We start from the raw sequence: 219215 nt of genomic DNA on the forward strand, positions 1-219215 counted from the left end.
GAGTCCCTTCAATAATCTTTAATTTGCATCTGTGGGTTTCAACACATCCATATTTATGTAAAAACAATAATATTATCAGTAGTATCATAGTATAAATATATTTATATATTATATGAATATAAAAATCTGTAGTCTTTCTGAGTGTTGTGGGTGCAAGTCTTAGTACAGTAATACAGTGTTGTGGTGAAAATGGTTTGCGTCCATATTACTGCTACATTGCTCCCTCAGTGTACAGCCCAGCCAGGAATAAAAAAATAAAGGAATGACAACAGAACAAAAAGAAATCAAACTGTAAAGAGAAGGAAATGGTAAAACCCCAAATATTTGTCCTTTTTTTTCCTTTCCGTTCTTCATTTTTTTCTCATTTTGTCTGTTCCATTTTCCAGTCAGAAGACGAAGAAAGGGTAGTACTTTCTCTTCAGGCATGCAGTGGGCACCCTGCAAGGGCTTATCTTGTTTCTTTTTTATCCAAATTATGTACACCACAACTCTCTTTAAGTCTGTAGGTCTCTGTACAGGATTTACACATTATTACAGTGGTTGGTTGGTCAGTCAGTTTGTTGTGAGGGAGAAATAGACAGTGGGGTGATTGGTTGGGGGGGGGGGGGGTGTACCAGTGTGGTGTGACTCCGTGTCACTTCTGCCACCTCCCTGACCCCTCCCTGCGTCTCTGTGTCTCACACATGTGTCTCGATGAAGGAGTGGGTGTGTGACATGAGGGGCGTGAGCAAGGGCGAGAGTTCTGCGGCTCCGGTGTCTCCCGAGCTGAACTCGCAGATGTCCATGAAGAGCTCGTGGTGGCGCTGTTTCCACTCACGGAACTTCTTGGAGGTCAGGTTGGGGTCTTCCAGCACTTGATTGATGAGGGCCAGTTCACTCTCTTTGGCCTGGGTAGACAGGGAAGAGAGCGTACCTATTAGAGCTTGCTGTCTCGGAATAGTGATGCTTAAATGGAACCAAGCTGAGAGCTGCCTTGCCGGATTGACGACATTGATGAACAACAGGCAGAATCTACAGCTCTCCGCAAAGTTCAACAACAATGGAGAGCCTGTTAGATAAAATGGTGTTATGGTAAGCATTCCATCGAAAAACAATGTGCTTTGTCCTTAACTGTGAGTGTGAAAGTGTGAATGAAATTACACAAGTCTTATTTCTTTCTCTTCATTTCTTGTTTGACATTTACCACCAGTGGCCCAAATCATAAGGTTATGCAAGAATTCAAAACATCATAACCCTTCCTTGAAGACCTCACTCTGAATTAAAAACAGAGTGCTTTACAGCTGTATTGAATTTAAGTCTGCATTTCATTTCCATTTATAAAAGCATAACTCTCATCTCAGAACAGATTCTGAGCATATGTTTGCTATTTTAAACCAACACATTCTCATCCCATCCCGTGGCAGTGGACTACAACAAAATAACAAGGAATAAATGAACGCTAGCAGAGCTCATCTTAGCCAAGTGGGACTCTTGCAAAGCTGACTGAACAGCAGAAATTCTGATGCTTGTGACACCCTTGACTCCGTTTGGGTGTGGAGGGTCAGAGCGGTGCATCGTGGGCGGGTTGCCGTACCTTGAGCGTGCTGCGCAGGGCGCGGACGCGGTGCAGCTGCTCGTTGATGACAGGGTTGTTGCAGCGCTTGATGAAGGAGCGGCGGTACTCCTGCTTGGTGGAGGGGCGGAGCTCGCCAAAGGCCGACAGACTGGCCTGCTCCAGAGTGCGGTACAGCTCCTGCAGGCCATCCAAACCGCCCATTTCGCTGTCCTCACAGCGGGATTCTGACAGGCCAGGAGGGGACACAAACAGGCAGGTCAGGCCTGGATTCTTTGTTGCTGACGCAGACAAGCTGATATACAAATATATGAACGCACATATATACACGTACATATATATATATATATATATATATATATGCAGAGTGATGCTTAAAATGTGTGTGCTCTTCCACTAAGAAAGCAAAATAAGAAAGTGTCTAACAAGAAAGAAGAGCTGGGAGGAATAATGAAAGGGAACCTGCCTATAGTTAAGTGATGAGGAACCGTGAGGAAAAATAGACACTCTGATTGTTGAGAACTAGTCAGTGAGGTAAATATATCAGGATTTTGTTAATATCACAGGAGTGTTTTTTGCTGCTCCCTTAAATTTAGACTCACTCAGCAATTCTTGGTAGAAATGTAAATGAAACTTCAGCACATTTTTCCCTGCCACATACACAGGGAAATGGGGATACAGGACTGCCTCTGGTTTCTGATCATTAGGACACCAGCAGCTTTCTATTCACAGTGAGCCTACAGAGAACATAACTGCTTATCACTCCCCCTTATCCAGTGTTTATTTTTTTTTTATATTTTGTTCACCAGTTATGTAACAAAACTATGCAAGTTGGACACCACAGCTCATAAGAACTCAATCAACCAATCAAAAATTATGAGATTCTTTGCACATGTATATGACGCCACGATCACAAAGCAATCTCCATTTGAGGGTAGTGAAAAACTAGAAAACCTAGAACCTTTTGGAGAATAGACTGGAAATTATTCCCTGTTTGCAGGAAAATGCATCTGAAAGCACAGAACAGAAACAAATGAAATCTTGTGAATATAAACATAAACTACATTCATCAGTTCAGTTCAGAAAATCCAGAGACCAAGTGGTCAGAGGGATGGCAGTCAGTGTCTGGCCTCAGGCTATAGGTGGGGCCTTCCCATCCAGCAGTGGCCAGGGGTGGGATGTGAGAGTATTCCTATTGAATTGATCACCGATGTGTGCGTTTTCAGTGTCTCCAGTAGGAGATGATAGATATAAATGAGTAGAGGGAAGCATTCTGATGAGTGTGCTGTTTGGCTGTCTGTGTGAATTTAGTTAGACAGGGTTTGGTGTGGTTCACAACCTTGGGTGCATGCGCATCAGCTTACCCCCTTTGCCAGGGCCTCCGTACTTCCGGAAGGGCACCTCGTCGTCCTCGCTGCGCTCCTCGGACAGCCCAATGGGGTGGAAGCTGCCCTTGGCAGCGCGTACCTCGCGGTTGCGGGGCAGGCTCTGGCTGCGCTGCTTGTGGGCGCGGTGGTGGAGGTGGAGCCCGCGCTCCTCGCTCTCCACCAGCGGGAAGGGCCCGTCGCGGTCCAGGTGGTGCCTCCTCTGCACCGGCAGCGTGGCCTGGCGCCAGCGGTCAGGCGACATGGCCAGCCGCCCGCCCCCCATCACGCCCCCGTAGCCGCCGCCACAGTCGCCCTCGGCGGGCACCGTCTGCAGGAAGTGCAGGCCGGAGCTGGTGAGGGGCGTCTCGATCAGGTCCTGCCAGGAGCGGCGCTCGCGGTGCGTGGAGCGGCAGCCCGACGAGTGGCCGCTGCCCGGGGCGTCCGGCCGCGAGTCCTCTGCTGACGAATGCGAGTACGTGGACTCGCTGGAGAAGTGGCGCCCCTGCTTGCTCTCAGGGAAGGGGCTGGAGGAGTTGACCTGCAGGAGGACAGGGGGAGGAGTGGATCGGATCAGGTTCACGGAGCTCTGAGACCGGGGCAGGTGGTCACGGCTGTTAACCCTGTGAACCTGGGAGGGGAGATCGGGAGGGAGGGTTTTGCACCAAGAGACGCAGACATGGATGAGGGACAGGAGAGGCAGGCAGGAGTAGGGAACCGAGTAAACAAGAGTGAGAAAACAGTGAGAAGCTTATACTTATTTAAGTGGCACAGACTCATAACCATTAGCTGTTGCGTGTAAACGCTGCCGTTGTACTCTTGACTAAGGTACTTGAAGCACCTGAATGGCTTCAGTAATTATCCAGCAGTACAACTGGATAATAGGGGCATTTCAAGCTATGCCAGTCACCCTGGAGAAAGGGCTGATAAGTGTCATGTAAAAAGTTCATTTTGGAACAAATCTCAGACAAAAGGAGGATGTTGAGAAAAATATGATCATGCTATTGTCTTTATTACAAATGCAACAACAAAAAAATAAATAAATAGTAAAGTACACAGTACACATTAATGTTCAATAGAGCAGAACATTGAACTCTCCTTCCTTGTAATAAAGTGTACAGCACCACATCAGACCGTATGCTTTACACCATCTAGTGGTGAGAAAGGGAACAACCTCTGGGCAGTCTAACTGATCCATGTGACAGTAGTGCTCACGCTGCAAAGAGGAGAGGCAGTTTGGAGATCTTGTGCCTGCAGCACGGCTCTGATGTTTTATTCAGGCTTAGAGGCCTGCTCTTGGCTGATTGGAACCATTTCTTTCACAATCATTTTTCTATTGATTTGGAAACACTGCACAATAGGAAAAAAAGCACAATCGAAAAAATAACACGTAGGGCCCTAGAAAAAAATAAGAATGACAGAGTATTCCAGGTCTGTGATTTCCTAAGGCAGTGAAGTGTGTGTGTGTGTGTGCGTGTGTGTGTGTGTGTGTGTGTGTGTGTGTGTGTGTGTGTGTGTGTGTGTGTGTGTTTGGAAGCACTAAGCACTCACCGATGGGGTGCGATGGTAGATGTCACACATTGAAGAGGGGCCCTCTTGCTTCAGGGTCATAGAGCCATCAATGTCATCCTGATCACTTTCACTCCAGTAATCTGAAAAAAAATCAACAAACTCATTTTGAAAGATATTGAGATGGATTTTATATTACATCCAGAAACTTTGGGGTCCTCGACACAGTGGTGTATTCAGTTAAAATGGGCTAAACAGAGTCATCATTTAGCCCCATTAACTAGTTGTAGCTGTAAGTATGTTGTAACATTATGATTATCAACATTTAATATCCGTTTTCCAATATGCCTTGTTAAAACCTGATGAAGACACAGGATGTAGCATAACATTTATTTCATCCATCTTCCCTCACCTTCATCAGGGCGAGGCACCTTATCATCAGGTGTGTATCCAATGGCAGCCAGTCCAAGCCGGTTCATCCACCTGGATGGCAAAGGGCACCGTTGAGAATTTCACTGACTATCCCCCACTCCCCCAGTCATGGGCAGTAAAGACCCACCCAACCCCTAGCCCGCCAACCTCCACTGAGGTAAAAATCTAATGTGACAAACAAGAAAATGACATGGCTACTGCCACAGAAAAGCCCTTTTGCTACCACGTTTCATCTGGCTCTCTCTTCCTTTTTCTTGTCCTCCATGTTCATTCTTTCTTTTCCCATCTTCCCCTCCCTCTGATTTACATGATCTGTTTCTCTCCCTCAGCGTCAATCCATGTATCTCCACTTCCCTTTCACCTCTTTTTCATGCTATTTGTCTAATGTTTTCAGATATAGCACTGTGTCCATACAGCAACAATGTAATGAAGCAAAAAGGCATCAATTATGGAGCAAAGAAGGCAGTGATTACAGCTGACAGACAGGAAAGCCTGTAGAGCTATAACTGCTGACCTAAGAGAATGTTTTTTCCCCTTTGGTGCATAAGTTTTACTTCACTGAGTAATCAGATCTTGGTAGAACATCATTATGGATGTATGCTTTTGAAATCACGCCTAGATAAGGATCTTTGTAGCTCATTTGTGAGCTTTCAGCAACAATCAATGTATTTGGCATTTCAGAAGGTTAAAATTAAAAGACAATACATTATCAAATGCCTAAATCTTAAGCCAAAAACCTTCATTGACTTCAAACTGAGGCAATTTATGTGGATTTTTGATAATACTGGGCAACTTTTTTTACTAAAAAACTGAACAATTTGACTTCACTATTAGCAGCACAGCACAAAACATACTCACAAATGAACATCGCTCTGAATCTTGTCTTCAGAGGGGAATTAACCTTTCTGTGACATGTTTCACAAGCACATTTGCAAAGTGTGCTTTTGTTTTGTGCGAGTTAACATCACGCTTAGGTTTTTATTAGGCCTCCCACTGTTTACTAGCAGGGCTGCTTTGTTTGCAGTGCTGTTACAGAGCGGAGCACGGAAAGCAGAAAATAAGGAGGTCAGCGTAACTCCTCTCCGGAACGAACGTGGAACTAAATAATTTACATCTCCCTGCCGTCTCTGTCATCGCTCTAAATTTAGTCACGGAGATTGCGGGAGAAAGCCAAACCTTACCGTGGTTGTGGAAATATGATGGAGATTTCGCTAGTGGGCAGGGATTATGTTCTTGTTCTGACGTGCCTGTTTTTCACCACCATGGACAGCTACACTCCCATATCCCACAGAGTGGAATGGAACAAGGGGCATGCATATCCACAAGAATTGTTTGGTATGCTCTCTCTTTGTCCTGCTTTTATTCAGCCTCTTCCTGCTCACTCATCATCACTTCATTTAATCTTACTGGCATGAAATATGCACAATTACGTCACCTCACATGTACACAAATAGAACACTGGAAAGGAAAAATCTTTTAAAAAGAATTCACTAGAATTCACAATAGAATTATGGAACCAGTAAATAGGCTGTTTCTCCAGATGAGACTCTTTTTTCTTAAAGAGGTCTCTCTCTCCCTTATTATGTGTGTTTGTGTGTGATGCACGCACACACATATATGCACCGAAACATGTTTATCACACTCGTATCCGTAGGCACTGGCTAATGAGCTCAGGTCAAAGGCAGCAGCGACATGCCTTTTTACAGAAGGAAGTCCTGCAGACTTACCTAAAACAGTCTGAATTTATCTTCCTATCAATATCACCATGATGAAATGTCTGATGTTGTATCCACTGCTTAAAAAGTAAACTAACGACAACAAAAGGAAATAAAGACTACTAGGTGCAGCATCACTGACTTCATATCCTCTCTGCAAATACCACAACAATATGCAAGCAACCTCCTTTCCTCATTTCCTACAAATTTCAAACCTTCATATTAATTATTTGTGGCCCTCATAATTGCTACAAGAATATTAAGCCTACAATTGACTGTAATGTGTTTGAGTCATTTTTAATAATCCTTTCCATAAACATGACCATCGGAATGTGGCACTTTTCAAACACGGTTAAAGTGAGACGCTCAGAGTGTGAGCAGAATGGTTGGAAGAGTCTGTGGCTGTGTTGTTTTCGCAGGGAGCAGATGGCACAGTCACGGATGAAAAGCAAACAAGTTCATGGCTTTGACCAAGCTTTGGGTTGGGATTACGATTTCACTTTAAGTTTACGAAAGAGTTTTTTTTTTTTTTTTTTAAACACCAAGGGGGGTGGGGTTCAGCAAACTTGCGGGGCATTGGCTCTGTCTGCCCAGTCAACTGCTCACACACTGACTCTTCCGCATGAGATAAATCATTTATAGATCCAACGTCAAAGAAAAAGAAATGTCTTTCTCCCTTTACAGTGACTTATTCATGGCATGGGTGTCTGCGAGGAGTTTGGAAAGAGGTGCAAACTGAATTTGTTGGGTTTACAATGTTGCAATATTTAGAGTACACTTCCCCTTGCAGGTATTGAAAGATTAGCCACTTTGTTTTCCTTCAATATTTTGATTATACTTGTGGCTAAAGTGATGTGAAGTTTCTTTGTGAGCGTGAAAGATATTAATGATTTTGGGTTTGAGCGCCCGGTGCATGTCAGGCTTTGCACAATAGAATAGGCAATGAGCACATGGCCTCAAGGTGAATGCTGAGCCACTGTAACAGGTTTACTGGTTTAGTAGATTTGGCATTCTTTTTTTGCGACTGATGTTACTGAATTTTGTGGGTTGCTTTTGGGTCTACTTTGTACCTGTTCATCTCTTCCAAACAGTCGGTGGCGAAGAAGAAGCTCTTTATTTTGGGATGGCAGGCTTTGAAGGCACTGTGCGAGACAGAGACAGAGAGAGTCTGAGTGTCTGGAAAAGGTGACAGACAAAGTATGTAACAGACCCCACACACTCTCACTCACTCTCTGGTGTGTGCGCTTGCACACACACACACACACACACACACGCCTTCTTAAATTGTGTGGAGCTGTGGTGTCAATGAGTTTGCAAAATTGTGGAGTTGTGTGAACTGACAGACACGCCGCCTTGTCTAAGTGGATGCTTGATGGCGCGCGCACACACACACACGCAAAGCATAGACAGAAGACATTTTCCGCATCTGTCATCGCGTTGACCTCAGAATCTAATCAGCCTCTTAGGTGGAACGATGGCTTCCGGAGAAGCACCGTGCCAATCTGTGTACTGGCTATATTTAGCCCTTTTTAATGTGCGGCTCAGTTAATTTGTCTGACTCTGAGAGAGGAAATCAGACGGCGGTCTTTCACTGGCTTTCATCTCTCATTGGACTGTTTACCTGACGTCAGCCAGTCTTCACACACTCATAACTCAATGCGTGAAGCTTTATTATAAATCATGGAAATGAAATCTGCTTTGCTCTGCATTATTCAGTAAGGAGACGAGAAGGTGACAAGGGGCAGGAAGTTTGTGTCAGGGGGGAAATTAAAAAAACACTCACAATTTCCGTCGGCATTCGATAGCTCTGTCTATCCTGAACTCTGGCAGACTGATGAAACCTTCAGCCTTTTCATCCTGGAACAAGAGAAAGGGGGCAGAGAGAACGAGAGGAAGAGACAAAAGAGGGAGAGAAAGAGGGATGAAAGAGTAAGATGGAGTCACTGCCTTCAGCCAGACTGTGATGAGTGACTGGTGAGAGAAATTCTGTGAGTTCTGATGAAGGTTTTGACGAAGTCTGATTAAAGATGATTAGAAGTGATTTTAAAGATGGCAAACAAATCTGATCCCCGAGATTCAACGGGAGATATGGGGAATCACCAGGGCAGACATAGATGCAGCACTGTCTGAGACTGAGATGGGAGCTTGTTAGTGTCTGAGAGCCAGACTCCATATTCTGGCTAGTAAAGAAACAGGCTGGACACTATTGAATTAAGGCCACCTCACATTCAAACCCAAGAAATCTCTTCACAGTACCCTTTGTGATGGAATATTTTTCTCACAACTGGTGCCTATTGTTATATAAACTTACACCAGATGTTTAGTGTCACATGTTTGTTACCTTGTGTGGTGCATGCATTCAGCATCTGATTCATATCGCTGATGCTGGCGAGAGCTGTTCCTCCACATCATTACAACATCACATTATGGATATTCTGAACATTATTTTCATGCTGTATTGTCCCACAAATCAATACCCAAAATCCATCAGTTCTTTATCAATCTCTTCTTTTTTCTCTTCTGTTACTAGTATTGCCATGTGCTCCAGAGCATTACATTAGCAGACACTCTTATCCAGACTGACTTCCAGCACAATAGAACATAACTGTATCCATTCAAGTTAAATGACCAACAGTCTTAGACCAGGCTAACAACGTTCCCAGTGAATGTGAGCATAACACTGTTCAAGCCCTAACTTGTGCAATCTGGCTAGGCAATGGAAGCCAAGTATACTCTGATACAACAGTCACTAAGAGCAGCTCTTACATTCTGGTTGGTGTACCAGTAGAGCGAGGAGTCCTTCAGGATGAACCAGTACTTCTTCCACTTCTGGGTGAAGTAGCCCTTGGCATCCTTCTTCTTCCACAGCCAGCCTTCACAGTCGCCGTGCCCCAGGTCCTTGCAGGAGATGCGCCGGCGGCTACCGCTGGTGAGAGAGCCTGTTAGGGGGGACAAAGCAATGGAACTGAGGATCATGGGAAGGACAATGGGACAGTTGGGGTGCAAAGACCCCACCTTTATGTGGTGAGGCGCTACCCTGCTGGAGCAGCTGCTGTGAAATTTGTCGCTGTACCCCATGATCATTGACCCTGGCCCTTCATTCCCATCATCTTTCGCCTCCTGCCCTGCCACCCTTTTACAACCCCTGACCCTTGTTCATCCTGCCATGCCATACTGTGATAACCTCATCCCCTCAAATCTGCACCTGGCAAAATAAAACCTCTCCTCTGGACAATGACAGTGTTGCTAACTTCCATTCCACACCTAGCTCCTAATTGGCCACTTCAATCAACTGAGCTGCTTGTACTGCAGACATTAGGAGACACGTAGAGCTTGCTTGAGTGGAAATCCGGAGCGTGACGTTGTGCACCAGAACACACAAACAGAAGCCGGGATTGATTACCTTTGGTTCTCTTTTTGGTCTTAGTTCTCAAGGAGGCATAATGAAAGGACTGCATGAGAGAGAAAAAAGAGAGACAGAGAAACAGGAACTGATTAGGAGGATTGATGCTCTGTGCAGACAGGGCAGCTGCTTACCCCTGCCTACAGTGAACCATGCTGTGATACAACTCCACACATTAGACTGAGAGGCATGTTCTCTTGATGGAAAGAAATAAGCAAACCAAGACCGCTGCCTTCGCTCATGGTGTCTGAATAATGTACTATCAATCAAGACTTGGAACCACTCTGCGATGAACATTGCAGCTTTAGTGAAAAGCTGAGGCAAGCCAAATCTTGTTTGGAATATACTTGTGCTATTAGATTTTTTTCTACTAAACATTCTTTACCTTCTTGGGAGACATGTTTATGGTGAATTGCGTTGCTTGCATTTTCCACATTATTGATTATCATACCGTTTGGCATTTTACTGAGGCAGTTCAGGTCAAGTATCTCACCTACGGGTACAGCTGCAGCATCCCACTCAAACCTGTAACCTTTCCACAAGACCCTTTACCCAACCACAACTCCACATTTCCATCCACCAAGTAGTTATTGAATTGCATTTTAAACTCCCATATTGCATTTCACTCTCTTGTCTCTATTTGACATTGAGTTGTACAAGTTGCTGTGACTTTTAATTCTGTTTTTTTTTTTAAACACAGGGTTAGGTTAGGGATAGATATAGGTTATCTAAGTTATAATTACAGGTTATCTATAGGGATATCTATATAGGGCATCACAGTATTTTATTTACAGGGGGACATACCTTCCTCATGGATGTACTGCTTTGTCTGTCATGACCAGAACCAGCATATCTACATATGGGAAAAAGTAATAGAAGTGAGCCACCATGTTAGCCATTCAACATACTTAACTCATCAAGTTCTAACCTGTATTTAAATGAGGGAATGCACTACCCTAGACTGTAACAGACCCTCCCAATTGCCACCCAGATTACAAATACTACATGTCTTGATATTCATGATGACGATGATGATGATGATAATGACAATGATGATGATGATGATGATGATGATGATGATGAGTTATTTCATTTACTCTGGCAGGAACTCTTGTCCAGAGTGACTGACAAGTCCATCATGGAACCTATCTGCCTCTTAAGTGCAATGTACCTTCATCATACTAACATTATCACACAATGATGCAGTATGTATGTCTATATACAAACACACCCAAACACACACTCAGGAAGAGTGGGCATCTATTCACCTGTCAGTATCTGCCCGCAGTGTGTCCCCAGCTCTCTGGAAGAAGACAGGAGACAGAGAAGAGTGTCAAGGAAGCAGGACACATGAACAAAATACACATGGCTAAAAGTGTATGTGGGGTTACTGGGTAAAACTGGGTAAAACTGGGTAAAACTGCTCGAAGTCAATCCCACATGCCTCTGTGGAAGCCCCACCGCATCCACCCCCTCTCCCCCTTTTCATCACTGTAGGTTACTTATGACATTATAGCACAACCAACACTTGACAAGGAAAGATCAATCCAAAATACATTCTGATCACGATTTAGGACAACCAGGGAGAGAGAAAATGACATGAGTCCTTAAAGAGCTGAAATGTTGTCCTGAACGTCCTGATCTGTAATGATGTATCCAGGTGCCCCGCAGCACCAGAGTGAGCATCATTAGAGTTTGCTCATTCAATCTCTCAGGCTTGAATTGAGGCGGTGACACAGATTTGGCTGACAAATCTATCCCGAGGTCCGGTCGGTGCCTGTGCCTGCTGCCTGCAACCCCCCCCCCCCCCCCCCACACACACACACACACACACACACACCCCCCCACCCCAGCCCCTGCCTCCCCAAACTACCCCCAACCCCTCAGCAAATCCCGCGTCCCCGGCCCGCAAGCACGAATCTCTCCTCTCCATCTATTATTAACTCGATCCGAGGCTGTTCACACCTCAGAGAGACGGCGCGTATTTATAACCTCCCGTCTCATGATGGGGATGAGTCTTGACGTGGCTTTCGGTGCAGATGCCGACCGCCTCCCCCTCCACCTCTCCAGCGGCACCCCGTGTCATGTGATTCTCGCCGCGCCCCTCGGGGCGATGCGGGCCATCACAGACCTGCTGCTGCCTGCCTGCTGATGCCGCCCGCCACACCCACCACCCCCTCCCTGTGAGAGCGCTGCCTGCACCCAAGAGTGACAGTCTGTGTCACTGTGAGTGTGTCCGTGCGAGAGGCCTGCAAGCCCACCCCCCCACCCCCCAGACTGAGCTCCTCTGTTGACGAGGATCTGTGTGCTGTGAGAGCAGTCTCTGGCCATCTCCAAGGCCGAAGCACCGCGTTGCTGGGATACACCGCCCCAGGCACCGTGATGCAGATTTACCCTGACGGTGTAGCTATCTGTGTGTGAGAAAGGAAGAGCTCACAGCCCCTTTTTGTTCCATTTCATGCAACTTCAGCACCTCTGGTGCAATTGTGTCTTGTAATGCAGAAGAAAGATCAACTCATGTTAACACTTTCTTTCTATTTGAAGGGAGACAGCTGTCTGGTTTTTTGAACCAGAAAAGACAATTTGTTGGAAATCACAACTGGTGCAGGATACCCAGACCATGTTCCAATGCTCTTTGACATCCCAAGGCTGTCCATCAAGTAAGCAAGCATCACTCTGACCAACACACTCATCAGCAGTGAAAACATTATTTTATAAAGATTTTGTCAATGCACATTATATACCTTCATCATCACTAATTGCAAATATTTTTGGTGTTGTGTGTTTGCTGTGGTCTTACACAGGAGAAAAAAATGTGAAGCGAGCTGTCATTTCCACAGCGTTCTGTATTTTCTGCAGCCCAGCTAATCTCAGCGGAGCTGATGATAGGGGGAACAGACTGAAACTCACGTGGTAGAGTGGCACAGTGTTGCTCTCGGGCAGCGGGAAAGGCAGCCCCTCAGGGGGTCCTGAGTCCAGCCTGACGGTGGAAGCCAGCAGGGTGGGGCTGATGGGGTAGCTGGGGCTGCTGGGGCTTTTGCCCTTCTTGCGAGAGCGCCGGCCCGTGTCCCGCTTGCACTCCCGCGGCACCTCTGGCTCCTCCTGGATCACTAGGATCTTGTCGTCGCTCAGGTAGCGCAGGAGAGAGTTGTCCGAGTCTGGACAGTGACGGACAGGGACAGAAACAGAGAAAGGCAGCTAGCCAGTTAGCAGACCGCTGGCGAGAAGTTCAAGTCCCCAAACTGCTCATCACAGACCCAATGCTATCTGTGTCTCACTCAGGTTAAACCAGAGCCTTCGGTTTAGTGAAAGCGTCCATCCAGTTGAAAGAATCTCACAATCCATTGATCAATATGAACAGCTCCCAGGAAATACTACTCTCATGTCTGTTTAGATATTATCTATAGTATATAGAATGGTTATTACTACAAACAGACATTGAATCCATTTTCACAATTCACAGGGGACAATGTTTTATTCTAACCTGTGCAGATGAGCAAGAAGCTCTTCCCTGATGCATAGGCCACTTGCAGTTCCTGTGTAGATTTAATGGTCTTACAGAAGAGGTTGGAACAGACAAAGCAAGCTCCTGTCTGAGGTACCGGTGGAGCTGGGGCATCAGGTCTGAGAGGTGTGCCATCTTAGAGGTCTCTTCTAGCAAAACATCCAAATGTGGGAACTGCATCATCACCACTGCTGCCTGTTCTAATTTATTCATGTCATTTGATTCCCAATGCATGAAACCTCTGACCATGAAGCGTGGCATTGCCTCAGATGCATATTCATCATGTAATAGGACCCCACCTTCACTTTTTGTGTGTCCTCTGTTGGGGGAGAGCCAATGAAGGCGAGGGGGTGGGGGTCGTTAGAAACTAGCGCGGTCACGAGGGCAGCTGCTACACGTAACCCGGCATGTGGGAGTGAGGCAGCTGTCCACCCACCAAGAGCTGCTCGCTTTAATGTTATTCATGGACTTTGAGAGAAGCGGCTTGGCTGTCGGTTCACGCGCGCCGCCTGAATGCTAATGGAAGCTGTGGCGCGGGGAAGGCGCAGTAATAGGACACCCCAGCCTGTGTCAGTCCATTAGCATGCGACCATGTGGCTCTCTGTGGGGTTTACAGTAATCAAGCCACACCGCGTGACCATTGCCACTTGCACTTGTGTACATAACTTTGTGTTTGGCCCAGGCTGATAAAAGCCACTCGCAGTGAGAAACGAGTGAAACAAAAGCACACAGTGCAGTCCTGGTGCTATTCATGACAGCAGACACTATACTGCTCCTGTGCGCCCAAGCTGTCCTCAGATCAGACAAAAACCTAATTGTGTGTCGCTCTGTGACAGGATATTACACCGACATCCCCCTGTAACAACAGCATTCACACATCCATTTTAGCATCCGTTCTGCTCAGGAGAATGTTCTAGTGAATCTTTAGCTCAGCTATTTAAGATTAGGCATGTGAATGCCTATTGTCTAATTTAGCGACTTAGCGACCTAGAGTTGAACGCGTTCTGTTTTTAAAGTGAGAGACGTGACAGTGCTCTGTGAGGATGGACAGAGCAGGAGGAGGAGGGGAAAACTGAGAGGTTTGAGTGCGTGACATAGCAAGAAGGAAGGGAATAAATGAGGGAAACATGAAGATCATACCGCAGGAAGATAGGATTGTTGTTTCAAAACCCAGCGAGTCATCTTGTGGAATGATAAAGTTAGGCAGAGAATGTGAGACCGTGAAAGCAGAGGAGTCAGTTGTGGCCTAAGGGGCTGGACGCACCAGCACTCTTTTTTTTTCTAAAATGTATTCTCATGCCCCTCTCCTCTCTTCATATCCCTTCAGGAAGAGGAATCTCCCATCATTTCCTGTGCTGTCTGGTAGCAAAGGACTGGCCTAATTAAATCTGATAAAAAGACATCAAATCTTGCCCTTGTAACACTGGTTACTCAAACTGCTATCATACGACATTACATATTTTGACTGAACTGTATTAAAATACTACTACTACGACCACTGCTACTACTACTACAGATGATAGTAATCTTTCTTATTATTTAAATTTTTATTACAATAGCTATTGCTGCTGCTGTTTATATGTTTATCTGTATTTCTGTCTACATTTCAGATCTCTCTCAAGTGTGTCTTCTATCTTTATTTACACATGTATGTATATTGTGCTCATCAGATGCTGGTCATTTGCAGTGTCGAGGAATAGTGAACTACATGTAATTAAACTAGTAGTTTAACTACATTTTGCAGTAACTTGCTGGTAGTTCAACTACATTCATATTTGTATAGTAATTCAAGAAGTTAAATGACTTTTTTTGCCAGTTTTTGTGTAGTTAACTACTGAAACTACAAACAATTTTGGGTCATAAAAAGCTGACATTCCTTGCACTTTCCCATGAATACTAGGTTATTTTATTTTTTTGGTTCATGTATGACCTGTGACCAAGTGGGCACTTTTTGCAATAAACTCAACTGAGTGGCATTTTTTGCTGGCGTGTGACTTTTTTGTATTATACTTTGTTATAATTTTGTATCACATGTACATTGCCAATTTGATCATTTTTTCACAAAGTAGTTTGAAGTACTTTTTCTAAGTAGCTTTAGTAAACTTAGTTCAGATGTGGGCTGAAGACACAGCTCTTCAGACTCTACCTGGACTGACACCCTTGCCATTTGACCTTGTAAATCTAAGATTTTTGGCTTGTACTTGTAGCACTATCTCTGACCTTGTATTTGTAGCACGTTTTTGCTTAGGTAGTATAGCGGCACTTTATTGTCCCAGTGACTGTATTTGATATATGTAACCTGTACATATCTTGCCCTTGTGCCTATTTGCCTACTATATGCACTTTTGTACATCGCTTTGGATAAAAGCGTCTGCTAAATTAATAAATGTAAATGTAAACCAAACTAGATTTCTCCCTAGGGTAGCTTTGCTGCTGTAGTTCAACTTCTTCCAGTGTGAAGTAATTGGTAGCTTGCAAAGCTATGCTTTCAAAGTAGCTTCCCCAACAATGGTCACTGGTCTAATATTAAGTGTGAGTGTGTGTGTGTGTGTGTGTGTGTGTGTGTATTTGTGTGTGTGTGTGTATGCATGTGAGCCTATGAGTGAGTATGTTTTGTGTGTGAGAGCAGGAAAATATGGAAAGAGCTTTAGATTTAACCTCAATATGTGCAGTATGTAAAGTAAATGCTAAGCACCTGTAATCTGTGAATCCATGCAATAAATCACTCTGTAGGATAATCCTGCTATAATCTGCAGATGCTGATCATTTAATGGGTCCATATATCTATGGATTTATGTCCAAGCTCAGGGGCTCCACAAAAAACAGTTGTTGCTACTTTACACCAACGCCATAATGTAACTGTAACACCTGCAAACACTCTGCCTACATGCTGTTCCAAGTGAATGGACTGGCTATGAGCATTACAGAATGAACGGGAATGTGGGTTTACAAATGCCAGTTGTACTCCGAGAACAACCTAGTAAAAATTCATTATTTTTCAGCCAGTGTACAGCTCATGAGTGCTAGTAATACAGAGGTTCATTAGGGAAAGAAATGAAACAGGTGGAGAGTATGGTTAAACACCACAGATGAAGCCAGGCATGAAGCAAAAAGCAATGAAAGGAAAAGCAAATGACATCACTGCATGTGTGGCAAAAGTTTAAGCGGTTTATTTATCTGACTGTGTAGGGGACTGTGGGTGCTGCGCACTCGCATGTGTGCTGAAGGCACTTTGTTAGGGAGGCAGGGGGTGGGGAGGGGGGGACTGACCCACCTCTGCTGCCCCTCTTGTACATACTGGGCTCCTTGGTTTCCGTCATCCAACTGTACTCCGTTGGCATGGAAACTGGCCTGAGGTCACCTGAAAAGAAGTCCAAGGAGGGTGTCAACCCGAGTGGGTGGTGCTGGGGTGTGTGGGGGGGAGAGTGGGTGTGAAGCATGCCAACCAGAGTGGGTGGTGCTGGGGTGTGTGGGGAAGAAAGTGGGACTTTGGGGGAGGGGGGGGGCAGGCCTATGTTGAGGAAAGCTTGAGAGGAAGAAAAAGGAGATGGGAGATACCAGATGAAAAGACAGAGAGATGACAAGGGAGAGACAGTGGGGAGCTTATCTGAGTGTGAAAACGAAATAATTCATGAAAGATGAAGAGAGGGAAGGAAGGCAGTGAGTGAGACAGACGGAGAGAGAGAGAGAGAGAGAGAGAGAGAGAGAGAGAGAGAGAGAGAGAGAGAGAGAGAGACCGCAGGGGGTGAGAAGGGCATGAGTGTGTGTGAGAGAGGGACAGTGAGAGAGAGTGACAGAAAGAGGGACGGAGGGAGTGGTAAGGAGGACAGGTAGTGACTGTGTGAGAGAGGAGGAGGGGAGAGTGTGTGGATAACAAGAGGGAGTCAGTGTGAGGGAAGGGGGTTGGGAGACACGTGCTTCCAGAGAATCAGATAAGCCCAGCACCTCACAGAGGCAGATACCAGATTAGCAACAGCCGACTGCCTTTTCCCAGCAGCTGGTTCGCTTAAAAAGTCTGCTCTGGTGTGCAGAACCCACCGCCATTATCTCTGCCCCAGCAGCCATGGTGCTCTCCATAGAGGGTCTCTCCCAGTTGAGGGACCGCCGACAACGCTCTCCTACATGAGAGGCTGTTTAAAATGCCTGTCGTCGGCAAACGGCAGGAGGATCCCTGTTCTGTGCTCCCATTTGAATATAAAGGGCCTGGGGCCTGTCAGGATGCGATTAACTTTGAGCACGTGAAGCATGCAGCCAAACTGCCCGAGAGCTTTCTGTGGACCCATCCCTGTGAGTTTCTGTCCCTGTAAATGAGACCCGGGGTGAGCGGCCAAAGAGGGGGAAGGGGACCACTCAGGAGGGAGAAGGGGACCGTCATGCTGCCACACAGATGGAGAAGCGTGGGGGGCTTGGTGTGGCATGCGCTCAGGGCACAGGAGGACGAGGGCGGGGGTCACACAGACAGGACGGCCTTACCATGAGTGGGGGTCTTCTCCCTCCTGCGGACTCCCGTGGAGCGGCCCCGGTCGTACTCCGGCCCCAGGTGCACGCCCTCGCCCTCCATGAACGTGTAGTACTTGCCGCTCTCGTGGTCGAGGTAGTAGCTGGGCGACTCGGAGCTCTTCATGCTCGATTTGCCCATGCTGTACTTGCCTATGTCATCGCAGGACATGATGCCCATTTCGTCCCTGTGAGGAAGAGAGGACAATTAGGGAGAGGGAGCAAGAGAGAGAAAGCCACCTGCAAGGTAATGTACTAGCCATTTAAAGCTGCTTTGTAAAAGATTTCTATCAAATGACTGCAATACAAAAAGGCACTAGGAGAATATATTAAAGCTTCTAACAGTCCTTTAATTAAGGTTGTATTCAGGGTGGATTCTACTGAATTTTGGATAGTGTTTACCGAGCACCAGAGGAAAGGGGATATCAAATCTAAAGCTGCTTTTATGAGTCCAGTCACAATCGGTAGCCTATGTATAATGGATTTGACATTCAGTTAACACTCAGCCCTTGTCAGAGGAAGAACTGCTGTGCTGAGTTGCTGAATACCCCTACCTGGGTCCAAAGTGTCCTGAGACAGGTGAGAGAATGAAGACATCCTGCATGTTGGAACTGTCCATTGTGGAAGACATGCCCATGGTGCCAGTTGGGGTGGTGGAATCACTGTTGGGGCTGGTAGGGATTGGCTGGAGAGAGACAGAGAGAGAGGAGAGATGCACACATTAACAATGTACAGACTCAGTGTTCACATTCCTGCTGGACAAAATTGGTCATGTGATCACTGTAACTTGGAAGAGGTGGAGACAGAGGCTGTTCTTTACACCCCCACCAACTCTGCCTGCCTTTCCCACCTGCTTCATCAGGGACAAATAGATCCTCTCCTTACAGATGAATCAGTTCAGAAAAAAAGACAACATCTAGGTGAAGAGGCCAATGTGTTATTAAGATGAACACCACAAGGTATGGGTGAAATACAGTAGAATTGTAACATCTGTGCTCGTCATTAATTCTGGAACTGGAATTTTGTTTGTTATTTTGTTCAAATTTCGTTCGGATGGGATATTATTGTGCGACTTATTATGCTGTTTCAGTTGTTTTAAAAAATCTGTTTATAAATGCTTCAGCAAGTTCTCGCAAGTTGCAAATAAAACATATTGAAGTGTGAATCTGAATCTGAGGGACAGCTCAGTGCAGCAGGACCAGGGGATGGAGGCTGTTATCAGAGGCGCTACCCCTACAGGGACAAATTTCAGACTGACCCCTGAGGTGGCGCAATCACTTCCTGAATAAAGCTGCAGCAGAGGCCGACAGAATGTGTAAATGCACGAAAAGGTGTGTAAATAAAAAACCCTGCGCCTGATACAGAAGAAAGATCAGCTGAACAAACCTTTGGAGACCTAAGGGAATGAAAATAAGGACATCTGAAGAGACTGCGGGTGTATCAAAAAAGACCTCCCTCGCACTGTGGCTGCCTTCGGGTCTCCTTCACGTCCTATTGCTCTGCTGAATACGGCTCTCTGCAAACAAACTGTAATGGAACACCGATTCCAATGGGAACCTGAATATTGTAAGTGGGAAATGTGTCATTCTACAGTGACGGGTCAGAGTACCAGCGTGATGCAGTGATTAAGGAGCTGGGTTTCCTTGCAGGTTTGATTCCCTGGTGTGGCACAGCCATTATATCTTTGAATAACCTGCTTGATATGAATGTCGTCATTAAACATCCTGTTGTATAAACTGACAATATGTACTATGTGATCAATGAAGAATGAGAAGGCAGCTTTAGTTACAAGGTTGCCTAATTGTTTTGAGTTCGTGAGTCAGGACATAGTGGCAATGAATCGCCATATACTGTATTTAGAAACTAGCTCACAGAAGCACAAGATGTTCTTGCAAAAAGACATAGATTATGCAAGTGATTATGTTGTCATCATCTGTAGTAATATTTCAAACAGCCACACCATTTTCAAGCTAATAAAAAAGCATTACAGACACATTTGCCAGAAACCTCATTACATCATTTCGCCGTTATCTCTGTGTGTTTTTCATCTGATGAGGCACGTCTGTGAGATGCAGTCGTGTGTTAATCACACAGAAGCTCTCTCTCTCTCTCTCTTAAGCAAGTCACGACATCATGATCGGGCTGAAGTGTTTATTACAAAAGAGGACGTTGCATTTTTCCCTGGAGGTAGCAAGCGTACTCATTTCCATGTTAATGAATGCAGATATTCGGGAACACAAAAGCTGTGTAAAGTGAATTACAACAAGACTACATCTTACCTTGGAAGCCCCCCTCCCCCCTAACCCAAACAGACAGAATCGTGAAAAGATGTGGCATCCCCCCTTAGCAACCGTGCACAGGTACTTAGCAACCAGGAAACACTTGACAGAGGTCTCTTGGCAACCGTAAAGGGGATGGCAACCAGTTTGCCTGGCAACCAGAGATACACCGAAAATGTCATCACTGACAAGGAGCTGATATTCGACATGCTGGAGTGCAAAGGTTAACAGAGTGCTATCTGAAGTCTGCGTAATTCATCCAGGTTAGAGTTTAAACATGGGGTATTTCAATTCTACAAAGCTTTGACTACACTAGATTACACATGGATGAGCAAAGTCCACATACGGGCAATGACATCATGAGAGGTCCAGGCACTGAGTCTCTCTTCAGGCTAAATATTTGAATAGTGGAAAATCTTCATTTTTTCTCTCCTCCACTCATTTGGAGACTAGTGACTTGTCTTCCATAGAGATCTGCAACCCCGCTCTAATACTCAATTTAAACCAATAGCACTTCAGGATGAGATGTCTGTTCCCATGACAACATCTCTCATCTCCTAATAAGGATGAAAATATAAGTGATGACTGTCTTTTCAAATATATGTGTTTATTTATTGATTCATTTATATATTTTTGTCATGTTATCTGTGCAATGTGAGGGAAAAAATGGAATTCTGGTTAATGTCTAGTGCAATTTGTGAATATTCAGTGTGGGTTCTGTAGTAGTCACAATGTAATTTCCCCACAAGCAGTATTTACATATGTATGTGGTACTTGGGGCATTCAAAAAATGATCAGATGGTTCTGTGACAATGACAATATTAGTATGTCATTGCTCTTTAAAGATGATTGGTTTGAAACAAATAGGTGGAGCATGAAGTAGTTTCACTTAGTACATGCATTATAACAAGGGGCCACATCCCTTTTTCACCAAGTTACCACTGCTCATCTGTCTTATCAGTACTACAATAACTCAGAGGCAGCTTATGTGATCATATACATCAGGCACATGTAAAATCCAAGATCTGATTTTATGATCTGATTTGAGGGCAAAACCAAAAAGGTCAAGACCACTGGGACCTTGTCACATGACGGGGCCTGAAGCACAGCGAGCCAATGAGTCTCCTTTTCTCCCAGAGGAAGCCAGCAGAGCGTGCCCGTTGTGACTAGGCTTGGCACCGCTACGGGAGAAATCCCAAACTCGTTTAGGCCGGTTCCCTGCACTCGGCACCGGGCACGGCAGCCCAGGCACACAGAGGACGAGACGGTGGGGAGGGGGGGGAGGGCGGCGCTCCCGGCTCGGAGCGGATTATGACTGGGGTTGAGTGAAAACAGTAATTTGCTAATTACGGCGAATGGCTGGCTGTCTTTGTGAGCTCCTCCTCAGCTCTAGCGGGATGTGCCGAGCCCCGACAGTAAGATTACACACTGCCACAGGGGGAGAGGACGCCTGGAACAGGGCATGCAGGCAGGGGAGCAATTTCACTCAGATAAAACAGTACTTAAAGCAGGGGTGTCACACTCAGCTCCTGGAGGGCCACCGTTGATACTGTTTTTTTCCCCAACCTCTGCTCTTCATTTTGTAATTAAGTCTGGCATTTTTTTTCCAGCAATATGATACATTTCAGGTGAAGATCACATGTAAATCCCACACAGTAATACTGCAGAGCATTTTTTGAGAGATGAATCAAAGTAACTGTACAGTACAGCCGATGAACTAATTAAGCCAGGGTAATTAGCTGGAACAAAAACCAGCGTACACACTGGCCCTCCAGGAATTGTTTGACACCCTTGACTTAAAGCATTGCTCTAACGCCCTGAGTGTTCCCATCAGTGGCCTTCATCTCTTTGGTGGGCCGATGAAGGAGCTCCTCTACAGGGCCCCTGCCCCCCTCCCCCTCCCCCCGCCTCCCGGGATCCACAGTTTGAGGAAGCAGTAGTCCTCCTGTCCCTCTGTGATCAATGATCTCGGATGTTGTTTAATTGGTTCGATCTGTTGTAACGGCAAAACGATTAACAGAGTGTTTAACGATGCTGTAAATGCCGGGATTCCAGCATTATAGCTGGAAACCTCTCCCATGGAATTGATTCCTTTCCTTGTTAATAAAGTAACATTACACAGATAAGCAACAAGGACCACTTTCTCCAATTTTCTATGTACAATGTTATTACCATGAAAGACAATAGATGAAGGGAAGTTGCTCTATATGCACATAAAGCTACTCATGTTCACATAAAAATTAGGAGACCAGAAACCATCTCTTTATTCTGCTCATTTGCCAGTCTTTAAATCTAAAGATTATGTTGTTGATAAGGTATGCTGGCAAATAATTAAGTTTACCTGCCAGTGTTGCAGAGGGAGAGTGTCATTTAAAGGCATGATGGCTTGATGTACTAAGGTTGACTCAAACCTGAAAACCCAAGCCTGGTATGACATCACTGACACATTTCCAAATGTCCTGAAAGCTGAAAAAACGGCAAATTCAAATACAACCCCAGAGAGCTGTGTCATTTGGCTTTGGACACCGCTGTGCGACCTGGTTCTTCTGCTCCCCCTGCCAGGGAATCCTGCTGCAAGGAGTTTGACGCCAAAGAGCTGCATTGAACCAGATGAGAAACGATGAACCTGAACATTGCTTGTCCAACACATAATCTAAGCACTGCAGCGTTCTAAAATGGAATTCCACTCACTTGACAGTCTGCACAGCTCCACATGGATTAATATTCATGTTTTACACTGTTCAGCCAGAGACTTGACACAGAGCCTCAACACCGCACTCAACAACACAGAACCTACACAATGCAACACCAAACGCAGATGCAGCACATCGCAATACTCAGAGTAATTCTGTACAACTCCACAAGGCAGCACCAAGCCTTCAATGCACCAGTGGATGATTGATCTCAACACTGCAACGCATGACATGGGACTTTAACGCTGTACCTCTCAAATAGAGCCTTTCTATTGTGCTGTCTGGATCAAGCTTGAACACAGAATTGTTTGACACAGAATTGCACAGTTTCACCAAGTATTCTGGCAATCAGAGGCACCGCACAGGTGCCTCCTTACTGATACTTTAGACAGAATACAAACAAGTGTATTCTGAGGCACACTTAAAGATTTGTGACTTTTTTATCGTCAGTGAACTCACCTCAGAAACTGAGTGCACAGGAGCCGTTTTATCAAAATGCCTCTCAGCACAACAAATAATACAGAAATCAGCTTATGAGATGAGAGCATGAGAGGGTACAGAAATAACCAATAACTACTAAAGTGCACCAGATAAGAGATTATTGTCACATATGAATACTGTAGAGGACATGGAAGGGTGTGGAATAAAGTACAGTGTCTCCCACTGTAGTACTGGGGTACTATGGTCTACTGTGCATCATGGGATTGCCAGAAATCCAACTTCAGGATTATCATGCAAATTGCACAATCTCTCTCTCTCTCTCACTCTCTCTCTCTCTCTCTCTCTCTCTCTCTGTCTCATACAGAATCTCTCACACACACACACACAGACACATGAATTCCAGATGGCCGCTCCATCTACATATTAGTTTACTTGAATGACTCTACCCCTTTGCTGTTACCTAAGAGCAATGTTTCCAGAAGCGCTCAGCCCGATACTGTTGACACTCTGAAAGGACCTGGCCAACACAGCAGTTTGCGTTACAGTTTCATACAGCCATCGCTGTCGGTGCGTCAGAATTACTACTGCTGTCACGGAGCGATCTGTAATCTTCACTCTGCTTTTTGTTGCTGTGTGATTGGCACCTCTACTTGCCTCGTTTCTTCAGCTGTGTGCTGCAAGAAACAGATGGCAAAGTCCCGTCTTCACTCTGCATGTCCTCACATGAAGCCGTGCATAAACGGCCTTTCCAGAATCCTCCAATGGATATAAACTGCACTGAGCGCAATGATTTTAAGTTCACCAAATCGGGGCTCAGCGCGTGGAACAGAAATGGCAATAAAAATCCCAGAGAGGAGAGTCTAATCCTGACATGAAATTTGCGCACAAAGCCACACACGTAAGGTCTTAAATTGTCTTCGTGTCCTGCCGTGAATTCTGCACGCTCTGACATACACAGACAACATCTCAAACGCCGGGCATTTAATAAGCCAAGTGCTCACGCGTTTGATGAGTGGAGGTCTCGGAAATGGAATGCGGCTAGAGAGGGGGAAAGAGAGATAGCGCGGCGACATCAAGGCAGGCACGCCGTATGAAAATGAATTAGCCTAATGTGTTTCTAAAAATAGCGGCCGTGAGATCCAGGGGTCCCCGAGCGATCGGGCAGGCGGCTCTGACGTCAGCCGGCAGACCCTGCCCCCACCTCTCCGCCTCCACCCTCCGCACACAACCCCTCCATTTCCCTGCCTTCCCCCTCTCAGCCCCCCCGAGCATGTGAGCTCTCCTGCCCCTTCATGCAGAGCACTCCCCCTCCCCCGGAGCGGAACACAGGGCGAGATTCGTCTCAGGGGATTTCGCTTATCCTCTCGTGAAGCGCGTCCTGCACACCCAATTCCACAGAGCCCCACAAAAAAAGCCCAATGTGCAGGCATGGCCTCTACCCTGGCACTGCCTCAAATCTCAGCATTTAAGACCAGCATCCACAGCTCTCTTGTGTTTTGGTGACAAAAAAGGGGGGGGGGGGGGGGGGGCAACGCCACGTTTTGCAATAGTGCTCCTCCGCAAACCGGTGAAAATCCATTCGAGGCCCAGTGATTGTGAACAGGGGCTGAGAAGGCAGTAGAATGAAAGTGGCTAGGCCGAGGAAAGAAGGGGGTAACCACTGGGAAAGAGTGAGCCAAAACACCCTCAAGAAAATTCTGCCAGTGTTAAATACTGAAGCTCCATATCAGGGAATTTACTAATTATCATGACAACTACACTGCAACTTGCTGTGCATTCCTTATGGAAAAGTTATACCACTGAGTAGATATATGTGAAATCCAAAATAAAAGGAAACTATGCGAAAAAGAAATTATTTATAATATAAATTCTTTATATATATATACATATGAGAAATGAATAAAATTTCTCTGACATATTTGTATTATAGGCATAAATTGTATGGCATATGTCATTTTGCAACATCTCTACACACTATACATGAAATAATATATATGAAAGTGGCAAATATTTACATATTTTCTAATAACGGACATATTCTGATCTGGGAAACAAAAATCTATTTATGAAAATGATTATATGCTACCCATTTTACAGCTCAGTACAACTTTTCCTTTCATTAACATTGTATTGATTAGGGCAAAACAGTACAGCAAATCCTGCCTGCTTATCATAAAATATAAATTTAAGTGCAAAATACTACTGCAACACCTGTGTGTCATATGATTTTTAAAGTACTTTTTCCTGGTAAGCTTTCTAAAGAGATATTCTCATGTCGCCATCTCTTGAGAACTAAGCAATTAATAACTATTTTTTTCTTCGTTAAAAGCTACTGCTTCCATTACAGTCATGTGAAGTTTAAGCAAGAGCTGTGATCTACATTATTTTAAAATTAATTTATGTTAGTGGGCTGACCGAACAAATGTGTGAAAAAACCTTGCAACCTCTATAATTTAAACTGGAAATTTAATTTCATTTTAAATTCAACTGTATATTAAAAAAGATCAAGATATTATACTATATATGTGAGGAGATACTACATTTTCACAAAATGGAATCTGCGGCAGGACTTTGCATTACTGGAGTGGCATGCTGTCAATCTGAAGCGAGGGAATATTCTCACAAGGCAACCTCCACGGCCCATGGTCCACACATTATGGGGGGAAGGGGGGTGCTGCACATGAGTAGGGCATTCTGGGTAAATAGGGCATGGGTCAACAGGAGGTAAAACAGGGCTGGAGGAGGAGGCAAGGTGGGGTTACCTGGAGGGCGAGAGGTTTCCAGCGCACATTCTTGAGCAGGGCAGGGGCGGAGGTCAGGGTGTTCTGCGGCCTCTTCTTCAGGGTCAGGATGACACCATTTGGGTCCTCACGCAGAGCATTGACCAGGTTCTTCAGCTGCCAGCCCACCTGGGGGAAGCACAGACACAGTGCCACAAAACCACACCTGTAGCCTTCATAGTCTTGGCCTCTGCCTCCTACACTGCCTCCAACAGGACAGGGGGTCTCACAGAAGTTGGCTCCTTCCCGGCCAAAACACCCAAAAGTTCGCAACACGCTGACAGCTCCCTCACGCCAGAACTAGGCCATCATGCGGCACAAGAACAAAACCAACTTCAAGCACACAATGCTGGGAAGCTGATGCCAGTGCTAAATCAGAAAGAATCCAAAGTTCACCCACTGCCCTCAAAAACCGTTCTACTGACCCAACTACGTACCACATCATCAGTTAGCAGCACTCCATCTCTCCAACACTGATGCTATGTAAGGAATACTGGAAACTGGGAATGGGAAAGCAGCTGAAAAGAATAAAATCTACTATCTGTGCACACTATGTATGTGATATATTCTGTACATTTTTACTAGTAAATGAGTCTAGAATTTCCACACACACACACACACACACACTGGATTCCAAAATGCTTTTCAGTACACAATTCAAAGGTCAAAAACAAAATATAGGAACACTACCTGTATCTATGTCTTAATTTTCTTAAATTTTCTCAAATTTCTTCTTCTTCTTCTTCTTCTTCTTCTTCTTATTATTATTATTATTATTATTATCATTATAAATTCATGTCATGTGGATAGCAGGCAAAGTTAAATTAGCAGTAGCATGCAAAGCATCATCTGCACTTACAAGCCTGGACAGAAGGACAAAGTGTCACATTTTTCAAGTGTAAACTTTAACAAGTATTGCAGAAGGGATCCGATGTCGCTCAGTGCACTACAGTCTCGCAGGATAGCCAATCAGGGACCTTTAACTTGCCATGCACAAGGTGACAGCGGGCCTGCTCCTCCTGACCTTGGCGATGGCCTGCAGACGAGCTGTCAGAGGCCCGTTCACCACAGCGGCCCCTCGGGGCCCCCAAGCCCAGGCTGCGCAGTCAGGGGGTTCAGGGAAAGTTCAGCCTTTTGAGCAGGGGCCACTGACAAGATAGTACGGCAGCAGTGCTTGTGGAGGGGGTAGGTGATCTGATCAATTGTCAGACCTCTAGCTGGAGTTACCCTGCCAAGAGGGTACCATTTCAGCTCAGGGATCCCAAATCTTACCATACACCTGTGGCAATGCATGAGAGAACCCTTCACAAGGAAATGAGGACCTTTACTATTGAAGACTGCATAATTCCTAAAGGACAAGGGCAGTGTATGTGCTGCATAAGGACTTTGGGTCCACTGTCGGACTGACTGAGGTCTTTAATGGGACAGGAGTCTGCATTGCAGTATCACTCAGCCCAGGAAAGGACAGGGGAGCAAGAGCAGCATTTGCACAATCCAAAATACTTTCTCCCTCTGAATTGCTGAAAATGTCTTCTTTGGATAAAATCCCCGCAGGTCCCCATTATTTTCTCAGACGCAATTAATTATGCATGATTGCGCTGCTCCATTTTTTCTGATTGTATAATATATGTATGAATTCCATTTTTTATGGAATAATTTAAAATCTGCCTCATTATTTTCATTGCGTGTCTCTCTGCAGCTCCCAGACACCAAAGGGACCTGAAAAGAGGCTGGAGTTTGGGTGCACCTTCCTGCGTCACTGTGTGGAGAATGGGTGGACCTCTGACCGTGCACGTATCTGTGTGAGTTCATGCTTAGATGTCACATATAAGTGAGCCAGTTGTGCAGTACTTCTCACACAATCAGTACCCTCCGGTTCCACAGCATCCCACGATGAGAGGGCAGCAGTGCATATATCTGTGTGTGTTTAATGTCTGATCTCATTTAGGATTTTTAATAAATATGTTTCTTGTCCCTCCTCTTTCCCCCATGATCAAGTAACTTGGCTCACTTGCAAAATCAATCCTCAACCTCCACCACCTACTGGACAGACAGACACACGTGTGCGCATACACACACACACACACACACACACACACACACTGCATCCTGTCTCTTTGTGAAATCATTATGCAAATATTTAATGATGTAATGAACAATTAATACCATAACCATAGTTGTAATAAATTTGTCTGTGCACAAACTTTGCACAAACTGAACTGAACTAAACTATGTTCTTCTCTTCCTCACTCTTCCTCAATCTCTCTTTCTACACACACATGCATACACATGCGCATGCACACGCACACACACACACACACACACACACACACACACACTTTTCTTTTTTCAATGCTCTCTACAGCACATCTACATAACAGCACGGTGCTCTTCTTCCCATGCACAGCCACAGAGCTCTTCTCTTCTCCCCAGAGGCCTGGGCAAAGCAGGTCATCATCAACCCTCCTGCATTTTCAGAAGAGCTAATATTAAAAATGTAACTTATATGGAAACAAGATGAATTATTCAAGTCTAAAAGCATCTTGGGGATCCAGCCAGCCCTTCAACACTTACACCTCGCCCCGTGGACCAACACATTTGTTCTGCCTGGCTGAGACACTTTCAGCTCTTTTTAGAGTGTCAGCATCATAGCATCACACATCAACTGACACAATCCCACTGCCTTACAGGCAGAGATGACAAATTCACCCACCTCGTGCCAAATAGCTCTGATCTGAACTTACAGTGATTATTAATAGCATAAACAGCAGAAGAGTAGCATGGGGTATTGGTGCATTATTAGGAGTAATAATCTCAGTAGTATCACTAGTTTCTTTATTCAATGATAAATACTATAATAATGCAACCTTATAACTTCTGCTCAGGGATCAAAGATGCACCGTAGTGTGAGCTTGTCTTTCCTCCTCTCTCCCAGGAAGTAAACTCAGGCTCCTCATCGCAGCAAGCTAATGGAGGGTTTGAAGCGGTGACAGCGCCTGGGGAATGATATGTTCTGTCACCTCCCAGGTAGAGGTGCAGCAGCTGGGAGACATCAATCATCTCCGCTCCAAAGCACTGTGAGACAGGCTCCCTCAAATGCCCAGAGCGCAGCCTGAAGCCTGCGCTGAGCTCCGCTACAGAGCCTGCTTAGAGCCCATCCGGACGCGACTGCCCAGAACCTGCCCACAAAAATGGGGAGAATGGGCTGGTACCCAAAAGGTTTCCAGGTCGATTAGGGTTAGGGTTAGGGTTAAGATTAGGGTGAAGGTTGGGGGCACTGCCACTGTACTCTTGGGCAAGGTACTTAACCTACAATTGCCTCAGTATATATCCAGCTGCAGAAATGGATACGGTGTAAAAACTGTTACCTACGTAAGTCACTCTGGATAAAAGCATGTGCTAAATGACAATAATGTAATGTAATGTAAAATCAACAGAGCACCTGCCCATGACCCACCCAATGCCATTGCTGCAATGAACATGCACAAATGGAATTCCAAACCACACAGCTGAAATGTGAACAGATGTACAGGCACGCAAACACACACACACATTGTTGAGACAAAGCAAAGTTGGCCATTATTTGTTAATTCAACCATCTGATCACATCACAATGAGCCCTATAACATTGCCATTTTTGCCATGTAATTCTGCTTTTCTGCTTGTGAGGCTCACCTCTGTGGAGCACGGCAGTCGATGCTGGCTTTCTCAATAACTGAACACGGGCGTGACCAGGAGGCTGTCCGGAATGAGATCATCCAACACAAACTTACCTAAATCCACAATCAGAGCTGTGGTGATGCTAAGCAGTGACTCAACAAGTGATCAGCAAGCATGAGTCACACTGAGTCAGTGGCCTTCTGTTTCTGACTGTGAGGTGCATAAATACCATTCTGCCATAGCCCTGACTAAAGGAACAAATGTCAAGGGGAAAAAAAAGGCAACAGAACATGTCTGACCTCCGAAATGGTGCTTTCAGAGTAAACAACCCCTGACAACAGAGCTAATAGGGTCGAGATGCAGCCCTTTGGATGATGTGCCTGGCTGCATGAAAGTGTGAGGAATCCTGTGACAGGCTCGTGGCGTTGGACAGATCACGCAATGGAAGAGAACTGCTGTCGGGGCGAATCTGTACTCCATACTCTCTGCTAAAACATGGAGGACCCCAGGAACAGTTGTCCTTTTAACACCAACGTTGACTGAAGGAGAGACACAGACAGACAGTTGTGACACCCAGAAGGCCAGGGCCGTCCATTGCTCACAGCAGTGCCAGCGTTGCTGTCCCCGTACACATGACAGGAACCTTTTTTTTTAAATTGTTCCCTGACACAAACCCTGCAGCCCTCCGTGTTCCTGCATACACAGGAAGGGACCGTCTACAGACACTTTTCCCCGTACAGAAAATGATAACTCTGGCTGTTACTGAAGGAAGCAGCCCTACAAATGGTAACATCCCTTAATGAACGACTCACTGAGTAACTCACTCAGTTCCAACTCACTCTCACTCTCTGTATTTTACTACCATAAGGAGAAAACACTAGCAGAGTAGTCACTGTCGATTTGCACAGTGCCTGATCATTTGTTGTTTTATTCCGAATGAACTGGGACTTAATTGCTACTTCACCACACATATATACCACAACCTCTTTGCAATCAGTTGCAGACACCACTTAAAATTACCATACAACTCATAACTTGTCCCACAAGGCCCAGAAGTGATGTCTTTCCACAACTAGGTAACAGTCCTTAGTAAACTCCACACCACTCACCTGCACTCAACAATCAGACCAGCTGGGCGACTCTTGCATTGATCCTATTGGTCAGCTCTGCTCCAAATGCACATTATTTCAAATAGGCAATATGGGTGACACTAATCAGACAACAATGTCATTAGCATTTTCTTTGTCAATCCAAATGCAGTGTGTGCATTGCTAACCATTTGACAGAATCAGCCAATTGAAGTTGGATTTCTATTACAATCAAGGTTAAAATGTTGTAGCTTTGTAACTCAGTGTGTCAATTAAATGCAGAATCTAGGCAGGACTGCACCAAACCAATACTTGTCACAAGTCCAACCAATTTAAGATAAGATAAATGTTATAATATAATTCAATGCATCAATGAGCCAGCATGCATGGAAATGAGCCCCCAGCCTCTTTTCAAATTCTGTTCTGAAGTTAGCATTTTTGATATTGTGCTTTGATATGTGAACATTATTGTGCCTGCAACTCCATACATGTTTGCAAAGACAAAGCTAACTTGTTAAAAAGTAAAAATGACTTCAAAAGCATTAGACAGTTATTATGCAGGCAAACATGAGAAAAACAGGACATGTTGGAGAAGCTGAAGCTATGAAGGAGGAAGATCATTAAGAGGTGTACGGGGGGTTCAGTATATGGATAATGAAAATGAGACATCAGAGACCAATAAACCAGAGTTACTGTATTAGCAACAAATCTGTTTCTGCTTCTTAAAGAAATTTTGTGAAATATATGAAAATGTAAAATAATGTAGATCTGCATTAATGTGCAAGGAAGATATGCAATACAACCACGGTGAACTGCTCAATATACTGACTCTTGCAGATTCAGTCACATCCTTTGGAGCGGGGAAGGGAGGTATCAGTTCTTTTATATCAACTGCAGTGATACATGACGACCGCAGAAAGGTCACACTTTATCTACGAATACACCACTAACGGAGCCCCTCTTAACTTAACCACCAATAACTTGTGTGGGCTGGCAGACAGAGAGAGGAAAGTGAAAAAACGCTCTAGCACTCAGGACGAGCTGAAATCCACAACTCGGAGCACAGAGTGACTGAATGAATGACCACGTGAGTGACAAGCGCGCACCCTTTCCGGTCTCAATGTCTCAGCAGGAAGATATGTTCAGTCCTCTTACAGCGCTGCACACACTTCAACATTTTCTGTGTCTTTCACATTTTATAGCACCTCCTATACGACAAGGACACATATGCGTAAAAGTGCCACCAACCCTAGCTCACTTAAGCCATTTAACCGTGAGCGTTTTATCTTTCTTTCAGGAATGGACATGAAATGTACGTGAAAGTGGCCTGAAATTCAGACCACTGTCAGCACAGCAACAGGACAACGCAATCCAATGTAATCAGCGTTCTAAGATGTTGCCGTCTATGATGCATTTTATTTTCACTGTAGACCCAGCCACTGACAGTTAATACACAGGTCCAAACCTGAAGGAAGACTCACAGACGAATGACCAGGGGTAACACATTAAACCACACAGTGCTGTAGCTGAAACAGGTGTGTCTCTGCGAGGAGGAACAGGTCAGCGCCGACAGGTCCACGCCCCCTCCGCGGGACCATGCTCCTGACATGCAGGGTGGGGGTAAGATGCCGTCCCCCTGGACTCACCACAGTCTGGTGGTTGACCTGGATCACCTCGTCCCCGGCGTGGATCTTCTTGCACTGGTCCGCAGGAGACTGGAGAGGTAGAATGAAGGGAGAGGGGAGGTGTCAGATCTGTCCATCAACGCAGCAGGATGTCCAGCACTACTCAATTACAGAAGAGATTAATAATGGGTTGAGAGGACCTGGACCCCAACACTAGATCAGGGCGGCCAGAGTCCATTTCCCTGCCACGGACTCTCAGCTATCAGTCTGCCGTTCCATGCTCCCTCTGACTCGCACTGTGCCATGCCCCACCCACTGCTGACAGAACATCTGGTCACTCTGTTCACTTTTTTCTAGTACTTTCTTGTTCTATTTTAAACAGCAACATGTGTGGAACTGTCCTTACAGTAGATTCATTATCACTGTATACAGTATCAGCATTAGTGTGCTTCTAAGATGATGCTTAAGTCAAGCTATTCATACAGTATATGTATAACAAGAGGTCCCGATCTCCAACATCTCCAGCAGTTGGAAATGATGGCACAAAAAATTGGCACACCATAGTGTAATGTCCCCACTGAAACCAATGTCTATGTCCAAAGATCCTAGGGCAGGAGGGAGAGCAAAACTGAACTGAAAAGTATGAAGGGCAGGAGCTCACAAAATTCCTGATGGCAGGTCGAGATAAGCTGATAGAAACTGGCAGAACAAACTCCCACGGCAATACAGCGGAGGACCTGAATGCCATAGGATCATCCCAGTACATCAACTAGGGAGAATTAATGAAGAGCACCATACCAGCAAAACTCTCTCAGTGGGTCTCATTCTTGGCTGAACCTTCCATTGTTTCATAACAAATGAGGCCCCACAGAATTTGTATCCCCTGTTTCTCTCTATCGCTCTTTTTCTCTTATACATACACACACGCGCGCACACACACACACACGCACACACACACACACGCACACACGCACACACACACACACACACACACACACACACATACATACCCTTTGCTAGCTTTGACAGCTCATTAATTAAAAGAGGCACACTGATTGCAGCCATCTGCAAACACAGAGCCCTCCTCATCTGCCGGTGCGTTTTCTTCGCGGTTCCCACCGCTTATTATCCACCCAGCCACCAATTACGGGCACCCAATTAGCCATGTTAATTGGGGTGCTTCAACCAAGGGCAAAGCGAGGGGGAGCTTTCCCAGAGCATAGCGTAGGCAGTGCTCTAAAAATGAGCAAGTATCCTAAAGCCAGAGAGAGGACTAACGTGATGGTCACCGTAACATCTCCACAGACAGGGAGCTGCAGAGTTATCTGAAAGTAATCTTACCACTGATTACCAAGTCGCAGTACTCCCTAAATAACAGGAGGGACTTATTCGTGTCATTGTTTTTCTGGAGATGAAGAATGTGAGAGGAATATTGGCTGGGGTGATAACGTTCTTAGCCCCGATTTTCAGCTGAGTCTCATTGTTCTTTCAACAGTTGCGTGTCCAGAGACCGCAGCTGCTACTCCACAGCGTCAGTCCACCTGAGTGACAGCTGTTGCCTGTGTGTCAGATAATGTGTGTCATATTCTGTCACCCAGCCAGAACATACTGACACAGATACCTCACCACCTCTCTTGCTCTTCGCTCTCCTTTTCCCAGTCACCGCAATGGGTTTGGTCTCCCAGGAAACAGCGCGGTTGCATAGCAACAGGAGTTGCTACCTGCACAGCCAATCGGAATCACTAAGGAAGAGGGCGCAGCGGTGGAGTTCTTGCCCTTGTCCGGGAGGATGGGAGAGAGAGCACGGGTGCTGTCTCTCATTCACAACCAGGTCGATGTCCACGCGGTCAGCTGGGAGCCTGGGCTAGAGCCCAGTGAGGTTCACGGATACAGATGGTTCCTTTGTACCCCCAGACCACGCCCTCATATCACAAAGAGGCCTCAATGCTAGCTGTACATCCTCATACTGCAGCAGACAAGGCTGAATTACAGCATAACACACAATTCATTGCAAATCGGTCTGTGAAAGTAGCCTCTTTTCTTTTTCTGCATTTAAAAAAGGAAAAAAAACTTTTGAGGGCTTGTGAATCCTGACATGGACAGTTATATGGTCACCATCTCTTCCACTAAAAGTAATGGGGCAGGGGGAGCTACATCTTGTAGCAAACATACATATACAATAACCTTGACCTAACAGAAGCCAGTCAGTATTGTTCAACATTCTTCAGATTGGAGATGGTATGGCTCCTATGAATTTTTATTTTTACTTTTTTTGTCACCATTCTATCAATATTCGCATGCCTGTCTACATGTTAGATTATGCATTGCAGATTAATCCCCTCAAACACATTCATTGGGAAGGCGGACGGCTCTAGCTGAGAAGATTAACTTGTTTGACTGAAGAGACGGGCCTTGGCAGCGCCAGGGAAACGGCAAACTGTGCCCATACAGTCGGCGCAGCGAAGGCCACTCAAAAGGCAGTGCCACCCCGCGCCGTGCACCTGCCAAGCCCGCGGTGCTGCCCATGCGCCAGTGGCACGGAGATCTCTGGCAGCGCTCTGCCAGCCGGAGCTGGACGGCTTTCCGAGCCCTGCCTGCCACACGCCAACCATCTTTGCATATTTGCGCAGCAATGAAAGCTGGCAGGAACCCTATCTAGTGAGGTCATATGGTCCAGAGGGCGGAAGCCACACAAAGACGTGGGTTAGGTAGTGTTACTAACTGCAGCCCAGAGAGGACTCGTCAGACCCGTCAGCAGGGAACTGTGCCATAAAGTGTCATAGAGTAAGCACCATGACACTCAAGGAGATAAACGCTACGGCTTCACGCAACAGAGCAAATAGTATTACCTAAACAGAGAGCAGGAACCCTCCCTGTATCAGCAGAGCACTGGATGAACGGAAGCCTACAGTCTAACTGCAACGTGCTCAGATGCACTAAAAATTATTTTAAAAATTCAAACTAGAACAAAAGGAGCACACTCCCAACCTCATTAAATAAGCAGTACTTTTCCTGAATACTGCAGGGCCAGTGAGCCTGTGAAAGGAGCCCTTCTGGAGCCTGCTTCTGTGCTCATGTATGTTCTGCCAAAGCCTTCAGACACAAATGTGCCGCTTTGTCTCATGTCCACTGAAGATGGAGTGTTGTACGCACAGATTGCAAAATGCCCCAGCTCTTTGCTCAGGGCTCCACAGATTACAGCACAGGACTGCAGAGAACAGTGGAGGACCATGGAGAACCAAGGGACCGCAGGGGACCACGGACCACTGCTAAGAACAGGTGGTGGTCTTTGGTGAAGTAAAAAGACAGATAGAGTAGGACAGCAAATGACCGTGGAAGAGGTTGGAGAATTGTAGGTAGCAGTAGAGGACAGAAGGACAAGCGGCAGACAACAAAAGACAGTGACAAAAGACACTTACATTTTCAGTGGTTCCGGTAATGACGTGTAGCCCATCATATGTGGATTTAATGTACATCCCCTGATCGAAAGAGAAAAAAACATGTTCTTTCCATGTCGCACAGTGTTCATGATGTAAATATTAACATTAAAATTAAATTAGTGGCATGCAGTGGCTGATCTGGGCTGTGATCTGACTATGACAGTCTAGAGGGAGTTCACAGTCAGATCACAGCACTGATCAAACTGGCATTCCAACAACATAATTTAAAAACGTGCCATTCTAACACTTCATTTCCTTTTAAAAGGATCCAATTCAGATTATTGCAATAATTTTATGAACAGATTCACTGCCATTGTGAAGTACAATGCAGAACTATTGAGGACATTCCTAATGTTTTACTGGCCTTTTATTTATGTTTTTGAGAGTACATTCTAATCCTCTTCAGCCCACTGATGTGCCCAGTGGTGAGTACTGTACATGTTGTCTGAAGTGAGCCCACGTGCAGTATCATAACATTTAGCAAAGCAGTGTGTGAGGGAAAGCATCAAGGTCAAGTTAAGACTTGTAACTCTTGTTTTAATGTCTCATCTTTTTGGCTCTCATTTGCTCTAACTTCCACGTATAATGTAGCTTTTAGTCATTCATTTCTGCAAGGCCTTAATAATGATTTTTCCCCTCAAGTTAATGGCTTTGATTTTAGAAGATCTGTTGGAGAGTGCCCATATGCTGGCTACTGTCACAATACCATAGTACTGTACTCAATTATAGTATTGTACATACAATACACAATGCTGAAATGCATAGGTGACCTACCAGGCCCTCGCTGGGCATGACATTGGTCAGGTGCACCACCTCCAGGTGGGCAGACTGGGACACCAAGGAGTCAGAGGACAATGAGATGATGTGGTCACATATTCCAGACAAGGTTTTACACTGCAGTCGGAGAGAGAAAGAAAGAGAGAGAATCACAAACTCATCTGCTTATAAAAGTGTTGCATATCACCATGTTATGTTCAGACCAGTCTTCATGAAAAAGGCTGCCTTGCCCTGTTTATACCTTTTATTCATCTCTTTTGTGTAAACTAAGCTCCAGTGTGGTGCAGTGGTTGAAAAACGGGACTAGTTTTCCAAGTGGGGTATGCCATTGTACCCTTGAGCAAGTTACTTTCATGGAATGAGTTGCATGTTGTTATTGGGTTTTTTGGACACTGTGGCCACATGACAGTCTCCCTGCAACAAAATCACAGTTTAGTTCCATTTCCATCACTTCACAATGTATACCTACAAGGGTAGATATCCCTCAGTTCTCATGGCCCAACCCTAGATCTAATGGAAAAAACTGTGAAATCACTATAGCAATCACGAAATTATCCAGGGCAACTCAGATAGCAAGCATTATTAAATGTTGATGTTATCTGTTAGGTATTAGGTATATTTAAGTGGCTGCATCATGTTTGGATGTGGTCATGTTTTGTATGTAAGACTCTGGAGTCTGCTAAATGACAAAATGTAAACCTGAATGCAAATATTATAATAATAATAATAATATATATATAAACAACTTTCTTAAAGGTACAACATCCCTAATAATTACATTACCCTGAAAATTGCATCAAAATCCAGCTAAGAAAGTTAATCATCTTTAATATAATACAGTGTTGAGTTGGTACGAGTTTACAACAGGACAAAAAAAATCTGTATGAAATTATCAACAAATCTGACCTGGTTTTTAATGAGCAATTATCAGACTGAGGCTATTTTTCATGTGAGGCAGCAGACATTCTTCAAAGATTTGCTGCACCAGCTCATCCGCAGTGATTTATAGGCTGCTGTTGGAGGATGTTGTTATCACAGGGTGTAAACCACTGCGCTGAAAACGGTGGTCAGCAATTTCCTCATCAAGGCACTGACATGAACTTAGAGTACGCATTTAATGCACCTACAGCTGTTCTCTGGGAAAATCAAAAGCCTGGGAAATCATTTAATTGGAAGTGCAGCTTGTGAATATTATGTTACTGAATTCTTTTTTTGTTCTGTTTTCATACACATTTGTAAATCTGGTATATAAACATTTATGTAAGACCTTATGAATTGATATGTCACAATAACATATGTCCTTGCCAACATACTCTACTCTTCATTCAACTGAACAATTTTGTTGGGGTCTAGTTTGAAACACATTCCTTTTACAGAAATATAAAAAAGTTTTATACCATGTTTCAAAGAGCCTGTGAACATAAAGGTGTGTGAAATTAAACGGGGTCACCCAGTTATCATCATCCTCTTCCTCTCTCTCTTCCTTCCTCTCTCTCTCTCTCTCTCTCTCTCTCTCTCTCTCTCACTATCTCTCTTTTTCTACATCTGATTGCTGTAGGCAGCAGTCTCATGGGGTCCAAAGAGCAGCATTGAGGTTTTGCATTATTGAACAGCAACTGCCAACCAAAGAATTTAAAAATACAGTTTTAAAGAAATATGTTACAACAGGCTTATGTATAATCTATATACCCACTGAGTTTGTTGGCAGAGCAAAACATACTTCACTATGTTTTGAGTGTGTGTATGCCACATTTAGATGAGCACACAATACACACATCCTGTGACAGACAGGTATGAAATCAACTGAAGAAATGTGTAAATTATTTGTTTAGCAGACATTCTCACTCAGGGCACCTGACAAATCTGACATTTCATCCATATTCACAGAAGCTATAGAGGTTAAGAACTTTGCTGGAGGGTATGACAGCAGTGTTCTACTAGAGAATCAAAGCTGAAACCTTTGGGTCACAAGCCCAGAGGAAAAAACAGAGAGACCTGAACAGAAAGACAGCAGAGGTCACAGTTTGTAGGTATGCCCTGGTGTAAGACAGACACACACACACACACACACACACACACACACACACACACAGTTAGCTGGCTGTGCCTATCTTCACTGTCATCAAGCTGGCATCAAGCATGAAGATGAAGTCATGTAAGCAACATGTGGGAAAGGGGTGTGAGCAATAGGTTCTGAGTGGAACACTGAGTGCCGAGCCCAAAGAGAGGTGCAGCTGTGGTATACCAAGGCAAGGTACTCCCAATGGTGCCCTCAAAATACTCTTGAACAAACAGAACTGCAAAGGCAAGCTACATTGTGTGGGAAATCAAGTTTTAAGTCTTCTGGATAAGGGACCCTTGAAGTTATTTAAAGAACCTAAAGTGGCCCTGAAAATAGACAGGGAAAAATTAAGAGCTGCATATATTGGCTAATGGGCTACATTCTCGGTGCTGTCTGGCTGCATCTGGGCCTTGAGCAAAAGTAAAGCTGGACATTTACAAACCAAATTTCTTCTATCAATATTTCCTACAGCTCATTAACCACCAGAGTCACTTCTGCATTCAACCGCCATTGACCAGGTAGTGATTTACATACAGAGTCTAATTAATATTGCAGACAGCTCCACCGACTAAAGGAAAGTAGCATAGGCTAAGAGTGTTCAGGAACAGTCTGGAGTATTTGCTTGCTCTCTCTGCTGTGAGACAACCTCAGACAGACACATCGCTCAATGCTTCTGCAGTGAGAAAAGTTTTTACTTGAGGCACAGAAAGGGGATCGGGGAAAGAACTCACCACATGAAGAATCTTGTTTTCTGTCTCATACACAGTGCAATCCTACAAGAAAACACAACAGCTTAAAGCAGCAGCAAGTGGCAGACAAGGACACATCCAGTGGCATGATCAGAAATGATCATTTTAAGTTCGGAATTCCAGCTGCAAGGGACCAGGGATGTGAGAGATAAGAGAGTTAGCTTGGTGATGACAGAAGCGGGCTTACAGATTTTATCCTTTTAAGCATCTGAAAAATTCATTGTGAAAACTCAGTAAAGTGCACCCAACCTATATCACAAATTCACCTTACTATGACTGCTGTACATCCTCAGTGGGAGCTTGGAATGACTTAATGAATCGATTTTAATTTAACGTAATAGATCAATTTAATGGATATAAAAAAGAAACCCAGGTTTGGTTGAATGTTCCATATAGCGTGCATGGCTTTTGCCTGTGCTTTATGCTTTATGCTTATTGTTACACGGTTTACTTCCCAAACGCATCACTTCCCTGGGTTTCTGGGTATTTCATGTGGATTTGACTTTTTGCTCCACAAAATGCCCTTCCCTACACGAAGTTCAGTCTAGGTTTTAGTCAAGGTTGGAGTCATCTGAGCAGGCACATGTCACTTTGTGAGCTCACCTCAACATTTTAAGGGTGGCCTCCATCACTGGCTTAATGGCATGAAGAGCTAATTTTGTCTCATTTTGTAAATCCAAGCTTGTGTGGATAACAGTGTAAGTGTATGCTTGTAGTGTGTGTAGTATATGTGGAAGAAGTTAAATGAGAAAGTGTTTTTTTCTGTTTAGGTAAATAGGCAATCTCCTTTGACATAAAGCCAATGGTGAAGAGGAACAAAATCCTCAGCCCTGGAATAACCCCTCCTCCCCCTTCCAGCAGGCCAGCTCTCTCCTGGCTGCATTCTGAAGCTACATCAAAGAGAGCTCGTATCCAGATAGCATGAAGGTGAGGCGCACAGGACTCGCCTTCCCCCCCTTCTCGTAGCCAGTCCCTCATCTCTCCTGTCCGCCTCGTCATCACAGATGCCTGGATGGAGGGGCGACGGTGCTGCTGCTCCATTCTCCCTCCAGCCCCCCGTCCGGCTGTCAGAGTGCTGCCAGCTCACCACCTGCGCGCGCCTGGCCCGCAGCGACTCGGCTATCTCCCGGCACCAGCCGTCCTCGCTCGAGACGAGAAAGCCACCCGGTGCCATGGGGGGGGGGAATTGGGCGGCGCTCGCTAAAGCACTGTAACCGCGGGTGTTCCGCCGCCTCTAGCCACAGAGCAAGGGCTCGAATGTCCTGCAAAGCCACACCGCCGTTGGCTCGGCAGCACCGCAGGGGCTTCTGGGAAAGCGGGACAAACCAAGCCGGCAGCACTAGACCAGCGTGCTGTCTCTGATCAAACAGAAGAGCACCTTACCAAGCCAAGCACAGCTTTGCAGTGCTTGGCTCTCAAGTGGCATATCTCTATGAGAAGACCACTAGACTCAGCAGAGGTATATTTGCCTCCAGAGGAAGACAGGATCATTGCAACATATACCCTGAGCCATCTTGGGCTCACCTAAGACAGGCAAATGTCAAATAGTTAAATATTTCCAATATGGTTAACTTACCTGCTGCACTATAGTGGTTAACTCCAGGCACAGCTGAACAATGTTGTTTTTCAGTAGTGAGTACTCGGTCACACTGACAAATGGGGACCTGATGGATATGAACAAATAAGGGGTCATTAGGCGACCAAAGACAACGGCTCAGACAACCGGCCACACAATATGCGCAACAGAGACATAAAGCAAGGCCAGTCTTGGATAAGGATGAGGCAGGCAAACGGATTAAAGGAAGGGCCGACGGGCAGACGGACGGCGGGGAGCACACACCTGTCCAGCCAGGCCAGCAGGTTCTTGGCTGCTCCGATGAGGTCGACCACAGAGGTAAGGAAGTCGTTGGGCAGGCGGCGCGAGGCCCGTCCGTCGTAGTGGCCGCCGCGGCGTCGGCCCGTGATGAAATTCTGCAGGTTCTTGGCCGAAGCATTGAGCTTGTGGGACAGCGTGCGTAGATTCTCCGTCTCTAGCCCGTAGTTCTGAAACGTGACCCAGAGAGACAAGGTGACTCTGGACCCTGAGAACACATTCTGTCTCTATTATATCTACTTGTGCCAACATGTGCCTTCGCATTTTTCAGAAGTTACAACAGCTGTACCTCAGCAATACCTGACTCGTGAATTGGGCAGGGAACTGCTGTTGTATGCTTAAATAAGGAACCCGAAATGCAATGCTTAGTGCTAGCAAATCTCCACCCATAAAAATGGATAATTTTCTTGATATGCATGTTGCTCAAGGTAAGAGCATCGTCTAAGAAAAGAGACAAATGTCACAGTAGGTCCAATGTTATAATGAATGTTCTCGTTTGATCTCAGTTAGTCTGAGGTCTCCACCCTGGACCCTATCAAAGAGCCTCCACATGAGCCTATGATCTCCACATGGTGCCTTTGGAGGGCTCCCAGGTCAGGGGTAGACGTGTCAATCACGCCGTGCCTGCGGGAGACATTTCTGCTGATCAAGGCATTTCCTGAATAGATACCATCATCATTACTGTAAGAGTTAAAACTGGTTATGGTGGTGTTCTCTTGTTAAACATGCCAAGTGCTGTCATCCTGAATGGATGTTGTTGATTAGGTTTGGCTCGGTGTTGATATTCAGGGATAGCTGAGTGCTGTCTAAGGAATAGTTGAGAGAGAGGGTTCTGGAATGGCTGCTCTGTACGTTCCATGTGTTTAAGGTAAGCAACCGACTGAAAACATCCTATGGACTCCCCAAAGGTTTATTTAGTGTAGCTCACACACTCTCACCTGCAGCATATCCCAACAACAAATATTACAGTATTACTACCCAAGGAAACATATTGCATATACCTCACATTAAAGTATGTATAGGTTGGAAAAAGGTTGTCTTTTTCTGCAACACTCCAAAACAGTCTTCTTTCCCTGCAGGAAAAGGCCTGTTTGCTTTTAAGATCTTTGATAACATTCATATTTCATCAGCTTTATGTTTTGATTCATAATGCCCTGTTTGGCTTAAGTCGCCATCATTTGGAAAATTGACAAAAAAGCTTTTCTTAAAACAGAGAAAATAGAGCACACGGAGAGGATTTTAGTCCCGCTGTGAACAATGCCATAAGTAAGCCTCTAATAGTGCACATTACCAGCAGTAATATCCCACCGTTCACTGCTGAATTGCACTACAGCTGATGTATGCGCTAAAAGGAAAAGAAAATCTCCTAACATACACAGAGGTGGCCACTTCTACTAATTATGGGAGGGGCAGGAAGACAAAAAACCTTAAGGGTCAGTGGTTCATATGGCCTCCTAAATTGCCCAATCAAGATGTCTTTACATCTGTCTGTCATGTTTACTATTTGTTTTGTGTGTGTGTATGTGTGTGTGTGCGTGTGTGTGTGTGTTTGTGTGCACGAGAGAGAGAGAGTGTGTCTTTGTGTGTATTTGTGTGTATGTGTGAGTGTGTGTGTGTGTGTGTGTGCGTGTGTGTGTGTGTGTGTGTGTGTGTGTGCGTGTGTGTGTGTGTGTGTGTGTGCGTGCATGTGTATGTGTATGTGTGTAATAATCAGCTTAATCAACATCCCCACGCTGTGGAGAGGCTTGCTGTGCAGCTTAAAACTCCCTCTTCTTTCACCCCTTGCCTGTTTAGCTAGTTGCCGTGGTAACCCCCAGGCTGTGCCACAGTTAATTGCACCCAGTCTGATGTTTTCATAATTCCCTTATAATTTATTGTTTCATTCCTCCCTCCCTCCCTCTCTCCCTCTCTCCCTCTCTCTCTCTCTCTCTCTCTCTCACCACTTCATTTAAAATGCCAAAACCATGCTTGCTCAATACTCAATATTGACTATTGACAGCTTGGCAGCATAACACAGAATAATTAGCATGGTGTATGAGAAAAGACACAGAAGTGTCTTTAATGAACTCAAGTGTAGGTCTTAGTTGATGAAATCAGTCTGAAAAGTAGCAGACCTCTCTTTACCTTGCTCTACCTTACCTACATGTAGTTTAAGCATGCTGGACCTGCTGGCAAAGCTCTGACAGCACGCTGTGCAGCTATCAATGACATTCCATTGTATTTTGCCTTTGACCCTGTTGTACATCTCAAGAAATATAATTGCAGCCTCACTCCTTGCAGTGCACACAAATATAATTTCCAAATGAAATCAATCACTCTGTCAATATTTGTACTGTATATATCACATTCTTAAGCATTAAACGTGGTTAATTGTACGTGGCCTAATACACTTCGTCGTTGAGCACACACTTCAGAGTGAACTTGCCATCTAACCCCACAGTCACACTAAATGAGTCATGAGATGGTCAGGCTGTTCTTGAATCCTACATTATTGTAAAACAAAAATGGTGGAGAGCAGGCAGCAGCCCCACCCTCTCCAGTAAAGCATGAAAGGATTTTAAAACAGAAGAACGTACACTATGAAAAAAAAAACATTGTCAAACATTGTCATCTTATTTGTAGTAACATTACATGTGGCAACATAGCTAGCTACCTCACCTAGAACTCAAACAGTGGCATGCAAGGCTAGCATTTGGTCACAGACCACTTTTATGAAACAAGCCTCCAGTTCACTCTCTGCTGAATTCTGTGGGAACATCCACTGGCTTTCTCTCAAGGCAGATACTCCGGGCTCAGATAGAATGCTAATTCCTGCATTGCGGAAAGCGCACGGGACCAGAGCGGAGCGGAAGTGGAGCGTCGGATCGGCGGAGCACCCGCTAATCCCGCCATGTGCAGCGTGGAGATAACACGCCTCTTTTTTTCCCCTCCATCAGCACTGGTAGAGTGGGCCAGGAAAAGAGATCTCCCAAAATCACGCGAGAAGCTGAGGAATACCACAATGACAGCTTTCCAGGAGAGGCCTTTACGTTACATTATCAATTTGTGTAGTGCTCACAGTTGGGGGACATTTTACATCTTATCCATTAACACAGATGGATAATCAATGAAGCAATACGTGACAGGGATGAGAAGGCAGGAACCTGCTCCAGATTTGATCCAGCAACCTTTTCGGTAATGTTTCAAATCTCATCCCTTTACTGCAATGCCTGCCAAGGAACAGGTGTTGCTGTAGTTGCTATCCAGTTTCATGAAAGGATAATATGTCAGATGGAAGCTGTGCAAGTTTCCCCAGCATCTGCTGAGCAAGTTAATAATGATAATTGTAACACTTGTCATTATAATATCAGAATCTCCTTAATATAGGTGTGCTGTAGCACTGTGCGATCTACATGTGTGCATAAGGTATTTTCTTTCTGTGCTGAGCCGCGGGCAACCGCACCTGAGCTGCAGTGTAGGGGAGAATCAGCTCCTCGGCCCGGCTCCTCCCCTCCTCCCCCCAGCCGGCCCCAGCACACTCATTACTCATGTCACCCTCCCCGCTAGAGTGACGTAATGGCTGCGCGTGACTGCTCTCCCGAGCGCTGCGTACAGATCGATGGGAGAGGTGTAAGTGGCCCGGCATGAATCTCGGCGCTGATCCAGGGGCGGGAGGGGGACAGGGACACGGTCCCCACCCGACGTGTGAAAAAATCTGAGAGCCGCCCGCCCTCAGGCACCAATTGTGACCACGTCCAGGTAAGCTCTCTCTATATTAGATTCTATGTATTCTGCAGTGCACCAGAAAACATCTGTGGCCACAGTGCACACATGCACACTAAGCGCGCACAGACACACAGACACACAAGCGCACGTGAGGCACAGATACGCACCAGCTGGCAGGCCCCGGAGGACTGAGACACAGACAGAGCTGCCCCCCCCAGCTCCATTCCAAAAGGGCTGACAACGACCAGCGGGGGTGTGAAAAGAACACCCTGCTGTGCATGCCCCGCACTCACGTGTCTATTGAGCACATACCCTTACTGCAGCTTCTGAGGTCATAACCAATAGGAAACGACTTTTCCTTCACATACACTTGCGCTAGGCCAGAGAGTACAATCATTAACTCACACCCCTAAATACTTACTTTTGGTGGCAGATTAAACTAGATTATGCTGTTGAAAACCCGTGTCCCAAGTTGAGGTGGAACAACAATCCAATGAATATCCAATCAGATGTAGCTGTGGGGCTATCTGTAACCATGTGTCATAGCCCAGCTCAGCTCAGTACCCTTGATCTCAAGCAGTTCTGCCTCCCAGTGATAACAAACTTGGATCTTGAGGCATAAATCAGCTAAGAGGAACAGCAGGACCAGCACTGGTGCCTAGCGCTATGCAGCTCACAAACAAACAAATCTTTTGAATGAATCTTCTCATTGTACTGTACGCACTGCTTCACTATACTGAAAAATGTGTTCATCTGATTTACCAGGCAGGCAACTCCCCAAATGCTTTGAGCAGTGATTCGTTCAATGCCTGCAGTTTATTCATTCTTCCAGTTCTTTCAGTTGGTGACAATGTGGGTTTGATGCAGTCCACCGACTCACTATTGATTCCTTCAGTTCTTCCAGTTTGTTTTGTTTCTTAAGGTCTTTCAGTACACGACTTCGTGTATCTATTTTGTTCAGCGTATTACACTGTACTACTTGTTTATACAAAAATGCCTAACCTTCACCCCAGCATTAACTGTAACCCTTCAACTTTCATCCTTGCTTCACTCATATATCTAACCCCAACCATAATGCTGACCAATAACCAAAAGCAACTGTTGGCATAACCGTAACAAAACTATAACCGCCTAACCCTAGCCATACAATAATTTCAGCCCTAATCCTAACCCTAACCCTTGACCCAAGCCTAACTTTAAAACAAAAAACTTACCTTCATTATACATAAACACTATGTAAAACTTAGATTTCAAACATTCAATGAAAACAAATACCAAATTTTTAAACTAGCTATGATTTCTAATGAAGCAAGATGCAAACATTAGGTGATTATTGCTGTAATATCATATTTTTTGGAAGTATCATCATTAACTTCAGATATATGTAGACACTTTACCAAGGAAACCACTGTTCATCCATAATTTCCTGACTTCATATCATTAAAAATGGGAACAACTAAAAATAAGATGGCATTGTAGTAATAAATTGATGTATTTCGGTCAGTTGGTGACTGGATCTTCATAGTCATTTACTGAAAGGCCTAGAGTAGTGTTACTCAAAACATTCAGTAAAAACAGTTAGAATGCCCATTACTACAAGTGCCTGTCCCTGCACTATTTTTGTCCATGACCCAAACAAGCTCCTTCCCCTGTACTGTCTTTGGACATTTTGTTACTCATACTGGCATGATACACCTTGGAGAAATACACATCACTCTAGCTGCAGCACCACTAGCCTCTCAGTGTCACACTACACCTAAACTCAGTTGATTACTCTTTCCTCACTCTTGAGGACAACCAGGAACCCTGAAAATTCAGGAATCCAGAAAGCAGGGGTGGCGACACTTCCAGCCTTTGTCTTTGAAGTCTCTTCAGGCACTGGACTTTATTCCAGGTTCTTTGGAAGCTTCAAGCATACAGAGACTGCATAATCCTTCTAAAATCTTGCTGGTTTATGCAACCTGAATTGAATCCTTGATTAATTTATATACTGCCAAAAATATGTTTGAAGTCAAATAAAAAAAAAAACAAAAACAAATGAAGTCCTTACCATTAGTTATCAATTGCTATGCATTCAATGTGCAGCAATTAATTAAAAGACTTAGGTACACACTCACACAATTGGTCAACTATCAGAACTTGCACAAACATTCACTTACAGTGTAAAGAATTACACATAATTCAACCAGAAAGGAGTAGCTGGCAATTAGAAGGCATTCATATCACACATTAAAAGAACATCTGAGATGTAGAAAAGCTACAATTCTCCCAGCCAGCTCTTTTTATTAGACTTGAATTATTAATTTCAGATGAAAATAGACTGCTTTTTACTTATTTATTCTCTTTATGGAGTTGAAAGCTGTTCACATATGAATTGGACTTGGTATGGTTTTCTCTGTACATTCAAAACACTCACTTAATACAGAAAACAAGGAAAACGGATGTGACAAAATTCAAAGAAAAGGACTGCATTAAAGTAGATATTACAGTGGAAAAACTACCAGAAACACAGTGCAAAATGGATAAAAAATAATAGGCATACAACTGATTTGATTCTTGTCACATTATCCTTGCCAATAGAGAGATTAAAGCTAAGTGGGACACAGAAATCTCATTAGCTCATGCACTTATTCCATTTTTTGTATTTATATTTGTGTCTATGAATGTTCACAGGCATACATGTGTGTGTGTGTGTGTGTGTGTGTGTGTGTGTGTGTATGAGACATGGACATGCCTCCTCGCCCACACAACTGCCAGTGCTTACTCCACCCAATCACCTCGCCCCAACTCCCAAACACACACACACACTCACACACACACACACACACATACTGCCCCAGGACACTGCCCAGCCGAGAGGAATGAGCACTGTGGCATTGGGAGGAAACATTGAACAGGGCCAACATCTGCCTACTCCTCACATTACTCACAGAGATGTCCAAGCAATTGAAGACACGTGCTTCATTAGAGCCTGTGCATCCCTCCTGGGAGAGATCATCCACACAGCCATCCTCCACAGTGACAGAGAGCCAGGGAGACCCCCCCAACACACACACACTTCCTCAGTCCCGGTCCACAAGCTGCATCCCTCCACCGCTCCATTTCTCACACTATCATTCCCAGGGGGGCCCCTGATGGCCCCTCAATGGACCAGCACGAGTTCTGCTACATTTCCTCATTCTTCTCACATCCCCAGTGGCACCTACTCATCCTCCCAGAAATTAATTAAGTGCGTCACCACTGCTATTAATACACATGTGAGCGCACCATTCCCGAAGACAGCTCTTTGTCTACAGTTCCTTAGAAACATGTGGGCATAGGTGCGGACAGTGAGAGAGAAGAATGCGTGTGTATGTGCGCGTGTGTGTGGCAGAGAGAGACAAAGAAAGAGCTGGACAGGTTGATTGGGGAACAACATCAAAGTGACCAACATAAAGGCCTGAATGGAGAGAAGTTAAAAACAGGGAGAAACAGAACCTTGAGAGCAGGGGGGAGAGTGAGGGTGTCACGGAGAGCAGGAGTGTGTGTCAGGCAGACAGAGAGAAAGTATAAGTGATAGATAGCGAGGCCACTTGAGATTCATCCCTTCTGGGTGAGTGGTGTGCCGTTTCCTTAAAAATGAGACTTGCATTTAAATGATGGCAAACTGCTCTGTATTTTTTTTTTCCTCCCCAGTACCGGCCTTGATTGTCAGTTGCAGATGATTTCATAAGTATCCATTGCTGTTGGACGGGATGGACGAGGTGGAGGAATGTGAGACAAACACACACCACACCATACCGCACCGTATCCCTCACGTGAACACAGACATGCCACAGGTCGCTGTGGCTTCTGCGCTGCCCACTCATGATCATGTTTCAGTTCTCACGACATCAACTGTCTCTACAGCCTGCTGTGCCCCGACCACAGCGCAGAGCTTTATCCGACTCAGGTGTGTACATGCGCAAAGGTGTGATGGATGTTTTTTTGCTCCAAGGTACAAACTGGAGGCTGAATATACTCATATGCAGCTGGTGCAGGGCATGATCATTGCCCCCAAGCTGGGTATTAACCAGTGATCTTTTTCTGCCGCATAGTGTGCGACTGTCATGGGACATCCAGTCAGCTAAAAGCCAAAACATACTTGTTTCCACCATGTATGGCTGAGCACACCAACAGCAGACCTGTGGAGGGCAACTCTGTGATGAGGTCTTTACACCCCTGTTTCCTGAAGCTTCCCTGAACCAGCGTGGGTTCAGGTCACTCACCAGTGCACACAGGAGGTCCACCGCCTCCAGGATTAGTTCCTGGTGCCCGATGCGGGTGACGCCCAGCTCCTCCAGCTCCTGGTGGGTGATGTGCAGGAGCTGCTCCCCGCTGATCTTCTCCCTCTCAAAGTTCTTGATGTACTGCTGGAGGCAGTCGTCCAAGCCTGGGGGAGACACAGAGCACATGGTAGCGTTAGCGCACCTGCTACAGGATGTCAACCTATGCGCTAATGTGATAATGTGCTAATGCGCTACCGCGCTACATTAATGCGCTCAAAAAATGGAATGCATTACTTCGACAGAGCTCACTTGACTGGATGGTCACTTCCATCTTATCCTTCCCCCAAGAACACACATGTTTCACTGACATATTCATTCTCTGGCAAGTAAGCCTTTCGAGTCCCACTTCTCCTCAACCCATTTTATAAGAAACCACTTCTGGATTACTGGTGAGAAACCTCCAAGCCCTCATTTTCCCCCAAGCATTCAGCCCAATAAAGACAAGAGGATTTTTCCTACCGAATATTTACTTGGAGATTCAACATTATCATAGACAATGCACATACATTGGCCAAATACATGTGTATTGCATAACCATACAAAATCCTATTGTTTCTCAGACTCCCTCTCCCTCACTCCTGCAGTGGTAGACCTCTATTGTCATCTAACAATGGCACTCTGGAGAGCATTTTCTGACTGTGCAGCGATGTTAAAATGCAGTGCTGTGTAAAGTGATATCCAGCAGAGAAGATATAAAAATATACAGCCCTCTTGGAGATTTAGCCAGCACACAGCATCTGCACACACAAAACACAGAAATACAATGCATGCACACATACATATGTGCACACGTGTACACACATGCACACAAAACACACACACGGACACACACACACACACACACACACACACACACACACACACACACACACACACACACCCCTGGATAAACAGAACTGAATCTTCAGCAGATTTATTTAGTGTGTGTTCTGCAATGTGATGTCACCACATGAAGAATGGGTCCTTTTGCCTCTGGCTCCACTAATAATAACTCCTCCAACTGACCACTCTGCCTTCCCATGATGCCCCGGGACGCTGCCGCTAGGTCTGTTGGAGCATCAAGCTCACGCCTGACTCTCCCGCATTTCACTCTGAACATAACAACAGCTGAGGCTCGAAAGTCTATTTCCTGTGAGGAAAAAAGGTGTCTCTGCATAACACAGTTATGCATTTGTATGCTGATTTTTTTTTTATCAAAGAAAAACAATGGCAGATGAGTCTTGTGTAAGATGAATGGTTTCATGATTTTGGTGATGATCCTCTGTCAGGTCAGTGGGATCAGGGTATAGCTTCAGTCAGACAATGAGTCATACTGTGCTCTCCATTGTCCTCGGTGCACAGACCGCAGTGCATTAACAGCAGCAGCAGCTGTGCTGTGGTGATGATTCGGCCCTCAGCCTTTATCTGGGTACTGTGTCTGCCAGGCTCAGCGTTTAGATTGCAGGATTGCAGTGTGTAGTGTTTCTGCCCTGTGCACATTACACATCTTACATCATTACATGCGGACACAGACAAGCAGACGGGAGCCAGATCTACACAGATCTGCCCCATCCAAACAACAGTGAAAATCGATTCCCACTGTCAACCAGTCCAAACAATAATGAAAATCAAATGTCAGCCCAGGCAAAGATCTATCCCATCCCAGCAATGGTGAAAATCAAGTCAAGCACCAGCTCCACGCTTGTCAAAGGGCCAGATGGGTTGGACGTCCAAATAGCAATGGGTGTGTGCTGTTGATTAATGCTGAGTGCCACTATTGTATTGCCACACCCCCACCCCCCCCCCCCCCCCACCCCCCACCACCACTCACCAATACAAATACACACTCGCATACGATTCAAAAAGCGCTGTATTTCCACACTGGGAAAAGATCTGTTCCATGCACATAACACTGGAACTCAGCTCGCACTTCAAGCAAAGACCAAAGATCTGTCCAATACAAACACCACAGAATATCAATGCCAACAGTAGAAAAAGACAGATCTGGGGATTGTGGGTACTTGCAGCTCAATATGAGAGTGATTTGAAAACAGACTAATGCTTGGTCTGGTCCCAGTCTGCTTGAGCACATTTTCAGCCCACTGGGGCCTTCACATACGCTACTATGCAATACTCAGCTAATATCATTTTAGTTCTCTCTTGGCATTCTGTTTATGCTAATTTAAATAGATCTTTTTATATATAAAAGTGTCCCCTGCCTCTCACATTAATTCTGGTGCGGTGCAAAGAGAGAGAATGTGTGTGTGTGTGTGAGAGAGAGAGAGAGAGAGAGAGAGAGAGAGAGAGATAAGGGACGGGAAGAAAAAACAAGAGTGAGAAAGATATAGAGGAAGAGAGAAATATACAGAGAGGACAAGATGCAGCGAGACAGGGGATTATCACACAGATACACAGAATGCCCGCATCCTCTCACTGCCACCTGGGACCCGTGCGATGGCAGGGACAACCATTTAACCCCCCCCCCCCCCACACACACACACTAATGCAGGCCAGGTCTTTGTGTCCCTCTGCCTTCAGTGTGTAACAGGATCTGGCTTTGAGTGGTGAGGGCATATTTAATACAAGATTCAACATACCAGCTGTGTCCACCATTAAGGTTAAAAAAGCATGTAATCCAGGGACTACAGTTTACACAAAAACTGAGAATCTATCAGATGTCTATCACAACTCAATAGCTGAATACGTTTCTAAAAGACATGCCCCAGATGCTCAGCAAAACTCCACAGTCTTTCAATCAGTGATGCTGGCTGGGCTTGAAAAGACACACACACACACACACACAATATGCTCAGATCAATGTCTTGTTGGCAATGTTGGCAATGGGAGTTGCTGCTCAAGGAAATAAAACAGTCAGCGGAAGAAGACAACTGACTATTCCTGCACATTCCAAGGCACACCAATGTCTGTACTAACATATCTGCACATATGTATGCTTGTAACGGACAGACTTTCCAACAGTCACAGCACCTGTGTCACAAATCACACATTACATCCCCGTTTCACTTCCATTGCTTTGGAATCCGACCTGATCTGCAGACAGATTTTCATTCCCTCTTGCTTCCTCCCTCTGAAGCACTCACTTGTTCAGCCAGTCTTCTCGAGCTGCTAATTATCACAGCGCACCTGTGGCAATGCCTTGGTCGAACCGAGAAAAATGAAATTGCAGGCTATGTCACAGATATGGCTGGTACGGTTATATAAAGGCGCGATGAATAAAGAATGAAAGGAAGTGGAGCCTTGATAGTGGATCGAGCGGGCCCTTCAGGGAGGGCTCTAGCTATAGCCTTGACCTACTTCTGCCTTCTCAGTGCTGCCTTGCCTGGATGAAGCCAGCTGCATGCTTATTTTAATTAAAGCTGTGCTCATGTCCCCGGCGTGGCAGTGAAATATGGCCAGGCTCTATGCTGGCAGGTCAGAGCGGGACCCACTGAAAGAGGGACAAAGCAACTTTGCTGTAACGTCATGGAAAAGGTTTCAGAAGCATCATACGTAACCTGGGAAATGGCAATTTGATGCAAAAGGTTATTTTTGGGGGGCAACTCACTCAAGGGGTGGGGATGGAGTTAAGGTGTTGGGGGAAAGGGGATACAGGGAAACATGGGATTGGTTTGGTTCTGATTTCAGTTCTTACCAGACTGAAGCTCAAAAGCACATGCCACTTTTTCTGCTTCCATTTTATACTTACAACAATGCATGGTTACACTCCAAATTTTATATTTACTTGCTTTTATTTGAAATGCAAACATTGTTTCAGGGAAAGAAAAGCTGACATGTTCAAATGGGTATTTATGTTCCTCAGCTGGTTTACCCAGCCTGAAAAGATGTAATAAAATGTGCCAGCACATTAGTTAGAGACAAGAAGACTCACCCTAGCCTGTCCCAATGGCATCATGTGTCAAGGCATCTCCATCTGGAGAGTGTTGCCAATTGATTTAGCCTTCCATACTCTCTTGTATTGAACAAAAGGTGTCTCATTGGTTATTGTCCTGTCAGCCCCACACACATCTGGGCAAGGGAAAGGCACAAACCTGACAACATGCAGCCATTGTGACAAAATCATCAAGATAATTTTTTTCAGATTGAAAATAAGTATTCTGTATTGCATATTTGTCTGCTAGGCAGAAACTCCATAGTGACAACAACATGGATGAGTGACATCACACAATGAGATGATCAAATCACTTCCAATTTATTAAGTATATAGCAATAACTATCATAGTATGCTTACTAGCTAGCTAGCTAACGTGCATATATTCCTGGCTAAAAGGAATGAAAAATGCTGTTGTTTGTTACAGAGCTAGTTTTGCTTAACTACCTACCCTCCCACTCAGTGTCCTGCCCCACAAGTGAATCTGCAACCTTTTGGTCACAAACCTAGTTCTCTAATTGCTGTCATCCGCCAATGTCACGGTAAGAATCCTCACCAGCCAATAGCACCATTCCGTACTCTCCTGTCTTTCAACAAGCAGTCTGGGCCAAAACAGTACAACACAGGATGTGTGTAATACTGCGTGTTATATCTAGGAACAGATGATGAGTATTATACCTGAACAACACTAAAGCACCTTTGCTCAGTGGATGCAGCTGAATCTGACATTGATGGCTGATTATGATTTCAGCTCATGTTGACTGCTTTTACCTCTTCACAGCTGAGGACAGTCTGCCAGGATGTTTTTTTTTTTCTGAGGAAAACTCAGTCGCATTGATTTATTTGCATATTTATCCCTTCGTTTGGTCAAGGACACTTGCAAGGGAAGAATCCGGAGCAGTAACATGATCGTTTTTCACAGCAGGCTGCAGTGTCAGAGACACAAACCAGTGCATTGATTTTGGATCTAAATCATCCATCTCTTTATGCATTCACTCTTGACAGAGAGCAAGGGTCTATAACATGGGCAGGCCCCGTTCGACCCTTTCCCAGATCACATGACACCACACCTTTAACCTTCAGAGAATTTTACATATTTTAAATTCAGCTCAAGTTTCCTTCTCAAGGCTATCATTTTGGGAATCAAACCTTCAGCTTTCTGGTTACAAGGTCATTTCCTTATACGCTATGCCACACTGCCACACTTGTTGTAAATTCTAAATACTCTAAATATTCTAAACACAGCATAAATTAATCAGCCCGACACATGAATCTCCAAATTACCCCAGCGGGGTGATGTTTACTTGTAACCAGCCACACATAAATCCATGCGTTCACTTTCTTACTGTCAGTACAGCCTCTCATAACTTCTACTGCTGCTGTGCATATCCTGAACTTTTTAAAGATAATAATGTATTTACAGTTATCCGCACGAGAAAACGGTAGTTTTGATCTCCAGTCCTTTAGTGAGAGTAACAGTGCTAACGCTGCGTTAAGCACATTTCCCTCTGCGCTGTGTCAGAACCCCACGGTTCCATTAGTACGTATGGCAAGTTAAATCGCTCTGCTGCACAAGTTGTTCCCTCACTGCACTTGCTCACATATAGCGACTGACTTCAAAAGTGCGCCGGCCATATGCAGTGCATCTGCTGCGCCCAGAGCATGAATACTCCATGTTCTCACAGGATCCCAGCTCTCCAGCGTGGCACCGAGTTTGAGTCCTCGTTTCAATGCAAAGCGGCCCTGTCAGTCACAAGATTAAACTTCCGCGTCTGCCTTTCTGGCTAAGTGACTCTTGGCTTTGATATACAGATATAACGGCTCATATTAATAAATGATAATGAGCTGGGATTTTTTAGAAGTGTATATTTATACTGTGATGTGTTATGAATGACAGCAGGACAGTGTGGTCTCCTCTGTGTGGTGCTGCCAGACAGCTCTGTCTGTCAAAGCAGGCCTAGGAGCACAGTCTAAGAAAAGACACTGATATGTGTGTGTGTGTGTGTGAGAGAGAGAGAGACAGAGACCAAGAGAAAGAGTATCTGTGTGCACATGTGAGTGCATATGCGTGCATGTGTGACTGTATGTGCGTGCATATATGAGTGTGTGGGAGTGCGTGCATGAGTGTATGTGTGTGCATGTGTCAGCATATGCACATGTACATGTATGTGCGTTTGCATGCCCCCCATCCATCTCTGCCGGTCCCCGATTTTCCTTTTTTATGTCTGTGTGTCTGTCTGTCTACCTGTCCATATATAAGCACATCAGCCCTTGTTCTGCCTCTCCTTCCACTGCTCCAGTTCTGTCAGGAGTTGCCTGCTGACAGGGACCGCAGGCTGACCCGTGATGCCGGCATCTGGGCAGCAGCTGCCTCTTTCGTGCCCCCACAGTCGCACCCCCCCACAGGGCTCTGTCACACCCAGCGCAGCCGCTCACAGGACCCACAGCCGCACCTCCGCTGACAGCCAAAACAGGTCACGGGGGCGCAGCTTCTACCCGGTGCAGGGAAGGGGCAACAGCCAAAGGGGGTGCTCAAGGATTAGAACCGGCACAGAGGAATTTAGCACGGGGAACAGGCTACTACCGTGTAAAAGAGAAACTCCGCCAGCACCACTTCAGTCTGGGTGAAAGCTGCCTGTGACATCCCACACAACACAGCGGGCCTTTCTGCGCATCTCCTTGGCTGTGACACCAACGTGACAACCGGGGTAACAAAGGGCGCTTATGAAACAAAACCCTGCTATTTAAAAAATCTTACCAGTGGGACAGGAACATGGTGGTTGTTATTCTAATCAGCCACCCAGCTCCTAAAATGGCTGTACGCTAACTTCAGCTGACGCCGATGGTTCTGATGGAGACTCACAGTCTCATGTGAGGATGACATCACAGAGGCTTTGCGTTCTCACAGTTCAATAGCTGTGGCTGAGGACACAGTGAGGTAGTGTAGTGTAATGAATTAGTTCCTAATTCTGTCCATTTCACTACTAATAAACAGCAGTTACATAACCATGACATGATTCCAACTCGGGGGAAATGGTAAACATTATGGGCCTTTTCTCTAGGAAAAAAAAAAAAAAAAAACTGGCAGACCAAGCCACTCTTGATTCGACAAATCCACTGACAGATGCTTCAGATTAGGTCCAACATAGTAACGTCTTTAATGGCATTTAATGAGACCCTGCAGCATGTCAGCCCTGGATTTCAAAGCTGCGTGAGTTTGCTGTGGCACGTTTTAGAGTGCCATGGCGGCTCCTCTCTCAGTCGCTTCTGCCCGCTCTTTAATGCTGAAGCTCATCTTCTTCCTAAACCAAATGACAGGGCTACACAGCCATGTTTTAATTAGAATGTGACTAACAGGTTCCACATCCCACTCCAGCATTATCAGAGACAGCACTGCCTGGCTGAGCACTCCCTTCATCTGGGATTTCTTGGCTGCAGGCCAAGCTTTGCCTTCATTTTCATATTTGTCATTAACGTGGCAGAGATAGCTTTGAGTATATGTGTGTGTGTGTGTTTGTGTGAGTGTGTGTGTAGTAAGTGGGTAAGTAGATGAGTGAGTGAGTGAGTGAGTAAGTGAGTGTGTGCCCATAACAGTCTCTTTGTGCCTGTGTTGTGTACATACTGTTGCAAACATGTGTGTTTTCTACGTGTCAGGCCATCTCCACCTGTCTACATTCGTGCCTGCATTCACTGCTCATTGTACTGTCTGTCTGTCTATTGGTCTGTCTGTGTATCTCTCAGCATGAAATCGTGATCACATGGTGGTGAAAACATATCTATTTGTGTTATTTGTTTTCTCTTTGCCAGTGACAGACTTTTGGCAGCTGTGAGACTGTCAAAGCGAAGCTCATCATAATCCTGCTCAACAAGCACTCAGAATTACCCATCAGCATTGAATTTTCACAGGCATTACAAGTGTGTCATACTTCACCGAGTAAGGAGGAGAGGAGGGGCCATATGGAGCACGGGCCCGAGAGAACAGGGTGGAGAGCGAGAGATGGAGGGAGAGAGAAAGGGGAGAGAGATGGGGGGGGGTTGAGGGGGGCATTAAACTGAGTCACATGGGTGGAGCTTCCACCCATCTACTCCCACAAAGACATTTCGGCTCAGATTGAATCTAAGAGTGCGTTTTTGTCCTTTGTTATCTCTGAGTGGGACTTGAAAGCAATTTCATTGACCAGTGAAGTCCTTATACTGCAAGAAAGATAAAAAGGCTGCAATGCTACATCAAAAATCCCTTAAAAAATAAAGGCAGTTAGACTAGAATAGGTCATAACTTGAGCCTAACAAACAAAATGCCGAAAACATCACCCATTTCACAAAAAAATCAGTAATTTGGCATTATAAAAAGCGTGACTGTAACTGTTGTGTTAACTGATGATACCTAACTCACAAAACATTCATACATTCAATATGCAAGTATAATAAGCCTTGCTGTTTCAGTAAATCTTTTTACTGTAAGCAATCAAAGAGTATTTATGCATACTATGTGGTTACCCTTAGTCATTTTGATTATGCTTTTGCAGCTGCTCTTGCAGTTCAAGCAGATACCATTGCAATAGGTTTCGGAAAACCACCCTCGTTGACTTACTCAGAAAGTAGATAACAGGGGATAAGGGGATAACATGAGACCCGAGCAAATTGGAGGTGTTCAGTTATTTGCCCTCTCATGAGGAGGTCTGTTAGCAAACCCTCGCATTCTGTGGGGGGAATTACTGTAGTGCATGCTCTTCATGGAAGTTTTGAGATCTACCAATAAACCCGTGGAAAGGTGTAGCTCCTTAGAAAACATACACACACACCATGGTTCCACTTTCTCTACTCTTTTCCCCAGTATTGACATATTAGAATAATTATGGAGAAAAAAAAGTAATGGAGTTCTTTAACTGTTTTTTATGGCATTGAACAATTAATAAAAGGTACAAAGACATTTTGCAAGCCAGCCTACAGATCCAGTATTTAGCTTTAGACTGTGGAGGGTTGTCACACGACATAGCAGTATCTGGTTGTGGCAGATACATAGAACACAGAATGCACAAGGAAGGATATTTGCTTCCTTTTTAGAGATTTGGCTGTTCCTTAAAAAAAAAAAAAAATCTACCAACTTTTAGTGAGCTGATTGCTCATGGGAATCATGCCAATCTGAGCAATATGACTGAATGTTTGGAACTGTTGTTCAATTCTTAAACATACATGTCACATATCTGTAGTTCATCAGACAGACAGCATTTAACCACAAAATGAATTTCTCACAAACTGGGTCACACCTCTGCAATACATTAGAAGACGCCATTGCTAGAAATCTAATCCCAAATGTGTTGGGAATTTAAGTCCTTTCAATGTGCCATAGGCATTTACTCAATACTCTGGTCTCTTTAATCAGCTCCTCAGAACTCTGAGTGTCGAAAAGTTCTCTTTTCATTTCCCTTCATTGAAACAATGGCATTATGAAAAGAATAACTAAAATATGACACAGGCAGTAGTTTACAGTGGTGGCTAAAAATGCAGGTAGCTGAGGATTAGACTAGAAAGTAAGAATAGTGTTGTATTCTTTACCTGGGAACTTCAACAGGGAAGCCATATTGCAGATGAGATGATAACTAAGGTCTGGGACCGTGAGGGTCATTAAAAATCCCATGGCACTTATCACAATGAACAGAGGGCGTTTCCTGAAGTCATGGTCAAATTCCCCATCTGCCTCTGTCAGTATGTTAATCTAATTGTCCTCTGGTTTAATTGCCAAAATAAATCTTTTGCCTTTCTATCGACACTGATGATGGATACTACAAATTGGTGGGGTGCATGATATGAATCCTCCCAACCCATTTATATATGCATATATATATATATATGAAAAGATGATGGGAAATCCATTCATTCATTCAGTTCTTCCTGCAGCAGGATGTCAGTCTCCATACTACATCTCTTAGGAAAAAAAACATATTTACCGTTCTGCTACCTCAATATCAGCCCTGTTCACCTCTCAATGTGTTTCTTATCTGCACTTACTTTACGACCACAGCAATAAAATAGCTAGCTCAGTATGGAGCATGCACAAAACATAATATTTTCTGCAAAGTTTACACAGCCTGATCGTAGATCTTAGTCAATGGTAGAACAGCCTTTGCTGTGACTCCAAAAAAAAAAAGGAGACAACACCATGAGTCACAACACCATGAGTCAGAGTGCCATGAGTCAGTGACTAGAAAGGCTGACCTATTTGTTTACCCCTGCCTGATCATGACGACCCAAGCCACCTGAGGGAGGGAATTCAGCTGCAATCTGCTTTTTCTAATTACGGGTTTTCCTATATTATTAAGAAAAAAGGTTATAACATAGTAAATTATTCCATCTGAAACTGCAATCCTTGAGTGAATGATTCAGACAGGTTATGTAAAGCACCAAGAACAACCTGCTTTTTGATCTGCCCGTGATATTGTTCTGCTGTTCAGACAAGACCAGTTGACATTAAACAGGAAATCTAATGGAGTAAAATAAGATGAAATTAAATAAAAGACACAATAAAAAACCACAACAACATCTGAGAGCAGATAGGCATGTTTGTGGGATTATGATGAGGATCAATATATGTAAGGGAGAGAAGAATGTGCATCGGTGTGGTGGATCAGACAAAACGCACATACACGTGTCTCTGTGCATTTAGATGCATGTGAACATTAGTATTTTTAACTCTTTCAGTTAAACCGGAGTATTCTGATTGGAGCGGCTGAAGTTTGGATGACTACATCCACCTCACCTCATCTCACTCCTCCATCCCACCTCCCTCACCTTGCTCCACCAGCGCAGGGCTCCTTAGCAACTGTTGCTTGGTGACCCAGAGGCAAGCCCTCTTCTCAGAAGCGAATCATTAGCAAAAGCTTTCCATAGGAGTCAAGGTACTGATTCGAGGACGTGGTAAAAAGACCGCCTTTTCTCCGTTTGATAAAAGTCAAGCGGTTGACATTCCTCTGACTCACGCTGGCTTGGGAACCACAGCCACCCGCACACACAGCTATGAGCTCCTTTGTGTCTCAGTTCCCTAGATTTACCTTCTGAATGAGCTAAATAAGCACTAGATGTCAAATACTCCTGTTCTCGTTGCCATTGCCCTCGGTAGAAGGGGAACACCCCTTTTTCAATTCCCAGTTTGATTGCATCTTGCCCCCAGGCCCTGGCGGCAGAAATTTGATGCCAGTTTTCCTGCTGGGAATGCAGGTAAGCAGGTCAGAATTGCTTACCATACAGGAACTCGCCACCAATTTGAATATGAGTGAGTACAAGGACATGAAGTGTAAAAGTGCCCCCTTTTTTTTGTCCTCACCGCCCCCCCCCCCCCCCCCCCCCATCACCATTTCATATTACCTTAAACCTTCACATACTAAAAAACTGACAGAAAAAGAATGTATTTCTTGTCTGGGCTGCAGCAAACCATGTCCTTGACGTTGTTTTAATTGAAACACCTACATCTACATCACACATGGCGTTTCCACATACCGGAATGGAACAATTAACCCTGAAACATTCCATCCAAGAGCATTTGCAACTTTGATTTTGAAATGAATTTCAGAGTCAAAATTAATGTTTTAAAAAAAAACTGTCACATTGGGACATACTGCTCCGACAGGGGAAGGGCCTTTTAAGACTCTCAAAATGACATCGTGCCATTGCATTCAGTGCCTCACCCTCCTCTGACTGAAAATGACACGCATCCATTCCACACGATTGACGGGGCTGTGTGCAGCTTTGTGTTCATCCTCTAATCAGTCTATCATACATGCCTGGGCACATCTTCACACTGCTTTGCCTTTGTCACACAGCTCTTTGAACGCAACTGGCTTGCTGTCTGCCCATCATCAACTTGCAATACTTCGCAGACCATCATTGAAAGGCCTCTACACAAATTTAATACTCCTCTGTTGCAAATATAATATTCTCCCTGCCTCAAGAATAATAATTTCCCATGAAGGTAATGATCACTAAGACATTCAATCACCGCCGGGGTGGAAGTGTAACATGGTGGTAAGGAGCAAGGCTTATAACCAAAAGGTTGCTGGTTCAATTCCTTGCTGGGGCACTGATGTTGTACCCTTGGGCAAGGTACTTAACCCACAATTGCCTCAGTAAATGTCCAGCTATATAAATGGACATTGTGTAAATATTGTAATCTATGTCTCTCTGGGTAAGACCATCTGCTAAATGAACACAATGTAATATAATAATGTGAAGTGATCAAATTGATGGTGATATCAATGAAGGATTCAGAATTAACTCCACCGACAAGGCCTCATAATAATTAACTGCATTAGTTGCGTAGATGCAAGAGAAATTTCCTACACCATCCAGAAAGTGCCATAACACAAACTGCAAAACTGTTAGAGTGAAAACCCATATTACAAGCACAGTGTGATTAGCAAGTTTATATTTCTCAAGTATCTGTCTGTCTGTATGTTTGGCTAATAGCAACAACACAGCTTGCCTGTTTTAGGCTGATTGCAGATGTCATCACGCATTTTTTCCCAATATTATTTTCACACAAAATAATAGCATAAATACTGTTGAACAGATAAGGTCCTGTGGCAATGTACACAAAACATATGCATTCATCTTTGCATAAAATCAATTCAATGTCAGAGAAAAACACAATAAACCTGGAGGCTTACTCTGTTTAATGTAAACCCAAATCTATGAATATGAAGTGAGAGACAGTATTGTCAATGATGGCTTCATATAATTTAAGATTTCTTGTACTTCTTCTTCCTGAATGTCTGAATATCTATCTATTAAAACCATCATTCTTTTAAACACAAAATGTATTTTATCTGCTTCTTCTGACTATAGGCACTTTTTCTTCATAATGACAAATGATGAGATCATAACTATATTTTTGTGTACTGTTTATATTTTTACAACTTCTGCATGGTGGATTGGTAACATTGGTTAGTTTTAGTTGTCATCCCATTGATGGCAATCTCTTCACTAATTATTGATGCCAGACCAGGCTTATTATATACACAGGTGGATGACTTGGTTCTTTGGACTAATTAAGTTTGAAATTAAAATGTACACATACATATATGTGGAAAAGAACTGGTTTTGACAAGTTCTTGATAAGTGAAAATTTCAGAGAAAATCTAAACTGAACAGTTTGGCTTCATCCAATCTGAACTATGTGCAAGTAAAACAAAATTTAGAAACAAAATGTCATGTACACATTTACTGGTATGTTCAATGGCTTTATTCAACCCTTGAAGGAACCAAAGGTATTTAGATGACACAGCACTGACAGGCATTGATCAAATGGTTTTAGTACAAAAATCCCATAGCACAAGCACGAAAACAGCCACATGAAAACACCACCAATCACCATGACAGGAAAGAAGAAGACTCAGTTTACATTTCACTTATCTAGGGACATACCTACAAGATTATGAGGCCTGAAATCACAGAATAAAATCTCTCCGGTCTTTGTTCTTTGTGGTCTGTCATAACCACAATGACAACTAGTCAGACTAGAGAAGCTTGAGAGGCACAGAAAGCTGAGAATCAGCCTGTTGGACCATAAGCCAACAAGAAGAAAATAAATATGAAAAATGCTATTCATTGACTGTAGAACTCACAGATTATCTACACGCCTTCACAACATAAAACTATGAACTTCACTGATCAATATGACAACTAAGCAGCTGGAAGAAGACAAGAGTTTTTAATGACATACATTCTCATATTTTCATTGATAAATCATGGTAGGCTTATAGATTAAATATCTCATATTACTAGTCAAGCACCACATTCAATCCATAAATACATGGAGCTGTGTCTTTACAATTATTATGTTATAGATACTTCCATATTCATTTACAATACATTGTAACAACACCAATGGGAAATAATACAGACAATGCAATAGATCTCTTGAGTTTATCATTCATTACACTTGTGAGATTTGTGGGCAGTTGTTACATTTGTGATTCGTCCAAGGCTGCATCATTGGCTGCTTTAATAGCAGTATGCATAATAGCTCCCATTATAATTGAAACTTATATAATGAAACACAGACTTACAGAATGAGAAATCATAACAGAGTGATTCAAGATTTCCCTCACAAACAAGGATGCAATAACCATCTTCATTAGGAGAATTACTAGTGGAGATTGGGTATTGCTTTCATATTGGATGAGAGAGAAGACAGACATAAATGGAAAGAGGGAGGGTGAGAGGGAGGGAGAGACAGACAGAGAAGAACGGAAATGGGGGACAGAAAGAAGGAGAGCAACAAAGACAGAGGGTAAGAATGGGGAGACAATGAAAGAGAGACAGACAGGGAGAAAAAGAGAGTGAGTGAGAAAAGGAGGTGGAGTGCAAGCACCAGAAAATCACAAGGATGGAAGGCAGGGAAAGCTGAGGAAGAGAGCGAAACACAGGATAGAGGACAACAGAGGAGGAGGTTGGAAGTAAGCTTTGCATGCATGAAGAATATGAAAAAAGCCTGCAAGACTGGATGTGTGCAGGGTGGAGGGGCCGGGGTAACGGAAGGAAAACTACAGCTGTTTGCCACTGTGGCAGGCAGTGCATTGCCACAAGCGGCCTACAACTAAACGTGTAATTAGCCAAGTAAGATCAACATTGCTAAAGATGATCAGTCCTCTGGTCGCACAAAGTCTCCGCTGCTCAGACTGCAGCAGCGGAGCAATGTGGCAGGCAAACCGAATTTTACAGACCGCCAAAGAACAGCACATGCCGTATCCACCCGCGCTGAACCGAGGAACGCAATTCTCCACACTGCTTAACTCTGACACAGGGTCTACGGAGAAGCAGGAAGGGAGGGAGAGATCTTCTCCCTTCCTCTCACGCTCCCCATGGGTGTCCATCAGACCACACTCTTGGGTTAATACTGCGGCCTTGCAGATGTGGGCGTCTTGGGTCCTAACAAGGATAACGACTTTCATGAGACCAATCCAAACAATAAAACCAGCAGACACATTTGTTTAACATTTTGAAAGTAAATGTATATTGAAAATGTGAAAGTAGATGTAAAAGAAGCACTCCTCAGGAGTGTGTTATGTCTAAATAGATCAGAATAATGTGAATTATAACTCCTGGCAAAAAAAGAGCAATGCATCAAAAACAAGCTCATTTTACCCAGCCTAGCTCACTCTTGCATTACAATATGTAATACAAACAACAGAATTCTCAAGCAACCAGCAGGAAAAAAGAGAATATCATTATTTGGTATTATGGGCCTTGTGAGAATAACACCAATATTTCAGCAACAACAGCACTGAGAAAGTGAGGAGGTCTAGGAGATGTATCCTGGTTCTGTATACTCAATGGAGAAAACAACATAGATTCCATAGAGGAACAGATCTGAGGTAAACTCAAATTGCCAATTTAACAGCAACAACAGGGAACATCTGCCTCTTTACCCTATTTTTCTTTTCTTTTATTGATCATTTTGGCTGTGTCTGTTGAAAACTCTCCTCAGTGGTAAGTGGTGAGAAGCCTCCAACAGTCTGTAAGGCCAGCTGTCAGACGGTGCCAGAGACTTCAGGGTGGAACTGCAAAAACACCTTTCAGATAACACATAACAAGATTCCCTTGAGTTCAGAGCTGAGGTGTAAAATTTTGAGGTGACGTGAACTACCGAGGTCATTAACGGATAAGGGTGTCTACTAAGCAAAGAAATACTCATGGAAGCTCTTGTCTGCAAACAAGAAACACTGTATGTACAACATGTATGTTTTTGCAATCCATGTCTTTTCGTTTCCTTTTCACCCCAAACTTTTCTGAATAGCCAATTGCTCATTAAGCTCCTCTCATTACAACAACATATGCACTTGAGGAGCAGTGGTACCCACTGAATGTAATCCCCCTATATACATATATGGCAACCACAACTATTTTTCATGTTACAAGTCTGTAAGTGTAGACTCCCATTGAGTGTCAGCAAATGACACAGCTCACATGCAAACGTGGGTCCTAGCTGTAGGACTCAGCAGCCTGAACTGGGAACTAGTGTTGTACGCAACTAAACCACTTGGGATCCACTATGTCAATTTATAAACAGACTTTACACTTACGCTTTACAGCTCATAATAATACATAAAACAATACACAAAAAAGAAAAATAAAAGATTTTTGTAAATGATCCATAATTGGTCTTACGTTACATGCATTGTAATCAAGTCATATCAGAGTTGTAAAGTGCTGCGGAAAAAATGTGACTGCATCGCTTTGTAGAAATACAGGTACTATACAGCACAAGCCACAAACACCTTTTTAAATCCCACTTCTATGCTATGCTGAAAAAGTGTGACTTATATTGCCTGAGGGAAGAAGGAACACTGATTCTTGATGGTTTTGTATCTTTAAATCAAAACTGAAGTCTGACTCTAGATCCTTCTAGATGCCATAAAAATTTGGGTTTTATACAGGGGATATCTGGAAGGACCACATTGGTAGAAGATACTGCTTTAAATCCATGAACTCCTTGGGACTTTGCTGAGGCAATTCCATTTCTGATACATTATCATCTTCATTACGCAGTGTCCTAGTTTCAGTACCACCCCTCCGTGCTGCTCTCATCTCCCTCTCACTCTAGCAAAGCATGCCAAATTCATACACATTTTAGGCAACCCCACTCCAAAAAAAAAAAGAAAACAGAAAAGAAGCTGAAAGCAAAAGTGGACAGATCCCGCAGGAACACTGAGGATTAATGACATTTCAGGAGAGATGGACTTTGTTGGATTTAGTTAATGAGCCTGCTTGGTTCAGCAGGGAGAGGCAAGAGAGAGAGGCAGAGCTGGGCTAAACTCTAGGGAGGCTGTGGAGTAAAGTTTGGCTCAATGGGAGGTCCAGGCCATCTCTGCTTTTCCCACAGTGCAAAGCTTCATATGCATTCACAAACACACACACAAGTACAAGTGCACAAATTCAGACACACACATGTGCATACATACACAGTCTCTCTGAATACATTCTTCCTTGTTGATTTGGGATTCAGCATGCGCTGGCCAAGTACAACAACATTTCACTCAAAGCAATGATGTTCATGCTTCCACTCCTTTCACTGAAAGTGCACTGCTCTGTGAAGTGAAGTGTGATGCCCGGTGTCTGTGGCCCCACGTTACTCCGCCACTGCTCCGATCTTCAGACACCTCCTGTGTTTCCACGATGATGGGGCTGGGATCGGTTGCCACGGTGACGATGGCGGCAGCGGCACTTTCGCTCAGAAGTGACGGCACATTTAGTTTGATGGTCTGCAGTGTGTGAGCACCAGGGAGAAGCAGAGGGCAGTGAGTCATGCAGCTCTCCCAATATTCAGCCCAGTTTAATCACAGACACTCTCTGGAAACAGAGGGCCTAATGCATATCGGCATGGTGAGAGTCACAGGGAATACAATTCAATTTCCACAGAGTGGGATGTCTCCACGGCCCGCCTCTGTCGCACCAGCCTGGCCTATAATTGAAACTTTACCAGAGGGGCAGTCTCTCTTCCCTCTCATCCAGCTGGAGATGTGGCTTTGTTGTGCAATCGGAGATTCAAAACTCAAGGTACAGTTCTCTGGAAATAAGGGTCCCTCCTGCAAGCTCACTGCACACTCCCTCTCCAGCACTCCTGCCCCTTGGGGGGACCTTCGCCTCTTCTCAGTGGATTCCTCCCCTCACGTCACTCCACACTCAGTAACAGGATCCCACAGGGTCATGAAGCGGCCACCTTTTCTCAGACAACTCTGTGTTTAGTGAACAGGGAGTGTGCCCCTCCCCGGAGGGCTTTATATAAGGCAACACCAGACGTTAACCTATTTCAGCTTCAAGAAAGCATTCTTAGGGCGTTTCAAGAGATAACCTCTCCAGTACCAAGCATATAATCATGCCCACGTTTTCACAGGTAGCTCATGTTCTCAACCAGCATCTTCTGAGATCTGTACATGTCTCAGCCACCAACCATACATCAAAGATGCCTCATCAGTCAGTATATGCATGTGGTAGACGCTTTAAAATTGTCTGTCGCAACATGATACTCATTTTCAGCTATGGACTTCACTTTGAGAAACCTCTCCCTGTTACCGATCATTGCCCTTTCTGAATATTCGTAATACGACAGACAATCAGAATACTTCTGGCATCACCACTATCAGAAACAGAGCTTTTGATGTTGAGCACAACGAGTTAAAGGGCTGATCTACAGAGATATTTTGCAGACCCAGAAAAGAATGCAATACATAGTTACCCTCATAATTATCTGCCTCTGGTTCTCTCCCTGCATTAATGAATGGTGGAATTACTTAGACTCCATGAATAAAATTGCAATGAGAGCTTTCTCTCCACCCCACAAAAGCAACCAAAAGGGTGTGTAATCTCACTAGTGACTCTGGCATGCATCATCCTCAAGCTCCAAGCAGCCCTATGAACAACTGCGCTCCACCATCTTTTCAATATGCCAATTCAGTTTGCCTACTGACACATGAATGATAATGGCCATCCACATTTTCTGCAGCGGGTAAACCGCTTATTTCAAAGGACATTAATTATGTTGGCAAAGTGCCAGATTTGACCATTGGACCTCAGACTGAATCCCAAAGTACAGAATTGAAGTGACAATAGTCATTCCTTCTTGTTCTGATATGCACTGAGTATTTTAATGATGGGTGTTGCAAAAGTAATTCATGTTTCATTTAGTCAGTTGTACAGTATCGATGGTTATATCTGCTCTGTATTTTTAATATCATATAATGCATAAATATGGACTATACATCATCAAAGACTGCGGTCAATACTTCTAATTAGGTTTCACTTCAGAAAATCACAGGGCACAATGCCTTCTCTGGTCTGCCAGTTCTCTGTCCTTTCAGTTCAATCCATATTCACTGAGTGTTGTTTGCCCTGACTTAAAGTTTAGAAAGAAAAAATAAAGCAACGCAGAATGATCTTAACCCAAATTCACCAGCAAGATATTACATCAAACAGCATAAGAAGAGACCTCTGAGAGTAATTAACAGAAACCGTCTTGTTTTGGCCAATGAGTCGTACAAACGCACTTAGCTCTGTTGTGACGAAATGGGTAATACCACTTAACCGTTTTATACTAAAATTAGAAATATTTTTTTTCTACACAGTTCTAGTGAATTTACACGAACACGCACGACTGTGCATAAATGGGTAAGTCCTCAAACGTGGGCGTTCACACCAAACAAACAGATATGAGTCATTCGTCGTTTTTACATAAACATTTGGCATTTTAATTCCAATGTGAAGTTAGGACCCGGAGCTTGGTTGCGTGAAAGGGATCTCGGTGTCCAAATACTGCTAATATACATTAATGCACTCTCTCGTGTGTTGTTGGAGGCAATTAATGACACATGCCGTCCACACTGGAACCACACTGTAACGGCGGTATAAAGCGAGTCTCAATCGCTGCCAGGGTCCCGGCGTCAAAACACTGCAAGTGGTCCACAGCACGTATTAACAACCTAAATCTTAAATCCACACACCAGCTGGCGCAGTTAACAATATCCCTCCAAAACGAATTTGAATGCTCGTGTATTTTTTAACCAAACAGGCCAACTTGACAAGATATTTGTGTTCACTGTTGAATGTGAAATGTTTAGTCGATTAAGTATTTTCCAAAACAGCTGTTATTTTAACATAACAACAACAACAATGATAATAATCAAAGAAGTAGAAGAAGTGTTTTTTTCCCTTTTCTGGTCATTTTTAAATGCAAACTGCACATTCCCTCGTTTTACATGGCGTTGATTATTCAATGTGTGACACCCGGAACCGTAAATTGTAGGCCTGTTGGCTCAGACTAGTTTGTCAATTTGGTCTTCCCCCGATAAGCAGTAAACGTATGCATTCAAATAGCTCATCCATCGAAAAGAATACAAAATCTTATAATCTCATGCCCATTTTCCCCTAAAAAGTATTTGACTGATTCTGCAGCGTACGCCTCTGGTGTGGCAGAGTTTTACCACGTTAGAACAACAGTAGCAACATAACTACCACCTTCTATGTTTCGGCTCGTGACGTGAGCTACAGTCGCTATGCTTAAAAAGTGTATCCTGACCTACTTAGTTCTGTTGGTTGTAGTGCCAAATTGGCATGTAGAGCCAATATTGACCGTGCATTTCAAGTTTATTGAAACTAATTTGTACGATGGAAATGATTTTGTCGATCATCTGGGAATACGTTAATTATTCCAAGGAGTTACCTCCAAAGGAGACGAGGGTGGGTTTAGATCATTGACGCAGTCTTTTTCAGGTTAGCCTACTGTTAAAACAAGTCTGGCGCACGTTATTACTTTGAAAGAATGCATGCGTACATAGGATGCATCCTTCCCTAACATCTTCCTCACATGTGCGATTATTCATCTTCTCCCATGCAATGGCAGTCTGCTTCAGCACTGAAGCCGCGATTCCCGCCAAGTCTACACTGAGAAATAGAATGATCCGTATTATTTTCCATACAAGGTACGTCTGTGCTGTCCATGGTGCTAACCTTTAATGCGATTGCACTAGCGACAAGAGAGAGCCGGAGAATGAGAGGAGAGAGTGCGTGAGAGGGGGAGGGGGCGGCACACTGACGACCAATAACTAACATTAAAAATGTAATCCTTCTGGCATGACCCCAAACTTACTCTGAGCCTGGTAAGTCACCTGTTCAACCGATTAACCTGCCTAAAGAACAGTTCAGTGACCACACGCCCAAAATTCAACCCGTCTAATATGTGCATGCTCTCCAGCAAGACCATACGTTAATGAGGATGGCAGCCACATTAAATAAATATTCCAGATTAGAGCAGGCTATGCACATACAAAGCTCGATGTTTCACTGCAAAAGAAAATGCGTTTTTATTTCGAAATGCAGTAGCCCCATTGGCTTCTTGCCGTTAAAATAATGAATGCCAAATGCAGACGACAGTGCGCACAGATGCAATACGTTGATTAACATACATTTTATCACACTGACACGAGCAATATAATGTTAATGAAAAAACATGAACGTGCTTACCTTTCATCCAGTCTAATACTTGCTTGGGTGTCCATTTACTTATAGGTTCCATTACTAATGCCATAATCGATGTCACCGTATCTTCTGAATTCACGGCAGCGCAAATATATCGGCTTTACTTCGCGTTAAAACCCCCTATTACTGCAGTTATGCATAAAATCGTAAAACTCGGGTAAATTTGAGACAGTCGTTCAAAGCATGGCTGGTTGTAGGTTGTGTGGAGGGGATGCGGTGGTGCAATCCACGCGCACACGCACGCTTTCGCTCTTTCTTTCTGTCTCCCTATCTCCGCCGCTCACTCCCCCAAAGCCAGCCGACCCTCTATGTAGTCCTGTAGAGAACAGAGGCTGCTGTGAACGAGCAAGTCTAGCACTCCCTCCCTCCTCTCTCTCCTGCACGCCGCAGCATCACACTACGGGCAGCCGTACGGCGAGGCATAGGGAATGGTGCAATACTAAACATTGTACTACACTGGCAGACCAAAGAGTGACGCAAAGCAAAACGCATAGGACAAGCGAAGAGAGCTCAGTATACGTCACATAAAAAAGGGTATTACACCTTGAATGTCAGGCAGGGAACCCTTCCCTCCTGTAGAGTGGTTTAATGCACACATTTATGCACATACATGAATATCCACAAGCAAAATCCCCCATGATGACTAATCGCAGTGTTTTAGGGAACTTCGTATTTCACATTATCACATACCGAAATGCATTTGTTGATTTAAACAAGTGGTGATCACTACATATAATCCATTAGTGAATTTGATTTGGATTTTTTTTTTTCTGTTGAACAATGGTATGTGCAAAGTGTATGAGTCAGAAAGGAAATTGCCAGGTGCATTTCAACAGTCTATGAATCGTTACACTTAAAAGCGAATCTTTAGAGTGGAAGTTTGGTTCTGATCCAGTATTGGGAGAGTAGCCATAGAGCCATACGGGGTGACCTATGATGGGTAATGCATTTTTTGTAGATCTTTGCCAGATTTTAAATTAATCACAGAGAAGTATCATGAACGGAGTTTTGTCAAAACGTTACGTCATTAAAAGAAATCTCCCAAATATACCTGAAAAAAGTTTGTCGCCATGCGTATAAGGGCAATAAATGCATAAATAAATTGAACGTGATAGTGTGGAGTAGGCTCAAATCCCGACAAAAACTGACAGCGACCCCTGCTGTTACGATGTACAATGTGGATCCGTGGTGACGTCATAATCATACAGTACGGTTCCACAGAAGCTGCTGCTTTTTGGGCCTCGCACTATTATAGGTTTCATGATGAACACCAAAAAATGACGACTTTTACCGGAGGTTTTAAATTACTTCTGAACTGAGACAGCAATAGTGTCATTTCATCATCATGAAAATCATCATCATCAAACTTACTACTACTAGATATTAATACACAACCATGCCTTTCCAGAGTAGGTCTAGTTTTCCACTTAACAACTGGGCCTTACATAAAACTTAACACTTGCTTAAATACATTACTCAAAGTAAACATTGAAGCACATGAACAATTCAGTTGAATGTTCCCAACATACCACCATACCATTATGATAATGGTGATTTACTTATTATCATTATTTCCCTTAACTTCAATGACATAAACTGCTAATGTTTATTAGAAAACTAAAACAATGTCATACTATCTTATTTTTGTCACAAAAATACATGATGACTTTTAGGCCATTGCAATTCTTTATAGTTAATGTCATGATTGGACATGTCATGGGCTGTGCTTTTATACCAGTATACATGGAAGCTAACGGTCTGAATACAGTAGTGTTATATAGAAGTCAGCATAAAAAACTGGACTTTTTTGCAGGATTTTAATAGGCAAAAACTTTAACTGCTTTACTCCATATCTGGATTTGTAGAACTGTGATGCTGACAATACCTGTTTCTTCTGTAGTATAAAAATGTTAAAAGTAATATTGACATCTTGTTTTCCTTTTCTAAATATCTGTAGGCCTACTTCAGTTGCTAACTTCTCTCAATAAAATCTGTAGTTAAATGTAATTAATGAAATCCATTTTGCATGTTTTTGAATACTAAATTTCTAAATTGTACAAAATGTTTCACATAAAAAATCAAACTTCCTAATTTGACATTATTAAACAAATGAAACTGTATTGTTCATGGATAACTTGTTTTTGTAATACTTACTTTATTTCCACATATATTGTAGCTCTGAAATAGATCTTATAAAATGGTTAGTTCTGACTCATCATTCCTATTCTTCAATCTGTGTTCCAGTTATGACTATATTCCCTACTGTACCATGGGAAATGGAATTTTTGTACATAATCTTAATATCATTGTGCTACTTAGATTTACTTAGATGACTTAGCTAAATAAAGTAAGAAGAGACACCAAAGCTAACAAGTTTTACTGATTAATTTATTAATTCATTCTCATTGTGCCTAACAACATGCCCTAGCTGTGCCATTATTCATGATATACCACAGTTTTGAGTGACATAATGCTTCAGTGTAACATATTCATTTTGTTTTGAGAAATTCAGGAAAATTTTAAATTTGGGTTCAGGAGAGGTCTTGTGACCAATTGAGAGAATAGTTCCCTTTCAAAAGCTGTTTCGAGTTGAAAAACATTATCAGGTCTATCTTAAACAAGTCAATAATGGAATTAAAAGTTTAGTACTGTGTAACATATTATCACGAAATTAGATTAACTCCTACTTCACAAAAGAATTTCACAATGAGAATAACCATGGCCTTTTCCCTGGGATTCACTCATAAATACATCTTTAACAGAGGAGATACAGCATACTGTTATGCCTAGGACCTTGTATATTCCAAATAAAAATACAACAAAATCTATTCAAAATACATTTCCCTTCTATTAGCTGTAAAGTACAAAAAATCATTTAAACCATAAGAAAATGCTACTTTAAAAAGCAGACAGTCAATAATAAACTTATTACCATACATTACCACAACATGTTTTTGTGTGACTTTGTACATTCTCTGTATGCATTATTACTTAATTTTCTGTTGTCTTGTGTGTCTACCATGTATGACTATATAAAAATGGTCAGTTATATTTGCACTATGCTAGCACATTGCTATAGGTCTTGAATCTCTACAAGAGGTGATTGCTAAATTGCTAAAGGAAAAAGGAACAAAAGGCAAAAGTGTAATATTGGAAGATGAAACATAATTTGGATTATGTCGCTATATTGTGTGTTCAGTATATCTCTTCTCTATTCTTAAGGCTTTACACCATACATTTTCATAATTATTTCGTTTCATTATTATTTTCATTATTTCATTCTCATTATGCTAAAGCAAAATAAAATAAAAAAAGATTAAGAGCCTCTTCAGAAGACCAAAATGGAAAATTGATATTGTTTGTGACTAATTGCATCCTTTTCTGGTCTGGAGTGTTGAGACAGCTCTAAAATTTGGAACCACAAGGTTTTGTTACCACCCTGCATGTGTAACTGGCCATATATGTTTATTCTGCAATGATGCACATAAATCACAGGCTTGGCAGACATACTATTGCATTGTTGTTAAGCACCTACCTTTCAACCAGTTTTAGCTGCTTATTTCAGGCTAAAACTGCTGCTGTGCTGTGCTGTAATGTCCATTCAGCAAACAGCATTCTAACCCAAGGATAAGTGTCCTTTTCACTACTATACCGAAAGGGCAGATGTTAGGGCCATCACACAAAAGGCTAATGAGGTGCTCATACAGTAATGGAGAATTTTCTATACAATGCCTACAGATATAATGCATAATTAATTATTGTACTGTACTGTAAAGGGTAATGCAAACACCCCCATACTGTAATTATGTATATTTCTAGTATTTAAGGTTAATGCTGTTAATAGGAAATGTAACCATACTAAAACATAAATTACCTGATCATTTCCGTTCAACAGACCAATGTCACCACAAACCACCATCCATAAATCATGGGATCCAAAAAGCAAAAAGAAAGACATTTAAGTAGGTAGCATGGGTTGGTTCAACCTACTATGCACTAGGTGGCCACTGACAAAGATGCCAATCTATTTAGTTGACAGAATAATAGTAAAAAAGTCAAAGGGGTTGCCCAACACACTGGTGCACAAATACTTTCCAAGGTGGCTTTTTGGGGAGTTATTCAGATCGCACATAGGGACCTACAGAGAAATTGCGCGCAAGCACTCATGGCAGAAGCTGATGTGATTTTGCATTCAAAGGGACATATCTCGCACTACCCTGGCAGTTAAGATAAGATATCAAGGTGTTGTATGAATGTTATAACACACTCTGTCCCTGTAGAGCATGAGGAACATGTTTTAGAGCAGGATGTATCATGGTTAGGACTTCTATTTGCCCTTGTGGGGGTTGACCCAAATAGCAGTCCAATGGTACTGCTTTTGCCACCTCCACCATGGCATCCAAAAGCCTCCTCTAGCTAGAGATATTGCTAATCTGCAGTGTGGAAGGAATCACAGTCACCAAGGGTTTAGTAGCATTAGCATTGGTGCCCGAGACATGTGAGAGCTGTCCCCAGGGCTTCTCCCAGAAAGACACGGGCAGGAGCTGCGCCTGCCAGAAGCAACAGCTGCAGTGATTAGAACTGTCTGCAGCTGTCATCCTGTCTGTAAGTAGGGCCAGTGCTCTCCATTGTCCAGCAGCACTCCACTCCTGGACAGTGGAGGGTGTGTCCCAGACATGGGGAGCAGCCCCCTCTGCCCCTGTGCCACCTAACCAAGTATTATATCACCTGAGTAAAGCTGATTGCTAGACAAGCCTATGGTAGTATTGCTCCTCAGGGACAAAGAGGCTCTGGGCAGTTTGGCTCATTTTTTATAAACTACAGTTGCACGTAAGTATTTTGAGAAATAAGCTGTGCAGCTTAGCTAAGTGGTTAGATGCCTTTAAATATGACAGAAAATAAGAAAGCCACCACTTTCCAGGGATCTGAAACGCAGCCTTCTTATGACAGGAATAGCATTATGTAAGAGACATAACACATGTAAACCTGCAAGACACCTATGACTGAGGTGGTGCTTGTGTACAGGGACTGTGCTACAGCACTGAAGCCTACACACTGCCAAATAAAATACTTAATGTGAGTCAAATGATTATTTTGTGCTTGAAAAAAATGTAGTTTAAGGACACCGAACATAGCATTGTAGACAGCTGCAGCAATGCTTCACAAGAGTAATTTTTACAATTTTATTTATTAAAGAATTATATAAATAGACTGTACATCTAAGCATGTTTTGTTCCATGTTTGAAGATTTAGGCAAGACATAAAGACAAAAAGTCTAAGAATTAACCACATACAAGAATCAGACCATCATGGGCAGATATGACACTTATGTGGACCACACTGTAATTACTTGTCTTTGGTTACATTTGGTTCTCATTTCCGTGAGATGATAACTACGACTTTGTTTTACTCACACACCTGGCACTTAATTTTTAATGTTCCATCTCTTTTAAAAGACATTACTCATATCATTTAGGCTTGGCATCATGACATGATTAGAACTGTAAACACCATTTATTTAAATTAGATTTGTATAAAAGGGAAAAGATCAACAATGAAATTGCATGCATCTGAAAGTTCATGGCGTTTGAGACAGCAGTTCTACCATCGTGAGAACCTTACAATAAAACACGCTTAATTGCAACAACAAAAACACTCTGGAAAAATGATAGACTAATCCAGTTATTGTATCTACTAAAGAATTACATTGACATTATACATATTAGTATGCAACAGTATTAGTCCAAAGGCAAAATAAACCTGCATATAAGGAAGCAAGCATACAGTGCAAGATTTAGTACCAACAATGCAGCTGTTTATCTGAAAAAGAAAAAAAAAATCCCAACAGCAGACATAATACAAATAGAACGTATCACTGAAAAAAAATGAATTAAATAAAAATCAAAGTGCAGGAGAGCTGAAATGACAACTATGTCCCAGTAAACAATAGAATTGAAATGAAAATATAAATACAAACATTTAGCAACATCCTCACAGTTCCTCATAGGCACAGTGCAATTTTTATGAATCTCTTTACAAGCTAGCTTTCACATTTAACGATAGAAAATTTGCTCTTTAAGCCTAATATATCGAGTTTAGGACTGCAATTATTATTTCTTTGTGAACCATTCATGCCATGTGGAATATGCTCCACCATTAGACATTGCTGCTAGGTTATTAATCATTCAGAGATAATGATCAGTCACAAGCATGTGCAAAGACATGTTACCTTTATAATGACATAGTATATGGTAATTGTTACAAAACACAAAATATGCAATCAATGTACGGTGGATGTAGGCTATTATACTGTAGTAATTCAGGCAGCTAGTGACCATATTTCACATGGCAAGGTAAAATGATTTTATTTAAATGCACTCCCTAAATAAAAGATGGCAACATACACGAATCAAGGTAAACTAAAATGTCGATATTTGTGTGTTCGGAGACAAAGTCGGGACTGTATTTGTGGTCTCTATGACCTCCCTTTTCACTCCCTCCCTCTCTTCCTCCAAAGTCAATGATGGGCGGGACAATGGGGCTCAGTTTTCAGTCGGTTACGACTGTCACAGCCCTGATCTCGAGCAGCTATTGGCTCCTGTCTGCCTCCACGTCACAATCATGATTAGAATTGATGATCGGACGTTTTGATTTCATTGTCTGGCGAAGGGAGTCGGGAAGAAATCTGCTGAATTCGAGCGTTCGTTTGATTTGTCAACAAAAAAGGTATCTAGCAAATTAATTGTCTTATTGCTTTCCGTAGCTTTCGACGAGGTTAGAGATTGCTCCCGGGGAACGGTTCGGGCCATTATGGAGCTCCGCTTGGGGTGGGAAAACCGCAAAAGATATTTAAAGAAAAAGTTTAGTTGCATTCAGGCGCATGGCCTCCAGGGCCTGGCTTGCACTCGTATCATATCCGCTCTTCGCCCGCTGTATATTAGCCTTTTTTGCCTTTGTTGTTTTGATGTACCGCTTACCCATAGTTAGCTGGTCGGCTGTAGCCGAGCCGGAAAGTTATCGCTCTGGTTTCCTGTCCTCGCTTTCTATTCCGGCGACTAGTATTGCCCTTGTGGTGAACTGGGTGGATGTGCGTTTTATTCATCATCAGCGCTCTTTGTAATGTAATCAATATTACATACAGCGGCCATGCGCACTAAGTCTCTCCAAACCGGAGGAAGGAACAGAGTAACCCTTACATTGCCTGTCTTCTCATTCAGAACAAAATGTTTTGATATATACAGTGGTTGTTTTCAGTTTAACTTCGTTAATGTAAAATAATTTTGTTTCCCAGCTAGCTAGCTAGCTAGGCTATGTGTCATTTTTAAAATGTTATATTTGTCATACAATGGTAGCTATCTTGGTATTCGCTGTTAAATGTGCACGTACCTGACACGCTATGCAGTTAGCTAATGATTGTTTTGATATCCAAAAGAGCATCCTAGAACTTTAAAAGTAGCTACCTAGCTGTGTTAAGCCTTAAATCAAAACAAAAAAAAAGAGGAGTTAGTATTTTAACTCTCTAGCTAGCTATTTTTTTTTTCTTTCGTATTGTGTAGTAACGTTAGCTGGCTAGCTTGCTAATCATCTGGAATGGTCAGCTCACATTTCAAGTAGCTAGTTAGCTCGCTATTACATTGACAGGTATTGGTTTTGATCTGCTCTTTGTTAAAAATTGTGTTAAAGATGTCTCGACCAAACTTGTAGGCAACGTAAGATCCCATTTTGTAATTGTGCAGCGTTATACGATAAATTAAAAAGCAGCTGTAAATTTCAGTCATGAAGATTCTCTTTCTACTTAATTCGTTTTTGCCAACAAATTAAAGACTGGATGTCAAATGTGGTGTTCAGTGTCGTCTCCGGTTGTAATTATGTGCCATAGCTTCACACATAATCTCAGATCTCTCGTTGATTGTATTTTATGAGTATGGCAATTACTGAAATGACTGCTTGGAACATCGCTGGAAAATACCAGAAAAGTGGTCAAAACACATTCTAGTGTCCGAGACTGTAGCCTGCAGTACAGACACCAGTGTGACAAACAGCTCTGATTTTCAGTTCCTCATTCCATGAAACGAATGACTCTTTCACTCCATTTGCTCAGGGATGCGAGAGACAAATGGTATCTAGCATATTCTGGTACCAAGGCCAATACGGTATAATCTGTGACAATTTATTTTACCCTGTCTGTCGTAACATAATTTTCCTGCAAAGAGGTGTCTGTGCATTAGGCAGGATGACTTTTTTTTTGTTATCACTGGCCTCTAAAATTGTCCCTCAGTTGCCCTGTTTCTTGTCTTCCAGAACCTACTGGGCCTGCTCACTTCAAACTAACAAGCAGACAAGGGAGGCAGTGAGTCAGGGAATGCCATGCAGCCTGCAAACCGCCACAAAACCCCAGGATGCTAGAACCAGGGTTCTAGCGTTAGTGTTGTAGCCAGGCAGCGTCAAAAGAGAATACCAGACAGCTGACCTGAGAAGAGGCTGATTTTTCTGTTGACTTGCACAATGGTGGATGAATCCTTGCTCTGTTGACCAGTCGTGCGCACTAGCTGGCTGTTTCTGTATGCAAAAGGGTAGACTGACTTGAGGGGTCTTGTCAAATAAAGCCTGGCCTTTTCGCGTTGGATTACCTGGTGTGCCACATTCCTGCTCCTGTGGAAGTATGGAAGCATGGCAGGAAAAGAGAAGCATGCAGAATGTAAGTATGTGCTTCACCTTGAAAGGAGCGTAAGCTGAGGGCTCCAGAAAATGCCTAGTGGCAATGTTTCACTAATGAGGGCAGAGCCAGGCCTCATGAACCCCTAAATGGGTGAAACTAGCATGTGTTGTCAATCACTAACTCTTATGAACCAAAAAGACTGCTTTCCACAGCAAAACACTGAGTGATTCAAATCAATGATTGCACATGTTTACTCCACCCACTGGGGTTCGTTAAGCTCACACAACACCAAAGTGTTAAATTAGAAATGTCAGAGTGCAGGTTGATCATTTTATCTCAATAAATATTTGTCCTATTAAAGCTCTAAATAAATTGTAGTTTGTATATTAAGTATAGAATTGTTTCAGATCGCGGCCAGGTGCCTATTGTGGAATGGAATTCTAACATTATGAAATAAACTCAAAGGGTACTTTGAGCTGTTCCCTTAAGGAAAAAAAAACAGTACTTCCCCTTGCAGTATAATTGTAAGGTAGAGTTTTATTTATGGCTGTACCAAGCACACACCATCAGTGGCTGTTACAAAACTGAATTAGAAATGTTTGGTACATCCACCGAAATGCTTTCACCAGGGTTTTGCTGCTTCATGCAATCCCGTTAGGTGTCATTTAAATGGCAAAGGTGATCAAATAGCTTATCTGCACCTGTGTGTTTCTCCCCTCAGATGAATCTGCGCTCTGTGTTCACTGCTGAGCAGCAGCAAATCCTGGAGCGCTATTACGAAAATGGGATGACCAATCAGAGCAAAAGCTGCTTCCAGCTTATCCTGCAGTGTGCCCAGGAGACCAAGCTTGACTTCAGTGTGGTCAGGGTAGGTCACTGGACACCTGATATCTGTTACTCTATGTTCTCTCTCTTACTGTGTGCCAGGCTTCAGCAGTTAATTGGCATTTGCATGAAAACTGACATAAGCAAATATGCGTGGCTTGTTTCTACCCTTATCTGAAAAAAGAATTAAGTTATATTCTCACTAGTGTTTTTGATTTATCACAAGTATTCCTAGTAGACTTGTTATGTGTAATTGTTCAGAAACTAGAATACAGGGCATTCGTGTACTTCGTGCATAGTCAATATTTTCTCTTGCTGCATGTGGATGTTGTCATGGTAGGTCAGCTAAGTTCTCTCACCTTAAGAGACAGTAGACTCAAGGCCTGTTTCCCTGTCCCTTCTCCTCAGACATGGGTGGGCAACAAGAGGCGGAAGCTGGCGTCCAAGATGGATCAGAACGGGAGCGTGGCTCAGGGCCCTCCCAGCCACAGTCTGGTGGGGAGTGGACCAGGAGCGCTAGTGGCGGGGGTGGTTTTGACTCCAGAGATGGCGGCGGCACGGAACGTACAAAGGGGGGCAACCGTCACTCACCTCCTTCCCCCCGTCTCGTCGTCATCTTCGTCGTCGTCCTCCTCCTGCTCCCCTCACAGCAGCGGCAGTGGACACAGCAACAATAATAACAACAATGACGTGATTGTGACGGGGATCTATTCCCTAAGCCGCGCCTCCAGCCGCCCCGAGTCCTCCACTCACGCCAGGACTGCTGCTAAAGCCCCGCCTCCCCCGCGGACGGAGGCGGAGCTGCCCATCCAGATCCATGTCGGCCCTGCTCTGCACACAGACAGCCCTCCCCTTCACACTAAGGCAGTCTCTCTCCCCCGAAAAGCCCCCCAACACAGCCCCGCCTCTGGCCCTGCTCTGTACAGCCAGGTAAGGAAACCCTATTCCCCAGGAGACTCGGCCGGCATGCCCCGATCTTGGGCCAGGCAGTACGGCCTGCCCCAGTCCCAGCCCTGGCCTTTTCCCTCGCAGTCTCAATCCCAGCCTGCCCCGGCGGGCACGGCAGCCCACTCCAGTCCCCAGGTGGGGGACCCCGGCGTCAGGATCCAGCAGGTTTTCACCCTGGCGGCCCTTGGCGATGGACAGTACAGACCCCAGTCTGGGAGCAGTCATCCGCGGGGTCAGATTAAGACACGGCCGCCCGACACAACCGGGTGCTTCTCCATCGCCATGGAGACGGGGGACGCTGACGATGAGTACGCCAGGGAAGAGGAGCTGGCGAACATGGGTGCGCAGGTCCAGATGTCTCAGAGCAGCAGTGGTGGGGGTGACACCGGTGGCGGCACGGGGACAGGCTCGCTCCCACGCAGGGACAGTCCGGGAGTCCCCGCAATGGCAAGGAATCCGGCTGCTGTCAACCCCCCGAATTCTGAACCCTTTGGGGGAAAGGGGTACCAGGCTCCCTCATCGTCTCCTCACTGTCCCCCCAGACTCAGCTCCTTCTACAGTGGCACAACCTCACGCAGCAGCAGTGGAAGCAGCAGCAGCTATCCGGTCAGGGTGCCCTTTCAGGGCTCTGGGCAGATGATGCCCAGTCTTCAGGTTAGTCCACCCACTCTGTCCTCCAGTAAATAATCTATATTTTAACAAGATAGTCAGCCAGACATGCTTCACATTGAAAGATCTGTCTCTCTCTTCTGTGAAGCTGTAAGTATTCTGATTCGCTGGCTCATTAGGAACATTCTTGAAGGGCTGTGGTCTACACTGGTCATGATCTGGAATGCCTTTGTTACTCTCTCAAGTTAGTAGGGCATTGACTGCACTATTGACCCAAGTCATAGCCTGGTAAGGTTAACATAGTTCAGTCAGGTGGGCATCACTTCTGTCACACAACTACAAAGTTCACATAAGATACAGTAGTTTTGTATGCAACCTCAGTATGGATGTTCCTCCCGTATTTACTGCAAAAGAACATCGCCCTATTCGGTTCGGACTGTGACACCTGCAGCCAGGGCAGGCGGTGACTCACTCAAAGCGTCGCAGCCTGCAGGCTGCGTGATCTCACTGCTGCTTCGCTGTAGCTGTGAGGAGGTGCGGTGTGAAATCCAATGTGTGAAGTCTGTGTCCTCTCTCTCCCTCTCTCTTATAGCAGGCTTCCAGCACTCTCTGCGCTCCTTGGATTACCAGTAACTCCCGGAAAAGAACGGTAAGTGCAAAGGAACATATGCTGACCTCCCCCAACGACTCCAGAGACTTTAAGGGATCTTTTGGGAAGCCTGGTTGTGCTGTGTCAGTGGCCCTGTGTGCTCAGGGGATTGGGTACTGTTTCTGAACAGGCTTCTGGCCATGACCAAGGGTTGTTTTGTGATTGCCATATACTGACAATTCTGGTAAAAATTTGTGGTTGAGCACTGAGTGTAGTTCAGACTTAGGTTTAGGACAGTAGAAAGGAGTCAGAGTCAGTCAGTCTTAGAGCAGGAACGGCACTGTACAGTCCATCCAACTTAAGGTGACAGTGGTCAGCATCTTGGACTCAAAGCATGATGAGATTGGTGCCAGTGGATACACCAACTTAGAGCCCTAGCCCCTCATCCAAAAAAAAAAACCTTTCAATGCAAAAAGGAACTCTGCCAGATAAGAAATTAATTTCCCAAAGCCAAGGAGAGATACATTTATTTATGTAAACAAACACTAAATACGAGGAGCCACAAATCCCTCAGTTCATCTGTAACTGACCCTGCGTCTGCTCTTGTGATTAGGCAGGTTTAGGCAAAAGGAGGGCCTGTCACCCTTTATCCGTGAGTGTGGACAGGAGTTAGTAGGCCTAGGCCATGCTGTGGGGTGCATTTTAGGGTTTGGCTTTGGTTTATGGGTCCAGATTGGATCTCAAGAATGTGATCCACTTCGTCTCTTACAGTGGTCAGACACCAAAAGCACAGCACCTCTCCCAGCACCACTAGCTTCACACACGGTGCAAGGTGATTATCACTCTGTTGTTATTTCTTTGAACACCAGGCTTTCCTCAGGATAGCAGAAGTGCCGGCTGTGTTTTGGCCCCTCACGGCATGCTAATCAGGTGTTTTGTGCAGTGTAAAGCCTGATTAATTTGATTGTGATGCTGCCAGTAATCAGAACGCTATTAACTCCTGTACTGCAGTCATTTATCCCAGGGAGGGAAGAAAAGCTAAAGAGATTGTTTGAAGTGTCTTGTGCGTAATTAATAGCAAATCTTTCATTACGGATAAAAAGAAATATATTTAATGAATACATTAAAAATTTGATTACATTTTTTGAGACAAATAAAAGTAAAATCTGAGAGGTAGAGAGGTGAGATTGTGGAGTGGTAAGTGGTCAGTAGAGAAAGGTAATTGAGTACCTAAACCAAAGAGCTAGACAGCATGGGGTGGCCACTGAGGACAGGTTAAAACAACAGAAATGAAGCAGTCTTGCATGTAGAATCTGTCATCATTCTCCAGGTTCCATCAGAGTAAATGAAGTGTATACTGTGGTCAAGTACTTGCAGGAAGGGAGGGGGGAAATATGGAATATATGATGGTGGATTCTGTTCAGGGTGGGCGGTCTTTGTAGAAGGTACCACATGAACCTTGTCTGCAACTTCTTAGTGGCTGGTGTTGTTCTCACTGACGTGGGTGCCAGTCTTTGTCTGTTTTTGTGCTTGTAATACGTCTCTGCATGTGGGTCTGTGTGTACGTCCACATCTGTGTGCCGTTTGTATCTGTGTGAGTGTTTCGCTGTTCTTTTCCTTAATGAAGTGATCTGAAATGCATTCTGTGATGAAACAGATTGGATGTCCCCCTCCACAGCTACAGGACAGGACCCAGTTCAGTGACAAGGACCTGCACACGCTGAAGAGGTACTGGGACAACGGCATGACCAGCCTGGGCTCGGTCTGCAGGGAGAAGATCTCCGCTGCGTCCACAGAGCTCAGCGTAGACAGCGAGATTGTTAAGGTACTGTGAAGGGAGACCACGGGAAAACTGTCTTTTAACGAGTGTGAGAGGAATTAGGGAACAGTCACTCATGTTAAACTGTCCTGTTTTATCTCGGGATATGCTTCTACCAGTTTCTGCCTGTTGCCTACCTGTTTCTACCTGTGATACAGAGCAGCATTTTTATATCTGGCTAAGTTCATTATAATAGGTGTAAAGTGTGATTATGAATGTATTGTAATGTTGCTGCCATTTGTATTGTAATTTTGAGACATTGCGAATGGTATTACGGCTGAATACTCTCACCTGTGTCCTCTTTGACAGACCTGGATTGGCAATCGCCGCAGGAAGTACCGTCTGATGGGCATTGAGATCCCGCCCCCAAAGGGAGGTCCTGCTGTCTTCACAAACCAATCAGAGACAGAGTCACCCCGCTGCTTGACTCCGGAGGTGGACGAAGTGAAGACCCCTGAGCCAGGGGAAGACAGTGAGAGGAACGATGAAGTGTCCATATGTCTCTCTGAGGGTGAGAGCTAACATGTTCCTGCTTCTCCAGTCTATCTCTGTGCCCGGTCAGAGTGTGAAGAACCCAAAAAAGGCTGTATTTTTTTGTTGAAAGTGTGATCATTGCTGAAACATTTTCCCGGAAGAAATATAATTGAAATGATACTCGGCTCACACTGAAATTATGCGTGTAGGGCGTTCCAGTGCAGGGAGCGATCAACATTGAATCACTTACATTTTTCTTAATTAACAGCCCCCTTGAACCATGGAAAACGGATGTATTGTGTGTGTGTGTGTGTGTGTGTGTGTGTCAGTTCTTCCACTGTCTGGACCTGGGTGTGCAGAATTGTTAAATTACACAGCTGTAAGCTGCTGTAACATGGCTGTTGTGAACCTGCTGGAGCATATTAGAAAGTGTGGACCTGGGGGAGAGAGCTGGAGGAGGAGAGTGTGGCTGTGTGTGGAGGAGGGGGTTGGCAGCGCTGAACCAGTGGTTGGTGTGACCCTCAGCAAGATTGGCAGCGATCAGCGCTCTGAACATGATGCATCACACCCCTTGAGCACTTGTTTTGCAGAATTTCAAATTGTTCCTATTAACTCTGAGGAATTACTGTGTTTAATATTAGGCCATTAAGAAATATTACCTGATGATAATGACAGCAGACACCTCAGCAGCTCACCTGTTACTGTCAGACGTGGTCTATGAATATTCAGGAAGGTGGCTAAAAACAGTGTCCAAGACTACAGCAGCCTGAGTCATAGCTGTTGTGCCTGTTGGTCATGTGTGTCTGTTCTGAAGATACTAAGGCTTGTTAAACATATATGTGCCTGCTCAAGATAGTGCTGGATTTTTACTTGCTAGTGATATAAAGTCTTTTTTCATAGTTTGCTTTGTTGGGTTTCTAATTGGTTCTGTTACTGCGGCTGTTCCCAGCGTCTGAATAGCTCCACTTTGCATGACTGGGGTTTAGAGAGGGCATGATTGTTAGTGGAATAAACAATGCAGAAGATTTGAGGCCACGGAGTAATCCCTCTCTAACGCCTGATGGGGCCCAAACAAGTGCATTATGTCAGTGCGGAGGAATCTGCTATTGTTGAACCTATTCAGCCCGAGGACCGGCCACGGTCCCAGAATCTGTGACAGTTTGGCTGGCAGGCAGTTCACATGGCTCTGCCTTTCGGACATGTCCGTGCCTTAATTAGTTACTCGCCTGAGTACCCGCTGCCCTCTGCCAAGCATATGTGTTTTTGTTGTTGTTTTTTTTCTTGCTAACCTCCTTAACTCTGAAGGGATTAGGGTGTTTCTTTGGAAACTGCTAATGGGAAAAGCAGAAGTGGTGAAAGGGATGATGGGAGGAGAGCGAGGCCTCTGAATCTCATACGCTGTAGGTCCTAAACTGTGGCTTCTGAAGCACCTACAGATGCCCTGTGTTTTTTTTCCTTCCCTTCAACATGACAGAGGTTTTGTTTAATCCAATCTGCAGTCTGTTATTCAGATCGGAGACAGCCCCTAATGGGTTGACCCTGGTGTCTGCCCCCCCCCCCCCTTCTCTACTGTAAGCTGTAACCGATCCAGCACCAACTGCTGCCAAAGCTGGCTGACCCAGTATGGAATCATTGCCATCCTTTGCATTCTCCACAACCAGATTTGCAGCATATGATGCAATACTAAATGCTGGTATCTGATGAGATACACTACTGCCTTGATTTCATCTGTAGTTCAGAGCTGAAGGTGTTGTTCCCAGTTTTCTCTGTGAGTGGTTGATTTAGACATATCTGCCTGTACCCAGATGGCACCAGCGACACCTACCAGAGAGAGGAGGGTGGCGACGGTGATGGAGAGACCAACAGCACTACCCTAGCTGACAATGTGGTATGTCCTCAGGTTGCCTGCTTATCGCCGTGCGTATGATTTGTCATTTCAAGGATACTCAAACTTCTCTGACTGTATATTAAGCACATCAAGTTAACACTGCATTCTTGCTCATCTCGCTCATCTAGCAATGCTTAAAAAGTGAAGATGACAAAGCACAATTATGATTAAGTATGATTTCAGTTCTGTTGTAATGTAGGTGTGCATTCTGTCAAGACCTTGGTCATACTTCGTGTAGTTTTTCTACATGGTGTGCTGTGCCATCACTCTGACCTCAATTTAGCACCCTGGACCAAGGCTTTAACGATTGAAAGTTGTCTGTGAAAAGCAATAGCTGAAAAATAGACTACTGAAAGACAGATTCTTAAATTTTTAAGACAAGAACAGAAACCTTTATGTTACTGGAGAATACTCAGCTCATGTTTATACCAATAAACTTTCTCTGAAAGCTTTCATGCTGTAATGGCTTCTGTAAAACTTGATACAGGAGACAGGCTTCAGAATTGTTTTCTCTGTCCCAAGTGGCAAATATGTCACGTGAACTGCTGGAATAATGTTAAATATAAGTCTATATATGTATACACACACACACACTTGAATAGCAACCTCCAGCTGTCTGTACCTGTGCGTAGGAGTCAAATACTGTATGAATAAATGGAAGTCCCACATCCCAAGGAGTCTTCAAGGATTTTTAGGCTGAAATTATTTAGAGCTTAGACACTGTGATGTGACTTCAAAACTTCTTTTGTAGTTTAGTTTTTTATCTTCTTCGTTAATTGATACCCCCACAGAAAATTGAAATCATTGATGATGAAGAGGAGGAGGAGGATGATGGAGACGTGAGTGGCTCAGACATGGAGCAGCTGCAGAATCTCTTGGAGTTTAAGGTATGGGGGTGGGGTACAGCAACAGTGATTACTTAAAGGGCACTCCTTTTAACTGCATGTGTCTTAAGACTTCTCAACACCAGTACACACAATATTAAACGGTGCTGTGAAATGATTTGGAGTTTTATGAAAAACATTCCAAGGAAATATATTCATTAGACACACCTATCCCACGCTCATAAAACAACGTTTTAATATGGATCCTTGGACATCTGTTCTGCTGTATCTTCTGCAGCATCTCCATCAGCATCTGTGATCTGGTTTCTCCATCCACATCAGGAGCATTTCAAAAGCAAAGTCGGATAGGGGGTGGGGTGCATGTGGTGTGGAACGTATATTCCATAACTGCTCTTTTTATTATTCAAGAGTTGTATGAATGCACAGCATGCCTTAACAAACTGCATGCACATGCGAGCTGCTGACTAAGCAGCTGTTCTACATCCTGCTCCAGGGCATACACACAGGGCCGAGCAGGAGACGTGCAGTACAGCTGAATCCTGCACACGTAATCCTGCATGTATTTTACATATTCTGTGGACATTTAATAAGTTGGAATGGCCAACATCAGACCTCATCTCTTCCTTATTAGAGACACTGAGGTCCTGCATGGAGGTAAATGCATTCACAAAGCCTGAGATGTTAAGGATTCTTCTTAACAAGAGTGTATTCAGTGTATCCAGTATTTCAGACATGCTGTTCACGTGAAGCTGTGGAGATAGGGAATGGAATACCTGCACCTATGCTGCCAGCAGTAGTCATTTTACTTTCTTGTTTTCTTTTAAACAGAAAGAGCTCCTTTTAAAGATGTTGTATGCAAAAAATAAACAACAAACAATAGCGGAATGCTGTATTAGTGCAATGATTGAATGGTTTTGTGCCAGCTTTTAAAGTCCTTAATTTATGCATAGAACATAGACTTGTTAGGTCATTTATGTATTAGCTTTATAAAGTCCATATGTTGTGTGGAAACATGACATGTTTATTGATGCAAAGTAATTAAACCACAGCACTCACAAATTCAGAGATTCTGTGGCATGTTTCACAAGCCAGTACACAGAAGCAGCAGTGCTCCTTCGAGTTGCTTCTTTAAACTGTTACTGTCTGACGGGGCAGTGCCTGGGCTGGCTGTGCCTAAAACCGGGTTATGCCAGGCATTCCTAATCCTTTCTTCAGATCAAAACGTTTCCGCCCCAGCAGCGAGCTGGGACGCTCACAGCGTCGCGCACCGCGGGGCCGGGGCCTTCCTGGCTTCACATTCGAATAACACCGGGGAACAAATTATGCCCGGGTTCCCATTTGCAGGACTTAAGAGCTGTTCAAGGAGGCGTGCGACTCTCTTTTTGCATCTCAATGAGCCCGGCCTGCTTTTAATTTCCCTAGTTACCGCAGCAGAGGATTTTGAATGGGTTTGATATAGTCTCCCGTATAGCGGAGGGATTTGCTCGGGGCTGGCTGGCTGGCAGACCGAGCGTGACTGCGGACTCAGCCGCTGCCTCGTTAACACAGCTGCCCCCATGTTGTCGTGACTCTACAGAAAAGTGTCTCGAACATATTTATTTCAGTAAGCTTAGGAATGAGATTTTTTTGGCTATATTTGGACCCTGACTCATAGCATAGCAAAAGGGTGAAAGTTTCTTGTTACTGATTTGTGCTAAGCAGGACGTGAGGGGGGAACAGGTTATGTGGAGCTGTCGTTACTTTAATAGGTATTTGACTCTGGTCATGCATTGTTTTCCAGCACGAAGAGGTACGGTACCTTGAGAGCGAGCTAGAGAACCAAAAACAAAAATACAGTGAGCTACAGAGCTTCACCCGAAACCTACTGAATGCCGTGAAGAACGACGACAAGGAGAAACAGCAGGTGAGGGAGGGGAAGGGTGTGGGGAGAGAGACAGGGACAGGAACAGCTGCCCAGCTTACACATTGTGGGAGCCTAAATTAAGCGCTGAGCATTCCATAACAACAACAACAAACTTCAGTTATAAACACAACATGATAAATATGGAGTTAATTATGGTACAGTGTGATGGATGTCACTCCTAAGTAGCTGTAAACATGTGGTGGAATTGTAGTGATCCTTGGGTGCTGTGCTGGAAATCTGCACACTATTAGGTAGAAAGATAGAAAACCTTGCCCCGGAGGACAGTGGCAGAGAGGGACAGAGGCAAGGTGCTGAAACATTAGGCCTGGTACTCTTCCACCCTGTGCCTCTTAGACATACTGTATATGCTAGGTTTAGTTCCATCTAGCCAGGTGATTAATTTTACATGACTGAACTTGAAGTTAGTAGTAATATACATTGGGATTTCACATCTTATCTGAAATGTATGTCCTGATAAAGTAATATGCTGGTGGGTGTTTGTTCATGAAAAAAAGATCAAATAGAAAGTGTTTCTTCACGTAGGGTGCTTTCACACTTCGTTCATTCAGAGGGTGTTTTCTGGGCCACAGTTCAATTATTCCCAGGGTTTCCCAAGGTACATATTCTATGTACAATGGCTGTTTATGACACAAATCGACAGTTAGCATCGGATGGAATACATGCATCCAAAACTTTAGGGTAGTAAAGTTTCCAAAAGCAGTTTCACTGTGCATGTAACAGGAATAAATCTACTGCTAAATTATTGTGAACCAGTCTTGACTTCAGCAAGTGTACCAGCTGTAAAAACTAGCTACGATTAACACTGAATTGACAGAACTTGACAGCTTACCTAGAGTGAAACATTGTAGCAATTGCACAGCAGAACCAGGCTTTGCTTGTGTTCCGCAGGAGCTGTTGGCCAGCCTACCTCAGGAAGCGGAAGACTGGGAGATGAGTCCAGAGAGAGAGGAGGAGCCTGGCGCCTCTGCCATCACCATCCAGAGCTGTTCCTCTGTGCCAGAGGAGATGGGGGACCAACTACCCCCGTGACCATGGCCCCTCGCTCACTTTCCCTACTTCCTCCACACCCACTGAGCACTCCACAAGGTGCCTGCCAACACACACACAACTACTGGGCTTCAAATGCCTTTTTTTCTACTACATATCAGACATTCAGTCCCACAACAATAAATGCCACTAACTTGAATGGCTGCCTGTCTTTGATTTGCCTTTTTGTGTGCAAGACTCCTTGTACTACTCAGGGTTTTTAAAGTTTAATTTTACCCCCTCCCTACACCAACCCCCCCATCCCCATGCATTTCAGTCCCAATGTCTCCCATTCACTCTGCTGCCTACAAATCCAATTTCAGCTCACAAGACATTTAATCCATTTTGTTATCTGTCAGAGACAGTCACAGACAGCCAGCTGTAATATCTGAACCAGCCAATGTTCATAAATCGTTTGAACCACACCACTGAAAGAACAGTTCAACTCTGCGATGATGAATGGAAAATATGGCGAGAGGCTGACAGCTGCATCTCAGTAGTTTACAGAGGACTGTCGTTCTCCTTAACATTTCCATGATGAGGAAGATTTACTGTAAACATTTTTTTTTAAAATGTAATGCTCGGTGATGGTTTGATTGGCCATTATCATTTGTCACATTTAAAAACTGCTTTGGATGTACCTGCTGCTGATGACCCATTTCCATGAGGGACAGTGGTAAATACAGATACATCTTGCAACATACAGATAGATAAGGCTCTAAGGAAGACCCCTGTATTTTAATATGGAAATAAGTCTTTATCTTGTTTTTGTGGCACCCTAGAATAATGTATATGGAATACATTGATTGACACATGTATATACTGTGCCCTTCACATTAGTTTGAATCCTTGATTAAATCGGAACAGGCGCCTAAACGGAAAACCAATACATATTGCATTTTTTTCTGCTTGTAAGTCAAGTCACATTGTAACTTATCCGTTTTACAATTTTAAGCAGAAAAGGCCTTCGTTTTGCTGTTTGCTCTTAGGGTGCGTATGTGTGTATACTTATTATTACTCAACAACAACAAACAGCACAACAGTTTTTGGATTGTCGAGTCTGGTTGCCAAGGTTATTTTTGTACTATCACGCTGGTCACCCCCCTCCCGCCTCCACCAACCCTCCAGATTTTGAGTTGTTACCCGGGATGGGGGAAATCCTTAACTCAATGATGTCACGCTACGTCATCGTGTAGTCGGTTCCCATGCTGTTTAGGTGACGGCCATATTCACATTTATAGGAAAAGCTTAGGGATTGTCGACCCGTGCATGATACAGGCTGGTACTCTCCAGAAAGAACTTGCATCTCTCCGTGACAGCACTAGCTGAAAGAGGCAGCGTTATTACCTAATCTTCATTTCAACGGAAAAGGAGGGGGCGGAGGCACCAAACTGGATTGGTGAAACGAAGAAATGCAGTCTGAAACAAGGCAATAGTCAATAGTACGATGCCTTTTGCTCAGCCGCAAGATTCCTGGCACAAAATGGAGGTACATAGCGTTAGTAGTGAGGTATGTATATTTCATTACATTGTCTTATTATTTCGGATTTGGCAATTGTCTGTGCTGGTGCAGACTAGCCTGGCAAGGATCTTATGTTAACATTAGCGAACTTAGCTGGCCACGTAAGATAACGAGCTCTTAACTTGTGTTGTGTACTTTGCCTCCGCAATCGGATGACTCTTGACTCCTATACCTAACTAGCCAGCAGTCTTCAAAAGACTGGTCTAGCAGCTAACGTACATAGTTTGCCTAGTTACCCTGTTAGGTACAGGGTTAAACAATGCAGCTACCTTCTTATCTTGAGAAGTTTGTTTTGTGATCTGTTATTTGGCTAAGAAGCTAGCCGAGCTCTATGTTCAGGGGTGAAATAGCGACAGATAGCAATTTAGCTATATTGGCGTGTTGGCAAACTAGCTCCAGTGCGTAAAAGATGTAATTTAACTGTAACCGATCCCAGCATATCGTTGGCTAAGGTACAGTCAATATCGCTGTTTTATTGCTCGGCGCTGTGAAGTTTGCAGCTTCCATACGTAACAGCGAATCAGTCTGCAATGACATGTTGAAGTGGCTGTCTAGCTAAATTAACGTTACAGTTTGTCTGTGAATAATTGTTGGTATCAGAAATCTAGTATTGTGATTACCCACCACAGTTCTCAAAAAGTATTTAACTGGCGAGGGCAAAGAATTCCTCAAACGCTTTTTGGACGGGCTAACGCTATTGTGTCAGATTGCAGTTGGTTAGCTAACGAGCCATCTGTTTTACATCTAGCCTTGTAATCAGTGTTAATTCTTCTTTGCAAGTGCCCGGTTGTGTGTGTGTGTGTGTGTGTGTGTGTGTGTGTGTGTGTGTGTGTGTGTGTCTTTTAATCAAAATGAATACCTAAGTTCGAATACTCATTGTACGATCAGTGTTAAATAGTTAACGTTAGCATATTCTCAGGTTTTTTAGACCTGTCCCACGCAGAAACGCCTTCTTTAATTTCCTTGATTAATTGTTATTTTGACAAGTAAGTCGCAGAGAAGAGAGATAATGCTCGACTCCGTTGAAGCAAGGAGGCTTGGCTAGTTAACTTTTACCCTCTTGACGTTTTACAGCAGATTTTCGTTCCTGTACTTACAACGTAACAGTTTAGGTGTAATAGATATACTAACCAGAACTGAAAGTGAAGAATTAACGCTTTTTTAGTCATAATGCACCAACTACATCGGAAACTCTTGGGACACAGTATCTCCCTGCGTTCGTCGCTGCGTTGATGAGTGACGTTACCTCTTTCCTTGACTTCAGCCTGGCATCAGGATTGAACGCCTTTACCTTAGCCGCTATTCAGATTAGACATGCCCCTATTCATGGCAGAGTAGTCCCTGTTTGTTTACACAAGGCTACGTTAAAACACTGGCTGCACAAAGAAAGAAAGAGAGGGGGAGAAGTAGTGTGAATAACCAATGCGGGAGTGTACCATTGCACAGTGGCACACAGGACCGTGCCCTTTGGCTTTACAGTTATATGGGCAGACACTGGAGATTTCACCCTGAGGTTCTGTGATGGGCTAAAATTTCTGGTCGAAACGAATGGTACCAAACAGCTAAATGTTTTACATACAAAACATGCTCCTGCACTTGGATCCACAGTGTTATATTTTCATCCATATGTGTAAGTTGTAATTATTTCCTTTACCATCAGCTCAATCTGTGTATCTTCATTGGGGTCTGTCTTCTCACTCCCTCTCTCTCCCTGGCGGCTGGGCAGCATGCCTCCTTCTCACAGCCCTGTTTTTTTGCTGATGAAACAAATGCCATCTGCTGACATCAGATAACAGTGTTAGCCTGGGAACAATGGACCAGTTCAGGGGCCCCGACAATAGTCTCACATCCCAAAGCCGGCATTGTCCTTGTACTGCCCTGTTCCACATGGCCATTCTGACTTCAAAGCGCTCCTAGAATGGTCTCCACAAGCTACCTATAGAGGGCCTCCAATTGTTTTCACTTGTCCAGAAGAAGGCGGTGCTTTGGTGCATTGCTGTATTTTCTCCTCAGTTAAGCCATATTACACATAAGTGTTTACACAGGAAGGATGTATCAATTCAGTCAAAGTATTAATGTCAGGTATTGAGACATAGCACTTCAAATCTTGTAATTCAGTACATAAATGGTATCAATGTATGATCATTTTGCAGTGGGTTGTCTGGGAAATGCTGTCTTTAATTAGGGAAGGGGAGTCTGCACACATTTTTGACATCCTGTAACTTCCATTACCTTCTTCCTGGTCAAGAAAACAAATAAGACAAGCTAGAGTGGGTTAAGTTAATTCTGCCTTTGAATCGGCTTTGTTGGTAGTGGATTTTTGTTTGAATTTGAAACAGTTGCGGCTTAAATGTGGCTTTTGGTTTTGGTGAAACAACTGAAAAACAAAACGTAAATACAAATAATTAAATCCGAAGCGACCTTATAAGACTGCCTTGAGAACAGTCAGTCACCTGTGACAAAATGGATGCTTTGCGTGTAGAAAGAAGTATGAGTAAACAGAAATGACCGTTGGAGATCTAACGGGAGTATCGTAGCACTTGGCAGTTCTAGGGGAGTGTCTGTGTGCCTGTGTGGAACTGTTTATTTGGTTGGCTTTTTAGTGACTGATGACAATGAGAGGGGACATTGCCTTGTGTCAGAGGAAAACCGTCGCTGTGTTGAACAGGATAAGGTGTTCTCACTTTCCTCCTCACTTTCATGTTTTGTGGCACATTGGATTTTAAACTCTATATATGAAACCTAGCTGTATGTTTAGTATGTGTGGGATAATTACTGCACTGTCTGGTTCTGGGATGTCTGCAGATGTCAGTCAGTCAAACCGTGTTTTTGCCTAACTGAAGTGCAGTCAAAGTTTTATATTTATACAGGGTTTGTAGGAAAATTGATATAAACCTTTTTCATGTGCACTGAGTTTGGAGAAAAAATGACATGCAGCATTTTACATATGCCCTGAATTCAAAACAAAATGGATGTAAGCCATTTTACATGTGTGCTGAATTTGGATCAAAATTGATTTAAGCCATTTTATGTGCATACTAGGTTGCAAGCTGAATTATGCTCTCTGTCTCCCGTCAAAGCATCTGTGTATAGCAAATGTATTACAAAATTTAAAATGTCACAACAACATATGATGCTGTAGATAATTATCAATAACCTTCTGTGGTTGATAAATGAGTCAGTGTTTTCCTTCATGTAAATGTATATATTTTTTTATACAACCACCCACAACGAATCATAACTTTTATTGATCCATGGTTTGCTACCTCGATGGTGTCACAGAGCAGGGTGTCATGAGTGACACTTCATCAGGAAGCTGTTCAGGCGAGTATGTTGGCAACCTGCAGCGGTACCTAATTCTGCTCAGTGAGAGACTGGGGTCATGTGGAAAATTAGGAAAACAGGACGCTTATGAAACCCCTGCACCAGAGAAAACCAATAGGTCTTATGCTGATGGCATTCATCTTATTCCATAGTACTACCTCACAGCATGCAAGAGGATCTGCCCACATGGTGGAAAGGTTATGTACATCGTTTTGAGAGATTCATTAACCTGACTAACTGTGCCCAGATTTATTGGGCAAACTGTCAAGAAGCTAATGTCCTGTATTAAACAGATGACTATGGACACAGTTCCGTTCCTGGACAAAAGTAATTTTGCTTTGAAGTTAATATGGGATGTAGGTTGCTAGTCTTGTTTCTTTAATGTCTCATATTCACAATTAGATTTTTTTCTTATGAACACAGAATAATCCTGCACATGATTTACATCAGTCTTGTACTCTGACTTTTGCTGTAGCTGTTGTTGGCGTTTACTTTGGAAAATAGTTTAATGTTGTTATCTAGTAAATTTTTTAAACCTAAAAGTGTTTCTTTACTGTTGGGAATGGATCATATTGTCTAGTAAGTATCAGGTTTGCCTTTAAACTTGCATTCATCAAAATGTTCTTCTCTGCCCCCTTTTGTCTCTGATAAATACATTAGAGGTCACTTCATTTGCACACTGCATGATGGCAACAGGGACTTAGCCTTAACAGCTTTGCACTGCATCCCTGGATCTATAGATTATCTCTCTACTATCATTTTGCTTTGTGATGGATGGTCACGGCATTGCAAAGTAAAATGCTTTGGACCATTTTCACCATTTATTTTAATACTGTCAAAAATCTTGAACAGATAAAGGTCATCCTGTCCTAGAGATGGTGTTAGATGGAGCTATATCCTCAAACTTCCTCTTGCATCTACTGTGGCGCTTAACAGAATATGACATGTTATGTAATGACTGCTACTATCGGATTGTGACTCTGGTGGTTTAGTGTCCTCTCGGCTCTTAGCCTAACCTCCTTGAATGCACTTTTGTAAGTCGCTGTGAATAAGAGCATCTGCTAAATGATTAAATGTAAATGTGTTGTTAATATTGTTACAGTCATCATGTTTTTAAATTGCAGTACTTTGCAGGACCACTGAATGCTAGCCATTTACAGAATAAAAACATAGTCAGTGGTAAGCCTGTACTTTATGGAGTGGAAAGTGTCACTTTAAAAGAAATCAATGAGGTATCATTAGGCCCCAGTGTCAGAGAAGGGGTCCCATCTCTGCCTGATAACCTGCATAATCATCCTAGATACAGCTTAGAGTTAGTTTAGGTCACCTCCGGTATTCCTGACTCAACCTACTTAATTTCCTGTAATAGACATCTCCTCTGATTTCTTTCATTGGTCATCTTGTAATCCCTAACTCTGTCTTTTCTCTTTTAGTAAAATCTTTATTAATATCATCATTTGTAATTTTAGTGCAGTTTCTTAAAACCTCAATATCTGAATGAATTAGGTGGTCTTTCAGTAAAAATAGGAGGATGATTTTCTTTGTCTAAATGATTTTATAACATTTGGTATTAGAGTGCCAGGTAACATGTTTGCGTATACTGAAGTTATGTCGTTGTGTCTTGCACAAGCTTGCGTTCATTAAAAAGGCCTTTATGATTTCTTGGACTCACTGGTAAACGATTATCTTTGTAAGCAAGGCTTTCAAATAAGCATCGTGTTGGTCCCAATGAAACATTAGAATTTGTCATCAAAAAAGCAGTGGCTGCTATCATAGCAAAAATGTCTGCTATGCTCATCTGCAAAGCTATTTATTTCCATCCCTCATCAATCATTTTCAATGGGGGGAGGAAAAAGGGCGCACGTGTCCCGGCGGCTAAAAGCTGCTGCCTGTGCCTCTGCGGCAGAGCTGCGCTCCACAGAGGCCCTTTCTCCCGTGCAGTTCGTCTGATAAATAGGGGTGAGTCATCCTGTGAGGTTGGGTGGAGCGCTCGAAATTGATTCACAGTGTAATATCGTAAATGGCATGAAATGGGATCGGGGGAAACAGGAGGTCTGAGACTGCCACCAGACCCACACCACCACCCCCCCCCCCTTCACACACACACACACACACACACACACAATCTCACTCATGCAATTTTACAGGCTCACTTCATGGGATGGGTTGGAGGCTGTAGAAGGCCATGTGTCACCAAGCAACAGTGCTGCCATCTCTAATGCGCGCAAACACACGAGTAACTGGTAATCTGCATTTAGAGGATTCTGCTCCATTTAATTGTATCCTGAAGCAGCTCTGTGAACTGTGACATATTGGGAGCATTGTGTGTAGGTGTGTGCGTTTTGAGCGTGTGTGCATTTGCATGCATATTGGAGACCATTGTACAAAATTTCCCAAGGTCTGCCGATTTCTGCACTGAAATTAAATTCCTGCTCACGTACCCCCTCAGATAGCACTTCCTTGATGCAACTAAGCAAACTTGGACTTCCTCCACCATTATGTGAAATGAAAATATTTAGTTATCAATATGGTGATATTATTAAGACAGTCACAGCTTTATTACAAGTGTCTGCAATTTGCATGGCAAAAACTGGTCATATGCTTGTACCCGGTACAATGCATTGAATGTCAGTCCAGTATTACAACTTTTAAGGAGGCCGTCCTCATATTAAGGCATCTATTTGTACACTCAGTCTGTAGCGAAGGGCGAGAGCAGTCACCTCACCCAGCCTCGAACCCAGGTCTACGGGGTACCAAACCCGTAGACCAATGTTGCGGTCAAAGCTGCAGGGTTGGTGGGGTGGGGTGACTGCTCCTACCCTTCGCTACACAGTCTTACACTGAAATGTTCATCGGATGTGTGTTTGTCTGTGGTGGAGGGCTACAAACACTCACTTCCTGTCTGCGCTGGGTCTGCAAGTCTGCGGTGCCCGTTTTCTTGCTGAGCAGTTACAGTGACAGTTGGCTAAGCCGCAGACCCCAGCCTGGAGCCCCAGAGGCCTGCAGTGTCAGCAGGCTGCTAGCCCACCCTTAACCACTTGCACCAGCTAAACATCTGTGCGATTGAAACAGTTCTGTCTCTGTCCCCACTTGTGTGAATGTTAGTGATTCTTGGTAAGCTGGTAAATCTAGTGGATTTAGGGCCACTGTGGCGACTGTGACTAGCCATGCCGTATGGTATACGCCCGTTTCTTGAAATCCACAGATGTGTTGTTCTCCTGTGATGACAATTTTTGGATTTTGAAGGGGAACTGAGGCCAGTTTTGCGCTCTCTTTCTCTCTGTCCCTACATAAGACTTTTAACCCCAGTGTGCAGTGTGCCAGTGACAAAGCCACATCAACGGTCCGCCTGAGTTGCTTTGACTGGCTCCTGGGCTTGCAGACGATTGCATGTTAAGTGCTTTTGCATGGCAGGTCTGTACATGGCCTGATGTTCTGGGACTTGGAAGAAATGGAGTCCTTGAGTGCTACTATGGGCCTGTCCAGGTGGACCTCACCTGATCTCACCTTACCTTCCGGCCACCAAGTGCACAGTGAGATCTGCTGTGGTTATCCCGCTGCCTTTAGTGTGGAAGGCAGAAAGTGTAAGAAAAAGCGAGAGTGACCAAGACTGGGCTAGAGTCTAGGAGCTCCTGGACATGGCTTTGATATAAAGTGGAATGTTGTGTCCTCACGGGCAAATAGGGTTGAAACACCACAACACTGTAAGGACTTGCATGGGCCATGTTTTATATTTCAGTGGTAAGTAACTATTTAATCAATGCTGATTTCACACATGGTGAGAATTACACCAGAGTAATCCCTTATATATGTTGCAAGGATTATCATGAGGGTGAAACTCACACATACATCGCAAAGATTGGCAAACTCGTTTTCGATCTTGGTAAATGCTAGACAGTACATTATGACCATAAAATCTATGAGGAAGTCACTGTGTTCCTTTTTTGTTTGTGTTTTTGTATTAGAATAATGCAGACAGTGCTTTTCTCTGTTTCTGTAATACACAATCGGAGAGACTTCGCAGTTCAGCCTGCGCTGCACAGTAACGAAAGCCCTCCAAACATAGCAGCTCACACGGCGCTCAAGTGGGATCAAAAGCCCTTTCTCACGCAAACAAGCGCGTACGCACACGCGCGCAAACAGAAAAGAAACTGCGAGCACAAGTGGCCGCTCATTGGCACTCGAAGCTTCTCCCACGCGGAGGGGTGGGTGGAAGCAGGCTGCACGCCGGGCCCGCAGTTCGAGGGTGGAGACTCGGAGGGTGAGGAGGGGTGGGTGATGACGTTAGATACCCCCCCCCCCCCTTCCTTCCCCTTCCCACTCCTACGTTACAGTCACAGCTTCCTCCAGTAGCCTCGGAGGTTGCTGCTGTCAGTGTGTATCATTGAGAAGAGGAGGGGGCAGATCTCCCGGCTCTGTCACCGTTACAGCCAAGCCACGGAGGAGAGGAGAAGACAAAGGGCAGCAAGAACACGTCTCACACAGGCCCTCTCATCCATGTGTACACACATATAGTACACACGCACAAAGACGCAGGTCATTGTTACATTATTGGCATTTCGCAGACACTCTTATCCAGGGTGACTTACATAAGTCACAGTTTTTTTACATGTTATCCATTTTACACAGCTGGATATTTACTGAGGCAATTTTGAATTAAGTACCTTGGTACAGAAGTAGTGCCCCAGCAGGGAATCAAACCAGCAACCTCTGGTTTTAAAAGCCCTGCTCCTTACCTCTATGCTACACTGCTGCCCTAATGTAATGTAATGTGCTGCAAATACAGGTCCGAATATGCGTCGCACGCTTGCTCACACCCCCACACACACACACACACAGACACACTTGCGCTGTCACTGCGGTTTGTGTGCAGTCGGGCGCAAACATGGGTTAGGCAGACCCGCTGAACACACGCATTCGTGACGCTAAGCCGCAGACATGCTTTAGAGTCCAGCTGCTGATGTGCCCTCTGAGGCTTCGTCTGTCGGAGCCTCCTGCGGTCTGATCGTGAACAGCGTTTAAACGGAAACTGCGCTGTGTCGGGGGATGATTTAAACGCCTCAGACAGTGGGTGTTGAGCGGTGGCCTCCGGCGCTCCTTTTATGAGTTACGCAGCTAATGTGCATGGCTGTTGTATTATTTAGTGTTTTGATCACAGTACATTGCATTTAATAAGACCTGCTAGATGTTGGATTTTTATTTTGTTCCATTTCTTTTTTGTGTCAAGTTTTTCAAGTTTTGCGCTCAGTATAACTGTGACTGTGCATGCTCTGTGTATTTACGTTTTGGTGTCTGCCGTTGTGTGCGAGTGTGTGCATCTGGGTGCTTGTGATTTAGTACCTGCTTGTGTGTGTGTGTGTGTGTGTGTGTATGTATGTGTGTGTTTGCGTGCATATTGCTAGGTCTATGTGTGTTTTAGTATGCGCCTCTGCGTGAGAGTCTATTCCCGTGTTCATGTAGCAGTGTGTATGTGAGAGCAAGCCTGTCTGCTGCCCTGTGTCACTGTCCGTATTTAGAGAGTGGTTGACCAGAGGTCAGACCGTAGAAGTGCATGTGAACTGTACCGTCATGATGCTCGAAATCCGCTCGGCAGCTTTGGCATTTAAAAGCCAGCTGGGGCCGTCCTCTGTGCTGAAGCAACAGGTTAAATATGTAACTGGAGCTTGAAATTCATTTGTGCTTTCAGAGATACAGTGTGAAAATAACTATAAACCCAGGTGAAGTGTGCAGCTGTGGGGCCCAGTGTCCATCAGATCAAGACAGACTTACGGATGCCTCTCTGCTTCCAGCTGTTTCTGGCTTTTATTTCTATTCATGTATTTATTAATGTATAAATTTTCTTTAGGACCCTATGCATATTTTAACAGGCATGCGTTACTGCTGTATTGCGTTGGATCTGATGTGTTTGCAGAGATTGAAGGGATTGACTGTGAGGTTCAGATCAGGTGTTCATTGAGAAAGCGCAGAGGTGTGTGGGAGTGCAGGCCTGCTGAGCTGCACAGCAAAATAATGATTATACAAACTGCAGTGTAGTGATTATACAATTTCAACCACCATTGGATTGTAAGACGTCAAGATGGTTGAGACACGTAAACCCAGGGTAAGATAATGAGATACTGGGAAATTGTACAGAGGGTTCTCTGAGAAACAGGACCTGTTCCGTGTTTAAATCCTTGGCATCAGTGGAATAGCATGGATAACCTGTATAGGCCTGCTTATTTCAGCCACGAATGTAGGCTTGTGGAAAGACCTAGGCTCGGTTGACATGGAGCTTCATGTGAGTATGTTCCGTTTCAGTGATTGGTGACGCCATTGCTGTGCCGTTTCCCCGGGTCTCCAGTGGACGGTGATGTGACCGGCATCGTGCGCTAACGTCAATGTTGCGTGCTGCCGTCTCGGGTCCGTCTGACGTGCTCTTTCCTTCCCCTCCCAGGTCAACGGGCATCAGACGACGGAGGAGCCCATGGAGGAAGGGGAGCCGCTCTCGCACTGCGTGAGTACCTCTCATGACGCTCGAGAAGTGGTAACCAAGACGGCAGACTATCCATACTCTCCAAAAGCTCTGTCCCTATTGAAAGGCTCAGCAATTTAATAGGGAAACAGAAAGGGACGTCTAGTACAGAATGTCCCTAGTGAGCGATGCGGTCTCTGGTGCCGTTGTGTAGGGGCTTGTGGAGCGTTGATCTCTCCGCACGTGATACTAGTCTGTAATTCCTGGCTTCAGGGCCTGATATTAACTCTGCATATCAATTTCCTTATTTGCACAATGCGACTAAATGGTGCCCACAACCTCTTTCCTCCAACAAGCGTGGGTGGGCTGTCGCAGGCAGCGCTTAGTGACATCACTGCTGAAGAGCTGCACGTCCCCGCCGTGCAGTTACGCACATACAGACCACACAGAGAACCGCAGATTCCAGCTAGCGATGGAGTGGTCTGTGTTTACAGTTATTTCACTGGCTGTTGCATCCTTATTTGGATAGGAAACATCCGCTATATACAGGACTGATGGGCCAGCAGCGATTTAACGTTCATGTCTTTTATGAAGTACAGGTGTAACACGCTGGCTTTATAAAGCGGGATTAGTGTACTGTGAGATGCAAGAACAGAGAGAATTATATACTTTTTTTTTATTACTGACAGTGCAGATAAAGTCATAAAAGAGGTGCGCGTGCGTGTGTGTGTGTGTGTGTGTGCACGCTCTCACTCCTGAAACTGCATTTGTCAATAATGAGAACTGAGCCAGTACAAACCATATGGCTGTCACTTTCAAAGTTCCTGTCGAGGTGGAAAATGGAAGGTGGAAAGTACAAATCGTATTTGTACTTAAAATAGAAGCAGTTACGGTGTTGGGCTTGTAACCAACGGGTTTGAATGTCGTGCTTGAGGTACTCACCTGAACTGCGGCAGTAAATATCCAGCCACCGAAATGGTACCAGGAACAGGATCAGAAGCAATTGAATAATGCGACATTTGAGTTTTCTCAGTCAAAAATATCGGACAGCACAGTCCATGTCAGTTACGTAACAGCGGTAAAGATTTCCAGTCTTGCATTTGCCACTGAATTCTGTCTCGGTGACATTCTCTAATCCAAGGACACCAAGCCGTCAGTGGAGTGTATCCACTGTGGAGGCCCCCCCTTGTGTGCCAGTCCCCTGGCGTTGGTTAATAATTCAGCCGGCGCTGTGCTGGACAGCGGTGCAGCAGATCCTCCTGCAGCTAAGCTGATTAGCGGCTCTTTGATGTCAGGGGGCCTCCCTGTTTCTGAGTTTTGCTCTCCCAGCGGTGGCGAGTGTTGCAGCTGCATAGCAGCAGCTCAGGCCAATTAATAATGCAGGGAGATTCTCTTCTCTCTCCATCCCTGGATCAGGAGTGCGAGCGGACCGTGCGTGGCTCCACGGACACCCCAGTGGCTGGGGCTTATCCCTGTCTCTCAGGTTGGGTGGGTTCTAGGCAGACTTGGCCACTGTGGGTTCTGTTCATCATCCTCCATATGGGCTTCCTCACCAAGGAACCACTTAAGAGCTCTTGGAAGAGAACTGTAACAAGTGCCTGACTGAAACGAGCTGTACTGGGAGCACAGAATAACATAATCATTTTTGCGTTTGTCTCAAAGAATGTATGTGAAAGGTTAAATGTCCAAAATGTGGAAGTGTCATAATTTATGATTTTGAAAGCTGTGGTTTGGACTTGCAAAGTAATTCCAAACTGGAAATCAGCTGGGTTTCTCCTGGGGCTCGTACAGAACTAGGTCGATTTACATTCCTTAACTCACTTAATTTACGCTTTGGTGCCATGTATCGCTGACATTTTACATATTATCCATGTGTACCCCTGGGTATTCACTGTGTTGGCTAAGGATAAGCGTCTTGCCTGAGGATACAGCAATGCTGCATCAAGGATTCAGGTGTCTTACTTTACAGTTCTAATTCCCTAACTATGGATATATTTTTGGTATGGATATATGGATATATGCTTCAAGATGATTGTGGGAGGGTCACTGGAAAACAGACTGGCAGCATCTGTGTAAACATATCTGTACAAAGAGCAGCCTCATCCATGGAGCGATGTTGCCAGCATTAACCATAATGTCAATGCCAACCTTAATTCCGACCCCCAATTACAACCTGTACCCCAGCACTAGCCCAGAGCCAGAGGGACAGTTAGTGAGCATGATCGCTTTAGCAACATTGTTGTTGTGAACTGATCTGCCTAGGGGTCTGTGTGCACCGCCTATAAGGCAACTGTTTGACTTGGCTCTGCAGGATGAGGGTGCCTACAAGGAGATCCCCATAACTCACCATGTGAAAGAGGGCTGTGAGAAGGCCGACCCCTCTCAGTTCGAGCTGCTCAAGGTGCTAGGCCAGGGCTCCTTCGGAAAGGTGGGTCCCTTTCATTAATGACCTCTTACTACAAGCTTCAGACTGCTGTCTTCCGCTAAGATGGGGTCAGTCTTTCTCTCTCTGTCGAAATGGCCTTTTAAAGGCTGTCCCAGTCTGCGTACACCCCTTCTATGGGTAAGCTGCATGTGCCATAATAAGCACCTTACGTGACATAATCTGGAAGAGCCATTCCCTCACAGCCTCTAGCAGTTTTAATACTGTTAATTCTACCCTCTGAGGCTTTTAACAGGATTATGTATGGAAGGAATAGCACCTGCAAATGTAATTACATAGTTGATTTCATGACAGAATATTTTTTTTAAATTATTTTAAAATGACATCACATGCAGTATTTTAAATTTCAATGGTCAAGGTTGAAAACAGACAGAAATAGATACTGAAAATACAGAATGCTTGCCATGAGCCTGGTTAAATAGTTTAAGTGCTTTAAGGTTTAAGGTTAAACACACATCCAAAAATAACCTCTTTGAGTTGACTTCGTTATGTTTGTTGTTTACACCTTATAACACATCCTCCCAATGTGGACCCCAGCTCAGACCAGCGATTTGACGTGTTTGTTGTATTCTTAGGGATTATATTCTTGTATTCTTAGGTATTTCTTGTGCGCAAGATTGTGGGTCCAGATACCGGGCAGCTGTATGCAATGAAAGTATTGAAAAAAGCTTCTCTAAAAGGTGAGTCTAAAAAATCAAAAGTATCCATGTGCTGTGTGTCAATGCATAGTTAGTGCATTTGTAAAATGTGTTTACCTTTGGGCAAAAAGCATAAGTATGGTTCTTAGTCCCAGTTTTTCCTGATATGCACAAACAGTGAGATGGTGAGTGGTAGGAGTTTTTTTTTTTTTCCTTTTTCTCAGAACACTTAGGGATCACTTTTCACTTCATTCCACATATCGTGAAGACTACATTTCTCCTGAAATTGATAATCCATCAGAAATTAAGAGGATTGTTGAATTTCCTGACAAATGAAATAGAGCTATACAGTTAGTAGGAAGGATGTGTCAATGCTGGATCTGGTGGCAGCTTATTTTTCAACATTTCAAGGCTTAACAGTGTTTGGGACAATCAATGTCTTGTGTGCATCACCATGTGTTTAAGACGTCCTTTGCACCTCCGTTCTGTCCTAATGCCTCTGTGCCCCCTACTGGCACATGCTTCTCTTTGCATGGTAGTGAGGGACCGGGTTCGAACAAAGATGGAGCGAGACATTCTGGTGGAAGTGAATCACCCCTTCATTGTCAAGTTGCACTACGGTGAGTCCGATACCTCTTTCCCACAGTGAAGCTGGAACCGGTGTCCCTCACTTCGTTCAGGACTTTGGCGGTGTCGTGGGGTCTGTTTTTGGCAATGTTGTATTACCAGTATTGCCAGTTCTGTATTGGCAATACTCATTCTGGCCTACTTGTAAGCAAGCTGCGGGCAAAGTAGACAAGCTGTGTATCTGCATTGCTTCCATCGGCAACAGTGATAAAAATCAGCTGATGGGTGTACAAAAGGCAGAGGTCATCGTCTTTCAGCACAGCAGCTATGACTAAATAGGATTCATTTGGAGTCTTGCTTTTTTGGGAAAACCAAGACTTTGAACTGCTAATGATGCCCAGGCGGTCATCCCAGTCTAGGCAGATGCTAGTATTCAATGTGATATTATGTAGCTACTACAAAACATGTTTTTTGAGCCACACTAGGTCAGATGGCTTTGGTTCCCACACATTCCAGCTCTACAGTGGATAAGGGTATGAGTCAGAGAGTGGACAGCATGCCCTGATGGTGGTGCTCTGGTATAGAATTCTTTCAGAATTATCCTTGTGAGGGTGGTTGAACTGGTGGTGTGCTTGAGACATTCACCACTTCCCTAAAGTTGGTTTTCAAAGACTTGCCTACTGTTTATTAAAAAATGCCTTTATTTCAAGCACAAGTTGTATATACATGGTAAATGATAATTGTAAGCTAAAGTACTGAGGGCATCCGTTTTGGCTGCTGTTTGTTTAGCCATGGTTTCCATGACAATTCAGAACGTAGTCTAACCTTTGTGCGGACGAGGACGCGCTGATCTGAGGCCTGTCGCTCTCTCTCCCTCTCCTCCCCCTCTTCTCTCCCCCTGTCCCCCTCACAGCCTTTCAGACAGAAGGAAAGCTCTATTTAATATTGGATTTTCTCAGGGGTGGAGATGTTTTCACTCGTTTATCCAAAGAGGTAAGCTCACCTTTCTCTTCCCGTTACTTTAATGTCTGTGTTTTATTCACTCTCTCCTCTGCAGTAATATTTCATTTCAAATTTCATCTTACTTACCAGTCATTGATGGCTGATACTTACTGTTAGTGTTCTCAGTGAGAGAAAATATAAGTGTTTGAGGAGAGCATGGCCATATTTCTTTCATGGAAGAGGGGTCTGAGTGTGTGTTAAACATAGATGTACTCGGCCTGAGGCTGAGTTCAGAACCCGTCTTTGATCATCGTGTTTCCAGAGCACAGTGGACATCAATCCCCTACTGTCTTTTTGGGGCTACTTGACCTCAGACTGGGTCATGTACCTCATGAAAGCCAACACCGATAAAGATCAATTTCTCAGCTGTACCACTCCAGTCAGACTTAAATTAAATATTGAAAAACATACATGGCCAGGCAATATGATCTAGAAATTGACTGTTATAATAACTCTTGCTTCTTGTGTATCACTGATGAATAACATGACTGTGTTTGTTTTGGAATGTATTTTCCTGATAATGTGTTGATGATGATGATGATGATGATGATGACCTGTTTGTTTGCGGAAAAAGATCAGAGGGTAAATCTGTCCAGTTCTTATTAGGTTATGTTTACAGAGGAGGATGTGAAATTCTACCTTGCAGAGCTGGCCCTTGCATTGGACCACCTTCACAACCTAGGCATTGTTTACAGAGACCTGAAGCCTGAAAAGTAAAGTATCTCATTACCTTTGACCTTTCTTATCTCCTTTAACCTTAGTAATGACACAGTCCCCCCCCCCCCCCTCCACTGAGAACACTTTGACATGTTTCTGTTAAAATCCACATGCTAGTGCACACCTCACTTTAAACATTTAGTAACATTTAGTAATGAAAAAAATGCCCCCTTTCCTTTTAAAGAGAGAGGCTGTTTAGTGTGTACCTTGGTGATGGTGTCCTGCCAAGTCATTCACTGCTATAAGAGTTTGCGTAGACAGCGGCATGATATTTACAGTAACTCAGTTTGAATTTCTGTTCTAGACTGCAGTAGTTTGGCTTGGGTTTATGGAGTTTTTTTTTCTCATTGATCTAATGTTTTGACAATGTTTGTACATGCCTGTATTGGAGAATGTGATTTTATTTTTCAGTATTTTGCTTGATGAAGCTGGGCATATCAAGCTAACAGGTATTTGCCTTTTCCTCTTCTTTTTTTATATTTGTTTTTATATTCTGTTCCATGTAGAGAGGATTATGAAAGAATTAATGTGCAAAGTTTAATGTACCAGGTGTTCTGACTAAACATATTCATACAGAAGTGAAAAATGGCTCTCATTGTCATGGCAATACAAAGTGGAGGAGTAGTGCCTCAAAATGAATGCAAATATTGTTAAACGCACCCATCAGACTTGCATAGAAATACGCAACAGCCTTGTCTCCATTATCTTGGGCAGCATCAGCATGTTACAAAAGAGGACATTTTAAAGCTTGTTTGTATTGTCTGAGGCTGTTAAAGCCAAAAAACGGTGCAGATAAAGATGCAGTTTTATTTTAATTGTAATTTTCCAGTAGTTTATTACACTCTTTCAGCACATAAGTTAGTAATATGAAAATGGTATGTACTTTGTACATTTGTATATATGTATGCATGCCAGTTTGTGTCTGTGTTTATGTTATGTGACTAATTCTGCCTTGTTTCCATGCAGACTTCGGGCTCAGTAAAGAGTCAGTAGATCAGGATAAGAAGGCCTACTCTTTCTGTGGCACTGTGGAATACATGGCCCCAGAGGTAGTTAACAGGAGAGGACACACGCAGAGTGCTGATTGGTGGTCACTCGGTGTCCTAATGGTACGCCCCCACAGTTTGACTCTCCCCCTCTGTCTCCCGTACACAAATACATTTTCTATGGTCTCCTCTTACCGGTGCATAATGATAAAAATGGTACTGTAAATCGTTTTGGCCTGTCCTTAATTTTGCGGCTAGTACATAGCACAGCACCATTAGAGCTCAGCAGTGTGTCAATGTTTCCTGTGCTCTGACACCATTAGAACTCAGCAGAATTTATAGCACATGTAACATCAATGGATATGTCTGATTTTTATTTTTATCCCCCTTAGTTTGAAATGCTGACCGGGACTTTACCATTTCAAGGCAAAGACCGCAATGAGACCATGAACATGATCCTCAAGTAGGTGTTATTGCTTCTGTGGTCCCCAGAAATGTCTTTCTTCTGATGTTGTCAGCCCAAAGGCCTTTCTTTCTGACAAGCAGTGGATGTTCACCAAGAGGAGTTTGTGGGGGTGTTAAGGGAAGAATTGGATTGAAATGTTTAAATCTAAAAATACTGAAAATTGTCATGTTAAATTTTTTCTTTGTACTTGTCTGAGGCAATTTAATGCCACGTGAATCTATTCATATGTACATCACCCTCGTTGCATCAGAGCCTGGGAAGTGTTGAACTTCTAAAAATAAAATGTCATTGTTTACTTTTCAATCAATCTGGATCTTCTTCTGGTCATCTGATGACGATCCATATCAATCAAAATATCATAGATGATAAAATGTTTTTTTTAATTTATTTAAAACCCTACCAATACATCCTAAGAATAGCTGAAGATATACCTCTGTATAATGCATGGTTTCAGTTAGAAGGACTCATAATTAATTGATTGTCATTTCCTTTTGACCTCTCCCGCAGGGCGAAGCTGGGAATGCCTCAGTTCCTGAGCCTGGAAGCTCAGAGTCTTCTCAGAATGTTGTTCAAGCGGAACCCAGTGAATCGTTTAGGTACTCGCCCTGCCTTTGCTCTTCCCTGTGCGTGTGCCGATGATGAGATCTCCTGTTTGACGTTGCTGTAGAGCACAGGCTGCAGCGCCAGTATGTGGGTGGAGCTGTGCTCATTCTCTCTGTTTGCGGTCCAGGTGGCTCCTGGTCTCAAAGCTGGTGTTCAGACTGGCCAACCAAAAGAGCAACTGAGAAATTCTGCACTTAGTGTACGGTGCCTTAAGCTCCACTCTTCCAACTTGCTACTAATTACTGTTAAGTAAAATGTTAAGTGTTGAATGTGAACTGAATTTCACTGTTTAGCTGTGGTAAGATTTCATTTTGCTTGGAAGAACGAAAATGTTGAAATTGTTGTGGCACACACAAGCCGGAACAGCTAATTAAACCGTGGCAGGTGGCAACAGCAATTGGGCTTTTTTTCCCTTCTCTAAATGAGAACACTGTGAGTCATGCCCTCCTCCACACATTCTAGTTACAGGGTTCCCACGGTCCTTAGATCTTTGAAAATAATTTCATCCCAGAAAGGCATGGAAAAGTTTTGAAAAATGGTCATATTATCCAACTCTCCTTGAAAAGTCATTGGCCATTACCCAAATCTTCCCCCTTTCCACCTTTTTCTTACTTTCTGTCACAATTTTTAAGAAATTATTTCCCTTTCTTGTTAAATCGATGGTCTGGTGTAATTTACTGTCAAGTCTAGCAGTACTGCTAACAAATCAGTTGTCTAGCTTCATTGGCTGCTTATACATAAACCCCACCACCAAAAATCATTGGTGACCAGTATTCGCTGCCAAGAGCATCTGCAAGTGTGTGCTTGCCAAAATAAATAGCCCAGTTTCAATTGTATTTGAGTGTTGTAGCAGTGATAATAATCCTTAAACATTTCATGCTAAACTTTAACAGTATTTGAAAAGACATGTAAAATTTAAGAAACCAGTGGTTACTTGGCCTACCGAGGGGTGTGCTTATGTGTGTGTTTGTGTTTTGTGTATGTCTGTGTGTGTGTCTATATGTCTGGGTGTGTGTGTACATTCCTATATGTGCGGTTGTCAGACAGTCTAGCAGTGCCCCACTCTCTGCTTTCCGTCACTGCTTCTTTGTCTTTTCCAGGGGCAGGTCCTGATGGAGTGGAGGAGATCAAAAGGCACGCCTTCTTCTCCACCATCGACTGGAACGTGAGTGTAAAATAAATCCCACTTTGGGGGGAAAAAAAAAAAAAAATCCCACAAAAGCACAGACTGTGCCCGCTGTCATACCAGAGTCTGCCGGCCGCACTGAGACCAGAAGAGACGTTCAGAGACAGGGCTTCAAAAGGCGTGGCCCTGAGGTTAGGAGAGAAGCCCGGCCATGCTCTTCGTCTTACTGCCAGTGCGGCAGCCGGCCAGGCAGCGGGCCAGCTTCTGGCTGAGCTGTGCTAATGGGCCCTGCAAGGAGCCTTTCAGGAGCCAGCGCTACTTTATGGACCGTGAAGACCAGACAAGATCACTCCCGCCAAGTAGACAAGGTTAATCTGTCATATCCACAGCTCTCCACAGTGAGGGGTGTGGCATAGACACACCCCATGTCGAACTGGCTGGGTCCTCTCTGGTCTTTTCGGTTTGTGCTAGAAGTAACAGGTGTGGGCAGTGTCATCCCTGTAGTCTCAGTTGTTGGATATGCTTTATGAAATGTTGCCTTGATGGCTGAGAATAATGGTTTCATGGTGCAGTCAGCCCAGTGCCTAACCAGCCATGCAGGCTGATGTGGTATGCTGTCACTGGAACTAAGACAGCTGAGCTGGTGCTGTATGTCCGTGGGAGGAAGCAGATTTGTTTTGGAAGGGATAAGTATTTCTGAACACCTAGTATTCACCATGTACAAACCACATGTCTGTGATCCAGACCAGCCTGTCTTGATCAGAAACCTATGTATTGGAAAGCAGAATTATAAAACATTTCTGCTCAGAATTGCCTTTTTGAAGTGAATTCCTTTGTTGTCATCAGGGTCAGCAAGCTAACTGGCTTTGAAAGCGTGGTTTGAGGTCATTAATGTAATGTTTCAGGCCAATAGTACAGCACATCAACTGGTAGGGGCATTCTGCTCACAATCTTTCAACTTGCATTTTTATAACTAGGGTCTGGCATTTGTCTCCAGGCCTGGCTCAAAGCATGTTTTCTGGCAATCTAGTGTCAGGATAATAAGGCCTTTCTTTACAGGAACAGACAACCAAACTGGTGTGTCCCTCTGTTCTGGCTTGCAGAAATTGTACAGAAGGGAAGTTCAGCCTCCATTCAAACCGGCAGCTGGGAAACCAGACGATACGTTCTGTTTTGACCCGGAGTTCACAGCTAAAACTCCTAAAGGTAGGCTTGAGAACCTCTGCTTAGGTTATCACAGAATGAACATTCAAAAAAAAAAAGTAACAAGGATCATGTATGGTACAGAGTTAGTTTGATGTTTATTCATTGCCCACAGTACCTGGCTATAAATGTTTAGTGATTTTATTAAAGACGCTGGTAAGTAAGTAGCTACACATGACAGTTGTTTAAATGCACAAGATGTGATGAGGCTATGGGAATATGCAGATGAACAAACATCTGCATTCAGACTGTAGCAAACCTTAGCTTTCTAGCTGGCTGAGATTAGCTTAGTAGTATAAGCCGTTCTTGTGCTGTGAGCACACACTGCAAAGAAATGTGTTTTAGAGCTTTCATCCCATAAACTGCTCTACCATAACATTCCTAAGTCCTTAAAAAAGGAATATCTGTCTCTTGCCAGTCTGTCCTTATCTGGTTGTGACAGTGAAAGTCACTGAAATGAGGCAGTTTATAGACATCCCGGTCCACTTGGTCCCTTTGCGGTGCTGTGTCCTTGGCCGTGTTCTGACAGTGTACCGCTCTGTGGTGGCAGATTCCCCAGGCGTCCCGCCCAGCGCCAACGCACACCAGCTCTTCAGAGGCTTCAGCTTCGTGGCCCCCGCCTCTCTGGAGGAGAGCAAGGGCCCCTCCCTGGTCAACATCCTCCCCATAGTGCAGGTAGGCCCCCAGGGGATCACCACAGCAAACGATACACGCACTATGACCTCATTGCGTTACCCTCCCTTCCAAAAACGCCGGCGTCAGAAGACCATTGTGAGTGTTGGTTTACCTCAGGTCTCTGTGTCTCCCCTACATTAGTTCTCATCTCACAGGCTAGACAGGAAGTGATGCGCGTGGTGCATAAGAGGGCAGCCTTACTTAGAGCAGGTGTCAGGGCTAATGAGTGTCAGGCCACTGTGCAGGCACTGCCTCTGGTGCTTGTTCCGGCTGGACTGCGAATTGGGTCAGGCCTGACAGTGAGGTGAAGAGTTTACTGCTCGCCTGGCAGGCCCCTTCGTCACTGAGTGGAGTCTAATCCCCGCTGTGGTTGGAGGCTACAGTCTCCTAAGTGGTGTGTGTTTACCTTCTGAATGGTTTCTTGGCGTGACGAAAAAGCTCTTTTTATGCCCTGCTGACAAACTCGAAAGCGGCCTTTATGTTTTCAGGTTGTCCTTCTGTCCTTCTGTGCTATAATCAAAAAACTGCATTCCAGTCTCCACAGCTACCAGTTCCCCTTTTCCCCTTGCATTTTGATTTTACTTGACACAAACGTTGTCCCAGATGTTCCCCTGATCTTTCCTTACTGTGACAAGGTCAAAGGAGAGTTTTTCAAGTACAAGTTCATTACTTGTGTTTTTTGAGGTTTTCTTCAACAAAAATCATTCCTGTTTTTTCAGCTTCTTTACCTAGTAGATTATTATAAATGTAGGTGGCTCCTCACATCATACACTTTATTATATTGACATACTAGCTTCTATTCTGTACTCTTTACATACCAGTGAGTGTCTCCCCACCCTCTAAGACCTTCTTCGTACTGAATGCTTCCAGTCTGGCATCTCTTTTTTTTTTTCTTTTCCATTTTCTCCCCAATTTGGAATGGCCAATTCCCCGAATTCTGGAATGTCCAATTTGTCATCATCGATGTTCGGTCCCATTGCACAACCCCCACTGTCAATCCGGGAGAGCATGGACAAGCACTTGCCCTCCTCCGAGGCATGTGATGTCAGCCCCCTGCCGACGTACCCACCCCTATCCCCAGCGGAACAAAGCCAATGTATTCCGCCTGTGAGCTCCCAGTCACTGTCGGCTAGTGACACAGTCGGGTTCAAACCCGGGCCGTAGCGCTCAGTCTACACTCATACACTCAGAAAGAGTGCTTTTACCGACTGAGCCATTCAGGAGCCTCTGGCATCTCTTTTAACAACATTTTTGCAGTTATGGAAAGAGGGCATAATTGCTTTACCCACCATGTCTGACTGGTAGAGCAAGGTTCCCATGCCTTTGCCTTCTCCTTGACCTGCATATGACTTCACATTATTGGCATTTAGCAGATGCTCTTACGCAGAGCAGCTTACATAGGTTACAATTTTTACGTTACCCATTTATACAGCTGGATTTTTACTGAGGCAATTCTGAGTTAAGTACCTTGCCCAAGGGTACAACAACAGTGGCCCAGTGGGGAATCGACCTGGCAACCTTTCAGTTATGAGACCTGCTCCTCACCACTATGCTGCACTCCTGCCCTTCGATATGCTACACTGCATATCATTGTTTTCCTCTGTGTCTCCTAACCTGGACTTGGGCTCCTTCCCCAGCAGATGCATGGCAGCTCGGCGCAGTTCTCTGACGTCTATGAGCTCAAGGAGGACATCGGCGTGGGCTCCTACTCCATCTGCAAGCGCTGTCTCCACAGGGTCACTGGCATGGAGTTTGCGGTCAAGGTGCGGTCTCACAGCAGCGCCCACCCTACTCCGAGAGAGCACGGGTGTCTCACGGTGTCATCATTGGTAGTGAATGAGAATACGCTCATGGAGTGAGGATGCACTTTCAATGGGACCACTTTGGGCCATCTGCTGCTTGTCTGAAATAGCCCTGATTGTAAACCTAATGTGCCTTATCAAATCTTGTTTGCATTGCATGTGTCCAGGATCAGTAGCTACATCAGCAGCTAGCATCTTAACCGTATTGATAAAATGATGAAAATATTTGAATTTTGAGGTCTTTTTGGGAAGATTTTTGTCATCTTCAGTCCCTTTATGGCAATGACAAACGTTTGCTCATTAGATAAAAAATAAAAGATCAGAAGTATGGTATGTGCATGGGATTAGCTGGTTAGCTATTTCGATGGCTAGCTAAAGCACATGTACCATATGAAGCGATAAGTAGAAGAACACTGTTGTTCCTCAGCAATTCTTTCCTGGTTCCTCCATGAACCCATGTGACAAAATACTCTGTGTCAATGCAGATGGATTGATATGTGATTTGCGAAACCTGCATAATAATATCAACTGAAACATCTGAAGATTTTCCAGTTTAACTATCAATATCTCGCCCTCCAATTGTCATTAATACTATTACATTGCAATTACCCCACTAGACCTATTTTGTATTTGAAGGGAAAGATGTGTTAGTGGGCCTTATTTGGCCAAAAATGAAAGGGAAAATGCCAAATATACAATAAAAGGGCATCACTATTTTTCCAACAGTTCTGACAGAGTAGGGTCAAATCAATTACACATCTGCAACTCCTGTTTATGAAGTTAAGTAATACTTTCACTGTTAAAATATTTATGTGAAGTTCATTTTCCAGAACACCAGCAGAGGGCAGTACAATACAGTCAAATTCATAAGGTTGTCCTACTCCAAACACAAAACAAACATCTCAGCATACAAACTCACTGTTTTTTATTTGCAGATATTGACTTGGCCTTCTTATGGGTTTGTTTCAGCAAGCAAGATGTGGTACTTGAAGCTGAATATTTGCCATAAATATTTGCTCCAGTGCTATGTGTTAATTTAATTCTTTTTTTATTATTTCCATGTGATTGTAGATCATCGACAAAAGCAAAAGAGACCCATCTGAGGAGATCGAGATCCTCATGAGATACGGTCAACATCCCAACATCATCACTCTGAAAGATGTGAGTCCGCATCACCTCACATGTTTTTGTAGTTGAGTTTTTAGAGCATGAATACCAACACTGTTGATTGGAAAAAGACCCCAATTTAAATGAGTACTTTAATTTATTCAGAATCGTTAAGCCATCTTCTGTCTTGTGTATAAAACAAAATTCAAGTACGCTAGGGTTGGGTGATATCAGCATTTTCCCATTGTCATACACAATGTTGTTATTGTCAATTGGGGGGTTTAGTTACAAACTTTCATTGTAAATTATCGAGTAAAGGATAATCAGATGAAAATTGCTTTATTATTGTGTATGAGTGTTTGTGTTCAATAAGTTCAATCTTATTCAATCTGAAAAACTTCATTGTGAAAGTTTTATTTTTAAATAGGCTAACATAATAACTGTAAGGCACCAGTTTGGCCCACTCATTTGTGATGTTAGGGAGGCTGCTGCCACGCTCTGCCACACTGCAAAACTGACACTTTCTATGCATTCTCCCTCTGTTTTTACAGAACAGCAAGCTTTGTCTCCCAGCTACGGTTATATTGCAGATTGCAGAATTCCTTTTTATATAAACTGGGAATTGCACCAGCTTAGTCAAATAGTAAAAAGTCAAATATTATCAACCAGCATCTCAACTCTACTACACATTGACATGCCCTAAGAGTTATGTATTTTGTTTGTCGTGAGGTCAGAAAGCTTCACTGCAGTATACCTACAGTGGTCATGTCTGTACTCTGTACTTCACCTGTGGGTGATGTCAGTATGATTTTTCTTCTTGACCTTGGCTCAGGTCATGTACGTGGGTTTTTACCTCAGCTAGGCCCTGGGTGATGTATGTGGAGTTTGACCTTGGCTCAGCTCCGGGTGATTTAGATGGGTTTTTGACCTTCCCTGGGTGACGTAGATGGGGTTTCGACCCTGGCTGAGCCGGGGGTGATGTATGTGGAGTTTTGACCTTCCCTAGTTGATGTACATGGGTTTTAACCTAGGTGACGTAGTTTTGCATATGGTGTGCTCTAAGGCCCTTTTCCTATGGCAGGTGTATGACGAGGGCCGCTTCGTGTACCTGGTGACGGAGCTGATGAAGGGAGGGGAGCTGCTGGACAAGATCCTCAGACAGAACTACTTCTCGGAACGTGAGGCCAGCGCTGTTCTCTACACCATCACTAAAACTGTGGACTACCTGCACTGCCAAGGGGTAAGAATAGGGGGCAGCCACAGTCTGGAAACTAGGGAGCGTTGGGAGCTGGAGAGCATGTTTGGTGTGATGGCAGGTTTGGTTTGGTGGTACGGGGTGACTTTAGAGTAAGGATCTGGACCTGACCTATGGCCCGTCCCCTGTTTTTCAGGTGGTCCATCGGGACCTGAAGCCCAGCAACATCCTGTACATGGATGACTCTGGGAACCCCGACTCCATCCGGATCTGCGACTTCGGCTTCGCCAAGCAGCTCCGCGGGGAAAACGGCCTGCTCCTTACTCCCTGCTACACTGCCAACTTCGTCGCGCCCGAGGTGTGTGCATGCGTGTGGGCGGTTTGGAGATGGAGGGAGAGAGAAATGAGAGGGACTGTAAACAAGGAATGAGGTCTGGGGGTACAAATATTCAGGGAAAAATGTAGTCCAGCGTTTTGAAATTGCTATGTTATTGACTGTCCTTGTTGTCATTTTAGTCAAACCTCTAAGAATTTTTCTAGTCCAGGCACATGGTGGCAATGTTGTGCATACTGCAGCACAATCTAATTCCAGTGGGCTCTTGTAATTTCATTTGTCCCGGCATTTTCTCATTGTTTAGTTACACATTACACAGACCTGTTACTTTTAAGTTAATGTACGGTAGACACCAAAAACTGTGTGTACATATGTGTGTGTGCAAGCAGGTCCGCAGTGTCCTAACATTACTGTGTGCGTTTTAGGTCCTGATGCGGCAGGGTTACGATGCAGCCTGTGATATCTGGAGCCTGGGAGTGCTGCTGTATACCATGCTTGCAGGGTAAGTGTGTATACACACAGACACACTCTCACCCTCACCCTCACGTAGACATATATGCATACATACAAATACAAATAGATGTATACATACACAAACAAGCACATGCACATGCAGATACACACAGATACAGAAAATGATCCAGAGTCCCAGATTGCAGTGCATTCACACATGGACTAAAGAGCTGTTAAACATCAGCTGCCAGGTGCATTTCTCACAGCAACCTTTTTGCATACTTGCCATTTCATTTAAAAGCCACAGTTATAAAAAGTTATAAAAACACTTTTGAAATAACAGTGGTTGACTGTGCTAAGTTTTATGGACTGTTTTATGGACTGCAGTTCAACTCCTGTACTTCACAGATACACAGCACTGTATTTCTTTGTATTTTATGAAGTGTATGTATATGTGGGCACATTTAAAATTGCTTAGTTTGGAGAGTGCCTAATTTAAATATAATTAAATTGTGTATTATTGCCATTATTGTTGTGTTGATATATAGTATTTATAATGCTTACTATAGAGATGACACTCTGAAATCTGATTTACTCATTTCTGCATAATCCCTGTCATAGAGTGATGTAGAAGTTAGAAGCTGAGGGCACTGTGGACACTGCCCTATCTTTCTGACTCTCCTCATTCCCCTCTACTATGTAGGTACACCCCCTTCGCCAATGGTCCCAACGACACCCCCGAAGAGATTCTGATGCGAATCGGCAGCGGGAAGTTCTCTCTGAGTGGAGGCAGCTGGGACAGTGTTTCAGACTCTTCCAAGGTACAGAGACATCAACACACACAGAACGCTATCGAGTAAAACTAGGACAACATATCAGATCATTAATCATCATCAGTAGTTTTGTAATCCGTAACAAATGCGCATGTTGACATCTTCCTTGTCCTTCTCCAAAATTCTTAGAAAAAAATAGTCTCCCATTTTCCTTTTACACATCACATTAGTCGCAAGTGAATTGTAGCTTTCGTTGATGCACGCTTTCACAGCCTTGAGGGTCTCATGGACCAGGGTATCATGAGTGACACGTAAGCAGGAGGCTGTTCTGGCGAGCATGCTGGCGTCCTGCAGCGGTGAGGGAAAACAGCACGCTTATGAAACCACTGCACCGGAGAAACCCACCAGGTCTCATGCTGATGGCATTAGTCTTATTACACAGACCTTCCTCATGGTTGCCTGCAAGAGGGTCTGCTCTCATTGTTGGAGAACAATGGAAATGTTTTTAAATATTCCATTAACATCAGTCTTGAACAAAAGGATGTTCAGTAAGGCAGGGCAGATCGTCAACAAACTTATGTGTTGCCCAAAAGAACAGAATGTGGACGCGCTTTGTTCTGGAACAAAAATAGCATTGTGTAAGCTTGACTTTGAAGTTAACAATAGAAATCATCGACTTTTTATTGCCTCATTTTCAGTTGAGAGTTAAGATCGTTCTGTACTTTTTAAGCATTATTTATTGTGGACATCATTTGAAACACACAAGCATTGTTTAAAAATGTTATTAGACACATCTGGACAATTTAGATTGCAAATTCACGCTAGAACTGCCCCATAGGAGTATGGTTAGGTATTAAACTTGATATAAAGTTGAAGAGTGGGGACTGTATATGTAATGTAATTTATGTTGGATATTTTAAATGATGTAACAGCAACAGACCTTGACCATTTACATATATTAAAAAAAAAATACCTGAACACACATGCACATTGCATGCTGACATAGATACTGTGCATTGACATCTTACACAGATACTTACTGCAAACAGACGTTCTAGATAAGCACAAAACTTCTCATGGAAGGTGTAAAGGTGGCTCTGGCTTACCCTGATTCTTATGCTGTGAAAACTTGTTCCAAATGCAGGATCTGTTGTCTCACATGCTGCACGTGGACCCGCACCAGCGGTACTCTGCGGAGCAGGTACTGAAGCATGTGTGGATCGCCTGCCGGGACCAGCTTCCACACTTCCAGCTCACACGGCACGATGCGCCGCACCTCGTCAAGGTCAGCGAGAGAGGGGAACGGGGCTTTCGGACCGGAAATGACTGACTTTACATTCCTGTACAGTTATATCCTGATTTCTGCCTTGTTCGAAGGACGTGCGAATGTGCGTTTGTGGCAGCGTCAGCTTCACTGTGTATGTATGTGTGTGTGTATACGTACATTCTGTAGGGGGGATGGTTAACTGTTTGTGTGTATGCTCAGATCAAAGAGGGGTGCCTGTGCGTGCGTGTGCGTGTGCGTGTGCGTGTGCGTGTGCGTGTGTGTGTGCGTGTGTGTGTGTGCGTGCGTGCGTGTGTTTGTGTGTAGTTTACATAGTGGGATAACTAACCGTATGTGTGCATTTGTACACAGGGAGCAATGGCTGCTACATATTCAGCACTGAACCACAAAGCAGGTCAGCCAGTCCTGGAGCCCGTGGCTGCCTCCAGTCTGGCCCAGCGCAGGAGCATGAAGAAACTCACCTCCACCGACTTGTAGTGATCAGCCAGCCTCGTGGGGGCGTGTTTTAAGCGTGTGAGGCGAGGGGGTCCCTTCACCGGGGCTTCATTCTTTGTATTTATTTATGCAGACTTCCCCTGATCCCTGACCTTTTCCACTGGCCCCCTTCCCTTTCTCCACTCAGTCTCATTCCACCACGCCCACAACACCTGCACCTGATATCAGGGAAGCTTCCCGCGGGATCAGTGAGAAAACCACAAACCGGTACTGCTGGGAGGAGCACTCCTTCGTCGAAAAGCATTCGCTCGGTTTTCTCAGTGGGAAGCACTCACTCCTCCCCCGCTGCCCCCGAGCACAGTTAAAAGCACCAGCCCACACTCTCCGTTCACTGTGACTGTCCATCCCAAAATCTGCTGTTGTGAACCGTGGGTCGCATTTTTGCAGATCAGCAAGTGTCCAGCTCCTCTCTCTCTCTCTCTCTCTCTCTCTCTCTCTCTCTCAGCCTTGCACCGCCTCAGGTCTGATTTGGAGATGCCTCCCTTGCCCTCCGGCTCTTACGAATCTCTCACTAAAGTGTTTTTGAGGGATGTAGGAGGCTTGTTAAAAAGTCAGGTCCAGCACTTAGGAAAAGTCAGCAGCATGTTATAATCTGGAGACTTTTTTTGGATTCGGCAAGGGGTGTCAGAAAGGGTCAAATGTCTGAATTGGACTCAAGAGCATGGGGGGGAAAGGGAGACTCTCCTAAATGTGTGGTTGTGCAGTATCAGAATGTTCTGTGAAATGCGTGGCAACTTTTTTCATTTTTAAGCAAATCTTGGAGGCAGATCAAGCTTTAGTTTTGATGTTTTTTCAGTGCTTTATTTCCAAGAACAACGATGTTCATTCATAATGAGATGTATGCTGCTTCAGTTTGCCCTCAAGGCTTGGCAGAGTGTTGCTCTTTCAAAGTTGTGTTGGTTTCCAGTCTCTTTCCTTGCCCAGTTTTTTCCTTGCCTTTTCTTGATTTTTTTTCCCTGCTTCCAGAACATTTTGATTGTCTACTTGGGTTGATTTTAAGAGAATATTTGTTGTTAAAATCTCATTGCAACAGGGAATTTTCAAGGTCAGAGAATGTGAAATGTTAACTATCGCGGTGTTTTGTAGGCACAGTGTTATTGCTGAGGGGTGAAAGGTCAACAAATCAGGGACATGAAGGGTTTGGGGAATGGACACCCCCTCAGCTGCAAGAAGCCAAACTTCCTGCTTCGACATCATGAATCTCTTTGAAAAACATTGTGGAAATTGTATCATATTGTATTTATTTCGTTTATTTTTTTTAATATATTTTTTTCTTTGAAGGTCTGTACATATTGACATTAAAGATCATTATTGATGTGTGGCTCCTGCCTCTATGTATGTGTGCATTTCCTTTGTACTGGTATGAGAAGAATTAAGGTACAATTTGGCAGTTAAACTGTTAACCATATGAGGAAATGCAGAGATGTGATTGAAGAAGTTTAAATCTGGCTTTAAATATTGTCTCGTAATTCCCACACATGGTAGCGCTATTCCATGTTTTGGGGGCCTTGTTTTAATCAGAAATCTTGTTGCAGTATTAGACTTGGTGAGAGAGTGGGCTTGGTGAAGAGTGGCAGTTCTAACTGGGGTATCCGTCAACATTTAGGAGAAACCCCAACATCCCCCAACACCCCTGCTGGAGCTGAAGGACTGCATTCTTTTGCAACTTATGAAACCATTCCAATCATGGAGTTTTATATAGGGGTATGGTCTGTGTCCTTTCCTCTGGTAGAACGTCCCACAGTTACATTAAAGTTGCATCTGGTCTGCACAACAGTGGGAATGGATAGCACTGTAACTAAGGGGCAATGTAAAGGAAGAGCAGAAACCTAAGAACAGAGCCTTGGGCAGCACATGTTGCCCCAGTAAAACTAGAGGAGGTCTCTGAAACCTGACAACTCTGGTGTGAAATGAGAAAGTGTCTCCGGATCATTTTACGCGTTCTCTTCATCATAAGTTGATTATCAATTTAAGACGTAATACAGTTTCAGATGCCATTGTTCTTTGGTACTGACATTTCCACATAACTGGACAGTATATTCCAATTGTTAGAATAATGACTGCATTTACATTTTTCTTTTTTTCAGTATGGTTTTGCGTTTTGTAAGGTAGGTATGGTTATGAGTAAATACTAGATGGGGTAACCCAGAGTTTCTTAACCCTACTCCTGGAGGCCCACTGTCCTGCAATATCTTCTATCCTTGCTCCAAACACACCTGATTATTGTGATTAACATGCTTTTGATTAAATAAGGTGTGCTCAGCTAATCAAAAGTGCCACTGATGAGTTCAGTCAGGGAAGTAGAGCAGGGAAAGATGAAAAACGTGCGGAGCAGGGGGCCACCAGGAGCAGGATTGAGAATCAGTGGAGTAACCGATAAAATGCGATTAGACATTCTAGTAGTTGTAGTAACCTCTGCAGTCCATTGGGTGGCATTAACCAAGCATGGATGCTGCTCTATCTACAGGTATTCCAATGTTTAGTGAAGTAATCCTTAAAACCTTTTGAAGTTCTCAGGAATCCAAATTTTATTACAACAGGTTTAAAAAATAGCTGGTACGCACATTAGTACTTGTGTGTGTGTGTGTGTTGTGTGCAGACACATCAGCACTGAAACTAATTTAATAGTGTTGAGAGGCGGAGTATTTAACAGTGCATATATTACTTGGTCTACGTGTAATCTGAGGGTTCGATGGAATTTGAGATGTAAAAGGAATGCAGAACATTTATGAATTCCAGCGTTTTGCTGTTTCAGGGAGTATGCAATTTGCATAAATGTTTCCACCTGTGAACCACTACATTTTGCTTTCGTAGACCAAAATTGATAGTCATAGGGTAATGGTACACACAGAAGGAACTTATTTTTACCTAATCTGTATGTTTCTATTATATATATTCTAGTATGATAGTGATAAATATGGTCGTGATAATTGTAAATATCAGTGACTAAATATCAAGATCTGTAGAGGAAATGATAATATTGGCATGTGAATTATGTATTTACTTTATGATTTAGGGACGCCTTTGGACTGAATGTTTGTACAGAATGTTTCAATGAGCATGTCGCGGCTTTGGACCTATGCGTGCAGAACCGTGAAAGGGGTAAATACTCTGCAACATTGGTAGAACGCCGTTACTCACCGGGCGGGGCAGGCATGAACCTTGCTGAGGGAAAGACTTGTCCTCACAGTAGTACTAGTTTCTTATTAGAAATTTGGGGATGGTTTGATTCTAAAGAATCCCGGACGTCTGGATTCAGATTATACATTTCCCTATGATTGTCGGAGTAAATTAGGAGAAAGTTGTTTAAACCTCATAAGGTGGTTGGGACCCTCCACATTTCTTGTGTTCACTACTGTTACATTAGTTTCTGAGACAATGTGTGTGAAACTATACATCTCAGGCAGGTGATGTTTTGTATGAAACGCCAAGGTGCACTAAATCTGTTTTTTTTTCTGTCCCTGGTGTGTGTATGATGGCTTCCTCTAGGTGGCAGTGCTTACCCTGATAGGCAACACCAGATAGCAGTCCCACCCCCTAGATCATCTGTGTCTGCGTTCCTAGCAGTTACAGAGAAATGAAAGGATGCAGAGAAATTTGGACCAGGTCTGTGTTGTTTCGCTGTACATGGACGGTGTTGCTCCCTAACTTAAAATCTGATTAAGACTCAGAAACATACAAACGTGAAATGAAGTCGTGCAGGTGTCTGAGTCCAGAAACTCTGCTCCCCTTACCATACTGACATACCTACATGCCTCTCAAGGACCAAAACTGCCTACCTGTCACACGTATTCTAAAATGACCTGGCAAATTTTCCAGGTGTCTGTCCCTCCCTCGTGATGCTTAGCTGCTGCAGTGAGACCACGGTGTGGAACCACTGGGGTCACCGCAGGGGATCGAACGGGAGGGACTGTCACGGTCGTGCAGTAGACAGTGGAGCGGCAGAAGCCGGTAGTGGGGTTATCCCCACCACAACGCCATCCTAGGGGACAGCGAGGGTCTCAAGCAGGGACACGCCGCCAGCCCCTGCTCCTTTCCTGTCCTCCTCTCTTCTCCAGCACGAGCGGTGTGACAGGCGGGGATGGTGCTGCGTCTGCTGACAGGGTGCTGTCGTGCCCCCCCCTCCCCCTCCCCCCACTGTCAGCTCGATGAGATGAGAGCGTGCAGAGCGGCGCTGATATCACTGTGGTGAGGTAAACAACTCCGCTAATTACATTGCCACGGTCTTCTTTGTTTTAGGGCTCAGGACATTAATTACCCCCTGATGTCTTCTATATTCTGGCTTGCAGTATGTGTTTTTATTTTCTTTTTCTCCCCCCCCCCCCCCCCCCCCCGCCCCCCCGTTTCATATTTTGTTAATTTACTCCCAAAAGTGATAAACTTGCGAAGACCTCCGCATTTCTGTCTCTTTTCTGTTTGCGCCATTTTTCATGGCTGGGGGTGAGGCCATGCTCAGGTGTGAATTTATTTATTCCAATTAACGGAGGGCCCCTGAAGTAAGCCAATTAGCGTGCCGCACTTAATGAAGTCATTAGCTGTCAGATTAGCTTTTGGAAATGCTTGTCACTGGTACAGAGTCAGGCACAACACTTGGCTAATAAAACCAGCAGAATTAATGGACTGAGTAGCATAGATAATGACTTAATGTGGAACATATAGGACAGAGACTGATCAGCCCACTGTCTCAAATGAAGATATCATTTGAAGTAGTCATTTACTTAAAAAAGATTTCTTCCTCTGCGGTAAATATTCTCCTTTCTCTCATATATTCAGTGCTTGTCAGGCACTAAGTGGGGACTAAATGCCCTCCCTCAGTGTCGGCTATTATCAATGATGTTTGAACCTTGCTTTTAATATGTTTTTTTTTTTTAATTTCCATTGTACTTTGCTGTGATGTTGTATTCTCATGCCCTACAGGGAATCTTTTCCATCTGATAGAATGCTGAAATATTCTCAACATTAGTCCTAAATGACAATGTCTTACAACGAACCATCGTGTTGTAAAATACTTTTTCAGAGTCAAGGTTTTGTCAGATTTTCATGTCTTTTTTTTTTTTTTTGAGATCAACTCACACTTATTTGCAGTCAATTGCCATCCATTTTTGCCAAAAGTATGTGAGACTATACATTACATCACACTCAGTTAACATCCTAGTCCTAATTTTTAATAAAACTTGCTATTTACACATTTGAGACAAGCATGTATTTTTCACATACCTACACCTGTCTAATATTTAAAAGATATGCTGCAGCTACATTTCTAACTGTCTAACCATGGGTGAAACAGGCTTTATATGCAGTGTGGCACGACTGAGTAAGCTGGGCAGGAAAGTTTATCTTAATGTATGCAAACCCCAGCCCTCTAAAGATCTTAAATGAATCTTGAATGTCACATGGCTTGTGCTGTGATGTAATAACATTATTTCACATATGAAATAAAAAAATGAACTCAGACAGAAGCAGTGATGAATTAAGTTTACATACATTTAAATTCCCGCTCAGCAATCCACAGAAACCAATCAAATTCTTCATGTATTAGTGGAATGGAACGGGCACTAATAGGGTGTTCTTCTGCTATTCCTAAACGCTTTTGAATTTTAAAGATAAACACTTACATCTAATTTATAATTCCCTCATTTTATGCCCACACTCCAACCAAAGAAGTACCATGCACCACAGATTTCTGTGTTTGGTTATTTTTTTTCATAACACCAGAATTTATCACTTTTTGTGCATTACTTTCTCCGAAATTGAAAATTTAATCAAATCAGAATCTAAGCACTTTTACTATCCATAGATAATCATTCTGCTATTACCAGTGCCATTTTATAGCTCTCATCCCTCATAGACTATCAAGCTCCAGGTGACTGGTGTTATTTTTTTGTCCCTTTAACTTCACTCCCAGTCATAACCTGCAACTATGGTTCCTAGATTACAGTCGTAGTTCACTGTCAGAGCAGTAGGTGGTAGCAATCAGCCTTCGTCTATTGGAAGAGTTCTCAGCTCTGGATTGAACAAGAAGAAAGAACCTTTTTCTCTGTTATAGTAAGTTTAGTTCTACCAGGGTATGTATGAGTAAATGTCTTTTCCCTGTTTAAATAGTGTCAGTCAGCCAGCTGTCATGCATTCAATCGTGTAATGTGACAGTGACAACATGGGAATTTAGGCAAAATTATTAAAAAATACAGAAAATACAACGCTTGGAGCTATGTTTTAGATGGGTCCGTGTTTGCTGTACATGTATGTATGTATGTACAAATATGGACATATAACAGTTTGAAAACATCGTCAGGCATTATTGATACATTTGGAAACAGTGTTGTTATTGCAGTGTGTATAGCCATCTCAGCAACTGGAAAGATTCTCTCTTTCTCTCTGTTGTCTTTTCATTTTGTGTAAAGCTCCTTATTTTTTAAACAGGGCTACTTTTAGAATTAGCCGATCATTGACACTGCCAACCAACGCTTCAGTGCTGAGCCAATGAGCACGTCACAGTACACCACAGAGTTATCTTGCATTCTCCCGTCTAAAACTTCTGCCTGTAAGCAGAGGGGTTTTATTCCTGCGGAGTGGAGGGGTTGGGTTGAGCTAAGCACGAACACGAGTGAATCGTAAACGTGAAATTGATTTTGGTAACACAATTAATCTTATCAGGGATTCCTCTCTTTACCTCCCCCTCCTTGGCTCCTTGGAAGAAAATTTCTTTGAAGGCTGCCGGTGCCTCTTTACAGTTCCATCAGTAAACTGCTTTGCTTATAAAATCCTGCTATCTGATTATTGGAATTGTTATTACACATTTTATTATATTTTTTTTGGTAATAAGACAGTAGGACTGACTCTTTAGTGCTTGCATGCTCTCCCCTGGAAGAATCTGACATGTGTTTAATATTAGAGGTTACCTCAGATGGTGGGATAGAATGGGCAAAGTAAACTAAAGCAGACTGTTGGAGGTGAGAAACCTTATATAGCAGGGGCACTGAAATTGTGGCCATAGTGCAGACAAAGAACGATGGTTTCTGTAGGTTTCTTTAATTTGCTTGGCCCCAGGGAAAGTTTGGGCCTGTTCCAGGACCCTGTTATCAAATGTTTGTTGTCTAATTTGATGTGACTGCACTTTGCCTCCAGCTCCTCCTCCTGCATCGATGTAGAATTTTTACGTTGATGCTAAAACTGGAAGCTTAGGAATTTCTTGAGGTGATCAGCATAAATTACACATGCACAGAAACCAGGCTACAATATGTGCCGGCTATCCCCGATTGTATGGTTGTGCTTTGTAGCATGGATGTCTTGGTATTTGTGGATGAATACATCTTTCTTTCTGAATTTCTTGAAGAAAGCAGTCTGTTGAAAGCAAAATTTTCTTTTCCTCTGGTAGGGGTATATTCAGGGAAGGGGGAGGATGTTGCAGTATTCCTGATTATTAGTCCTTATTGACAACAAATGTCCCATTCTGAAGAAATCATCCCAGATGTTTTATGGAAATTCTTGCCCTTTTCTGTTTCTCTTGGCAAAATAGTAAATGATTCCTTATTCTTTCTCTTTGTTCTTTCTTTATCTCTGCTCATGATAGGGATAAGTAACATGTCTAATGCTCACGGGTAAGTGCATATATATACATGTTCGTATGCATTATACTATACATACATGTTCAAATACACAATCGACATATGGCATAAATGCATTGTATCTGAAAACCGGTAACTGTGACGAAATTAGCTTTTTTAATTGATTTAACCTCCTAGGCGTATAATACTTCCCAAAGGTTTTCGCCGTGACTTCTTTTCGCTGTTTAAATTCGACCCATTGTAACCCTGGTTCTAAAAAACTGGACATCTGTTCCAGTTCTTCATATGGCAGGTGTGTATGTGAGAGCGAGAGTCAGTGTCAGTTTGCGACGCCCTGTGGCGGACCGTGAGTTGCGGAAATCTTGGGGTAAATCGTCAGGATACTGATGTCCACGGTGACACACCGTCTCCTGCCCTTTCCCAAAGACTATGTATTTGCTTGTCTTTCAACTTGAAATGTCATCCGTGCTGGGAAAAAAAAAGTGTGATGCGAGGTGCGACGTGGAATGTTAACTGCTACATGTCCCCCTGTGACCAGTTCAGCAATCATTAATTCTATAACCGCAAGGAAAGGCGGCTCATTTCCAGGAAAGGTGCATCGCTCAGGTGCTACTTTTGCTGCCTTGCTTGATGCGCACGTAAAGAGAAGCGCTGTTTCTCAGACTCAGTGTTCGTCACATTCGTCATTGTCTCCAGCTCCATGCTCGAGCTAATCCTGTGAGAGAAAATGAGATAGATCCGCTCAGTGAACTATTACAGTAATAATACAAATGACCGGTCCCTTGGAAAGCCCCTTCTGCTTTTCATTTCAACATATTGCGTAGCTGCAGTCCGTATAAAATATGGCGATAATAATAGTAATAATAATAATAATAATAATAATGATAATAATAATAATAATAATAATAATAATAATAATAATAATAATAATAATAGTAATAATAATATAGTCTTAAAACATTTCACTCTTTACTGGAAGTGTATATTTCAAAGTGTACTGAAATTGCATAGCCCCATTATACGGTCTCTTGGGAAAACAATTTTTGTTGAAAGGTGATTTTTATTTATTTATTTATTTTACCCCATTTTAAACATTGATTGCATTAGCTAAGTATGCCAGGATTCAGACGAGAAGGATGGGCTCGAGGTTTGATTATTCCTGCAGTTGATCAATTCCCATATCTTTCCTTGGCACTTCTCAGAATATTTCAACTCAAATCCTCAGCTGCCTTCATGGGCCTGTAAAGTTGCAGACCGAGGAAACGCATACATTAACCATAATTAGTATTCCAGTCAGGGTCCACATCTCGAGGCAAGGCCAAGACGCCTTACCTTTCTCTTTTTCTCTCTCCCTCTATCTCTGTCTCTGTCTCTCTCTCTCTCTCTCTATTCCTCTGACATCCTCTCTTTTCTTGAAAATATTGAAAATTAATCGAAAAACTGCATAATTTTAACACAGATGAAAACAGCAGTTACTAATTGGATGGCTCTTCCTAAAGGAACCGCAACAAAGTTCAACGTTAGAAAATAATCGTGGCACATCTGTGGTTGTTCTGATCCTTTTCAAAATCATCGTAATATTTGGTGGGTGGTATGTCAGTCATTTCCATCTGTTCTGCATGCAGTCTGGTCCGCGTAGTTCTCAAGGTCTTATGCTATGTGTAGATTATTATTATTATCGTTATTATTATTATTATTACTACTACTACTACTAGCCTTACTACTACTACTACTACTGCTACTACTACGACTACTACTTTCAGGCGTGTGAAGCCTGTTGTAGTGTTCATTTTACTTACTAGGCGTTTCTTACCCTCATTCTGTGATGTTGCTTTATTTCATACACAGTTTGGTTTATTCCTTAGTAAAACAGTATTTTTGTGTTCTTCTAAATGAGTAGAAAACGTACTGGGCACCATGTCTTGTTGTTTTTACATTCTTTTTCAGGCGTAGTAAAAGTGTACCTAGTGTTCGATTGCTGCGCGAATGATTCACAGACGTCTTGCAGGCAAAAACAAGTATCTATGCATTGTTTCGTGGGCATATTTTAAAAGCGAAAAAGTTGTGTAAAATATGTATGAGTTAAATCCTGACTTATTTTTGCCATATAAGATAGGCCTACTATATGTAAATGAATTAGAGTTACAGGCTCAAAACGTTTGTGCGCTTGTCCGCGGCAAGGTCACGTTTTAAGTATTCTCGTCTGTTATTACTTAACTGGTTTATTTTGCTTTGTTCTGCTACTGCCTGTAACAACAACTACAATAATGATGATGATGATGATGATAATAATAATAATAATAACTACAATAATAATAATAATAATAATAAGGGAAACAGACCCATTCTGACTTATTCAATTCGTAACAGCCCCCCTCCACAAAATCATTTGATTCATTACACTTTGCTACACTTTCTTATTTTGTTGTTAAGAAGGATGCTGCATATGTATATAACTTAAAACGTTGCTTGTGTTGTGTTGGAATGTGCTGTTGCAAACGTAGTAAAAACGTTTGTAGAAGTAAAAAGTGCGCGCGCGCGTGTGTGTGTGTGTGTATGTGTGTGTGTGTGTGTGTGTGTGTAAGGTGACTGCAAGAATTTGTTTGAAAATAATAAAATAATACCTAGACGTACGTTTCTTATATTTAGCTGCGTATCAATGGCAATATAGACACTGTCGTACACTGCATTTACGCCCCTCTTGATCAGCAACAGTACATTATACTGAATCGAATACACACTACGACGTAAGTGTGCTGGAGAAGAATATAACTAACAACATGTTATGTTGTGATACACCTCACTTAGATGAATGTTAAAATTATGAGTGACTGTGTGCTGGATAACCCCGTTAAACTATCCAAACTAAAAGTTAAAAAACAATATATATATATATATATATATATATATATATATATATATATATATATATATATATATATGCTAATACAACAAATATTGCCAATAAGCCCTGCACTAAGAATTGACACTCCAAATTTTAACAACAAATTGTTTTTATTCCAACATACATTTTAATAATGGTTTTACAGCTCCTTTCAAAAACATAATACAAGGTTTATACTGAAAATAAATAATCGCTTCAACTGCCGTAGTATTTGGAATAAAACTGCTGAAAACGTCAAATTTTAATGAAAATAGTTTTTTACATCACTAAGTGCCTGAATAAACTAAATTGTATTTGTTTAAATTAATGACTTCAAAAAGGTTGTATTATACAAAACTGTACAAATGCAAATATTCGAAGAAATATTAAAGAAATAATAGCTGGAGCATTGAAGATTATAAAATTTTAGATTATTGAGCGTGTACAAGAAAATAATGACATAATGCACAGCAACGCATTTATATAGGCTTGTAACTCATGGTTCTGTATTAGTGCCAAATATTTAACACAGTAATATGGTCCTGGATATGACAAAAGTTCAATTTCGCGTCTACACAAAGAACCATAAAATACTGCAGGCATAAATGTGCGTTGCCTTTTGAAAACGTTGAAAACGTACTTTTTTTGAAAATTGGTGTCATTTGGTGGAAATCTTATAATTGAGCAGTAATCGTAGAGTTCATATTTTGGGCCTAAGGCACAGCCCAAATTAAAGGATATCCTGTTGACTTTTTCGCTGACAAAATATATCTGTTTTGTTGATCAAACGTATGCAGGAATAAAAAAAGCAAATGACAGTACATATGAGTATTTTAAAGACAGCCTCAGGTGCATTAGTAAGGTGTCTTACTGTGATGTACAGGCGTTTTATAAAGTGGCGTAAATGGCTACTAAAGTAACCTATTGCTATACAGCATTACCGTGACAACTGGCGCTTAAAATCCAATCAAATTAAACTAATAAATAAATAAACACGATTTGCCCCTGTATGCTATACTGCTGGATTGATTAAAAGCTGTTACCTGTGTAAATACAGTAAAACACCTTAATGAATCAAACAACCAAGCGACACGCTCACAAAATAAACAAAATCGAACTATTCCAAAATGTTTCCCAGAAATTATAACTCATTCACCTGGTATATATTTATGTTTTGACAACAAAGGCGCTGGGAGGTTATTAATAGGCACAATTTTGTTTTTATATCCTTGCTGTAGAAAAAAAGAAAGAAATATCGGTAATAAACGGTTCCATTTGTGATTTCAAACAAACATCGCTTTGCCAAGATATATTGCCCAAAATGTTGGAGATAAAAAAGAAAAAAAAAGAAAAAAGTTTCATCTTTGCTGTCTTGTTATTGTTTTTCTTTCTCGGTGCCTCTAGTAATTTGTCCTCATCGCACAGCCATAAAGATGGAGCGCGAGAAAAAAAAAAGAAAAGAAAAATAAGACCCATTAAAAGCCACCAGATTTCCATTCGTGTTTGAGTCTCACAGGGTGGATCCCGGGTTCCATGGTCAGAGATCATGGCACGACGAGTTGTCCGTATTAACGTTGTGAGAATACACCTCGTGCGGCTGTTGCTCTCCCGGTGGAGTCATTCTTTTCTCCTTTTGTCTTCTGTTACAAAACCAGACACGAACCACCTCCTTTTCTAGCTGTAGGCTGTCTGCCAAAGAGGATATCTCCTGAGCCGCGGGTTTGGGGCATTTAAGAAAGTGGGTCTCCAGTACTCCTTTGACGCTCACCTCAATGGATGTTCTTTTCTTACGTTTCCTCCCCTGCGCGGCGATTTTGTCGATGCTACTGGGGCTGCCCGTGGACGAGTCTGCCTCCTCTAGCCACTTGTTTAACAAGGGCTTCAGTTTGCACATATTCTTGAAACTGAGCTGCAGAGCTTCGAACCTGCAGATGGTCGTCTGCGAAAAGACGTTGCCGTACAAAGTCCCCAGTGCGAGCCCAACGTCTGCTTGTGTAAAACCCAGCTTGATCCTCCTTTGTTTGAATTGCTTTGCAAACTGTTCCAGCTCATCCGAGGTCGGCGTCTCCTCGTCGGAGTGGTCGTGGCAATGGTGCGCCCCGATGTCGACGTGGTCCGGGGTGTCTCGCAGCCCCGGGTGCAAGCCCTGGGTCTGCGCCGAGTTCGGTGGAGGCGTCAGACCTCCGTGCTCCAGCATGCCATTGACCGTGAAGCCGGGCTGCGAGTAGATGTTGATAGGTTGTCCACCTGTGTTTATAGATGAGTTATGAGACACGGGTGTCCCCCACGCAGCTGGGTGATTTGTATGGGGCGAGTGATGGGCGACATGAGGGGACCGGTGATGAATGATCGCCCCGAGTTGGAGGTCCTCTCGTCCCGGTTTCACGTCCTGCTGCTCCAGAGGACTGGCCGCTAAAGACGTTGACCATGGACTTCCCTCGGACAAACTGGTCACCCACTGGTGCCCGAGAGGGTGTCCGTTGCTCGGGACTCCCTGTAGGTATTCACTTTGGAGAAGTTTCTGATGATTCCTGAAAGGGCTCCCTTGTTGCATGACCGAGGAGTCTACATGAACCATAGAGTTGGAACTGATAATGCTGTAGGGATTCGAGGCAGCTGTGGCCATGCTTACTGTAGATCCCCTACTAGTTATAATGTGGCAAGGGGAACAGCTTCAGCCTTTGACATCTACCAGGCAAGGGAGCCAAATCGGCTAGCAGGCGATAATGGGCAGTCCCCAGATCCAATCGTAGCACCGCTCGAATACGTTGGGCTGCATTTGCAGCCAATGGAGAGGCAGGAGGCTGTCTCTCCGTTGCCAAATCGGGTTTGCGGGAGTTTAAAGAGTTAAACTGACACAAAACAGGAAGTGACTCAGTCCGCAGGCTCTACTGGATACCGCTGTGTAATTGACTGTCCGCGCCTCGAAGATCTTATTAACTATTTCCTAACTTACTTTAGTAAGGTTATTACTTCTGGTGTTTTCCGCCTAAAATCTTGTCAGGTTGCCATTGGTTCTTTTAGATGCCCCGAAGCAATTCTGAGACCTTCTCATCCTAACGTCGTTTTCAGAAAAAAAGTAAGCGTGTTCCTTATAGGTGTATTCATGCAGTTGATGAGGGTTCCTATATATACACTGGAAGGCAGCTGCGGAAGACCCCAGGAAATAGCTATGAGGGAAATACAATCATTGAAAAAGTCATTTCCAAGGGTAACTGTGTATCACACCAGTCACTCACATTTTATAAGATACACGTCCCATTAAAGGGAAAAACGAATTTTAAATCGGCTATATGCACATGTATATCCAAATAGCCTATATAAATGTTGGTTTAAAATATAAATACAATGACACAATATTAAGTAAAGCTTTTCTTTTTTCATGTATTTTTTTTTCGAATTGCTACACTTCACAGTTTCTCTCAATACCACTGTTACACGTAAACAAAAAGATTCTTTGTGGCTCGGGTTTATATTGTGCAAACTTGTGTGCAGTTCTTTAAGAACCTCGACAGGTCTTCAGAGTTGAAAAAAGACCTCTGCATATTTTAGAGGTTACCTAGCTGCGTAATTATATTTGCCATTAGAAGACTACATCACAGTCCTCTTATTGGTTTGAAATTCCATTAAATATATTGCAAGAGCTCCCAGGTTAAGCTTGATTTAAATTTGCATACATTTTCATACATTTAGCAGAAATAAAAGAAGGCTAGCAGCCACCAGAAAGTCATTAAAGACCGCAGTTTCTCTAAAGGAGAAGGGTCGGAAGGAAGCCGTGTGGAGGTTCATACAAACAGGTGAGCTCTTTAGTCACTGATATTAAGAAACGTTTGTTTGTTAACTGCATAAACCTTCCAAGTGACAGGTTCCGTTGGACTCTGAATTGGGAGCAGGGCAAAAACGAAAAATATTCAAAGTACTGCTAAAACATGGAAACTGGATATTACATTTTTGTAGTTCTTGTCAAAAACATGCATACATAGGAAAATCTTGGCAGTCAGTCTGTTATACAATATCCGCATGCATGTATTCTAATAGGTTATATCTCTGTTTGAATTACACGCTGGCGGTTGGAGTATGAATGTGTGCTGGAAAATAATTATTTCTGAGAGTCTATATTAGATATTAATAAGATGACGTTGAGCAGAAGACGAAAGTAGACGTTGTTCTACGCGTCTATACGTACATAATTGTGAATTAATAAAATATCAGTAGTTCACCAATGTAAATGAAATGTGCATCAGAGCAAAATATGTACAGTCTAATGGAAATGTATAGGCTACGTAAATGAAATATTATAAATACATGTTAATAATCATATTTTAGTTTAGTTTTACAGTTTGTAGTTTACAGTTGTGAAAGTACTTATTTTCAGCTCTATCTTGCAGAGGCTAATGTAGGCGATTAATAATCTGATGTTTGAAGTCTCGTTCCCCGCCAAGGAAAAAAACCTACCCGAGACAATACAGACAACAAACTCTGGCACAGTAAGTTTCGAATACAACCGAGACCGTTTTCCAGTTGCAGAAAAACCCGGCTTTTTCGTGAAATATCAGGCGGTGCGATTATGTGTGCAGGGAGAGGTGGCGTAGTGGGGGCCGCTTCTGTCCACCCCTCGCGATAGTCTAAGTTTCCAAGTGAAACAGATGCTGCTCTCGAGCCGTTCCTTCTGCCGATTTCCTTTATTCAGACTCACATTTTTCTCCTCGCGATCCGGGTTTCCATAGAGAGCGGAATAAAAGGTGGCCGCGGCCACAAATCCCCGTCCGGGACACAATGAAGTGCTTCATTCAAAAGAGGGCCCTGGCGGGACGCGGAGGAAAATAAGACCATGCGAGGCTACTGTTACAAACTGATATTCTGTCGCTTCTCCGGAATACTGCTGCCACTGTACTTCTAAAAATAGATTATTAAAATGTTATCTGCAGATAATATCAAATGCAACGTGTAGTGAAGACGAGGGATGAATGTGCGAAATTTTAAAGTTTTCCTCCCACGTACATAAGCAGAGCACAGTCCTAAGTAGGCTATTTGGCACATTTTTAATATACAGGGTAGACCTCATTTGCTCTGTCATGTTTCATACAAAGGTAGATTCTCATAAATATCAACGCAAACATTCACAAGGTAAAAACGTTTCCTGGTTTGGTTATCAATTGCTGCTTTTTGTGTCTTTGAATATGTAGATTAAAACACTAAATTTATTTTCGAAAAAGTTTAACAAACAAACATAAAAATCCTATCATCGATAAGGTGTACATTTTGTCCGTCATGTATAATATGGCCATGTATGACGAAGTGTTTAGTTAGGCGACAACTGTTTAATTACAGATGAATTCATTTTGACATGCTGCTCTTGAGCGAGAAGATCGAAGATCTCGTTCAGCTGCCGCACTGTTTGTGTGTGTGTGTGTGTGTGTGTGTTTGGTACTTGCATGGCAGTGACAATGATGCAGCTGCCTGTATCAGGACACCTAAATACAGGCCAGGCTGGCGTGCTGAATACGGCACGGAGCCCCGGGCAGAGGTTGTCACTTGCGTGTCATGACCCCTGTAACATCCCCGTCACCTTCTCACACTCCCGCTGCATGGCTCCAGCTTTAGCACCACGTGTACATATAATATATAATAAATACATAAACACAACAGCGCGACAAAATCGGTTTGTCAGATATGTTTCTCTCTTATATTGTTGACAACAATGTATTTTCACATTTCCCCTCACATAAATTCTATCTTTAATTTGTCATTAAATGGTTGAGAGAAACTGCTTTGTGGTGGGATTACGCTACTCCCATGGTTACTAATCGCGCAGACTTCTGAAACTTAAAGGCAGAAAAACTTTCGAAATTTGAAATGGAAAATTTCGGCAACGTTAAATCGTGAATGTTGCGAAAATGATATTAAATATGTTAAGTTAAACTCTCATAAGATTATATCATTTTAAATGTTTGACAAGCGACATTGCCTGGCGCGCACAGACACACTCCAACGCAGCTTTAAGGATGAACTGAATCCGCCAAGCAAAGACATTCGAGGAAAAAAAAACATATGTATTAATGCAACAGCTTTCATACTGCTGTCCCCTTGCCAATGAAATACCTGTACGATGTGCTGTATGGAGTTGCACGATTCCTCCATTTAAAAAATACATACACATGCATACATTAGAGATGCAACCGGAGAGGTGTCGGTGCTCCTAGGCCAATGAAAAGACATCTCAAGCCACTTTTGGCAGGGAGACGGCGGTGGAAGAAATGCATTAGTAACGCCAAAGCAGTGAGGATGTAGGACACAGACTGGGGTGAGCAGTGGCGCTTTCTGAGCCAGCTGAGGAAGCCACTATTTTTTTCCGAAGCTGAAATCTGCACCACCATAAACAAAAGCACATTTTGGCTTTTGCTTTTTATCTACGGTTTTATCTACGGGTTTAGTGTCAGTGTCCTACAGCATCCTTGATGTATGCACTGTCATATCACAGACGAGCTTTGTGTGCCGTTTATATCTCTTGAGGCATGGGTACACGACCTGTTATTTTATAAAGCATGTACAGTAATTATGATTATTGTTTTTCTTGATGTTACTCTAGAATTAAACTGGGGCAGAGACAGATGTAGATTCTCAGTATGCTGAGCAAGTTTGATGAGCCCTCTTTTAGGGCAATGAGGAAGAGGCGAACGCCCGGTGCGTTTCAATAAATCCTTAATTTGTAAAAACTGCGAGGATATTAGGCTTTGTGGGCATGCACACACAACCCGAGTGTACCTACATAGCACTGTGATTCGAAGCATACAGCAAGTAATGAAAACTGTGACATTAGTGTCCTACTGAATGGCTGTCACATGTACATTCCCAGGAGTTATACCATGTTTAATTAATTAAACACATTTATTTTTGTTCAAGTCAACTTTGCCTTCGTATATCGTTTTATTCTAATGTGGACGTGTATTATGCATAGTCATTTATTACATTGTGTACATTATAATGCTTATCATATTCAAAAGCTACTTCATAAAAATCACAAAAACCTGCATTTGTTTTCTAATTTCTTCTTTTTTTTTTCTTTTAGAACGCTTTACCAATATCCTTTGATTTCTAGTCCATAAACTGCGTTTGAATGGCCGATTTATCTTGGCAATCCTAGAATAGTTAGATGTTATTTTAAATTACCTTTAGGCTACAATGTAGTTCATGATCATCTTGTTAAATAATACTGGAAAAAAAACATTATTTGATCATTGTGCTTAATGTCATTGACATGAATTATGAACAAATTTAATATCGATTGTTGTTACATTCATAAACTAGATTTCCGGTGTTCATTTAATACCTCGCTATAACGTTTTGCCCTTCCAGTGTTTTTTCTTCAATGCTTAATAAACACTTAGTCTATATGTTAATACACATGCAAATCGGATTTTCCAATTCAGAATATATCCCAGTGCCCCCCCCCCCCCCCCCCCCCCCCTGTATCGTGCTTACGACTTAAACACAATGTAAGTAAATAATTCTTTATACATGCGAAATGGGCCCTATTATTAATTCACAGTGACATAATTGAGGCACTTTGTACTGCGGCACAATTGAGCAATTACTTGAGTTTAACTTTCCATTACAGCTTCGCAAGCCATCAGAGTTCCCTAACTCTGTGCATGAATATGCATTGTTTATGATTAAGGGCAAGACCAGAACAAGTTACATGCTGTGATGGTGTCACCCACTGTGTCAGTGGCAACTTGGATAGTGGCGGGCGCCCTGAAATGACAGGCCTGCTAAGATCTTCTATGTAGCTTTTAAATATCGATATTGTACAAATGATACTGCGCCTCCAGCGATTACTACATGCACTAACTAACTAATATTACATACAAGTTTCGTCCGTATTTCATTGGATATTTTTGCTTCTCGAGTTTGTTTTTACTTTTAAATTGAGCATGTGTTACTCCATACGGACCTGAATGAGGATGGATATGCGGAAGCGTATACAAACGAAGACAACACATTTCTTAAACAAAATGACTTACTTTAGTGTTTAATTACGGATTGCTATTCTCATAAATTCTCTCCCGGTATTAATCATCAACATCCTTGCAACTTTCTAATTCCTCCGTCAGCCAACTGAAATCTTTCGGAAATTGATGCGAACTGTTCTATATAGCGGAAGAAAAAGGAAAGGGGAAATAAGTAGGCCTAAAGGTTAAATGAAAAATAAATAAATAAGTAAAATAAAGGTTGCCACTATTTTAGCTTTAAAGAAATTATTCACAGGAAATTATCCCTCTAAAATACAACGGAGGTTTGTTGTATTACAAACATTTTTCGTTACAGTCATAGATTTTGTTAGGGCTTTAAGGTTTAAAACACACAATATCTATCTAGCTTTAATAATAATAATAATAATAATAATAATAATAATAATGATGATTATCTGTGCAATTTATCAGCGGTCTGAACTGATGCCTTGTTTTGCTTAACATCATGCACATGAATCCGTACCAACAAAGATAAATTCAGGCTGCATTTTCATATTTCTTTGATTCCCGTTTTAATAATAAATTACGATTTGCAGTGTGCTAAGAAGGAGCCAGCCAGTGACAGTACCCGGGACTGACATCGAGGCAATGCATATATAATACGTGAAATGACAGAACCACAATAAGAATACTCTCAACACGCGGTAGTGACTGGCGGCTGCCGATTGTGTTTGATGAGGTGTCATTCACTATGCCAGATTGTTACTGTTGCCGAAGAGAGACAAATAAGTTTATTCCGAACCACAAATCTGAATATTTTCAGGCAGCTGACACCACACAGAGCGAATGTAATTCAAGAATAAGAAAGCAAAGTGAATATTATAACATATTATAACCTATCATAACATAGCATTTTTACATTTTGTCCTAGACTTTAACCTCATTTCATCAATAAATTATTAAATTAATTAATTGCAGTGGTACAAGTTATTACTATTACTACTACAAATACCAATACTACTGAAAACAATGTAGATAATCATTTCTTTAATGCATAATTTTTTAAAGTAGAACCTAAAACACAGGTGACTACACACACACACACACACACACACACACACACACACACACACACACACTACATGCGTCAGATACAGTCTGTGTCATGGCGTTCGAGGTACATGATATCAACCAGCCTGAGGTGGTTTGTGAGTGCATAAAAATTAATTTGAATAAATGGCACTGGAAATCTATGGTTCAATCGTTAATGTCGAAATATTTTTTCTAACTTGTAGTAAAACAGAATGGCAGCGAGTTCTCATTAATATTATATTTAATGAATAAACAGTAACATCTCAAAGTCTGTTGGAGACTGTCTGTCTTTATCAATAAAACGTTGTGGAAGTCTTTCCATGCACATCACATTTAAACGAGTTTTTAAACGTATTGTTTAACGTCGTAGGCTGTAATCAAATAATTCAAAAGCTCCTACTGAAAAAGAATGTTTAACGTTGAAATATCCATTTTAGGGTATATCAGGCGTTTTGGGTAACCTAATCTCAGAAATTTCATTCCTAGCCCAATGCACTGCTTGCCCTGTGCTAATCAATTTTAACATAGCCGTCACATTTTAAGTTATTAACCTGATTAAATTCACGTGGTGAATTGTATTGGAAACTGTAAACATAAAGATACAATTCCATCACGTGCAATCTTGTTTTAAATAAGTCATTCTGCGCGAGTAATATGAAGTCTGCACTTCTTTGGGGAAAAAAAAATGTTTAAAGATTTTCTATTCTTCTGAAAATATGCGTACATTGTCTGATATATCTAATAGCCCCCTTTGTCGTTTCGTCTAAATGAGAAGAGAGCACTGTAAATGATCGATCCTTACATAATGGGAGGAAGTTTGTATAAAATAAAGACGTTTGATCGACATCACAATGAACTGTAATGCGTCTGTTCCCTTTAGTGACGGTTGCATCGGCCTACTTGTTGCATTGACGCTATAATAAATTCCATAAATGGTCGCTGATCAGTCTATTTCTTGGATACCATAAACGGGATTCTGAGAATGTGGTGGGATTTACTGTGGATTTGACCAGGCTGAAGGCACGGGAGGGATTATCCATAAGATATATAAACCTAGCCCGTCAATTATTTTGAAGGATAAAGAAACCCATTGCCTTAAAACCCACATTGAACATATTTATGTCCACACCAAGGGCTGCATGCTTAAATATGTGAATTAAAATACACACAGCTTGGAATAGAGTATTCTGAGACTCAAACAAATTCCAGGTGCATAGGCACTGTAGCAAGAATGCACAAAAACAAGTATATATACAAATACTTTTACTTTTCCATCTACAGTGGGTTAACAATGGTTGAGTTTATTTTCTTTTTTTTAAATGCAATTTTGTGCTCTGCATCACTGAGAAATCAACATATACTGTTCATTCTGTTCAACCTAGGGAAAAAAATGGTGTGTTGCATACATAGGGTCCACAGAAAAACTCTTTAAATGAGGTCAAACGTTTGATGCATATACTCACTGAAGTGCCTTCACCCCTCAAACCGATTTGCCCTACCGCCTTTTTTTCCCCCACATAGTTTTATTTAAGTTTATTTTTGTTGCAAGCGTTATTTTGAAACCGACCGGCTTTAAATGTCAGTCTGAAACGCACGGTTTCTCCACCGTGGATGAGCTCATCGGAGCGACCGGCCTTCTGATGTGCTCCATAATGCCACATCACATTACCATCTCTTTAACTTCAAACAAGCTCTCCATGCTTTTCTCTCCACACATGCACAAAGGGCGGCAGGACCCGCGAGAAGCAGCCCTGTAATGGATCTCCTTCTCCAAAACCTCTCCACTAAACACTCCCGACAATGGACTGGACCCAGGGCCCAAATTCGGGGCCAAGAGGGTGCAAGAGAACGGGGGGTTCATTCCGCACCCAGAAGGTGAGTGGTGAGTAATGCTGGAGAGGTGTGCGTGTGTGTGTGTGTGTGTGTGTGTGTGTGTGTGTTTGGACCTAACGGTCTGACAGGTGGTTTGTCCCCTGTTCCATAATGAACCCACGTTTTGTGGCTTGTGAGCACATTTAAACCACCTGAAATGAATATCCAAGGTCGGATTCAAACTAAACATGCACTTCCCAGATGTTTCATTACATTTAGCAACCCTAAAATTTATAATATCACGTAAGAAAGAATAAAAGTACAAGCATTTTGAATGTATTTCCTGCATTTAAAAGGGAGATCCTGCCATTTAAAACTAGACATGGAATAAGAGATTAAGACCTGATAATACTGTAATACCGTTCAGAGATGATCTACATTCTCCTACCCTGTATTACCTGTCTCTTAATATCAAACTATAATCTCAGGGGATTAATGTTATTGCACATTTTTGGACATTTTAAGTTGGTAATGTCTCTTTTAGCTAATTAAAACCACAAGAACACTACTAGCATCACCTGGGGGCCAACAAAGATGCTCCAGATGTTGACAGTTCTCCGTTTCTAAGGGTTAAAACAAATATTGAACACCTATCACGACCGTCCCTTGTAATACTGCCCATTCAACACTAAAGAAATATATTAAACGCTATTAGACACTCAAATTCGCTCAAAGAGTTCATCGAGTACTGCATTTATAACATGCAAACAGTATCCCCGGGGTTTTTACATTGTTTTCTTTCAATCCCGGTGTAAAGGACGTGTCGTAAGATTGAATGTGGGTTCGGGTTTGCAAACATCAGATGAAGGGCGCTTTCACGTATGACATTTTAATACCGTACTATAGTATCGCGGAAAAGAGGTGTGAGAAATTCCACTGATTTCACGCTGACTAGTTATTGTCCTTTTTCTGCCCTCGAAATACCTAACATGGTGTCGTGCAACTCCTACGAAATAACAGCACATTTGTTTTGAAAGTAGAACCCCAAAATAAAGGAGTTTTCGATTGCAAATATCCGTAACTTTTATTAACCGCTGAATAGTGTAAAATAATACACATTATGATAACAAAGTTTCTTTCAATTACCTATCTTTTGCAATAGAAAATGTAGCATTACCGGTGTTGCGGTGAGTGGGGCCGCGGTTGTGTTTCGCAGCTACGCCATTTTCCCTGTGAATTTATTAGAAGATCTCAAGACCTTGCCGCCTACATAGAGGTTTGTAGAATTCAAAATGTACTGCCAGGATGCGTTTGCTACAAATTTCGTTTGCTAATGCACCTCCCCGGGGAAGGAAAACAGTCGAATGCCTCTGATTCGCTCAGGTTTGCCATTACCCTCCGTACTTGCATTCTGAGCGCAGAGGCCCGTCGCGCTTCTAGTGGAAGCGCTAAAAAGCCTCATAGGGGAACATATGATACATATTTCAAAACCGAAATGTACAATCGAAACACATTGTTTATTTCAGTTTTTTGTTTACCTCAATATTCCAATAGCAGGTGATAGACTTTGATTGGCTTGATCTGACATCCTGTTTTGAATAATCAGACATATTTAAGCATATTTAATTCATGTAAAGAGCATGTTTACAGCAATCCACTCATTATTGCGCAACACCATTGAAATCTAACTTGACCATTACAAAAAAGTCCTGAAACTTGTATTCAAGTACTCATGGATGTGCTTTCATTTAAAAAAGTTTGGTTCAAATTGGAAAGACTAAAAGCCCAACTACGTTCCATATAAATTGGTCCCTTAATATCTGATGTGCATATAATGGCACTTGGATAAAATTATGCTGAGCAGAGGGCTGTTGTCTGTAAAAGTAATAAATTGAAATGTAGTCAAATGTGTCAGTACCACCTGCCCTCAGGACTAATCAGCGCTTATGGAGTTCTAATAACAATCCCACAGTCTTGTGGAGATTTCAGCATTACCTTTCTGAAGGGATAGAGACCTTCTGCCATACTGATGTAAGGGGACACACCGCTTCATGTGGGGACCTCACCTCCACTGCTGCCCCACCCCAGGGGCCCTACGGGTGTGGACATAACCTCTGCACAGCACATTGAAGTAGCTGGGGTTGGTGTGCACAGTAGCTCTGTACAATATTGGGAGAGATGGTGATTGCCTCGATCTCCTAGCAGTTTATCTGCTCATGAACTTCCTTGGTTTGTCCTGGAGCTTTCCTGGACACCATACAAATACACACATAGGCTTACACATACAGAAAATGCAAATATATTTGCACAAATGCACCATAGTCAAAAGCTTTTATATGTATATTATATATTATATATATTATATAATTATATTATATAATATAATATGAATAGTTGCATGTGTGTCTGCGTATACATGTATGTATACTGTTTATCTATATCATTACAGAGAACCTCACCCCCACTGCTCAAAAAAAAAAAAAAATCCATTTGATACTCTTCCCAAGTCCCCTGGCCGAACCAGGCTCTTTTTCCTCCAGTTCTGAAGAGGGGGGGGGGACATCAAAGTGGGTTCAGGTAATTAGCAGCTGAAGGGAATCTAATCTAAACCATCGGCCTTACTTTGCACCCAGGTCTGCTGCTGTAGCCTGCTGACTGGGGAGTGGCGATTCCCTGTAGCTCCCAAATCTGCTTCCTCTGAAGAGCTGTGCCAAGCCCGCAGTTATCACATCTGCATTTCAAACACACTGTCTCTGGCATTAATTATTAATTAGCCTACAGTCACCCTGGAGGATTGGGGATCCAGCCTGCACATACTTATTCATTGACCTCTACCTTGGACTCCCCCCCTTTATTCTTCATCTTCTGGGGGGAAATCCCTCAATACACAACGTAGAATTGTGGCCTTTTTTTATTAGCGTCTCTTATCCCATCTCCCAGACTTAAGATGTATTTTCTGTCTTTGGCTTTTTTGGCCATTTGAAATTTTGAGTTTGCAGTTTAGAGCTTAAAAACCAGATGGTATGTGTGTGTTTTTCCTGGGGCTGTTAATGAGACATGATGCTGTTCCCCTCCTTTTAAACTCAGGTTGCACTGAACCCCTGTTTTAAACACAAACACACACACACACAGACACACAGACACTCGCATTCGCATGCTCACACACACGCAGGCACGCACACACACACACACACACACACACACACGGTACATTTTGTGTGAATGTGTACGTGTGTGTGTGTGTGTGTGTGTCTATCGGGGGGGGTGGTGGGGTGGGGGGAAAAGGAAGTGGTGCTGTTTTCCTGAAGGAGGCGAGACTCCGGGATGGAGCTCCTCGTGCTGTCAGACTGTGGAGAGGGCATATGCCTCTGCCACCAGAGACCCAGGCCCCATGCCTGGGAAGAGGAAATGGTTTTCTCAGACAGTTTAGACCCGGGCCGGCGGGGTCAATACCCCTGTGCCCCCGTATTGGCAGCTGCCTGAGTTTCTTCTCCAAGAGGCGCTGGGAGGGATTCTCAGCTGCAGAGGGCCATTGACATACTCCGGCGGGCACCTGTAATTCTGCAAAACAGCCCTGCTGCAGTGCAAGAGGCCCGGGCTGCTGCCGCCTACCTTATCAAAGGTCCTCCTCAGGTTTCGATAGCAGGACTGCGTGTGCGGACAGCGTCACAATGGGGGCCGACGTTCATTCTAACAGGAAAGCAGTTTTTCCTTTACCTTCCGCGATGAATTTAGAGACGTGCTACATTTTCTCTCTCAATTTCAGCAGCTGCTGAGCTTGTATGGTTTAGGAAGTAGCTGAAACTAATCCTGTTTAATTCCAACATTTTGGATTATATTATATTAAATATATTAATTCCATTAATAGAAGTTGAGAATTTATGTGTCAATTCCAAGAATCAATTTCCAAAGCCACACCTGTCAATTCCAATCCATGTTATCAAGAAAGAATAATTTCACATTAATAGGTAAATGACAGCATTACACTCTGTGTAGCACAGAACTACTTCTAATGCAGTTTGTAGTCTTTAAAAAGTTCAAATACAGAAAATAAATGAGAAAAAAACTGATACCAAACAAAGTAGCAAAGAGTACATACTGACATGTGATAACGTCTCATCCTGTATCATAATATTTCCCATATTTCTACCGCTATTGGAAAAGTGCCAACAACGGAGACCACATGAGAAATGTATTACAAAACTCTCCAACATGAAAAAAAACATGCTGAAATATAAACATCTTCCATGTGGGACTAGGTTTGGAGGCAAGGCATAATCCATAATATATTAATGTCTATATTGTAGTTTCAGGTTTGTGAAGGGAAATCTTTACCTTAAAATATTATTTTGTTGATATGTACGCATGATAGCAAAAAAGCAAACCGGCTTCAGACATATTCATATCTACTCCTTGCTCACCTGTAAGTTTTGCCTCTTATAGAAATGGTCTCCCACCACTATCGTAAGCGTAGCTGAAATTCATCAGCAGAAGTGAAGGACAAAGCTGTTTGTAGTTTCATTGAATATAGGCCACGTCTGAGACGGAGGCGCTGTTTTCAGCTGGGTCGAGTCAGTGTGAGAAGACGCTGTGACTGGACGTTTTTTTTTTCTGACGAGAGCCGTAAATAATGAGAGTCAGGGGAAAGGGACAGCAGCAGGATGAAAAAGAGATGGACCATGTTAAGCATCACGCAAGCTACTCACCTCAAGATGAGTTTCAGGTCCTTATTAAAAAAAAAAAAACAACAGCAAAACGAAGCTTTTTTTGAAATCATTTTCTGTATCTTTTATTCACAATTTCTGTATATCTGTAACAAGGAATAAATGTGGGGAACATGAACCGTGTGCCTGTCTCTTTTTTCCTGTATGATAGCACATATGGCAGCCCGTGTACATGGAGCAGTGATGGAGTAACTCGCCCCTCACACCACGCTGCGTGTGCTGCACACAGAAATTGCATTTCTTTCATACGTGACCTTTTTGCATCCACCCCGGCAAGAGAATGACCCGCAGCCTCAAGCCAGGCAGGTGACACGGTAGACACCTTCCCCCCCAGTCCCCTGTACCACCCCCCCCCAGTCCCCTGTACCACCCCCCCCCAACCCCGCACCCCCCCACCCCACCCCCCTCGGTGCAATCTGATCGGCAGTGACATTGAACCGGAGGCCTGTACGTTCCACCTCCAGTCAGCCGGCCTCCCCCCTGCCGCTCCCCCAGCGGTGCGGGGCCGAGCGAAATCTCTCAGTTGATTGCTGATTCAAATGAAGTGGCGGGGACCGCATGTGCAGGGACCGCGTGTGCGGGCTCCGCGCGGGGCTCCATGGCGAAACCTCATTAGGTTGTGCTCCACCGCCGCGCTGCCTCCCTTGCACTAAGTGTATGAGCGTGTAAATCACTGGGGGAAAGCGGCAGACACATTTTTATACATATAATCAGGCCCAGAGAAAACAAATGGATGCAAGCCCCAGGGAGGTGGAAGGGGGGAAAAAGAAAAGCCTTCTCATTAAAATAAGTACCAGACTCTAAAAACACTGGCGTGCACACACACACACACACACACACACACGCACATACACACACACACTCAAACCATTAGCACCGCCAACCTTCCAGCACCAGGAAGGGAGAGCTCAAGACAAACAGCCAGGTGCCTTTTTTTATATTTGCGTGGCAGCAGTGTGCCGCACGACTCATACAGACACAGTTCAGAAGCCATCTAAAACAAACACTGATTATGCAAATCAAATGTCCCTGGTGTAAGGGAAAAATAAACATAAGGAACATTTTGTGCAAAAAAAAAAAAACTGCAGTCCACAACAAACAGCACCATCGCAGCAGAACAGTTCAAAATCCAAATAGCATCGGACCGTTCAGAAATGTTTCTCTTCAGCAGAAATTGAGATTACGTTAGACATGATGGATTTGCATAGTAAAAGAACAAGGTGTACTTAATCAGACCGTTTTCTGGGAGAGAGACATTGACATGGGTTGTGAGGAGCTCTTGCTGTTTCAATGGCTGTCAAAGGTAGGTGTTACAGATTGCTCGCTTCAGACGTGGAGGGCTGTTGATGAAAATTAAAATGTAAGGTTCTGCAAGGGGCAAAGGTCATAAAAGCTGAAGTCTAAAGGAGGATGAGGAGCAATAAAGCAGGTTTGTGGTGCTGCTCTCTACAACACAACTAAACGAACCCCAATAACAAACACACAGTATTGCTATCACAGAGAAAAGGTATCCTTACCAGCTTAATTATTCTTCTCTATGGAGAGAATAGAGGATATCAAACAAGGCTGATGGTTTTGTATTTCAGGACAAACAGCAAATTTCTTTTTATAATCTCAACCTTCTTTTTAAATTAACGTGTGCGTATGAAAGCGCTACCAGTAAATTGAATGCTAGCTTCCTTACTGTATAAAACTGAAACTTTTTGAATACTTATTTGTTACTTATTACTTATTACTTTTCTAAGCATATAGTGTCGTATAAACAGGGACACATGAGCAGGCATGGCAGAATGAGCAATGAGTGTTATTGGGCTTGCCTGTGTTGTCTGGAGGATCTGGGGTGATATACAGTATCAGTGAGTCATTATTTTACTTTCAATTGACCTTTGCACATAGAAGAACATCTTAACTGCACCTTATGTATCCTGCTGAGCTCTCTGAATGGTAATTCCTTAATTCCTTTTATTGTCTTGGAAGAATTTTAGCTTTCTCAGATGAACACAGTTTTCAAAACTACACAATAACTTCTGACACATGTATACTTTCCCTAGTTGCACACTTGCCAAAGGTTGATATATTTATTCTGTCTTCTTTCATTGAAACAGCTTATATGTTTTGGAAGTCTGGAAGGTGACACACAGATACTAAACATATCTGCCGTGAAACATTTGTTTTGATGTGTAAAATCATCCATGGAGCAATTTATCTGTGACAGAAAAGTTGTTGGTCTGTGATAAGTAGTTACTTATTTATATTGTAGATTTTAACAACTACTTTTTGATTTGTGACAGGATATTTTTTAGACCTGTGATGAAGTTGTTTGTGGTTTATGATGGAGTGGTTTGTGGTCTAAGTAATCCCATGACCAACTCCAATGTCCGTCAAGCGCTGTGCGGAATCCTTAGAGTTATAACAGGTGCAGAGCTTTGTGTAACAGGGAGCCCTCAACCAGCACGGTTCAAGGTTTGTGATCGTTAGGCGGTCTCTATCCGCGAGTTTTAAACCTCTTGCACAGAGATTTTGGTAATACTCTCCCTCCGCCTTCAGCTGTGACTGGCCTACTTAAGGTACTTTTCCCCACAGAGAGGCCCTGTGGAACGGAGCATCGCTCCACAGCCTGAGCTTTGACTTTGCTGTATTCTATTAGCGCACTTGCCGTCTAATTGCTGGAGGCTGTGACACAATGAAACACTTTAGCTATTTAATAACAAGGAAGGAACAATATTGGTCTTTTTAATTGACAAGTGCTGGGCCCTCATTTAGCTCCCACAGAAGTCCCTTCCGCAGCTGAGTATGCAGGTGCAAGCAGCACAGGCTTACGTCTTTGTGCCATTTCTCTCTTTGCAACTCAAAGGTGGCATTTGAGCAACATCTGAAAAAATTACAATAAAGAATTCGGCCATTTGTCCAGTTCCATTGGTTGATGGGCAATTTTCACAATTGCTTACCTACAGTGGCCGTGCTGTATGTGTGCCGAGGTGTTCAGGGGCAGTTGGTGATTGCACTCTGTCCAGCCCTCCTTTCAGAATTTATCGACCCCTCTTTGCAATTGGGATGCGAACATCTCACTTGCTATTAGTGACAAAGTAGCATATTGCTGTGACCATAATTTGGACTACGCGTCCTACACACACAATTGGTGATTCACAATTGGCATACAACCTTCCACTGATACCCCATACTTGTATCGACTTAAGAGATGCTTCGGCTTACAACCCCTAGACTGTCCATATCTCATACCAATTTTGTGCAATGAAAGTAACCCAGGCGGGGGGCTACAGCTGCCTGCTGGCGAGAGTCATATGACTCTTCCCCTGCAACCCCAAATCTATCACCCTCACCTGTTGACCTAACGCTCAAGAGGCAAGGGCCGCCCTTTGTGCTGTCATCCCTGAGAGTAAGCCTCTTTCTCTCAGAGGATATTGATCATGGACAAGCGCCCTCCGTGTAATCTCTCCATGACCACTGCAAGGATGGAGGTGTACGTGGAGAGATGACAGGGGTTCGGGCACTGGCCAGGCCCAATTAGCTATTCATCGACCCGTGCTGCCCCCCTCGTCTCTCTCTCTCCCGCTCTCTCTCAGGTAACGATCAGCCAATCTGTAATCATATGTGATAACAATCGTCTGTAATCAGGACCTTGATTTAGCAGCCTCCCCCCTTGAAACAGGGGGCGTTGCAATTTACGGGAGGCAGAAGACAAAAGCTGACAGTAAGACACCCACTTCAGATGGAATTCTATGAGCCCCCCCCCCCCCCACTCCCTGCCTCCCCCATTCTCCAGCTGTGTTCCAAATGGAATCGGCAACCTCAGACTGCCAGAGTCCAAGTGGGGTCCCTATCTACCAGCCCTAAGGCCGAGACTGCAGCGAGACTTGGCATCAGGGCTGATTTATGCATTGGTTTCGTTGTTGGGTGACCTGACTAAATTAGTGTCAGGCAGACGTCCGTGGCGGAGGTGAATAAAATGCAGATCGCTTTCACTTGAGGCGGTAATATAACGGTCCTTGTGTTTTGTTTTTTTTTTTGATTCACGCACTCAAATGAGTGGTGAAGTCATTTTTTTATTTGTTCTTCAAAAATTGTCTTTAATTTTTTGTTTTTATTTTTATTTATTAATTTATGTGGGAGGTGGGTGGGTAGATTCTCGTGTTCTCTTTACAGCGAGTTCCCTGCAGTGCTGTCTGCATGATGGACATGGCACCAAACAGCCCCGGGCTATTTAGAAATGTAACTAGGACCGACGCAGTATTACTAGACTGTTCCAGAAGGAGGAAAAAAAAAACAACGAATGCATTATTTATGACATGTGTATTGTGTATTTATTGTAAATCCACAATCTTCTGCAAATCCAGATAGTTTGTTCAATGGGAGCAGTCATGTAACACGTTCCTCTCCCAGTGTTCCTTGGCTCAGTTCAGATTTTAGTCCTAGAATTTTCAACTTCCTTTCTTTCTCCACTTTAAAAAGCCCCTTTCTTCCTCGTTTAAATCCCTGTCTGTTTTCACTTTTTTATCGTATCCTGTTCCCCTTTATTATTTCTCTCCGCTAAGCCCCCGGAATCAGCCCTTTGACATTTTCTGCGAATGTGCAGTTGCTTGCTAGAGACTCGCGGCCCAGCTTATTAACTCTCTCACTGGGATGCGCCGGTATACTGATATCTGCATTTGAGTGGCATGCAGATGCTGAGGCATGATACAAGCAGACGCTCCCCGAGCAGCTCCCAGCTCTCAGTTCTGAAAACAGCTACGTATATATTATTTATCAGTGGGATTTCAACTTCAACCTACAACCCCCGACCTCCTCCAAACAGCCCCCCCCCTTGATTATGTGGTTATGAAATCAATACAGGAACTGGATTGTTGTAGTGTGTTTCCAGGGCAGTTTCCTCATTTTCCTTTGGCCAGAGGAGCTCTCTGTCTTTGAGTGGCAGCACACAGTGACTCCTTGTGCACCCAGTGTGATCTCCCAGCAGGAGAAGGGCAGGGGGGACACTTCCTGTGGGCCCTCACACTTCAGGAACGATTGCTTTTTCCTCTCCCCATTTTCTGTTCTTGTTTTCTGGGCATCAGCCGTTCCCCAAAGCTCACCCCCTCCCCAACTTCCCTCCCCATCCCCACGCACAACCCTGCTCTCAGCCATCGCCCCCTCTGCCAACCACTCCTACCAACAGAGGAGCTATAGAGAGATCCTATTAATCGTACATTTCCGAGATAGTATCAAGGGGGCACAGTGGGGTCTTGGCAGAAATTAATTCGTCCTGACGATGCAAGTCTATAAGACCGGAGCCCGGAGCCTGCGTTGCTTTCCTCTCTAGGACGGAGGGACAGAAGGGAACGCTTAGGGGGAGGGAGGAGAAGGGAGGAGAAGAGAGCCGTGGCCGGTGGGGATGTGGTGAGATGGCACAGCATGCGGCCAGTGCCTGGGGCTCCCTCAGAGCCCAACGGCATACCTGCCAACTCAAAGTGTGCCTTGTGAGGCAGTGTCAGGAACATGACAGAAAAAAAATATATAATATTAATTGATAAGTATTATATATAATATATAATATTCATTTAATTGTTGTGCATCTTGTGAATGAATAAATACATTGAAGACTGAAAATGAAAATAGTTTCAACTGCACTCTGTGGATCTGGCTGCGATCGAGATGAATCCAACATGCATAAAATTGCGTATATCGATTTGCTCTATGTGCTGATTCATTCCATTAAATGTATTAGTTTAATATAGGTGTACCTTGCTTTAACCGCAGCACCGTTACTCCGTAAATCTCCATAATCTCCGACTGGTTTGAAGTGAATGAGGGGGGGGAAAGGAACAAGCACTAAGTAACAGACACGCCAACGCCAGATACACTGCTGGGTAAACCAGCATGGAGGAAATACTCTGCCGAGCTGGTTATGGCTGTAAACACGTAGCATGCTGGCTTGATTGTAAAACAATTAATCAAGGAGGAAGAGAGAATGAAAGGGAGAGAGAATAGAGAGAGAGAGAGAGAGAGAGAGAGAGAGAGAGAGAGAGAGAGAGCTGGTTTTTTTTATCTGCGTGCTAACTGTGTGTGTGTATATCCACACGTGTGAGTGTGTGTGCGTGCGTGCATGTGCTTGATAAAAGGAATAAGGCTGACATTGCCAAGCGTTCAATTTTTTATCAGCCGGGAGTTCTCACTGAAATCATACCTATGATACAGCAAGGCAGAAAGCTAATCACCATTGTGCAAATTGATTTGCGTTGAAAATCAAGCAGAAGGTGTCTCAGACATGCCTCCATCTCAATACCATCTTTATTTTTGTGCATGAGTTATTTTAAAGACAGATCAACAAATTAAGATAAATAAAGGATGAGCGCGTACATTGAAACAATGTCTCAAGCCCGTGAGTCAGGAAAAGTGGGTTGAAATCATATATCAAGGATATTTACTTAGAGGATTATCCAGCAAAATAATCTTGCTACGCATGCTTCACAGTTTACCCTTGTAGAGGTAACAGTCTACTTCATTAATAAATGGAAAATGACATGCACTATTTTGCTGCGCTTTGAGTCTTTACAGGACAATCATCATTTTCAAAGGAAGTGTTTGTGCTTTCTGATTATGCAAGAAAATTAGAATAGTGTTTCTTATTTTATATTTTGGAAATGCATTTTGTTATTTTGATATTGCACTGATTGTGACACAGCTGGCCAAAACCTTAGATGAAAGGTACCAGCAAGGCAATTCATGTCTGATATCATTTATTTAGACACAGAAAACAAAACCAGGCTAATATAGGGCTTTGATAATCTGGTAGCACCTTCTTAATTACATGGACAGCCAGCAAGTTAAGCCGGAAAGATACATAAGGTCTTAGGCCATTACAAGCAATGCTCTTGATTCAGTGTCATCCTCACAAATATGTGCTACTTTCAGCTTTCGCTGTTGGCCTTGCTTTCCATTTCAGAGTGCTCATGGCCAGATTTATCATTTCCTCAGATGATATCAGCACTTCCATGTGCTCTAGTGTCATCATCAAAATAATCTTGACTCTGCTTTCCTCCAATGCAATGTATGAAGAAAAACAGACAGCCAGTGTTAGGAAATGGAAGGTCCTCTCTAACCCTGTGAAATGCACACACACACACACACACAGACACAGACGCACACACACGTACGCGCAATGTTTGACCTAAGACTTTCTGCCAAAATAAGTGCTTGTAACAGCACAGCTACTCTTAACATGCACTTGGTCTTTGTTCCACCCAGATCTGTGCTGATGAAACAAACCAAAACAGGGAATGGATCCACGTCGTGCTATGATTTTGCCAGAGGGTTGATTCTTATTCATTCAGAAAATAACTCACTTAAGATAAGAGCCACTTGAGTCTTTTTCCAAAGAAATGAATGGAGAAAGTATTTTTTTCTTTTTTTTTGCTCTTTTGTCCTGAAAGAATCAATCCCATCTGGAGTCTATGGTAACATAAAGTAAAAAATAATAAATATGGGAAACATTTAATACAGCATAATAAGTTTACATAGGGATCTTTAGAGAGGCTTTGGAAGAGATTATTTTTCTGGGTTCGGATCATGCCTTTGTTTGTATTCAGAGCTTGTGTTTGACTTGGATGAATGAAAAGAGTGAGAGACTCCCCCTTCTCGGGGGTCCAGGAACTTTGGGATCAGGGGGAAGTGAGCGCCGACAGTTTCGGGTTTCAGGTTGGGTCAAAGTGGAGTTGGAGGGGGGGTGAGACTCCCTCATCCCCCTGCCCCTGGCACGGCTGTTCAGACTGCCGGACCCAGATGTTGCCATGGACACCAGGTGCCAGAGCAGATCTGTCACCTGGATGCTGGGAGGATATCTGCATCAACAAACTCTTCCTGTTCCTGACCAGAGGGCCATCAGTGAGCTGAGACCCCAGCAAACATCACTGTGGTTACAGGTAGAATATCTCACTCATTTTTGGAGTTAAGGCTGCCGTCATTATGAATGGCACTGCACTCGTTCCTGTTTTTAGTTAGCATGATGGTCGTTAAGTGTCTGCTTTATTCACTCATTAAACAAATGTTATGAGCTTAGGGCAGCATGGGGAGCAATAGATTGGGTAAACAGAATACATATACAAACTATGATTATTTGGTTGGCAGCAATCTGGAATGATTTATTTGAATTTTGTCAAGTAGCAGCACAGTGAATCAATGTTAAATAAGAACCACCATCCTTCTTTTAAACTAATTGAGTCAATGTGAGTCCCAGTCAGGCAGCACAGAAATACATTATGACACATACAGGTGCCAGGAGGCATTGAGTGGCAGTCTCCCCAACCATTTATAGTAACCCTGGTCCTTTCTTTCCTTCTTTCCTGGTCTTTTATGCATGGATCAGGCTACAATCAGCACATCTCTAATATAGACCCCAGACCCCTTAACACACACACACACATACACACACACACACACACGCACACACACACACACAGGTCTGTGGCGGTGAGTCAGGTGTGGAGAGGTGGTGACAAAGACAGCAATAAAGGCAGTCAGATGTAATTGAGCAATTGAAGCTGGGCTTGCCCTAAGGCCAGGTCAGCGGAAGGTTAATCAAAGGAAACAGCCCCTGAAATGGCACTGATTACTTCTAGTGAATTTTTAATCTCTAATTCTTAACTTGGCAAATTTCTCCCCCAATGACACCTTGCCTTCTTGAGGCCTTTTGTCACCATTTGTTTGTAATGCCTGTTATGTTTACCCATAATCTCATTATGTTTTGAATGAATTACTCAGACTGTAGTACCTTTGTTGAACTGTTGGTTCACATTTTTGTATTTTAAATGTATATGTGCAGGGCTATGTGTAGAATTATGTGAAATGACTATTTATTATTTTTTTTGTTTATCTCATAAAGGCTGATTTCTGTTTCTCTGTTTGGACATATTCCACTATAATATATGCACCATAAACAGAATGCTAATGCAGGTAAAGACTACTATTTAAAGTGTGTGCACATTGAAAAAACACCCTCTGGCTTCTGGTGGTCCCATAGTTTCAGTTCATTATTGTTTCTTTTTTTATTTATATATTTACAGTTATTTAGAAAATCAAAGGCTGGGTTGGTACTTCCTATCACCTGATGGATTCAAGGTCCAGAGTTATGCATCTACAGTGTAGTAAGTGAGACACTATCTAGTGTTTTTAACCTCATAGATTTTGCTTTTGATGGAATCTCTGGGGCCGTTGGCTTCGTTAGCTGTATGCAATCCAGAATGGTGCTCCTCACTAGTTGGCATGACCCACCTGGCAGAAAAACTACATTTACTACCTGGCTGTAATGCAGATGCACCTTTTCTGAGAAAAGTGACTAGTATTCAGTTTAGAAATGTCTCAGGCCACCTGACATGCTTTTGTTAAATTTGTTTAAATGTTTTGCTTTTTACACACACGCACACACATGGACATATACAAAGATTTATATTATAGATGTAGGTTCCTTTGGGGTGGGGAGGGGGTTTTTGATTTTACCCCTTACGTCATGTGTTATTAATTCAGAGGGACTCCAACATAAAAGATGTAATTTAGTCAACATCCACTGCCTGAGAAACAGAAGATCAGATCGGCGTAATGGCCTTTAGTCATGTGATTCAGTGGTGCTACACTGTAAAATAGCAGTGTGTTTGTGTTGGTGTAGGTGGTGGTGGTGGTGGTGACATGGAGGGTACTGGTGTGGATGACATATACCCCCCGACCCTGCTCTCTGCTGTTAAAGATGTGGATAAAGGCAGGCGGTCAGGGTCTGGTGTAGGCGGCATGCCGTGTGCCCCCCCCCATACACACAACCCCCCCAACCCCCCCAGGGAAGTGGCTGAAGGTACGGCACGTCCAGAGCAGCGTGTGGGCGTCCTGCCAAGCCAGCGGGCAGCAGATTCAGACGACCTGGAGTCATGCCAACCTCCCGGGAAAGCTGCCCAAAGAGAGGCTGTCAGTCAGACACAGGACACTACTCTGGGACGTGCTGGCTTTATCTCTCTCTCTCTCTCTCTCTCTCTCTCTCCCTCTCTCTCTGTCTTTCCCTCTTCCTCTCTCCTGCTATCTCCCTGCCTCCTCCTTCTTCTCTTATTCACTCATCTGTGTCACTCTCCTCACACAAACGCGCGCTCACATTCCTCTCACTCCAGCGGTCTTGGGCGATACCTTCCTGTCTTAATGTGCTCGATCAGCCTTTCCTTTGTGGAATAGCGTTGACATTAGCGCCATGATTCCATTAACATTTGAACTGACTTTGTTTAAAAATGATCGCATTTCACGTTATTGCTATATTTGGTGCTCACTAATACTGAAAAAGGGAGACACCCTGCTTGATGGAAACATAGGCATGTCTTGCCTCACTGTTCAACCTCCCGCGAGGCTCCTTGCGGCGAGGATATGAACCTGTGGCGGTTTGGCATTGGCTGCTGAAGCAGCAGTGACACCTGGATTTGTTGCCACACGGACACCTTGTGGCCTTGGCTTCAGACAGGGGGGAATAGGGATCAGACCTTGAGTTATGATCCCCCCTGGTTGGCCATTTCATGGCTGTGGGCTTACCAGTTTTCCCTCGACGATCCATCCACTTTATTTATTAGACATCATAAAGCAGCCACCATTAACACGTCACCGCTGGCTGGCTTCTTTTTTTTGTCCTCGCGCGGCGTTGGACGCCTTTTCCTTCACTTTATTATATTGCAGCTGTTACACTGACCGGAAAAGGCGGGCATGGAGCATACGGCGTGGGGCTTTGCGCCACGCAAAAGCCGGCGTTCGATATAAGACGACAACAAATGATTTCGCTCTGCTTAGTGCCGAGGCGGATCCTGGCCTTTACTCCATTCCCAGGCAACTGTGTGTGGAGCAGGTCGCAGCCCCCCCCCCCCCCCCGCCCCAGGCTGGTCACAGTTCACTAAATAACTGATCCTTTCCCTGATTCCCTGCAGGGCTGTGGCATTAGTATTCAGCTCTGGGTCTCTTAGTATAATAGCATTAAAACTAGACTTTGACCCTGTTGTCATGGATGCAGCACAATGCACAAAAAAAAAAAACAGAAACCAGGAGCTGCCTCCTCTCCCAAGTCTTCTGAGTCTGTGTATGTGTGCGTGTCTCCTGATATGTTTACATTTATTATATCCTTTTGCAATTTTACAAAAGGAATGTTCAGAATATATACGATTCTATTGTTTTCATACATGATGTGGATTTTGCTGACCTGAGTGCTCTGCTTGATTCAAGCCCTTTTTGCTTTATAAAAACATTAATTTTCTGAATAAGATATTGAATGCAGTGAGACCTGTGCCCATAGGTGGGGCCCATAGTTGGGTTTGTTGGGTGGATATCTGTCCTACACCTGCACCCTTAGAGGGTGGGCACATTTAAATGCCTTACCTTTACGCCGCAGACGGAAAATAATGAGTGAGGGAGAGGAGAAGAGGAAGAGAGAAAGAAATAAAGAAAGAAAGAATGAAAGAGGGATAGTTGGGGGAATGTGGAAATGGCAAACAAAACACTGCACAAAGTTAAAAATGAGTCTGTGTGTGTGTCTGTAGTTTAATGATTTACTTTTTATGAGGTGAAAGGCACATAACTTATGGACTTGTAGCATTTCACTGGAAAATAACAAATGTATGTTTATGTATTTACATGTATCCTAGGACATTGGTTTTCCATGTTTGACCACATTAAAAAAAGTTCACACCATAATTTCAATATGAACAACTTAAATATTCTGACAAGGTGTCATTTTATGAGGCGTGTGTGTATGTGTGTTAACTCCTTGAGAAGTTTGATATCATTTGTTCAAATATTGTAATAATTTCAGAATCACTTTACTTTTGGTAAATGAGAAGATGGTAAATGATTAGATTGACAGGTCACATGTAAATGGAATGCTGGTATCTGGTAATCATCATTGATTTCCAGTCTTTTACAATAGCCCAAAAGATTTGTACAGAGAATTCACCATCCTGAAAATTCATCATTTGTGGATAATGTTTATGTTAGTGGTTACATTATCGGTTAAGGAAAGAATGACAAAAATGTGTAAATTATTCAATAATTTAATTTTAAAAAATCAATAAAAAGCATATAAAGCATATGAGACTAGCAAAATTCTATGATATTGCATGATATTAATGTCTGATATGTGTGTTATGTTATGATCAGCTGTTATGCTAACATTGAAGAGTTATCATGAGTTAATACCTTATTAGTCACACCAGCACTTTTTGTCCATCTGTTATGAAGAATATGATCACCATATGCATATATTTTTCCTGTTCATAAGCAATTCTTCAAGTTCCATCTTGCATGTGTCTGACCACTAAGTAAGCTCCACCCATGTAATGCTGTGCATCCATCCATCTCATTAAACTGTACTGAAAACAGCCCCCCCTTTCCTGAAGTGACTCACAAATGAGTTAAGAACTGCAAAGAGTATTCATCAAGTTTCAGAGGACATGTGTAAAAGTTCTGAATTGTGAGCGAAAGACAGTACAGTTGGATATCATACTCATTTCACTCTGCTCAGGCTGCCTCTGCCTCTGGTCTTATTGAAGTGGGGCTGTTCCCATCCAGCCGGATTAGCCCATGGTCCACGCTGGCACATAAATAAGAGGCAGGTAGTCCCGGTCCACCGCTAATCAGAGTGTGTGAGTCCGTGGCGGGGCGGCTATAGTGTGCGCTAATGAGATGGAGCGCCGTGAAATATGAAGCTCCACCAGATCTGCAGATTTCATTATTTGATCGGTATTGGAGCGATGGCGGCGTTGGCCGGCCAGGGCGGATTTGCCAGCAGTAATTTGTCTGATGGCTTTCTCTTCTCCGGGGCCTGAAGAAAAAGGGCCGCACAGGCGCTGCGCGGTGAAAAGGGAGATTGTGCAGAGCCGGGGATGCTGAAGATGTCAGCTGTCTGAGGCTCAAGGGCGTCCAGAACAAAGGCGCTTTTCACCCCCTTCGGCACATTGCCTCACCCCCCCCCCCTCCTCTCTGCCACCCCCCCGTCACTCTCTCTCTCCCTCTCACTCTCTCTCTCATGCCACTCACACATCACTCTGCACCAAGGCACGGTGGCGGCAAAAAAAAAAAAAAATCATACTCCTATTCAATCCTTGAAAATCAATTTCCTGATAACGTTTTTTTTTTTGGCACTTTTAAAAAAATCAGATGGAAAACGGTAGGTTGGGGTGGGGGCGGTTGTAGGCTGTGCTGGGTGCTGATTCATTTGAGGAGGGAGAACAGATTGGGGATTTCAGATGGTCTTTGTGAGCTGGGGGGGGGGGGGGGGGGGCAGATGGGGGCGGTCGGTGACAAGGCTCAGGGTCACCAGGAGGGGACCAGAGCAGCGCAGGTTGCCTCCGACTCCCCAAGTACACATGGGGTAGACCTCTGAGCACGCTAGCCTTCGGCACAAAATAATACCTCAGGAATCACTGCTCTGTTTTAAAATTCCCTTTCAGCCGATAAACTGTAGTAATATTTAAGCGTTTGACAGAGTAAAAGTTTCCAGTGTGTCACGGGGCAGTCGTGTAGACATTTTTGTGTTGCCCCTGAGACTTTTGCAGGTGGCCCCGGAAGAGTCCGGAACAAAATAACTGTGAGAGGGTGCCAGGATGGCTTGCTTGCCAGAGCAATCAAAGAAACACCTGGAAGTGTTGCAGCGTGTAGCGGCTCGTGTGTACACTGGGGCAGGAAGTGCAATGGACCTATCCAGGGGTGTGTGTGTGTGTGTGTGTGTGTGTGTGTGTGTGTGTGGAATTGCATGTGTGCCTATATTAGAGTGAGCTAGGGCCATGCTACCTGCACATCTGTCCACATTACCCACTGCCAGTGCTGCAATGTTAATTATCACTCCCGCCAAAGGCAAAAAAGTGCCTCTGTTTAATGAGGTTTGGATTGTTGAAATTCAAATCATTTCTGCGTTCACCAGATCCAGTCCGACAAAATCGTAAAGACCCTACCGCTCTCTCTGCAAGAGAGAGCCATAGCTTTAGCAAGAGTGTTAAATTGTGAAAAAAAAAGAAAAAAAAAAGTTAAGAGCTTTCAGAATGTGACCCTCCCTGCTCGTCGTCACCTGCGTTTCCACGGAAGCGCTTGTTTCTGCATTAACCGCTTTCATTTGCAAAGGAGATTTGCCTAATGACAGAGTGCGAGTGTGACTCATTTCACCGCGCGCGGCGGAGGGAGAGAGATGGAGAGGTAGATGGGGAGAAAGCTTTGGGAGGACACAGGAGCAAAAAATGCACGGGAGCTTTTTTAGCTGCGGTCCGCACGCTGGCCGAGACATCTTTAAAATGCATGTTTGTAAATGTGTGATGAATGATTTATTGCTGTGAGGGGAAAAAAAGCGGCGCCTCCCCAGGTGGAATGGAGGGGGGTGCGGGGTGGGGGTGGGCAGTGGGGGGGGTGTGTGCAGGCAGGAAGATGGGCAGGGACAGCAGCTGGAGGCTGGAGCGAAGCCCTGGTGGGTGAGAGCGAGGGAGGAGGCAGGACGTGCCTGCCTGCCTGACTCCGTCGGGGAGAAACGGTCAAGCATAGCAAACAGGATCCACCTTTCTGGTTGGCTAATTTTCCCTATTAAAACAACACAGCAGGGAGCACAGCGGGGGTCGGAGCTGAAACAAGGGTTATTTTAAAATCACTTTCCCCCTCCAGAGCATACTGCTGAGTGTGTGTGTGTGTGTGTGTGTTGGGAGTCACAGTGGAAGGTTATGTTTATGGCTGAGGTAATATATACTTAAACCCCCTCCCCCCTCCCCCTGCCAGTTCCATTGTACTGTTTCTTTATGACAATGTTTACCAATTTAACTTTTGTCTCTTATGATGTATTGCACCATTTATATACAGTAATTATTTAATTAATTGCAGTGTCATCTTTTTTCCCATAGACAAATGTCCTCAAATCCCAGTTCTCCCCCCTTCCAGGCAAAATATACCGTAATCCCCGCTCAGATCTGATTTAGGAGAAAATCCACCCTGTTAATGCACAAATGCTTTCACCCTCTCTTAGACCTCCTCTCTCACCCCTCTGCTGCGTCTCTCTCTCTCTCTCTCTCTCTCTCTCTCCTTCTCACTCCCTCCTTCTCTCTACCTGAGCGCACCACTTCCTCCTCTCTCTCCTCTCTCCCTCCCACTCCCTATGGAGCAATAAAGACTGGGTATTCGTTAGTTTCTGTGGCCTCTGTGCATGTGAGATGGGTATGAATCCATCACTCTTCTGGCAGGAAGCTTTTTATCCCAGCAGTGTTACCATGCTATATGCACAGAGTGGAGACACAGGGGGTGTTGTTAAGGAGCAGTCTTGGCTATGCACTCAATAATATATTTCTATCTAGAGGAACTATATAGGAGAAGAGTTAAGTTTAATCTAATTTTGACTCTGCCACAGTCAGTGGTACTTGGAGATTTTTTTATTTTACATTTTGCGTTAAATAAATGAAATGATTTATATTCATTCATTAAAATAAAACATAAAATTGTTAAGAATTTTAAGAAAATCTTGTCTTGTCCACCAAGTTTAATATTTATTTAAATAATATCTTATCTAATACAAAATAGCAAGTTGGGTTTAAACTGTGAGTCCCTCTCTCAAATTCAAAGACAGACTTGATGCATAATATGTAATATGTGATTTGTAGGCAGTTAAACATTTCTTAGGTTAACTCACTGTGATCGCCCAAGCAACCCCAAATTCAATGCAATCAATACGTCTAAATATTTTCAGTTAACCTCAGTTTCACTGCCCATGAATTGTTTCATATTCCAATATATCTTTAAGTGATGAATGTCCTGTTTCCCAGTCAGCATCTGATTATTATTCTTATTATGAATCACCCTGTAATGATGACTTGTTGATTATTTTGGACCGATAGTTTTCCCCAAGCTGTGGGTGTTGCAATGATGGTGGGTAAGTGTATTACTGTGGTGGTGGCCCTGTAAGGCAAACATTCTTTTGGTTTGGCCCATGGTGTGCCTTTGTCATGTGTTCCACACTCAGGCTAGCCTTTCATGTTATATACAGTGTAAACATTGCATGTTATCCCTCTATGAGCACATCTGTCTCTGACTGCCTCCTGTACTCATCCCTTCCCTTTGGTCTCTGACTGCCTCCTGTACTCATCCCCTTCTCTTTGCTGTGTCTGATGTCTCCTGTACTCACCCCTCCCTTCGGTCTCTGACTGCCTCCTATACTCATCCCCTTCCTTGGGTCTCTGACTGCCTCCTGTACTCATCCCCTTCTCTTTGCTGTCTCTGATGTCTCCTGTACTCACCCCTCCCTTCGGTCTCTGACTGCCTCCTATACTCATCCCCTTCCTTTGGTCTCTGACTGCCTCCTGTACTCATCCCCTTCTCTTTGCTGTCTCTGACTGCATCCTGCCCTCCCCCCCCCCCCCCCCCCCCCCCCCACACACACACCCGTCTCTGACTGCTGAGAGCTGCAGCTGCAGAAGGACGATGGCAGTAAAGTGCTCGGCGGTAAGGAGGCGGGGGGTGACCTTGCAAGGGTGCTGCGTGTGGCAGCCATGTCCCCGACACTCGTATGATGAAGGGGAGATTTTATTTGGACCGTGGCTGGATGGAATGGCGGCCACCCACCCCCCCCGGGTGATCTATTTCTGGTCAGGCTAGACATCGGACGAGCAGGGGGCACATTTAATGGCCCCCGATTGGACTCCAATCCAGAGGCGGCTGCATTTGCTTAATGATGTTCAAGGGCCAGCAGTTTTAAGGGGGAGAGAGGGAGTGTGTGGGTGTGCGCGTGTGTGTATGTTTGTATGCGTGTGTTGGCTTGTGTATGAGAATATGTATGTTTATATATTGTATGTGCGTATGAATGTGTGTGTTTGTGCATGACTTTGTGAATATTTGCATGTGTGTGCATTTGCATATTTGTGTATAGATGCTGCCTATTATTGTTCTGAGAGATATGAGTGTTTGTGTCACCAGACAGAATTGACTCCTCTTTTGGTGGTCTCTTACAAACAAGAAGATCCACTTTTTAAAGAAAACTCTTATTATTATAGGAACATATATGTGACAAATCTAAGAACTAATCTAATATGGTTTGGCAAAACTGTTCCTCACTCAAGTGGAGTACCACACACTAAATCCACCAAACGCTAAAATGAAGGCACACATGAACCACACAGAAGCAAGCGTGCTCAGTTTACAGATAAAATTCAGCAAAAACACACACATACACACACACATGCAAGCTCCCTCACCATTTCAGTCTTCTGCAAGGGAAAAATGGTTAATCTGTTTTTAAATAAAGCTAACTTTTTGTAATCTACCAGGCGCTTAGAGGGGCTGTCATTGATATATGAGTTATATGATTTAAAGCATCTCTCGGCTGTTGCATTGGTTTCTGTCCAACGGTCTGAGCGGAATACTAATCAGGGGATAAAATTTATGTGGAGGCGTTATCAGGGAAGGGGTCTCCTGAGAGAGGGTAAGACAGTGGGCCGGTGTGGCAGGCAGGTTACCGGGGAGAAAGGCGGGGGGGATTGCTCAGGATGCGCAGTTCATAATAAATGGAATAGTACAGATTACATCTAATAATTTATACACGCTGCTGGAAGATCTGACATTTGTGTACTGGATTGACGAGGTCCAGCTGAGAGACGGGATCCTCTACAATATATCCCACGGTGCCTTGCTCCATATGTTGCGTGAGAAATAGGAGCGTTCCTCTCTTCTCCTGTTCCGAGTCTGCCTTTCGTAGTTTCACAGATGGAATGCCCCATCACTTGCTTTTATTGTGAATTCAGTCTTGGGGGATGATGCTTTGAAGAAGATAAGGTTGCCAGACCCTGCTGGACAGAAAAAAATATGCACTGGAACTTCATATGTATTCCTGCCATGATACTATATCGGGGTGCACTGATATCTGATATTCAAAAAACAATGCATTACCATAGTAATATTGTAAAGCAAGACATAGTCTTTCATGTCATATGGGATTAGGCCTCACTTTACACCACCTAGCTAAAAGAGGGACTGCTCTGCCTGAAGGTTAAAAGTCATCCTGACTAAACGCCCCGGAAGCCATTTTCCTCTGATACAACAGTCTAGTGAGAATAGACAGCTTTACGTGTCATTTCTATTTAATGACCTTTGATGCAAAAGATTTAGATTGCAGTCTGATTTGTAGTTCAACAGTTAATGATTTTCTGTCTTACTGAATAATCTTGCATGCTGTTCCCTCAATTTCCAACACGTTTGCCAGGCGAGAACTTGGGAATCTTATCATCCCTACCTGAACTTTAAGGAAAGCCTTTATATTTTCCCATGGCTTAATTGGGAGCTGAAGGAAGGATAATTTAATAAAGTTAATCAGGGTGGACATTAGAATCAAGAATGGGCTTTGAAATTTAAAAAGGTTCTTCAACCTTAGCTCTCTGGTTTGTCTCACTGTGTGAAACGCACCCAATATGAGCGTTAGCTAAATGACAATAATGTAATGGTTTCAGGTGTCATTGTGTGTGGGAGCACAATGGTTACCACTAGGTGCCTTGCACGCTGCTAGACTTCTATATTGAAGGTTGCAGGTTTGAATTGTGAAGAGGACACCGCTCCCTTAATGACGATGCTATTCCTGAATATTTCAAGAAAAAATACAGCTGTGTAAATGGATAATACATTCAAATGGATAAGAAACATCAAGTCAAGAAAAAAATTAATTTATTGTGGAATTTCTTGCTAATAGCAGTAATATCATAGCATATATAAATTCTCACAAATTGTTTTATCAATATGTTATAGCACGTCTGATCCCTGGATGGATACATTCATGAGGCATCAAAGTTATGTTAGAATGTTAGTGTCAGACACACTCTTCTACAGTTTTATACAATTTGGTGTTTGAGAAAATTACCAAATCTGATGCCTCTGCATCAATACATGAGGTGATTTTTTAAGTTTGATCAATCTTTTGAAAATATTGTTTCCACTACTAAGCTAACTATTCAGATTTGCAAAAATGTGATTTTAATCAATGTTGGAAACCTGGACTTTTATTTGTCTGCTACAGCACCATCACATGTCTAGTAAGCCCTGCTGGGCTGAGCATTCAGCATGCATTGAGCCAGTATCAGCAGAAGACAAAGACTGGGACACGGAAGATGTATGAAAAAAACAATAAGGTCCGAGCAACATAGTTCCTGATAATGACAATATCTCACATGGATCCCTATTTATATTCAAGTACAAGAAAACTTAGTCTTGCACTCCCCAAAAGGCATCTTGAATTCATATTTAGTACAGATATCATTATATCATATTGAATACAGATGGACCTCGCTTTCTTCAGTCCACAGGATTGAGCGGTAGCTGGATGAACTGAACAGACTCATAATAATGCCATATGCATCTTTTCCTGCACCCGATCTCCAGAGACCCCCGCACAGCCCAGGAGCACTATGCCTCCATCCAGCAGTACTGAGAGCTCCTTTCTCACTGTAGTACAGGAGGATCTCTCTGATTTCCAGGTCCTGCACATACAGGGTGGCTGTACCCAGCTCCCCTCTCCCAGAATGCACTGCCATCAGTCACCTGCAGCCCGCGGGGCACTTGACGTATGGATTGTCCGTCCTTGTCTGGGCAGTAGTGAGGGGGCAGGCATGTCCTCGGGCTTTTGTATTCATCAACGTCTACATATCTGAAGGTGGCAACTTTGACAGCATAGTGTTGCATTGCAAGTCCGTGGTTCATAGCAGACGCTGATGGAAATGGATATCTGTGCCTGCAATACAGTCAGAAGCAACTGTTTGCCTTATAAATGTATGAAAATTTTAATTATTAATATTTACTATCATTGTTTCTGTTATAGACAATTTCCAGGTGCCCCAGTGTGCATATCTTCTGTGTGTTTGTGAGTGTTGGGAATGGAGGCAGAAGCGTGACCTCAGAAGCAGTCAAAATGAACTGCAACAGGGAAACAGCTACGAAACAAAGCCTCCCCAAACTCAATTTAAGAATACAGTATCTGGGATCTGACATTAGAGTGTGGGGCAGGGGAAGGTGAATGTGTGTGTGTGTGTGTGTGTGTGTGTGTGTGTGTGTGTGTGTGTTTGTATTTGTGTTTGTGTTTGTGTGTGTGCATGTGCATGTCCCTGTGTGTGTGTCTTTTGTCAGGGGTGGATGTTGTAAGGAAGATAGCTTTGAAGTCAGGTGAGATAGCGCTTGTTTAAAAAAGCAGACATAGGCCAGAACACTTCTGAATCCCTTTTCAATGTCAAACATCCCCTACACAGTAAGAGGACATTGAAATAAATTGGGGTATTGGTGGTTTTGGAACACAGAGGTACCTCAATGTTATAGTTCGGTTGTGTTCATTCACAGCTGGTAATCAGAAGCAGTGGTGTTGACTTGAATTCTGTGGCACATACGCACATTAACCTGTGGCTCATGGCTGAGGGAAATATAGAAAGTTATCTCAAAAGGAGGCTTACTATTCCAGTGCTATTCCAGTCCACATCCTGGGCTGTAAGCTTTTCCCCTTATCCACCAGTTTGTGTGGATAAGGATCCAATATAAGGGTGAAAAATTCACACTTTACCACTACCTCCAGAATCCAGAAGAAGGCTGTGAAATTTATATTTGAACAGAACGTCAGCAGTGCACAACTACAGCAGTGTGACGAACCTTCATCTAAACAGTTCTGCTGTCAGTGTACAGTAGATCACAAAGCTGGACTGGATTACTGTGAGTAAAAAACAAAACTAAAAAAAAAAAAAAAAAAATGATAGTAATCTTCCGTGCCGATAGGAGGTGGACACATCTGCTCCGCATTTGGGACATGAGGAGCTGCTGTGCCTCTGTGGCCGTGCCCAAGGGCAGGTGGCGTGACCAGGCAAGGTGTGAGCAAGGAGGGGGTGCTGATCCGGAAAACCCCCAAATTCAATCCTTGCCCCCCAAACCCCCCCCACCGCCCCCTTTACCAATCGGCTCTCGAGTGTAGGGGGAAGGGGGAAGAGGGGGTCCAGGGACACACAGCTGAGTCTCGTTAGACAAGATGGGGCAGATAAAGCATGCCGAATACAGAGGATGCAAAAAAGTCCTCTGGGGTGTGTGAGGATGACACGCAGGACCATGAGAAGACAGCGAAACCCAGTCAGAGGGTAGATGCTGCAGGCCTTAATCAATCATCTCTCATCAAGGACCTCAGGAATGACTGAAAAAGCCAGGTGCGTCTCAGAGAATGCTGGGAGATGATCCGCAGGGTGTCGCAGACGCTCATATTATACAGTTCATTGCATGCACCACATGTCTGACGGGAAAGAGTTTCATTCAGAAAAAAAAATAGTTTTTCATTGGCTCCTGCAATGGCATCATTTTGTGGCCAGGTACTTCATCACCCCAAATCACCTACTCTTTCCCCTAGATTCTCCAGCCTTAAGCGAGTAGGTGTGAAGGAGATGTGGTGGAAAGGGGCTCATGAACCACCATAACTGAAAGCATTGAGCAGACCGCCACAGCCCGCTATGAGATGCAAACAAAATGTTTGATCAGTGAGCGGGATATTCGGATAGTCACATCGCCTGGTCCGGAGCCCATCTGAGGTGTCGGCCTCAATCATCTCAGGATGTGTGGCGGCTGATTCACCCCAGAGCTCTCGTCACACACCAGGGGGAGTTTCCTCCCAGGTTGTTGTCACTTAGGTTTAAAGTGGGCTTTGGATCCCGGACACGAGTCAGACACACAACACGTGTGTGTCAGACTCCGCTGGCGTAGGGGACATATGTGACACTATCAGGAAGTGTGATGGCTCGGCGCTGACACTCACTGCTCCGAGGGAACTGGACCCTGCCGCAGCACCTGGCACCAATCTCCACATTCCTCTAAAACCCTGTTTTGTTTGAATTAACTCTAAATATTAATGAGATCACTCAACTCTGCAAGGCGTTTTCAAGAGCCGGTGACCAAGTGAAAGCAGTGCCTGCCTTCACTTTCCATTGTCCAGGCAGATAGATTTTTATGGTACATGACTTTTGGAATAGTCACATCAGCTTGTTCTGTCACCGTGCCACGCTGCGTATAAGTTCTGTTCTCAACATGCTTAGAAATGTGTCGACAGGCAGGACCTGATTTGGAACCCAGCTGTATTCCTCCTGCTGTGATGGACCGGCTTGGGGCCTGACAAATTTGCTGATAATCGCTGCAGAGCAGAACACCATGAGGATTGTAAGATCAGAAAAGAGGACGCCTCGTTTCTGCTTCTCGAACATCAATGACTTAAATGCTACACTGGGTGGTTCCGTGAGAGAGTAAAACCAAGGACATGTGTTTAGCTGGATGTACCAATCATATAAAAAACAGTCCTTTAAGAACTGTTGACATCGTGTGTGTTTGATCCATTCAGATACCCTGGAGTTCTTCAAATATTCAAATATCCACCGATTTTTTTTCCCCTCAAAAGTTTCTGATGTAATTCTAACTCTACTTTCAAGTTTAACTAGACGTATGTGTCTAATGATAAACTGTAAAATAAACGAATGCATATTTTAAGAGAACAGTCCCTTAAAATCCTGTGGAACCCATAAAACAGTTTTCCTTGGATTTTTGGGTCAATTCACCACATATGCTGAGTGCCCAGGTCATAGCTGTGATGGAACATACTGAGGTACATTTACTACTACTTTCTTCCAGAGTAATCAGAGAGATTGTTGCAGCAATTATACCACAGAGATCAGGGAGCAGACCTGGACACCCGGTAACTGAGGTCACACTTCTGTAACTCTGCATGTGTCCATTCTTTACCTCCAAACCGTTATTTCTTCCAGCAAACCACCTGAGACATCATGACTGTTGTCCTGCGCCTTGTTTGAGCCAACTGGCTAATGGTAGAACAAGATGAATCATGAAAAATATGTATGATTTTAATCTATTCTAAAAGCTGGGCTCACAGTCCATTGGCAAGGGGATCCAGCTTTAAGTCATTGCTGTGCAAGCGGTCATGGGTCTCTGGCAGGAAGCTGGTGAGAGAGTCACTGGCAATGGCTGCGGGCTAGGTGAGGTTACTGGAGGAGGAATGAGGTCATGTGCAGCCGGGGATGTGGTCCAGCAGTGTGGTCTAAGGGCGCGGTCCAGAGGTACGGTCCAGAGGTGACGGAGGAGACCCGGCCGTCTGAGCGCTCTCCCACCCATGCATGGCTGCTCTCTGTCCCGCCACATGCTGAAGCAATTAAAGTGTGTGGGGGGAGGGGGGGTGTATTCAAAACAGAATATGAAGATGATTGATGATGCTGTCAATGGACGGGGGGAAGGGGGAGGGTGGGGCACACGACTTAACGTCAGAATAATTTGAAAGGGAATAGATTACAGCCAGCCGATGGGATTCGGTAATTGTGAACGCAGACAGTACCTGCTCTTGTCAGAGGAGTTGCTGTTCAGGGGTGTGTGTGTTCAAGTTCCACTATTCAGGGGCTACAGCGAGGAATGAGACCGTCAGCTGGGCACATTGGGCTAGTGAGAATGGTGGGTGATAGGATGGACAGGGCAGTTCTGCTGACCAAAAAGGAATTTATGCAATGACTGACATTATTTGATGTGGAGATAAAGAATAACTACACAGCTTACATTTTACACATTATCCACACAAGTGATTGTGATTGTAATGTCTTTGCTAAAGTTCTTTGGGTACAGCTTCCAAGGACAGGACAAAAAAGGAGAAAAGTATTACTCGCAGAGAGAGTAGTGTGCCAAGTAGAATTCAAACCTGCAACCTCTAGTTACTAGTGCAGTTCTTTAAAAAAGTATACCACACGGCAGCTGTGCCTTTGGCATACAAGAAATATACTCATGGCATCATATGTGTGTTATATGTTGATTTTGTTTATTTTTATCTAAGTCTCATATGCACTGGTTACCAGGTGATGGAGCATTTAATGGCCCAACTTTTATAATTTGCCCTGAAATCATATGTATCATTTAAATATCTGTAAAAAAGTCTGTGGCATTAGAAAAGAAAGAAATGTACTGTGAAACAGTTCATTATGAAAATGTATGAGATGCTAAAATATTAAACAGTGTGTTCCAAATCTGGAATCCTTTGGCTAATCTTCAGAACACCTTAGAATTCTTCAACCATCCCAAAAATTAGCAACTTTAGTCTGCAAACCTTGTCAGCGCTTAATCTAATAAGAGTGAAGTCACCTGTGCAATGGCTGTACCTGTTTACCATACAGAATGAAACGCTTTGAATATTCTCCATGCTGTTTAACACCCCTCATTCCCGTCATTTTTTTTTTTTTTTTTTGCATTTGATGCATCATCTCAAGCCAACCGTATTTCTTCTATTTTTTTTTTTTGTTCTCATTTTTCCCCCACGGCGCAGATGCATACAGCACACGACCGCGGGACTTACTCTAAAGCTGCTTCCTTTCCCTTAATCCCTCCTTCGAATTGGTGATCAGAAAGCTCCCGATACAATACCTGCCCCAAATTAAAGGAGAATGCCTTTGAATGGAATGGATACCTCTTGTATTCCCCTTTGGCTGAGATGGTTAATCATGGCGAGCAGAGGGAGCGATCAGGGAGGATTTGGGGTACTTTGCCATTGTCTGCTGGCTCAGGGCCCGCAGATTAATTTTGTGCACAATACAAACAAAAGCAGGCATAAACATATTATTGAGTCTGTGTGGTGAAACAAAAGGAGATAGAAAGAATGCTGATTTCAGAGCCGTGTCTAAGTAGGGGCGCAAGCTGCAGAAGGCCCGTCTAAGATTTTTTTTTTTTTTTATATGAATATATAAAATTTGCAAGGGGACATGTTCTCATCCACTTTTTCATGCTCGCTTCTCAAATCTGCTCAAGTTATGCAAATGGTGATAATTTTCCTCGCTCCCGAAACAATACACTCATAGTTCCCCTCTTAACAGGCAGGAAGTAAAGAGGCTTGGGGAGGAAAAAAAAAAGAGAGACAATGGAAAAAGAATCTTGTTGTTTAACATTGTGTTACCTACCATGCAGCCACTTTTAACTGCAGTTAAATCTGAAAATTAACTGTCCTCTACTCAAAAGGTCCTGTTTGTCATCTTTGCAGTCCATAAGCCTCTTAAGATTATATATTTCTTTGCTCCGTGTTATGTTTCTCTACCATATATGTGTGTTTTACTGTGTATATATAGTTTCAAATTTTACTCATACTGTAACTAATTTGTACTGCCTGCAGGATTTTGACTGGAATTATTAAGGTTAATTAAGACCTTCGTCCAAGGGTAAAGTGGCAGTGTCCCAGCATGAAGTGTAAACTGATGATCATCCCAGAATGACAGACTGCAGCATTAGTGAAGAAGGTGGGTGAACATATCCATGGTACCCAGATCAGGTCATGGACCAATGGGAAGAGAGGGTGTGGCAATAAGGGTGGGGCCTGCTGAGTGAAGATGTGAGAGGGATGGAGTGTTTCTGTATTTTTTATTACACACTGACTTTGCTGGGCACTCGTGGAAGCATCTGGAAACAGCCTTAAACAAAGAGGACAGTTGATCTCCTTCAACAGATCATGTGACTCCTGACAGCCTCCCCACTGTCCTCTGATCCATAAGTGTCTGAGAGATGCGGTTTAAAGATGGGGGGGGGGGGGGGGGGAAGCAACAGGGTCTCCATTTGCTGTTTTTGAGCCATCGTGATGCTGAGGAATGAGCAAGTAGCACCATGATCACATCTGAAAGCTGGGTGGAGTGTAATAAAATAGTAGAATCTGAGCAGGATCATTGCACACACGCTCAGTGGGGGGGAAAAAAAAAAAACGAGTGAGCAGATCCGTCAGCGAGCATGTCACCAGAGAGAGTGTGACACTAAACGTGTCAAAGGAGACAGTTGTTAAGCTGAGTTATTGCTGAGTCGCTATAAAGCGGCCCTCACCAGATGCAAGGGACAGCTGCAGAGAGGAAGTGGTACAGAGTGGCTTTGAAAAAGAGGGAGGAATGGAGAGAGAGAGAGAGAGAGAGAGAGAGAGAGAGAGAGAGAGAGAGAGCAGTCCTGCTGCTGCTGCTCCACTGCACGTCGGTGGCATTAAACCAAAGCCTTGACTCATGCAGCGTATGGCAGCCAGGCAGGACTGATGATGGACAGGGAGAGATTGTCAGTCTGTTGCTGCCTGCCCACATCGAGAATACATCTGTACCGTCTTTACCTAGCTGTTATTAAACACTCAGGCACCTCTCCCACTGCACGCCACACTCTGTGATTAATAACGCCTAGTCCTGCTCCCCGCTCATGCATGAGTTGTGATGTTCGGTGGGGGTTGGGGATGGGGGGGGGGGGGGGGGGCGTGATGACGTTGTCCTGCCGTAGGTGTGCTCACATGAATGGAACATGTGATCACACTGGAGTCAGCACACTGGGACAGCCAATGACAGCGACATCGGCAGAGGGTCTTCAATGAGTCCCTGGCTGTCTTCCCACCGCCTGCCAGGCTCTCCAGGTGAAAGGGTTTTGAGGGCAGCCATTTTGTCCCGTGCGCACTTCAAAGTCCCTTCAAAAAAAACACAACATCTGCTCTGCAGGGTTGATATGTGCTGTGAACACTGACAGCTCTGTGTCAAAGAATTACATGTACATTCTCATCACATATTTTCAACCAAAGTCATGAGCACAGGGTGGCCAGTCAGCAACAGAGACAGAGAATGTACCCTTCATATCTGTGCTGAATGTGTCTTTGATTGGTTGCATGATTAACAAGAATGTTAGTTCAAATTATCCATCAGCAGCTGATTCATTTTCTCTTAACTGCAGGTTAATATGGCTGATCTGTCCTTGTGCATTTCAAGTGATATCATTTTAGTTAGAATAAGTAATGGTTTTAGATAAAAACTGGTCTCTTATCTATTTGTTACAATCAAAATAGCTTAATATAACCCATTCTCTTTGATATAATGTCAAGGACGTAAAGTTAAAGCTCACATTTCTCTCAATTAAATTAAAAGGAACCAACTTCTGATAAGTGATCCCTACTAAAAACTGGCAAGCTGCTTAATCACAATTAAAACACATTCAAGACCATTATCATTTTAAAGGTAAGTTCTCTGTTGCCCTTGTATGTGGGGAGTCTTCTCATATATATTATATAGAACTCATTATTTCCAAAATAATAAACTTTTATTTTAGACAGACAGACACCACTCTAAATTTCATTGGTCACAGATTTCTCCTCCCCTCACTTCCTGTTTTCTGCAATGGCAGTACAGCTTGAGTGAGTCAGCTGAGTTGTTACTTAAATGGACTTCACTAAATTAATTGTAGAAGTGGAGCACTCAATGATACACAATGGCTGCAGTACAAAAACAACCCTGAAGGACACCATTGGGAGGCTGCATTGAAGAAAGAGGGCAAGTTTTTAAGGAATCTGGTGAGTAATTGAATTACTGCACATCAGTGGATGCCTTCCTGAATGGGCATATGTACCATATCTCTTTTCAACCTCTTTCAAGACAAATAGTAGTGTTGTCATTATTGTACCCATAACTTGGTTCTTTTATGTCATCTGTGACATCTGTTCAAGCTATTTAAGAATGAATTATGGAAGACGTAGCCTGTTTGTTCAAGTTCAGAGTGGGTGCTGTGTAGAGACACGGATTTTGTCATCTGGATGGGCTTGTAGTTGACACAGATTATTAGATAAATGCATCCATGTTATATAAGGAACTGGAAGCTTAGCTTAACCAATACCCCCCAATGCCAGGAGCATGTTAGCACACTGATTAAATTCCACCCCCTTTTGCATAAAGTGATTAAATGCTTTATTGTAGTGCCCTAAACTAAAACCAAAATGGCAGAGGATTCCCATGATCCTCTCCATGCAATATCAAATGCTCACATGTAGTGCTGCGTTACCCTGAAACCAAAGACAGAGAGGGTTACTTCTTGTAGTTGCAATGTAGGTAATGTAGTTCTGTCCTTTTGTTAGGATACTTAGCAATACAATCTTTCTTCACACCGATACAGCAAACAGAATGTCTGTTGAGAAGATATAATGTGAAAGAATAAGATAATGTTATCTATTGAAAACACTGAACGTGGGAATTTTGGTTTGCTGCCATAAGGCGATGTCATATTAGTCTTTGGTATTATACTGTAATTTATTAAATCCACATATAGCCTGACCTCTGTGAGTCATTTACTGCCTTTGCTACCTATAACAATATTACTGTAGAAATAACAGCTGGACCTTAGTGACCAGCTGGAATATGATACCATCTGCGGTGACATTTTAAAAATCATTTTAGCCACACGCTGTGGTTGTTTATGATTTCCCAGATTGAACATGAACACGAACTCTTTGAATTTGAAGTCAGTCAGCTGACTGTAGTGATGTTGTCTCTCACTTTCCTCTCTTTAATACTGGAAGAAGAATTTTATTCTTCACCATAAATGTTAATGGATTGGAAGTTTCAACACAATGATGAGAGACTGTCGCTTTTTTGCAGACACCTCTGGAGACTATGGTAGGAAATAATACAGAAGTGAGAAGTCTGTGAGAATGTGAATTTGTAACCACAAAGTTACATGTTAAAGTATTCAGTTGCTGGACCCAAGAGCAAGGTACTTTACCCAAACTACTTCAGTAAAATGTCCATCCATATCAATGGATACTTATGTGGTTATTGTCTTTGTTAATGCATCAAGCCATTCTGGATTGATTTCTACTATAGATGTAAGTAGCAAAGAGCGAGAGCAGTCACCCCACCCGGCCTTGAACGCGGGTCTACGGGGTACCAACCATGCCACTTTGACCACGACGCCAAAGAGCCAGGCTTGTTGGTATGGCAGTCAGAGCGCATTATCAACCGTAGTGATGTCACACTGCCCTCCCCTTCAGGAAGCGCGCCCATGCGCTTCACGCACCAAGGCATCCCTCACGCATTCCCCCACTGTACTTCTCACATCCCAGGGTGCCCCACTCACCAGTGCTTCACCCATCTCTGGGGTCCCTCACACACTGGGGTCAACCAAAACTGGGGGTCCCTTGTACCCTCTCACACACCGGGCACGCCTCCGATGGCCTCGCGGCAAGCCATCCCACTCTGACACCATTTGTAGCAAAGGGCGAGAGCAGTCACCCCACCTGGCCTTGAATCTGGGTCTACGGGGTACCACCCATGCCACTTTGACCACGACGCCAAAGAACCAGGCTCTTTGGTATGGTAGTCAGAGCGCATACTCAACCGTAGTGATGGCACTCCGTCACAATGTAGCATAGGAAACCTTCTACACTGTGCAATGTGGCAGCACCCAGCTATCAGACACTCTGGCTGAGTCATAAACAGCATTTTTGCTCACTTTCCCTGACCACTTCCCCTCAAAGTGGCACCTAGAGATGTGGTCGAGGGTGTTCCTTAAAAAGGAGTGTTCACTTGACACTTGATCACTCCCTTCAACCATATTTGTTTGGATATCACAAGAGTCCTTTCATTTGATACCTCAGGGTGGGTGGTGGTGCAGACCTGTCATGAATTTTATGAGAGTTCAACCACAGTGGCACAGAAAAGCTCCCAATTTTCAACCAAATTTACCACAGACAGTAATGGATTGTAGCCTCAGTCTTGGTGATTCTTTGCATGGCAGGGATGTGTAGATTGAGTGTACCTATAGCCAACAGCATGGCCACCTTGATGTTCACATCAGCAACAAAATCATTCCACTTCACACACTTATTGTAACCTATGCCCTGTTTTATGATATGTTTTACCCTCTTTTAAATTTAATGATAAAGATTCTAACAATTCCCTTATTGTGTTCTATGATCCATTAAAATTTTCATATTGCTGTTGTCAAGATTTTTTTAAATTTTTTTTTACCAGAATACTGATTCTTTATTCAGTTCTAATCGAATGGCATGCATATACATTGACATTTACATTTTGTCATTTAGTAGAGGGAGCTCAAGATGTGTTGTGTGCATTTAATGTAACATATTATGCATTGAGGTTGAAAAGGATTGTATAAAATAGTGAATTAAAATCCAGGCATTTTATTTAGCAGGGCATGCATAAAATCCTACTTGCACTACAGCTCTATTGCATTTATGTATAAGGATAAGGAATATATTTTAAAGGACACTGCAACAGCGTGCGCATTGCTGGTAGGGATTGTATGACAGGATTTTAGCAAATAACACACAGTGCATGGGCAAGCCCGTCTGAAGCGTGTCGGGGTTGCTCGTTTTGTGCACAGAGCTAGTGTAAGTAAAGCAGGCCCTCATTAACCCCTCTCTCACAGGACCTCACAGTGATGCTCACAATCTTCCCTCACATGGGGCAGGCCCTCATTAACCACTCAGCTCACAGGAGAGAGGCTAGCGGGAATTACTCTGCTCTAACAAGCGAGAGAGCGACTCCCTCTCCCTCCACAATGTAAAACACTGCAAGATCCATGACAGGCACTGCATAAATGCAATTAATTATGTCATTACTGATATTATTATTATTAGTAGTAGTAGTAGTAATAGCAGTAGCAGTAGTAGTAGTAGCAGTAGCAGCAGCAGCAGTATTATCATTAGTAGAAGTTATTATTTTTATGCACTTATCAACATTCTCCTGATACCCCGAGAAATCAATCTTTCAGTTCAATAACCATTAAAGTGGCATTAAAGAAACACTGGTGTTGCCAAAGCATGATTGTACCCACAACAAACATCACAAAGCTGATCTATGCACAGACATGACAGGTGGCTACAGCACATTCAGTGCTGGTAGTGCAGCGCACATATTTTTGCTTTTCCAAGCAGGATGGGCAGCCTCTCAATCTTTTCTATTTTTCACATTTTGCAATGAAGAGCGGCTCTGTTTGGAACCTCATGATCGCACTGAGAGTATTCACTTTCATGTACCGAGAGTGGCAATCTCCTTAAACACTGAGAAAGCAACACGCTACGCTCTGTGCTGTGAGGGAGACTCAGATTAATAACAACCCAAGGCTTTCCTCTTTTAACAGCCTGTGATGCCGGCTCGCCATTTCAGAACCAGCAACCTGCAAGGCTGCACCGTTTCTAACCAGATAATTCCTGCAGGTGATCCTTTAGAGAAAGCTGGTTAAGTGTGCCCATCCTGCTTTGTGCTGCCAGTGTGGCGGTAGGGCTAATCTCCTTTCCCTCTGCTTTAATGATGAAGGACGGAGGCTGGACTCTGCCCACCTCTGCTGGGTGATGGATGGGGCTCTGTTCACTGAGATCAGACTCCTATTAGCAGATACCAGGAGGACCGCTCTACGGCTCAGGACTTAACCCGTTAGGATACATGAGGTGTGTGTTTGTGTGTAGGTGTGTGTGTGTGTGTATGTGTGTGTGTATGTGTGGGAATATGTTGTGTGTGTGGGTGGCTGTAGGGTGTGTGTGTGTGTGTGTGTGTTGGTGAGAGGGATGCGGGTGGGGGGGGGGGGGGCGTATGTGGGTATGTGGGAGGGAGAGCAGCATGTGGGGGAGCGAGGAAACTTTTCAAAACTAATCCCGACATTTTCGACTCTCTCACGGCTTCTCCTCTCCGCACTCAATGGCGTGGCTCCATTCAGCGGAGCCTTTCTGCATCATTACCCCGCCACAAAGATTCCATAACAGTTTCATTCACTGCCGGGGTGCAGAGAGGGCTGCACAGACCAGGGATTACTGCTGGCGGTGGGGGGGGGGACAGAGGGGACACAAGGGCCAGCAAGGCCAGGGGAGCAAGGAGGGGCGGATTGTTAAATGAGCTGGGGGTCTTTCAAGGAGACAGAGCCTTTAACCTCTTCGCTGCCAAAATCGCAATAAACAGTGAGATCTCAAGGTGCACTGGGGAGTTTAATACAGCAGCCCAAATCAGAAATCTTAGCAAGCACATGAAAGCATTCCTAAAGCTGTACTTCTTGAATACATAGATTAACATAGTTAATACATAGTTAACGGTGGTGGTTTCAGCAGTCTGATGACTCCATATTTATGCAGTACACAGTAGTACATTTCATTGACACTGACCTTCAAGCACTGATGGGATATAAAAACTGAAGGCTGGCCAGAATTTAAATTGCATGCAGCATTAACCCTGTTGTCTTTGCGCTTACTTTTATTTTTTTTTTCATTAATTTCTATGATTTTTTTTCATCTGATATAATCTGATGAAGGTATTCATACAGAGAAAATCTGAAAGTCATGGTACCCTGCATTTGTATTTGTACAGAATCCTTAGCAATTTCAGTATGCGCACCCCCCCCGAACCTACACACACCCACACACATTCTACCTCCTGCCCTGCCTGGCTGCTCCTCTGAAACACAATATTATCTGCGGTTTGGACCACAGCTTCGATCCCTCATCTCGTTCCCTCTGTGGACCCGTGGCTTGGGCCACCCGATTGTAATCTCCGTCCTTTTGAATCCTCCGCAGATCGCAGAGCTGCAGGAGTGTTTGTTTTGACTGGTCGGAGGAGGCAAAGATCTGAACTATGTGTGCAGATTGGACGAACCGAGTGGATTTTGGCAGCCTCAGCATCCGCTGGCCAGTGATCAGGCTAAGCCGGTGAGAGCGGTGAGATCATGAAATCTGCCAACTCGTTTATATAAATATATATAAAATGTATTGATCTTTGGCTTGAAGTCTGAGGAAGGGATCATACCTGACCATGGGCCATTGAACCCTCTTTTAGGACATCATAAACAGGAAAAGAAATAAAAGGAGACAGGCGAGAGGAGGGATCCCCTGGGCCATGTTGCAGAATGTACACTTGCATACTTGATAATATGTACTGCCATGTACTGTATGTGAGTCTCCCAGGTGGGTGGTACACAGAAGCGGTAGTTAAGGTGGCCCCGCCTGTTTCTAATAGTAATAATATAATAGACAATAATAACAACATTAAAAATATTCCAGAGTGTAGTGATATTGATTAGATACTTTCTTTTGGCAAATGTCAAAGAAAAACAATCATTGTTGCTAGTTATGACTTGATGCCTCTGGCTGGGTGGAAGGGATGGTGAACGTGGCCAACAGCGGTTTGTTAGGCCTGCTGTGGGATAAAAGAGAAATGAGAAAACACAACACAAAGACCCAAAGCAGGGCCTCCTGCTGTGCAGGGGAAATGATTCTGATAAACAGCTGGCCCAAAAGAAAAGGCTAGTGGGGAAAAAAGAGCTTAGAGGACCTGCACAGACAGTGCCTTTACATACAGTCCAGTCAAAAGTTTGGACACAACTTTGACTCCTTATTTTTTAACATTTTCTGAATTTTAGAATAGTAGCAAGTGGAATCATGCAGTGACCAAAAAAGGGTTAAACAAATCGGAACTGTCATACATATCCATGCATAGGCATCAACTTCAGTGTGTATATTTCTATAAGAAACAAATTTCAAGCATTTAAGCTAAGACCAAAGTGTTTTTAAGTGAATGTTTCCCGTTATTTTAATCAGGTGTGGCCAAACGTTTGACTGGTACTGTAGACCCTGACAGATGCAGCGAGCCCACCCACCCAGCTTCAGGTGTGATGTGCGCGGTTATTAGCGCGCCAGCCACTGTCCAAGGTGCTGCAGCACTCCTGGCCTGCAGAGACACCTGGAGTGCTGAAGGGGACAGTGGCCGGTACTTCCCAGACGAAGAATCGGTCCTCTCTGTTTCTGTGTCTCTTCTCCCAGCGTCACGGCATTATATCGGTATTGATACTTTGAGTGGCAGGGCTATTTTTTTGCAAATGTGTATGTATTGACAAATGGAGACGAACGATTTTTACTTTTGAGTGTCTTGGTGTGTTTGTGTGCGGATTTTGTCAGAGATGTCTTGTCATATTGTGTACACCATATGTTAGAATGATCATTTGTGGAAGGCAAGCCAAGCAAATTTACACGAACGTGAGTGCAGACACACACTCGCACGTGCACACAAACGCACACACACACACTCTCAGTATTAAATGAATGACGGGCAGATGTGCAGAATGGGACATGCAATAATGAAACTGTGCAGTAGGATAGATCTTCAGGTTTCCCAACAGCAGAAAGCAGTAATAAAGCTCAAATACATGCTACACTATCAAAATAGTGGCCTGTACAGATACTACATTACTAAATTATTGTTTTTCAACCAGCAGCCCTAATGCACTACCAACCACTTTACTGGAGCAAAGTTAATCCTTAATTGAATATATCCAGTGCCACAGGAATGATTGATTTTACATTGAAATAAAAACTTCAGAAGAGCCAAGACCTAGAAAAAAATGTTTCACTAAATTATCATAGACCTACTTTTCTTTTTGACCTTCTTTCTGTAGGAGTAGCCAGGCCTAACCAATAGCATGTGCTTTGAACTCAACATTGATATGCCTGGTAAAACATTTATTTTATTTTGTTCATTTGCTTTCATTATCTGGTATTGTTACAAAATGTAAGTATCTGTATCGAGTTGAATGGCTTGATTAATGATTTTAAACTTTATGCACTTGTGAAGTGTTATATATTGGGAAAGTAAACTGTTTTTTTTGTGTAGCCATTTAAAAAATTGAAATTTGATCTGATAAATTCCCCAGATTGTAACAAACATCACATTCAGTTGTCTTTGGTACCTTAAGGTACTCACCTGTTTACAACCAGTGTGAAACATAAACATTCTTGAAATTATGCTCACCTTTTTTTTCCCCTTTCCAGTTGTGTGTCTGAATAAGTGTAGGAACTGTGAGAGTCAGTCCCATGATTCAACCACAGGTGATTACTGCCGTAAGTACAGGCGAGAACATAACTGCCACATTGTCTCACTCTCACTCCCTTCATCCTTTCTCTCAGAATACGCAGGTTGGAATGTTTTCCCTTCCTCTGAAACTTTCTGATACGGTGCTAACCGACCCGGGATAATGCACTAATGCCTTCATTTCCTCAGCTCTGCTGCTGCTGCGATAAACAGCAGGACTACAGGAGGCTAGGAACAGAGATGGTGTTGTCATACTTTTGCTTCCTGGATTTTTTTTTTTTTTCCTGTGATGGAGAGGGGAGAGAAAGCAAGATATAGAGAAAAAGCAAATGATGGAGAAGGAGAGAAAGACACACACACACACACACTGGTGGGACTAGGGCTGCATCAGAAAGAGCAAGCTGTAAAAAATAAAGACTGAAATCTTACACACTAGGTGTGAGGACTGTGTAAGGAGTGCAGTGAAATCTCAGCAGGAGTGTGTTCCCTTGTCAGCTACATACACACACACACACACACACACACGTGTGCACACACACATCTGGAAGTAAATATCTCCCTGGTAAAAGACATGAAACAAGAATATGGCTTGTTGAATTACAGTTACCACTACACATATCTAGTGTCTAATGCTTTGCACTAATAAACTACTATACACGCAAACCAAGACATTAAATGGAGATATTGCTTTGCTCGGATGTATGTAGCAGAGTTCTGTGCCTGGCTGGAGCGTTACGGTGCAGTGACAAAGTGCCCCTGCTGCGGTTGTTGTTGTGCTGATGTTGTCATTGGCCTCAGCAGGAGAGTGACAGTGGTGGCAGTGAAGTGATCTCAGAATGACTGTTCACCCGCCTGTCTGATGGCACTGAGCAAAACAAAGGCACAGATTCTATGGCGCATCTCTCTCTCTCTTTCTCTCTCTCTCTCTCTCTCTCTCTCCCTCTCTCTCTCTGTCTCTCTCTCTCTCTCTCTCCCTCTCTCTCTCTTTTGCTCTCTGCCTTTCTCTTCCTGCCTTTCTCTCTTATTTTATTTCTCTCCCTCTCTTGCCCCCTCTATTGCTATAGTAGCAGCCCCTCCCCCCTCTGCTCTAGGTCTCTCTCTCGCTCCCTTGCTGCCTCTCTCCCTCTCTCTCCCTCTTTTTCTCTCCTCAGCTGTGTCCCACACAAAGACCTATTCATCTCAGTGCTGATAATCCCCCCTCTAGTGGCCACTTGGTTTGGAAGCTTTACGGCCCCAGAAGACGGCCTTTGCGAAAACAATGAGGCATATCACAGAAGCTGAAATAATACGTGAAAAAACTCTTTATCTAAAGCTGCATATTACATTCATTTAATTAGCATGTTGGTGTTTTTGAACCCAAATTCGATTACTCCATTATCTAAGTCTTCTGTTGCAGCAGCACTAAGGTTACCTTTGGATGTGTTTTCTCTCTCTTTCTGTTTTTTTTCCATCCCTTGCATTCTTTCTCTCCCTCTCTCTCTGTTTCAGCTTTTGTTTCCGCATTTTTTCTCTTTCTGTATCTTTGAGTGTTTAAGAATACAGTTTGCAGAATATGATTTCAAATAGCGTGGCTAATAAAGTTGAGTGAAATTTGTGGAGTGTTTAACCCGGTTTGCAGCAGCATTGAAGCAGCAAAGTGAATGCTAAATAGGCCCTCATGTTGTTTGAGGAGCTGTCTAATTGAGTTTCAATGTAAAAGGTCTTTTTTTGTAAAATGCAAAAAGCAAGCTTTTGGTAGACTCATTTTTGAGTGTAGGTTAAAATGATGGGGGTGGCCCTGTTAGTGTGTGTAATTAACAGTGCACTTTGGCTCCATGGTTCATATTCAGTGTGTACATTTCAGATAAATATTTCCTCATCTACATAATGATTTCATTAAAGTTAGTGGAGATAATTTCGACTTGAAAAGCAGAAAGCCTTTTCGGATAGTTTATAAACTGTTTGATATGAATCTAGTGTGGCATTTAAAATGCGTTACTCATTTCCTTTTGATACAGAAACCCATCATCCAATCCAATCCACCATATTCCCCTTTTGGGTGGAGTTACCACATAATTTTTATCCAGTCAGTTCTCACTTCCAGAGGAAAACAAATTGTTAAGAGAATCTATTAATGTATCTGGGCAGCTATCACAAGTGAAGACAAAAAGGGGTTATGATGGAATTAATAGTATGTACAAATTTTATATGGAGACGTTCTATCTATTGATCAATCAATTAAAATGACAGCTTATTACCTTGGTACATTCTGCTATTTAAGTCTTATTTCTTTGTAAGTGACATATTCTATGATGCATTTTAGTTTAATTTAAGAGATCAAAACATTGCATCTTTACCTGCTGATGTAAACAGGGTGGGCATTGGAAGGAAAGGTGAGTGAGAGGGGTTGTTAGAGGATGCTGTGGAAACTTGCTTAGAGAATGGAAGGGCTTTAGGGCAGAGAGGCTGGTGCTTTGCTTTGTTTGACAAAACTATTATATTCAGCTGATACTTGCAATGTGCTGGTAAATTAAAAAAAACATTTCTTTGTTGACTTTGTTCTCAAAAATAACTTTACTAACCAGTATGCATCGTTTTTAATTAATGTTATCATTCCAGAACATGGAAAATCCATTTTATTTCTTTTTTTTACCTCTGCTCTTGGTAAAAGTTTGATCATTTCTGGTTTTTGCATCCATTCCATGAACCATTTCCACTCCCTGATTGAAGGTAATTTAATATATTAATATACGATATGAATATTGATGGCTAATTACTTTGTTCCCTAAGACATTTTTGTGTTCTGAAAGCCACGATGTGTTGATGATTGTTCATTTTTATAATGGTAACATTGTTTTGATATGCACTTAACCAAAGGGCAATTGAAAGACATTCAGCCTCTGTTGATTCAGTTCTTTCACTCAATGTTTCACTGCTAGTCCTGTGATGGCATAATTACACATACAGCAAACACCATCTCTGAATACAATTACATTTGTAATTATAGCTTTAAAAGTGATTGTACTCTTAAAGTAGCAGTAACAGTAATGACAATAATAATTAGAACAACAACACTAATGCTACGGCCAATAACACTGATGATAAAATGCTGACACAAACAGGAGACGTCCTTGTCTTTATCATCCAACTGAAACAGCAGAAAAAATACTTGCCAAGTGCTCTAATGTAAGGGCTGACTTCTTCTGAGGTGAAATTAGCAGAGCTGTAATCTAGCAGCGAGGGAGATAAATCATGGACACTTGTGTAGAACAGCCAGAGGAGCTCTTCATACTGTAAAACAGGCATTTTACATGAAAGCGCCAGACTCTGAAACAGGGGAACATCAAACCGTCAGTGGAAGTATCAGGTCTGTTACACCACATGTTAATCAATGGTACTATCTGGGTGAGTTTTAAAGATGAGCCACTGTACAGAAATGATTGGCAAATGATGGTACAAGCAGGAGGGTGTGTCTGAGGTGATCAGGGTGAGTGAGTGAGAGAGAGAGAGAGAGAAAGCACAAGGGACTGTGGTGTCTGCACATACAAGTATTTTTATATTCTTTCATTGACCTGCCAAAAAGTGCTTCTTCTTAGAGACCATTGCTGTCTAAATACCAGTTTGAGGTTACTGGGGCCAAACTAAGCAGCGTGTGCCTCAGCAAATGGCCAAGTGTCTCCCCAGAGGTAAAAACAATGCTTTCACTTTACCACTAGATGGCAAAAAGACATTAATAAAGGACATCTATCAAAGTAATGGCAGCCACTGAGTACTGCCCCTTCTTGGACTTGTTCCAGAGGTTTTTTGCTTTCACATTTCGCAACGAATGCAGAGAACGTTTCCTCATAGTGACCACAGTGACAGGTGCAGCTGAAGTCAGGTTGAAGACATTTTCTACTGTCCTCATTTCTTTGGGCAGTATGTCAGTGCTTACAGTAAAAAAGTCGACTGCACACTCAAAGTATCACACCATCCATAAATCACATTTCTCCTCAATGTATCCTACCGCTACCTAATCCATCAAACTGCCACTCCTAAACTCTTACAGAGCCACCGATTAGGCCTTAATGGAGTAGTTATGGGTGGTAAATAGGTGTCCTAATAGTTTTAATGAATTAAGAGTTTCTGTGTAATTAAGATCTGCCTCTTCACCTGCCTGGACTGGGTGAGTGGTGGTGGGGGGGCAGTTAAGAAAATTTTGCATCCCTGTTACTTGCTGAGGCTTAAATGAGGTGAACTTTAAATGCTTTTGATTCCGTGCATACCATCTATCTACAGGAGGGCAAGGGCTTGCAAGCTATGGAGCTGCGTCTGGGTGTTGCAGTTTGAATGAAGAGCAGGGATATGGGCCAGCTCTGAGTCTGTGTTAATGGCTCTAGTGTTTGCTAATCAGCGTAGAATGCAGCAAAGGAAAGACAACAAGAGACGGTAATTGGCTTTGCAAGGTATGTATAACAGGATTTACAGGTACTCTAGCGTAAGGTTGTAAGGTAAACATCACAACCAAATGATTCATCCTTTTTCTCTTCCAGGAAGCAGCAGAAGATGTCTCATGGCTTGATAGCCACTGACTTCAAAGGAGAAATGCTGATTGTCCCATAATCCATTGCAGCAGAACTCAAGCTTGGAGGGGGGGGGGGGGGGGGGGGGTGTGGAGGGAGGCATGTATTGGCTCTCGGGGAGGGAGTTTTGCTAAAGAACTCGCGCTTTAAGAACGGAGGAAGAGGGAAGAAAAAAAAAAACGGTCCTTTGGTAAACAGTTCTGCAGCAATGTGCTTGGTATCCCCTGCTTGTCTTAATGATGTTGGTTTTCTCCTGGGTTCTCAAAGGGATGAGGCAAGGGCTGTGACAAAATACACTGCCGCAATTAGACTGTCTGGTATTGGCTCATGTAGAGCGCTCCTTTGTTTCATCAGCTTCGGAGACAAGGGAGGCATGTGCCAGGGAGGGGGCTGTCTATGTTTCAGCTGGAGAGTCCGAAAGAGAGCAAGCAGAGAGCAGGATCACAGGTCACAGATGGGAATGCCAAGTGGAGGATATTAAATGGCGCACTGTGGGTTTGAATCCTACAAGGCAAAAACACAGTGCGGTCACTATAGACAGGCACTTGACACAGAGGGGGCCTTGTGTTAACAGATGATGCCCTATAGTTTTACCCAAATGAGGCAGGACTGAGGCTACACCCAACCTTGCCGAATATGGGTGAAACTATATCTAGCCTTGAAAATATGTGAGAATATTTCACACGATATGTATTTTCATTTAAAAAAGGGTAACACTTTTGCACCTTCACCCTCGCAGTTTCGTCTGTCTGCGCAGCCTTCCCCAGCTGTGTGTGTGTCTTCCACACTCTGCTCCGCCGTTTGACACTCAGGGCAGCCAAACTTTTCCCTCTAATATTGCAAGAGATTTACTACTTCGATTTAGCGTTAGAAAGCTGAACGTTTTTTTTCCTAACAACCTTGTACCTTATGACTTTATTAGCTGTATACCATGATTCTTCTTTGCACCTGTCAGTTTTCTATCTAATGTAATTATGGTGGGAAGCAGGGCCTGACCCTGGAGGAGGAGATCTGCTCTCTGGCAGCAGTGACATTTGGTTTTGGAAGGAGCAAAAAAAAAAAAAATACAAAAAAGGCACAGATGCTTGCTGAAGGGAGACATATCCTCACCGTATTAATTAATTACCTCTGTGAAGTCTCCAAACTGGTCTTGAAGAAAGCATGACTTGCTGCTAGGCACTTCCAGAAAGAAAAAGACTCTGACAGGGGCTGAAAGCCTGCTAAGCTTGCTAGTGACAAAGTGCTGTGTTATCTTTTCTTACTCTTCACTGTGCCAACCTGTTTGCCTGGTGCTTGCTGGCTGTGCGTGGGAGTGCTGGTGACAGGTGTCTTGGCAGAAGGAGGGGTCGAGGGGACAGCAGTGGCCCAGGGTCACTGTGGCGGCACTGCTTCTGTATGGCTCACCCAGTCGGGGCCACCTGACAGCAGTGATTCCCCTGAACGGAGGGGTCTGAGGGAGAGGGAGCGAAAGACGTGCTCCTTTGCGGAAGTGGTGAATCCCTGGCGGGCACACAGTGAGTAATTAGGCCGGCCTCGTGAATGTCAGCCTCGGCTTGTTTATTCTCATTATTTTATCATTTTAAAAACCCTCTAGGTGATGAGACATGCAGTATAATTACTGCTATTAGCATACTAATTGGACGCCAAAATAGGCCAAGTTACAAGGTAGCCAACTGCAACATTTTCACATTAATCAAACACTATGGCACAGGCAGGCCATTGTTGTGGTGAGCTGCTAATTGGCAATAATTTTTCCTAAAGTGTCCTACCTGGATTCCCCTCCCACCCTTACCAAGTGCTGTGGTGTTTGAGCCTTCATGGTGTCTTGGAGTTGAAACAATGCTTGTGTGTGTGCCCATGTGTGTGTATGTGTGCACTTGTGTGTGTGTGTTTGGTGTCTCCAGTATGTGAGTGCAGGAATGCATGTGTACAGTATGTGTGTGTCTGTGTGTGAGACGTTTAGTTTCAGAATATCTGCAATCCTTGTTTACAACTCATCATAAAGCTTGTTTCAGGGCCTATCACCAAATACACACACAGACACACACACACACACACACACACAGCAGATCTTATAATGCTGGAGTCTCCATGCTCTGCTGGGTGCTGGGGTGTCTGCCTGCTGTGTAGGTGCAGATAGGAAGCTGATAGAGCGTGCTTCATCTCGCCTGGCTTGTGGCCATGGTTCTTTATGAAAACACAATCCCACTCCCTACTCATTATTTGCATATCAAAGCCCAGGACAGACTGAGCCCAACTAGTCCCAGCGGAGTAAACTCAAGACAGTGTCAACACTTGGGTAGCACAGAAAGAAAGAGTTTTTCTCTTTTTTTTTTTTTCCTTTTCAGTATCCCACTATCCCTACGCTCACCGTCCACCTAACTTGTCTAACTGTCTGTTCTCTGTCAGGCCGTCGCCTTAACTCTCACTCCCTCTCCCTCTCCCTCTCCCAGGAGCAAATCCCACAAGTTACCAGAGCAGACAGTGTGTGACAGTGAGTCCCAGCTTTGGGACTTTTTTCAATCCTTTCCCCTGACAATTTAGAAAGACAAGCACTTTTCTTAATTGAGACAGCAAAAGGAGGCATGTTTTAGGGAGCGCCTGAGCAGGTTTTTGATATTCCATCTGCCACTCACCTGTAGTTCAAATGAAATTTGATTATAGCCCCCGCTGCATAAACACTGACAGGGAGTATTTAGTTTTCAGTTTGATCCAAACTCAGAATTCCCCCAGAGTGCTACCTGCTGTCATGTGTTTATAGCTCCCAGCTCAAATTTGGGCTCCTTTCACCCGCCGGGAGTGGGGCAGAGAGTCTCCCCCACCTTCGAGAGGCCGGGCGCAGTCGAGGGCAGGCGCTTGTTTACTCTGCAGCGGAGCGGAACGCCGGCGCAGGGGCCGCTCAGCTGTGAAGGCAGGTAGAGGGAGCGGAGCCGTGGCGGCGGTGAGTCTCGCTGTGAAGCGGAGGCGCTCGGTGCTGAAAGGCCTCAGACAGGCTCTCCCCCGCACAGTGGGCAGCGCGTGTGATGTTCCCGTCTGCGCCTGGCGGAGTGTTATTTTGTTGTGCGTCCGCGCGCTGCTGGCGGGAGGGCCCGTGTTTTTTCATGTGCATAGAAAGGTGTGGGCTTCCTGCAGATGCTTCTCCTCGCGGTGTGTGGGGCCAGTAAATCCGAATCAAAGAGAGGCTGCTCTCTCTGGAGCTGTTTACCTGGGAAAAACACCAGCCGCCACGTAGGCTTTGTCACCGCTCATCAGGAGGGGCTGAGCAAATCAGCTTGCTGTGCTGACACACACACGCACGCACACACACACGCACACACAAAAAAATACACAGTCACACACATGTACCCCACACTGACTCCATATTCACACACATACATACAAACAAACAGATGCATATGCACCACTGTCTAATTATAAGCAGTATTGTGAAATATGAGTACCAAATATAGCCACCTGTAGTGTTGGGTCTTTTACAAGCACAAAACAGAAAGACACCTTATATTGTGGTGTCCATTTGGTCCCTTTTTTTGGTCCCCCATTTTCTCCCCAATTTGGAATGGCCAATTCCCCGAATTCTGGAATGTCCAATTTGTCATCATCGATGTTTGGTCCCATTGCACAACCCCCATTGTCAATCCGGGAGAGCGTGGGCAAGCACATGCCCTCCTCTGAGACACGTGATGTCAGCCGCTGCTTCTTTTTGCACTGCGGTCCACAAGCTTAGCTAGCACAGAGATGAGTCGGAGGAAGACATTTCATATGCAGCTTTGGCACGTGGACCACAGGCGCCTGATCAACCAGCAGGGGTCACTGTTGCTAATGGGACCGAAACCCCTGCCGACGTACCCACCCCTATCCCCGGTGGAACGAAGCCAATGTGTTCCGCCTGTGAGCTCCCGGTCACCGTCGGCTAGTGACACAGTCGGGGGTCGAACCCAGGCCGTAGCGCTCAGTCTACACTCAGAACGAGTGTTTTTACTGACTGAGCCACTCGGGAGCCGACCATTTGATCCCTTTAATTTTGGCCTGCTTAAGGTTGTGTCCAGTTACTGTGGGGTGACAAGGAACTGTGCAAACTGTGTGAGGGTAATGTTGTGAGGAAATGCTTATTAAACAGACACAGGAATATGAGGCATCTTTTTTGTATTTTGCCTCCCTAATGTTAAGCGGCTTAAGTCTCTCTGCTGTGTTGACTGAAGCAACGGCACAAGCAGAGGCAGCAGAAAGCAGGCACGTTAGTATCATCACAGAGAGGGAGCAGCGTGTTGAGTGGCTGGGTAATGAGAATCACTCATAATTCTCCACTAGTCGGGGTTGCGCTTGACGCCATGTTTAGAATGTGGAAGCTCTCCCTGCAGTGTGAGGTCAGCAGTAGGGAGTGAGCAAGCCAGGGGTCACAGACCCACAGCCTGCTGGGAGCGGGACACACTTCCATTAGCACAGACACAGCTGCTGAGGTCCTGCAAACATACGTTCCAGAGAGAAAGACATAACACACACACACACGCACACACACACACACACACACACACACGCATACTCAGACTGTACTGTACCTCACAAACACACACGCACATACACACAGTTACACACTCCCTCATTCACACACATAAGCGCACGCACACACAAACACACACACAGTCTGGGAGTAAGGCAGTCACTGGCTCTTCGTTCTCTTTTTGTGGGTGTTTTGCTTCCTTCATGCCTGTCAGCAGAGCAGTCTCTGCTAGACATGGGTACGAGTGCCCCCGTGGGAGATTCTCACAGATAGATGCTTCACGTTGCCCTAATTTCCTGTGGGAGTGTGCATGCCAGCCCTTTAAGAATGATGGGCCACAAGGTTTATTTATTCATGTGTTTATATTTTTCTGTGAATTAAATTGGGGCTAATGTTACTCACATCTGATTGGACTACAAATATGAGAGACATCAGTAGGGGAGGGAAGCCCCTAGAGCTTGAGTCCCTCTACCAGCATGCACTACACACACACATACACACCCAAGCCTCCCCCCCCCCCCCCAGCATAATATGCAATACACAAACACAGCAAACTGTATTTACAGATCTCCATTCGTCGTCACTAAAGAGTTTGTATTAGCTTTATAAAGGACAGCCTTTGTTATCAATCTCTGAAGCCATTTGTTTCAGATCTGAGTAAATCATACAGTTGTTAAAGGGTTAGTGTAATGTTGCAATTTATTTAACCGCTTTCAGCAGTTGTTAAGATTGTTTTATTGCTTTCGCGGTAATGACTTGAACATTTTTCCTGACTTATTTGTGAAACAGGGAATTTATTCTCTAATTTTAAAATTATCTATGCGTGCAGTTGAACACCATTATCTACTTAATGTAAAATACATTTACTGTGCTCAATTCATAAAAGATATAGTCATTATAAAAGGTATAGCAAAATGGTGAACGCAGTGTGTATTTTGATGCCTGCAAAATGGCATTTTACTTGGTTATCCTGTGTAAAACCAAATGACATAATAGCTCACTGACGTCGATTGGCTAAGGGGGTGGGGTGGGGGGGTATGGGGGTGGAAGTAAGTACACGCTAGCCTCATTTGCATTTCACAATATGACCTTGACTTTGAAAGAAACAAGTTAATAAGCCTTCAACAAATGATAAGCTGTTTGGTCGATTTGCCTAGTGAACTGTTAATTGTAAAACTGGAAGACATTATGTTAGGCTTTCCATATTACATCTTTTCTGTTTTAACAGTGACACTTCATTGGGCGCAATTAACAAAGCCTGGGAGATTTATTAACGCACTTCCTCATGGTCAATGATCCATTACACTTAAGACATAACATTGTAAAATGCACATTATCGTCTTTTGGCACTTCCAATAATGCTCCTGGAGCAGGACAGACATATGCTTCCTCAGATAAAGAGGCATTATTAGCTGACAAATTGTACAATTTATTGGACGTTTAATTTAGCTGCACTGAAGGCACTTAGGCTGGGAAGAGTTTAACAGTCCTCATCCGAAAGGGGACGAGGGACAGCTGAGGGATCATGGGGCCATTGTTGGTGTCACCACAATGCTGCTCAACAGCTGGCAGAAATATTGCGCATGTTTAAAGATGGATGTGTATATTGATTAGCATTTAGTTGCCCTATGCGGGGAGCACAGATTAGCTGGAAGTTGTAATGTTGGCGAATGGGGCTAAGTTAAAAAATACAACAAACGCGATGGGATGAAGATAATTATTTATGACAATTTGAGAATTAGAAACAACACAAATGCAGAGGAAAGAGAGGTATTACAAGATTTAGAACGTGTTTCAACCAACAGTGGCTTGCATGGACAGACATGGGTGTCTGATCTTCTGTGGCTGAGGTGGTGATTGACAGATAATGTATCCACTGGACGAAGAACAGGGTGTACATGGTACTTCCTCGTAGCAATGTGAGGCTTATCTTAAACTCATATCCACCTGTGTCCTCTCGTTCTGCTAACAGAAGTAAGCTTGGAATATCTTCTGTAGTCCAATTTATTAATCCTATTTAAAAATGTAAAAACCTTAGCTGAATCGTCCCTGGGTCTCCTTTTGTTGAAACTAAAGTAGGTGTCTTATAATGCCCCCTTTTTACTACCAGGCACCAGTCTTGTTGCCCATTTTTGCACTTTTTTGAGAACTTATATGCGTTTTTATTGTGTGGTACCCAGAATTCCATCAAGACTGTTTGGGGTGACAGTGTCTATTGTTTGGATTTGTTCAGTGTCAAGTGGATTATATGAAAGTCATCACCTTTTAAGGGGTGCTTAAGGGACCTAACATGTCCCTTAACGTGTTATGACTGCGTGGTTCTTTGAGCAGAATAAGCAGCTGAAGGACAGGTTCAATTTAGATCCATGGCACAAGTAAGAACACCTTTGCTGGTGGAAGTCATCAGATCCCATTGTAATCAGTGCTGGTGGTAATGGACCTTAATCATATTGCATTCCTAGGATCGCTTGTCCACCACATGCGTTAGAAGGAATGTTGAAGAGAAGAATGTTTCTGAGTGCCTCTCCTTTTAATGACAAGGATGGGGAAGATGTGTCATTGTCTTCCTCCCTTTACTGGTACAAGGGAGTTTTTACTACCACTTCACAATTAGTGATGTGTGCAAGGTATGTGAATTCAAAGTGCGTAAAATACATTTGGCGGATGCGTGTAAAAATATCCTCTAGTGTTGCCACTACATTTACATTGCATTACATTTTTTTGTTTAGCAAGTTACAAAGTAAGAGTACAAGGTGCATCTGATAAGGTCGCAGGAAGACAGAAAAATACAGAGCATAGCAGGCAACATCTGAACATGCATCAATCCATCACAGAGTGTTGTGATCACTAGTGATATCACAATTTTAAGTGCATTGCAGCACTGCAGCACCTTGGAGTAACACAACAACTGCGCAAGTAAGACGATGATTTAAAGTACGAATAAATAGGAGAGACAAGATTAATTCTAAGAAGGTTGGTCTTTCTTTCTTTCTTTCATAAAGATCTTTATCTGTTTTCATTCATCCTTTTTATTTATCTCTTTCTTTCTCTAATGTGAGGCTATGTGAGCGATGCATCCTGTCGGGCTGCTGTATTCTCTTCAGTGGTGTCAGTTGCTCCCTGCAGAGGGCAGCTTCCAAGGAGAGACTGAGGGAGCGTGTTTCACCCCTCTGCTATCAGCACAGTCCTGCGTATGTGAATGCCAATGCCGGGGGAAAAGAAAAGAAGAAGAAACGCAAGCCTGGCTGATACAGTAACCTTTGAAATAATCACCACTGTCTAATGGGCGCCTGTAATTAACCTCTCAAGGAAATTAATAATCCTGTTAAATGGAGAAGAAAAAGATTTTTTGATCACTGTTGCAAACCTTCTGGGAGTGCTTTCTCTTTCAATTTGCTCTATAGAAAAAAAGAAAAGAAAAGAAAAGAAAAGAAAAGAAAAGAAAAAATGAAACACTGGCTCACCTGACTGTGAGAAGAAGCTCTGCTATGTGTTAGTGGCTCAAGTTCTCTGATTCCGGTTTTGTTGTGTCGGGTGCTTATGTACTGGGTAGGTGTTGCTGTATGGTGGTTGGCTTTTTTTGTGGAACAGATAAAATGCATTCATTTTTTCAGGAGATATGACAGTGGTAAAATTGCCCACCCGTGTAAACTTGAAGCCACCAAGACATCTCTCTAATGCTGTTCTTGTCCTTTTCAGCAGTCCAAACAAGGAAGACAAAACCCTTAAGTCATGCACTTCACTTAGATGGGGAAGGCTTTGTGATGGAAGACCAGGCTCTGTGCTTCTGCTCTTGGACTATCACCGCGCCTGGGCTTGAGCCTCTCGGCTCTCATCCCGCTTCACGGCGGACGGCGCAACCCCGTGGGCCAAGGTCAGCGCCGCGCTGTTTGATGTGGCTCAGGTCCTGTGCCAAGAGCCCATTTGGAACCAATCAGGCAGGCTGACCTGCTCTCCATCACTGGCTGCGGGGCAGGTGCTAGTCATTTCTCCCCCCTGGCAACGTCATCCCTGCTACCTGGCCCAACATCTGCTGCAGCCAGCTGCAATTACAGCACAAAGGGGTATGATGCAGATATAATGACAGTTATCTGGGGGGTGTATATGCATGGGGTGATGGAAGAGGGAACTCTGCCCCCAGAGAGGCAGAGAAGAGTTAGATGGTATGTTTTCTGCATGCCTGCTTACAGCCAGCCTTGTAAACCTCCTTCACCTGTGAGCCTGAGGAGTTCAGGCAAGCAACATTCATAGCTGATTTATTAATTTTTCATTATACTGCATGTTGTCACTTTCCTGAGGACTTACGCCTCTACGTTTAAATTTTCAACTGTGTGCCTGTCTTTACCAAGATGGAATGTTGATATATGTTGAAAAACAAAAAACAGGATACTCAAACGGAGATGCAGATATAATTTCATTAAGCAAGAACATGAATGAAGTAAAAGATGAAAAAATGAAGATCTGATTGTAAGAAATACAAATAAGCATCTAGAGAGTTTAACATTGATCTTGGACACAAGCCTAATCAAGCAAGCAGACAGCAAAAAGTCCTCTTCAGTAGGAATTTTATTCCTGTTGGCATTGACATTCTGTATGAAAAATGAGCAGGCCTTGTTTTTCGAATATGACTGCACTGGTCGTTAGTAACTGTACTGGTATGTTTATAAATTGCTCTACCTACATTTACTGTCTAACTGTACAAGGTATTGAAATAGTATCCCTATTCCAAGATAATATCATAATATAACCTCTTCTAATTACATGGTACACTACTCTGCTAGTACTATAATCAAGAGTCAACACTTGTTCTGTAAACTGCTAACGTGGTAACATTACCTCAGGGGAGCCTTAGCAACATCCCCGGGATACTGATGTAGGTGGCTGTGTTCCCAGGGGGGAAGGATTAAAGTGTGGCACCAGATGGGAAGAGCCGGGGCCAAACTCTGGTCCGTTGTCTGGGTGTCTCTGTGTGATTCATGATTCCACGGGAAGTGTGCCGTGTCACGAGAGCCAGGACATAAACCACGTGGCCCGCATGACATCACCGCTAGCGTGCGCACGCTTTGGCCTGGCGTGCGTCGGCTGTCAGCATCCCCTGCGAGAAGAGCTCCAGGGGTCACCTGTAATGGTTTCATCTTCTATTACCCATGAGCACCTGTGACCTGTAAAGGAGAATGAGGCCATCAATTCAGTGTCTGGCCATCATCAACTACTTGGCAGGGAAGGGGGGGATATAAAAGGAGGCGCGAGGTGATGTTGAAACAGGGACCCAATAATGCCCGACAGAACAGGAGGGCCCCTGCTGATGTGAGAGAATAAGACTGCCAATTACAGCTCCAATCTGTGGGAAGACTGGAAGCGTATCATGCTGCCAGGCATCTGACCCATGTGGTATGCATCTCCTGCTCTCTGCAGCGGAGCGGGCTCTGGGAAACACAAATGCATTACTGCGCCCTGTGGGTGGGCTGATGGGTATTTTGGAAAAGTGGACATTGTTTTTTTTTTTTTTTAAGGTGAAATCATACGGGGAAATTTTGTGTAAAAACGGGAATTTGATATCAATACATATTAAATGACTTCTTGTCATTCAGAGATCAGCAAACGTTGTCATTCTGTGGCATAGTGTACCGCAAGCACCACAAATGAGGCAATCAGAGACACTCAGAATCTGAACAGCTTTATCATGCAGGATTGTTTAGTGTCACGTTCCACCTGAGGAGTTTTAGGACTTCTTGGTATCCCCCCAGCGTCTGCCCAACAGCGTTGCTCCACAGAAGGAGCAAGGGTCACAGGGGTGTCACAGACAGCTGAAGAACAGAACCACCTCCTGTTAAAGAACCAGTGAGTTTCTCTCCCTCAGGCACACACACACACACGCACACACACACACACACACACACTCACAAACTGCTGCTATATGAGACACAAAGGGAGCTGTAATCTTATGGCTAAATGAAACAAAAACACACAGAAACAATAAAAAATGGTGGGCCCTGAACAAAGGCTACAAATAAGCTGTGGTTCCTGACTGATGGAAAATAATAATTCTGATTCATTGTAAATACAAATGTGTTAACATCACACCTTGCCTTCTGTCTCCCTCAGCAATCCTCAGGTGGAGCCGTCGCCTCACTTCTCCTAATTACATGATGGGATGTTACCCTGCCCAGAGGGCTAATTTGTTTTTGTTAGTTAGGCGGGGGTCAGACGCTTTAAACACATATATTACAAGACTACCGGTAGATTGGATTACATTATTTAAATAAATACAGGGCAATTTGTCAATGTCATGTTAAGGAAGCCCCCCAACCCCCCTGCTTTCTCAAGCCCTCCTCCTCCACACTCCCTGGCTAACCTTTTCTCAAGAGCAAAACAGCAGGAAATGGTAATCTTGATTGCATTAACCTCTGTTAGAGAGAGCTGACCTGTATCCTCTGTTGAGGTAAAGATAATGTTCCAAACTGTATGTGTGTGTGTGTGTGTGCGTGTGTGTGTGCGTGTGTGTGTGTGTGTGTGTGAGAGACAGAAAGAGAAAGGGATAGAGAGAGAGAAAGAGGGAATCTTGACTATTGAGAGAGAATGAAAGACAGAGCTTGCATATGTATGTGTTTATTTCTGACAGAGAAAGAGAACTCTCAGGAATGCAACCTGGGAAAACAATACAGTATGTCTGCACTGCATGTGCCTTTATTGCATTTCACTCAAAGTAATTCCTGAAAGTTAAGAATGTAGTTGTTTTTCTTCTCCCACAAGACCACTATAAGACCCATTCAAAAGTTCCTGCCTAATGGCTTAATGCTTGTATTGTTATTTCCCCTTTTTGCGGCTGGTCATGTATAAGGAAGGAGTCTGGAACATCTGACAGGGTCTAAAGGCCAGTCTGACTCAGGTCAGCTTCATGAGTGGGCACTTACTGCTCTTATGCACTCAATCTGTCCATCAAGTTGTGTTCTGTGCAGTTCCCTTCACAAGACAATATGCTTTCACAGACCTCTGCAACCCAAGAAATCAATAAATAAAATTATAGATACAGGTTGAAGTTGCTTTAGTATTACCAAAATGAGAAAAATGGATCAATGATACAGATCAGGTAAAGGGAGTGGACAAAATGAGAACGCAACAATAAAAAAAACAAACCAGTGATAGGTATTATAAAATGATAAATAATCTCAAATTCTGCTGAATTTTATTTAATTCAGGTTGGAATTTTATTAAGTTATATAAATAAGTATGCAAAGCTAATACTAGGACGATATAAATAAGGTCATAGCTAAGGATTTGTCTGTGATTACTCCCAGGTGTTAATAGTTTATTGCTGGTTATTTCCGAAATCTCTTGCAAACATTCCATTGTCACTCTGAATCACGTACGAAGTGATGATTTGCATGCACTTAAGAGTGGCTGGCGGCAATGTCTTTGTTCTCCAGATAGAGAATGAGTTACCCTTAAGCTGACGTTTCCTTGAAGCTTGTCTTGTGTCAGTGGTGTTGACACTGTGCAGAGGCCATTGTTAGCATTAGCGCTGAATGCAGTGAAAACGGCTCTTCCCTCTCACCCCTACACGTCACTTCCTCTCATAGCCCTCCTTCTCCATGTGCGCACACATCTCATCCTAAAATGCATCCTCTTTGGCTGGCGTCTCCAGCTCTCCTAGAATCCAAACTTGGTTCCCACTCAGAGGAAACCATTTTGCGCGCCATGCTTTCCTTTTTGGAAGGCTTAAGTCCTCCCTGGCAGTTAGTCCTGGAGACCCTCGCATTTCTTGTTCTTCCCCTGTCTGCAGTCACACCTCCCAGATGCAACGGCAGATGAAGCTGGCTGTCAGAGGAAGGAGGCACAGGAAACAGTGAGGGCTGGATGTCGGCCCTCCAGGCTCTTGGGTATTCAATGTCTGTCATGTTTTGTGTGGTTGTATTTGTAAGACCTGCTCTTTACGCACCTCCAATACTCCAACACTCCAGCGCACACACTCAAAACTCAAATTCATGCACAAGATTGCCTTCTATTTTTTATACCCTCTTTTGGTTCCATCACCTGTAGGTCTGTCAGCCAGGAAGTCCTTTCCTCAGAGACACATTGCCTTGTCTCTCCATATCACTGCATTGGGGTCCTCTTTTTCCTGGACATGTCCTCGTTTTGGGACCTAAAACATGCGTCTCTAAACGAGGACATGTCTGGGAAAAATGTATGGTCACCCTATCCATGTGGCTGTAGCTAACAGCGCTTGATAATGTGTTCAATAGCCTAGTGTAAATCTTTGTGATCGCAGAACATGTGCCTCAGAACTGTGCAGCTGATCTGCTTCATATGCCTGGTGAGGCCAGCAGTGAACTGGGTGCTGAAAGTGTGTGGCATGAAGGTGGTGTGTTCTGTGCAGTTGGAATGCTGGATATATTAGTAAAGAGCATATTAAATGACACTGCAACACTTACAGTTAACAAAGTCAGACTGTTCAGTAAGGACACAGTGCTTAGGGCTCCTCTACGGCAGCAATGTCCATTATAATATTCAGAGAGCACAGCAATATATCGACTATTGTTTACTTTTTATAATTGTTTCCATATAATGTTGTTTAATGTAACAATGATTATAAATATGGTGTGGGATATAAAATGCTGTTATTATTTCTATGCTCATTTGTCTCACAAATCCTTTCTTTTTCATTGCAACCTGTCAACTATGTTGAGCATAGTTCATTCCGCTAACTAATCTATTTTTTATTCAATTGCTTTGTAGCTGAACCAAGTCTTGCGATTTTCTTTTGGGAATGGAATCTCATAGATTGAAGAAAAGAAAAAAACGTATAACAGCATATCAGCAGAAAGCCCTTTCTCTGGAGCTGGAGATCAGCATCTCTCTGCTGACTTCACATTCTCCCTGGATCTCTTCTCACTTCTTCTCTTCCTTTGGTTGACCTGATAGCTGCTGCTCTTCTCTTCCCAAAGCTCAGAAGGCCTCTCTTTCCCTCTCTCTCTCTCTGTCTTTCACTCTCCTTCTTTCTCTCCCTGATTTGACTTTAAGCCTTTTTTATTTAAAACAATAACCCACAAAACTCAACAAACACTATTATTCATCATTTTAAAAAAATCACAAAAAGCCAAAAAAGGTAAAAGTATATATACGGTGTATGTATATTTATATATTGTAATATTAATATATACTCAATCACCCCACAAATGCACTCCTTCACCCCCCATGACCCTTTGAAAGTCCTTAATCAATGAAGTATAGGTAAACTCAATTTTAAACTATGATGCCAGAAGCCTTCTATACATTTCTGTAGGATCAGCTGAACCCCTCCCTCCAATTTTATTCTTTCCAGTCAGCCATATTGCCACCTTGGCTTGACCAAACAAAAAATTCAAAAGCACAGTTCTACCTCTCCTTCACACTGTATACCTCTGGCCATAAATAAACAACAACAAACAATACCTGAGAAAAACACTCCCTCAAACATTGACACCGCCCCCTAACCACTTGAAACCTGCCCTCTAAAAGTACATGTTCAGTAAACAGGTGTGATAAAGTTTCCCTTGCATTACAGAATGGACAGGCCTCTCCCAGAGTCTCTCTTTCCTTTGCTCCCTCCATTTCTCTCTCTCTCTCTCTCTCTCTCTCTCTCTCTCTGTTCTTGCTCTCACAGTCTCTGCTTCTGCAATTTCAATATGTCTGTTAAAGACAAGACGGTGATGGAAACAGTTCAACAGGTCAAAACATGATGGTCTGTTCTCTTAGGCACTGGGTTTGCTGGCTGAACCCATCAAATGTTTCACCGTATGGCTTTTGTAACTTTTTGCAAAGTAAGGATTGGATTGTGATATGTTAGTGTGATGTGTTGATTGAAATGAAAGAAACATGCACCTTTGACCTTCGTTTTAAAAAAAAGCCTGAGGATAACTACATAAACTTGTTGCTTCGCTGCTTCCACAAGAACTATTGACTGAAAAATTTCACTTCTGACCTCCAGAGGGGCTAACTGTAAAATACAATTTGATGATTATCATGATGTTTATGATTCGGGACTTAAAGTTGATGTCAGTAACAGCCATCAAACCTTGTTCGTCTGCATATATTAGCTCTAGCTATGGTTGGGGATCTCAAGTGGTTTTCAGAAAAACTGAATGAGTATGAGATTCTGCACAGCTTGGTATTTATCCTACCATGATTACCTCCTAATGCTTGACATATTAGTCATATAGTGCAGGTCAGAATTTCTGTCTGTCACTAATCACTAATGACTAACTTCAGCTGCTGCTCTCCTAAATTAGAATGTGAATGAGCTGGGATCCAAATGCAAAAGTCTGTAGCAGTGATGGGGAAGCAGAGTGCATTAGAAATGCAATTATCTCAGCACTCCCTGAAGAATTTCATGCCTCCCCAAAATATGGCAACATGGCAGCAGGATGGCGTAATTCCAAAGGTGCCCAGGTGGGGGCAGCAGAGCAACTGTGGCCTCCCCCATACCCCTTCTCCCACCTGCCCCCTCTGATCCCGCCACATGGGTGCAGGGGAGCAGGAAGCTGGAGGTACTGAGGGTCATCTGTAGGAAATAATGAAGATTATGCTCAAGAAGTGATCTGGCCTTGCAGGTCCATGACACTGTCTGGTCATATAACCATTAGCTGTCTGCTTCTCCCTACTCCCTGCACTTACTCTATCACTTCCCCGTCATGTTAGAGTTGAATTGGGCCGCACTGGCTGGGGAGGGGGGAGCATGGAAGGAGTGGGTAATTGTGTATGCAGTTTAAATGGAGCCTCACTACCCTGCTGAGATTCACATATCTGACAGTTCTGATCCCCCTTCTGCTGCCTTCCATTGCTGCCTCATCTTCCTTGCCCATGATTACAACCCAACAACCCCCCCCCCATGCAATCAATCTTCACCCGCATCATGTACCGCTACCCTGCCCCCCCCCCATACCCCTCCCTTTCCATTTCCCATCTACTAACCTGTGCAGTGCACAAGCTTCTGTTTTTCCTTTTCATCTTTCACTCAACACCCCCCTGCTCTATCTGTCCCTCCCTCTCTCTCTCTTTCTCCATCTCTCCCTCCCCCTTTCCTGTCTCTCTCTCCCTCTCCCGCTCTCTTTCCCTCTCGGTCAGTACACTTGCTAGGCACTGTATGATGACTTTCTTTGCCTGCGATTACACTGCAGGTACATGGACTAGTCTGCCTGCCCATTGGGATTTACTTTGCTCTGAATCAGTGTGGCCCTGCACCATGTAGCCCTGCCCTCTCCATCTATTCCTGCTATCCACAAAATCCCACAGTTATTACCTCAGTGGATTGCCTGAAATTATATGCTTGCTTATTACAAAATAATAAATAATATTAATAAATCATAAATCATTGTTCCCTCTAACTGCTTGAACTATCTAATGGTCCTCATAAATTAAGTGTATGGCAGATGGCATTAATTTTACACAACAATAAACCGTGTTTGTGTGTTTCTGTACATGCGCATATGTGCCTGTCTGTATGTTTTTGGACCTAAACAAAGGATCTAAGATGAGTTTGTGTGCATATGTGCATGTGCACATGTTTGTGCCCGCATGCATGCATGTGTGTGTTTGTAGATGTGTGTATCTGCATTGGTTTGTGTGTGTGTGTGTGTGTGTGTGTGTGTGTGTGTGTGTGTGTGTCTGTGTGTGTGTGTGTGCGATTATCTGCAAACTCCTTAGCTTCCAAGTGGATTTCTGATCCTGCCTGCAGTAGCCTACAGTCAGTGCACACGGCATGTCAGTCCTAGGCAGTGGCTTTGATTTGGTTTAGGCTGATTTGCTTGCAGGGTAGACAGTCGTAAATAACTTGCCGTGTTTGAGCATTAGAGCCAGATCACAGAAAGAACACAGTATGATATGTGTGCGTGTAATATGCACATGGTATGCAGGCTCACGCATTGGGTAAAAAGCCAATGTGATTAATTTATAGCTGTCCATGTGTTCAGCTGCCTGACGGCAAATCTACAATCAACGCATTTTTACTATGAACCAGGGATATATTTTTTTATGTTTTGGAAGACTGTTTCATTGTATTAGGTAAAAGAATCATCTACATGTCAATGATAATGACACTGAACCTGATAAGACTATCAAAGTCAAAGTGTTGCACAATTTAGACAAATAATGAACATTATTGCCATATGGAGAGATGTTGGATAGCTTCAATCACGCTCCAAAAGTTTGTTGTTTCTTTAGACCCTGTCTCTCATTCTTAGGCTGCGTCCCTGAGAGGTGAAGGAAGGAGGGGACAGAGCAGCATGTACCTGCGTTCTCTGTTTACCCACAATCCCCCTGGAAAGGGGTCAGAGCAGTGTGGCTGGGGAAGAGACGGGGCCGTGTGCTGAGCTTTTGATGAATGAAAAGGATTCTGCCAACTTAATTACACTGTAACCCCTCAATAAAAGCAGGGCCACCGCTGATTAACTGGTGAATAATTGGCCACTGATTGATGGCTTCTTTGCGCCTCGTCGCTGAGGACTGGATAAATAATTATTTTGCCTTTGGGCCTCTTTGCTGGCCAATGCCGCCTGTAATTTATGGAGAGAACCTTCCTTAACCCCCCCCTCCTTGTCTCGGTCGTGAAAGGAGAAAGAAAAAAAAACAACGGTGGTCTTCCCCCATTGTCATGTGATTGCTCCCACAGCCCAAAGGCGTGGCCCTATCACCCGGCAGCTGTCTGTGTTTAGCAAACATTCACACCTCGGTGCGGGCTGCAGTGAAAGGGCTAGCCCCTCCGAGGGGCTTATTTCAGGGTCTCAGTGAATAGGTCCTCACGACTCAGTGTTATTGCTGCGTCTGCTGCTCGTAGTCACAAGGAAGCATGGTGTTCATTGTTATGGAAAAGTAAGAAAAGGACCTCTCATTCCATGCTCCTCACAGCCTGATGTGTCTGTTTCAGGCTGATAATTTAACATGGGGAGATAAAATTGGTACAATTTTGTTTACATCTATGGATTTTAATGGAGTAATTTTATTCAGCGTGACACGGAAGGTTTGCTCATGTGCTTGAGCTGTAACTGCTGTCCTCTTGTCGGGTTCTTTAAGTGCGCCGTTGATGTAAGTCAGGAGATCCGTGTGTGTGTGAGCAGCGAGAGTGCAGGCTGACGTATGGAGACGAAAGGAGAGAGTTCTTCTGCTGAAAAGTCTCTGCTCTCTCTTCTTCTGTGGCGTCGCCTCGCTAAGCTGTCGTAACTCCTCAGAGGTTTAAAGGTACGCTGCGAGATACACGCAGCTTCGAACTGCAATCCTCTCTTCCTGCCTTCTCCCAGCAGTGTCTCATCCACTGGGTTTCTCCCCAACTCTCTCTGTCCATCACTTGTGCTCTGCAGGGGATTGGTACACATGCACTGCAGAGGGAGCTACTGCATGTCACTACATTACATTACTGGCATTTGGCAGATGCTCTTATTCAGAGCGACTTACCTACTGTGCATGACCCAGACCCATAGAAAATGTATGCTCATGCTTCTCAGACAACAATTAGGTAAACAGAGAAGGGAGAAGGGGGTAAGATCATTGCTAATAATATGTAACAAAGCCCTGGTTCAAGTGGGACAAGAAAATGAAGGGTCTGACACTGCTCTGCAGGTGAGTCATGTGAAAATCCAGCTATAATAAATATGTTCCGAACTTACCGGTTGGTGTACTGTATTTCAAAAAGGAACGTTATCATGTTAAGAATTGTTTTAATCTATTTGTATTGTGGTATAAGCTTCCCACCTGTGCTGATGTAAAGGATAAGCATTATGATCGCTGCACTCCCACTTTCATAATAACGTTGCCAACTGTGTCTTTTTTTTTACTCACTTTTTTCATCTCCTTTTTGATTTTATGTGCACTTTATGTAAATGAAATGTGCTGGTGTGATGTCAAAAATACATGCAGAATCAATTATAAATGGCTCTTTATTTGTTTAGTCTAACAGTGGCATACAATGTATGGGTTAATGAATTCCCGATGGCTTACCAGTATATCACTGCTAGCTTAGTAGTACAGTATTTACTGTACTGGGCAGTAATGAAATCATGGGTAAAAAAGAAAAACAGGAAGTCACAGAAACAAATGGTGCAGGGTATAAAATATTCTCCCTATGAAATCTTAATAAAAATGTTCTAATGTTGAAAAAAATAGGGCACATATTTGACAACACTGATAGACGGGAAAACATCAGGTTCTTCCCTCTTGCAAATGTGTGCTGTGGTAATGTGCAGCCACTGAGATGCACTGAGCCAAGATGTGTTAACAACGTCACTTTCTGAGAATCACACATTTGTGTTTTTTTTTCAATCATAGCATTATAGTTAAGTATTGTTTGCTCTCTGAAATAGGAAGAATGTGACGATAATTCTTATGAAAATAGAAGAAGATGATGACAGTACTTGGTCTCTGTTTTATAATTCTGCTGATCCCTTGTTACTCGGCTTCAAATGATTGCATGGACCTGATAGGCTGTCTTTCAGAAATGGAACAGAAATAAATATATAAGCCCAAGCCCTTGCATTTTTCACCGCTTCAGTGCACACAGAGTGAAAAGATAGAGCAGGAGAGAGAGAGAAGCAGATGGAGAGAGAGGGGGATGAGGATGGGTCCATTTTTTTCTGAATTATATGTGAAAAATATACGCACAATTCTTAAACAAATTCAACAAAAGAAGGTGCCGGAGAAATAGATAGTGAGAAAGAGAGAGAGAGAAGGACTGTGGGTTATCAGGGAGCAAGGAAAGGGAAAGGACGAATGAGTGGGCAGAAAGAGGGATGGAGCGAGAATGACAGGACAGAATAAAGGAGAGCGGGGAGATGAATGGAAAAAAAAAAGAAGAAAGAGAATGCCAGTGGGCACAGAGAGGCAGAGCGAGAGAAAGAGATTGATACTTGGCCTCTCTTCTTATCTGAATGTGATTTATAAGTCAGAGGGAAGGAGGCCGACACCACCAGACAGAGCCTTGATTCCTTTCCCCCTGTGGAGTGCACGCGCCATTTGGGCTGAAGGCAGAAAAGAGCAGCGAGGGGTATGTGTGTGTGTGTGTGTGTGGTGTGTGTGTGTGTGGTGTGTGTGTGTGGTGTGTGTGTGTGTGTGCGCGTGTGTGTGCGTGTGTGTGTGTGTCGGGTAATGGGGAGGGGGATTGTTGAAAATGAACGGTAAAGTGCACATCTGTCAGCACTGTCAGTGTGGACTCAGGAGTGCGTGATGTGCCCTCCAGTCAAGGGTAAAGACTTCCCACTGTTCACCAAAGAACGAGCTGGGGTGAGGAGGGGGCAGACTGGCTTGCCTGCGAAAATCCTCCATCAAGCCCAGCACAACTGATTTCTCTCCCTCAAACAGCAGCTCTATGTGCTTATCATAGAAGTACCAAAAAATCCTGGACATAGCTATGGTTTTTCTCTGTGGCATTGCGGAATGTTTCAGGGCAAAGGTGCTGCATATGATAACCAGAACGTTCCTTGAATTAGCCAAGGATGAAGCACAAAGACGTATTCAGAAGAAGTGTGTTCCGATAATGATGAATTCTGTAGAGTTTACTCCATGAAGTGGCACCACTCTTTACCTCTCGTGTCTGAAGATATGGTGAACCAAGACATGTTCCAAGCCTAAAAGAGTGTTAACCACATCTGAAACTCCGTCTCTGCTGTGTGGATTGGGTGACTTGTATGAGCTGGCAGATAGCAATGGGTGTTATGGTACACCATGCCTGTGGATACAGCAGGAACCCAAGTTACATTAAAGACAGAGGCACCTTTCCCACATGTTAATCAGATAGGAGTGTAAGGGAATTATGATGCTGCACTAATACACATGGGCTCACACACGCATACACACACGCACACACACACACACACACGCATACAGTGTTGCCACTGACAGAGATATTCACTCTGGCCCTCCAACAGAGGCAGCCGCACTTTATTCTATATGACAACTCGTGATCATCCAGCTTTGTTTATTTTTCCAACACACACACACACACACACACACACACACACCGCTCCACCCGAGTGCAGAAGTGGAATCGTTACTTTTACTGACAATGGGGTGATTTTGTTTTGTCAGCTAATTCTTTCTGATGATCCCCCTCTTCCTCCCCATCCTCTCTCTCTCTTCCCTCTTCCTCCCTCTCTCTCTCTCTCTCTCTCTCTCTCTCTCTCTCTCTCTCCCTCTCCCTCTCTGAGCTGGGATTGTCAGTGGCGTCAGCACCAACTCCATTTTCATGCAGATCCCCCCACTTTCGCCTCAAGCGCCCAAAACCTCCACAGCTGAACAGCTGGCACCATTAGCATGAGAATGAGAAGGCCTTTTTCTCTCCAAGCACTAATTCTGGGGAAGTAAGGTGATAATCGTGAGCCTGAAAATAGGAAAACAGTGCAATAGGTGCTTTGTTTGATTAATGCACACAAAAATATATCTTTTTTTATGCGCTGACATAAAGGAGGCACCCTAAAAAAACAAAATCGGCCATTGTTTGTGAGATTTCATACACATTCTCATGGAGGGAAATGCCTTCATTTCACATTCTCTCTTTCTGTCTCAGAGCTGGGGTTTACCTCACAGCGCAAACAAAATAATGAGTGAGTTGAGATTGTAAGAGAAAGACTTTACGTCAGTGTGATGGACACACAGATACGATCCCCAGAGCTGGGCTTCATGCGTCTCATATTTAGTTAAACTCAGCTCCAGTGTTATTGCTTATTGAATATCTATTGTGGATGCTTCACAATCCCACATCCATAAAATGGGGTTAATTGTATGGCATTTAATTAACCAAGGAAAAACTAACATCCGCCTCTCTTGTTCTGTGAATGGCAGCACCATAACCTATGAGTAGACTCCTTCAGATGGATCACAGAACTGCTTTGATGCAGAGTTTGACTTACTGTATATGCCATGCTCCAGTACTTCATTATTTAGGTTGCCTCGCAGGATTTCACATACATGTGCATTGCACTAAACTGTTATTTGACATACCATCAAAGAATGGATTCATTTGCTGTGTGCCTGTGAGGTGAAACAGTCCCCCCTAAAACCTAAATCTGCCTTTTTTGTGATGTTGCACATTGATTGTTTTCGTACTTTTCATTACCCACCCAACTGACATGAATCTTTTTCTCTTCAAATCTTTTTCTGTTTTCTCATAACTGGAACCGCTCACATGTTTGTATATTTATGAAACTACGGCCTATACATACACAAACTTTCATAGGTTCACATCCAACATGAAGATGCTATCCAGATGCTTTACTTTTAACTTCTGAAAGAAATGAAGTATCAGAAAGATACCAGAAAGAGACATAACTGACAAGACAATTCGAATGATAATAACAGCACAGATAAAATTATAAGCTAAAAAGCAACCGCAATGATAATAACTACAATTACAGTTTACACTTTTCTTTACCATGTTATTATGGAGTGGAAGATTAAGTTTTTTTATAGATTTAAATGGCTTAGTTGGTTGTCCTTCCAAAAAGCGACGTTGCCCTTTCCTTAAATGACATTGTTCCCAGTTTGTATTTCCTGTTTTTTTATGGCAGTGAGCTCCTCCCAGAGCCTTAGGTGCGTGTTCTTACAATTGACTGGCTCTTTGTTTAAGTGTTTGGCTAAGCACAGCACAGAAACACCAGTTCACCTTGTTTTATAGGTAACAATAAATCACTGTGAGAACTATGATAACTGCGTGCCAGTGGCAACAGTGACTAATTCATTACATACAATTAGCAAGCATTTTGGAACAGCTCCTGTAGATTGTAAGATGACGCCACTATTATTTAATTAACTTTATGTGACCCTTATAGGACCTTAGCAGAGGGCCAGTTTCATTGAGAATTTAAATAAACCCTGCCTAACAGAACAGCAGTCAGTGATACATGCATTGTTCCACTTGATCTACTTACATTATATGATACAATACATACCTTATAATACAGTTATTATCATGAAATAATGCAATTTTTATGTAATGTAATTACAGATCAGGTTTAGCCAATACAGTGCAGTGAAAAATAACATTTTCAACAATTTCCTACTATTTTGGATTAACAGTGCACACATTCAGTGAAGGCTCATAAACATTAACCAAAAGGAATGTCAATTCCAGGAGAGGCAGAGTTGAAGAAAGTTGTGAAAATCATGAATAATTCTGACTAATTTTAGAAGAAAATTCTCAACTGTAAAGATAACACCTCTGCTTACATCTCCTTAGTTTCTATACCAGTATACACTTTTATGCTATTAGCCGAGATGCAGTGGTCCCTGCTACCATGGTAGAAACAGAAGCCTGTGAGATCACATCCTGGCAGAGGACATTCATGCTGTAACCTTGAGCTAAGTGCTTCTTCCCGTAAAGAAAAAAAAAAATCCTGACTGTTTAAATGGGTTCATGAATTTGTGAGTTGCCTTGGATAAAAGGGTCAGCCAAATCCAGAATTATGCCTCTGCAGCCACGATCAGCGCCATAAATCAACATGTCACCAGCGTGAGACCACAGCATCCCGTCACACTGAAATATTAAAGTGGAACTACGCTGGGGCCACGCTGTAATTGAACACTTACGCAGAACTGTGAATCACGCGACCGGAGAGAGGCCCAAGCGTGGCTGCTCGGGGGCCACTGATATGTAGCTCCGTCTGCACGAATCTGACCGCGATAGCGCTGATCCAGGGTCAGGCTCTGAGCTTCTGGCCCCCTACAAGCTGCACAACAGGCCGACCCCCATGCAGTGGGACCCTGTCCCAAACCAGGCTTAGAGAACGAAGGGAGGCTCACACAGTAACATGGCATCGTGCGATATTTCACAGCACGGAAGACTGGGGGGATGGGGGTGGGGTTGCGTTGCATTGCGTTATCCATTTGACTGTACCCTCTTAATATGTTTTTAATTTGTCTGTCTAATGCTTGTGGAGAGCAATATAAAGATGGTAATTAAGAAATAATTAGGGAGGCTAAAGGAATCTTTCTCAAGCGAGGAGAGAAGCATGTGTAAGTGTTCATATCTGTCAGCGCGGCGAGCGCACGCACAGCTGCTTCATCCTTTCCCTGGTGCTCTGCAGGCTTCACCCCTCAGTGTTTGCCAGCTTTGGATACTGTCACTTTTTCTGCGAGGATTTCCATTTTGCTGCCTATTCTGCCGCCTTTTGATGGATACGTCTCGCAGACTTTTTTTTTTTTTTTTTATCTTTGTTTGTGTAGGCAAACTAATTAATATTTTTTTTGTCTCCCTCTGTCCCCTTCAGGCAAATATTTGTTTCCTCACATCTAAATGTGGGCAAGCGTCTTCTTGGCTCCATATGCTCGGCCCTGTCAATCAAAGCCTCTTCTGGAATGTTAAAATGGAGGAGCAGCAGTGATGCCCCCCCCCCCAACTCCCCCATACCCCCCAACCCCACAACAGAGGTCCACCACTGTTTAGTAAGGGAGAACATACACATCAGATATGTTGATGAGATGACTTTTTTCATTAAGTGTATGGTGAACACAGCATTTTAATTCCAGATATTTCAAAATGGTCTGTCTGCTTGTCTTTTCTCTGTCCATCTGGGACTATATATGGATTGTTCCATAGACATTGCATCAATAATCTTCTTGCACTCACAGGCCCTAAAGGATGTCAACAATGAGCAAAGGTTCAGTTCAGAACCCTTTATATGTAACTGCAGTTCTGGATTGCCAGCCAGAAAATGGCATGCTTAGAAAGCCATGACGTGATGAGGTTATTGTTATCCATATGTATCCACCTCATAGTGCAGACTGTTACACCCAGTAACCTTATTTGTCTTTTTTATTCAGTCAGAACTGGACTGGGAGAATCCTTGGATGCCCTGTTTGCCTTTGCCTGAGAGTGTATGTGGAGACATGCCTCTACATTTGACCGTCTGACATGTTCAATTCGTAACTACGAAGGACTCTCTCTTTCTCTCTCTGTCTCACTCCAATTTTTGTCTCATTTACAATAAAGGAATTGTGGCATGATTCACCCTTGAGTACTCATGGAACTGACGAATAGTTACTGATCTTTACATGTGGTAATGTAGCATGATGTTCAGGGTACAAATATGTCTACTAACGGTTTACATAAACACTACCTTTTCAATTCGTGGAAATTGTAAAGCAAATCTGCTTTTTTTTGATTGCTGATTTTTGCTTTCAGAGGTATTTAACAGTGATATGACACCTCCTTTTCCAAACCTTTGGATCCATTTCTGATTTCACATTGTGGCTGTAAAGGTTTTAGCAAAAAGACGCATTCAACGCCATTGCCACCAAAAAACTCTTCACATTAGGACCTGAAGTATGCGCAGTAGCATTTTCAATCAGAAAAATAAAAGTATAAGAAGAGAACTTCGGTTTACTTAAATGACATTAGTTTTCCCCCCTCCTGCGAATAGCAGTCTGAGAGAGTCTGTTCTGCGTGGGACTCACCGAGCGCTGAGTGGCTGGATGCAGAGTTCTCTGTGTGGGAGGGTGCGCATTGCTCTGGGGTTAGAGAGAGTGGGAGTTGTTTTAGACGGCGAGCGCAAAGTGCCTCTGTCTCTTCTGCTCCTGTTTTTTTTGTGAACGGAGAGTTCGCAGGAGCGACTGCCCGCTCTGTCGGTGCTGCGGGGGTTCTCTCGGTCGCAAACCAAGCTTGTGCGCAGGCGACCGGCCGCTTGTGATCTGCGTTCACCAGCTGGTGTGGCAGAGGGGGCGAGGAAGGGCCTTTGCTAAAGCAAACTCTCAGGAATTAGGGGAGAGCACGTCGCTCAGGTAGAGAAACAAAACCCCCCTGAACGCATAAAAACCCCTGTCTCCAAGACTTAACAGGCAGCTACAAATCACCTGCCCTTAAGCTTTTGCCTGGATTCCTGGATTTTATTATTTTTTTTCAAATACACTTTCTAAATCCCCTTTGTGACTTATGTTTCTTTCTTTCCCCCCTTTTCCCTTGTTCCTTCCCCTCTCGTTCCATCTCTAATTTATGCTGACTTTATTTTAGAGGGGTGCGCGTAACCAATCCTGTCTTTGTTAGGTTAATTAGAGGCAAGAGTTGTGGCGGCCGGAGACATAATCTGTCTGTGCCTGGGCTGGTGTATGGCTTTAATTACAGCTTGTAAGTCATTTTTTGAAATATAAATGCATACAAGAACTACCCCCACTCGCCCAAACCCCCATACCTCCACCCCACTCCCCCCCTTTTGGCTGAGACCAGATTAGGCCTGCGGATAGGTAGTGCTCTTGACGTGTTTGGGAGGAAAATGGGATTTGGGGGGTAAGAAAGGGAGAGGGGTAGAGAGCCATAATTCTCAGAGTTCCCTTTCATGTCGCTCTTATCAGGAGCGATGTATAGACAGGCGGCGGGCCTTAATCAGAGCGCAAGCGTAGCCCCGTCGATAGATCCTTTATGGGATTTTTTCCCTCCCTCTCTCTCTCTCGTGCTCCAGGTAATCTCCTAACTGGAGCGGAGTGAAAGCGCTCCTAGGGGCAAAGATTTAGTAGAATTCACTGTGACTCCTGCATTTTGAAACATTTTATTATTTTCACCCTGTGCTCCCTCTCTTTCTGTACCCCCCCCCCCCCCCCCCCCCCCGATATATGCCATTGAATTTCACGACAGCATGTAGGTAAAAGGACTTTGGGCAGAGATGGGGAAGGGTGCTGGAAGTCAGTCAGCAGAACTGGTGACTCATACGTACCATACCTCATACATACCAGTAATGGCATTGTTTAAATAAAGATGCTGTTGATTTAACTGTTACTTTTATTTCATGCCAGAGATGGTGGCACTCATATAAAAAAAAACATGCCTTTGCAGATTGCTAACAAAATCCTGTGTCCCTATGAGATAAGACCCCACAGCCAGCAAATTACCCATGACTCCACACTACTGTTTGTGTGTGGTTTGATATCCAGGGCTGGGTCTATGTGAGCCATTCTACTCCTGGAGCTGTCCTACACTAATTGGGCATGGGACTCATTACAAGTGTCTGCTAAAACCCTGCTTTAGAGTCTGTCCAAAAGTGGAACGGCCTGCAGCTCTCTTAGGTATGGCACCATCTGTGCCAGCAACAGCAGTGTCAGGTCAAGCGCACAGCCTAACATTTAATGCACCAGCATCGCACTTTAACATGAGAATGTCCACAACTGCATGGCATGCACTTTATTGCACATTTCATTTCTAACTACATTTAACTACTATTGTTTTTTTTAATTACATTTGTGACTCTTCTTCAGTATTTGTACATCACACCCTTCTGCCAGCAGGATCACAAACAAGCAAAAGTTGTGATCACATTCTTAATACGTCCAAGCACAATTAAAATGGCAGCTGCTGTTTTAGTGGTTGTCTGTTAAGTTTCACCATCTAGCCATTTATATTGTGAAATAGCACCTCTATCTCTTTGATTAATTCCACTATTGTACAGGGCACAGCTCTTGGCATCCATCAATTTCTGTGTTCTGAAGCCTGAAAGGGGCCTGCCTGTCAGTACAAGCTTGTGCGTTAGACAAGAGGAAACACCATCACAAAGCAAGGTGTAACAATTAGCACATTTGGCATAAAAACACATTCTGACAGCAGTTGTGATTTTGTTCATTGTTCATTTTATTTGTTTTATGGAGTCTATATATTTTGCTGCTCGCAACACCTCTGTGAGTGCATGTAACATGTATACAAGTCCATCTTTTCCATGTTTACCTTTTTACAATGTTATGATACTTAATGAATAATCATAGTGCTTAATGAATAAATCTGGTGTCTAGATGTTTCAGTTTGTGTGCTTTGACTAAAAACAAACTTTTGCATTATTGCTTATTGCTCGTGAGTATTCGGTATTAGCATAGTTTAAATGTAATTGCTCCTTTAACGGCCTCAGGCTGTTGCATTGTACTGTTGTTGTCGTTTTAGGCTGTTGTTAAGGTTGTGCGTAAAACCCTAGATCTTCTTGAGTTAACACCTCGGTTTATTCAGGTGTAACCAGCCTTCAGAATGTGTGTGTGAGAGACAGAGAGAGACCAGAAGGCTTTACAGTGACCACACTCTACATGCACACACGAGGCAGAAGCAAACCGCAGCATTAGCTCTGATCATCACTTCATGGGGCTCTGAATCCCTCCTCGAGTCAAAGGTCAATCACACATTCACGACAGACAGCACTGTGGCCTAGTGAAGCCCTCTGTGACACAGGGGCTCCGCCCTGCAATGGTGACCTGGACTGGCTGAACCTGGCTCAGTCTGTTTTGCACATCCTTCCATCACAGCGTTTTGGGGAAAACTGTGCATGTAGCAAACTGCAGACTAATTTTTGTGTATTTTATCCCCACCAGGAGTAAAAAGGAGGGAACATCATTTGCTGTAACCTTGCACATGCTTCTTTCATTAATAACACTGTATGGCATGTTCTAGTAATCCTTGTTTTTTTTTTTTTGTTATTTTTTTTCTCTCTTCCTTACAGGAAGAGTAATGCTTTGTCTGTCATAAGTAACTCACCGCAGATGGAGGGTCACTTTGCAGGGAGTTTGTCTCTAGTGGGGAGTAAAGGAGTTGGCTGGGCCCACTGCACACTCGGATTGATGGCAACCCCGTGCTACTGTGCTGAAATTTGTGAGTGGGTGTCTGTCAATTAATAGGCTGGAAACAGCGTGTTGCTATAGTATTGGAAATGAGGTTTACATATGGTACTGTGGGATTTGTCGTGGGAAAAAAGATTGCCTTTTTTCAAGCGATTGGAAAGAGAGGAAATGTGCCTATGTGTCACAGTAAGGACCAATAAAAGGTTATGTGTGTACCATACGTATTACAATAAGGTCCATAATTCTAATGAAGAGAGAGAGAAACATTGGTTGGAGCTGGGGAAAGGAGGCATTTCCATATAAACAATAGATTTGTTTGTTGACTTGCACCTTATCTTGGAAATGGCTGCGCTGTAGGGAAAGGGGGCCTCTGCATCTCAGAGAAAGAGCTCAATTTATTTAGCTGTGAGTGTAATATCAGCCCTTGTTTTGTTTTTTGTGACCAGTGATATCTATTATTAAAGTGCAAATGACATTACACTTAAAATAATAATCAATGTAATATTACCCTCTGGTTGCAATCTTAGCCCCACTCCATCCTTTCCCCCCCTAGCAATAGCACTCAAAAGAAACTCAACATACTCAGCTCCTGGCATTAAAATAACCCTACCGCAGCTTTTTGGATGCACACTTATAGCAAAGGAATCCATCCATCCATTTGCATTCATACTAAAGGGACATTGTTGTATATCTAGTCTTTTTTGTGCAATTATACTATACAACACCAGCCTTAAAATGAGTTTTCAATTATCTTTTCAATGGTGAGTTAAGTCAGTCAGTCTGTCTGTTTGTCTGTCTGTCTGTATGTCCATCTATCTTCTTATCTGTCCTCTCATGTATGTACTTTGGAATCAAAGTACTTAATTATCCATTCCTGTGTAATGTATAAGGGCTGTATATTAACATCTGACCTGAGCTAAATGAACTTTAATTAACCCAATCACCCAGAAAAGTTCAATTTCTGTAACTAAACCTGTTTCAGTGCTAATGGATGCTGAAGTGTCAGGCCTGAACAAGGGAGTGACAGTTATCACACATCATATTTGGTATTCAGATTCATCCTTAATAATATCATTACACAACAAGCTGCTACATGTCATCTCAAAGAAGAAGATGCTTGATGGTTTCAGAGACCTGTAGTTATATTTTGGATTCATTACAAAGTAGTACATTTGAAGGGATTTATTTCAATCCTTACTACCCTGCATCATTCAAAAAAGATTGTTCTGAAAAAAGAATTCATTTTTATTGCATGTTCTTTGTTTTATTAATACATTCAAGAATGCAAACAAAACCAGAACTACTAAATTAGCAATGATTAGTACAGAGGTGATAGTAGCATTTCTTGTGTAATAATTTCATAATAAGACCAGAATTTACAATTGATTTTCTGCACTGTATATGCAATTACAATAGATATTATTGACTTAACAGAAAGATAGTAAAAGTTCAAAAACCTTAATAATGCTAATAATACATCAAATGGATTGACACAAAGCTGATTCCCTACATCTTTCTTCAGCAACATAACAAAAATATAAAAGGACCATAAAAAGAGGCCTAAAGAGCATAAAAAATAGAGTGCTTATAAAAAGAAGCACATTGGAGAGAGTAGACAGGGAAAAAAAATCAAATTAATGTTCTCCTTTTTTTCCTGAGAGGTTTAAAAAATGACAACTGTCAGAGTAGTCTTCGATTGGCAATTATGCAAGACGGAAAGTAATGACTCCAACTCTATTCACCTGTAATAATAACCTGCCAATGATGACAGCAATTACTGGAGAGGCGTGCTGTAATAGAGCTCAAAGAGCTTCCCCTGTGAAGAAAGCCCGCAGACATCAGGACTGGGGGGACTGACTGGGGCTTGACAGTACACATGCAGGGTATCACCAGAGACCATTTATCACTAGAGAGACTCAGCACCCAGCCTTCCTTTCCTGGTCCAGCTGAGGTCACTGTTCGACTTGGCAAACCTGAGAAACTCTGGAATGTTCTGTGTGAAGTGCAGAGCCTGGTGTTTTGGTCACAGCATGGTATCGTTGATGTTGCTCTTAATCAGGGTGAGAAGGGTCTGACCGCAGGTGAGCAGATCTGTCCGTAAAGGCAGCCCGAAGCCACCTTGTCCGCAGACGTGCACCGCCATCCCTCAGCCTAAGCCTTAACCTAAGCCCCGCTCTAACTTTATCCTGAACTCTCCTTACCTCCTTACCATTATTAAAGAAGAAAAAAATCACTGATGGCACATTTGTTTTGTTTCTGTGCCGTCTCAGAACAGCGGCAGCAGTAAGCATGAGCTATCGATCTGGACGGGAAGGATTTTAGATTTTAGCCTGTTGCAAGCCTTGCCCAAACAGCTATGCACTGAATCTCCATTATCCCTCATGGAGCCATTCTGAGCGTATAATTGGGTGGTCTAACTTGGGAGGGGCAGTGAGCGGTGGGGGACTGTACAATCAGCTGAGACCACTTGGGCTGGGAACAGAATCATTGCTGCCAGTCCTCCCTCTTTAAAAAAAAAAAGACTGCCAATAATAAATATGATAATGCTTTAGAAAAGCAGAGGGGCTGCTTCTCTGAGCTGCGCAGGTCTTTACAATTTCATTTTGTTTACACTCCCCATTCCTGCACAATTCTATCTTTAATAAAGCAATTTTTTGTTTAATAATGCCATTTCCATCGGCCCTCGAACACATTTCTCCTTCCACTGACAGGTTATAAAGCCTCTGCAAACAAATTCCAGGCCCTCAGACACTGTGATAGGCGTCCTGGCATAATTGCTGTCAGGGTGCATAATGGTGTCTCTTTGTTTATAGGTGCTTGCGCCGGACTTATTATCTTAGCGCCACAACAGTGTTTGCTACTGCCCTGAAGTGCTTTTGCAGAGATTGGACAGGGTTAATTTGTGAATCATTAAGTTACATTATTTCCTCATTCAAGACTCATTTTTAAGGCCCCTTTTTCACACAATCAATGACACCCTCATAGTCGTGGTAATTGTATAACAAATGAAGCGATATTCCCTTTGTTGCAGGTGACAAGGGAAGAGCATCGGAGGTTAACTGAGTCTCTGCAGCTCTGTGCTTCAGCTCTCTCTGATTCCTTGGCTGCATGACTTTGCTTTGTTGCTTCCACTGCATGACTTCATGGAAAAACCCTGCACATGGTGGATTGCCTGTCACATATACATCATATATATTTATATGTGTGTGCATGTGTGTGTGTGTGTGTGTGTGTGTGTGTGCGCCTGTCTGTCTGTCTGCCTTTCTGTCTGTGTGTGTTTGTGTGTGTGTATATGCGTGTATGTATGTCTGTCTCAGTTGTGTAGCAATGTGCTCATACCTGTTATTGTCTGGTCCAAAGGTAAAATATATAAAGCAGACAGGGCATACAAACAAAGAAATTCTTACTATTCAGTACGAATTAAAAAGCAACAAAACCTTTAATTATGTTCTCTAGAACCAGTGATTTGTGTCTAAATCCTTAATGTTTGCCACTTTATTGAGGCTCCAAATAAAGATTTGTGAGGAGAATTTTCAGATAATCCCTGCACAATTATCAAAGCAGTCTCATGCACAAGCAAAAAAATAAAACCCACATCACTGTCTTCTTCATGTCAGCTGTTCAAAGCATCCCTCCTCTATGCTATCTTTTCCCTTCCCTTTTTTCTGTTTATGATGTCCAACACCTTCAGCCAGGTGTGATCCCTTTGTCAGACTCCAAAATAAATTTAAGTAGTGATATACCCAAATCAACCCAATCTTTATTTTTTTCATTGCATGGAAAATCATACATTCTGGGGAAAAAAAAAAGATTTATCGAGTAATTGTTTGACCACCTTAGCTCTGCACCTGATTTCAGACAGCATTTGACACACATTGACATATCAACAAACACGCAGATAACTTCAGTTTATGTACCATTTGGTGCTATTGTGCGTTTTAAAATCAAACAACCAGTTCTGCATTAACCAGTGAAGTGTCAGTGGGTTTGACTGGCATATGATTCAGTGAAATGAGATCTCCCCGATGCTAGCGCTATGATGAAACAGCGACAGGCCTCACAGATTAGATGGCAGCATGCGAAAACCTTTAATCCAGAAAAGTTAGGAAAATGCATTTTGGCAGAACTTTGGCAGCTTTGGGACTGAAGGCCTGGGCCCTAATTGTTTTATGCTTCATCCTGGTTATTTACATATTATTAATTGTTCCTGTTTCCTTTCCTGCTGTACAAGATGATTAAATAGTTTGTTGTTGGAACTGGAGACGGGATCATCCGCAGCCACTCGGGCCGGCTATTTACAAGACTGCGGGGGGTGTTACGGGGTACTCATGGGAATCGTAGTCCATAATTAAATTAACTGGGTGGCATTGTGGCACAGTGCTCATGGAGCTAGGCTTGTAACCTGAAAGCTGCACGTTTGAACACTTAGGTGGGCATCACCATTGTACCCTTGACTAAAGTACTTATATTGAATTGCTTCAGTAATATTCTGCCACAGCAATACATAAACTGTAAAATGTGAGTGAAGACTTTAATCAACAATGTACATCTCCCTTAAGTCTGCAATATCCCTCCAACTAAATAGCATTTAAGGATATGAAATGTTAATTGCAATAACCCATATCAATTAAAATGTTATCATATCCTCAAAGGAGGTGTATTGATAGATGCATTCAGTCTCTTTGTTTCCTGTTGCATTCACCGAGTGAGAGCAATAAATGAGATAAGAAAGGCATGTGGTTAAGTAAACTATGTTAAAACACTGTGTCCTACAATGTTGTTGAGTGAAAAATCATGGACACACTGCTGGGTATTGTGTATGTTTGTGCATCCCAATGTGTGCACACATGTGTTTGCGTGCATTTGCTAGCCTCACCTCGGTGTCTAATGGCTGTTGTGTACCCAATGAGATGCCATTTTTCTGGTGGTTCCTTTGATCTCGTCTTGGCTGAGCTGTGACAAGAAACCAGCTCAGCACCCAAAGCTCATTTCTCCTGCCCTCTACAGCTCTAAGGACAGTTCCCTAAGTCTACGGGTTTTTATATTGTGCATATTCTCTGATTTTCATGCATGAGTACGTGGATGAGTTGATATGGTGGGCTTTGTGAGTAAGATGAGCAATCCAGGTGATTTAAAGTTAACTGAGGCTAGCCACTAGGCACAAGTGTTGCAGAGTATCAGAATGATGTCACGATTGATCGTTTTTATAAGCAGCTAGCTAATTATTATTTACATATGGTAAGTTGTGGCTGTCCAAGACATTTTCTCAATTACCACACACAACTGAAATGTACTGCAATTTTTTTTTATTGATTTTGTCCTCTTACACAAATCCTGCATTATAAATTCCCTTTTCATATGGTCCCCTGGCCATACAACTAAAAAATGTTGTCCATTGTTTGGCAGTAATGAGAAGATTGTTACCAAAGGTGTCTTGCTTTGTAATTAGAGTTTTAAGGAGTTGTAAGGGCCACCTTTATTGAATGAAATACACATGAGTGGATTTATCCAGTAAAATGGGTGTAAACAAATACTCCAAGATTTTGGTGTTACACTGTCTGGATGAAATATGAATGAAGAGACTGGCAGAGAAGCAGGAAAAAAACTCTTCAGGGGGCTGTGTGCTGTGTGTGACTTAGTCTTAACAGTCAATTAAGAAAACTTGAGAATTCTGAGAATTGCACACTGATTGGGCTAAAAGATAGACAGAAACAATTTTCATTCATCAAATATTTAACCTCATTATCTCACCGTTGATGGAAGTTACTAGAGGTGTAGCCTGAGAAGCATACTAGATAAGCAAGGCTGATGAAGAAAGATCCTGGAGGATGAAGATTGCACAGAGATCTGATTGGTACATTATGTGACGTGGGTGGGGTTTAAATTTGGCAGTAGAGGCAGTATGAGGGCTAAGAGGAAGGTGAGAGTTTGAGACTTAAAGAACGAATATGTGTACATCAGAATATCTGATATCCATCTTCATTATCATAGTAGTGCAGGGTGCAACTAGAAATACACAATATGACAAAAAAACATTAACCATTTGCCTGGGGCTCTGTCCCTTATTTCCTGAATCCATCCTGTATTTGGAGTATGTGTGAGACTGGGGGTGTGGGGGGATTGCTGTAAGTGAAGGAGGAGTGTAGATAGTTCTTGATCACAGCGTACTCATCATTAAAGTTCTTTGGACTGTGGCTGCGGAGATGAATTATGAGTGTGACCTGTGTGTGAAGTTCAGAGTCTTTCCAGTAAGTCACTTTTGCTCTGATGCGTCTGTCTCCCTTACACCTGTAGATTCTGATAATTTAGACATGTAGGATGGATGTGAGGATGGGATGTGTAGTTTTTGAGTGAGCATGCCTTTTTTTGTTGTTGTTTTTGTTTTTGGTGGTGGTGGTAGTCGGGGGGAGGTTCTCAGCTTCATTTAGAATACAACCAAGATCCAGAGCGTCGGAAGATGTGGAGTTTTGATGTATGTCACAGCCCTCCTTCCTTTTAAAAACAGAATGACACCACTTGCCAGTTCCTCCCGTCATTTCCCATATTCTGAGTCACACATTGGGAGGAGCAAGGGGGCCCTCTGGTGGTAGACCTGGAAACTGAACCCTAGTGAAGCAAAACACTCTGGGAAAGATAGTTTAGCGAGAAGTATGGCATCTGAAGTAGCTTGCTGAAGCAAGAGCTGGCATGTAAATGTCACACAGGTACACACTGTAGCAACAACCCTGTTTGAAGCCACATAATTGGTTATATGTTACATTTTATTTAATCTGCACAGGCTGGACAGTAAATGTCTCTGAGTTTGCTCAGACATCTCCCAGTTTTAAAT

General features: G+C 43.4%; 4 protein-coding genes across 9 annotated transcripts; 2 read left to right on the top strand and 2 right to left on the bottom strand.

Annotated features, from left to right (window-relative positions):
* Positions 1–549: 549 nt before the first annotated feature.
* Positions 550–70716, bottom strand: LOC118791359 (connector enhancer of kinase suppressor of ras 2-like). Of its 3 annotated transcripts, XM_036548699.1 has the most exons (24): positions 70335–70716; positions 49397–49560; positions 41412–41614; positions 41148–41235; positions 39554–39595; positions 36758–36877; positions 35963–36022; positions 32565–32633; positions 26153–26299; positions 18532–18662; positions 17954–18165; positions 16755–16841; positions 12886–13133; positions 11244–11278; positions 10780–10828; positions 9976–10024; positions 9339–9511; positions 8356–8429; positions 7643–7714; positions 4838–4908; positions 4468–4568; positions 2917–3457; positions 1574–1779; positions 550–887 (listed from the first exon to the last, which is right to left on the bottom strand). In XM_036548699.1, exons 1-24 carry the CDS (start codon positions 70396–70398, stop codon positions 678–680), a joined length of 3216 nt encoding a protein of 1071 aa, XP_036404592.1. In that variant the 5' UTR covers positions 70399–70716; the 3' UTR covers positions 550–677. The 3 variants fall into 3 exon arrangements, with proteins under 3 accessions (XP_036404592.1, XP_036404590.1, XP_036404591.1); XM_036548697.1 differs by lacking the exon at positions 16755–16841; XM_036548698.1 differs by lacking the exons at positions 16755–16841; positions 26153–26299.
* Positions 70717–76871: 6155 nt separating this feature from the next.
* hdx (highly divergent homeobox) lies at positions 76872–90098 on the top strand. Of its 4 annotated transcripts, none has more exons than XM_036548253.1 (11): positions 76872–77075; positions 78628–79047; positions 79730–79876; positions 80242–81435; positions 81983–82039; positions 83658–83804; positions 84108–84309; positions 86078–86160; positions 86952–87047; positions 88786–88908; positions 89818–90098. In XM_036548253.1, exons 2-11 carry the CDS (start codon positions 79012–79014, stop codon positions 89956–89958), a joined length of 2226 nt encoding a protein of 741 aa, XP_036404146.1. In that variant the 5' UTR covers positions 76872–77075; positions 78628–79011; the 3' UTR covers positions 89959–90098. The 4 variants fall into 4 exon arrangements, with proteins under 4 accessions (XP_036404146.1, XP_036404145.1, XP_036404148.1 ...); XM_036548252.1 differs by having other exon boundaries at positions 78651–79047; XM_036548255.1 differs by having other exon boundaries at positions 78651–79047; positions 81986–82039.
* A 1110-nt stretch (positions 90099–91208) lies between these two features.
* Positions 91209–120290, top strand: LOC118790813 (ribosomal protein S6 kinase alpha-6-like). The gene is made up of 22 exons (XM_036547884.1): positions 91209–91465; positions 101235–101294; positions 103564–103680; positions 104294–104375; positions 104873–104953; positions 105814–105893; positions 106509–106615; positions 107031–107068; positions 107586–107728; positions 107998–108068; positions 108579–108667; positions 109775–109839; positions 110904–111006; positions 111554–111678; positions 113316–113441; positions 114552–114641; positions 115669–115827; positions 115979–116140; positions 116542–116618; positions 117273–117390; positions 118487–118627; positions 118979–120290. The coding sequence occupies exons 1-22, from the start codon at positions 91403–91405 to the stop codon at positions 119102–119104; spliced, it is 2223 nt and encodes a 740-aa protein (XP_036403777.1). The 5' UTR covers positions 91209–91402; the 3' UTR covers positions 119105–120290.
* A 9688-nt stretch (positions 120291–129978) lies between these two features.
* On the bottom strand, positions 129979–132202 carry LOC118791016 (POU domain, class 3, transcription factor 4-like). Its single transcript, XM_036548223.1, has one exon. The coding sequence runs from the start codon at positions 132195–132197 to the stop codon at positions 131109–131111; it is 1089 nt and encodes a 362-aa protein (XP_036404116.1). The 5' UTR covers positions 132198–132202; the 3' UTR covers positions 129979–131108.
* Positions 132203–219215: the final 87013 nt, after the last annotated feature.

The sequence above is a fragment of the Megalops cyprinoides genome, chromosome 16 (genome assembly GCF_013368585.1).
Source record: "Megalops cyprinoides isolate fMegCyp1 chromosome 16, fMegCyp1.pri, whole genome shotgun sequence".
Taxonomy (NCBI): domain Eukaryota; kingdom Metazoa; phylum Chordata; class Actinopteri; order Elopiformes; family Megalopidae; genus Megalops; species Megalops cyprinoides.

Bases quoted from the DNA above. Each gene is read 5' to 3' on its own strand.
- LOC118791359 (XM_036548699.1), bottom strand. From the start codon at position 70,398: ATGGCATTAGTAATGGAACCTATAAGTAAATGGACACCCAAGCAAGTA. The intron at 18,166-18,531 runs GTAGGGGTATTC...TCTTCCTCACAG, and splicing joins TCAGGACACTTTGGACCCAG to GGACGAAATGGGCATCATGT. The intron at 16,842-17,953 runs GTAAGGCCGTCC...ACTTCTTTTCAG, and splicing joins GGAGAAGACCCCCACTCATG to GTGACCTCAGGCCAGTTTCC.
- hdx (XM_036548253.1), top strand. From the start codon at position 79,012: ATGGAAGCATGGCAGGAAAAGAGAAGCATGCAGAAT. The intron at 84,310-86,077 runs GTGAGAGCTAAC...GCCTGTACCCAG, and splicing joins GTCCATATGTCTCTCTGAGG to ATGGCACCAGCGACACCTAC. The intron at 87,048-88,785 runs GTATGGGGGTGG...ATTGTTTTCCAG, and splicing joins AGAATCTCTTGGAGTTTAAG to CACGAAGAGGTACGGTACCT.
- LOC118790813 (XM_036547884.1), top strand. From the start codon at position 91,403: ATGCCTTTTGCTCAGCCGCAAGATTCCTGGCACAAAATGGAGGTACAT. The intron at 91,466-101,234 runs GTATGTATATTT...TTCCCCTCCCAG, and splicing joins TACATAGCGTTAGTAGTGAG to GTCAACGGGCATCAGACGAC. The intron at 113,442-114,551 runs GTGCGGTCTCAC...ATGTGATTGTAG, and splicing joins GCATGGAGTTTGCGGTCAAG to ATCATCGACAAAAGCAAAAG.
- LOC118791016 (XM_036548223.1), bottom strand. From the start codon at position 132,197: ATGGCCACAGCTGCCTCGAATCCCTACAGCATTATCAGTTCCAACTCT.